The following is a 288,358-nucleotide window of genomic DNA, read 5'->3' as shown; positions in this document are numbered from 1 at the left end:
AACCTTAACATATGTAAATTTTAAAAATATTGCTTAGGAGCACATAGGATCCCCGAAATGAAATGCATAATGTGATAAAAGAATCTAACAATTTTATAAATTTATGAAATAACCACATCTGAGTGGAGAAAAGGATGATAACTACATGACTCCAGAACTGAGTAGAGTCCAGAAAGTAAAGGCAAATGGAGGTGTACATAAATACTGTATTCTCATAAATAAGCTTGTTTTCAAGGGGGAGGGCTTATTAATTCTCCCACCATCAGATCAACTCCTGGAGTTAGACCCTTAAGTAAATTATGCTGAATGGTAGCAGCCAGGGTTCTCACTGTTGAGTGGGAGGTTACACAGAAGCAAAAGGAAGAGGTCAGAATGATCTATGTGGTAATAGCGTATAGTTAGAGATATCAGTAAGAATTCATGCTTAGCTTAATATAGATGCAGCTGGTTTTATATAGAAATATTTATAGATATGTGTATATACACAGTTTTAGTATATAGACTTACATTCCCCCTAGTCTGTCTAAGAGAGTCTAGATTCAATAACACCCCAGTGACAATGAGCACACTGAACTCACAGATGTTGGTTTCTAATACCATTCTCCAACTAAAGGAAACAAAAAGTGTTGGTAAAATGGATTATTTTCAGACAAGACCAGAAAATATACAAGAAGAAGTTGTGTCATCTTTAGTGCCAGAAAGTAAGGAAGTGCTGAAGATAAATATCAGTAATGTCAAGGGGACACAGGGGCCAACTGAAAGAGCTCCCAATGGCCAAAGCTGCAACAATTTGAGTAACAAGACAAAGTAGTATTGGATTAAAATTAAGAGTATGAGGTAAAAAACTGATGAATCCATACTGATACAAATAAATAATTGAATAAATAAGTTGATGTGGGAAAAGAAACAAATCTTCCATGAAAAAGAATTCCAAATGATTTATGTAGGGGTTCCACACACATGGAGGTAGAACAAACTCCCCATTTCTTTAGTGTGGGTTGTACACAGAATCTTCCACCCAAAGTCTATAGGATGGAAAAGTGGATATAAAGAAGAATAACTTTACAGCACAGACACTTGACAAGCACTATCCCAGCCAGGTTACCAAAATTAATATCAACAGTAATAAGTCATCTTGATAGCATGTATGTGGTCTTGATATGATGAGAGGAAAATGGCACTTTACATCTGTAGTCTTCCTCCCCCAAACACATAACTTCAGTCCAATCATGAGGAAGACATCAGACAATTCTCAATGGACCAGCATTTTAGAAAGTGTCTGAATAGTACTTCTCAAAAATACCAAGATTATAAAAAACAAGGAAATTCTGAGAAACCATCATAGCTAAGAAAAAGAAGCCTGCAGAGAAACAATAATGATATAACATGGTATCCTAAGTGATCCTGGGACACATAAAAGGCATAGGCAAATAAGGAAATCTGAATAAAATGTGGACCTTAATTAATAAAACAGTATTACTTCATTAACTGTTACAAATGCACCGTACTAATGCAAGATGTGCATTTTAAGGAAAACTGGTTGTGGCATCTAAGGGAACCCTCAATACTATCTTCACAAATTTTTGGTACATCTAAAATTGTTCTAAAATGAAAAAAAAATTATGCATAAAAAGAACAATGACTAAAATCATTTCCTATTTCCCATAAGTGCCTTTTCCTATTTATTTTACATGTACTTACATAATCTGTTTTTCAGTTATTACATATATATATATATATGCATTCACTCTTGTTACTAAAAACCTTTTATTTAAAACACTGCAATAATAGCAAAAATATGAATGAAGGTACCAGAATTTACTTAGTCTCTATTACTGTACATTAAAGTATTTTAAAACATCTTTACTTATAAAACACATCTTCCACATAGTGGAGAAATTCAAGGATTAGATATGGGTGGTTTTTTCCCACTGATTTTCAAAGATGAGTATCAGCGATGTGACCATCTCAAGGGCAGACAGCAGGAAAGAGTGGGATATGCTAAACACATTGTTTCTCACATTTTCACATACATAAGCTGGCCTACAGATCTTGTTTGTTAAAATGTGGATTCCAGTTCAGTAGATCTGGGGTGAGAGCTGAGGTTCTGCATTTCCAATAAGCTCCCAGAAGATGTTCTTGCTGCTGGGCCAGGGACCCCACTACGAATGGCCAGGCAGCAAAGAGCACTTGCCTGGATTCAGGTGAGCTGGATTGTCTGCTTTACCATTTCTCTTTTCTCTTTCCTGTGTGACCTTCAAAAATCACATGCCTTCTGAGAAGCATATGCCCCCTCTCCCTGCTCCTCCGACCTTGTTCCACTTTCCTCCCTCGGTTGTTGTAATTTAGATCATGAATGTAAAAGTTCTCTGTGAACTAGGAAATACCTAGTATAAGTGTGTTTGTGCTCTCTTTCTCTCTCTCTCCCACTGGAAAACTCACTGTGGTAAAGTCCCCCACACTGTACATTACAAAAGTGTCTCAATCACAAAAATGGCAACATTAGCAAGTAAGACATGCATGAAATGGCTGCAGCACCATTAAGGTTCTTACAGCTCTCGTTGCCAGGAGTCAGACCGTTTAATCCTCATTAGGACCGATACCATTAACGGAAGGAGTTAGGAGACATAAGTGGCTATAAAACCTGAGCCTTGTTTTCAAGGAAATTGACATTCTTAGCAGAGCTGGGCAGGGTATGGGTTGTTAGGGATGGTGGAATCATCATTAAGCAAGAGCAAGTCAATCACACTGAAGACGGCAGGCAAACCTTATGTTTTCCCAGAAACGGATGCTCTCAGCAGCATATTCCCATCAGGGGCCCAGAAAAACACTCTATCCAAAATAAACAGGCATGTTGGGGTTTGCGTCTCTGTCCCTGGGATGTGAACATGGAGTTGTCAAGTAACGTGAGATCCAAGAGCTATAGATTCTATGCAAACAGAGCCAGTGTAACCTCACAATAAAGGAAATATGCTTTATTTCTTTTACTTAGTTGACTGAAAATAAACCAAATAAGGTAAGATTTTATCTTATTATGAAGACTTTGCCAACACTGATAGATGGACGGCTGGGTGGATGGGTGGGTGGATGGATGGATGGATGGATGGATGGATAGATGGATGCATAAATGGGTTAATAAGTAAGTAGAAAACTAAGCAAGTGAATAAGTGAAAGAGTGACTGAATAGGCATTTGACAGACCCAATCATTTGGGACTTGGTGAATAATGTGATTACATTTTTAACATGCCAGAAACGCCATTAAACCCAAGGTTTTAACTAGTATATGAAGAGTGCAGGCAGAAAGCAGGCAAATCGGATGTACCTATGTGTAGATTGTGAAACTGGGAAAGAAAAGACAAAACAACAAAAACATCGATTGAAGAATCTGTGAGGGCAGGAACCAAGGCTATCCTACCCATGACTGCATGACCAACACTAAGCATAATTCTTCACATATAATGGGAGCTTGATTAATACTGTTGAATGAATCAATGTACAGGTGACTGCAGTAATTGCTCTAAAACTTTAAAGTGTATGAGAATCGGGGTGCATGGGTGGCTCAGTCAGTTAAGTGTCCCACTTTTGATTTCACCTCAGGTCATGATCTCAGGGTCGTGAGATCAAACACTGCACTGGGCTCCACACTGGGTGTGGAACATGCTTAAGATTCTCTCTCTCTCTCTTTCTGTGCCCCTCCCTCTGTTCTTGTGCATTCTCTCTCTCAAAATAAAATAAAAATAAATACAGTATATGAGAATCACTTGTAGAATACACTCAAAGCCTCCATTTCCAAAAATTCTGATTCTGATTCTATCTGGGGTACTTACTTCTTCAATAATTATCCTTAAATGACTCAGATACAGGTGAGTCTCACTGAGAAACCCCAATCAATTCTTTATGAAAAGTTATTTCCAGATGGCCCCAAAGAGGCAGATGTGCCACATGGCATTCTGATATGGACATTTTCATAGCTCAATAGTGAAACTAGATCTTTGATTCACGTTTAAGACTTTGCCTCTGGAATGCTAAATTTGCCAGCCCATTGGCTAAATAGACATTTCTGTAAAGAAGTTATACTGCAGGGTACCTGGGTGGCTCAGTGGGTTAAAGCCTCTGCTTTCAGCTCAGGTCATGATCTCAGGGACCTGGGATCAAGCCCTTCATCGGGCTCTCTACTCCGTGGGGAGCCTGCCTCCCCCCTCTCACTGCCTACTTGTGATCTTTCTCTGCAAAATAAATAAATAAAATCTTAAAAAGAAGAAGAAGAAGAAGAAGAAGAAGAAGAAGTTACACTGCAAACTACACTGTATGTTCGAAGATTTCTGTGTCCCAACCTTTTCCAAAGTATCAGTTAGTACATATGTTACTAACCATGGATTGACATTAGAACCATCTGATGGAGGCATCTGAAAAAGACCAAGACCTGATGTACACTGTAAGCCAGCAAAGTCACCAATCTGGAGACAGGACTTAGGGATCAGTATGTATACTGGTGTCCTTGATACAACCAGCTTGAAGGTCTGCACCTTTTCTATACCTGCACCACTTTCAGTATAATAGCTCCTTTTACCTTTTTACCCACCATTGGTTGTTTTATTTTCTGAATTCTCCTGAATTAGAAGTATTTTATGTCCTGAATTCTGGTTAAAAACAAGGGAAAAGACGACCACTGCATTAAAATGAACTGGAGCAGAAATAAACTGGGAAAGAATTCATTTTTGAAAATTGTAGTTTCATGGTACTTACTTTTATTTAATAATTTAGTTTGGCAAAGCCATGGCATGTTCCACTATCATGCAGCTTGGATCTGGGAGGTGGAAAAATTTTGCAAAGCCAATGAGTGACCACTACTATATTCCTAGCCTGCCCCTTGAAATGACCATAAGGCCGGGGCTGCTATCCTCAAGTGGGAGAGGATAATTCATGGAGGCATAACCTCCCTTTATTAATTAAAATACATATGTGCTTTATATATCTTCTACCTTGCCCCAAAACAGATTAAGGAAGTTTAAATGCAATGCAGTATATAAAGGAGACATACCTTTGGCAGTAGTCAAAGACACTGAAACAGAGACAAAGGCACGTCCATGCAATGAAGCCAAATATGAACCCACATTTCTCCCAGGCTTTGTGGAGGCTCCCAGGACCTCCCCGGCACCCTCAGCCGGTGTGGTCCTCTCCTGATGCTGACTTCATCATGCCATCTCTACCTCTCCCCGGTGACACACCACACCCATTTCACTGCCTAACATCTGTGCTGCTGTAATATTCCTACAGCTTCTGATGCATCCGAATCTCCTGGAGGGCTTATTAAAACCCAAATTGCTGGGCTCTTCCCCCTCAGTTTCTCATTCAGTAGGTCCATGGTAGGGCCTAAGAATTGGCCTTTCCCATAAATTTCCAGGTGTTGCTGATGCTGCTGGTCTGAGGACCACATTGAGGTCCACTGCTCATATGGTCATCAAAGCATGTGTTCTTCAGATGAAGAGAAACTATTTTTCTTGTGTATAAGGCCCTGGGGTCTTGGCTTCTACCTTCTTCTTTAGGTTTGTTTAGCATCACCATCTCTTAACTCTGTAAGCTCCTACCCCAGTGCCCTTCACCCAGTATCTTAACTGAACCATACTCCCTTTGGGGACAAGCCCTCTGAACATGCAGTTCGTTTTCACCATCAGTCTCATTGCACAACCCCTTCCCACTGCCATCTTCAACATACTAACTGTCCTGTTAACTTATGTGTCATTTCCACAGGAAATCCCTTAGTTTAAATCAGATTTTCTTCTTTAATGGTCCTACAGAACCCTATTCCTTTCCTGTACAACACTTACTTCGATTGATAATTATACATTCATGAGTATGATATATGGATTAATGTCTTTCTCCTCCTCTCTACTCCAAGCACGATGAGAGTGGGAGCCCTGGTTTTTTTTTTTTTTTTTTTTTAATGTGTATTCAATTATCTTTAGATGCTAGCACGCTACTTGGGATTAAGGCAATCCATTTATTTTTAATGGAGTAAGATTTCATACACTTGCTAAAATTGACCTCACATTTAGCTCTAACTTTTCAGCCACAATGTGAAAAAAAAATCCAACAACACATGAATTAGGCAATTCACAGTCTTCCTCCACATTACTCTGGAGTTTGCAAGGAAATCAAATGTTCCGAATGATCACAGCCATCTCTGATTCTCAAACTAGGGTGGGAATTACATGTAACCCAAACATTCTGGTCAGCTAAAAGTAACAAAACATGCATTGGCATCATCCCAACTACAACCCCATTCATCGGGGTCTTGGCTCCTGCCCTTCACTCATTTCCCAGAGTGGGCCAGGGAAAGACTTCCAGAACATGCCACGGTGGTGACAGCTGGACAGAAGGTGATCCTCTGCAGGTACACTGCTGATGGTAGATGGTCCGGCTTAATCTAGAGTTGATTTAAGAGTCCTCAGAGGAGTAGATGGACTCTATATACTCCAGGCCATACTCCAGGAACATTGTTTCTCTTGCCAAACCTTTGAAAAATATTGGACATCACCAATGTGCTTAAGATTTTACACCCTGGAAAGTCACTGGAGCTTATTTTGATCATGTTCCGTTAAAGAGTAATCCTCTGTTTAATAAACCAGCCCAGATGAGAAGCCTCAACTTCAGACAGGCTGTCCAGGCTGCCTGAGGTAGTCAGGGTTACATCTATGATCATTTTATTTCTCATATTCTGGCCTACCTGATCTCTAAGCCTAAAACTTGCAGGCTCTAAATGTGTTGCAATAAACTTCAAGGGAGGCACAAAAATTCATATAGTGGGAAGAATATGGGCCGAACCTGGATCATGGTAACTTGGGTTCAAATCCTGCCTGTGCATGATGGCTGGCTTGATTAAATGACGTAAGCCATTTCTTTCTTTCTGTTTTATGAATTTTTTAAAATTTTTTTATTAACATATAATGTATTATTAGCCCCAGGGGTACAGGTCTGTGAATCGCCAGGTTTACACACTTCACAGCACTCACCATAGCACATACCTTCCCCAATGTCCACAACCCCGCTACCCTCACCCAACCCCCCTCCCCACCCCTCTGCCCCCAGCAGCCCTCAGTTTGTTACATAAGCTATTTCTAAAACCTGGTTTCCTCACCTGGAAACATTACGTATCCTTTTGAAAGATGAAGAATAAAGAAGATAATGTATGTAAAGTGCCCAGCTTAGGAAGTATAAAGAAGCTATTTTTGTTGTTTTCCATGACAACATGGATAATAGCTTAATCAGCTATTATTTTAATAAACCCAAAGCCTGACATACCACCACAAAGTGATGTCACAAGAATTTTTCATTTGTGAAGCAAAACAGAATTGAGGCTAAGCCTGGCTACCGGCCTTTGTTCTCATTGCCTCTAAAGCCTTGAGAAAAGACCCAATGGATGCTTTTTAAAATACTAAAATAGAATAAGTCATGATTCCCCAGGGCCTAGTGGATAATGAGGCCAAAAAGGATCAGGCTGCCTACCGCTCACAGACCAGAGGCAGCAGAGCAGGCACCGGGGGCCCACCTCAGGGACTTTTGTTTGCAGCGGAGCCCGACAACTGAGGGTGCTCACAGACACCTTGTAATTCAGGTATTAACCTGGCATGTTCAGCTGCCAGATTCTCTCCCCAGCGGTTTCTGCAAAGAGTTTTAAGTTTGTCAGCTCATTTTTCACTTGCAGCATCTAACTCTAGAGATGGCAAATGGTCTTGGGCTGCCCCCAACTCTGAGTAGTGCACACAACATTTTTTAACAGACTCTTCCATTTTTCATATTGCTTGGAGCACCCTAGTTAAGCAACACTCACTGGGCATCAGGAGACATGGTTTCGAGTTGACTCTGCCCCCAAAGGGAACGGCGTGTGCAAAGCTGTAGGGGCAACCAAAGGGACCTGGGGTATGTAGAAAGCATTCAGAAACTCACTGTGGCTGGAGCCTTTGCAGTACTAAAGGTGGAGATGGAGACTAAGGTCAGGCAGGGATGCTGGGAACAGACACTAAAGAGTCCTTCTTATTCTAGGGTTCTTCTTCTCATAAGCCACAAGAAATTGGAATGTGTAGGAGAGACATGGAGATGTTGGCACAATCAGATCATGTTTATGAAATGTCACTCTCACTCGGGCAAGCTCTGCGAGGAGGCAGAAAAGATAATGTAGACAGAAGTAGACAAAACAGGATGTTTCGAAGTAGTTGTTGAAGTAACCCAGATTTTAAAATTTAATGTACATACATTTTTTTCCTTATATACACATCTTAACCACCCCCTAGCCGTACACAAGCATGCATGTGAGCACACACCAGCACGAGTACACACGCGAGTGTGCGCACTGTTTAAACAGAAATCAGTGAGGATATAAAACAGTCATTAAACTGAGGACGTGGTCTGAGTGTGGTACCAGCTGGATGTGGGGAGAAATGGGGGGAAAGATCAGGTTTTTCCTTTGCTGACTTCGTATGACTGGGTGGGTAAGGAAATTACCATGAGGGAAGCTTTAAACAAATGCCTTTCCCTCAAGGGTCTTGGTTTTACCGTTTGTAAGATGAGCCGACTGGAAGACAGCACTTCATTGGGGGTAGAGGGAGAAGGGTGACGTCTGCTGCAACCACAGTGTCACTGAAGAGAGCCTGGTCTGGTCAGCAAGCAGCAGCGGCATTTTGGAAGGAAGTTGGTGATTTGAATCTACAGCATGAAGTCCTATATGCAAATGTTTTAAAAACCAGGGTTAGGGGCACCTGAATGGCTCAGTGGGCTACGCCTCTGTCTTCGGCTCAGGTCATGATCCCAGAGTCCTGGGATCGAGCCCCGTGTCGGGCTCTCTGCTCGGCAGGGAGCCTGCTTCCCCCTCTCTCTCTGACTGCGCTCTGCCTGCTTGTGATCTCTGTTTGCCAAATAAATAAATAAATAAAATCTTTTTTTTAGAATTAATTAATTAATTAAATAAAACCAGGGTTAATGTTTCAGGGCACATTGCATCCTTGGATCCTAGGGTACGAATTCTGCTTGATGAAATAATTCTATAACGTGAGATAGAGAAACCTGGCTTCTCCATGAGCCCAGGCGTTTTATTTATTTTTTTTTTAAATTTTATTTATTTATTTGACAGAGAGAGATCACAAGTAGGCAGAGAGGCAGGCAGAGAGAGAGGAGGAAGCAGGCTCCCTGCTGAGCAGAGAGCCCGATGCGGGGCTCGATCCCAGGACCCTGAGATCATGACCTGAGCCGAAGGCAGCGGCTTAACCCACTGAGCCACCCAGGCGCCCCAGCCCAGGCGTTTTAAAGGAAAACTCAACCACTCTTCCAAAATGGTGAGTTCTCTGCAGCAAGCATCCATGAGCTGGTTCTATGGCCTTAGATAGTTTACATAAATTGCCTCAGCCCTTATTTCCTTGACTCTAAATGGGGCTACTAAGACTGACTTCGTCACACTTTAGTGAGGACAGGATGAGAGAAAGTTAGTAAAATGAGCACCACACCATTTGATATATACAAGAAGTCACTTGAAGTTACTCTTTCCATCCTTCTGTTCAGAGGATACAGCCTCATGTCATGGAATTTCTGAGGATGTAGAGTCAAATAGCCCTGTAGTCTATGGGGACCACAGTTCACATTCTTATGAACCTCAGTAATTAAGTTCCTCAGCCTCAGTTCTCTCATCCATAAAATGGAGCTAGGAGTAGTTACTTTACATGGTTGATGTAGCACAGGCAATAATCTATTTTTATTTACCTTTGTTTAATGTATGATCACAATAAATTGTATCAGTTGTTACTGAATGAGCTTCAACAGGAAGTTGGGCATGCTTACGAAGGCTTGCTAAGACAATAACCAAGCCAGGAGAGAAAGAACTGGAACATTCCCTTTAACTGAGTTAATTGGTAATGAGTATGTAGGGGACATACAGTTCAAATCTCTAAAATCACTAGGAAAGAAGCAATGTCTAAATACTCTTCTTTTTTGTACAATTTATTATTTAAGAAGATTATAACAAATTCACAGCAAACAACATATCTGAGACACTACGGCACTGAAGGGACACTTCAGCAAATATAGTTCTAGATTTTGAGAGAAATAGAAAAAGAAATAAGAATACATAACCTGCTTCCCAGGAAACATAACCCACAAGGAGGTAGGAGTTCGATCAGATTTTAAAGTAATAGTAGGCACATTTGTAGCAATGCACAGAACCTACTTCTTAGCTTTCTTTCTTTTCCTTAGGTGACCAATGCTTGCCTTTGCAAGAATTCCTCAGTTAGGAATACACCCAACAATTCTGACTAAAGAGCTTAAAGCACAGAGTTAACAGAAGATTGCGCTCTCCAAGAAAAGCTCACTCAGAATCACAAAAAGACCCTGAACATCACAAAACATGGGCCTCCAGTGAGGGAAGCAGAATGCATTTTCTATTTCTAAACAAACTTTAATATTTTTCATCTGGAGTTATTTCTATACTGTCAGCAGAAAAAAATCTTTGCATGTGGTTGTGTATTTATGAGTGAGTTTTATCTCTAAACAGATTTGTAACTAAAAACAGAAATATCTTTTTATGGGAGACAGCTGGTGGGGAGATTAAAGATACACATGGAGAGAGAGGGGGCTCAAATTAACAAACATTCCTAGACATAGAATGTCTGCGAGTATTAGGAATCTTTTAACTTATGACCTCAAAAAAAAAAAAAAATCTAATACCCACCAGTTTCCCAGGATAGGTTTCAGCTTATTTGGCATTTAAAGAAAAAAAAAAAAAAAATCTTGGTAAGCCTAATACAGATCTGTAACTCTACAAAATCTCAAGGAATCATAGATAACCTATAAATACTATGTGAACATAAAATTCCTAAATATGCAGCTCCATTTATGGGATTCAGGGAATAAAAAAAATTAACCAGTCAAATCAGGCCAATTCTGGGCTTACTTTCTCTCTCTCGGAATACAAAAAAGATGTGCTTCTGAAATTTTGGATTTGATCTCCACATTTCAAGCATCTGCCACATGTTTGTGCTGGAAGTGTACCGGCATTGCAATAAAACCATCCTTGGGTTTATTTCCCAAAGGGCAGTGGCAAACATGAATTTTCAAACCTTATAATTGAAGCTGGGTGAAACCCTTTGAATTTTGCAAACCATTCCCCCAAATTGGATTTACAATTATCAATGATCAAAACAAATCCAGTTATTTTCATCCTAGTCTAGGAATGACTTTTCAAATAAATGGCCAGAACTCAGGCTGGCTTTATGGGAGGCTCTTGTCATTGTCCCAGGGACACGGGTGGTAGAAGGTTTGAGAGCAATTCCTTCCATGGGGTGAGTTCCATGGCCCAACTCATGTGCTTTAAGCTGACTTAATTTTTGCAATTGTCTGAACAAGACCAAGGCATACAGTTGGCTGCCCTCAATGATTTTTTTTTTTAAGATTTTATTTGTTTGAGAGAGAGAGAGGGTGAAAGAGCACAAGCAGGGAGAGAGGGAGAGGGAGAAGCAGACTTCCCGCTGAGCAGGGAGCCTGATGTGGGACTCAATCCCAGGACCCTGGGATCATGACCTGAGCAGAAGACAGACGCTTAACCATCTGAGCCACCCAGGCGCCCCTGCCCTCAATGATTTTAAAAAAGTAAAACTGACGTTGCAATCATCAGGGTTGGCTGATATAGGAAAAAATTATGCACAACCCATTTCCCACCCTTCCTCCAGTCTAGCTGGGTGTTTCTCAAAATTCCATTATTAAAATTGAAGTACATGTTTAACTTGTTTGAAAAATAAATCTATTCCTCTCTCATACATGGAAAACCAGTATTGACTGCTACCAGTGGAAGGTCATATACAAAATAAATACATTAAAAGTAAAACAGTGTTAAAAACTGTTCCTTCCTGAATCAGCTCAGTGGGCTCCCTATTCTTTTGTGGCGGTTGTTCAAAGCAACTCTTTTTTTTTTTTTTTTTTTAAAGAAGGCTCCAAGCCCAGTGTGGAGCTTGAACTCATGACCCTGATATTCAGACCTGAGCTGAGATCAAGAGTCAGATGTTTAATTGACTGAGCACCCACGGTATCCCGAGAGGACAGCAACTTTTAATAAATGTTAAGAACACATTACCAGTGGGGGGCCTGGGTGGCTCAGTCAAGTGAGCATTTAAATGACTTCCACTCAGGTCATGATCTCAGGATCCTGGGATCAAGCCCTGTGCTGGGCTCTGCACTCAGCAAGGAGTCTGCTTGTTCCTCTCCCTCTGCCCCTTCACCCACTCGAGGTCTCTCTCTCTCTCTCTCTCTCAAATAAATAAAAAATATCTCTTAGAAAATTACCAATAAAGCTGTTGAATGGGTTGATGGATTACTGCAAAAGTTGTACTTTGACACCTTGTACTATTTACTGGCATGTGGTAATACTCCATGAACAATCAACTCTTCTTTCCTTCCTTCCTCCCTTCTCTTCCTTCTTCCTCCCTCCTTCCTTTCCTTTTCTTTTCTCTTTTCCTCTTTCTTTCTTTCTTTCTTTCTTTCTTTCTTTCTTCCAGAAGGCTCCATGCCCAGAATGGAGCCCAATATTGGGCTCACACTCACAGTCACGAGATCAAGAGCTGAGCCAAGAGCAAGAGTGGGACACGTAACTGACAGAGCCACCCAGGTGCCCCGAACAATCATCTTCAATACAATCAGTGGCTTCTATTCTGTGCCTGGGGAAATCACTAGGGGACAGCTGCTACTACTATACAGAACTCATTCACTTGATAAAGTACAACTCTTAAAGATCTTAGTAGTCATTAGCCCCTGGGAGTAGATAAAATTGAGATTCTTGATTTCTTGCAGCGATCAACCCTGCCTGCTTCACCTTCTTAATTCTACTGCTGAAGCCTTCCTTTGCTCTTATACAGCTCCATTATTTTATATACTATACATTGCTTCCGTGACCTAGAAAACTCTTCTCAAGGCAGCCCTTTCCCCCAAAAACATGACTTCATGGGCTTAGAAAACTTCCACTCACCCACCAGAAACTTTAGAAGACAAACTGATGATAGATATATATGTTACATTTAAAGGACTTCATTAATCAGGAATAATTTCTTTTTTAAAATATTTTATTTATTAATTTGAGAGAGACATAGAGAGTGAGTGTGGGGAGATGCAGACAGAGAATCCCAAACAGACTCCACGCTGAGTGTGAAGCCTGATGCGGAACTCAATCCCAGGACCCTGAGATCATGACCTGAGCCAAAACCAAGAGCTTAACCGACAGAGCCACCCAGGTGCCCCTAATCAGAAATATTTTCTTGAAGAAATGAAAATGTGAGTGATTATTTTAGCATTGTTTGAAAAACCAAAAATGGAAGTAATGGCGATATCCATAAACCTAAGACTAGCTAAAAAACCATGCTTCTGCCATAGAATATAATATTTTGAAGTGGTTAAATAGAAGGGAGCTATCTGTACACATACATGGGAAGATAGCCACCTAGTTTATATAATTTGCTGAGTGTCTCCTTGCTTTTTACCTGAATTGATCAATTCACTCACTGAATCAAAATCACTAAGGAACAGCAGTATTACCCCATATGATAGATGAGGAACTTAGCATATAAGAAGGTGAAGTCATTTGCCCAAGGTCACCCTGTTAGTGAAGAGGCATGATTTAATCCTGGGAATTTTAATGCCCTACATAGTTCTTCTAAATTTGGGGCTGATTGTAAGTCTTAAAGAATGTACATCAAATTGTTAACTTCATTTCCTTGGAAGGCAGTAGCATATTCATACGGGACATCTCTGCATTCCCAACAGAGCAAGAGGAGTTTTTTCTCATTGCCTAATTGGCTGATGTCACTAGGCCCTACTTAGAGGGGAGAGACATGAAAGGGGACATTCCTATTGATGTTCTGGGTCCAAATACCAGGCTCATAGTGTAACTCTGCGAGCTCCAACGCCTGGGACAGAGACCTTCTGAAAGGACTTGCTACGGCAGAACTGGATTCTCACAATCACACACTTATGGATCTCACCTGGGCTCACTAGCTCCCAGTCACGGTTCCCCACCACTTCCTGCCTCCTTGACCTCTCATCTTGGCAGTGCTTGTACCTCACTGTTTTGTTTTTACCTTTTTTAAGATGCGGGGTTCTCCTTAAGGTTTTCAGAATATCAGAGCTCAACTTGTCCCCACTTTTGGTGGTGGGGAGATTTCTATCTCTAGAGTAATGCTGAGCTTGCACTATTGTCCCCAATTCAGGATAGGTGTCACTGAAGGTGATGTCAGCCTGTGGTTTTAATCTTTGGATGCCATCTGTCCTTTTTTTTTTTTTTTTTTTTAAAAGCAAAGTCTTTTTATTTCAAAGTGAATAATCTCCCCCAATTTATCTTCTTTGTATGATTTGAAAAAAAAAAAAAAGAGTCTGGTACATGAACTTCTGATACATGGGAGTTTGAGTTTGTGCATGACATAGTTGAAAGAACCCTGGGTTGAGTCTTTGAGCACTGCAACTGATTGACTCTGTACCATCTGTCTTTTGAAGGTAAAGCAGATAGATATATTCTAGGGAGCTGTTGATGAAATCACTGAGACAGGGGCTGGCTTATCTGAAAGTACATTATAACAACTATTGGCAAATTTATTTTGATAACCTCTCTTCGAAAAGAAAGCTCTGGGCAGTATGACAAGCATCATGAAGTACCACTTTCTTACTGACAATAACCTAATTATTATTATCATGGTTATTATTCCACAGAGGTTTATTTGCAAACTTTAAGTGGCAGGTATTTTTTGTGTGGTTTCCTGCCGGATATCAGGTGTTCCTTTCACTGTCTTGGCTAATAATACCTATAAACAAATTTGGTAATGAGCCTGCCATTCTCTGAACATTCCCATGATACAGAGTGCCAAAAGATGACTGAAGGTCAAGGGACTGAATTAGGGCCACAAGGTCAGCATCCCTGCTGGACTGGATATAGGGCAAACACTACTATGTTCTTCACATTCATAATCTCTCATATTCTCAAGAAAACATCAAGGTAAACATAATGAACCCATTTCAGAGACTGAGATATTAAAGATTTGGGAAGTCATGTGATTTGACCAAGGTCATCAGTAAGCGGCAGAACCTATTTCAGACAAACACCTTTCTGATCTATCACCCCAACATATTGTCTGATTCCAATTTCCACAGACAAACCACAAACTTGATTTGGTAGCTTCCCATCTTTGAAAGGAGCTCCTTTGAGAAATCTGAATGCCAAGGAAATTCCTCTTTAATTTTTGGGTTGTGGCTACCATAAAAGGGCAGGGACATACGGGTAGGAGTTTGCTTTTCTCTCTCCCAACCACAGCTATGCACTTTGGGAGCTCCCAAACATTGACACTGTGCTGTATCAGCCCACAGCTGTGGGATGTCTTCCAGAAAAGACGTTTATTTTCACTGACCCTTACTCTCTCATGCTTTAGTTTTGTTTCATTTTTTATGGGCTTAAGTGTGAACAATCACCATCCACATGAAATATTCCAGCTGCTTCTGGAGCCCTTTGGAGTCTAAATTCGGAAAGCCATCGTCTGCCCTGCCCTCTTGCCCTTACCCTTCTGTCTCTGAGGGAAGAACCCTAAGGACAGGAACAAGCCTGGGTGGGAAAATATAATCCAAAGACTCCTGGACCCTTGGCAGCTGAGAGGGACTAGCTATTAGGATGATCAGAAGACACAGAAAGCCCTTCCCATCTGCTCCTGTTTATTTCCCTACTGGTCCTCTTGTGAATTTCAAAACTTGCTTCTAAGTGACTCTCATTTGGTCCCAAGCAAAAGGCCCCAAGACTTCTGTCAGGAGCTACAACTTTCCATTTGATGAGAAGGGAATGAGATATATTGGATACATTCCCAGTGTGTGGTATTGCATTATGCACTTTAATAAAACTTCTTGAAAATGGAGATAAAATTCACATTGCATGAAATTCACCATTTTCACCATTTTCAAGCATCCAGTGAAGTGTTTTCCAGAACACTCAAATGTTGTGCACCATCTGATGTCGGGATTTTTCCTTCACATCATCATCCCACTGAATCCCATCAACAATACTGTGAAGCAGATGTTCCGTTTACACCTGACAGATGAGGAAATGGAGACTGAGACCTTAAGTGACAAAGGTTACAAAGGTGTGAAGTGGTGGAACTGGGATGTACATACCAGAGTTCCTTACTCCAAAACTTGACCTCAGCCTATTCACCAGACGCTGCTCATAGCAAGGTTACTGTCTACATGGAGATGTTTAATCGCCATTAAAAGTTATATTTTGCTTCTTATAAGAAACCCAGAAAATCAGATGGAGGAGAAATAGTTGGTGGCATCAAACTTAAAATCCTATCAGGGAAAAATGAGATACCAGAAGATGGCAATCTGTAACTTAGGATGGGCTTAGGAGGATTATGACTTTGACATAAACAATGCAGAGGGTATAAATGAAAACCCCCAAAAAAGAAAACCCAGAAAGAGTTCCCACCAGAAAGACTACACTTGTGTTGGATCAGTATCTCACTATCTCCACCTTAGTCATATATGCAGATCTCTTCCATATATGTTACCCTGATGGATAAACAGTCTATACTTTTATCCACATATCAGTAGTTCAGCCAAGAAACTAAGCACTTTGTGTAGGGCAAGCCCAGGTGAGTATAGTTGGGGACGACTAGTTGGGAAGAGTGGCTCCAAGTGTGAGGAGAGGTCATGCCAGATGTGTGACCACTTAGCACTGGGGGAGCATGAACCCAGGAAGGAAAGACAAGCAGCAGGAGAGACTCAAACATGGAGGGCTCTGATGTCTTACATCCCAAATGCTGTAGGCAAAACCATAGAAGAGAGGGAAACCTGCACAGCCCCTGAGGCCACACCCAAACTTCTCTTACTTGAGCAACAGGAATCCCAGGTGCTTCCCCCTCTGTGTGGGTAACACTTTGTCTCTCAGAGATGCTACCCCTTCATTTCAGAGCTTGGTCCACATGCGAGTAATTCTCATCTCCTCTTCTCATGGGGCTGGAGGTGAAAACTGAAGGTGGTCTTCCAGAAGTACTTTCATCTCCCTTTGGATCTGGAGGACTGGCTTCAAGATCAGAGGTATGACTTTCTCCTCACTGCTGGTCAGGAAATTCCCTGGGGTTCTTAGTCTCCAAGTTTATGCTGGTTTGGGATTTGAGGTTTATATCTGAGCAGTCACCCTCAACTCTGTTTCCTCAATGGTTCCACCTTTAATTACATACACACTTTTTTAATCCCTTACTCTAAAACCACTGTACTTCCCAATTCAAAGCAAAATATTTAAAAACACTCTCTTGAAGAATCAACATAGTAAAGATATTAATTCTTCCAAAATTTATCTATACGATTAATGCAATTCCTATCAAAATCTGAGCAGATTTGTTTGGAGTTTTGTTTGTTTGTTTGTAGATAGAGACATAGAGAAATGTATTCGAAAATTCATATGGAAAGGTAAAGGACTTAAAACAGGTAAAATAATTGTGAAAAAGAAGAAAAAAAGGAGTCATCCTATCTGGTGTTAGGGTAATTATATGGCCACAGTAATCCAGACAGTGTGATACAGGCAGTGGATAAGACAGAGCAAGGGAACAGAACAGAGGACCCCAATACAGATAGACCTCTATAAATATACCCAAATGATTTTTGATGAAGGAACAAAAGGAGAGCCTTTTTCACAATATGGTACTGGGGCAACTGGACATCCACAGGAAAAACAAACCCAAACAAACAAAAACCTTGACCTAAACTTACAATTTGTATAAAAATTAACTCAAAACAAATCACAAAATTAAATGAAAAATGCAAAACAATAAAACTTATAGAAAAAAAAGGAAAACAGAATAAAATAATCAGGATCTATGATTATATTTAAAAAAAGTATTTAGACTTGACACTAAAAGCATAAACTCTGAGAAGAAAGTACAATAAATTAGACTTCATCAAGATTTTTAAAATTTGCCCTACAAAGACCCTGATAAAAATATGAAGAGACAAGCTACTAGGGGAAAATATTTGCAAAACATTTACTGGCAAAGGATTAATTTTTAGACTAAAAGAGAATTCTTGAAACCCAAGAGGAAAAAAAAAAAAAACCTAGCAAAAACAATTCACTTAGAAAATGCATGAAAGACATGAAGAGATTTCACCAAAGAGGATATGCTGATGGTGAATAAATACATGAAAAGATGTTCAATGTCACTAGCTAATTGGGAAATGCAAATTAAAATCACAATGAGATATCATTACACACCCATCAGAATGACTAAAATTTCCTGCAAAATTAAATATTCAACTAATTTATATAACTCAGCAATTACACTCTGACATTTATCCTAGAGAAATGAAAAGTTCACATAAAACTCTACAAGAATGTTCACAGAAGCTCTACTCATAATAGACAAAACCTATAAACAACCCAAATGTTCTCCAACAGGTGAATGGTTAAGCATACTATGGCACACCTATCCCCTAAATACTATGCAGCAATGAAAAAGGAATGAACTATTGTTACACATCACAGCTGGGATGGATCTCAGGAGAATTATGCTGAATGACAACAGCCAATCTCAAAATGGTCCATACTATGTAATTCCATTTATATAACATTCTTATAATAACAAAATTACAGAAATGAAGAACAGATTAGTAGTTGCCAGGCTTTAGGATTGGGGTGGGGGATGGGCAGGCATAGCTGTAAAGGAATAAGAAAGAAGCCTAATATGATGGAAAAATGTTGCATCTTGATTCGACTGTGGTGGTGGTTATGCAAATCCACACACATGATGAAACTGTATATACCTTTATTCACACACACAAAGTGGTACCTAGATGATTAGGAAAACCTGAATAAACTCTGTGAATTTATCCAAGACCATTTCCTTACATTGACCATTGTACATAGTTATACAAGGTGCCACCATTACAGGAAAGTGGGCAAAGGATAAATGGGACCTTCCCGTACATTTCTCTTACAACTTCCTGTGGGTCCATGATGACCTCAAAATAAAAGGTAAAAAATAAAAATTCCCAGGAGCAAAATTTCTCTACAAATTGATTCCCATTTTTACCTCCAATGGAGAAACTTGCCTCCTATGTTTCTTTCTCTCCTTAATTCTATCACTTACCATCTCATTTCCCTCCAACCAATTCATTCTAATTATTTTCCTGGAGATCTCTGGCAAGGAGTTAGTCTGTTCTCTGTCTTCCAGAGGGATTTGAACATGCAGTGCATATTCACCAAACTCTGTCCTGAAGAACGTTAATTTGATTAAAGATATTTGAGTAGGAAAATGGATAACGGAATCTGTTATTCTAATAATTTCTAAAATGTGGAGTGAAACAACTTGCTTTACGACTAAATTTCTGAGAGCCTTTAATAAGGTGATTTACTTCAGGAGTCTCTAAGAATGTCAGAGCTCGAAGTAATCCCCTAAGTATCTTTCCACAGAAGCTTTCTTTCAAGGAGCTAATTCATGGGGCTGGTGTTCCATATGAGACCACTTTTGGAAATTTTGCTATGCAGCATATATCCCCGACACCCCTATATGCCCCAATGCACTTACACATCATTCTGTTTATGCACTCTTTCTATGACCTTTGTGCTTCTTCATGATTCATGCTATCGGTTCCATTAAAGTCTCTCTAAAGTCTCATTATATTTCTTCCTCGCGACCTCCCATCCTGTTTCCCAAACTATAACCTTTATTGTTTCATGAGATTCAGTATTCAGATGCACATCTTTTTATTCTGTTTGCTCCATGTTGGTGTCAGATTTCATGGTTTCATTTATCTTCATGGGGTGGCTTTAAATTTGTCTCATTAGTGATACCCTGCTTCTCTAATACTCACTCACATATCCAACCAACAAGTGGACATCTCCATTTCAGTGTTGTGAAAAAAAAAAAAAAAACCTCCAAACCAACTTGTTCAAAGATGAACTGCAATTTCCCAATCATGTTTGTTACATACTGAATGTCTGTATCTCCCCAAAATCCCTATGTTAAAGCTCTAACCCCCAATATAATATTTGGAGGTGACACCTTTGGGAAGTAATTAGGTTTAGATGAGCTCATGAGGGTAGGACCCCCATGATGGGATTAGTGTCCTTATAAGAAGAGGAAGACAGACCAGAGCTCTCACTCTCTCTGCCATGTAAGGAACAGCAGGAAAGTAGCCATCTTTGATCCAGAAGAGGAACCCTGCCAGGAGTAGAATCAACTGGCACTTTGATCTTAGACTTCCCAGCATCCAGAACTGTGAGAAATGAATGTCTGTTGTTTAAGATGCTGTGGTGGGTTTGTTTGTTTTTTGTTTTTTGTTTTTTTTTTATAGTGGCCAGAGTTAAGATTCTACGATTCTTCTCAGTTTCCTCATTTCAGGAAAAGCCACCTCCACTAGCCATTCATCTAAATGAGATATCTGGAAGTGCTTCTGGACCCCTACTGCTCCCCTCTTCAAATCAGAGTATTAGAACTAGTATTTATGGAGTACCAGTACTTTCCATGTGAATGAGGTAGTAATTACCCATCCCCTTAAGGAAAACATGACTTAGATATTAAGTGCATACTAAAACAGAAGTAATGGCCTTATGTCATAAACCCCTGTCAAACGCTAAAACCCTGAGTCTTTTCTTAGCCCCATTCCATTTCCTTTAAACTTCATCTTCCCACCACCTCTAATATCATTCTCCCCCTTCTATTTCTGCCGCAGTTCCTCATGGTTTCTTTCTTAAACACCTGTAACAATTTCCTTAGCTGGCTTTTCACCTCCAGTCTTTCCGTTCTCTATTTCATATTTCACACCACCACCGGATTTTCATGATTTTCAGAAACATTTATTGGCTTCTATCAGACACTGAATTGTTTATAATCTTTAACCTGGAATTTTAAAATTTTAAATGACTTACAATATGTTTCACCTTCTATCTCCATCTGTATATGTAAAATTGCATGATATCTCTCTCTCTCTCTCTCTCTCTCTTTTTTTATCAAGCCCTCCCCTTTCTAACTACTTATTTATATCTATGCTTTTGGTTTACACATTTATTTACTGGTGTCAGAATCTCTAGATTGGAAGCCCTGGATCCTACTCCTAGTCTTTATCTCACTTAATCTTTTAACAAATTGTACAAAATAACCTGAAGAGCTGTTACGAACATATGTGGAGAGGAAAACAGATGGGAAAGAGTGTGGTAGCAAGAAGAGATTAATGTGAATTCAAGTCACTGCCCACATTCAATCTAGAAGGAGCTTTAGAAGTGAGTGGAAGGATGGATGCATTGATAACAAGCATACATGGAGAGGTGGCAGATCACAGTGTGTGTTACAGAATGAGCCTCAAATATGTGAAAAAAAAAAAAACACCAAAAAAAAAGAAAAAACACCAAAAAAAACAAAAAAACAAAAAAACTTACTTAACTTTCTACATCACCCAGCCTGAGATACTAAGCAGGGAGAACTGCCTTTGGTAATCTACTGATGAAGGTATGAAGGTCCTAATGCTTCCCAACCCCTAAGTTTCAAATTCCCCCTCATTTCTGACACCTTTGGAGTAAGACTTGCTTCCACACGAAACAAAAAGATACATTGAAAGACCATAAAACCAAGGGCAGGATATATTTCTCTGCCTCACGAGTGGATTTCCTACAGATTTTAGTTTCCTTATCAGTAAGCTGAAGAAGCTGGGTAAAATAATGTAGAAGGCTCACCCTCACCCTGATATGCTGATTCTCTGGGCTTCTGGCTAGGACTCAGCTGTTAGGGAAGCTTTTTGCTCATGTAGCATCTACTAGATTGACCACAGAGTATCGGGAATCATTTCCTGCATGGGCAGGATGGGACTGTGGAGTCTCGGTAGATCACCTGTATCTATCAGACCTTCCCTTGGGCAGCCCACCGATCTGCTTCATTTCTACTGCAGGTGTGGTCCCCTAAGATGGGAACTTTATTATGGGGCACTCTTGGGATCATCACCAGGGGAAGAAGGGTAGGGAAGAAAGCAGAACTGAACAGATGGAGAAGTCAAGCGCATTGTAGTCTCAACAAAGGATTTCAGTGACTTCATTCAAGTGCAGCTCCAAAACCTGGAAGTTTGGAATGGAGGGATAGGACTTAAAAACACGGTGTTAACCAGACCCTGGTTACAGGCTGCTCCGGTGAAGCAAAGCAGTACTCTTTAGCCAAGACACTTCCAGAAGAGGGCAGGCTGCTGAAAACTGTCTGCCAGGGACACTTTCAGTAACTGGGTCACAGGCTCTTTAATCCTAAAAGAGGATCTGGATGGCCCAGTATAATGAAGGCTTCTGTTCCCGGGTAAAACATCGTGCGTGGAAATCAGTAATGCCAGGTAAACATATAGGTAGGCTTTGTGCTGGCAGCAGTGTCTTTCTCACTGTGGAGAGAATGATCTGGCACTAGTTACAATTACTTACAGATCCTTCAATATGCTCATTGCCATGGCCATTGGTAGAATCATTTACTGGCTGGCCTGTAACCTCTTTTTCCCAGTTTTTTGTTTTTTGGGTTTTTTTTTTTTGCCTGGCTAATTTTATTTTTCAATTCTCAGGTCACATTTTGGTCCCGAAATAATCATTTTTCACTCTTTTCTGAATTGGATAGCCACTGCTTTTTTGGATGGATTGATTAAAATAGTTGGAACCACGTAAGGGTGACTTTATGGGTAAACAATTTGATGGGATAAATGGTGAAAATGGATGGATTTATGGATGAGTGAATGGATGTACAGGTATCCCCCACTTTTTGAGAGTTTGCTTTCTGTCACATTCATTTTATGAGAGTGCTACATTAGTACGCATTTTTGCTAACTAAAAGAAAATTGAAATTGAAAATTGAAGCATTCAGCGTTTCCTTGCAGCGGACCATGATGGAAGCTGTATACCTCGAGCAGTGAGAGTGGTCCTGCCAAGCACCTTCCGCAGGAACCACACTCAACATCTCAGCATCCAGCCACCAGAGCTTTGAACTGTGTCTGCGGCTGGCTATCTGTGCTTTAAATCCATTTATTTTGAATATCCATTAGCAAGCTGTGTCTTAAGGTATCAGAAAAGCCTAAGAGAGGTTATTTTGGGGGTCCGGAAATGCTAAAACTTTTCCCATATGAATTAGTGGTAATTACTTCCTTGCTTCATGCCATTTTGGCTTCTGAAGGATGCTGCAGGAAGCCTCTGCTTTCAGATAGTAAGGGATGCTCTCACCTGATGAAAAACAATACTCTCTGGCCAGCTATCTTGAATTCCTCCCTCTGTTCCTTCTTTTGCAAGACCGAGGAGAAAGAAAGAGGTTAAAACTGGAACTTTGGCTAGAAAGAAGAGAAGAAAGTAAAATAAGGTACACCAGTGCCAAAGGGGATCAGTCCTGCTGGGGTCAAGTACACCATGCTCAAGTTCATCTGTTTCTCGGTCCACGCAGCTGTCTCCACCTCTGATTTCCTAGCCTCTGCTCTGGTTCCACCCAAATCCCACCCATAGTTCCTGATCCAAAAGAATCCTCCTATACTATTCTTTCAACAACCTACCTTATTCTCTGAACCAATTTAATACTCTCTGCCTTAAATAACAGAACTTTAGGTTAAAAAAAAATTTACTGATCACTTATCCTGAGGGAGGAGTGTGTAATGACTTCAAGATTAAAGAAGAATGGCCCAAACTCAGTTCTCATAAGAAATCTATTTTCCGTGGGTGCCCGGGTGGATCTGTCAGTTAAACTTATCAAGTCTTCGTTTCAGTTCAGGTCATGACCTCAGGGCCCTGGGATGAAGCCCTGCATTGAGCCCCACATCAGGCTCCACACTCAGTGGGGGAGTCTGCTTGAGGATTCTCTCCCTCTGCCCCTCCCCCAGTCTCTCTCTAAAATAAATTAAAACATCTTTTAAAAAATTTGTTTTTCTTTGGGGCACCTGGGTGGCTCAGTGGTTTAAAGCCTCTGCCTTCGGCTCAGTTCATGATCCCAGAGTCCTGGGATCGAGCCCCGCGTCGGGGTCTCTGCTTAGCAGGGAGCCTGCTTCCTCCTCTCTCTCTCTGCCTGCCTCTCTGCCTGCTTGTGATCTCTGTTGAAAAATAAATTAAAAATCTTAAAAAAAAAAAAAAAAATTTGTTTTTCTTTTTTAACGTAGTCAGTAACAGTACAATAAGATATTGCCATAGAAGGTGTAAGACGTGTTGACAGCAGGTATATAGTAAATTCTCACTAAATTTTTTAAAATAAATGAATGAATAAAAAGGCTTGCATTTTAACAAACCATCCGGAATGGGTGAATAAAGTTATGATTCAGGAAGACCAGGTTGTCTGACATGAGATCCTGAAACAGGATAATGGCAGAGAAGTCAGAGAACTAGCTGGATAGTTAAGAAAATAGTGCCCTACTGAGGACCACACACACAGCCATATCTGGAATCTATCATCAGTGCATGTTGGGTCAATGCATAAATGATGACAAGGTTTGCACCCCGTCACATCCAAAGCAGTAAATCCACAAATTTAAAGAGTTTGTTTCCTTTTTCTCACTATTTTAAGCTTTCATCTTGAATTTTCACATTTCTCCTTTCCCTCAGTTTGTAGCAAATGCATGTGTAGTACCGTTTAAATAAGAGAGCATTTTATATAGCTTTCCTTTCACATTTAGATAATCAGTCGTTCCCCGCAAACATATCTATATTAACACATGTTGTAAACCAATTTGTAGTTAGCCTTATACCAAACACATATGAAAGGTGAATTTTAGCAGTTTGCCGATGAAATAAAACAGGTTGAAATCTGAGTTGTCAAACTGCCGTTTTTTGGTTCAGGAATGACCAACTGAGGGAGTGCAGGCCTTCTCCTAAGCTCAGGGTTGCACGGTCAAGCACCTCATTTCTTGCCAATTTGTTTTAGACACACAGTTTTGAATTTTGGATTTTGAAACAAGTATGTCTCTTACCCTTACCCCCACCACACAAGCATACTTTCACTGGGTTCGGGTTATAAAAGACAACTCATTTTGCCCCCAAAACACTGTGTTTTTTTTTTCACTCTTTGTGCTTTTGTTCATAGGCTTCTTCAGTGACAAATGCTTTCTGTAACACTTCTACCCTATTGCTATTCCAGATTTCCAACGTGAGAATTAGCCATTGTCTTCTCTGTCTAGCATACATCATATTAATACATGTTGTTATTAATGTTTGGCACAAAGGATATGTTTGACAAACATCTATTAAACTAAATAAATGCAGAGCCAGAAGAGAAAATAAAAGACCAGGAAAGGAATGCATTTATAAAATTTCAATGGATGCATACTTCATATTTTTGCATTTTGTTGTATATAAATCTTTACATGAAAAATAATCTATAAATAAATCTATATATATAAATAAAAATATATATATAAATCTATAAATAAATATTAAGCTCTAGTTAGTCATGTGCATACTGAAGTAGTTAGGGGACATGTATAGGTGTTTACCATCTCCTTAAAATATGTAAAGAAATAGATGGATTGGGGGTGCCTGGGTGGCTCAGTGGGTTAAGCCTCTGCCTTCAGCTCAGGTCATGATCTCAGGGTACTGGGATCAAGCCCCACATCGGGTTCTCTGTCCGCCTGCCTGCTTCTCTCTGCCCGCCTCTCTGCCTACTTGTGATCTTTCTGTCTCTGCCAAACAAATAAATTTTAAAAAATTAAAAAAAAAAAGAAATAGATGAATTGCTGCTGGACAGAGGGATGGATAGCATACGTGATTTACAAAGCAAAATGTTCATGATGGAAACTAGGTAGTAGGTATGTGGGTGTTGACTATAAAATTCCTTCAACTTTGTTGTATACTTAAAAAATCTTATAATAAAATGTTGGAGATAAAAAGCAAGGTGAAAAGAAAAGATTAACCAAAGAATATAGAAATATTAACTAATCAGTATGATCCCTGCTGACTCTGACAATCAGCATTAACTCAATTTTTTTCATTAACTTATTTTTAAGCACTCAGTATGGTTCACATAACAATGTTGTACCACAGGATAGGAAAAAAAGAATCTTCACGAAATGGGAGAAAGAAACCATTAAACGTCACCCAGGTGGTCTCTCTCTTCACTCTTACCCCAAAATTTATGCATCAATCTGAGATGATAACACAACTCCTAAGTTGAGAGATTGATGATGGCTTATATGTGTTTTTGAAGCATGGGCAGGGACAGTTTATGGAAACAACCCACCCAAGATTTGTAGCAAGATCACAGGGAGCTCTGGCCTGAAGCCATTACATCATTCATATATATATATTTTTTTATTTATTTGGATTTCCAGGAAATAAATTAAGGATACATTTGAGGAGTGAGAATGAAGCTCTGGAAATCACATATATCTTCCTTCCAACTTCAGAGTTCAGAACAGACTAATAAATAAAGGGCTGTGGCTTAGTTAGATCTAAGGGAAATGAAGAAAGCACTGCAATACTGGGAACCAAGACTGAAAGCCAAAGGCAGCTAGTCCCTTGGGAAGAGCACCTAATTCACAAACTAATTCACTGACCTCATACCTCACCTATGCTACAAACTCTCCTCAACTGCCTTAACTGCCTCCTCTGTGAAATGGAGCCATAGACACTATCTGTTCTTGTTATGGACTTCCTGCTAAAGATGGTGGGCCAGACGTGTTGGTTTGCTTCTGATCCCTAAAAGTTCATTAATATCAGTAAAACCAAAAAAGTCTAAAAGGGCAAAGAGAACAAAGGAGGAAAGCAAACAAGAAAAGAAAAATGGAAACAAAGTTTGGAAGGCAGAAAACGCAGGAAAGAGGGAAAACTAACAAGAATGCAAATAGCGGGGGGAGCGAAGGGAAGCAAGCCACTCGGTCTGAGGATGGGAGCGGGTTCCGAAAACAGATGCTGCGTTTGTCTCAGAAGACGGGATGAGTTGCAAGACAACTTAAGAAGCTTCTTGAATATCTTTATGAGGTTGCTCAGATCCCCAGGTAACCTCTTCCACTCTGTGGGACCAGGTAGCCACCATCCCCCAACTCCAGTAGAAGACTGTGAGGTCAATACTTAGAGAAAGTGAATCAGAAATGCCAAGCTCAGGCCACGAGACCCAGATGAGGATATAAATGTGACCACATACCAAAAAAAAAAAAAAAAAAAAAAAGACAGAGATGAAGTGATTGTCTACAGACTGAAAGGGGGGGGGGCTCTGCCTCAAACCCCCTTTCCTTTTTCGGACTTCTGTGATTCTCCTGAGTAATTTTAGGATTGTAGGAGGGGTGAGGGTTCTTTACTGCAAAGACTTAACCAGCTCAATATAAAGGGGAAGATAGATGTAGTGATGGATGGAAGGATGGATGGATGGATGGATGGATGAAGTGGGGATGCACGGGTGCATGGTTGGGTGAAGGGAGGGAGGGAAGAAAGGACGATAGAAGAGAGGGAGGGGTGAATGGAAGGAGGGAGAGGGAATATATATAAAAGAGAGAAATATATAAAGATTGTTTCCGAATGTGGAGAGAGGGAGAGGGAAATGGAATGTTTGACAAGGGGGAACTGGACAAAAAAGAACTGGATCTCATCTTCGCCCTAGGAAGTCAACCTAAAGATGAAAACGAGACATCTTAACTAAGAGCGTATTATTTAGAAGTCTAAAGACAAATACTTCATGAAAACAAGCAAGGGATTTGAGAGCAGCCGTTTCTGGTTAGAAGACATAACCTTGGGGAGAGTTGGGGCAAAAAATTCTTAATTTTTGTTATCTATGTTATGTTATGATTTGGTAGCATTTATGCAGATATTTCACTTTGACAAAAATCTATTTAGCATAAGGTTTAGGGCTTATCAATAACAGATTATTGCATATGGGGACAGTGGGGTCCTAGTAGTGAAGATGTAAGCTCTCAGCTAGCTTGTCTGGATTCCTAGTCTGACTCCATTCCTTACAAGACGTGTGGCCTTGGGCAACTTATATACATTCTCATTGTCTTAATGCTCCTGTTTGTAAAATAAAAACAATTTAATAATAAAATATAGGATGTATTTTATAGCTCTGTTTTGGGGATTAGAGAAAATAATTTTGGTGGATTAGCACAGTTTCCAGCAGGTAAGAAGTATAGAGTCATTATTATGTGGAGCCATTTAAGAATGATGTTTACACGTAAAAAGGTATAGTAATTAATGAAGGGATACTAAAGTCTATACTGAAAAGTTTGCTGTATTTTTTAAGAAATGGGATAATCCTGGAAATACAGCAACATGTAAACAATGATTTTCTCTTTGTCATGTTTTCTGAACTTTCAAAATATTCTATAGTGAACACATCTCACTTTTTTATAACCAGAAATAAAACCTTGATTTTAAAATGCAAATGAGATCTGGAAGATAAATCTGGCTGTCGTAGGGAGAAATGATGTTAAGATTAAATGAGAAATAGTAACATCTGGTGCATCCAGACAAGATATTGGCTTTGTCCAAAGGTAATATTCTGAAAACAAGGCGACTTAAGCTGTTTTGTCCAGTCTAAGCTCCAACTGTGGTCTGGGTCCTGGCAACACATATACCCATCTCCACCAATATCTGGAGCAATTCCTTTATTCATATGTTTGCAAAATTGATAAAAAAATTTAGTCAAAAATTACTTAGAGGTGCCTGGGTGTCTCCAGTGGTTGGATGATAGGACTCTTGGTTTCAGCTCAGGTCCTGATCTTAGGTTCATGGGATCAGGCACCATGACTGCGTCCACACTAATCTTCTGCCTGTCCTCCTCCAGCACTCATGCATGCTTTCTCTCTCTCAAATAAATAAATTAAATCTTTTTTAAAAAATTAGTTAAACCATTACTCTTAAGTACTGCTATATATCCATGTTTAACAAGGAGAAAACAATTTAAAAGTATTTATTGATTGGACAGTTAAAGACTCTTAAGATAAGAACTGCATATAGCTTACTATATCATTATCTAAAGTGCAATTATGTAAAACACACTAAGAGTTGCTGATTGTATTCCTGATACAAAATTTTCATTCCCTATTCATTAGGGAACTAGTCAATCCTGTTAACAACACTGTCATGGGGCAATCATATTTGCTGAATGTTAACACCTTATTGGACATATGGTTTGCATGTACCTTTTCCCTTTCAGTAGGTTGCCTTTTCATTCAGATGATGGTTTCCTTTGCTGTGCAGAAGCTTTTAAGTTTGATGTAGTCCTATTAATTTTTGCTTTTGTTTCCCATGCCTTTGGAGTCAGATCCACAAAGACAGCACTAAGACCAATGTCAAGGAGCTTACCACTTATGTTTTCTCCTAGGAACTTCATGGTTTCAGGTCTTACGTTGAAGTCTATAATGCATTTTGAGGTAATTTTTGTATATGGTACAGGATGATGGCCTACTTTCATTTTTTTGCATGTGGCTGTCCTGTTTTCCGAACACTTACTATATGTTCTTGGTTCCTCTGTCATAGATTATTTGTACATATATATGTGAGTTTATTTCTAGGCTCTCAAGTTTTCCATTGACCTGTATATCTGTTTTTCTACCAATACCATGCAATTTGGATTACTATAGCTTTATACTACAATTTAAAATCAGGTAGTATGGTATCTCCAGCTTTGTTCTTTCTCAAGTTTGGCTCGGTTATTTGGGATCCTTTGTGGTTCCATACAAATTCTGTAATTATTTGTTCTAGTTCTGTGATGTATGCCATCACAAATTTGATAGAAATTGCTTTCGATCTGTAGATCATTTTGGGTAGTATGGATATTTTAACAATATTAATTCTTCTAGTCCATGAGCATTGAGCACCTTTCCATTAATTTGTGTCTTCCTCAATTTGTTTCATTAATGTCAAAATTTTCAGTATACCCGTCCGTTACCTCCTTGGTTAAGTTTACTCCTGGGTGTTTTATTCTTTTTGATGCAACTGTGAAGGGGGCAATTTCCCTAATTTCTCTCTCTGTTGCTTCATTATTGGTGTATAGAAATTCCACAGTTTTGTGTATATTGGTTTTGTATCCTGATGCTTTACAGAATTCATTTATTAGCTCTACATGTTTTTTGGTGGATCTTCTGGACCTCTTTTCTTGTGAAGCTCTAGCTCTGTTGATTTGCTTCTATTTACTCTTCTTTGTCCTTTTCACATTGATCTGCATTCAGCTGGACACTCTATTGTATTAGAGCCCTTGTACTATTATATATAACATTCCTGGCTTTAGCGAATGTTCCCATTAATGTTCACTTTATGTAACTTAACATTGTAAAGGAAACTTTCTTCCCTCTAAAATATATGCCAGATGTTTTCACTGACTCATCCATTCATCTATTTTGTCAACAAATAAATACTGAGAATATACTAAGCCCCTGATGTTCTCTGATGAACAAAACATAAATCCTGACCTCAGGAAGCTTGAAGCTTAGTAGAGGCAAGTTATTTTACTTTACAACCAAAAAGGGGTGAGGCATACCTCAAGAGAGATAAATACAGGTTGCTTGAAGACATGCCTAAGGAAGCACCTGATTCAGACAGGGTGAGTCTGGGTGGACTTCTTGGGGAAGGAAAAATGTGTATTACCTTCTGTCCCACCTCTCTTAAGTGGAATGCTTTTCATTCTTCCCAGCTCATGCTACATTTTAGCCCTCTGTTCTTCCTGGGACAGGCATAGTTTTCTGATATGAATGTGAGTTATAAATGGGTCTTCCATTGGTCTGAAAAATGATCTTCCTAACACATCAGTATCATCAAATAAGCCCTCCATTTATAACAACTCAGGGTCTTCTGTTTAACTGTTTCTCATTCAATGACTCTAAGCAAAATTTTGATTTCCCTAAGGACTTAAAAGCACGTCTGTCTTAATGTTTGAACGCAAGTGTTCATGCTGTTTCTCACATAGTAGGTATTCCATGAAGGTTGGTCACATGAGTGAATAAATGAATGGACCACAGAAGACAGTCAATGTCCATTCATCTTTCTCATGAAAGGGCCAGATGAAGTGACTGTCAAGTCCTATTTTAGCTCAGGAATGCAAGTGAATCCTTTCAGAAGAATGTTGGACCCTTTGGGCTTTCCTTTAACTTGCCATCAGGTGCTTCAAAGAAAATACTTCAAAGAGTAAATCAAGGGCTTTAGAATCAAATGCTTATAAACCAAAGGTATGGCAGAATGGACACAGGCCCTGAGTCAAACAGACCTGGGTTCTTATCCTGATGCTGCCAGTTACTAATTGTAAAGCCCCAGTTCGGTTCAGTCCCACTCCCTGGCTCTAGCTTGTATCATTTCCAGAAGAGAGATAGCAACGTGTGCGCGATATATAGAAGGCACTCAAGACATGCTTGTTGAATGAACAAATTCCACAGAAAACTAAATGAAATAACCTATCTGTATCACCTAACATTAATGTTATTAATGTTCAGGTGTTCATTTCCTCCTTCCATGCATTTTGTAATCAAATACAAGTAAATAGGATCACGGCAGGGATGAGGAGTCCTCGGATGTCGAAAAAAAAAAGTAGGCATCATGTCAGATTTTTATGGGAATGAAACCGCAAGACTTTCCTACTTTCCCATGGAATTTAAATAGAAAAGAACAAGCGAAACGAGACAAGCAATTTATTAATCCATTTCACAATGGGCCCATATTACATTATCTTTAGGGTCCTTTAACAAACAAAAATTAATTTCTAGACCCACAAGTTGTTGGCACATTGATAGACTCCTTAATTACAGAGTCTTTGGTTTAGAAAATAATGATTGATTATTTTAGACTGTATTTCACTTAGTTATGGATGAGACCCTGAGTATTTGCACAGAGAAATTATTTCAAAGTTATTATGATTAATAAGTGTTATAGACAGGATGTCTGAGTTATTGCAAAATCTGAGACAATGAAAATAATTTTCTAGAGTATCTGAAAGGGTTGTTCTGAGGTAGATGACAGGAAATTGGGAAAATGAATTGTGCTTCTGTTTATTTATTCCACAAATATTTACTTGATACTTTTTAAATACCAAACCCTGTTTTGGACACGGACGATACAAAGTTAGACGAGGCATGAATCCTGCCCCAAGAAGATCACAGGAGAATGGAGAAAACCAAACTCCAAACAAATAAATGCAATGTGACGACAGAAGGGCTCTGATGGGAGTTTGGAGAGGGGTATCCAATGGGCAATTTTATCTGATATGCTAAACATACAAACACCACCTCACAAAGACGGCATTCCAACGCTGGAGAGATGAAGAAGGCCTTCCTGGGTGATGAATAAGGGCAAGCAAGGTGTGCCAGATTGATGAAACAGCACGAGTAAGGGTATTGTTACGCTCAGAGACCACGTCCGGGGACTTGGCTATGAAGTGGAGAATACCAACCAGTGAATGGCAAGGATGAGGCTTAGGGAGATCAACTGTCCAGTGGCAGTTTGAAAACAAGTAAGGAAAATATTCACGTCACATTTTAAAGAGACCATTCTGTGCCAACACGAAGCCTGAAAATGGGTAACACTAGCTCCATGAGGCTCTTTGAGAAGCAACATGGATACAAAGGCGAAGGACAATGCTGGGATCCAAATGGCAGTGGGATACAGTAAAGGTAAGGATGACCCTCAGGTTTCTGACTGAGGGTACCTGGTGTTGGGTAGGGAGTGAGGTCATTCATGGAGGTATGGAACTCAGGAACAAAAATAAATTTGATGAGCTGGATAGATTTCAAAAAGCAAACCACACGGATCTGAACTACAGATGTTTTTTGTTCATTTGAGATAACTCTTAACTAGATGTGATAAAGTATTTGGTACAGGAAAGTCTTTGTTTTCAAAGTAGAGATTCAGGTTCTCCCCAACCCTCTTGTTATCATAATGCTAAGCAACATGCAATGCTTGATGTTTGAGCATTGCCAATGGAATATGGAAGGAAAGAGGGTCAGGTCATTTTTGTGGTGGCTGTTCTTTCTTTGGGATTCACCACATGTTGTAAAAAGGAAAGAGACTCCTCCCTGAGTCACAAGGCAAGGATGTTAAAAGGAGATCTGGCCCGGGGTGAAGAAAAATACAGAAACTCATGGACTCTCTGAAGCTTGGTTCCAAGCCCATGATGGTGATCTTAGCTAAATAGGAATAAAAATTATAGGAGAGTACAATCTAACTCCAGAGTGACTTATGTGACGTCCATCTTCTCTCTGTGAGTAGTCCTTGAGATGTCGTTCTGTTTGTATTTTGTCTGTCCCTTCTGTGTTCATCTGCATCAAATCCCTTGGCAGGAGGAGCTCAAGGAAGGAACAGGGATAAGAGAAATAAGATGACGCTAGATGGCCAGTTAAAGGGCACACCAAGACAAATATGGTGAAAACAAGCTTAACTTCTGTGTGTAAAGATAGTGCCAGGAATTGTAAAAAAGCAAAAATTCAGAGATGGGACTATAAAGCCCTGGGCAGACAGAGTCTTGTTATTTTTACTTCCAACCTTTTGGGGCAGTACCCCTTAGACCAAATTCTCCTGGAGAAGCAGCCTTGTGTACTGGGACCTCCCAAATGGGTTGGAACACTAGCTCAGCCACTTGCTACCTATACAATCTGGGGACAAATTATTAAATCTCTCTGATTTTTACTTAGTAATACATTCTTTCATTCATGGAGGCAGGGCAACACAATTGCCATGTATTAGGCAGTGATTAAATGAAAGTGAATTCACATTTTACAGGTGAGGAAACTAAAATACATAGAGAGGTTACAGGGGGTTCACAGTAAAGACTTGACCCTGAGTCCACTGATAGTGACCACAAGTATTTTCCATAGGAGATGGTATAGGAAGACATTATTCAGCTTCACAGGAACTCGATTTGGGTTCTTTGGAATCACATCAGCATTTTCCCTCTGTTCTTAGATCTATTTAGGGTTATGGGTCTTCAATAGTAACTTGGGCAAAAATATTTGAGTTATTTATCAACTCTCCACTTTGCTTAGGCTGTGCAGCTCTGGCCTAAGGGAGTCAAACCAGGAGCCTTGCTCACCAATGAAGCCCATCAATCATTCAATCCATCCTTGTCCCCAACCCACAGAGAAGAGCTGGAGTTGCTAAAGGGAAATTTGCTATCATTTAGGGAACAGCCAGTGCATAAATATGGTCATCCAAAAATGCATGCCTTTAAAAAAGAAATTGTTTTGCAATAAAAAGAAGTAATGATTATCAGGGCAAGAACCATGAAATAGCAGATTGGAAATAAAATATGCTTTTATTAAGTCTCCATTTCTGTGTGTCAGGAAGAGAAATAAAGAACAGAATACAGAGCTAGGGGCTGAGAAAATACTGCCAAGGGTGGAGTCTAATGACTGTGAAACAAAGACCCAGCTTTGGAGAGAATTAAATATGTTGGTGAAATCAGAATGGATTTTCAAGTTCTCCACTGACCTTACACGCAACACTTCTTTATTTCCTGACTTTCAAGCTCAAGATGGACTCTTTATTTTTTTTTTCTTTCTTTTTTCTAATCTCTCTTGATTTCATTTTAAGAAGTACTTAGCCATTGTCAGGCTCAAATAAATCCTCTGATTCATTAGGATTCATTGAGATTTTATAATATGGTATTTTAAATAATACTGCAATTAACATTCTTTGTGCTCTGTGTTTTTATTCTCCGATAATCTTTCTTTTGTCTCACCTCCATGCGGTGCCTTGAAGCTATCCTAGTCAATTTCATATATATGAAATTATACACACACACATACACACACACACACAGACATATGCAGTTTTGCTGGTAGGTTGTTGAGGCTGGAGTGTGACTGCTTTTATTTTGTAGGTCACTGCAATGTCATAGTCACATTGAAATCTTTAGTAAATTGTGCTTTAAGCTCAGAGAAAAGTACAAAAATGTTAATTTTCCTTCTCTCCTATCATTAAAAAACCCCTCATTTTTAGCATCTTGATGAATTTATAAATCAGGCTTTAAGGTTTTATTAAATTTCAGGTAACAGTAAATTAAAATCTCATTCACAGATGCTTCATTAATTTCATTTGTTACCAATAAATGCATCTACATTTCTTGATACATTTGAATGTGTCCTATAAATATATATTAACAATGAATTCCCAGCAAGAAATATAACACATTGTTGTGTAAAGCATATTATAATGACAAGTATTTTTAAACTATGTGTTTAATACATAATTCAAATTATCAAAATGTGGGTGTATAAATCATAGCAGAGTTTAGAAATGAACTTTTCAAATTTGTATATGTAAATTTTTAGCAAGAATCTTCCTATTTTTCTTGTGAATGTGTGGGTTTGAATAATTACTTGATAGGCATCCACACATATTAATGGTTTCTAAGCATGTCATAATTAATCTGTCTTCCTAAATGTAGTGCAGAGATATTTTTTTCTTTAAATTGCCTTAGCGGCTGCAATGAAAATGCTCCAGCTTATGTCTACCCAATATCCTAGCTCTAGACAGAATATTCTCCTCTTGGTTCAATGAGCAGTTCAGACACTAGGTAATGTGGGTCATTATTTTTGCCTTTGTGTGATTCAGATTGAGCACTCAAGAACTCGGAATTAAGACTGAAGAATTAAAGAACCAGAAACATCTAAGCCATCTTCTCTTCCTGGATACTGTTGCTTTGAATATTTATTCTGAGGGTGTCAAAAATAAGTATCATCTGCAGGGAAGGGGGCTGACATTGGCTCTAAGTAGATGAGATGAGTTCGATCTAGTCACAGGGGATTAAATCTGAACCTCTGGGTGAGTGAGACTGACCCAACTTGAGAAGTGTGTCTGACCAGCTCAAAGTATCCTAACATGAGGAAGACAGGCTAGAGGTAGTGAGTTCCCACTACTGTTAAGTACTGATGTAAAGGCAAGGGAACTACTTGACAGGGAAGGCGGTTTCCTCTAGTTGCCCATAAAAGGTTCTTACGATTTGGTTATTTTATGATTCATTCCTGAGCCCAAAGTCTTCAGAGGAAGGACGGTAACTCTCATGGACTCTTAACAGGTCAAATAGTTTTTTGGTCACTTAAGTTGGTTTTATCCTCTGTGGAATACATGTGGAATCTGGTACCTCAAGATCTTAGACTCTTGAAGCAGAGAGCTTCCAGACATGTTTTCGGCAAAGACACATCAAGTTAAAGAAATTGGTGTTGAAGGATAGAGAGTAAAAATGATTTGATTAAAATTACAAAGTGAACAAAGGTAAAGCCTTGTTAGGGGCTGAATTTTGTCCCCAGAGATTCTTATGGTAAAGTCATAACCTTCAGCCCCTCAGAATGTCACCTTATTTGGAAACAGGGTCACTGCAGACATAATTAGTTAAGTTGAAGTCATTAGGATAGCTCCTAATCCAGTTTGACTGATGTCCTTTAAAAAAAAAAAAAAAAGGAAATTCTGAACACCAGGAGAATATCATGTGAAGATTGAAGGTATGTTGCCACAAGTCAGAGAATTACTAGAAACCAGGAAAATGTCCCAGAATACATCCTTTCCTAGCATCCTGAGATGGAGCATGGCCTTGCCAAATCTTGATCAGACTTAATGGCTTGACCTCTCTTGTAGAATATATCCAGTTCCCACTCAAGTTTGGAGACAGATCAAGAACAGACTTTCTTTTCACCTACAATGATATCCTTTTTTAGTATTTGGACATCTCTTTGAAAACAACACCGTTTATTACTACTTTCCTGAGATACAAAGGTTGAATTACATCTTTCCTTATTTTCTTGGTTCACATAGCAGACACTGCCTGGCTAAGGAATATGAGCTTTCCCCACTAAGAACAATTCCTGACCTGTGGGGTATATAAACAATGGTGGCTCTGCTACCTGGGTCCCTCTGGACTTTTGTTTATGTTTTGATTGATTTGCAAAACACTTTGACACTTCAGTGACCTAAACCCTTCCCATTGTCAATTCTAGAAAGTAGGCAAGGAGGCTGGTATTTATATTTTATATTAAAAGTGGCCTCACTCATAGAAATGCTAAGTGAACTGCTTATGATCACACAGTAAACTAATGACAGAGTAGGGACCAGTGTATTGGCATTTGTGCCAAATGATTTTCATCCAGTAGATATCTGCACATGTTTCAATCTTTTCCTTTAATATTTCAAATTGTTTGTTTTCTTTGATACAGGATCCTGCAATACCTATCGTGTCTGGCTTTTGAAGAGGGTTCAATATCTTGGCCTCACTGCCTTCTGGTCTTACTGTGTGACTCACAAGGTGAATGAAATATGACGAGAAATAACATGTAAACGCCAGCAGAAACTGCTTTTTTTTTTTTTTCTTAAGATTTATCTATTTTTTTTGAGAGATAGAGCACACGTTAAGTAGGGAGAGAGGTACATGGAAAGTGGAAGAAGACTCCCTTCTGAGCACAGAGCCTGACACAGGGCTTGATCTCACAACCCTGAGATCATGATCTGAGACAAAACCAAGAGTTGGACACCCAACCAACTGAGCCACCCAGGTGCCCCTGTAAGCAGGAACTTCTAAGTCATTGTGCAGTCACAACATGCACGCTCTCTCTGGCATGAGTGGTGATATTCCCAAGAAAAACCTCTCTTAGCTTGAGTTCTGGCATAAAAATATCATGGTGCAGACCACATCCAACACAAGAAGGTCATATCATGGCAATAATCCTTGGCTGCAAACTATTGAGATCTGTGGGTATTCCCTTAGCATAACACAATGTGAGCTACCTGACAAATATAGACTTCAAAGAAGTTGCCTTCTCTATCCTGCCTCTGGAGGGAAGAAATGGTTTTACTGTTATTTAAAAATCAATAGAGTAAAAATAGAGACTGAATGTATTAGGTAGAATTAATTTATGATGTGCTCTAATATATTAATACAGATAGATTAAATCCCTGAGTGTGATAAGACCTAAAACCAATTGAATATCTCTGATGTTTCTAATAAGCACATATTTATGCCTCATTTTCGCTAACATTTTCATGTCAACCCTGAGATGCGGTGTGGCGGAAGACAGAAAGTTTGATAAATGCTTCCCTTTCCTACACCACGCCTTCGCAATGTAACACAGCAGGTCCTCCATATGATGTAAGAGCAAGGAAGTTCTTTTTTTTTTTTTTAAATCACATTTCCTTCTTTTGAAAATGTGAAAATTAAATCTCAAAAAGAGGAGGATGTTTATTTAAGATTCCTTACTGAAGGTATGTGAGAGAGGCAGTATTAAGCCCCAGTATTCTCAACATCAGTCCTAGCATAACTGTCTACTTCAGTAGAAAGAACTTTCTAGACAAGTGTTGGGTTTGTGTCATCTCCCTCTCATCTTTAACAACATTAATCAAAAGTTTGTCCATGTATAGAATGTTGAATTTCTCCTATTTTGTACAAAAATTTACTTTTCAACCTTTTTCATGATTGGTATCATCAGGGCCTAAATTATAGACCCATTTTATGATATGCAAATAAAAAGGAGCCCAGGATCTTAAACCAAAGTTGGAGCAGAAAACGCTGAGACAGGATTCAAGGGAATTCTCAGTCATAAGGACATCTGTGAAGGTAAGTGTGTACATCTGGAACTAGTTGGTCAAAAACACGAAGTATAAGAGACCAGAGACAAAGGTGCAAGGTAAAAATCTAGCTGTGTTTTCTGAGGATCCAAACAACCATCACACTTTTTTTTTTTTTTTTCCCAAAACATCCTTATCTGTGGATGTGGACACAGGTCCTGACCTGGCCTGGCCAGCCAGAGGTGGAAGATGTGACATCAGCAATTCAGGGGTAAGGGAAGTGAGGAGGCTGTGGATTTGTCGTGGCAGCAATTAAAAGGTCACTAGAGAAGGTGGTGTCTTGCAACTGGCCTCACAGAAAACTACAAAATAATCCAAGAAGTGAGCACAAGCTGTAGCACCAGTCATCGCCCGCCGCAGGTTTGAGCAGGAAGATGATGAGAAGCACCTGTCCTCACATCTCAGAGAAGGGAAAAACAGTACATGCGAAAACATGAGAGAACCGTTTAAAAAAAAAAATGCCCAGAGCAACTGCAGAAGTGGTCTGACATCAATCACTGTTGATATTTTGGTGCGGGCAGTGGCAGGGGGAGGGGGGGAGGGAATCAACTTAAAACTTGAACTATTTCAGGGGCGCCTGGGTGGCTCAGTGGGTTAAAGCCTCTGCCTTCGGCTCGGGTCATGATCTCGGAGTCCTGGGATCGAACCCTGCATCGGGCTCTCTGCTCGGCAGAGAGTCTGCTTCCTCCTCCTCCTCTCTCTCTCTCTCTCTCTGCCTGCCTCTCTGCCTACAGGTGATCTCTGTCTGTCAAATAAATAAATAAAATCTTTAAAACAAAACAAAACAAAACTTGAACTATTTCAACAAGAACAAAAAGCAAACAACAGGGAATAACCTGTAGTGACCAGGAGAGAAGAAGGCAGAAATTCAGGAGAGCAATAGATAGGTCTTAGATTTAAGAACATCATGGACGAGCCCATGTGTATGCTGGCATACAGGTGGACAGGACCGCCTGTGAGGGCACGGGGTGCCAGAGGGTGGGGAAGGATGAGCTAATATTTTAACACAGTTAGGCCTGTGACCTGGTGATTATCACCACTTGTCCCTGGACCTCTTCTTGCTAAAATCACAGTTCTTTCTAGACTAGCCCCTCTGGAAGATCTGTATGATCTGATATAATGAAAAAAAAAAAAAAAAAAAAAAAGGCATTTGCAGGAATCCTTCCAGCCTCCTGTGGTTTCTCATTCTAATGAAGCTCACCTACAGTCCCTAAGTAAAATCCTAATGACTGAGGCCTTTAGACTCTCTCTTTGAACATTTTAAAGCTTTGCTGAACTGTCTGAAAATTCATTATACTTTATTTGACTTCCTTTTATTGGACAGAAATGAGGAGTCCCTGATGGAATTCTGGAATCAACATGTTTCAGGAACTGCGCACAGCAAAGGAGAAGAGAATCTTTAAAAAATGATGCTCTCTGGAAGGCAGTTAAGTTTTTATACACACTTGTATGTTCACACACACACAAGCATAGGTATACACATCATATTCACGTGGGTATCACTTGTGACATGGTTATGTATTTCCAGGGAAGCCAACTTAGCACACCTTGACAATAAAACCTACTCATCTTTAAAATATCTTTAAAATAAAGCATGCATGGGAAAAGGAAAAAAAAACTCAAAAAGAAAGCAATTCAAAAGGGTGATAGAACAGAAAGTAGTAGTTAATTATGATTTATAAACTTATTAACTTGCTAAGCATTGTAACGAACCAAAGAACAAATTTAATTTTAAGTAACATTAAAGAAGCAAAGTTGCTTAGATGAAAACACAAACCAAGAAAATGTATTTAAAGACTAAGAAATCACATTTTTTAAGGAAATAGCCCAAATGTCACCTTTTAATTCAGCTTTCATCCATTTAACATGAACAGAACTAGAACTAATAAAGAATAATAACAACTCAACATTTCCTAGATAATTGTTATTAAGTATAATAATGTGTTTTTTCTTCCTTTGACACAACTTGGGTATTACTTGTAAAAACAAATTACCATGGCAGTTTATAGGTTTGAATTCTAATGTTCTTTATGTACCTACTGTGTACAAATCATGGTCTACCAGTCTATATATTACATATATACAATTAAGCAGAAGAAAGCATCATATCCTCTACTTTGGAAGCAAAACAAAACAAAACACCAGTAAAATAATATAGAAACTTTGATATTATAGAAATCACTTGCATAATATGTGATGGCAAAGATAACTTAGTTACATTTGATTACATAATATCATACCTAAATTACATTATAACTTTGAACTTCCTTGTTTTGCCCACTAGCATGTGAAACCAGAAGAAAACTGTAGTAGAAAATAAGACAGAAGTTACTTCTTTAGGCATATTCCACTTGCTAGTGATTTAGCACCTGGGAAGTGATTCTTTTTCTATCCATTCACTCCAATTTTAACGTGGATTGATGATCAGACATAAAGAGAATAAGGATGTCTCTTTATTACTTAATAGTTTTAAGGAGCTAAAAACTTTACATACCCTCACCCTTCATTTAATGAATACTTCTGGACAAAGCCCAGAGGTTTAGGCTCATTTCCTCATTTTTTGTTATTGTTGTTTGTTTGTTTATTTGTTTAATTTGAACTCCCCAGGCAGAGGTTATCTGTGACCACACTGAATCTAGCTCTTTCTTTTTCTCTGTTGTTGTTTTTGACATAATAAAATTGTACATGTGTGTACTGAGCACTTATTCTATGTCAGACACTGTGTAAAGGGTTTTATAGAGATAATCTATTTCCTCCAAAAAATAAAAACACACACACACACAAACCATTCATTGATGGAGGAACTAAGTGTTAGAGACTTTAAGAAGCCTTCCTAAACTCATCAGGCTGCACTGGTGTTGCTGGAAATGGATCTCAAGCAGCCTAACTCCATATTGTGTTCTTAAATCTCATTCTGGTACTGCAGGAGGACCCATTTGGTGGATGGGTGGATGGCTGCTGAATGAATCAGTTGGTTGTTTTGTCCACTGGTTTACATGTTGTTCCCAATAGACTGGGAGCTTCTTGAAAGTACAAATGATTATCTATTAATTTATTCTAGAAGCACTGATTATTTACTACATTCTAGACACTTCTCTGACTTACCAAGCTATACGAAGGAATAAAATAGAAAAAAAAAAACAAAACACCACAACATACTGGAGTCTACTTTCTGGTGGGCAAAGAAAGACAAAAACAACTTTATAAATAGATAGTGTGCTTGGTATTATAAAGTTCTATGGAGAGAAATAACCCATGATGTGGGATAGAGAGTACTAGTGATTAGACGGTAGAGGACCCATCATATAAATGGCCATTAGATGGCTTCATAATAATAAGGTTTTACTAACTGCAGACAAAGGACCAGTTATTGCAAAGGCCATGAAGCTCTATGGACTATGAATATGAACTACGCAGGTGGGGTCAGCAGTTTAAGATGAGGAAGGGCTCCATCAGATAGAACCTGAAGGCCATTTTAAAATCTTTTATTTATGTATACAGTGCCTGATACAGTTACCATTCAACAGACTTACTTTATAATTAAAAAAAAGACTTGACCTTGACATTGACTATTGTCATTCATGGTCATTCATTGTCTCACTGATATAGAATCATCATCAGATATATGAGAGGGCTGGTAATGGATTCCTCAACCTCCGCAAAACTGATTTTTAAGTTTCATAAGTAAATTCATGTTAGTATAAAAATCTATTCTTTAATGATTAATAAAATAATTTTTAATCAAGATCAATAAAGTCCTAGAGAGAGATGACACTAGACCAATCATAGATGAACTAGAATATGCTCATGACTATGGTTTTTAAGAATCTGGTTATTGGGCACCTGGGTGGCTCAGTGGGTTAAGCCGCTGCCTTCGGCTCAGGTCATGATCTCAGGGTCCTGGGATCGAGTCCCGCATCGGGCTCTCTGCTCAGCAGGGAGCCTGCTTCCTCCTCTCTCTCTCTCTCTGCCTGCCTTTCTGCCTACTTGTGATCTCTCTCTGTCAAATAAAAAAAAAATCTTAAAAAAAAAGAATCTGGTTATTTATGGGTTAATTTAAAGTGTTATATGAGGAATAAAGCTTAACTTATTGACATAGGCTACTACAACATCCACAGCAAAAGGATATGTGAGGGAGAGAGAGAAGTAAAAGAAGAAAAATGATAAGAAATGATTTTCCTAAGAACAGAACCTTGACTTTGGAATGAGTCAAATCTGGGTTTAAACCCCAATCCCTCCATTTGGACATAAGATGACAGGCTGCCTACTACAGACATTCCCATCCCCTTTCATCCTTGCTCACTTGATCTTGTCTCTATTACCCTATAAATGAGCATGGTCTCAGGGAGACTGAGCCCACCTCAACTTCATGATCTGATTCTTTCTTGGTCTAAGGTCATACCATGATGGTCTCATATATCTTGCCAGTTCAAATGTTTAGGTGTGTGTAGGTGTAAGAACTAGATGAATCTATAGTCAGGATCTGGAAGGGTTTCTAGAAAAGTTTTCCTTGATCTTATAGAAGAATATTCCCTTAACTCAGTCTCCAAAGACGGTCAGCTTCATGTGCCAAGCTGCCTTATTTGGACAAGCTACAAGTTAAGGGTAGAAAAATGTGAATGTGGTAGAAACCTAGCCCACTGGGATGATGCTGAGCCCTTGAACTAAACTGTCTTGGACTTGAAACAACAATAGTGTCATTAAGCCACTTTCAGATGGGTTTTTTGTTTATTGCAACTGAAAGGTGATTAAGTAATAAAATTCACAACTTATCTAGTAAATCTTATCCACCAGATACTAACCTGATTAACCATGCTAGGAGTGAGGGTACAATGGTAATAAAGTTTTAGTTTCTTAGACCTCCCACGATCAACATATATGAACTAATTCCTCATCAACAACTCTGTTTTCTCTTATCTTATGTAGGTTTTCCCAAAGGGTTTTCACTAACATACTATGTGTTTACTTTTCACATGCCATATTCCTCATTATATGGAGAACGAGGTAGTGATTTGGTTGATTTTGTTCACTCTTGTGCCTAGAACTATATCAACAATGTCATAGTCTCTACACAAAAGTCTACTGGGAGAATAAAGGAATGAAGGTATTAATAACCTATGGTCATACAGAACACATACACAAATAGTTACATTATAAATGAGCAAATTTAGTATTTGTATGCATTTCTGTATTATCTTTTCCTACATAGTCATGTATCTTTTTTTACTTTTTAAGATTTTATTTATTTATTTGACGGGGGGGGGGGGGGAGAGCATGCATAAGGCAGGGAAGCAGCAGGGAGAGGGCAAGGAGCCCAACATAATCCCAGGACCTTGGGATCATGACCTGAGCTGAAGGCAAACGTTAAACCAACTGAGACACGTAGGCACCCCATTTGTTTTTGTATTAATTTGTCTTAGAGAGTGGAAATACTATACTCATTTTATATTCTAAATTAATTCTTAAAGCCAAATCATCTTTATACATGATTTTAAGTTTTTTACATGAGTCTGTGATAGTAGGGTAACCTTCCGTCCAAAAGATGAGTCAAATTTTACTTATCTATCTGCCCATTACTGGGCATCAGGTTCTTTCTACATTTTCTTCATGTTTCTTATTAATAAGATGAAAAGCATTTGTATCAAGTAATTTTTTTATTGTTTCAAATACTGTCCTTGGGGGGGGGGCACCTGGGTGGCTCAGTGGGTTAAGCCTCTGCCTTCGGCTCAGGTCATGATCTCAGGGTCCTAGGACTGAGTCCCGCATTGAGGTCTCTGCTCAGTAGGGACCCTGCTTCCTGCTCTCTCTCTCTCTCTCTCTCTGCCTGCCTCTCTGCCTACTTGTGATCTCTGTCAAATAAATTAATTAATTACAAAAAAATAATGTCCTTGGGATTGGGTGAAAACAGAAGGGATGGTGGGTTTGAGTTTTCTGAGTGAGATTTTAAAGACTGGTTATATAGCCTTGCAGAAGGGTTAAGCTTAATTATACTCCAACACTGGGTTTCCTTGGCCAGCCTTTAATGTCATACTGATGTAAATGCATTGCCTTGATAAACTCTTTTCTTTTATTACTAGTGCACTGATTGATTTCTCCATTCCTAGCCATTTCTAGAAACACATGTTTTGGTCTTATCTCTGATGCTCCAGAAATAGTGATTTAAAATATATATATTTATGGGGCTCCTGGGTGGCTCAGTGGGTTAAGCCTCTGCCTTCAGCTCAGGTCATGATCTTGGGGTCTTGGGATCGAGCCCCACATCAGGCTCTCTGCTCAGCCCGGAGCCTGCTTCTCTCTCTCTGCCTGCTTGTGATCTCTGTCTGTCAAATAAATAAATAAAAACTTTAAAATATATTATATATATATTTCTTAAAGGAGTTGGAGCACCCATATTTTGGCGGTCAGTGAGACTCACATGCTTTTCCCTATGGAAAAGGTATAATGTGGAGTAACTTTAATATTTTTAGTACCATTCTCCTTCTCAAAGAATTTAACCACTTATATCAGTCTTTCCATGCCCTGCTTTCTCTCTGCCAGATCAGTTAATATGAGCGTTCATACTGGGTCTTGTTATTTAAGAAAGTGACTTGCATACTAGGGTTTTGGGCTTCTCTTTGTCCCCATGTCAATGTGGGAATCACTGTGCTTTTTTTTTTTTTTTTAAGATTTTTATTTATTTATTTATTTAACAGAAATTCCAAATAGAGAGGCAGAGAGAGAGAGAGAGAGAGAAGGGGAAGCAGGCTCCCCGCTGAGCAAAGAGCCCGATGTGGGACCCGATCCCAGGACCCTGAGATCATGACCTGAGCTGAAGGCAGAGGCTTAACCCACTGAGCCACCTAGGCGCCCCTCACTGTGCTATTTTAAAGGGAGCACAGACTGAGTTAGTTGGCCACAGTTGCAAACACCAGCTCTTAAACACACTAACTCTGTGACTTCAGGTACATTAATGAGTCAGCCTGAATCCAGCTTCCTCAGCTACAACAAAAGTAAAACAATTCATATCTCCCAGGTTGTGGTCAGGACAGAATGACAGCTAAGTGGGAAGGCACATAAAGTTCCTGGTAAACTGCAGAGATATTAGCTTTCCTTCTCTTTCTTGAACAACCTGCAGAGTATTTCTGTTTGCCATCCATTGCGGTTTCTTGTTGTCATTATGGGAGTTTCTGTCTAAGACTGTACAAAACTACACTGTCAAACTTGAGAGGGCACATGGACTGCTTTTGCCAATGAAATGTAGATAAAGTGATATTTTGTTTCTGAGCAAGAGCACTTTGGTCCCTCATGCTTCGCTGTACTCTAGGTCACGATGATGGTAAGATCCCACCATTAGCATGCGGTGCAGAGTGAAGGTGACAGAGAATGGAGTTACATCTGACCTTGAAAGAACATGCAATATACGAGAGAGCAACAAACATCTATTTTTTAAGTCACTAGGGTTGGGGTGCATTTATTACCACAGACTACTCTGACCACCCACCCCATTAAAAAAAAAAAAAAGAAGAAGAAGTACCTATTATGGTCAGGTGAGGGAAAAAGCAAGCAAACACACGAAAAGTAAACAAAAAAGCCATACTAACTTAAAACCAAAGTAAGAACAAAGCTCTTTGTAAGTTATGAAAATTATTTATAGATGCTATTTGCCCTCAAAGAGATCACAGTCCATTATTCAGCCTATGCTGTTATAAATTATCTCTTTTCCCTTCACACAAGGGAAGATGTTCTCTGACCTGGAAACATGAGGAAGATGTCAAAAAACGTCCTTCTGCCGGAAGAGTATGCAGCGAGGACAGATTTTCCTCATTGTATCCCCATCTTAGTCTACATATAGCCCAAAGTGACTAGCTCACTGCACTGTCTGTTATTGTAGAAAGACAAAAAGCAATTCCATGAGCTATTTTAGTTTTCCTAATGGAAAAACTAGATGCTACAGATGAAAGAGTTATTAGAAAAATAAGTCTTAGCTTTTCTATAAAAGCACCCGAAATGTGCGGCACGTCTCGGCCAGTCCATCAGCACTGTGAAGGTGTACATTAACAGACAGGATCTCTAATCAAAATCTATCTTATATTTAAATACGTCTTTTTCCCTAGAAAGTAGTCAAAGGAGAAAGAGGAGACAGAAAAGACACTTAAGGTTGAGTGAACATGTTTCAGCCCGATTTCTGATGCACCCTCTGTGCAAAGAGAAGCCTTGTGGCTGGAAGTCAGCCAGGCCACTCACCCCACTCCATTTTCTCTCCTCCTTTTCCTGACATTAGGGCTCCTTGTCTCCATTCTCAAGTTCTGCTTTTGATCATGTGCCTCCCTATTCCTGATCCTTGTCATTTCTTCTTCTTTTGTTCAAGCTTAATGGTGATAAAATACATGTAACATAAAATGTACTGCCTTAATTATTTTTAAAGTGTACAGATCAGTAGTGTTAAGTGTGTTAACACAGTTGTGCAACCAACCTCTAGCACCTTTTCATCTGGCAAAATGGAAACTCTCTACCCATTAAATAATGACCCCCCATTCCTTCTCTCCATTCCCTGGCAGTTGTCATGCTTCCTTCCTGTCTTTGAGACTCTGGCTACTCTTGACATGGTGCATATGTGAAATCACACCAATATTTGTCTTTCCATGACTGACTTCGCTTAGTATGATGTCCTCAAGTTCTATCTATATCACAGCAGGTATCAGAATTTCCTTCCTTTTTAAGGCTGAGTGATATTCCTCTGCGTGTGTGTGTGTGTGTGTGTGTGTGTGTATACGCCACATTTGGCTTACTTATTCATCAGCTGATGGGCATTTGGTTGCTTCCATCTTTTGGCTACTGTAAATAATGCCACTATGTCCATGGAAGTGCCATTTCTTCTTACTTTGCACTTTGTGCAAAACCTCAGCACAAGATAAAATGAGTTTTCTTTTCTACCCCCAGTCGCATTTGGGCAGGAATAAAAGAGCAGAGCTGGAAGTGGAAGGAGCTGGGGCATGTGTCTTGGAGATAAAGTCTAAAATATTCCAAAGAAAATCTCAGCAATCAAGGCCCATGGTATTTCAATGTGCTCTTTTAAAATATCAAAATGAATGCAAAAAATCTGTGATAGACAAAGTATAAAAATTATAAGTAAAGAACGGAACAAGAGGGTGCCTGGGTGGCTCAGTGGGTTAACCCTCTGTCTTTGGCTCAGGTCATGATCTCGGAGTCCTGGGATGGAGCCCCACATTGGGCTTTCTGCTCAGCGTTCCCCCACCTGCCTCTCTGACTACTTGTGATCTCTCTCTGTCAAATAAATAAATAAATTCTTTTTTAAAAAAAAGGAACGGAACAAGAATGATACATCCACAAACTGTACACAGCCGTATTAGGAACGAAAGCAGAAGAAAAAATTAGTAACACCAATCCTGACTTTATTTAAAATCCTCCATTATGTTAATAATGGAAATTTGCATCATTATGTTTTAATTATGCATCAAAACATTATTTACCTTGATTACTGAGCTTTTGGTACCTCCTTTAGATAGTGTGATACCAGTGACAAGAGCCTCACTTTCCACAGCCTAGCCCCAGCCCTGTCAAACAGATGAAACTCATGTTCTTATGTTCCCCCTTGGCTTTATAAAACCAGATCAGGCCAAGCAGTTGCTCCTTTATTACCATCTTTCTTAAATCTGAGAAACAAGCCGGGCTCCATGGTGTAAGTTATCATCAATCTGGCCCATGATATTGTCAAATACATCATTTTTTGAAACACCCCTTTTGCTGAAAACAAATTTTTCATGGCCAAATTAGTTTTGTAAATGATCAGTCGAACAGAGCCAAACAGATATTACTTGAGAATGTTAGGTATACACATGCTGGATGTGCTGGTGTGTACTGGAGTGACAGACGTATTATGAGTCTGAGGTAGCTGGAGCCTGCAGTATTTTCATATTTAAGCAAGAAAGCACGATTTTCAAGGGCAATCCAACTCAGACATCCAGGGAAATGCCTCCACAATCTTGGGGAAGGGATTGCAGTAAGCTCTCTTGGAGAAGATGCACACACCTTATGAAAAGGGAAACTGGCAACAGGCATGCTGACACCGCCCAGAGAATGGTGTCACAACCAAAAGTTGAAAATAGCTCACGTGCCACTCCGGGAAAATAAAGTTTACACTGCGTGATTTAACATCCACCTGTTAGATAGCACCCAGCTTCGTGAAGAATAGAATAGGAGAAAGGTGAGGTGTTATTCACAGTTATTTCATAGAAGACATACTTTCATTGACAAAAAAGCACCATTTCACTAATTTCATTTTAACTTACATAAGATCATTATTTAGAGGTGAAAGACAGGGCCAAAGCTGGCTTTCCAACAAGGTAGGAAAAAAAAACTGAGAGTGATTAATTTGAAGGCATGGAAAAAGGCTTCTCTTTCAGCGTTGCAATGGTGAAATCCATTTCTCTGGGTGAGACAATGCAGAGGAGTTTCCTTTTATTAGATACTGGCAGAAGTGGTCTTAAAGACATCCCATTATAAAGAGCAGACAAGGTTTACTGGTTGGTCCCCATACACCAGACCCTACATTAAGCACTTCTATAGACTATCATTTTTTTTTTAAAGATTTTATTTATTTATTTGTCAGAGAGAGATTACAAGTAGGCAGAGAGGCAGGCAGAGAGAGAGAGGAGGAAGCAGGCTCCCTGCTGAGCAGAGAGCCCGATGCGGGACTCGATCCCAGGACCCTGAGATCATGACCTGAGCCGAAGGCAGCGGCTTAACCCACTGAGCCACCCAGGCGCCCCTGGACTATCATTTTTAACATGTATGATATCCCATGAGGTAGAAACTATAATTACCCCCATTTGACTCAAGAGGAAGTTAGGTTCAGTGAGGTTAAGTCATTTACCAAACTCACATATTTAGAAGATGATGGAGCTTGGATCAGAAGCCAGGCTGGATCAGAAGCCACGCTGACTTAAGTTGTTCCATAACCACTGAGGCTAGAACCTCAAAACCTTTGCCTTCAAAGTATCAGCAGACTTGAAAGAGGGCATGTCTAGTGATGAGCACTGAGTCTTGTACACAACTAATGAATCGTTTAACTCTACCTCAAAAACTAATGGCATCCAGCTGACAGCAAGTTCAGGTTGGAATCCAACTATTCTGGCTAGGACCAATGTAAATAATGCTATCTTAAAGGAATGAAAGAGGAACCAATGGAAGTGGGGGCAGAACTGCCAGCATCAGTATAAATAGCTTCTCATTTTTCATGAGCAGAGTGGTCAAAGAGAAGACAAGGAAAAGTACTCCATGCCAAGGTAGAGTTATCATGGTAAAGGTATCACTTCCTAGGAAAACAGAAGACTAAATCTACTTCAACTGCATCAAATCCACAAGCCTCTAGAGAAAGAAACTTAAAGGTGAATGATTCTCAAAACTTGTCTGCGTCAAAGACATTGACTCTACTTGGAAAACCTATGTTCTCCTCCATGTTTTTCCATCCCCTTCCAAGAGGGTCATGTGATTAGTTCTGACCACTGAATTTGGCAAAGACTTAGGAGCTAGAGCATGACCTTCAGCTTTTCTTGCTTCCTGCAAGGACATAAACATTTCGATGACAAAGCTAAAGATAGAGGAGCTTGGATTGTTATTGCAAAGAGAACATTTTCTGAATAATATTCCATTGTATGTATATACCGCATGTTCTTTATCCATTCATCCACTGATGGATACTTAGTTGTTTCCATATCTTGACTATTGTGACCAATGCTACAATAAACATGGTAATGCACCTCTCTCTTCGAGATCCTGGTTTCATTTCCTTTGAATAAGTTACCAGAAGTGGAATTGCTGAATCACATAATACTTCTATTTTTAATTTTTTTGAGGAAAACTCCATACTGTTTTCCTAAGTAGCTGGAGCGAGTACACTCCCACCACCAGGGCACGAGGGTTCTCTACATCCTCATGAAATCTAAAAGAGCCAAACTCATAGATATGGAGAGCAGAATAGTGGTTACCAGAGGCTGGGAGGTGGGAGAAATATGGGAGTGGGGGTGGTCAAAGGATACAAACTTCTAAGTTATAAGATAAATAAGTTCTGGGGAATCTAAAGATGAGAGTGATTATAGCTAATAATACTGTATTATATTCTTGAAAGTTGCGGAGAGTAGATGTTAAATGTTCGCAACACACACACACACACACACACACACACACACATTATAGGTCCACATTCCAGTCTACTAAATCAAACTTCCAAAGATGTAGCTTGAATCTCTATCTTTACAAAACCAGGGTATTCTAATGATTATCAGTTTTGAAAAACAGTGTCAGAAATACCGTCAGACACAATCCCATTCAGCCTTCCAAACTGTTTTCTGTCTAAAAGCATACCATTATCAAAAGAAAAAGAAACAAAGGAAATCCACAGATATTGAAGCTTAGTCTCGGGTGCCCCAGCATAGTATGGCAAGGAGGAGGATTTGATGACCAATTTTGCTATTTACTACTGGTGTGGCATTGGCAAATTATTTAATTCTTCTAAGTCTACTTTTTTTTTAATCTAGAAATTAGAGCTAAAAATGGGATAGTTGCCTTTTTTTTTTTTACAACAGTTTCTATCACATATATATTTTTTGAGTATGTGGGGTTCTTTTATAATTATTTTTTATTATTATGTTTGGTTAGCCAGCATATAGTACATCATTAATTTTTGATGTAGTGCTAAACGATTCATTAGTTGTGTGTAATACCCAGTGCTCATCACCAGACATGCCCTCCTTAATACCCATCACCCTGTTACCTCATCCCCCCTCCCCCCTTTTTCCTTAACTCTCAGTTTGGTTGATGGCAGCAATGTCCACAATAGCCAAACTGTGGAAGGAACTGAGATGCCCTTCAACAGATGAATGGATAAAGAAGATGTGATTCATATTTATGATAGACTATTACTCAGCCATCAAAAAGGATGAATACCCACTATTTGCATCAACATGGATGGAACTGGGGTGCTTACGCTAAGTGAAGTAAGTCAAGCAGAGAAAGACAATCACCATATGGTTTCACTAACATGTGAAACATAAGAAATAGCACAGAGGACCACAGGGCAAGAGAAGGAAAACTGAATGGGAAAAAATGAGAAAGGGAGACAAACCATGAGAGATTCTGGACTCTGGGAAGCACAGTTTTCTTCTTGATTGAAGTACTGGCTACACAAATGTATACATTTGCCAAAACGTATGAAATAATACCCCCTAAGGTGTATACATCACTGAATGTAAGTCTTACAGTAATAAATAGTAAAAGTAAAAATAGAAACAGTACCTACTTGGCAGAGACATTGTAAGAATTATATCATATAGCCACAGAGAACACTTAACATGATATCCGGCATCTTTTATTTTTTTAGTTATTTTTTTTCACAGATTTTTATATATTTAACTAACAGAGAGATAGAGAGCATAAGTAAGCAGAGTGGCAGGCAGAGGGAGAGAGAGAAGCAGGCTCTCTGCTGAGCAGGGAGCCTGATGTGGGCGGGGCTCAATTCCAGGACCCTGAGATCATGACCTGAGCCAAATGTAGAGGCTTTAACCACTGAGCCACCCAGGCACCCCATATCTGGCATCTTTTATATATCTGGCTACTATTAGAAATTTTTTTTCTATTATTTTTCATGTACCATTATCAGAAGGTCTTTCTAAGTTACACATACCTAAAGCCATGGTAGATTTGGTAAGTTGTAAAGAGAGCTCAGACTACATTAGATTGTGAATTGTGTTATCAAAGTATGTTTCTTCACGTTTTAAGTACATAATTTTTCTTTACCAAAACTATTTCATGAAACAAATTTCATATTACTTTGTGAGTTTCTTACAGAATGTTTTGGATTCCAACCTCAGCTTATTCATGATTTATAATTTTGCAAATGGTGCATGCTCCAACACACAATATATATTTTGTTATGCCTTTGCTCTAATTAATCAAGCAAAAAATGAGTATTATATTTCCTAATGACAACTTTCTGTTGCAAAGAAAAACCTTGCCACAGTGTTAATACATCTATATGGTCGCCTGAATCAAAATGTACAATCCTTAATTCTAATTTCAAGCTTTAATTGCTATGGGCCATAATAATAAAGGATTTTTGTAAAAAAATACACTGTGTGTAGGCTTTCTCTTTAAGAAAAGCAACACAGTATAATGATAGATGACACACAGAAAACCACACGATAAAAAGTATCAAGCATTGCAAATGTGTTTGGAGAGCGAGAGATTAAGTTGCTACAAATTTTAATTTTCTGGAATCCAAGAAAATACACTTAACAATGACAGATTTTAAGGCACAAGTTTTTGTTGTAAGAAATGTGTAAAATGTAATATAAACTCTTCCATTGGGAGGACCCCAGGAAATATCTGATTGTTTATTGAGCTTCTATTCTATGCTTTGTTCTAATCTTGAAATTCTAGGGATGATGACAATGGGAAAAGCAAGCCGCCTTGCCCAAGCAACATATACTTTGTGTAGGGAATGTTGCTTATAGTTGGGGTTTTCATAAATTGCCAGTCTCCTGTCTCTGGAACTCAGAACAATAGCAGCAAGAACAACAAGCTGAGATTAAAACCCTTAAAATAGAACAACTGATAAATATGATCATCACAAAGAGACAAATGACTCCTGGACAACAGAATGATCTGGCTGTATCAAGACTGCTTACACTAATGTATCTGAAGAAAAGTATGGCTATCAAAAGCAAGAGGAGCAGATGAGACAGAGTTACAAAGTATCCCAGCAAGGTATGGGGCGGGAGGTGGGAATAACAGGACAGACACGCCTCTGTCCCCTTTGACAGGGATAGTTCTATTACAGGAAAGGCAAACAGCCCACAAGTCTGAGGCCACTGGCAAGTTGGATGGACCGTCCCTGTGCTCCCCTTCATTTGTGAGGCTTCCCAGATCGGTAATTATAACAAATCTTTCCAGGCCATTCCTAACACACATGCACACTTTTCTTAGTCTTCTCACTATTACCAACTTCATTCACATGTTTAGTTTCTTATGAGCACTTGATATAAGCTGGCTTTCCCATAAGACGATAATAAATATATGTTGAGTATGTACTAATTCCATATGGTTTACATTTTGTTTTTGTTTAATCCTCTTAACAGCCCCCAAACTAGGTATCATTACCCTAACATTATGTGCAACCCAAATATCTTCTCCTCCTTTAGTTTATAAGGCACAGGGAAAGAATGCAGACTCATAACTCAGTTCCTTTAAATACTCCCCCCCAAAAGAATCCAGTGTCATAAAAGCATTATCAAACATGATAAACCTTACTGAAGGTGTTTGGCAGGAAAATAAGAAAACTTAGATTGCATCTATACAGGGGAAAAAAAATCTCCATTACACATTCTTCTTCTCCGTAGTCACTTCCTAGTTTTGATACAAGGGGTACAACCTGCATGTGAGATGTAGCAGCTGGGTATAATTTATATCTACCTTGACTCTGACTCTCAATTTTTCACCTCTCAACAATTCAAGATGTTTAATCAAAACAAACCAAAACAAAAATCTGGAGCTCTGCTGTCCTTGAGAAAGTAATTTGGGAACCGTTTTTCTCCACTGAACATTTTCTTGCATTCACTATTCATTCCACATATTATTTAGTTGTTCAGAATGGATATGGAACTCCTTTTAGGAGAAATTCTGCTGAATGAGGTTGTCTTCATTGCTTTGCAACTAGTTGGGATTGTGAGCTTCTGTTTTGTCCAGATCTCCTCCACTTAACATCCAGATAACTCAAGTGTTAGGAAAGTACAATAAATGGTCTGATCAATCATCATCTCTGGAACTCAGACAAGACTGAATTCTTGAACTTGCAAAGCTAAAGGTCAAAGTCAAAGTTAGTTTGCCCTGTGAAGTCACGTGAAGATCTATGGTTAGTATCTCCCCAGTGGTACTGCAACTGACCATGTACATCTCCTTCCACTGACACAGGAAAGAAAAGGAGTCACATAGAACATGATTCTGAATCTAATTTTTTAAAAATATTTTATTTATTTATTTAATAGAGGTCACAAGTAGGCAGGGAGGCAGGTGGTGGGTGAAGCAGGCTCCCCGCTGAGCAGAGAGCCCAATAGGGGGCTCGATCCCAGGACCCTGGGATCATGACCCGAGCCAAAGGCAGAGGCTTTAACTCACTGAGCCACCCAGGTGCCCCCTGAATCTAATTTTTTGATGCAGAGGATAGCTTCTCTAGGAGCTTGAAAGAAAACCCCAAGAATCAGAGAAGTGAATACCAACTTCCTAGTGGTGGTAGCGTTTGAAAGATGGTGAGCAAAAGTGCGGCGCTTGTGGGAAAATAGGCACAAGCATGTTCCCTACATTGATCCCAATGAGGCTGGCTATTTGTCTGAATCAGCTCATCCATCATGGGTTCTCTAAGTACCTTGGGGGAAGAAACTATCAAAATTGTTTAGAGCCATTTGTCTTTGGATATAGGCTTAATTTTATTATTCTTGATATACTGATAATAACTCAAAATATTATCTTTGATCTTCCAATCCTATTCAAGTTCTTCTTACCTTACCTCAGGCCCTCTTGATTTACCTTCTCAAGAAGATGCGTATAAGCTACACACATCAATTGATCTGTTCTCATGCAATTGTGAGGGAGGTCTTCCTATGAAGGTGTCCACAGAATCCAATGGATTAATTTGAAAAAAAGAATCAGCAGATGGGCTGTCACTGATAATTGTAATCTATACAACCGGCAATGTATAGTTGACACACAAGAAATTACACATTTCAGGAGCAGAGTATCATCTTTTCCCAAAGTAAGTCTGAGTTAACCCTAACATTACTACATATTATTCCCTCCTGTGATCTCCTCTGTTCTGTTCTTTCCTCCCTTTTCTTTTCCCCCCACCTAAAACAAAGAGACAACAGAGTTGGAGATCAGACACACAATGGTCGGAGGGTTATTATCTGGCTAACCCTGTAAAGACTGCTTCATCTCCTAGAACCTCAGTGCCCTACAACTGCAAAATGAAATGGGTAACATTGCCCCTTCAGGATTGCTTGAAAGTTAAGTGACATGGTGTATGCAAAATGCAAAGTGTCTAGCACAAGGACTATGCACTGTTACACAGTAGCTACTCTCCAGAGGGCACCTATTATTAGAGGACTACGAGTAGTAATTGCAATAGTAGCAGTAGTTTTAACATTAATAGAAATAAGCTTTTGTTCAAGGCATATGGGACTCTAACCAGACCTGTTACAATTTCTATGAAAATGTGTACTGGAAAGAGATGGTGGTGCTGTAATAGTCTTCCCTACTTAGAGCACAAGTTCCCTGTGAAATGTGAGAATTTCTGTCAGATGGTCATACACTCTGAGTTCCTCTGCCTGAAATGAACCAAAGCTCTCTATTCCGAAGAGCACAACATCTAGTGGCAGAGACCTTTTCTGGCCAGAAATCCTTCCGGAAACTGAGCAGCATTCATGCTCCCTCTCCAAAGCCGCCATCCGTTAGTCTCAGTTTTGTACCCCCTGGGGCCAAGCAAAATAAATCTAATCACTCTTCTTTATGACAGCACTTCAGATATTTGAACAAAGTGATCATGTACCCCCAGAGCATTCTCTTCTCCAAAGTATACATTCTCAAATATTTCTTGATGTGGCTCACATTCCAGGCCCTTCAGTGTCCTGATTGTCATTGTGACATCCAGGACTAAAAACACGAACACAGTCTGTGGCAGAACACCAAGGGCAGCAAAGCACCTGTTACCTGTGCTGGGTGTTTATCAGTGTGGCTGGCAGTTTCTTTGTGTTAAAACTCATCATGTGTTTGATTAAGTAAAATATCCAGATCTATGATGTGTGCATGTTTGCATAGGGAAGTTGTTATGTATTTTTGTACACATTCCTCCCTCCCTGTCTCTTTTTCTCTCCCTCTCTTTCTGTGTCCCTCTCTTCTTCCCCACCTCCAGTAGAAAAGATCCTTTTAGGTAGTTTCAATTTCGCATTCATGTTATGAGAATTAGATCAGTCTACGTGTAAAGTACTTAGAACAGTGCTGACCTATGTAAGCAAGAAATCAATGCGAGATATTATTCTTATTCTATCTTCACATGCACTGTGACAGGTTCTAGAGATATGCATATATCTGGGGATATGTACCCCCAAATCAAGTACAAAAAAAATGGCTGCTATCCTTAATGAATAAGAGCGTTGGGAGGATTTTGATTTTTTTTTTTTATAAATTATCAAATACTATATCAGAATTAGGCACATGGTACACAGAACATGAAGGAAGGATATTAAATTAATACTGTTGGCAGGAGAGAGGGAGGGGCAGGGAGAATCAAGAAAATATTTCTGGAGGGTAGGACACTTGAGCAGAAGATTTTCAAATAATGTATTGGAATTACCTGAAGCATGCCTGGGAAAGCTTTTCTAAGCAGGGGGAAGGGAGTCTACAAAGACAACGATGCTATGGGCATTTGGAGATGCGCAGAGTTTGACAGGTTTTCATGCATTTGACTTCAGGATATAGGTGCATTATAAGGTGTTAAATGTCCAGTTTCTAGGAAGTCTTCATCCTATCAGACTGAAGGCTTGTCAGTTTCCATCTGAGAAATGCCCACAGGGGCTGGAATGAGAAAGCTACAGGAGGACCCCCAAGCCCCGCAATGTCTAAGTTGTATAAACGTAGACCTACAGCTTATCACGTAGCACTGTAGTCTCCCAAAATGGGTGTAATAAGATTGAGCCATAATATGGGGAAGGCACCTCCTTTCTACTAACTGATTAGGATGCTACAGCCTTCACTGCTGTGAATATTTTCCGTTTATAACATGATATTTAAAACAGATATTGGCCAAATAAAACTTATAAGTATTCTAGAAGCCACACAGCTAACAAATGGAAAGTAAAAGATGTTTATCGTGGAAAAGCAATTACTGGGTGTTGGCATGAGGGCGAGGGGTAGGGTTAGGAGGAAGAGGATAGAGAGAGGACTACAATTTTCAGCTGCTTTCCTGCTTTGAAATCATACCCCCATTTAAGTGATGGTTTGGCTAAATCTCTCTATGTCTTCTACCAGAATCTTCTGTAAATACGCAAACTTCTGGCTGAAAAAAGATACCCGTACTTCATTTTATACATCTGCCACATCCAAAACAGTTTTATCTGATGATTGATCATTTTTGTAGTACATCTTCCCATGTTTGCTTCCGTGACTCATCTGACTTAAAGGAATTAGACTGTCTGGGTGCATTTTCCCCCTTCCGTTGATGTAAGCAAAGCTATAGGAGAAGAGCACTTCACACTGTAAATACACATGGTAAATTCTGCTTCTTTTGATAAACATTTCTTAGTCAATCAAGACTTGCTTGTACTAAGGACTAAATGATGAGTATATGTCACAAAGCAGAGAACTATTAATGCAATTTGAAACAGTTAATGGATTCTGCTTTTACTATTTTTCCTTCGTAGTCTATACCAAAATCTCTTTTGAGGAGTTGGCATGACATGTGGGATTTTTTTTTTTTCTTCCTCCTCTCTGTCATTCCTCTTCCCATCCATCCTTCTTCAAACATCATCTTTGGCAGTAAAGGTTAGCACACGTTTATTGAACACCTACCATATGCTTGCATGCTTGAGATACAATGATGGAGTATCAATAATTATTGGTCTCTAGATACCTCTCAGGGAGAGATGGGAGTGAGACAAGCAAACAGGGGATAATCGCAAGGATCAAATTATACACAGGATTCTCTGGGGCAGGGAAAGGTCAGGGGATATTTTCCAAAACGTGTGATCCCTAAGCTCAGTTCTGAAAAACGTAAGATAATAAGGAATAGAAGGCAAAGGAGTGGCGGCGGGGGTGGGGAGAGCAGAGGGAGAAACACATTCACTGAATATTTATTATTTTTTAGGCACCGTGAATTATCACCTTTCTAACTTTAAATACTTCTCTGAAGTAGGTACAGACATCATTACCACTTTATAGATGTGGAAACTGACGCTCACAGAGGTAGAAGATTTGCCCACAGCCAGGAAGGGCCATAACCAGGATTCAAACGTGGGCTGCTTGATTTCCAAGCTCTGTGCTGAGGAATTCTGCTCCCTCTCCTGAGAAGAGCATGGAAGGAGAAAACTGGGGCAAGCAATGGTGTGGACACATTAGGTAAGAAAGAAACCTGCTGGCAATCCCTGGATGCCATGAATAGCAAAGAATTGTTGATAAATGGCCCTACGTCGCAACATGAGGGAATCTGACCTCTGCACTGAGCTGTGGGGGTAACTTGAATGCCTCTGTGTATCTTCTGGCCATTACCACTGTCCCAGGTCCTGTTTCACCTGGGTCTCAGGACAGGCCTCCAACTGCACAGAGTCAATATAAATGTATCTTTGGGCATAGTTTTGAAAAACTGTGCCTGGAGTGACCATCAGCAGTAATCATGGGCTTTTAGAGAGAAACAGAAATGCAGACATCATTCGGGCAAGCCTCCTGATTCTGGACAAAAAAGAAATGGCTCAGAGCTCAGAGTGAGGCAAGTATTTATCCAAAGCTAGAGTTCAGAACCCAGGACTTCTGCTCACAGCAGAGTGATTTATAGTCTTCGCTAAATAAACATCAGGGGGCACTGCCTTCCTGACCCCGGAGAATATTTGTGGGCACAGGAAAGGAGAGCAGCCTAGTACCCAAAAAGGGCTCATAAAAACTGCAGGCTGGGGAATCTTGTTTCCCACACCTGGTCTCATGCTCACACACCTGGTCATCCCGCAGACTTCTCCTAGTCAATAACAAGCACCCGTATCCACCCAATTGGTTGAGTCAGTCACACGAGAGCGATCCTTGACATCTTTCTCTCTCTCACCTGCCATGACCAATTCAACCTAAAGTCCTGCTTGCATTTCCAAAACACACCTTGTGCATGCATCCCTCTTTGTTGCTGCTGCATATTCCAAGCCAGCAGCCCCCTCCCCTGTTTAACTGCAGTGGATTGCCATGGCCATGCATTCATTCTTGTTTTCATTGGCTCACAGCCAAAACACTCTTCGTCAACAAATACAATCAGATCACCCCTGCTTTAAAAAAACAAAAAACAAAAAACAAAAAAAAAACAAACCACATTGCCCATTGCATTTGGGGTACAGTTTCCTTGTCTACAAAGCCCTGGATTATTCATCTCTGTGCACTTCCTCAGAGTACATTAAGCATCAGGCTTACAAATCTCTTTTAGGTTCCCAAATGCCCCAAATCCCATCTTGCCTCAATGCTCTTACACAATCTACTCCTTCCATGGAATGTTCTCTCCCTACTCTTAACTTTTCTGCATATTTTAATTTTCAGCTGAAAAAGAATACCTTTAACAAAAGCTTCACTTACCTCCCCTTACAATCTCTCCCATATAAATTAGTTCCCCAATGATATTCCCTTGCAGACTCTGAGCAATTACATCACATTTAATTATTCATTTATTAGCAAACTGTGTGACTTGGAGTAAGCCGTTCAATTCTCTGCGCTTTCTCATCCTTGCCTATAAAATGGGCATACTTTGTAGAATAGTTATCAGGACTGGAATGAAAGCACTTAATAGGCATTCAATGAATAGCTGTGAAAAGAGTTATTCTTAAATTCCATTCATAGCCCAAAACAATACTCTGTACAATGGAAAATCAATCACAGCTTAAGACCCAGGACTAAGGTTAGAATAGAGACTCTTCTGGAATACTGCCTCCAAGAAGAAAACTCTGAAACCATCTGTGTATATGCCTCCTGTGCATTCCATTTTGATCTACCTGTGCTCGATGGAAACACCACTATTAGCTCTTAGCCACAAAGGGGCCACTGAAAGGGGAGAAAAAAACATACACAACTGGAGAAAACACTGAAATACAGCTTACACTGTGTAAGTTCATCTGTCTTAAGCTGAAGACACCAAGGAAAGATTTTTGTAAAAAGCTTTCTGCATTGGGTAACAATGATTTCTGCCTCTCCCTTCCCAACACCGACAGTCAACATTCCCAAGTTCATAAAAATTGGAGCACAGAGCTCTCTTAAATCCTGTTGTCCAAATCGTAGACTATTTGCAAAGCAAGCCAGTACCAATCTTGAATAACATTTCCAATGGTTCTCCTGGAGCACAAACACATTTAAATGCGTCTATTCACAAGTTTAAAAAAGAATGTAAATGTATGCACATACGAACATTGAAATAGCCTTCTGTGAGGCCGTTTAATAAGCCAATCTCTTAGTCCACACAGCAAACAAACCAGAATTAGAAATCAGAAGCAGAACTGTCCTTATGCATACCTGTAATTCATTTTAGGAAGTTCATACATTCCAGAAAAGTTGTCTGCATACCACCATTTTGGAAATTGGATTATATTTTTAAAAGCACTAAAGGAGGTGGCTGTTTTAACTAGCATTCAAATGAAACCTTCGTTAAAGTGAAGAATTATTTTTTTGTAATGTGAATAACTGGCATCATTAAATTCACTTTGTAAACAAGGGACACTTGTACCATGTTTAGATTCAAGCAGAGGATCCATCTGCTCTTGGTTTTGGGATTCATTCATTCAGTTAGCATTTTTCATGCATTTGCTATTCATGTATTCATTCTACAAATATTTACTGAATGCTTACCATATGCCTGGCACTGTATTAGATGCTGAAGATACAGGAATGAACAAGAGAGTTGATAACCTTCGCCCTCCGGAATCTTGTACCCTAGTGGGGCAAGGTGATGATAAACATAAATAAAAGTACACAATACAATCTCAAGTAGATATATATGTCACAAATAAGAACAAAGTAGTCAGGGCGCCTGGGTGGCTCAGTGGGTTAAAGCCTCTGCCTTCCGCTCAGGTCATGGTCCCAGGGTCCTGGAATTGAGCTTTGCATCAGGCTCTCTGCTCAGCGGGGAGCCTGCTTCCCTTCCTCTCTCTCTGCCTGCCTCTCTGCCTACCTGTGATCTCTGTCTGTCAAATAAATAAATAAAATCTTAAAAAAAAAAAAAAAAAAAGAACAAAGAAGTCTCAGGGGAGAGAAAGGGATGGACTGCTGGGGACTGGAATGTTGGGTGGGTGCTTCTGCTGATGGAAGAGCCAGGGACAGAGCCTACTTAAATAGGCAAAATGAGGGAGCAAGCCCGGAGAAAGACTTAGGGCAGGGTGCTTCAGGCAGAAGGAACAGCAAATGTAAAGGTCCTGAATCTGGAGTATATTTGTGTTTGAACAATAGCAAAAGGTAAAGTGAGTGGCTTGAGTGATCCAGGGAAAGGCAGAAGGATCAGCCAGGTACTCAGGAATCACCTGAGTGCACCTGATGCACCTTCTTGACTACAGATGGGGGTATGCATGAGGCAACTGTTTTCTGTACCAGGAGGAAAGGAACTGAAGACTCAAAATCCACAGATTTCTGCCCACCATGGAAGGGATGGTTCTCTAAATAAATTAACATGCGTATATCTTTGTTTCTGTATCCTCCTAATTCTGCTCTTACTTTCTCTGCCTCTATTACCCTTCCTCCCTCTCTCCCTTCCTTCCTTTCACTGTTTCATAAATATGTATTTCATACCTATTGTGTTCCAGGCAATGTGCCTAGGGATCGGATGGATGCCCCCTGCCCTGGGCTTAGAGAAAAGCTCTCCCTTTCCCTCACACACTCCCCATTCATATCAAAACTGGAATCTGTTGCACGAGCTTCTCCACTGGGATAACTTGTGAGTCAAACACACAGAGGTTGGAATCCCAGCTCCAGTATGTACCTGCTGTATTATATTAGGCAGTGCATATAATTTTCCTGTTGTCTCGATTCTTTCATCTGCAAAATAAGGTTAATAACACATGCTTTGATGGAATGTTTTAATAATTTCTAGTTTTATTTATAAGCTGGTGATTATTACTACACTACTATTTCTGGTTTTTTCTGCCTTTACAACTTGAACCTCAAAGTTAAAGGAAGGACATTGTTACAAGGTTTGGTATGAGGCTGAAACTGTCTTCTGTCTCTTCTAATGTTCTAGAATATTGTACACTTGATTATAGGATATAACCCATGGGACCTGATAACCCAAGATGACCCAGCCTGGAAGGAGGCTAGAAAGCTGTTTGTGCCTATGGGAGATTGTGTTAATGGCCCCAACTTTCATCCTTCCCTGTATCTACACCCCTTGCCATAGAACTTTGAAGTTCCTCTCACTAAAAAAGCAGATTATATATTTCCACCCCTTTTCTTTTGATCTGGCCATGCGGTATGCTTTGGCCAACAAAAGCATAGGCAGAGGGGACAGTTTCCAGTTTTAAGCCTGCACCCCAAGGGGCCATCCATATTTCTGCATGACAGCATGTGTAGCTGCCATTGCCATGAGAATATACCCAAACTAGTCCCAAAAGGAGGATAAGAAATGCAGGGAGCTGAGCAGTAACCCTGGCTTAGCCCAGTCTGGACCAGGCAACCCCAGCCAACCCATAGAAGAGAACAAATAATTGTTATTTTAAGCCACTGGATACTATAACCTAGTATTATTATGGAGACATTTGATATACTATCTTAATTTAATCAAAATATGTTTTTAACAAACTATCAATTTATCATATTTACTGAACTTCTATATTTAATATATCAGGTGCTGAGGATACAAGCCTAAATCAGAAGGATATCATCCCTGCCCTTGGGGAACTTAGAGTCTAAGTGAGGGAGGAAAACAAAGAAATGTTACTGGTCAGAGTTGAAAAGGGTCTGTTTCAGAGAAGGGGGTTGCCTGGAGTCAGGGTTTAGCCTGAGATGACTGGTTGACTACTCCTAGTGGTGAAAAGGGGAACTGCATCTATGAGAAGCTCTCCCTATAATGAAGTGTAGGACTTAAAAAACGCAAGAATGTCAGCTCTGGAAGGATCCTCCCCTGAACTTATCTTGGGTGAGCTCTCCTTTACAGCTCGGCTCAGAGAAAGGCAGTGAGTTACTCAGGGTAACTCACAGAATTTGTGGCAAATCTAGGACAGGGCCCCTGTCCCCAGGGTAGGCACATCTAATTCTAATACGACCTCAGATGGGTCCTACAGTGTCAGTAAACTTTGTACTGCCCTAAAACTCTTGGCCAGATGTTCTACTACTAATACCATTTAAAATAAGATTAATATCCGTGATTATTATAATTCATAATTGTAATATGACTCCTTTCTTGCTCAGGGCATTTAAGGTATGATACTAACCAGACCTCCTAATTAATAATAGTAATTAACACCTTTCATTTATTGAGTCTCTGTTCTAAGCACAGTCTTGATGGCTTTAGATATGTGGGTACATTTAATCCCTGCAACAATCTAGGCACAGATAATAAACCCCATTTTATAGAATTGGAAAGTGAATCTCTTGGAGATAAAGTCAAGTCAAATCATACAGCTAGTAAGAGGCAGAACCAAGAATCAGACACAGATCAAAGGCCTGTGGTTTTTCTACTTTGCTCTGCAGACCCAGCTGTGGCCACCTTGATCTGAAATGTTGGTTCACAAATGGCACTCCTGTTCCATCTTTCTCAATGTTTTCCCTTTGCCTAGAGAAGGCATGATTGGAGCCCACTGCAATGTGATAAAATCACATTTTCGATCTTGCCTCACTTTTTACACCTTATACCGAGGGATGCCTCCGGAGCAGGAAGCTTTGAGAAGACCTGGGGAAGCCTGGGAGCTTCTAAGTGGAAACAAGGAACTGACTCAGCAGGGCCTGGCTATCTTCAGAGTCTGAGGAGAGGCACATCAAAGGGAGGAGAGCCTGGTACCTTTGATGAAGGAACCAACAGGAAATTATTAGCCTCATGCTGACAAGGACAAAGACAGGCAAAGGGCCATTTGGGCCTCATCTATGTCTGGACTGGAAGAGGCAGGAAGCTTAAGGGGCTGTTGAATCCTGGCCCCAGTGCAAGGTGATGAACGCTGGCTTCCTCCCTTGAAGAACAAGGTGAAGGAAAGGTGAGGCAAGTTAAGATAAACATCCAAACTTCTGGCTGCCCGGATGAACTGAATCTTTTAATTTAAGCTGTCAGTGGGTTCTTTCTTCTCTCTCTCTCTCTCTTTTCCTTTTTTAATCTAAACTGTAATCACACAATACTCCACCCAAGTGCTTGATATGGATTTCTAAGGCAGATCCTAACATAGTCATAAAAAAAAAATCCCCTCTGAAATGTGCACTTTGTACTGTGTCTATGTGTAGGTGTGTTTAAAATGTCACAAACTGGAATACCTAACTCTAGCTCCCAGGAATTAATCACTTAGAAGAGTGAAAGGGGGAAATTAACTTGCTTTAACACTTACAAGACTCTCCAAAGCAGGCGCCAAAATAGAACTTACTGAATAGATGTATGGTTATCTTTCTATAAGAACTAAAACTCTTAAAAAAATTTTTTTTTCTCTAAAATTGCCTTGCAAAATCCCCCCGCCCCAAGTTAGGGCTCAAATGCAGGTCACAGACTCTCACAGATGCCTCATAGGGAATAAAGGTGTAAAAGGTTTTGGGGGAGGGTGGGAGGTGGCCTTTTTTAAAGTAACAATTCATTGGATTTTAGTTAAATGTGTAAATTTGTGCAACCACCACCACCATCTGATTTTAGAACATTTTCAACACCAAACAAAGTTCCCTTATGCCCATCTGTAGTCAATTCCTATTCATACGCTGAGCCAGGACAACCACTGATCTGCTTTCTGTCTCTATAAATATGCTTTTTCTGGACATTTATATAAAGGCATCATACAATATGTGGTTTTGTATCTGGCTTTTAGCATGTTTTTAAAATTCATTCATAATGTAATACGCATCGGTATTTCTCTTCTTTTTAATGCTGAATACTATTCCATTTTGTGGATATACCACATTTGCTTATTTGGCAGTTGATGAGTATATGGGGTTATTTCCAAATTTTGGCTATTAGGGATAATGCTACTATGAACCTCAGATACATGGCTTTGTGTGGATGTTTTCCACTCTCTTGAGTAGAATTACAGGCCCAGAATTGCTGGGGCACAATATTGCATAGGGCTACTGACCACTGCTAGATACTAGGTTTCATCTGATTCAGATAAGCTATGTCAGTAGAAATCCACCAAATTCTTACCTTACCTTTAAAATCAGCTGATATTATCTTTCATGATTGGGATGGCCTAAAACAAGTCCTCCCCAAAACAAATAACAAACAAACAAAAACAAACGAACAGAAAATGAAGGGCAAATTTCCATCTAATACCAAATCTCATGTACCCAGGCTCCTCCTGTTGAACATGCCTCTAAAACGGAATTAACTGAGGGTTGTTTGTTTGTTTGTTTTTCCTCATGGATCAACAGATGCCCTCTCCATCACAGATGCTGGTCATCTCTGTGTACGTGTAATTAGACTGATGATGGTTTCGCGGTCCCTTTTATGCCCAAGCGGAAATGATGAGAAAATCCTGACAATAGTAGTGGAACAAGCGCAAAATCCAGGCAGCTCTGAAGGAGAGTACAACTTCTCTCCGGTGTAACTTCATTCATCAGCGAGGGGGCGCGGTGTGAGGACCCCATCACCTTCGCTATGCCCCGCCGGAGCGAGGGGACCTGCGGCGACGGCCTAGGACTCACTGAAAAGTTTTAGGGCTTAGGGCACCCGGGAATGGCAAATGAAAACACATCACCAAAGGCGCTGAGAGGAAGCTAGAGAGTAGAAGGACTCACTCAGGTCAGGGTCCAGCCTGAGGAGGTGGCCGAGGCTGGTACCACGTGCGACTCACCCGCGCGCTCCGCGGAAGCGCTGGGCCTCCTTGGCCTTGCCAGTCGCTCGCCCCTGGTGTGAGGGCGGCGGCGGAGCGCGGTGTCCAGTGTCCAGAGGCCTGTCACCTTGAGGCCTCTGAGGTCTGAGGGTTGAGGGGAGCAGAGGAGCAAAGCCACCAGGCAGTGCAAAGCTAGGACCCCCTTCCCCAGCGGAGGAACGCGAAGGCTAAAGGCCACGGCCGCACGACGGACGCCGGACGCCGCGAGGACGGCGGGCGCGCCGAGGGGGAGGGGCGGCGTGCCCCGAGAGCCCGCCCCGCCCACCGCCCCCGCGCACGCTGCCGGGCGCGGAGCAAACCCACCCAGCCTCGGGCGCTCGCAGCCCGCGGTGTGGCCGCGGCCTTTAGACTGCCCATTCCGACGCTGGGCGGGCTTCGGTCGCTCCTCCGCCTCGCCCGGCGTTCCGCTGCCTTTCCCTTTCGTGGACCGTCCGAGTCTTTCTTACTCGTCCCCGTTTTCCGTTAACTCCTCGGCTTCACGCCCGTCGCCGCGCTCTCGCTCCGCGCCCTGCTTACCCTGCCCTACGCCGGCCCGTCACCTCTCCGCCAGTTCCCCATCCTGATCCCCGTCCCTCCTGGAAATTCCTTTCCCCCGTTCTCCCTTTGCGTCTTCATTGTCCTTCCGCCTTTTCTTTTTCCACCACCTCCCTACCCTGGAAACTTGTTCCAGCCAGGGATCCCACCGGGTCACAGGCGCCTCCCTCCACCACCAGGCCGGCGGAGTGTGTGGGTGCCCCCGCCGCTTCGGGTACCACGAGCGTCCCGCCCAGTCCCTGGCGTGATTCCGAGGTCTTGACCCCGGCTGCCTTTTCTTGCCGCGACTCCGCGAGGGCAGGAAGAGGCCCGGGGCTCTCTCCTTCTAACCGGTCCTCCTCGAGGGATAAAAGAGAGGACTGGGGGAGGATGCAGGCCCAGCACCCTCAGGCCCTCTCGCCCCCAGAGCCGCACTTCCCGCAGAGTCGCGGCGGGTGTGCGGTGAGGGGGCCCTGAGGCAACAAGTGACGCTGCGTGCGGGGGCCGCTGGTACCTGCCTGAGGCGGGGGCCCCGGCACCCTCGGGGGTGGGTGGCGGGAGCGAGACCGGCTCTGGCGAAACGTTCCCTGCGCCCCACTCCTCACAAGGAGGGGGTGGGGGGAACGAGAGAAGAGAGAGACGTGGCTCTTCCCAAGTCCGAAGTCTCCCTCCCCAGGTTTCCCTACCCGTGCCCCGAGCAGAGTTTGCGAGAAATGGGGGAGACACAGGGCAAAAGCCGCCGACGTGGAGGGATTTTCGGAAGGTGGGGTACTAGAGTGAGGAAAGACAATTCCCGATTGCCTCCCCCGCTTGGGCGATGCTTTCTTCCAACCCAACATCCAGGCCTCCCGGGCAAGGGCCCAGCCTGGCCAGCTGGAGCGGATTTGGGCGAAGGAGGAAAAAGGGGCTCCCAACCCCTCCCCGGTTTTCCTCCGCCGCCCTCCCTGATTGGCTGTGCGTCCCTGGAGCCCAACTTCAGTCGCTCCAGACTCTCTGAGCCCCAAGGGAGCCAGAGTGCAGCGACCCGGGCCCGGCCGCGAATCCAGGGGTCGGCATCCGTGGGGCCCCCGGGGGGAGGGGCGCGGACGGGGTCGGCCCCCGCAGCCTCCTCCAGGCCCAGCTTGCTGCGTCTCGCGGCCTCGGCTCCTCTCCGCCCCCCGCCCTTTCCTTCCCTCCCAGCAGCGGCCTCCCTCCTCCTCCGGCCCCCCCCACCCCGCCCGCCACCTCCCCCCGGTTTCTCATTCCTGCCACTAGCGCGCTCGGCGGCTCATTCCGCGGCCGCCGCCAGCCGAGGGGAGCGTCGCGAGCAGATGCCGCGGGGGCCGCTCGCAGCCGCCGCCGACTTGTGAATGGGACCCGGACTGGGGCCGGGGCTGATACCGCTGCGCTCGTTTTGTGCCAGGGACCGACGGCCCGGAGCTGGCGCCCACCCTCCAGGGCCCCAGGTGAGGCTTGCCGCCAGTCCCTTCCTTTCGACTGAATGGGGCTTCTTTTGGGGGGGGGGTGTCTCTGGATGAGCATGTCTGGGGGTGGGGGGAAGGAGGTCTGACTGGAGAAGATTTCACTAATGCAACGCAGAAACGGGAGGGGGGCGGAGGTAAGAAGATTTGTTTAAAAATCAAGAAGGGAGAAGGGAGCCAGCCAGCTGTGGGCGCGGGCGGCGCGGAGAGCAGAGGCGCCAGATGTGCGCTCCAACCTCTCCCCCGCTTCGGCCTCCTCTGGGGTCTGCGCGGAGGCCGCGGGAGAGGGGCTTTGCGCCGGGCTGGGGCAGAGGCTGCAGAGCTGCGCTCCGGGCGCGCCGGCTGCCCGCGGTCGGGTCTCTGGGGAAAGTCGCCCCCCGCGCGGAGCCGGCCCGCCGGCCCGCGCTGCACCTCTTTCCGAAAGCGGCGACGTGACCGAGCTCTGCAGGGCTCCTACCCCTTCTCCCGGTCCCCGCCGAGCGCTCCCCGGGCTCAGCCCTCCTTGCGCGACCGCCGGGGGAAAACGGGAAGCACCCGGCTGGGATCGGCTGTGGCCCCGCACTTTAATAGGCGATCTTTGGGTCCGCTGACTGCGGCTGAGGGGCGGCCGACTGCGGTGCGCGCTCCGGCTCTCCGGCCGGAGTCTGCTCGGGAGCTCCGGGGACCGCCTGTTACCTCCCGCCAGCCCAACGGAAGGTCCGCGCGCGGCTCAGACTCGGACTCGGCTTGCCTGGGGCTTGCGAAGCCTGCCAGGGTCAACGTTAACTTTGCGAACCAAGCCGTGCCCTAAGCCTGCGCCTCCTCCCGGAGCGCGCCAAGCCTCTCCCGCTCCCCGCACGCATGGCCCTCCTCCCTTAGCTTTGCCCGGAACGCTAGCCGGCAGGACGGGAAGGGCGGCGAGGAGAGCACCCTTTCCCCGCTCAAGCCGGGCAGAGCTGTAAGGAGGGCCCGCTTCGCTATGTGAAGAAAGGAGTCCCCGCAGAAAGTGGGGTCGGGGAGGGCCCCCCAGTCACGCTTCCTTATCCTTTTCTCGCCAAGGCCCTGCTTTCGCTTGGGCGGGAGGGTGTGTGTGTGTTGGGGGTGGGGGGTGCACAACACGCCTCCCTTTCCCGGGTGAGAGCTTTTCTAGATGCTCGAAAAAGCCCTGTTGCTTTTGCTGATAATGCAGCAGGAATTTCATGGGCCATCGCGCTGCTATTAAGAAATTGCATCTTTTAATTATTTAATAATGCCATCCCTGCATGACGACGGATTGTCCCTAAGGGATGGGGGTGGAGGGCTGTTCCTGAAACCCTGCTGTTGGGGTCTAGATCTGTCAAAAGTCTTCCCTCGTGTTTCCCCCAAAAGAAATCTTGTTCAGGTGGTTCTGAAATCTTGCTCGGGTGGTTCTGAAATCGTGCCTTGTCTTCCTCTTCGGATCTTTCTTACCAGGTTAATATGAAGCAGGGAGTAAGTTTTCCTTTTAATCAGAGGGAAGACGCGATGATTAATCTGGCAAGAAGGTGGATCAATTCTTTATCACTTGGGCTTGCAGCAGACATCGATGGTTTTGCGGGGTGTCTGGCTTTCCGGGGAATGGGACTGTAGACGTGGTCTCAGGGGCGAGGATCAACCAGCATCGCATCAGCGCATTTGCCAGGCTGGGCTCCGAGTGCTGGATCCTAACACCATGGGAGAGGAGAAGGGGCTGACCTTCATTTCATTAATCCCGGAATTATTTTTCCTATATACCCGAGATGCAGACACCAGAACACAGAAGTAGTCGCCTCCCAACCCTAGCTGCAGGGAGCCTGGTCTCCTTCTAGCAGAAGGAAGGAATAAAAGTTGCAAAACAAAGGGACAGAGTTGTGGTCCATACCAGACAGATCCTGAAGCTCCTGGTCACTAAAGTTCCTTACTCCTAAGCTCTGATTCCAAGTTTTAGAGTTGGCCAGTGGGCCCTGGAATTCAAACCTCCATGCAAAACTGAAATCCTGCCTAGTACAAAGAAATGTGAGTACATTTCAAGTACAGACTAGGGAATGGCATCTTACAGGCCAGGAAAATTGGCTTGAGTGGGAATTATCTTTAGATCTTACTTTTGAAACATTGCAAATTAATGCTTTAAAAATGTGTTGCAGCCAGGCTTTATGATTAGTAACAATTATTACGATCATTTTTGTTGTAATTTCAGAGTCTGCATAAGCTGGCCATTTTATTACATTGTTTAAAAAAAGGGATCCCCCCCCCCACACACACACACACCCCTGGAGTTAGGGGATAGGGAGGGAGAATGAAGAGAACTAAAACTGGATCATCTGTTGAGGCCCAAACATGTAGATTTACTCAAACTGGGCTTATTGCTTACTAGAAAGAATAGGATTTTAAAATAGTTCTAATTGAAGCAGTGGACCATCTTGATAACACTTCAGAACTTCCATTATGTTCAGCATTCTTATCAGAACACCAGATAGTAAAATTACTAGAAACCTAAATTCTATTTTCAATTAAGATGCAATCTTTTGTTAATTTGAGAATTAAAAAAAAAAGTCACAGCTCTATTTTTGCAGGGGTGGCAGTGGATATGTATATTTGTTTATTTGTGAGAGGAGGGTGGGCAGGTTTGGAGACCCATGCCATGATTTGGGGGAGTACAGATCAATTTCATGCTCCTTTAATGGACTTGTCTTCATAATTCATGGTTTTTCTTCCTCTTTGAATAGAATTACATGGCTGCCTTGTAAAGATTCTGGTTTTGGGGACCCTCATATGGGAAATGCCATGACTTTGACCTCAAGGCTTGATTTACAATGCCAGAACTACACTCCCATGAGCTTAGTGTGTCTCGGAACCTTGCCTGTGAATGTCTGTGACTTATGAAGTTGACAGTTCACATAAACTTTGATCTGTGATATTCAGATCTATTTTCAGAAACATCTAAAGGAGATCCGCAGGTTTGATTTTAATTTTCCTCCATTTTCAATACATTTATGTAGGCAAATGTTCAAGAAGTATAACCATTTTGTTTATTTATTTTCAATATTGGTTTTTTTCACTTTGATCATAGACGTACCTTATCATTAATAATGATAAAACACTGGTCTATGGACTTTGAAAGTAGGTAGCAAACATTTTCTCTTAAACTGTTAAGTTTGCCGAATGCCTGAATTCCTCAGTCTTTTTCCTAGAAAATCTGAGCACTGTGTAAATTCACCAGCCAATGATTTAAGGGATTGAAATGTGGTTGGGATTTTTTTTTCCTCCCTCTTATGAAATTGGTCATTGTTTCAGAAAAAAAGGTTACCTAGTTCGTCAGGAGCCTCCATTCTAGATCTTCCAAGCATTTGGGTTGTCAACCTTTCCAATCCAATGTTATTCCTCCTAGAACATGTAAAGATCTTTGGTCTGTGTGGGCTAGGGGAGAAACGTCAACAGGTATGTTAAAAAGGAAAAAAAAAAAAAAAGTAAAGCTGGAGAAAGTTGGACAAATTCTGGCACATCAGTAGTACTAAGAATCCATGAGGAGTCCATCAGGATTACTGTGATAGCCATCCACAGCCTCTTCTATGGGCAGGAAGGACTAAAGAAAACACTCGAGGAGGATAATTAGACATCTTTCTGCTATAATTTTACCCTGACATTGAGAGCCTTGTGCCTCTCTGGAAATGGGCTCCTTCGCGGAAGATTGCACTTCTGGCCACTAGAGGGCAATGGCGCCCTTCTCCAACTTTCTGCATGGGGCCCATCTGCTTTTGAGGGCACCATGAAAAGCGGTTTTGTTACCACCAGCCTTGCCTGGCCCTCTCAGGAGAGACCGAATTCAATCTAGCTATGGTTCAGGCTACCGCCTGAGCAGTTTGTCAGGATTAACATCTTTCTAGTTGGTGAATCTGTTACCTTCAGCCTCTCCTTCCCACCTTGCAAGTTTACTAGAAAGTTGGAAAATCCCGTAACTTGAGATTCTCTGAGCAGGAGATGAGGAGGAAATGGGGTGGGGGGAGGGCTGGGCTGAATGAGACACTAGGTCAGCTCTCACTGAGCTGTGATCTTGGAGGATTTTCTGGCCTTTTTTTTTTTTTTTTTTCTCCCTGCCAGAAAGAGCATCATTTGAGACTCTGAGGGGAAACGAATGAATAAAGAAGGGAAATATTAGTGAGATTGCTGTGGTATCATTGCCTGTTCTTTCAAGAGGTTTTGAAGAGTCTGCAAGACATTTCTAATTTGGAAAAAAAAAAAAAAGAATAGCGTTTTGATCTTTGGTAAACACTTTGGGGCATGGGGTTTTAATAGAACCATAAATGTTTTACTCTTACCTTTAAACCATTCTTGATATTGCTGTAAAAAAAAAAAAACCCTAAATTTAGCAGAGAGTAAAATTTAATTCAAGATTGGTCCTCATGCACTAGAGTTTAATCATTTGACTTTTTTTTTTCCCCTCAGTGATATGGAAATTACTGCTTATGATTAAATTGCATATTTCAGGCTGCACGAATTTATATTTGTTACTGTTTGATAGTGTCATTATGAAAGTTCAGAAGAATAATGTAAAAAAAAACACTAGCGCTATATTATAATTAAGAGGAAAGCTCTATTAAAAAAATAAGTACTGTCTTAAGTGGATTCTTATTTGTATTTTTTTTAACTGAATACAATTGCCTCCCTGGTGAGTCAGCAGTGCAGTTCCTTGCAGCTCCAAGTGTGTTGGAATGCAAGGGCCGTTGATGAAGAAGGAATCAATGCAAATGGATTATGGGAAGGAGTATTAAGTAACTCAGTGGAAAGTAAGACAAAGTGTTTTGTAAACCAATGCTCACTCACCACCGGACAGTTTATTTAACTGAAAAAAAAAGAAAGTGCTTTTAAATTGTAAGTGCTTGTGAATAATGCATGTTTGTTAGAACTGGAGGCAAAATTTCATGGTTATTTGGTTTAATTAGTCATCAGACGGTTGCAGAGGTCCAGAATTCTTATTGAGATAAATCATTGTTCTCGTGGTCTGTCAGGTGAAAGTTTTGGCTCAGGCAGAGAATCCGGCATGCCAGGATATTAAGTGAGATAGGAGGATGAGACGGGGAGGAGGAAAAGAGGTAAGGGAAGCGGCGGGTGGGGAGGAGTGTGAGAGAGGCTAATGGTGCTGTTGCTCATGGTGGGGCAGAGACTGCTGTCTCTGTTCCTTTACCTCCACTCCTGGAGACCCGTGTGAGGTCCTGAATCCAGAAAGCTGGCATAAACAGCTTTACAGGCCACCGCGAGCAGTGGCCAGGGTCTTAAATTCTATCACTTTCTGGCCCTGAGAACGCCTCACAGTACCCTGTGAATTTTTCTTGAATTTTTCTGGTTTTTGCAGGTGACGAAAAACCTTCCTTCACTTCCTCCACGAATCCCCTTCCTTGCCAGAAATCCACACGACGTGGTCCTCGGCACTAGCATGATTTCGCTCATTAAGAATTTGCAGGAATTTCTGGAAGATACTGGCTTTGGGTGTGGTGTCTTCCACGCTATGATGATTACCTAACATAGCAACGGGGGAGCGATGGAGGCTGCTCCCTGGTTTTAGTTTTAGATGCATGAGATCTCTTTTCCGCCACCATTAGGCTCCACCAGTGAGTGCAAACAGTGAGAATTTGGAGTTGCGTCCCTGCCACCGGTGGTGTTTATTCTGTGTAAGAACCAGCACGGATGCCAGCATGGGTAGGCGTATTGGATATAGTGCTGTGCAAACCATTCCCAGCATGAATCTCTGGGAACGTGTTACCTGTAATTCTGTCCTGAACACTCAGGCTACTTCCGTCATCCCCGAGCCTGAGGCTAGGACCAGCGACTCAGACAGCAAGACATGAGGGTGAGGAGTGTGCAACAGCAGAACAAGATCTTGTGTTTGGTTAGCATTTTGATATTTTGTTCATCATCACGGACTTTCTCCATTCAACATGGTTTTTAAAATACTGCATTACAGTATTATTCATGTTGGTTACTGAGTTTTTTGGCAAGCCCTTACATTTCATGCCCAAGGACCGTGCCTCACCTGACTCACCCTAATTCCAGCCGTGTCCCGTCCTTGGATCCTTCTCGGCTCCATCTCCAGGGCTTAGAGGCTATGGGACCGAGATTAAGGAACATCACATTTCTAAGACTCAGACGCCTCATCTGTTGCAATGGAAACCGTAATAATACTCATGTCCTAGAATTGTTGTGACGATAAAGTAAGAATGGAGTACAGTGCCTGGTTCATGATAAGCCCTCACCAAACACTCAGTCCTTTCGTCCTCTCAGACCTGGGATTTGGTTTTAGAGACTAATGGTGGCAGGTAGCAGTTCTTCCTTATAATTACTACCGCAAAATCCTACACTGAAGATTCCCTTTACATGGAGGCCTCTCCCAATTAGGGATGAATTGTTTATTAGTGCCTCCCTCTTTTTGAATTATTTCATAAGTTTAAGTGATCCATCCCTCTTCCATTTAAAATATTCAAGAGGCAGTTGAGATTTTAGAGATAATTATGGCTTTTGAAAAGTGCCTGCCTCCTTCTCCTACCTTTGCATTTTCTGTCTGTTCATTCTACATACGGGTTGCCTGATAAGTTGCCCTGAAGTAATATCTTACTGGGAAAGTTTGCTAAGCGTGTGATGTTGAGATATTCATCACAGGGTCTGCTTTCATTTAAAAGGGGCTCATTACTATTCCAGACTAGCTTAAATGATAATTAGCCCCATGATAAATCGTCTCCATTTCAAGCATATTCCTGTTTGTTTTTCAGGTTAAAGTAGTTTGGGAATTTAAGGGGGTTGAGCAGTGACCATTCTGACTGATGAAGAGACTCCGGCTGGAGAAGCCGTTGCCTGCCTGTGGTCTTCCTAAGGTCCAGGCCAAAGCACAGTGGTTTGGTACAGCCTTGACAATGACAGAAACCCCCATCCATTGCCCCTGCCCCCGCCCCAGCCCTTAATGGTTTTCCAACTGTTTTCACACTCAGTGGCACCATCAGCCTGGGCTTTCCAAGGCTCCTGGACCTTCCGGGTTGTCCTGCTGTGTCCCATCTGCAGCCTTCTTGTGTCATGTGTTTCTACCCCAGGCCCCAAATCCCTCCTGGGTATCCCTTGCAAGGAAAGGAAACATCTCCCTGTGTTTGCCTCGAAAACGGAAGGGAGAAGATCCAACTTGTTGATTTCCTACCATGTGCCAGGTCTGTACCTGAGACCTCATTTATTCTACGCACTCACCCTGTGGGGAGGGTATGAGCATCTCTGTTGTGCACATGGGAAAACTGACTCTTGGGAGGGTTCTGGTCCCTTGTCTAAGCTCCTGGGGCTTGAGGAAGGAAAGCTGGGTTCCTCAGTATGTTCTGAATGCACATGCCTAGAAGCTTTCTGCTGTGTGTGCAAGCTGGGGCTCCCCTAGATTTCTAGAGAAAAACAGCTGGAGCGAGACCTGAGCTGACTGCTCGGACCCCGTGCCCCTATCTACAAAAGGAGCTTCTGGGATCTTCTGGTCTAACTCTTCTTTCTGCCTGTTTTCTGTTTGTCATTAATCCTGCAGCTTCGTACATGACCTGATGACAGCCTGCTAACTACCTCTTATGGAACCCATCACGCTAGCCATGACTATTAACTCGGTTCATTAAAACTCCCCATCACAGGAGGACGTGAAATACCCCTCTTTTATAACTTTCTCCCAATAGTTACTCTTTGCCCCTGCTCTCCATCACTATTTCCTCCTCCTGAGAGCCCTGCAAATATTTGAAAATCAGTATCAGATAATATTTAAAATCTAGCATTTATTGCACATTTAGCTAGTTTCAGACACTGGGCTAAGAACATTCTCTATAATATGAGACTTACCCATAGTGACTCTCTGAACGGGTAAGATTATTGCTAGGCTCTTAACAAAGAAAAATAAAACAAAACAAAAACCTGAAAAAAAAAAACCCTGAATTCCCAGTGTTCCGCAAAGTAATTAAAAAACATAGTCCCAGAGCCTTTCATTAAAATAGGTGACAGAGAACTTGGACCTACTACTTCCTGAGTGAGGAATAGACATTCTACTTTACCAAGTAGGAATCAGGTGTGTGACGTCATTGGATTTATCAGCTATTCTGGCCAACCTTCAGTTAGAGATAAGGGTCCAGGGACCTAGAGAGGAACCACGACTTGCCTAAGATCACTTGTTCATTTAGGGCAGATAAAGCAAGAACTGGGCAATCTTGGCTCTTAACTCAGTCTCTTAGCAGTGTCTACATGCAATTTTTTTTTAGACTAGTTTTACTGGTGGTCTGATTTTTATTTAAACCTATCACTAGGTCCATTATCTATCTGCCTGTCTATCTGTCTATCTATCTATCTATCCATCTATCTATCCATCCATCCACAAAAAGATATAACCTCTTATGTCATTAGGCAGTTAAGTTATGACGGCTATAAATGGGACTTTCAGTGAATCTCTGTTTGGAAGTCATAGTCAACCAATCCAATGCCATTTGATAATATTTTGAAAACTGTAGCATTTGACCTTGGCCTTCAGGTCTGTCCTACCTTGTAGTCACTATCATTACTATGTCCATCCCATGTGTGCCTCAATAACAAAGGAGAGTGGCATCTTATCTTGTCACCTCTGGCAAGCGTTCACAGGGCTCACTGGCAGGGTGTGGCTTGAACTTGATCCCAAACCCATTTCTTTGTCACCTACTTTAATGAAAAGCTCTGGGCTGGGCACATAGAAATAGTCAAGTCCTAAGGCCTTCCCTCTGGGAGCTGCTATACCAGTGGTACCGAACATACTACGTTCAAGGCTGCAAACATTTAGTGCAGCAAAGGAAGTACAAATAAGTGGGGCCACAGGGCCGATGAGTCCCAAGCAGTGCGGTGATCCAGGGTGGTCTGGGGAAGGAAGGCATTTGTGGCTACCATGTACTGATGATGGTGGGGCATCCTTAGTGATACAGGGTGCATTACCCCTAGTGCAAATCATCTAGGCATGGGGAACTTTCCTATTAGAAAGACTTCCTTCTATGGAGCCAAACTGTCTCTCCAGAGGTCACATTCTTTGATACAAGCCTTTGATGCTATGCAGAATGGATGGAGTTCTCCCACATTCGTTACCCAGTATTTACTATCTTCCAGGATGCCTTCTCCCCGGTTTTCACATCTCCAGTATGAACACCTTATTCATGTTTGCTTCAGCCCTCCGTGGAGGGAAGGACTGAAGACAAAATTCCAGGCAGCTAAACACTAGACTATACCCTTCTTTCCCCACGCTTCTTTTATTGCAGCCCGAGGCTACATCACATTAGCTTTTATTGCCAGTCACATCACCCAGAGGACTTATGCTCCATAGTTTGTTTGTTTATTTGTTTTTCCTTATGTGCTGCTGTTAAGTCACATTTCCCCACCTGTCCCTGTGCACCTAAGACATGACAGGCACCTTCCGCCGTTGTCAGCACGGGATCCGGAGTCAGACTGCCCTGCTGCAAACGCTGGCCTTGTCCCTTCTTAGCTGTGCAGATCATTTTAGCCATTCCTCCGCTTCCCCATCCAAACGCTGGGTTAGTAATAGCTACCTTATACCGGGGCTCTGGTAGCAAACACTATTAACACATACACATGCTTAGACCAGTGCACAGAACGTGATTGCTGTCACTGGTGTCTCAGTTCTATGAGTAGCTTTACTTAGTTACCAACCTCGCTTGGTAAAAACAAAACAACAGCAGCAGTAAAAATAACAGAAAAGGAGCAGGGGCAGGAACTTTTTAAATAAGACACTCCCTTTTCAGTGATTCAACAGCCTAGAATACACTATTCTACATGTTAGTCGTTCCTGGGCGTGCATATCTGTCATCTGGTTTGCTTGTTTGCTTGGCTGCAGAGCAGTGGGACCCCCTCCTGTGTCTGGAGAACAGCTCACAGTAAGACTTTCCATAGAGAGAAGAACCCTCCTTCTGCTCCAGAGGCCTGAAGGACCAGAGTGGCTTCCCTGGCTCTCCTGGAAACTAGAACACAGATTCAGTACTAACTTCCCCGTGTGTTTTACATCTGGATTCAGTATCTTGTATATATATATATATATGCAGACATGAATGCATACAGACGCAAAACCACTGGCCATGAAGCACTCACTCTGAGTGCTATGGCTGTGGTTGCACCAGTCTCTGATTTCTGGGGCCACCGGGGTGGTAGAGCAAAGCTGTAACAGCCCGTGTCCAGCAGAGACAGCTATGGGGTCCTCACCCACCTGTTCCATGGGAGTGTCTTGTCTGTGATCTGGCTGTCTCAGGCTCTTGGCATTCCTCTCCATTTTCCGAGCCTGCTTCTCTAGCCTTCCCGGAAGAATGGTGCTACCCTAAGTCTGTTTCTGAACTAAGAACTGAAAGAACTGAACTAAGAACCAAGCACTGAACTAAGAAACCCGAAAGGCTTCGTTTCCCTGCTCATTTTGCAAGACTATTGTGAGAAATCTTACCCACGGCAGTACTGAGTGGGGTATCTGGCTTTTGAGCTCCTTTTGAATGAAGGGAATGTTGATAATTAGATGCTAGGGTGTGAGGGTAGAACAGAGGCAGCCTTTATTAAACATTGAATAGTTTAATTTGGGCAAAAAGTAGGCAAAATTTCAGGACCTAGGCTGAAGCCTACTGATATAGCTTAGTAGATGGTGGAATTTCTGTGGGAAGCTGTGGCAGATAGCACAATAGCTAGTCACGTGGACGGCCAAAGATCTGTTGGAAGGGACGGGGCAGGTTGTGTGGGCAAGTGGCCCGTGGATGCTGGCCACGGAACCAATGCTAAATTCCCAAAAAATATTATCCAGAGGAAGCTAAGGCCAGATATAGGGACAAGAATCCAAATTGGTTCCCCAACCCAGTGGCAGCCAGGTAGTGAGGTGTATGCGAAATTCAGAGCCAAACATCTTGGAGAAGGCAGGAAGGAAAACATAGAAACTCTCCAAGCATTCACGGGAGTGTCAAAGATGCCCCCCATAAAAATGGGCTAGTCTCCCTAAGTCATATCCTAGCTTCTGGAGGGGACAGCTCCCACGCTGTCCTGGCAGCATGGGCTCTGTGTTGACCCAAGGAGACAGTGATCACATGGCAGTTGTCAGTGCTTACAGCTGGGCGATTTGGGGCAGGAAGGACACACAGGTATAAGCTGCCTCTGCAGTTCGCCTCATACCATCCCAGGACAACTTTCCTCACCGACCTTTGTCAGAAATCAGCGTCACCCCGTCTGGTTGGCTCGGTCAGTTAAGTGTCTGTCTTCGGCTCCGCTTAGGATCCCAGGATCCTGGGATCCAGCCCCAAAGTTATCAGGCTCTCTGTTCAGCCGGAGTCTATTTCTCCCTCTCCTCCCTGCTCCTGCTCTGTCTCTGTCTGTCTGTCTCTCTCTCAAATAAATACATTTTTTAAAAAACAAAAAAGAGAAAGAAATCAGCATCATCTTTCAGGGAGGGAAGCCTTCGGAGCAAGCTCAGAATTTCAGATCTGTCTAATGGGCCAGGTAGTGGAACACAGAATGACTTTGATTTTGTGGCTGATGAACCACTGGCCACACCTGACTCTGTTATCACCAAGCTGCCTGGGACTCTTGGAGCCATGCATTTCAGTTTCCATGGGATGCTCCCTGATGGGTCACCATGGACACCCATCCAGACCACAAACCACAGATGCCTAACCGAACAGGTGAAGCTGGGTGGGCACCTGTGTTAGTAGGTATCAACTTTCTTTCTTTCTTTTTTTTTTTTAAAGATTTTTATTTATTTATTTGATAGACAGAGAGAGATCACAAGTAGGCAGAGAGGCAGGCAGAGAGAGAGGGGGAAGCAGGCTCCCTGCTGAGCAGAGAGCCCAATGTGGGGCTCGATCCCAGGACCCTGAGATCATGACCTGAGCTGAAGGCAGAGGCTTAAACCACTGAGCCACCCAGGCGCCCTAGGTATCAACTTTCTATTCTCTATAAAAGCATGCATATTTTAAGGTTTTAAATATTTAAGCACATATTTAAAGGTACTATAAAATATTTTATTGACAATGTATTTGAAATCCAAACCCAAGCTGAAAAATCAGAGGTTATTTCTGCAAACAATTCCAATTCACAACCTTTTGACCTAAAGCACCCCAGCAGTGACGGGAGACTGTTCTTGAACTGGCTTGCTCCCCTACCGACTTCATATATGGACACGGCTGTGGTGTTAAGATACAGTTGTCATTGTTCTATTATTCTTGGGAACCTAAGAAGCAGTATATAAATGAAGTGTCACTATTAGTATTATTATCTTAGAGTAAAAATTGCAATGTAGCAGTTAAAGCTGGGCACACTTGCCTTCGAAATAATGCATGGGTGATTCTTGTGTTTTATTCATCGCTGCTGCTCCAGCAAACATCGCAAAGAATCTTCAACTTCAGCAAATCTCAGCAGTGCCTTTGGAAGCATTAGTCAGGAGACTAATGTAGCCAAAGAGGCTGTGTCTTTGACGTGAGGGATGGGTCCCGTGGAATTATTTCAGCTGCCCTCTCCCACCAGCCCTGCTGCTGTCGAGCCTTGCATTATAAGCCAGAGAGGCCCCCAGTTTTCACTTAGAGAGTCATGCCTCGTGTCCTTTTCTTATTGGCTGTGTAACATTTTATTTCTCACGAACGGAGAAGGATCGCCTGTCAGCAAGTTTGCTGCCAATTGCTGACGAATTTCCCCTAATAGGCTGCCAGGTGATTCCCTCTCTCCAGGCCGACGAGCTTAGTGCCATCTGACGTTGCTGATGGATAGCTACGGGGCCTTGGGCAAGCCAATTAACCTCGGTTTCCTCATCTGTAAAGTGGCCTTCGGGGTCCTTTCTAAAACGGTCTGACTCTCATATCTTCCACAAATCCTTTGGCAAGGTGCTTTTTGACTGTCAAATCTCAGCATTCTAGAGAAAGCCATGCGAACAGAAACACCAGGAGGTGAGAGCACAGACCAGGTTTGCCCAAGCACAGTATGCCAGCAAGTGATAGCGGACAGAGTCTGCCTGCGGGGTAGTAAGTTCAGGACTCTGTGGAGTACACTGAATGCCGAATTCAGGGCTTTGGACTTCAATCCCTAGCCCCTAGGGAGCCTCTGAAGGGTTTGGAGTAGGGGAGTGATGTGTTGAATGCATTATTAAATGATTTCTGGAACAGCATGGAGAATTACTGATAGAAGGAACAGAGACCCTAAAGAGGGAGGCCAGCAGGATGGGGGTTACAGCAGAGATGATGAAGCGGGGATTAGGGACTAGGGTGGGGCAGCATTCTCACAATCGCTGTTGTGCACTGAGCACAACACTGTATGCACATCCTGCGCAGCGATCCCCGTGAATTACCTCAGTCTGTCCTCACTACAACCTCAGGGAGGCGGAAGCTATAATTATGCTCATTTATAAAACATAGAAACCAAGACTCAGGATAGTTAAGCCACTTTCCCCAGTGTTGTGTGGTTTATAAGTGGACAAGCAGGGATTTGAACAGATATTCCATGTTCTCCACGGCTCTGTTGTAGGGACACCGAGGTAAGAGACTTTGAGAGGTTCAGGAGACTTGCTGCTGATGGTTGATGAGGAGTGGGGATGGATACTTGGTGACGTGCAGACAGAATGACCTGCACTTGACCTTCCAGGGCTTACCTCATCCCATCTTCCCAAGCTCATAAACAGGAGATCGCACAGATAAATTGTTGCAAAGGATTTGAACTCAATTGACTGAAAGAAATAGAAAGCTTTTCCTGTGGTTCTTCTAATAGGATTGATGGGTGCTTGGCTTTCTCCCTATCCAGGGATGATTTGAGGAGGACACAGAGTGTTATGTTTTCTGTGATGGGCTCATCATACAACTTATATACTTGAAAAGATGGGTTACACAGAAAACAAGTTATGCTTCTAAAATCCATGTTTTCTTTTGAAATTTTGGTTCCTTTCCAGTCCTGGCATAGATGAAGATGCCCCAGTAGTGTCATTTTGAAACAATTATTTTGCACCCAGGATTTACAGGGGGGTGATTCTAGGGGCTGTTGAGAGAAAGCCCATAAAGCCAGTCTTCGTCCATCAGCGGGCACTCGCTACTTCCTGTCACGTGACTCCATGACCTGGTGCAATGTATGGCAAAGGTGAGAGAAGAGAGTCACATTGTATCTGTACTGATGCATATGAATAAGGACCCGGGCTTCTGAGAGATAAAAGAATTACCTACACCAGAATATAAGAGGCTGAAAGTTTGTCAGTCTAAGCTAGAACTTAAGAACACCAAATCACTGTGAGACAAGAGTTGGAAACTAGCTTCCCTTGTCCAGACTCAAGTTCTGTCTATGGTAAAAAAAAAAAAAAAAAAAGAGGGTTAGAATGGAAAATTGCCTCCCCATAGGAGAGATCTGGAAGAACAACTGTGTTCTGTCTTAAAAGTAAGGGAAAAAAAAAAAAAAAGAAAGAAAAGAAAAAGAAGGAATTGAAAAAAAAAAAAAAAAAAAAAACAATGAAAAACATCTCTCTCTACCCAGCTTGACCGAGAGAATACATGTATTATTCTCTTCCAAACCCAGCTCCTGGGGTTCAGATTTTTACTTGGACAATGAAAACCAAATTGATGATAGGCTGTTGGGAACTCAGGACTTCTTTCTCTGTTCTGGCCAAGAACCTCCAAAACCTGTCCCCTGACTCATTTAAATTAGTGGTTGTAAAAACAAAGGCAAGTAAGAAAAGCTTTGTGGATAAGAATGTGAATTGATTAAATTCATGGAAATAGCATCACTCTTCAAGGATTGCCTGTCTTTGCTGAATGTTGAAAATATTGATACTATCTCCAGTATTGTTTCCCCTATTTTTATATTTGCATGGGAAATGATTTGATTAACATTTTCTCTGAAGAGGGTTTCCTTCAGAGCAAGGTACATTGATGGTATCAGTTTGGCCCACAGAGCAGGCCTTCCTTCCCCGGCAGGGCTGATTTGGATGCAAAACAGAGCTATTTTGGAAACTAACGTTACCTGTATTGTTGAGTCTCTTCGAGGCTCAGTTGGGTTTGCTACAGGAGAGCATTGAGGATGCCATTCACGTGGCGTGCATTGTGCTAATACGACTTTAATTTTCATGTCAAATTGGACAAGAAATGAGTTTGTCAAAAATAATCAAGCCTATTACAGAGGTGCCAGGTTGGAGAGTTACTGAGATGTGACTATTACTCTGTGACGTGACCTTGTGTTGTGGGGATGTGTAGATGGAGGTCATCTGGCTGGCTGGACCCAGGTACTCCCCTTGGGAAACTCCTAGGGAACATTCTTCGACACGGCTCAGCTGGTTAGGAATATTCCCGAATCTTCACAATGACGTGGCTCTTGGCTCTGTCTCATTCCCAGTGCCCTGCAGGGCTCCTTACAAAATCAAAACCAGACCAAAAATGCTTTTTTTTTTCTTTTAACGATTTTATTTATTTATTTGACAGCGAGAGATCACAAGTAGGCAGAGAGGCAGGCAGAGAGAGAGGTGGAAGCAGGCTCCCACTGAGCAGAAAGCCCGATACGGGGCTAGATCCCAGGACCCTGAGATCACAACCTGAGCCGAAGGCAGAGACTTAGCCCACTGAGCCACCCAGGCGCCCCCCAAAAATGCTTTATATAAATAGTTCAATCTCTACGAAATTTATGCTTTACCGTAAATGAAAGATAATGTGACTTGAGGCTAGGTCCACATAGGTGGGCCCAGAAATCCAACCGAGTGTGAGGAAGCACTGGGAAGAAAATATAGAAGGGATTCCATATACGGAGCCTGTAGGAACTGATTTTAAGTCTTTTAGTTATCTATGAGGCCAGAATCCTTTTGACTTCACATTTCGTAGGGGAGTTTTGAATCTATTTCCACAGAACACTCAACAATTCTCCCGGACTCCAGGATTCTACCAATATGTCTGCGTTTCCCGAGTCCATTTAGGTTCCTCTTCACCTGTTAGGGTCTTTCTTTGGAGCTGAGGGGGCACAGAATGCCTTGAACACTATATCCTGTCAGCGCTCTGTTGTGGCTTTCAACAATAGACGTGGATGTTTCCCGTGGCTTTGGCGTGTGCTTTAAATTCACTGTCTCAGGGGCGGCTGGGTGGCTCAGTCAGGTAAGCAGCTGTCTCTTGACTTCAGCTCCAGGCAGGATCTCAGGGTCTTGGGATGGAGCCTCAAGGACCGCTCCGCGCTCAGTGGGGCGTCTGCTAGAGATTGTCCCTCTTCCTCTGCCCCTCCCCCAACTTGCTCACTTGCTCGCTCTCTCTCTCTCAAAGAAATAAATAAATCTTTTTAAAAATCCCTTTATAAAATTCACTGTTTCACTCAGATCTCATGACAGCAGTGAAACCTGATCGAGTGACTAAAAATTCAAGAGCGGAAGGGGTTCAGACTAAAAGCTTTCAGATTCCACGGCCACCACCAGTTTGGAGCAGTGTGGCCGGGCGTCTCTATAAGTTCTTTTTTGCTTCAGTTTCCTTATCGGCACCACTGGCATGACAAGGACACGTGCAAAGCCCAGTGAGTACTTGATAAATGTCAGAGACAACCCTGTGAGTGGGATGTGCATTTTTATTTCTGCTCTGCAGAGAGGAAGAGAAGGTGCACTGAGTTTGCACGTCTTACCCTGGTTATAGAGCCAGGAGCGACAGCGTGGACTTTGTATCCAAGTTCAAAGGCTTTGAACCCATTTGTTTTGCTCTGTTCCTTCCACTCAAGTTTACTAAGCTATTGTTTCTCTATTGTTTCTCTCTTCCACACCAAAACCTCTCCCTGTCTTTTTTTTTTTTTTTTTTAATTTATTTATTTTAGAAAGAGAGAGAATGTATGAGCAGGGGGAAGGAGAGGAGTAGAGGGAGAAGGACAAGCTGATCGGAGCCTGAGGTGGGCTCAGTCCCACAACCTAGAGACCATGACCTGGGCCAAAATCAGGAGTTAGACGCTCAATGGACTGAGCCACTCAGGTGCCCCAGGCCTCCCCTAGATTTGATGAAAACTAGTTTTCCATCACTTGTAAAGATTTCATGCTTTCCTTTTAAAGAAATTGACATAAATAGTGGTCTCTTTCCCAGGATGAATCATATTTGCGTAACTGTGAAGATGTTAAGAACTCAATTTTCTTCAACAAATCCTTTGTTTTTAAGCTTTTACATGTTTATAATTGAAATTCCAGGAGGATAGCTCTTCAGGCAAATGTCCTTGAGACATGGGACACAAGCCTTAGCTGTGAGCTGTATCTGTAATTTTAACTTTTCTCATAGTCCAGTTAAAAAAGTAAAAAGGAAATAGGTGACAACGTGAGTGACGAGGTTTATTTAAGCCAATATATCCAAAATATTATGACATGCAATCAATATAAAATTGTTAATGTGCTATTTCTCATCCTTTTTTTTATACGAAGTCTTTGAAATCTTGTATGTGTATGAGTAACACATCTCAGTTGGGGCGAGGCACATTTCGAGTTCTCAGTAGCCACCTGCCCCTAGTTAGATACTGTATAGATACTGCAAGTCGTGATTTTTCTAAGGACAATTTATAAAACGAATGATATTTTAAAAGACTTATTTATTTTGGAGAGCAGGGAGAGAGAAGGGCAGAGAGAGAAAGAGAGACTCTGCAGCCACCTCTGAGCTGAGCACAAAGCCCAGTGCAGGGTTCAATTCCAGGGCCCCAAGATCGTGAGCTGAGCCAAAACCAAGAGTGGGACACCTCACTGACTGAGCCACCCAGTGGGGCACCACTGTGCCCCAGTCTCAGGACCTTCTAAACCACAGCAGCAGGAACCACCTTCTTGGGTTCATTGCAGCTTTTCTGAATCTCCCAAAGCTGGACCTAATCAAAGGGCCCACAGAAAGGGGATGACCAGAACAAGGTCATTCTTATCAACAATCAAAGGTAATCATGACTTTCAAAGGTCCGAGTGAGCTAACACGGACATAAACTTCAGACCTGGCAACCTGACTTTCAGATGTGGGACACCTGTGAGTAGAGATGGCCCTGAAGCAAAATACATAACACTAAAAATGTGTTGTCCCTCCATCCACTAAGCAAATATGCATGGGACACTGATAAATTAATTAGGCTGGAAATAGAAGGGTGGCCACAGTAGACAGCTTCCACTCTTACAGACTTTATAGTTTAGTTTGAGGGAGTAGAGAATAAAATACAAACAAATGAACAAAGTATTTTTCAGTAGTGGTAAGTGTGATCTTTTACTGATGAGGTAAAAAGTCTTTTACACATGACAATGTGATGTATTAGGAAGTAACTGACATTTGAGAATGACAGTCACTCTCTCTGGCCATCCCAGCTGAGGACTGCTGGTACAAATGGGGATGATGATTGTGAAGATATTTAACATTATTGGGGCCTACAATGTGATGACTAGGAAAGGAAGAAAGAAGAAGGAAAAAGAAAAAATAAAAGAGGAATAAAAATGACAAGGAAGGAAGGGGGCACCTGGGTGGCTCAGGCGTTAGGCGGCTGTCCTTGGTTCAGGTCATGATCCAAGGGTCCTGGGATAGAGGCCCACAAAGGGCTTCCTGCTCAGGGGGAAGTCTGCTTCTCCCTCTCCCGCTCCCCTTGCTTGTGTTCCCTCTCACTGTCAAATAAATAAATAAAATCTGAAACAGAAATGACAAAGAAGGGAGAGATAAGAGAGGGAAAAAACAGGACAACGTTTTGGCTGACACGTTTTGTAAGTGATGACAAGACATCCCAATAACTATCCTGAGAGAGAGCTGGATGAGAGTTGGATCCCCTAAAATTGAAAGTGAGCCCCAAAGAGGGAAAGGACCTTGACCAGCATCACAGGTGAGTTCAGGACTCTTCCAAGAGCAGAATCTGGGCCTCTGGTATGTCACGGTACCTCCTTGTTCACACCCAGGTCTCCTGGTGGACTTTCATTGCCTTTATTCCAGGGAAGGTCCTCCTTAGTGAGAATGTGTTAGGAAAGTTGTGTGCATCTCTCGGAGGTTCTGAGAAATCAGTGAATGTGTAGAACAAGCTTGTATACGTCAATGGTTGGAATAAATAAAATTATTAGAACTTAATTCCTTTGGTTAATGGATAGAAGCTTGGGGATGATGCCTAATAGAATATAGCCCACACACATCTGATGGATGCTTTGCAGGGGAAAGTGATCAGATTCTCACTTGTGACCCAAAAACAAACAAACAAAAAAAGTGATGAAATCTCCATCTCAGGAAGAGATATTTACATTAAATGCGTTGATAGGAGATATAGGCTGTCCGTGGAAGGACTTTTCTCAGGGGGCGTTAAACATAGGAATTTGTCTACCCATCTGGGGTCTCCCGATAAATGCCAGTCTGGCGGGAGGTTCCTCTGGTTGTCCTCTCACTTCAACCACCCCCAAATTCAGTCTCTTAGTTTTTCTTTTTTTTTTTTAAAGATTTTATTTATTTATTTGACAGAGAGAGATCACAAGTAGGCAGAGAGGCAGGCAGAGAGAGAGGAGGAAGCGGGCTCCCTGCTGAGCAGAGAGCCCGATGCGGGACTCGATCCCAGGATCTTGAGATCATGACCTGAGCCGAAGGCAGCGGCTTAACCCACTGAGCCACCCAGGCGCCCCAGTCTCTTAGTTTTTCTTAAGATGCTTCTCTGTCTCAGAAAAAGAGAAACTTTTTTCTGAGTTACCTCAGTTGGACACCCGTCTCAGCCTTTTCTGTCAAATATTGGAGATTCTTAGTGCTGTTTTCTTCAGTCTTTTATTCCAGACATCTCCTCTTCTGTCACGCTTTTTCACTGGGATGATTCACAGACTTCATAGCTTCACCTCCTGTCCTAACGCTGGCGAATCCCCAGACCGCATTCCGAACTTAACTTAGCAAACTTTTAAATATGATCATTTCCCCTGTATTCCATATTCCAGTGATATCAACGTTATCCACCAACGTAGCCAAGCAGAGGCAAATGAAAATACAAACATAAGTCCAAGGTGCCTCATTTCTGAGACCTCACGTCTTGTCTACGGCCAATTACTATTGATCTGTTTTCTGACTCCTCTCACAATATGGACATTTTTCTGATTTTGCTATTGTCCTGGTTTCATCCTTTGTCATTTCTCTTGTGACTTTGAAGATTCATCATTCTCTTTCCTCCTTGCTTCCTGCCTTTGATCAGAGCCCCATGACCTCCTTTAGCCCCAACACTTATAGCTTCTTTAATACTTGGCACATAGCAGGTTGCAGTGGCTACAGGTTACAGAAATCTAGCCCAGAAGAGTTTGAGAGAAAGAAGTTTTGGGCTGTGTAATTGGGAAGTTCATGAGAGGTCTAGCTTCTGGCTGGACTAGATACAGGGCTTCACAGTTCCGAGAAATCTGTCCTACGTTTCCACATGCTGGAAACTTTGAGTCTTAGTCTCAGACTCTGTTGCTACTGAGAGGTTTTCCCACATGATAAAAACAATGACATGACCACCACCGGTGGTCTCAGAACATGCTTATACTTGAGGTTTGCAGAAGCAGGAAAGAGCTGTCCCTCTTTCTCCATATCAGAAAATTCCAAGGAAGGACTGAGACTGCCTTGAGCCCCATGCCTATTTCTGAGGCCATTTTCTCTCTCCTGTGAATACTCGTAAGGACCCAACTTGGGCCATGTGTTCATCCTTGTGGCTGACAGTGGGGTTGGGACAGAACACAAAGCCCCTTTAAGACATAGAAGCTCAGAATTGTTATTGGATAGACAGACAGATGAATGGATCAATGAAATGGTATTTGGCCTCCCTAAACCTTTACTGTGTTTTAGTCCACATATGTCTGCATTTGTGCTCTTTCCTCTCTCTGGGAGAAGAGACGCATATCATCTTGCAGTTTAGGGTTCATTTTGGTACAGCTGTCTATGTGTTGGTTCTCAGTGGCTGTGGATTCCATGAAGCCTAAACCAGGATACCATCTCGCAATTCACGGTACCCAAGGATGGTTGAGTAAAAGAGTAAGTTACTGAACATATAAATGAGTGAATGAGAAAATAGAGGGTTACAAGGCATTTCTGTAATGTTGGGAATTCTGCTCAATACATCCTTTAGAATCAAAGTTTTCAAAGTGACCTTGAAGGGCATTTGATTTATTTACATTTGATATTCATTTTATAGTTTTAAAGAGATTTAGGTGCTGATATTTAGAGAGATTTAAGGATTACCCCTAAAATTGCATGACATAATGATAGTGGCATCAGGAATAGGGCATCAACCCTTTTAACTCCTAGTGAGGTGCACTTTCTATTACACAAATCTCTCTTCTCAACTGATATGCGTTAGATAGGCACCTACCTTAGCCTATGCCCAAAGGAGATGCTCTAGGGGATAGTAAAAATGAAAAGACCGAGCACCAATTTTCCAGCAGCTCTCAGCTGAATGAGGGCAATTTAGTCAACGTCCAACAGCATGACTGTTATCTATCCAGAGAGGGACTGTCATTCCGGCCTGCTGCCTCGATATTTTCTTGCTATCCGAGGAGGACTTCAGTACCTCGTGTAACTGGACGACCAAAGTTGTCTTACAGAACATCGGAGGATATGTCAGCTCTGGTATGTTTGTCTGCCAGTGTCTCGTGTCCAGGGAACTTAGGCATAACAAGAAGAACGTCATGGCACCTGGGGATGCATTGCATTTCTCAGATTCTCTGAAGAGACCGCACTGGCCAGGTTGGTTCTTCCAGCAGTGGCTTTGCCCCATCTCCTGGCCATCTCTTCTACATTTGATCTCTTTTGACGACATTTCTTTTCTCCATTGAGTCAGACAAGCTGAGTTTTCAGGTTGGAAGGAAAAAAAACCATACGGGTTGCCATTCTTCTACTGATATTCCAAACGATCCTTCTTGGAGTTTGGGGGGCTCACCTGCTACCTCGTGATGATTTCTGGTTAGATTATTATTCTAGCACAGCTTCATTCCATGGGAAAAATCACATAAGAAACAAGTATACAGACTCATATTCTGAATTTGTTCTTATGATTTAAAAGTTATGCCTCAATTTCACCGACCGAAAGTCCCCAGTAGTTAAAAAGGAGAGCTGTCAGGGGCTTCCTGTGGAGGGCAGGGGGGCTCTCAGTGTTTTGTTCCTTGTTATAGGGCTGATAACACAGTCATGATCCCTTAGTAAAAATACACAGAACTATGTTCTTCTATATCTATTTTTTTTAAATATTTAAGAAAAATTTAAAAAGTAAAAGCAAAAAAAAATTAATAGTAATATTTATACCCCTAGAGAACAGGGGTTATAAGCCTGGGATGATTTTTTTCCACCAGGGAGTATTTGTCAAGATCTGAGACATCTTTGGTTGTCACCACGGGGTAGGAGTGTGCTATTGGTATCTAGTGAGAGAGGCCACGGATGTGGCTAAACATCCTAGAATAATACACAGAGCAGCACGCCCTGCCCCGAACAAATAATTATCTGGCCCATTAGTGCTGACATTCAGAAGCCCTGCCCTAGAGAGTGGAGATCCATCTGAAAGATTAATTTCTGAAGGGCCATAGCAAACACCATTCATAGAAACTTGTATGGTAGATTATATCTTTCTTTCACAGTTGAGGAAACTGAGGCTCATAGAAACCAATCCATCCAGAGTCATTCATTTAAGAACCCAAGAAACCAGAACCTTCCTCTTTACACCAGTATATTCTGTTGCCTAATATCACTTCTCCAGCGCAAAAATCGTAATTTGAAAACTGACACATACTTCTCTCCACAACTAAGATGCTTTTTGTGTAGGACAACCAGATAAAGGCATTAATGAAAAGAGGCTTTACAGAGATAGCATTGATATGATCTTCTGCAACAATGGCTTTGTAATAAACTACTATGAATTACTTTTTCCAAGAACTTGTAAAAATATGTGCAAACTGGAAAGCATCGTGTTCTTGTTATTGAACCAGCTGAAATTTGACCTTTGCACATAAGTAAGAAGACTGTCATTCAGGGGAGTTTCAATGCATTCCTGGCCGCTGTCAGGAGATTGCCGAACCTCTTCCCTTCCCCGGAGTATGAAGTTGTCTGGAGTTTCCTATCTGTCAATGCCAGTCTACACATCGTCTATCAGTCAGGATGCCCTGAGGGTAACAGAACGAGGAGGATACACGTGTATTCGGAGATTTATTGGAAGGTGAACTGGCTCAAACCATTGCGAGGGTTGGCAAGGTACATCGGAGGTCCACAGGACAGGTGGGCAGGAAGGACCGACAGGAGCCTGGGGATGGGAGCCGTAGCTGCCGTCCACAGGTGGATCTTCCTCTTTGTTAGAGTAAATTCACTTCTGCTCGGAAGGGTTTTCCGCTGGTTGAGTCAGGCCCACCCAGACTATGGAGAATAATGTTCACTTAAAGTAAACGGGATTATAGACTTTAGTGACATCTACAAAATACCCCAATTAGTGTTGGTATAACGGGACTATCACCTAACCAAGTCAACACATAAAGCTGATCACCATGCACAGTGAGTATAATCTTTTTGAAGCCAGAAGTTATTTTAGATGGTGTAGTTCAGTTCTCAGAAAGTAGGAGTGTGAAGGAATGTAAACTACACTATTTCTCCGAACAGCGTGAGGATATGGTGGGCCCGCTCCATCTCGCTATATCTCATCTATTCTCTGTATTTGGAGACACTTTTCCTTCCCTTTTTTTTTTTTTTTTTTTTTTGACAGAGAGAGATCACAAGTAGGCAGAGAAGAGGCAGGCTGAGAGAGAGAAGGAAGCAGGCTCCCTGCCAAGCAGAGAGCCCGATGTGTGGCTCAATCCAAGGACCCAGAGATCATGACCCGAGCCAAAGGCAGAGGCTTAAACCACTGAGCCACCCAGGTGCTCCTAGAGACATCTTTGTCTTCAACCCATTACTTGTGATTTGGTCTTGAGCCTCGCTCTGACATCACACTGAGAAGAAATACGGCAGACTGGAAAGAGCTGGGAGTGAGGCAGGTGGGGACTCACACCGCAGCTCTCTTCTGTAGGAGCTCTGTGAATGTGTGTATTACTTAATCGCACTACAGATGACAGTAATAGACTGCCTTGCATGTTCTGGGGAGATTTGCTGGAGAGACACACAGTGGGCGGTAATATAGGTGCATGGATGTATAAATATATGTGCATATATGTATAGACACACATTTGTGCTATAGTTACTTTAGCAACATCCATGTATCCAACAAAATATCTACCATGTAATAGCCATGGTGGTAGGTACCAGGCACACAGAGGAAAAGCTATCATAGTCCTTACCTTCAAAGTCCTAATAGTCTGGAGGAGAAAGATATAATTAAATTGGTAATTTCAATGTGTTCTGATACATGCTATAATGTATACACATTTAGAAACATTAAAAAGGCCCCTTGAATGTTGAATAACTGAAAGCAAAATTAATTAGCTAGAAAACTGTTCTTTGAATATATGTTCCTTTGGATAGATGTTAGGACCAACTCTTCCTTCATAAGGAATTACTATTTGTTAGGGTTTAACTAAAGGTCTGGGCAGAGAGCCAGGAGAAAGGTGATTGGATTCCCAGCGGTTGGCCACGTGAAGAGTTCAAACACTATGGCCTATTTACTTGTCCATTTATTTATGGCCTTTCCTGTTCTCAGGAGGTGTTGAAGTGGCCTTCATAAATACCAGCAATGTGCTAAGATTTCAACAAAGGAAAGTTTTAAAGAAATTAGGATGAAGGAAAATTAAGTAAGGTTGAAAGATAGAACAAGGGACTTCCCTGAAGAGCACACCATTATTTATGACACAGAGCACTGTTTCTTAGTAACCAAGCAACTGGAGAAACATCAAGAGTTATATACAACCACCACAAAATAATAATACAGTAGTGTCCAGATGAGACAAAATATTTTTTGACTTTGAGGCCAGTAGAATTTTTCCCAAAGAGCCTTATAAAGAGACCAGTGCCTTTAACAATTACCCAACCAAAACCAAAAAGCTGCATATGTACTTACATATGGTTATATATGGATAGATATATCATATACCACCATAGATATATAGGTGCATCTCTAGGGTTGCTTAGTACACCCGTCCAGCTCAGTGGTTAAGAATCTTAGACAGTGACATTGCCACGGGATTTGTAGGGTCATGTCTCAGCTCAGACTCTCCCCTATCTTCCTCTCTGTGTTCTCCATGGCTTTTTGCCAGGAGCCAAGGTGATACGGACTACAAATAGAAAAATAATAACCCAGTGAACCAAGGCTGCTGAATGTTCCAGAACCGCACTACGCTCAGAGCCACCGAGAAGCCCTGAGTTCTGGGCACCTGTCAGTTGCTTTCTGGAGTAGCTTCAGACAAGAACGTTTTCCTCTGTGTTCACCTACCTGGGAGTGGGTCACTGGGCTTTGAAGAGTCTTGGGGCCTCAGAAGTAAATACTGAGCAGGTACAACATCTGAGATGGGTTTTGGCCTTTAATCTCCCATGAACTCTTGATAAAAGAGAAACTGCTGTCATTACTGGAAGTTTGATGAATCTGTAAAAGATACATCACATTACTACAGAAATGACATTAACACAGGATTCTATTCATTTATTTATTTCCTTCTAATTACCTTCTCTCAAAGTGAGAAGGAACAACTGTCCACTGCAAAATCACGGTTCATGGGTCTCTGCATGAATGAGATCTGTGATCTGAACTGTTACAAGAGAACTCGGGAAATGCACCTTTGAACTTGGTGAATGGACACCTGGTACCTGGTCTGGGCTTTGTCACGTGGCTTTGGCCATGTTCCTCAGCTCCTGTATCCCAGGTGTCTCTATCAGTAGGAAGAGGATAGTAATAGCGGCCCTTCTTTACTAAGGTTGATGTGTCTATGGCTGCATAAAAGTATTATTATACTTAGATATAAATCTTAGATATACTTAGATATAAAGGGGTCGGACAGTACCAAAGACAAAGAAGAGAGACCCTATCAGTTGGGTTCAAAGCATTTTTTTCTCTGTGGGCTCAGTGGGAGTGAGGGCCTCCTTCTCTGCTCTGGGGTCAGAGATGGCTGTCATTAGGCAGCTTAGTAGGAACTCTGGCCTGGGAGTTGGAAATTGAAAAATTCACATCCAGATTCTGTCATTTTACATAAACTTTGAACAAATAACTATCCCTCTTGGGACATCTGTTTACATATTTTTTTTTTTTTAAGTAACGAAGTTAAACTTGGTGACCTCTAAGAACCTTTCCAGCTCCGAGGGACTGCAGTGTACCATTTACAGTGCTGTGGAATAGGGACTTCTGAGTGAAAATGACAAACCCAGTCATCTGTAAGCGTTCTGTTGGAAGAGGCAGAGGGCATCCGTGATGGGACAGTCTCAGACTGGAGTAGTTGTAAGGAAATGAACAAAGTTGAGTAACAGAAGAAGAGGTGAAAAGCATCTTTCTTGCGAAAGAGAGGTGAAATGGGTCATTCCCTCAGGAATATTTCTCGGAGGAGATGACATTATTTGATCTTCCTCTTTATTCTTACAGAGTAAACAGTTAAAATGACATCTGAAAGAACGACTTTATCCTTTGCAAATCCATCTCAGCGTTAGTGGTGGAAGACAGAATGGCTTTAGGAGAAGGTTTCCTGTCTTAATTTTTTTTTGGAATGTGTGAGGTATAAATAAAGGAAAGTGAATAGAGAAGGATCTTTACAACTAGCGCAGGAGAATGAATGAATGTTTGCTGAGCACCTACTAGGTGCCTGACCTTAAGCAAAGAGCTGAGACTAGGGTGTTTAATTATCTAGAGTCTTCCTGAAGAGAAGCCTAGCCTGGAGGAAGAAGAAGCATATAGAAATAAATATCTCTCTTCCATGGTAACAGTAGTGGTGGGAAGGATTCAGGATAATTCAGGACATTGGTAATGGGGCTGGTTTGAATAAGTATGAAGCAGTTCACAAAAAATGCTAAGGATGAGTGTTTAGGTGAAAAATAAACCACCAAAATTATTTTGAAATAATGATGTCATTTCTGCTGACATTTCTGCTGAATATTTTACAATACTCATCTCACTTTTTTTTAATTAATACTAAAGAAATATCTTAAAATGTTAAAATAACTGCATGTATCAAGTATTCAGCATAGGAAAGAAAGAAAGAGAAAGAAAGAAAAGAGAAGAATTCTTAAATATCTAACAAAAGAGATTGGTTAAATAAATATGGTATGTTTTTATGATGGACTATAATTGTCACTGGACATAATAACAAAGAATCTGTTGCTACATGGACATATGCTTAGGATAAAATGTTAAGAGGTACAAAGTAAGCCACTGATTTATCTATTCAGTGTGATTTCAACTTTCTCCACACACAGCAGAGGGTGGAAGGGTATGACTCTGAAATAGCAATCATGGAGGGATGGTATGATTAATTATTTTCGTTTAGTTTTAAATTTTATTCTTTTTTTATTTTTCATTACCGCACATTTGTACTTGAGAAAGAAGCACATCGAAAACTGTTGCAGATCTGGGGGTATTTGATGAAGAATGGAAGTGCGGTTCCTTCTAGTTCAGTCTGTTTCTGATGAATTAGTTATTATTCCTCTGGAGTCGAAGCTAAACCTTGAGTTTAAAAATAAACCTTACATTTTGTCTTTAATTCGAAGCTTTTGCGATGCTGCAATTCATTTTTACTGTCCACAGTTTTGGTTTTTTTTTTTCCTTTCGACATTTAAATGAAGCAAGAATAGAAAGCATATGTGAGTTTAGAAAACCTGGTTTTGTTGTGTATTTCTGCTGGCACTCAGGAAGAGCTACAGAAAAGGACAGAAGGTCTTTTGGAAATAAAAAGGACCTTAGCAGAGTCATTTCATGGCTGAGAGCTCTAAAGGCTTAAAGATGAGGGGTGATTTGCCCATGGTCATGTGACTGGTTTAGAGGGAACATTAAGCATCATCACAGTGCAGATGGGGAGAATACGACTAAGAAGAATTTGGCTCAAGATTTGTTGTTGTTTGGCTTGTGATGGTGGTGATGGTGAGATGGTGATGACAGTATGTAGGAAGCAGAAGGAGGGATAGGGCTCATGCTCAGTTCAAAGCTACAGTATGGTCATTGTAAGAGTGTAGAACATTCAGGATATATTCTTTGAATAGTGGAAACACAACGTCAGAAAGTAAATTATAAACCTGATACCAAATCAGGTGGAACTTGAAGTCTGGGATTTAAGCTCTACTATTCCGTGAGAACTCAGAACATGTCAATTTTCCGAATAGAAGTGTTTCTTTCCATATCTAAATTTTAAAATTCATTGTGCATATGTTCTGCGATTTAAAAGTAACAGTCTTTTCCATTTCTCTCATTCTGTTGCAGATTGCAATCGTACCATGTCATCAAAAAGTTATTTAGTGACAACTTATGGGAAGCCAAAAAGTTTCCTATAATTTGCATATATTTTCCACATTTGGAATGTTAGTGATTAAGTTTTTTTGTGTTCACTTAAAATAATATATTATTATTGAAAATAAATATAATAATAAATGCAAAATGTTGGCTCTAACGGCATATGCTAAACACTTGCACCGTGCAGCACAGCATATGCTTAGTTCTTCATTAAGAGATTTTAAAATAACTCGTATTTAGCAAGAATACATTATCTTTTATTCAGAATTAATTATATGCTGTTTTGTGTACCATAATTTAAAGTGCTACCCACTTCTAATATGTAATACGCAAAAGAAACTATGGTTACAATTCATTAGAATTGGCTTCTTTCCTTTGCAATTTAGTGGCATAATGAATACATAGAGCTGAAATGCTATTTGTTACTTGAATCAAAAGTTACATGAAGTGCTGATAACTAACAGTTACAAATCCTTCATTTTTTTTTAAGTCACAGCATGCCTCAGGAGAATGGACTAAGTCATGGGAGTAATTCATGCATAATTAGTTATTTTACCATGTTTTGATAGTTTTAAGAACAAATTTCTAGAAAGGCGATTGGAAGGAGAAGGGAGAGGAACATGTAGACATCATTTTTGTATTATGAAAACACTGTGTTACTTAATTGTTTGGTATGCCCAGAGAGACAGCACTTTGAAAGCGAACTCTGACATTGTGCAAAGGACTTGATTCTAGGTGTCTGTTAAATCAAGGCAACATACCTTCTTAAAAATGAAACCCCTGTCTCAAAAAATGACCTGGAGATGTGTTAGTTGTCTGGTTAAGTGTGTACACCCTTTATCTGATCATCTTCTATCTCAACTATTTTTTTTTTAAGATTTTATTTATTTATTTGACAGAGATCACAAGCAGGCAGAGAGGCAGGCAGAGAGAAAGGAAGGGAAGCAGGCTCCCTGGTGAGCAGAGAGCCTGACATGGGGCTCGATCCCAGGACCTTGTGACCATGACCTGAGCCATAGGCAGGGTCCTTAACCCACTGAGCCACCCAGGCACCCCTCTCAACTATGTTTTTAGTGCCTTGAGATGTTAATCCTAGCTGGAGTAATACTGCTCTTGACTGGGAGCCTGGTGTTGGGAGTCCAACTTTCTTAGCTTAGGGAAGGCTGTTACTTGGGCTGCATGCAACTGGCTTATACTGCCACTTTTAGCCTTATTTTTTTACCAAGAATTTCAATAAGGGAAGGCCATTTGAATGATACGTTACCTTAACTAAGCAGAATGAAAGGACAAACACAGCCAAAGTGCATCAAAAGTGAAAATGAAAATTCTTAAATGCAGTTTCCATTTTTGAACTATATGATGACATCTTGATTTTTTCATTAAAAGTGACAGAACCTTGAATAACAATACTAATATTCATGCTGACCAGGGTAGAATGAGATGAGTGCTCTAATACTTTGCTGATGGGATTATAAATCAATACCAGAGGGCATTTGGCAATGCTTTTCTTGAATCGAAATATTTTCCGACCCTTTGTCTTTGTCATTTTACCTCTGGATATCTAGCCTAGGAAACACTCAGAAACACAAAAATTGAATCATGAAAATGTGTTCTTCCAGGTGATTTCTTATAGTATGTAAATTGTACCTCGATAAAGCTATTAAAAATGACTCCACATTTTTTTAATTTACTGGAATTAAACATAAAAACATGCTAAATGACTACCCCTCCGAGGAGATCTTTAAATAGTGACAGTTCAATCATACAACCTAAATTTGAGAAGTCATTCATCAGATTTAGGAAGAAAAGTCTCAGTAACGGGGGAAAACCACTTGCGTTATCTATCATCAGGTGCGTGATAAAAAATTGCATGTTAATCACAATCTCTCCTTTGACATTTTTTGAATGGTTAAAATAATTAAAAGGTAATAAATCAGCATGGTAACTAATGATAGTTATGATAGGGTGATAAGATTGTCCATTTATTATCCTGTCATTTGTTTATGTAGTCGGTCAACTTTCTGCAGTTTATTTAAAGCCCCTACCTTTTCAAAATGCTCTTCCTTGAGGATTAATTACTACTAGAAATCAGGAAAAAAGGCATTAATCAGTGTCAAAGGGAGGAGACCTCACACACAGATATCGTAGCTATGTGGAAAGACGGCACTGCACACTTTCTAGGAGACGAAACAGTAGTCCAAGATTGTCCTTACCTGGCCGAAGGATCCAATTAAACAGGACTGATGAAATTCACCAACCTCGTTCTCTCAGTCATGGTGATTATGGGTCAACCCTGAGGACACAATGTGGAACAGGCTGCATCAGAAACAACCCACCTAATGCCAACGATTTACATAAACTCTAAATTTCTTCATGTTTAGCCAGCAGCGGGGCTTTTCATTTCCATCATTTCTATCCACTGTAATCAAAGTGTTAAGAGCTTGGAATACAGAATTTGCACACTACGGCTGCATGTGGTGGGTGATTGGCGTTAATAATCCGGCCCTCACTGTTCGATACCTTAGCATGGTCAGGCCCTCAGTTCTAGTTCAGGATGCAGAAGTGTTTCCTGCAACTTGTTAACACAATTACACAGTCCTCTGAATTACAGCAAACATTTCTTATACAAAGTCACTTGCCTAGTGTCTATGGTAGCTGACACTTCATAATTCCTAAGGGAAGATATGAAGTATTAGACTAAATTCCCTGGTTTCTGAAAGGAAGGGAAAGTGATTAAGACATCGAAATTGCTCCGGCTACGGTGCTGTCGTTGTTGGAGGAAGAGATACTGTGTCAGGTGCAAAATGTAATAGCTCTGATTACCCAGTACCTATCTTCTGGGACATTTCCAATTCACACCTAACTCTGAAGGCTGCTCTAAATCCAAAGATTCCAGAGTATGCTGGTCTAGGATTTTCTTTCATCTCAAATGATCTCATTTTTTCTCATTTAAAATTCACTCTGAAGATCCTAAAGTCGAATATTTGACTTAGATGTTTCCATGAAAAAAAAAAATTAATGCACTTTCTCTCTCTTATAGTCTGTTGTGGGATATCTAAGCATATGCTAGTCTGTGGGATACCCAATCTCCAGACAGAACCCTGGCTTTCAAAGCCAGGGTTCATGGGTCATATCTCCTTTCATGCTCTGGGACTTGTCTGTGTGTTACAAGGTTTTGCAAGGGGTGGTCTGCACACCATCTGCTTCCACGTTACCTGGGGGCCTCCTTCCTTCAAATGAAGTGTCCACAGCCTTCGCCCAGGCCCACACAGCTGCAGGTGGGCTCTGAGAAGCAACATTTATAACAAGCTTCCAAGTAACGGGGAAGCCTGCTAAAGACTGACAAATGTTGCGTTAGCTTGCTTTCCTTTTCAGAAAGCCTCCCCCCTCACTCCCATTCTTTACTTCTTAACAGTTTTCTTGGCAGAGGATCGTGAATTCGCCGCAGCAAGAATGAATAGCCACCCTAATATCCCGGAGCCAACAGGAGTCTAGACTTGACATTCAAGCTGTGCTCCCTTAACCTGCGGCATCAGACATCACCTAGGGCTGCTTTTAGAAATGAATTTTCAGAGGGGCGCCTGGGTGGCTCAGTGGGTTAAAGCCTCTGCCTTTGGGACCTGGGATCGAGCCCCACATCGGGGTCTCTGCTCAGTGGGGAGCCTGCTTCCTCATCTCTCTCTCTCTCTCTCTCTCTCTCTCTGCCTGCCTCTCTGCCTGCTTGTGATCTCTGTCTGTCAAATAAATAAATAAAATCTTTAAAGAAAATGAAATGCATTTTCAGAGCGGTGCCTGGGTGGCTCAGTGGGTTAAGCCTCTGCCTTCGGCTCAGGTCATGATCTTGGGGTCCTGAGATCGAGCCCCACATCGGGCTCTCTGCTCAGCAGGGAGCCTGCTTCCTCCTCTCTCTCTGTCTGCCTCTCTGGCTACTTGTGATCTCTTTCTCTGTCAAATAAATAAAATCTTAAAAAAAAAAAAAAAGAAATGCATTTTGAGAGACCCACCCTGTGACTTTCTGAATCAGAAACAATGGGTGTGGTTATACGAAGCCAGCCAGTGATTCGGATGGTTTGTAAATCTTGAGAACCGCTGGTCTCAAGAGTTGGTTTTCAGTCTCCAGTTCCCGCTAGCCACACACCTTCACTTACACAGGTCATTCACCTTCCCGGTTTCTATAAAGGATGAGACAGCTCTTTCCTGCAGACCACAATTCCTTTTAGAGCATCTCACATACCGAGAGATCCAGAAATCCAGAAGAGATTTTTGACTCCATGTCCCAGGCAAATGATGCCTTTAAAACAGGTAATGGTCCTACCAGGGAGATAATGGTTTGGTCTTTTAAAAGCAGCATCAAAATAGCATGACAAGACCTACTGGGCTTTACACTGGATGACAGGCTCCTGCGTTAAAGCTAGTTCGGTTGAATCTTGGTTTTGACATTCACCAGCTGTGTGGCTTTTGGGAAAGCTAAAGATTATCTGGGAGCTTCACTTTTCTATGTGAGAAAGAGTATAATGATATTTTCACAGAGCGATTTGGAGCATTAAATGAGGCACTGGAAGGAAAGTGCTATACTGAGGGCCTGGTAATCAGCAAATGCCCCAAGAATGTTGTAAGACATGTAACCATGGATATGCATTGTAGTCTCTGGACCTTTAGTTCCCTCGTTTTAAATTGAGAGTAATTGTCATGCCTCAAAGTGGTGAGTTTCAGCCATAAACCGGAACTTAGTGTATCTCTGCAGCTACAGAATCTGAGGTTTTCCTATGAAAGACGAAAGGATGGAGAGTGGCCTCTGTGGATCCCCAGCCTCCGGGACTGGTTTTAGCACCTGTTCAGCTCTTGATGAATAGATTACGAAGCAATTATGCAAGCTAGTTTCAGAATTCAGTGGTACGGTCTTTGGCTAATATTCTCAACAAACCCAATGAGGAAGTCCGAGTTACTTATCTCATTTTACAGAAGAAGCACCTCTAGTTCGGAGAGCTGGAGTAAATTGACTACAGTGGCACTGGGTGACAACTTGGGTTATCTGACTTCGGGGCTCCTCTGCTTAATTATTCCGCCATGGTGTTTTAACCTCCGTGTGACTCCGGCTGGTAATCTCTAGCAATAAGCAGCAGGGATGGGCAAGGTTAGAAATAATTTTTTGAAGCACCTGCGGAAAACACAGGAAAGTAAATTATGAACTTAGATGAATCAGCAACCTTTTTTTTTTTTCTTAATTCAATAGCTATAAGCTAATTAACTCCTAGCCAAAGTGAGGAGAGAGATGCTTTTTATTTTGTTGCTAATAGTATTTTAAACTATGTTCTTGTTAGATATAATACAGAAAGCACATAAAAACAATTGTGCAGCTGAGTACATTATTGTCAGGTGAAAACTTTTGAATTCCCTCCTTCCCGCCCCCGAATCCAGGAGGTAGAAGCTTGCCAGACACGCCCGAAACTCCCAGGGCCTTTCCTCTGAATGAACCTGAACATTTCCCTCACCTCCCCATTGCCAGTGCATACAGCAGCTCCAAACACTATCATTTATTCTTGCCTGTTTTTCTTTTTTTATCTTCAGAGAGACCTTTTGAGTTTTTTTAATCTTTAAGTGTCCCTCACCCCTGTCATTGAAGAAATGGAATAATTTATCCTATAATAAGGGTTTCTCAACCTCAGCACTGTTGACATTTTGAGAAGGATAATTTTTTTGTTGCTGTGGCAGTTTTGTGTTTTGTAGGTTTTCTAGCAGCCTCCCTGGTCTGTACGCACTAGATACCCAGTCATGACAACCAAAAATGTCTCCAGACACTCTCAAATGTCCCCAAGGGGCTAAAATCGCCTCTAACAGAGAACCATTGCTATAGAGTTTCCTTCCATCCTTTTAATTTTCTGAAACTGGATCCTGCATGAGAGTCTTAATTAATCAGATTCGGATTCAATTTTTGCATTTGTTTTATTTATTCATCGCCAAGACTGCTTCCTAAAGGTGGTGTGCTCATCCCTCTGGAGGCCCATTATTTCAGCGATTTCTCTGTTTTGCGATGTTAGCCACCACTGATGCCCGGTGTCTAGATCCTTCTAAGGGGTGACAGCATGTTGACCTGCCAGTTCTGTGAGCCCTTCGCCGTTGAGTTGTCAGAATATTGGTATCAAGGGAAGCCTGCCTCAGCCATGTTTTGGTTTCCAGAATGGTTCAAGTGGGGAAAGTTTCCCCTTTTCCTAGGATATCTTTATTCTAACAGCCAGCCTTTTCCATTCTTGCCCTGCAGAGAGCCACTCTTCTCAGCTTTTAAGACCCAGGTTTTCAAATGAGTCAGGACTCGTGTGGCTCCTTGGCGCCATTTCATGGAGTCTGTCACTCCTGGACTACTCAGGCTGTGTATGAAACTTACCAGGTGGGGGATAATAATGGGTTATCGTGGATTCCCATGTCCCTTCTTCCCCACTAGTCAGTGAGTGAGGGAAGCAAGACTGTCTCTCACTGTTCCTTCATTTCACTGCCTAGATTTGAACCAGGCATCCTGGCACTTTGGAAAGAGCACTGGCTTTGCAGTGAGACAAACCTGGACCCGAACTCTAAATCTGAAAACTATCTGCTGGGTAATTGAAGTCTTTGGGCTTCAGTGTCTTCACTGTCAAAACAGAAAAAGTAAGGTCCACAGAATTGTCTTTAAGGATCGAGTCATTTGGAAACAGTGCCCATGGGAGACATGTTCAATACACACTACAGCATTCTTTCCTGTTATAATAGTAGCTTCTATTAAAGAAGTACTTGCTGTGTGCCGTCCTCTACCATGTAGGGCCCCTTGTGTGTCTTCTCATTTGATCTACCTGCAGTGCCCATATCCTGTTGTACCGGTAAAGAAAATGAGGCTTACAGAGGTTAAGTAACCTGTCAAAAATTTCCAAGCTGATGTGGGTTGGCTCTAGACTGAAAGTCAGACCTTCCTGATGCCAAAACCCTTTCTATTATTTCCTAAGCATTCTGCCTTTAATTGAGTGTTAATGTTTGAATGAATGAATGAATGAATGACTAAATTAATGGATATAAGCAGATGACACCAGAAGTTTATTAGCAAAGAATTCCTTCCTCCCAGAGGGCCTTGTTTCTCCCGGAATTCAATTCAATGTGGACTTTGCATTTCACATTTGGGTTGGGGCAAGAAAGAGTAGAGCCATGACTTTGTTGTGGAATTGGGTGGCGGGCGGCAGGAAGGCGGGGTGGGGGGGGAGTGGAATGTCAGGCATCCATTCTGGCTTCTCTGACCATCCAGGGATGTGGTCTGCATGTTCCTCACCTGTGCTCAGACACTGCTTGGCCCTGCTTTTCTAACCAGTTGTTCCCCTCTCATGATGAGGGACTCACCAGTCTACCCCGTCCTATGGGCTATACAGCACCATGGACAGGGCTCAGGTCCTGGCCCCATCCTTTCTTCCTCTCTACATAGCAATCACTTGTTAAAGCGTGAGAGTCCTAGTGAGCACCTGGGCAGACAGAGCTCAGGTGAGTCCTCCATCTAGCCAGATATCAGGGTGCCATTGGGAGTTTACCTGATGTAGCTCAGGAAGCTGAATTCTTGAAAAGGATGTGGGTGGACCAGCAGCTCTGGAGTTTACTCTAAGGGGTGGGAAAGGTGAGAGACTGTTATTTAGGCGAGCCCCGGCTGAAATGGGAAGCGGTAACACCGGAAAAGCACTGGGCATGGGACCTGGACTCGAGTGGGTTGCCAGCACCTTCTCTTTCCTTTGCTCCCCTCCCTCTCTGTGTAGGTTTTGTAGGACATTTCCTTGAATCCATTCTTTGTCTCTCCACAAGTCACATCTATGTTTTCAGTGGCTTTCAGAACACGTCTATAGCATACACAGCTATTTGAAATCAATACCTTTTGTCTTAGAATATATTCAGGGTGAAGATTTTTGAGTGATATTGATGTCTCTATGGTTTGAAGAGTACAAAAAAAATATTCAGGTTCCCTTTGGGGTGTTCTGGATTTTGATACTGACCAATCACATTCTATAGTGATAGATAACAGAAGTAACCCCCCATTTGATAGGCTCTTTTGCATCGCAATCAACAGTAGATCCTGCCTCTCTTGTGTGAAAGCCATCCTGTCATTACCACTACACAGAATGGTTCATCCTTGGAATACCGTTAAATTTTTATACCCATTTTCAGAATATGTGGCTTGATGGGTCAATTTAAATATTTAAAAGAAATATTGAAATTTTGAATAGAGAGAGGTATATATCTGCAGTATTATCCAATATTAACTAGATTCAATATATATACACTATAAATATATGCATTTTAATATCTAAAAGCAAATCATTTGAGAGATTGCTGTAGTAAGAAAATACAATGCACTACAATCCAGCAAGGATTTACTGAGTCATGATTCTAGCTCGGGTCCTGCCATTCCATAAAATGCTGTAGATACAAAGATGAATAAAGTAGGACACCTGCCCTAATGAAGGTCATGGTACATCAGGGAGCCAGGCAAGCGAAGAAACAATCATTAAGGGGAAAAAAAAAATCACAGAGAAAAGAATGGACAAATTAAACTGCCAACTTTTGTATATCAAAAATACCATAAGCAAAATTATGACTAAAGAGCACATCGGGGAGATCCTCAAAAGAAATAGGACCTAAAGAAGTATTCTAGTATTTGAATAAAGAATTCTTATAAAGGGATGAGAAAAACACCATGGCCTCATGAGGAATTCAGCTGTGTTACTATTCAAAGAAAGAGAAATCCAGACAATGTTGCCTTTTCACCTGTAAAAATAAATAAATAAATAAATAAAATATCTGTGGGTAAAGGGATTGTTACCATGAGGGGACAGGGAGAAGTTAATGGACATTCTATTACCATGTTGGTAGGCTTGTGAATTAAAATATCTCTCCTGGAATTAATCTGCAAAATGTACATAGAGGTTAAAATCTCACCCCTTTGGACCCAGCAATTTTGCTTCTAAGCAAGCATTTTAAGAGAATGAGCGAGTTTATGGACAGAGATTAGTGTACAATTAAGTTTGCTGCATTGTTACTTATACTAGAAATTTTTAAACTACCAAGTAGCCCAATAGTTGGGGACTGAATGGTTATTTAGTTTGTTGTACATCTGACAGGCCATTATGCTACCATGAGAAGCAGGATCCTTAAAGAATGTTTAGTAGAGGCAAAGTTAGAAGCAATAGAAGAAAGATCTCAATGGTGTAAAAACAAGAGAAAAATAGTGGGAGGAAATGTTTATTTTCTCATTTAAGCATTTCATTTCCCAAAATTTTGACACCCAGTATGCATTATCTGGTAATTAGAAAAATATCAATAAATAAGACCTAAGAATTGTATGGGTAATCATAACGAAATGTGCAGTCGGAATTATAAAAAGCAAAGAAAGGTTTCCAGGAGATTGATCAATTAATTCCACTTGACGAGTCAGGCAGAGAAAGCCGGAGAGAAGCGATGGGTTTTAAGGACTGAGATAAAATTTGCCTCATGGATCAGGGAAAGAAGGTCCTTCTGTTTCGCACTGTGCAAATGATGGCATAAACATAACATAAACATACCTGGCAGGATGAAAGGATGAGACTGATCTGGTGTGACTGAACCGTGCACTCGGCAGGGCAGAGGGCTCAGCTGAATCAAGGAAGATGAGAGACTCCAGGCTGTGAAGGGCTTTCCATTTTCAGGCCATGCTAAGGAGTGTAAGCATCAAAACCTAATCACAGAATCTGGGAGACTCACGCCTGAATGCTGATTGGAAAACAAATACATGGACGCCTCATACCCAGGGTGAGATAGATTTCCCTTCAAGTATCAATGTCAAAGCATGCATATAAATATATATATACAAATAGATATTCAGAAAGCATCTTGGGGCAAAACTGCTGTTTCCTCTATGATAAAATTCAAAGAAAACTGTGGTAGGGAAAAAAATTACATATTTACAAATACTATTTTTTTTTCTTAGGGTTCATTCTTTCCTGTCCTTCAAGGCTTCCCACCCTTGAATAAATCTGTCGGAGAGGGTTTTCTGATCAACCTCCTATAATAGCTGTTCCTTCCTCTTTGTTATCTATTAGTGATCACTAATGAAATTATAAGCTTCATGCAGACAGTGAGATTTATCGTATATGTCATTACAGCCCAGCTCCTGGTATACAAGGCAGGCTCATTAGTAGTTGCTGCCTGAATAAATATCACAATGTCTCCGTGCATGGAAGGCTTTGCCAACATTCATACGGTTGATGACAATATCTGCAACTTCACATGACCAGAGCATTCTTCATTTTTCAGGAATAGCATAGGTATATTATACTGGGCTGATGTCACTTTTCCCTTATAAGCCGGTATTCATTTTGAGATCATTGCTAGGCTAGTGACTACATTGCTTGAGCTCAGGAGTCAGCAGCTCTGAGTTCTACCGAAGCCTCTGCCCCCAGTTCCCCAAATGGTGTTAGTTCTGTTTGGTTCCTTCAGCTTCCCCCTTCCCCCGCCACCCTGGCCCTGTACAATGAGAAGCTGCACTCAGTCTGAATTGCTGATTCCAGGATCCCCCTGCCCCTCCCCCTCCAGGAACCTCTATTTCTTACCTGCTTCACGATTATGCAAAGTTCAGCAGAAAGCAGCACCTGATAAATGCTTGATGACTTATTGATCCAAATGCCTATTAGACTAGAATTATTTATATTTTGAGATGGATAACACCATTGTAAAAAGTTTCTGGAAAACAAAACAAAACATCAGTTTCTCCCAGCTTGATGGGAATTTTTTTTTTCCAACTGTGTTTAAATAGGGAAATCCATGGTTTCCTTGGGGATTCTATGCCTTTCTTTCTTTTTTAAAGAATTTATTTATTTGACAGAGAGTGAGAGAAGGAGAGAGAGCACAAGCAGGGGGAGGAGCAGAGGGAGAGGGGGAAGCAGGCTCCCTGCTGAGCAGGGAGCCTGATGGGGGACTCCATCCCAGGACCCTGAGATCATGACCTGAGCTGAAGGCAGCGGCTTAATCCACTGAGCCACCCAGGTGCCCCATTCTATGCCTTTCTTAGGGTAATGGCATAACATAAAGTACTGTCTTCACTGATGCTAATACTGGATGGTTTATCACTACTGATACGTTAAATGTGTCTGCTGCCCCCAGGAACATTAATGTATCACATGTGTCAAGCATAGGACAGAGGCTGTGAGCTCAATAAATACACATATGCTGACACACCAGTAGTGATCTGTGGACTGTTTCTCTACGCAGAAAAACAGCAGGGTGAGAGCAAGAAACTGTAAGGTCTTGAGGACAAACACCATCGCAGATTTAGCTTTCTCGATCTGACTCAGCGTCAGGGAGAGTGGTTTGACTTTTCATCTATTGTCCGGATACATATAAGAAAGAAATGTGCAGAAGAATGAACGAACGATGCCATAATTTGCTTTCAGTCCTAATGGCTCTCCTGGGGGTGGGGGAGGGAAGGCTAGAGCAAGTGATCACAGTCTGAGAATCCGAGGATCATCATAATTGCCACTTTCTGCTTCGGAAACACTTAAACGAAACATCTCCCGTGTTTCCGTATCTGTGAATGAAGCTGCCGTGGGTGTTAAGCACACAGAGAACGTACAGATGCGTTTCTGGCTAACGTAAATTGAAGCAAAAGTATCTGAAAAGAGTCCACTTTATCCTTGATAGGCAGAGGTAAGATGCTGCAAAGTCTTGAGGATGAACAGAATAGCAAACTCTGTGATGTTAAAGCTCTTTTATACATCCCATCAAATATTTGTGAAACTTGATATGGCTGAGTTCTGTAGCTGTGTCATGGCTTAATATTTAATTTAAAAGGATTTCCTCCTTTAAGCATATTGTGTTGATTGTAAAACCTGCACAGTTCCTCTTAAGGAACAGTTTCTCATAATTTGCTTCTGCCTTGTCTTGACGAGGAACATGTTAGGAGAGTATATGGGTGAGACGTAGCCTTCGTTAATTTTCTTTTTTCTTTTGTCTTTTCTCAATTGTCATTGTGCTTTTGCATTAGACTACTGCTTGTACTACTGCTTATATAATTAGACCAGGCAATATCCTCATTTCCGTTATTCTTTTTACATTAAATCTTGACTTTTCTGCCTTTTAATTATATATATATATATATATATATATTCCACGCCCCCCAAGTCAAGAGAGGAGGATGCACACCTACAATGAGAGTCTATGTGCTGCCAGACTCTTTGCTCCATCATCTCATTTTATCCATGCGTAATCATCGATAAAAATGCTTATACCCATTTTTTTTTCTCAAATAAGAAAAACTAACATTTAGAGAGATTAAATGATTTCCAGGTGTTCCGAGGTTGGAAAGGTAGTCGGAGGTTACACCTGCTGGCTTCTTTACTTCGTGGTGACCTTTGCACGGAGTATTTGCTTAGGCATGAACGCCTCCCGGACTTTCCCCCACTGAGAAATAACGCAGTACAGTGAGAAGTGTACGGAATGCACAGTCTGGAGGGTATGGGTTCCATTTATGTCCGAGAATGCCCTTTGTGCCTGTTGCCAGGTGCTTAGACTCATAAGTCTCAGCTGTCCCTCAGAAAAAATGGGGGGCACCAGAACTCTTTCCAGATGTCTATAGGATTAGAAATACCACAGATCCCCAGGATGGGCTGGATCAGCAAGAGCTGCTCCTGTCTCTTTTTCTCCAGCCGTTCTCTATTTTTACAGGCTGGGAGCCATTGATGGAGGTTATTGATGGCTTCTCCAGGTGAAGAAGCAGCTCAGCGAGCCTCAGAGAGGGAGGGTTTTCTTTTTCGGTCTGCCGGCGTCACCCTGTGAAAGAGAAAAGAACAAGCAAAGACAGCCAGGCCTTTCAAGCTGGGATGCAGGAATTGGAAGAGGGGTTTGTAGGAGATAAATCAAAGGAAATTGTCGAGAATTGGTACAAACGAAATTTGAGCTTAACAAGTGCTGGAGTGGTGAGGCAGGATTTGTGCTCCTTTTGCTGAAACACAATTACTCTACCTCGCAGGGGAAGGGAGCTCTTTTGCAGACTGTCAGAGGCACTGGGCCACTAATTGCCTTCTACCCGGGACCAGAGACTCCTAGCCCTTCCCTGATGCAGAGCGCTAGGCAGTTGCTGTCAGTCCCACTTCTTTCTTCTCACACTTCCTTTAACAAAAATCACAGGTCCTGTGAGTTGAGTCCCACCCATAAACCAGGGGCAGGGTACACGAGGTGCTTGATGACACAGAAGAGGGCTGATTACAAATAAGGGTACATCCCTGGAGCTTATTAATGTCCAACTTCCTAGGTGCTATTTTGGGGACTTTGGGAAAAGTACTGTTATTGTTCATGCATCATATGTTTGTATATATGATTTATCTTACAACAGCATTTCACCCTCCTTAGGGACCTTTCTTTAAACCAACTTTCATGATAGCCCCAAAAATAAGACCTAATCGTCTCCATTTTATAGAACTGACAGCTTAGAGACCGCTTATTCAGAGAGGTTCAACATCTGCTCCTAGGTCACACAGTTCATCCATTCAATGCCACGTCATCTACACTGGCCTTGCGGCAGCGACTCCTAGTCCAGGGACAGTATCCTGGGGACATCGGGCTGTGTCCATGTCGTCAAAACAGATAAATCTCCAGGGATGCGTTGCTTGTTCGAGGTAGATTTTCCCGAAATACTCTTTTGCTATCCCGTGAAAGGCAGTGATTCAAAGATCCTTGCCAAGGGATCATCATAAATCCTGTTTAGACAGAGAAATCCCTAGAGGAAGAAGGCTTCTTTGCAGTGGCCCACAGCCTGGAGCAATAGTGTCCAGAAGAGGAAAATTTGCAACAATGCTTGAATGGGAGCCGAGGGGCTTGTTTACATGGGCAATGGCGCAGATGTCCTGTAAGTGGGATTTGATGAAGAGTCCCCCCTGCCCCACATGGAGAGTGGGGAGAGGGCTTTCAGACAGCGTCGTCTAAGAGGCCACTGTCATATGTGGATTCTTGTGATCCTCTGCCCGAGTGGTTATTTCTCTTTCAGAGATAAGCAAGCCTGTCTCATGTTCTGCCCCTACTGCAGTGAAAAGTCGAGGCCTGGCTGACAGCCATTTTGCTCAGCCCTCTTTCCCCTTCCCTTTATCTCTCCTGCAGAGCCGTCCGGCAATGCTCACCCCCACGTCGTCGTGGCGAGTTGAGCAGATTTCCAGCCACCCAAGCTAGGATCCGCCATGTGGAGGACATGGGGCGGTGGGTTGCAAGGGAGGGGAGGAGGAGATTGCACACGTGTGCACGTCTACAGGGGTGCTCAGTCCCTTTCTAAGAAGACCCCTAGGGACATGCATTCTAATAAAAAAAAAATATTAACCATTTCTTCCACCCAAGGATGGAAGAGGATTTACTCATTCCCTAATAATTTTTGCAGCATTCTGTACAATAATCAGGAAAAGTTTATAAAGAAAAATACCCTTTTGAGCACACACACACACACACACACACACACATTCTAAGAAAGGCTTGGACCTCGAAATAGGAGGGAAAATTACAAACAAGGAGCCATCGTGGGAGCTTCTTATTAATGCTCAACTTCTCTGGTGCTTGTTTGGACTTTGGGAAGAGTTCTTTTGGATGTATCTTTCATGAGTCGGTATGGCTAGTCTCAGAGCAACAATCCCGTAAGGTAGAGACCATTAGGATCACATTCCACATAGAGAAACAAGGGTTCAGAGAGATGAAGTCACTTGCCTGAGGTAGCACAGCTAGTAAGTGATGGAACCTTCACCCGAACCTCGGGTCCCTAGAGTCCAAAGCTCTGTGCGCTTGGTTGTCTCTTGGAGTTTCACTGAATGAGCATGGAAGATGGGTGATTCAGGTGTTTTGAACCAGAGCTGTTTTATTCCCCAAAACTTGGTTCTTCTGGAGCCTGGGTGTTTTTGCAGTGGTGACCAGTGCACAGCCCCATCCTGCTCCAGCTCTCCCATCCAGGCAGAGGAACAAGGGAAACAGAAAGTTAAATAAACTCCCCAAAGGGCACTCCCTGGGAGTCAATGGGTATTTGCTTTATTCTAGTTGTTTGATTTAGAACAAAACAAAACAACAAATGTTCCCTGCCTCTGGGTCCAAGGACTTAGCTGGGGATTTAACAACAGCAGTTCCCATGAATAATGAAAACAGTTTCTGGGTTGTCTGCAAACAACCGGGACATTAAAGGGACACACCAAAACGAAACTCAGGTGTTTGCTTCTTCTTGCCAGTGTGGCAAGGCTCAGCAGCCTCTTGGGCATCCCCTGGGCACTGGGCATCACCTGGAGATGCAGGACCCCAGCTGGAGCAGAATCTGTGCTTTGGTAAGGCCCCCCAGTGACCTAAGAGTGGGAGCAGACTCTCTAAGGAATGCTGGAAAAGAGGAGGACTTTCCTCCCAGCCAGGACCAGGGCCAATATGAGGTGAGTGATTCATTCCGGGTCCAAAATTTAAGAGCGCCCAATAAGGCAGTCATCAGCATAATCGGTATTTAATGCAATATTTTAAAAATAAATTTTGAGGGTTTGTTTGTGTTTTTTTTGTTTTGTTTTGTTTTTGTTTGTTTGTTTGTTTTTGTTTTTTTTTTTTTTTAAGATACTTAGAGTTCTGCAGTCTTCTCCTTTCTGGTTCCTTGATGGGGAGAGAGCAGGAGAAACTACTAGAGGCGGTCTGGGAGCTTTGGTGTTCTTTTCTCTCAATAGTCTAAATTTTCAGCAAGTGAACTTGCACGGAGTTGTTTCCATTTTGATCTGCATCCCTCTATTTCTATTATTGGATTTTCAACAACTGTAATTGTACGCAAGGCATGTTGCTTTATAACCTGAACGTTTAAGCTCCAAGTTCAGTTCAGCCGCCGAACATACCTCATGCTAATGATGATGTTAATGATCAAAGCAGGTAGCATTTATCGAGGGCTTGCTAGATGCTAAGTGTGTTACAGGCATTAACTTCTTTAATTTTTACAAGAACCGTATGAGGGAGGTACTGTTTTAATCTCTCATTTTAGTAATGAGGAGATGGAAGTGTACCCAGAAGTGAGATAACTTGTCTAAGGGTAGAAGGAGGTAGACGTCCAATCCAGACGACTTGCCGCCAGAGTCTACCCTGCTTACAATCTGCCGTAGAATAGTGTAAAATGAATTTACATGCTATTCGAAGTTCTGAAGCAAATTTATGCACACTTTTTTCTTCAATGGGTATTAGGTTGCCAAGTTTTTTTAATTCCGAAAATCTGCCCCTTTTACATTTTTTATGTTAAAATGCTCTTTAAAACAATGAAATGAGAGTTGATCCATGATGGCAGCTGTCTTTGAGAAATATCCATGAAGTTTCTGCTGCAGTTTTGTTTTTAACTGGGCCAGGAGGGGAGAAGAGAAGAGGCTGTCAGTTCTAGGGAAAACACGCATCCCGGGATCCTCGCTGCTGGGCCGGGAACACCTGGGAGCCCAGTTGGGCGACTTTGGTTGGTCCCGCCCTGTCCCTGTCTTCGCTTCTGATCTGCGGGCTGTGCGGCAGTCCCTGCATGGGCCTCTCCGGGCTGCTGTCCGTGTGGCACTCATTAGCAGTGGGTGTGTGTCTCACCACAGTGGCCCATTCACAGGCCTGCCAGCAGTGCTAGGGAGCGGGCCGTCCCTCTGGCTGTCCTGGGAGGCCGCTGCTCTGGGCTGTCCGGGACAAAGCAGGGCTGTACCCTCTCACGGCCCCACAGCATCTGCTGTTCTCCCAGGAGATGCTCTAAGATCAAAGAAGAAAGCAGGCGTTTGGGTATGGCCTATTGTCACCCTGGATCCTGCCTCTCAAGGAAGACCGGAGGCGGCAGCAGCTGCTCGGTGACCTTCGTGACGGTGGAGTGAGTAGGCACTGGATTTAACAAGCCTGGCTTCTCCATCTGCCAGCCTAAGGCAGGTGCCAGAGACACCGCCTAGCCCAGACAAGGCACGGGGATGGTGACAGAGAGATCCCAGCAACGTGCACTGGCTCTTGGGGACACAGCGTTTGGTCTGGCGGTGTGGTTTTATTTCTGTCTTGCCTGGGTTCTGGCCCTCCGTTCCCGGGTGCGCATTTACCGTTTCTGTGCTCGCACTCGGGTCCATCTCCATCCCATTCAGGGGTTGCTTTGAATTCTGGCTTGGTCGCTGCTTCCAGAACCGTGGCTCAGCAGCTTGGCATGGACCGTTGAGCCTATCTTAGGAGTTTCTGAGAGTTTGTTCTGGTCCATCTGAGAGAAAGAGCGAGGACTGGGTCCCGCTGCCAGATTGTGGAGGCTGGGGACACGTGCTTGGGGCACTATTTCCATCTTCCGTCGTTGTCTCATCTCCTCCTCATTAAATCTTTTAGGTCTGTGGAGTTGACTACCAATTGGTGCCTGACCTAGTTCCAGAGAACCACGGCGTCACCCCTTGCTCATCATAATAAAGAGATTATACCAGTTCACTGTGATTCAAATTGGGCTCTGTTATTTTAGAGTCATTTCTACCTTCTTGGACTAAGGGTATGGGCATGTAGATGTGTGTGTGTGTGTGTGTGTGTGTGTGTGTTGTGGCAGTTGCCTAAATGAAGGCTGACATTTTCTGTTGCTATATTGGGACTCTGCTTTTGGACAACAGTGCTGTGGTCTTGCATGGAATAGTTAATGGGCTTGCTGGTTTCCCTGAATTGATCCTCTCATTTTCTCCTTGGAGCACTTTCTCTGGAGCAAGGTTCTCACGTCTTCTGCTCTTGGTGTCAGCTCTGTTTTGCCTCTTTTCTGCCAAAGGGCACCACGGAGTTACTCAAAGGACCTCTTGAACTGTTTGTTCAATGAATGAAGCGCTCAGTTGGGACAGTTACTGGGACAGTGCATGCTTCCAACTGGTCCCCGCTGCCCCATGGCTGGGCCATGACTCAGGCATCTGGCTTTTGCCTCTGCTGATCTCAGAAGCCATGTGGGAGGTTGGTTTTGTTGGCGTGTCCCAGAGTCTGTGACCTTTTCATCATCATTTTACTTTGCATTTTGAAAGATACTCCCCCCAAACAATCTGTATTTATAAAGTAATAACCGATCTGTGTTCTCACTTTTAATTAATCATATGTACATAATTGCCAATCAGAGCTTCTAATCAGTATGAGTTAATCAGTGTTAACATTTATTTATGTTACTAAGCACCTTCTATGTGACTGACCTATGCCAGGTGCTGGAAACAGAAAACTGAACAAGATTCGGGCTTGGCAGGGGCTTCCAGTAGGTACTATTCTTGTTAACTTATCATTTTAGTTTGGTTAAAATATATGAGTCCCTCTGTGTGTTTGGCGTGGTACGGAGTGCCTCGCAAATATCATCTTGACTAACCTGTGAGTTAAGTTTCACAGGTGCCACTTTTCAGATGGGGAAACTAATCCTTGTAGAGTTGAGTCCCTTGCTCAAAGACATACATTTAATATATATGTATATTTAAGGAGGCTTCCCCCCAGGGTGGAGGGAGCCCCATGCAGGGCTTAAACTCATGACCCTGAGATTAAGACCTGACCTGAGATCAATAGTCAGACACTTAACCGACTGAGCCACCCAGGTGCCCTGACATACATTTAATTAAAATCAGAGGCAGGATTTGAACCCAGGATTGTGAGACCCCAAAACCTTCCCATGGAGATTATAGTCACAACTCCTTGCTTCATTCCACCTCTTTCCTTCTGGACAGGTGTGAGCTTTTGTGGGCAGGAGAGTGCCCTATGTCCTTACCCACGCTTTCTGGTTTCTGGCTTAGTGTCCCTCTACCCCTGCCCCCGATTTTGCTGAGATATAATTCACATATAATGCAATGACTTGATATACATGTATTTTATGAAATCATCACCACCATCAGTTTAGTTAACATCAAACTACCTCCCGTAGTTACACATTTTTTCTCTTGTGATGAGAATCTCTTGTAAGATTTACTCTCTAAGCACCTTTTAAGTATACAATACATTACTGGTTGAAGTCTCTGTTTATAGCTTAGTTTGACGCCTATGAAAATGTGGAGTACAGAGGAGCGTGTGCCCCCTAGAATAATGGAACTTTGAGCTTTCTCAGGCATTCGGCTGACTCACTTCCTGATTGTTTCGGTTGGAGAACTGAGGCTCTGAGCGGCTGGGAGATTTGGTCCTGGCGTAAGAGCCTGGGCTTGAACTCAGCACCCCTGACGTGCAGGCCAGTTGCGTTCTTTACAGCCCTTTCTTTGGTTCCTGGCTAATTTATTGTGGGCTAGGTGGCAAATCTCAAGGGATGTTCCTTGTAACTGTATCCAGGCTTGAGGTAAGAGCAGCCAGAATTAGGTGATGATGTCAGCTCATTAAGGCAAGGGTCTAGTTTTGTTCATCACTGGGCTTCGAATCCCCAGCACGGCCCCAGGAACACTGTGGGTGGCCAGTGGGTATGCCTTGGATGAAGGAACTGGGAGAGATGAAGGGGCCTGGGCCTCCAGGATAACCATCTCATGTTACCCATTTGGTAGCTGCTGACCTTCCTTCTTGGATTCTCCTGCACCAGAGGAGATTTTAGAATCAAATTGATGGTATCAGTATTTCAGTTGGCATGTCAATGATTCAGTCATTTTGTATCATAAACTGTTTTCCTCTTCCAATTTTGGAATGAATTAACTGCTTCTTTTGCATCTTGAAGCAGAGTAGTCTTCTAGTGTTTGCTTTTTTGTTTCGCTTTTGGGGGTTTTTGGTTTTCAACGTGGGGAGTGGTTTGGCTATATAGGAACGTGGGGCAGGTGCTCAGTCACCACAGCACAGGTTCACATGGGGGGTGGCTGGCTCAGAAATTTACCCTGCAAAAGAGATGCTTCTGGTTGCATGATGAGAATTTATAAAAGTAAAAATTTGTGTCCAGGGCTGATAATTCTTTTTTTAAAAGAAATTATGTAAGCAATGAGGAAGAAGTAAGGAGAAAAATCACCCACGGTTCATCCACTCTGACTCACTGTCCTTATTTTTCCCCTCCCTTCCAGTACTCAACTTGGGGATATTTTTGTGTTATTGTCACTGGAATAAAGATTTTCTTTCCTAATGAACGACATTGAAATGTCCAACATATTTTTCCACATTGCTTTACAATTTACGTAATTGTGACTTCGGGAAAGAACTGCTGTCCCATGCAGGGCGTGTCCTGTCTTACACACTTTCCTATTACAACAGGGCACTTTTGACTTTACAGGAATAGCGGGATATGATTTTTGCAGGGAATATGCGTGAAAAGCAGAGTTGGATTGTAAGATTGGCCATAGCTGGAAGGCCCTATGCTTCTATCATAAAGTTATTCCATAAGAGTCTGTTCCCCCAGCTCTAGTGCCCTATTTCCCTAATGAATAAAGGATGCTTGAAATATGCACATAGAGAAACCTGGAATTAATCAATATCATGACTTTTTTTTTTTTTTGTAATTTAAATAATTAGGATGAATTTAGGAAGCAAGCCTCTTCCCTCATTGGGAGAAGCGTTTTCCTCATTTCTGAAACTAGGTGGCGTTGAACCAGAAGGCAGAGCAACAAAAAACCTTACAAATGTGACAGTTTAAGGAAAGCGAACCTGGTCTTTCAAGTTTCTTTGGGGTGGGGGGGAGAGCAGGAAAGGCAGAAAACTGTTGAAGGGGAATCTCTGTGCTCCCTGGCAGGTCAACTCTGTTAGGATTAGTCCTTTAATGAGGTCACCGTGTTTGAGGGGTGGCCTCAGCAGAAAGGGGCTGGTAATGAGCCCACTTGGAAGAGAAAGGCTGTGAGAGCTTTCATGAACTCTGCTTGCATCACAATTTGGCAAGGTCACGGGAGAGAATCTTCTTGAGTCCACTAAAAATAGACAGTCTCGGAGATCCAACTGGGCTGTCATCGCTCTTTGTCTGCTCTTTAGTCACATCTTATTTGGGGAGATCTCTTCCTTCTCCACGCCCACCTACCTCCTTCGTAACTCTACATTTGCTGTAGATCAGCTGCCAGAACCCATGTGCCGGGGAGGACAGGGGAGGCGGGACATTTCGGGACCTCCTGCTCACCTGGCTGCTTTACCTTGCGCTTATATCCACTCTCCTTCCTTCTCTTCTTCCTTATCCCTCCCTCCTTTTCTGTTTTACCCTAACCTGGCCCCTCAATCCCATTCCTTTCTCTCTGCAAGGAGACGGCACTTACAAATACTCTACATGTCACAACTAAATACGTGGGAGGAAGAATAAATGAATGAAGGGTCAGATTTCCAAGAAGGCCGAGTTCCAGTGAGAGATCAGTGGAGCTAGGAAGGCTTCTGCCTCCCTTGACAGCATATCCCACTACTGCTCTACTGTCCTCTTCCCACACTCTGGTACCCCAGCCCCTCGTATGCCATCCCTTCACTTCACCTGTGTGTTCTGTCACTGTCTAGCCATCTGTCTGTAGTGGTATACATCTGTCCATATCTTAATGTGCACATCCTGTTCACATGAGTTTCTGTAAGAATTCAAAGGAGCCCTTTAACTCTTAGATTGACTAGTTCTATTTTTCTCTGTCTTGAGTCCATAGATTTCATTCAGATTTTTGTAAATAAAATCTGACCCCAAACCCTAATATGTATAAAGTGGATAAAATATAGCTGTGGACTGAGAAGAAGTAGGAAGACGGTGGGGATCCCAGAACCTCCCCATCCTGGCCTCACCTACCATAGCCCCTGCCGTCGCCTCTGGGGTACCCGGGAAGACTGTCTTGGGATCTGTGATGTCCCTCCATCTTCAAGACTCGGTCTCTGTGGTTAAGGTTTGCTGTAAATGCAGACAATTGCATAGTAAGTGCTCTAGGAGCTGTAACCAATGTGAAGACAGACTTTCTGCTTTTCACCAGCTCATGGGGATTGGGGTGGCAGGCAAATGGCTGGGAACACGATTCCCTAGAACCACAAGGTGTCGGGGGGCCTTGAGGCCTGAGGGACTGATGATGATCGTAAGCTGCCGTGTTGCCTCTCATCCTATCAAACCCTGAGCGTCCACTCTGAGCTGGCCTGCGTGCGCTGACTGAGGAAAAAGTCATGATCCATCTCTGTTTCATTAACCTTTTTAAATTTTCTGTGTCCTGTATCACTAGTTGTTGGCTGTTTATTCTTCTGTTCATTTTCTAACGCTACCGCGGGATGAACACTCTGCAGGGAAAGCAACCCTGTCTCCTACTCTAATGACTTCACCTGTATCTGGCACGTAGTAGATGCGCAAGAAACATTGATTGACCTGATGAGTGGTTGATAAGAGATGATGCCGTGATGATTTGAGAGAGAGAGAGAAGGAGTGTGTGTGTGTGTGTGTGTGTGTGTGTGTGTGTGTGTGTGTGTGATGTTGGAAAAAGAAGGTGGGTTATTGGGAGGAAATAACTTGGCCAGGGCCTTAAAGGACAGGGAACATTCTTGAAGAAGAGAAGGAGAATGTGCATTCTGTGCAAAGGCAAAAGTAGGAGCAAAAAGTTGGGAGGTGTGAGGCATTATGGTAAGTTGAGCAAAAGTCATTCTGGGAAGGAGCTGCTCCAGGTGAGGCTGAAGGCCTGTTGGCTCCCTACTGAAGGTCCGGCTCTGGGAGAAAGGAAAGTGATGAAAAGGGACAGAAGTCAGAGTGTAGTCGGGGGTACCTGGGTTTTCACCCTGACAAGGGGGTACCTGGCTTATTATCCATCCTCTGTGTCTCAGGTCTCCACACTTTCCCATAGAGGTGATGGATGTTACCATTTGAGCAGAGGACCCAGAACAAAGCAAGGCTTGGTTATTATCCAACACAGAGGAGACCAGACCCAGGAGCCCTTCAGTGTTTTGAAATCTGGGGCAGGCCAAGCAGACCCATGGTTCAGAGAAAGCACGGAGCAGCATGTGGAGGATGGGCTGGTCCCCATGTCCTCCTGGGAAGAAGATGTTTCTCACCCTTCCCCCACCTCCTTCCCTCACCTGCTGGAGACTCAGAATCCTCACTGTGCTGGTGCTGCTGGAAGCTGCCAACTATTCTGGTTCTACGATGCGTACACTAAGGGTGTGTGTCAGCTGCCAGAGGCAAGGTCAGGGTGGTGGGAACCATGGGCTGAGGAACTGTCTGGCATTGGTCTCTGGAATGGAACTGAAGACCAGTTTTGTCTTCGTGGGCTCTGAATCCCTGTGCCTGGTTGCGCATCCTTGTCCCATTGTGTGACACAGCCCCGAGAGGGATATGACTTCTCTGCCCGAGCTCTGCGTATGAACCTTCATTCAGATCACGATTTCACGCCGTCATTGCTCCTTTCCTCACTTTTACTATGGAAGGCGGTGCTTCATGTTTCCGTAGTGTCTACATCTTGGCAGGCAGCCCCTTCAACTTCCTTTGGAATAAAACTGGGTATTTGTAAAATGAGTGCAGTGAATGATAGGGAGAGGTCCAGAGGTAGAGTCCGTGCCCTGTGGGTTTTCAACCTAGTTTCTTTTCCATGAAGACCTAGATTCCTGGAGAGCTACTAGACTCTGCTCCCGCCTCCGTCACCAGGTCTGGACTGACCTTAGTCACTTCCTTTGAATTTCATTTCTGCCTTTGGGAGAGGGTCAGAGTCCTTCCTCACAGTTTTGACCACACCTGCCCAGCACGAGGTATGGGGGCGGATGCTGCAGAGACATGCGCTGCCGGAGCAGGGTCTGCTGGGCTCTTCTCTTTCCACTTGGGGCCTCAGCATCTCCATCTGTAAAATAATCATTGAGTCATTCATGGTTTTCTTCAAAATATTGAGGAACCACCCACACAGTTATTTACTTAATATTTTCTTTTGATTCTGTTTTTCTTAAATATTTTTGAAGCAAGCTATCCTTGATGATAGACTAGCACTGCTTTTGATAAATGGAGAGTAGCCCCAAAATTGATATAACTAAAAGAAACAGTATAATTGAATCTTCTCTGAACCTGAGATTACCTTTTCTAAAAAGAGAGGTTTGTTCGGGAATTACTATAAATGGAGACTCTCTTTGTGGAGATCTGGATTGAAAGAGAATTGCCTACATCCTGACTCATAGTCATTTAATGCCAAAAATAATTGTAGTAATTTGTGGGAATCCTATCATGTCAGGCACTACACTTATTTCTTTAATATTTCTTTATATCAAGTCCTTATAGCTGAAAACTGATAAATTTTTGATCCTGGTGATGCTGACTAATAATATTTAATGAAAAGTAAATTTGTGCCAGCAACAACAGCATAATTTGTGCACATTATCTCATGGGTCCAAAGAATGTCTATTTTATAGGTAAGAGTCCTAGCGATAAAACTGGTTCCCAAGTGGGAATGTGCCTGCCAGACCTGAATTCCACCCCCCGGTAGAGGCTATGCTTACTTCCATCTAACTCCCTTGCTTGGCTCTCCCTCCATTTGATTGCTGACATAACCACTTGGTTTGGCCCCTGGACAGGGTGTTCTGTCTTTCTGCGAGGTGACCAGATCATCTGGTCAAGGATTATGAAGCCTAGCTGTATCTGCTTATAGCCACCCCAGCAGCTAAAGGGAGACCCCTAAAGGAAGACTGTATCCTGACAGTCTTCTGCACATGAAGCGTCCTCATAGAGATGGTCTTCATTATGGTGCCAGGTTGGGCCCATAAAAGACCATTAGAGAAGGAATAGTTCCTAGAGATCCCTCTAGCTCAGGGATCCCCTGGGGGTGCTCTGAGTTCTGCAGGAGGATGGCAGGCCGCTTTCAGTGAGGGAACTGATTATTCCAATTATAGAACTCTGTAGACTCAGAAAAGGAAAGAAACTTAGTGACCATCAAATCCAACCCAGTACCTGATGTCAAACTTGATTTTGTAAGTTGTCAGGTAAGAAACGTGTTTAAAGTATTTCCAGAGATGAGCAACCACGAAGTGAATTGTGTGTGTGTGTGTGTGTGTGTGTGTAGCTTTACACATTTACAGTATCAGACAATTACAGATATCAAAGCCAAGAAGGTATTAAAAAAAAAAAAAACCTGCTTCAAAATCCAGCCTGGTTTTCTTGGATGAAGTCATAAGATAGACATTTTCTTTTAAAGATTTTATTTATTTATTTGACAGACAAAGATTACAAATAGGCAGAGAGGCAGGCAGAGAAAGAGGAAGGGAAACAGGCTCCCTGCTGAGCAGAGAGCCTGATGTGGGGCTCGATCCCAGGACCCTGGGATCATGACCTAAGCTGAAGGCAGAGGCTTTAACCCACTGAGCCACCCAGGTGCCCTAAGATAGACATTTAATAAGTGAACATTTCAATGGACGATGTCCCAGAGCCTCTGATTCAAGTACTATTAATAGGACATTTGCCTGTCACTTCCCTACCATGGACCCAAACCCAGTCTGGAAAGATGACCCAACTCTACACAACTGTTGATAATGCTATTTTTGTCATTATTCTTGGTTCTCATCAATGGAATTAGTAAAAGTCGACTTTATTTGTAATTATTTGGGTAGTTAAAAAAAAAAAAAGATGAAAACAAAAGAAGGCAAGATGTGGAACCTTGAGGGTGCATGTGCATCTAGGAGTCTGGGAGGTGAGTTCTGGGGGAACAGCCTAGATAAAGCTTTCTGGGGGGATGCTGATTTCTTGATATTGGCAGGTGAGTTTTCCCCAGATCTTCAGGAATGTCCAAATTTGTTCATACAAGTGAAGAATTTTATTCCACCAATAAAGAGCAGCAAGCTATAACTGAGACATTTTAATGGCCTGCTTCCCCTGCCGCCCCTGAATGAATCCGCTGAACTTAATGAGGCACAGTGAGGAAGCAGAGTGCCTGCTAGACTCACTCGCTGGCTCGTGTCAGCCCCACTGTAGCCAAATTCGCATTTGTGCCTGAAGAAAATTCTAAGTCATCACCCACTGTGGGCCTTCCGAAACGCTCGTCCATAGGTAAGACCTCGGGATCTGGGACACAGTTCTTCATTCCCTAGCTCGACTGTTCCAAAGCTAACTGGGCGCCCTTAGTGTGCCCCTTGTAGCAATAGATATGCAACGGGCAAGAAAACACACAGGCTTTTTCCTTTGTGATGCTTAGGAACGTTATCCGTGTGTCCACTTTCTGTCTTAAGGATCAGGGTCTCCGAAGAGGTAAATAGCATTCTTTTCCCTTAGCTTAATTGTACATTGCAAAAGAGCAATCTGGCTTGATTTGGAGGAAACTTGTTTTTGCTTCTTGCCAAGCAAAATGGCCCCAGAGAGAACGCTCTCCTATTATAACGTAACCCATTCCCATGGCTGTGGACAGCGGGGCTTGCTTTCTTCCCTTGAGAGGTAATAGCAGATTGTGACTCCTTCCATCAATCAGCAAAAACTGCTGTGTGTGTGTGTGTGTGTGTGTGAATATTTCTTTGACTCTATGATTAAGGCATTTTTCAAATGTGTTGATTTCTTGGCTGTATGGAAGTTCCCCAATGTTGATAATCCATGAGTTATTAATTCTTAGACCTTCAGTTATATACTGCTCATCATTTCTTTGGAGGGGTCTCGTCCGTGGTTGCCCTTTCTCTCTCGTTCTCTCTCTCCCTGGATAATTCAGTAGTCTGGTAAAGTGATCTAGTCACTGGTCACTTAAAAAAAAGAAAAAAATCACTGGACTACTTCTCTAAATTAGTGCTCTAATTTACGTCTGCAGAGAACAGCTGAGTATGGCTCTTGGATGAATTGCTTTGGTTTAAACTCTTATGTCCAAATCCTGGCTTCAGTGCTTTACAGCTCTGTGAATGAGGGCAAATTTACTCCACCTTTCTTATCGATTTCCTAGTTATGAAATAAAGAAAATCATAGTACCTGATGTATAAGATTGTTTCATATATGTGTGTATATATATATATATATATTATGTATTTCATATATATGTGTGTGTGTGTGTGTGTGTGTGTGTGTGTGTGTATACACACTTAGCCCAGGACCTAGCACATGACAACCTCTCAGTAAACGTTAGAAATCATCTTTGCTGGCTTGGATTAACTTGTGTCTACAGAACACCTGGCTCCCGGGGGTATAGAAGAGCTGAAATAGTTCGCATCGTGTGTACATGACTATAACCGTGCCCTTAAATCCTCAAAGATGATTAAATGCTTCACTTGGCATCTGAAGTATTTGGGAAATATCGATCACATTTTTCAAACTCAGTTCTTACACAAACACATGGATTTACCATCAGTCAGTCAGGAAGAACCTATTGGTTACCCAGTCTTGTTAATAGCCAATTGTTTGCAAAATGATAACCTATTTTTAGGTATAGATATTAACTGCTTTAGAAAACTAACGAAAACAGCTCAAGGCTGCGTCATTTGGGCCAAGTGAGGACATCATTACCGTCCTTAAAAAAAAAAATTACAAATTATACGAATATACAAAATATATCTACTTGGTGTACTTTGACACCAAGTAGATAAAACAGGTAGATTTTCATTTTAAAAATTTTAAAAATACAGTTTTATGGTTGTTCTCCATTTAACCAGTACCATTCATCTATTTGTCCAATAAGCCGGGCTCTGTAGAGGGTTGGCCTGGTACTGACCCAGGCCAGACAAAAATGAGTGTAAGATATTACATCTCATCTTTCTGTCTTCGAGAAGCTCAATGTTTCCTTGGATGCAACACTGGAGGGGGCAGACAGACATCATAAAAAGGAGCTCTCCCTGGGGGAAGAAATGGAGAGGAACAGAGGTGCACGGCCTGCTGAGATCGGGGAAGAGCAAGCCTTAACCTGGGCAGGAGATAAGGCTGGGAGCAGACCAGGGAGAAAAGCAGAAGCTGTGTTAACCAGCATAGACCTCTCCTGACCCGACAGGGAACCATTTAGAGTTTCCATATTGTCAGATTTTCTTTTCTTTTCTTCTTCTTTTTTTTTTTTTTCTTTTTTTTTTAAACGTAAAGATTGTTGTCCTTCTAGGAAGTGCTTCCATCAAGAAAGGAGTTTCTGTTTTTTCGTGTGCATTGCTGTCAAAGGCTGAGATGTGTGTTCGTTCACAACAAGGAGATAGATAAGCAAAATAAACTGCAGGAAGAGACATAAAGGTTCTGGGCATTTGTGAATGCAGGCACTCTGCTTGCTTTGTTTATCCCAGCGATTCTTTCTAGAACTTTACCCGCTGGCTGTAACGGACATCCCTGAAACCTTCCCGAAGCTGGGTTGTGTTTATTTTTGCTTGCTTGACACCTCTCCTTCCCCTCAAAAGGTTAAAATGTAAAATTGCTGGCATTCTAGGGCAAAATAAAATATACTCTCTTGAAGAAAGCCTCTTTATTTTACTTCTATTGTCAGTGTTCTCAGGTTCTATAACAGTATATAAACAGACCCCATGTATATTTGTGACTTTTATGGTAGATGTGCTTAGATTTCCCCCTTATTCTGAGGTTTTATTCCTTTTTTATTCAGGAAAGAAACCACCAAGGCATAGCGGGAAGGCAGAGCCTTAGGATCTGGGGAAACCTACGTTTGAATTCTTATTTTATTATTAGCTAGCTTTGGTGCATTGGGTAAGCTTTGGTTCCTTCTCTTCTAGGAGGCAGGAACCAAGTAAAACAAGCCCCTGCCAGGGCTGTGGGCAAGACTAATGAAAAGAAAATTGCATGTAGAAGCACCAAGGCCATGTATATGGGGGGTATGTAGTAGGTGGCCAATAAAACCGGAGCTTCCAGTATCAACGACTGTTGCTATGTTAACGGAGAGAAATCGAAAGGACCGACCACATCATTTGGGCAAGAAATAGGGATAAAATGTAGAGTAGCAGGAGGCTTGCTCATATGCTAGATGACAGTTTGTTTATTCATTTCCCAACGATATTACAAAGGCTGTGAATATTTATTTAGTTCTGCTCCCAATAGTCCTTCTAATAGGGAATTATTTGGGTACAACGAAAGACATTTGTAAATGCGGCTGATAAGACTGGCATTGGACAAGGAGTGTTTTGTTGGACACAAGAATTCTATTGTCCCCGGCTTCAGTTGTCAAGTGCCCGGAGAACCCAGAATTTATGGTGGTAGCACAATGGTCCTTTCAGGGCCCAGCGAAAGAGCTGTGAGATCCCGCTCCCCGGCTTTTCAGGGCTTCTAATCTTTTTATCGGGCCTGGACAATGCCGGATTCAGCCGCTGCCTGAGCCTCCTAACTGTCCATTGGCCGCCAGGTATTGTGCGGTAATTACCATGGTGACAATGGACTCTCTCTACGCCCGTCCATCGGCGCTTTGGAAAAACGGTGAAGGTTGTCACTTTGTATTAGGGGCCTCCAAAGGCATGGCTTACTTAGAAAAACTGCTAAAGAGAAATAAAGATAATCGTGTTAAGAGTTTGATTTAAAGGGCCGCTGTGTCAAATCCATTTGGAGCCCAGGACGTCTTTTCGGATGTTTTCTTGGACTTACGGTCAGACGTGGGGGGTCATCCCCGTGCAGGCGGTGCAGAGTCGGTCCCTGGAGATTTTGCAGGAAGGCATGAGCTATGGGCAGCTGAGAGCCCTTCACATTCAGCCGGAGCAGAAGTCCAAGCTGAGCCCGTGAACTTTGAGGGATCCCCGGATTTCTTTGAGGCATAGCTTCTTCATCTGAAAAAGACTGGTAGGGGAAATGCTTACAGATTAATACTCAGTATGTGTGATATATGATAGATACCGAATACATGAATACAAGCTCTGTATAGACGCTTGTACTTCTCCCAGAGGGCGTTGTGAATAGCAAATATACCATAGAAAGTAAAACTAAATTTTAAATCGGGCACGATTTGTACCTTCATAATCACAGCTACTGATTATTGAGTGCCGACCCCAAGTGGCGGTAGTGCGTTTATCATCACTATTCTTGACAGTCATCCGCAAAATAGTTGTTCTTACCCCCATTTTCTAGTGAGGAAACAGAGACTCAGGGAACTCGTGCTTGCCCCAAGTCAGACTAGCTCGGAAGGTGCCAAGCATGGATTTTACATCGAATGTCTCCTCACGTTCGATAGCTGACTGCTCCTCACCCACCCTCATTTCTTTCCAAAAAAAAAATTCAAAATCTATAAACCTGTGTTACAAGATGTGTTTCACCATATGGTTTGGAAACTTTGGCAATGACAGGAGAGAGAAACACCCTTGATGACTATTAATTGGGTGTGATCATCCCGTCAGCACTGTCAGGGACACGTGACATGTACCATAGGAAGAATCCCCTGTTCTAGCTGGCCCTGACTCCAGGGTGCCCGGAGTCAGCGACCAGCTGCTGCCCCTTCTCCCAGCCACAGAGCAAGAAACAGACACAGCAACATCACCAAAATGACGCGGTCTTTCCAGTACAACAGAAAAGCATATGGTCTTTGCTTGACTTCTTTGCCGCAACATGGCAGTCCGAGAAACCTGGTATTTCATTCGTTTATTTAATAGTAATCTATTTAATCATAGTTTGTTTCTGTCAGCTCCCTACCAAAGTACTGGAAATTCCCTGTTGTATTGTTTAAGCAAATAAGCAATTTGCTGAGTGTCTGGGTGGCTCAGTTGGTTAAGCGACTGCCTTTGGCTCAGGTCATGATCCTGGAGTCCCCCCACACACACACATTGGGCTCCCTGCTCAGCAGGGCAGACTTCTCCCTCTGACCTGCCATGCTCATGCTCTCTCTCTCTCTCTCTCCCCCTCTCTCTCCTCCTGACTCTCAAATAAATAAATATATTTTTTTTAAAAAGTAAAATATTTCTGGGCTAATGTATTAGAGGGATAGGCATGATTTACCCCAGGAAGCAGGTCTCACTCTGGGCTCCTAAATCTGGCAGGAGAGGAGTGGTTTACTCGCTGGTGATCCAGTCCGGTCAGGCTGTTTCCTTGCTCTGGGCACTGGGCACTTATGGCTTAGCTGGCTTCTTCATCTGTAAAATGGAGCTGTCGCTGTGTCCTTGGGCTTCCCTGCTCCCCTCCTGACAGCTCTTTCCCTTTTCACCTGCCCCCCTCCATTCCCTACCCCATGCTCTACCTACCCCAGCATTGCATGCACAGAAGTGTCCCAGGATCCTGTTGATAGGGTCACTGAGGTGGGGACTGTTCTCATTGAACACACGTAAACTTTCAGCCCCGACCCTCCCTGAACCCAAGAACCACACGTGGTTGTTGTCCTTGTTCTCTGAACAATGATCTCAGCCCATGGCTGGCCTGGCTGAAGTCCACATTCTTGAAGATGACCCGTCCATGTACATTGACAAGCCAAGGCACTTGATTTGGAGCAGAGATCCTCAGAGAAGGGACAGCAGTGTGACTCGGGAGCCCAAGAGAAGCCTATGGACTTGCGTGTACTAAGCGCTCAGAGCTCAGCAGGAGATACCTGCCACAATCACACCCCCGCCCTTCCCTGGCTTTTCTCCTTGCTCTTTGGAGGCTCATTGAGGTTTTCTCCATCCTGCTTGATACCCTGGGCTTCATAGTGTTCTTTCCTGTGATTTCTCGATCTCACTGCAGTCATCGATGGCATGATGTGTCTATACCCCTGGGAGGCTCAGTGCAGCACTAGAGAGAGCTGGTAGAAGGCATGACTTATACTGGTAGCAACCCAGTCATGGCACACAGGCCTTGAGAAAGGAAGGGGAGACTCTGAGAGTAGGTACGGGTAGATGCCATGGGGCTAGGTTGGATTTCCAAGGCTTAGAAGGGAACACAGGATTCCAGGTCTTGGGGAGTCATGAGAGAAGAGGGAAGATGAACATTCCAAGCAGGAACCCCAGTGCAGAAAGAGAAGACGGGCAGTATACACGCACAGAGCCCTCAGACCCAACAAGCTCTCTTCCCATCCACTCTGCTGAAAGCACAGAAACGGCTAAGATTCCTTATGTCATTGTTTTCTTTTCTAAGAAGAACGGTGCAGTTGTATACCAACATTTTCCACGGAACCTACCTCAAATGTTTGCAGTCATCGGAATGCATAGACCATTCACCCAGCTCTTTTTGCTTTCCTTCCAAAGCTCTTAATTGTCTGTGCGGGCTTTTGGTGAAAGGAGTTTTATAGGGGATTTTTTGCAGGGAGGTAAACAATTCGAGGCAAAGTGGGAGTTCAATTAATTTTTATGGATTTGAGAACTTTGAAAAGCACACGGACTAAAACAGCTATGGCTGTGTCATTAACTGACTGGATACCGGGGAATGCAGAGAGAGGGAGCACAGGCTCTCATGCCTGCACTGCTGAATTTAGGTCTCACCTTGGCTGTTATTGGCTGCACACCTTGGGCAGAAGTCTTAGCCTTTGAATAGTGGGGTGAGATACCCAGGTGGGCTTATGACAACCAGAGTGGTGATAGACATTGGTGAGGCCGATGGCAGATGTCTGTTCCATTTACGGCGTACTACATATCCCCTGCTGAGTAGCATACTGTCCCCAATTTAGCAGGTTATCACAATTCACCCTTACCTTTTATAGTTGAGTTTAGTGAAATCATCTGGGTGGTTTTAACGTGGGGTCTCTCACGCTGTGTAGTCAGATGGCTGATCGCAGGAAGGTCTGACTGAGTTGGATGTCCAAGATGGCATCTTTGCTCACCATCTGGCACCTCAGCTTGGGTGCCTGGAAGAGAGAGGTATGGCGGGGCATGTCTCTTTCTATCCATGCAGCCTCTCCACATGGCTGCCTGGAGCTGTCTCACAGCGTGCTGGTCTAGAGTGTTCAGACTTGACATGACAGCTGACTTCTCCCAGACGAAGCCTTCCAAGAGCACAAGACAGGCTACAAGGTTTCTTACGACTCAGCTTCTGAAATCACAGAGTGTCCCTTTGCTTTGTTTCATTGGTGACCCAAGGATAGCTCAGATCCACATAGAAAGAGACCTGGGGCATGGATATCTGGGGAGTATGGTTCATTTGGGAGGGAGTCATTTTTGGAGACTAGTTCAACATGTAATATGGTTGCGAAGTAGGGTTCTTCATCAATTATGTGTTCTATGACTTGTCCATGTGGATTTTTCTCTGACTCCACGTTCATCTGGGAATAGCCCCATAGCTATTCTGTCCTCAACATCCTGGGCATAGCACATAGTAGGACATTTTCTTGTTTTTGCTAGTCACCAAATCAAGATGTGATGGGCACATTTGAGATTTATAATTTATTTCAGTCCTTCACCAAGAAGGGTTTTTGCTTCCTGCTGTTGTTGGTGGTATTTCTGGAAGGCATGGTGTGTGAGGAGGAGCTGTTGGATGGAACCAAGATGAGATGAGGAAAAGTGTATTTGGAAACAAAAAGGAAGCATAATAAATAAAGTCAAATAAGAAGCTATCTCAGTTATTTCTTTTAAATATTTTATTTATTTGAGAGAGAGCGAGAGAAAGCAAGCAGGGGAAGGAACAGAGAGAGGAGGAGGGGGGAGGGGAAAGAATTCCAAGTAGACACCCCTGAGCGCAGAGCCTGACATGGGGCTCAGTCTCACAACCCTGAGGTCATGACTTGAGCTGAAACCAAGTCAGACGCTTAACTGACTGAGTGACCCAGGTGCCCCAGAAGCTGTTTCATTTCTTAATGCAGGCTGGGTTGATCCTAGAAGGTAGAAGCCCTAGAGATGAAGGACGTTCAAGAAATCCTTTACGCCGTTGTGTTAGAGCGGTGCCAACTACCGCGTTCCCTGGTTCAGTGCCTCAGTTTTTGAAGGCGACAGCTGTTCAGACCCTCCGTATTCCTCTCTTCATTCACTGAACAGATCTACATTGAACAGCTGCTCTGGGCTAGGAAATGTGTTAGACACTTTGGGAGATATGAAGATGAATCAGACCAGAATCCAGGCAGAACACAGCCCCCACGCAGAAATCCAGAGTGTGCTGTGGTGCGGGAGGGGGCGGAGAGAAATGTAGTCTTGATGAAGAATTGAGGCTCTGTCAGCCCAGGGCTCAGCTCTGCTGGTGTAGGGATGACATCTCCTATCACCGCCACCACCCCTGTCACTCTTTGCCCTTGAGACTGTCATTCCACGAGGCTCTGGCAGCTGCAGAACAGTGTTCTCCCTTACAGAGGGAAGGTACCTACTTTGGACTTAGAATGAGCGTTTTCTCAGAAACTGGCTCCAAGAGTTGACATCCCCCCTACGGGTTTGAATGTGACATCCGTAGAGTGGTGCAAGAAGTTGGATGGATGGCTGCTTTATCTTTTTATCAAAATACCAAAAACACATACATAGTGAGTCACATCACCTTTTGGTAGCTCTAAACCCATGGCAAGTTTTTTCCACTTTTCACACAAGTGTGACAATTTGTTTACATCTCTCTCTCCACGCCTGGATAATTCTCCTCTAAGGGAGATGTCTATCTACACAACTGTGTGTCCCCAGTATCTAGGAGTCTAGGATTGTGTCATTTCATTGACTCATGTCACCTCTGTTTAATAACAATCCTTTTTCTTTTTGCAGAAATCCCTGTATTTTCGGCTCAGCGACCCCGGGGTGCTTGTTCCAGTTGTCCTTTGTTGAGTGACCAATCAGATGGGTGGAGTGTGTTATAGAAATTGGCAGCAGGTATCCAATGGGTGAAGAAGGTAAGATGGAGCTACTTGACTATACAATGACTGTAGGCATGGAAGTGACCGCCAACTGGCCCCTCCCTCCAACCTGCCTTTGCTTAAATCTGCACTAAATGGAAAGCAGCGTCTGAGAAGGAAGTTGGCCTACTTATTTGGGCTTTGAGGGATGTGATTATTCCCTGTTGTTCTTGGGTTCTCTTTACTGAACACCTGTTACGTACCAGTACAAGGTTGATCATTTTTGTTGTTGTTTGGGTTTTTGAGGGGGAGGGATGACTATAGAAAAGTCAGAGGAGAAAGAAGGAACTGAAAGGCATTCTTTAGCAAAGACTCAGCTGGGAGGACTCAGATAATTGACAGGTTGCCTTTTCCTCCTTTTCTTCTTTTGAAGAGAATTCTATAAATAAGAACAAGGTGACTTATATCCCATGGCCAGGAGGCTGAACCTTTCAGACCTCAAAAGGCAGACTGCAAGATCATAAGCCAAAAGGCTGATTTCAGCTGCGAGGCCCACTCTGCCACTCAGTGTCCCTATGCCCTGAGATTAATGAGCTCTTTTTTGGGCCACAGGGTAGTTGGACCTAGGGTCATTAACAGTTCTAAAATTTTAGGATTTTATGACTCCATTGATCTCCTCTATCTTCTCAGTAGTAACTAGAGCTATTTTTATAGGACACCCAAATATCCAGATAGAAACGCAAGAATTAATTCTAGGGGCATGACTCCCTACATTTTAGGGTTCTAGATCCATCTGTCCATAGGTCTATGGCTTCTCTCCATGGGGTAGTCCACCAGGAGCCTTAAATGCAGAGGCCAAATACAACTCATGGTTTTCTCCTCTCAACCCTCACTTTGTCCTGTGTGTCAAATTTCAGGGTAGCATCAAAACTCAGTGGGATCAGAAACATGGAAGGGGTGCCACACGTCTCTCAATCAGTCCCTTACTGCCAATGGCAATTTATTCCTGTTGATTCCTACTGGTGCTACTCTGATGATCTCTGAAATTACTTTTTTTATTTCTCTCTTCCCCACTTACTGTCATCCTCCAAACATTAGCCTGATCCTCTTTCTCCAAAGTTATCACAATTGCCGCCTGACAGGTCATTTGGTCTCTGGGGTTACTTCTTCTCCATCATGATACGCCTTCTATACAAATACTAAACAGTGTCCCTACATCCAGGCAGTATGTTACTTTCCCCCTTAATCTTTTTGGTGTCAGAGATCTGATTCCTTAGTAAGTGTCTAGGACCCCTTCAGGGATAAGGCCACTATTTTGCTGTCCAGACTCATCTCTCAGCCATTCTCTCTGCAAACCCAGCCCTGCCTAGACACATCCATTGTGGGATCCACTATAGGGCACACCTGTCACTTCCCCAATGCCCCATGATTGCACTCTCTCTTCACAAGCCAACTCTTACTCACTTATATCTTAGCTTGGACCTCACTATCTTTAAGGAATTCTCTCCAATCCCTGAAAACTGAGCTATGGGTGTTTCCTAGACAACACATGGGTAGTCAGAGGTTATGTGATCTATTGTGATTTCGACAGAGGGTTGTAACTGTTTATTTAATTACATATCTTCCCGGCTAGACCTGGAGGTTCTAGCCCTGGAGGGCAGGGCTTATTTGGGGGAGCACTGTATTCCTAGTTGTAAACACTGTATCTGGCCCAAAGTAGGTTCTCAAAACATAGTTATCAAACATATCAATAGCGACTTTTAAGTATATTTTGAATAGAATATGAGAAGGGAAGCTAATGTTACAACAGAGAAAAGTCATAATAATGGCAGTGCTTAGTACACATCAGGGTACTTATTGAGTGCTTAGTACACATCAGGGAAATAAGATATTGAAAGGCATCACATCCCATAATCCTTGCAAAAACCTAGTGTAGTGGGTACTCTAAATGTCCAAGATTTGCTAAGTGAGAAAACTGAGTCTTAGAAAAGATAGGTAACTCGTCTATGGCCATATTGGCATAATTTTTATTCTCGGAAATTTTTATCTTTGAGAAGTCTGATTTTAGCTAAAGCTGATAGATTTAACCATTCCCCTCTTTTCTCTTAGCCCTGAATGAATCTGCTCTGTTAGGGACCAAAAAACAAACCAACAAGTCAGTACCTGTCCAGGAGGCAGGCCTTTTTCCCTGCCTCCCACGCAAGCTTCTGTGACAGAAGTGGTCATCCCCTGTGACTAGACTTGTAAATCTTTGGTGATTTTCCAGGTGTTGTACCCTCCCATGTGAATGTGAATCTGTTTGAGAACACAATTTCAATTTGGGGAGCTCCCCGAACTCTTTCTCCGGTGCTCTGGTCCATGCTTGTTACAGAATAAACCAATGAATGAAAACGCTCTTCAGGGAGCAGAGCGGCACGTCCCTTCAGAGACACCCATAAGATCTGGAGTGTCTGACTGGTTCCTCTCAAATTAGCATATTTTGCACTCATTTGCTCTGAAGCCTGGTTCAGCAGATGAGACGCAGCTCTCCTGTAGACATGTCTGAGAGTGACCATCATCTCATTGCTGCCAAGCCAAATGGGTCTCTTCATTTCATTAGCCTTGTGAATTCTTCAGTAGAACACGCGACTGACATTTCCTATTTTTCTAGATAATAGGGACAATTAGAATGAGGTATCAATGAAGCAGAGTCAGAAGCTAAATAGAAAGTACTTGGATTTATCTTCTAGGAAACATGTTCGTTTTGTTATTTATTTATTTATTTTTTTCCTACTTAGAAATTAAGAATGCCTAGTTAGAAGAGTTCTGCATAGCTTTTTCCAAGGAGGAGAAGAAAAACTATTCTAATGCTTCTAACACCCTTGAAACACACACACACAGCATGGTACAGACAGAATGGCTGTTTGATCTTTCAGGCAAATATTCTTGTTTTACAGAGAGGTTTCTTTTGTTGGTTTTTTTTGTTTTTTGTTTTTTCTTTTCCCCTTGAAGAAAGGGGAGACTTGTTCATGATTATACTGTAAGGTTTTGGAAGAACAAAACAAAATTAACCAACAACTTAGGCTGCAGACTCAGATTCTTGATTCCCCCTTCAGTTCACAATAACAGCGTTTCTTTTCTTCTTCTTCTTCTTCTCTTTCTTAAAGAATTTATTTATTTATCTGACAGACAGCGAAAGATTGTATGCACAATCAGGAAGAGCGGCAGAGGGAGAGAGAGAAGCAGGCTCCCGGCTGAGCATAGAGCCTGACATGGAGCTTGATTCCAGGAGGCTCAATCCTAGGACCCTGGTATCAGGACCCCAGCCAAAGGCAAATGCTTACCCCACGGACACACCCCGGTGCACCAAGGGCAGCGTTTTTGGAAAGTACCTTGGTGTGCGGTTCACACAGCAAGAGTCAGAAGGGCACTCCCCTCTTCCTCGAGGAGCTAACAGTCAAGTTGCTCTGTATAAAGTGCTCAAAATCCAAACAAGAAGGAAAAAGAAAGTGATGGGGTAGAGAAGAGAGAAAAAAAGAGAGAGAGGCTTTTAACAAATGGTAGGGAAGTTGTTCGGGCTCGCAAGATCAGCTCTCCGGCTGACCTCCGAGGAGATCCACTCGAACTCTGTCCCTGGCACACATTTCCCTTGGGTCCATCCGCAGCGCAGGGGAGGACGTGCCTGGGTTAGCCACAGACTACGGCTTCTCAGCCCTGCTGCCCCACTGGGCTTTTAGAGTAGGGCACTGGGGCACAGATAGGAATGTCTTCAAGTGAAAAAGATTTGCCCTTATATTCATGAAATCTTCCACACATGGTGATTCTTCTGAGTGATCATGGGCAGGGGCCAGTGGTCCCAAGTCACCCAATATCTTTCATTTGCATAAAAATCAATCCCAAAAAGCCACTTTGAAGGGGAGGGGGTGCAGCTCATCTATGCTGAAGTCTCCAGCGAGCTCTGCTTTGTCGCTGACAGTCTGAAATGCTGGCAGCCTGTCTTCCAACCCCCTAGCCTGCTGGGTCTGTCTGTGAATGCACATTTCCTATTTCGGGATGTAGGCCACTGTGGAGAAAGAGGCCAAGTATCTGTCTTTAGTTGGTGTCACTTGGATAAAAAAAAATAGACGCTCAGTCCACTCGCTGACTCCTCTGCAGATCGTCAGTGTGTATAATGTGACTGTCAGTCCTGTTGTCGATAAAGAATTACAGGAAGCCAGGCAGCACGAGGGCCCTATCTTTGCCCGAATCCGTATTGAAGACACACACCACAGCCACAGTGGTGGCTCTTTCATTTCACTTCATTTAACTAATGATGATCAACATGCAGAGGCCACTCCCGATAAGAACAGTGAGAGCGGAGACTGAACGTGCATGTCCGCACTTTCCATCCATGATCGGGCTGGACGCCACCAGAACTTTGAGTGGTGTGTGCAGTCATCATGGTTCTTTCATAGATGCGGACCCTGAGGTTCGGGGAGAGTACAGTCAGCCTGCTGAGGGACACGTGACTAGCAATGGGTAGAGCCAGGGTCTCTCCTCTGAGCCCTGACTCTCCTGGGTCTTCTGTAGTTTACCTTCCAGTCTTAACAAAGTTGGAGGGCAATTCTATTAGAATTCTTTTAGTATGGCCATGTCCTAAATCTCCACTCGGCTTATAAGGAAGTCCTAGCAGCTTCTGGCGAATGCACTAGTACGCAGCTCGGTGTGTAACACTGAGCGAGAGCTAACACGTCGGGAGAAGCGAAGAGAGTGCTGGGTCTGTTCACTTCCCAGCCATCTCTCGAGAACTGTTCTTGTTTTAGTCATTGAACGAGATACTGGAGCTAACACCGTGGGCCAAGTGTACGCCCGTCTGGGGTTACAGCAGTGGAACTGAAGTCATGCCTTTGAAGGCCCTTCCTTCTTGTGATGGAGCCAAGCTGGCTGACAAACAACCATGGTGCTCGCTCCTTCTAGACAGGTCTAGGCTTCCATAGGAGCACAGGGGTGGGGGCCTGACTCTGATAGAGGAAATCAGGAGAAGCTTCAGTGGGGAGGTGACCTGTGTATGTAGACACGAAGCAGGAGTAGGAGGTTACCGGAAAAGATCAGGAAGTATGTTGCAGTCCAGAAGTTGGAAAGAAAGAGAGAGAGCAGTATGGAAGTTCTCGAGCCACTCTTTGTCGTGACTGGGTGGTTGGTTTGTTTTCTTATTTATTATCTGTAAGTCGATAAGACAGTTAAATAGATGAAGAGGGTATGAAATTCAGAAGGTGATATAAGTCCTACAGAGAATTCAGACTCCTTCAGTGCCTATCATCTCATCCATGAATTTCCTGCCACGGAGGCAACTACTATTTTTGGATTCCTACGTGACTGTCCAGAGATTTTCTGGATAGTTACAACCACACGTATCCACAGAGTCACTTTCTCCACATCTGTACGTGGGTATCTAACTATAGACACTGTTTTGCACACTGTCCTAGAAAAAGAAAACTTCATTAAGTGTTTCCCCTTATTCATTTTACTCACGCTCCACGGATTTTAAACTTTTTTAAAATTAAGAAAAATTACAAACCTGCAGAAAGTTGTAAAAATAACACAATGACTTCTTATAAACCTTTCATCTAAAATGACTGATTATTTAAATCATTTTGCCATGCTCCATGCAATGATTGTACAGATTTAATCCGTAATTAAGGTACAGCCTGGATGTCAGTTACCCAGAGAGCTCCAGAGCCCTTACTTCCTGAGACAACCCAGGTACACGCTGAAATCTAGAACATATCCACTCCATGTCAGTCGCTCTGATGTGCCAAGAGCAGCAAATCCCCCTTCAGGATGGAGATGTCTGGAAGGGCCCTTCTTTGCGCTGCTTGATACCCACCTCGTGCTCAGTTTGGGGAAAGGTTTTGCCCTGTCTTGTCAAGTGCTCCCTCGGCAAGAGGTGAGTGTCTCTCGGGCCGGGGAGCATGCGTTCCCCACTTGCCTTCTGGACCCAGTGGTCCAGGGTGGGAACACACAGCCCTGGTAAAATCTGATCACTTCATTTCCGACAACCGGCCATTCAGATAGTGACTCTTCTGTTCTATTTGTCAGCTTCAACAGGGCCACCCCAAAGGCTGGTGTAGGATTCCCTCCTTTCAAAGATCAAAGCTCCTGAGCACTGCTCAAGTTATCTCTGCGTTTCCTCTGGGCATCTCATGGCAAGGGAGGGTTTGTATTCTACATGAGAGGGACTTTGAACGCTGTGACGGGCAGGAAGTAACCCAAGAAGACAGTGTGGAATGGCTTTGCAGTCCAGGGCTCTGGGCCTAGGAGGATCGTTTTCAAGTATCCATTCATTCACTCATCAAATAATGACTGAAAGCCTTCGTGGTACTCTTTCATGCTTTGTGGCAAGACCTGTGCATACTCTTTGCAGACTGTGATGGTCATCTGTGGGGTGGCGGACATACAGACATACCGCAGCTGAAGAAAGCCGGCAAACCTGAAAGGGATGGGGTAGAATCTCTAAGGAGTGGCTTCCTGCTCATCCACCCATTCATTCATACATTAAACACGTTATCTATTGACTGTTTGCTCTGTCCTAATTCCAACATGTGCCCCTGTGAATAAGACCATTGTTGTTCCTATTTTAATGGAACTCATATGCCGGAGGTGGGGGGGCTGGGGGGTTGTCCTCTTGACCTCCCTCTAAGTCTACCTATTTCCTTATGTTCCATCAGGGAGATTCAGCTGCTCCCACTGTTTCAGGACAAAAAAATCAGGCCATTGCCTGTCAGCCCTTCCTGGCCTCATGTGATTCCGAAGCCAGAGAATCACCATTTCCTCCGGAGGCTACTAACCCAAATTACCCTGTGCCCTGTGGGGGACTCAGAGCTCAAGGAAGTTTGAGAGTGCAGAGGAGGAAAGGTAACAAGCCATACTAAAATCTGCCACCAATTAATTGTGTCTGCTGAGGATCTAGACGGCTGTAGCCTGACACCTGGCAGATGCCTCTATTTGGAAGCTTTAGAAAAATTGTGGAGGGGCCAGTGAGTTCATCTTTTCAAGAGGCTCTGAATTTTAGACTCTAAGTACATATTCCAAATGCTGTTAGGTTGCCACAGCAACAGTTCTTATACCTTTTTTTTATAAAGAAAATAAATTGTAAAAATTCCAGCCATAGACTTGGAAGGAAGGGCAGGGTGAGAAGGTGCCTCTCTAAATGAATGTCTAGTAAGTTTCCCCAAGAACTGTGTTCCTGTCCTTAACAGGTACTGTTTGGGACCTCCCAGCACTCCCCAGTTTCACTTCAGAATCTCCACTTGAAAAATGGACCCAGGAGGATTGTTACTCATTGCCCCTAACCCGTTTACATCAGGCTTTGGGCAAAGAAAGCAAAGCCTTGATCACTAGTGTGGTTTCATTGGCCTCAAGGGTTGGAGCAGAACCTGCAAAGGCAGTCCGGACTCACAGGGGACCGGCCAGAGCGGCGAGCACTCCAGCTCCTAGGAGCTCATCCAGCTCTACGCCTGCTTCCCCAGTTTTCCCCTCCAAGCTGCTGCAGGATTTCTCCAAAATCCAAATCGTATCAAGTTGCTTAAGTCTAAAACCTTAAGCTTCAGAAGACCATTGGTCCCTTGCAGGATAACTTAAGCTTCAGAAAAGCATGGTCCCTCACAGGATAAATTACAGGGTGCTTTGCTTGTAAGACTGCCAGGATCCAGCCTCCACTCCCTGTCGCCTCCTGGAGCCCCCGTGTCACCCCCCCCTTCCAGTGCACAGCTTACTGCTGGCACCCCAGCACCTCACTGGGATGCTTCCCTCCCGATTCCTTTGCACGAGTTTTCCTTCTCTGCCCCCATTTCTCTGGTTGTGCAGAGAAGAATTGTCTTTGGATGACGTTCCCTGGCCCCGGGAAACAGGTCACTTCTTTCCCCTGAGTGCCTTGGCCCCTTGGGAGTCTCAACATGCCTTCCATGGGCCCCAGGCACCTTCACCTTCAAGATTTCCTTTTACCATAAAAAATATATATATTCTATGACTGCTTTGGTATAAAGATGAATATAATCTTTTACCCTGAAAGGCCAATTAATTTCCCTTCTGACTTTAAAAGAAATTACAACTGGTATGTGAGGATATGGAGCAAAGGGAACCCTTGGTGGGATGTAAATGGAGGTCCCTCAGAAAATTAACAATAGAACTAGGCTATGATCCATTAATTCCACTCCTGGGTATTTACCCAAAGGGAACAAAAATGCTACCTTGAAAAGATAGATGTGCCCCCGTGTTCATTGCAATATTATTTACAATAGCCAGGCCATGGAAGCAGCCTGAATGTCCACAGACAGTCAAGACAATGTGTTGCGCACAGAGACACACACACGATGGAATATTATTCAGCCATAAAAAAAGGAAATCTTGCCATTTGCACCAAATGGATGGACCTTGAGGGCATTATGCTAAAAGAAATATGTCAGAGAAAGACAAATACCATATGATCTCACTTATATGTAGAATCATAAGGGGAAAAAAAAACCAAGTAAAACCAAATTCATAGGTACAGAGAACAGATTGGTGAGGGTGGGAGGGGGTGGGAGGTGGGCAAAATTGGTGGAAGGCAACCCAAACGTAGAAAGTTCCCTTAGTATAAAATAAATAAGCCCAGGGTATGGAATGTACAGCACAGTGACTATAGTTAGTAATATTGTATTGCATATTTGAAAGTTCTTGAAAGTTCTCATCCCAAGAAAAAAAAATACAGCTGTGTGTAGTGACAGATGTTAAGCAGATTTAGTGTGGTGATCATTATCCTATATATAAAAATATCAATTATTATATTGTACACCTGGAACTAATATAATGTTATATGTCAATTATACCTCAATTAAAAAAAAATAAGCAGGCACAAAAACGTTCCTGTGAGTCCCTAAAGTGTTAGGGACCCCAGGCATAGTGCCTAATGGAGAAGTCGGTGCAGCATTCCTCTGTGACCGACCTCATTGCTATTTGTCTGTCTACAAGTCTGCAGGATCTTTGAGGCTAGAATCTGGATGTTTAATGCCGGGTCTTCTATCACAGTGTGTGGGGTATGTGTGCACACTTGCTGAACAGGCCTTCGCAGGAAGGAGACGTGGTCTCCGTCCTCCTGACCCTGTGCCACTCAGAGTTTTGACCGGCGTTCCCAGATAGGACAGGGCCCACTGTCTCAAGTCCATTTTCAAAAGGGACAATGCCTTCTCTTCCCACCATCTGTACAGCCCTTCCTTGTGCTCCCCACATCGACCCCTGTGCATGGACGGTCTCCGTCTTACTCTCTGGGAGAATAAATAGAGGCTCAGAGAGCTTACAGCAGAGTCTAGGACACAGAGCTGTCTCCTGCTCAGGGTCCCACCCAAGTGTGTGGTGCGAACCACGATGCTAAGCCCCCTTTTCCCCGAGGACACCTGCCGTTGCCCTCTCACTGCAGACTTTCCAATCCAAACTACCGCCTCTTCCTTTCCCATACCGGGACCTGTAAGACACAGTGGATCTCAGCGTAGGTAGAGAATCCACGCTGCAGTGCCCTCCCCCGTCTTCTCTTCCCTGGAGGACTGGTAGTCCCAGCCAGTGACATACTGCTGGTAGAGAACCTGCAGCTCTCAGCCCCTTCTGGACTTGCCTCACGTGGCCATTCCGGCCAAGATCATAGCCCCTCCTGGGGAAGCCCACATCTGATGACTGAATCAGTAGGGGTTTGGCCATTGTGGTTCTGCTCAAGATCATTGCGAAGGGCCTTCCTAGCCCAGAGCACCACGCAGGGTTACCTGAGGCTGTGGCCAGTCCCCACGCTCCCCAAACTCACCTTCTCCCTCTGCCCACTCCTGCTTCCCTTCCCTCATATTATTCTCAAGGGCAGCCCAGAATGAGCATCCCCACGTGAAACCCCATCTCAGAGAACTTAACTTGCCAGAAACTCTATGGAATATTTTGCAGCAAGCCCTCTTATTGTCTGCATGAATACACCAGATTCATTTGTGCCTTCATTGTTTTCACCGAATGTGTATTCACTGGATGCTTAGCACCAGCTCAGCACCAAGATACAGTAGGAAGCAAGACAGAAAAGGACCTCTCGTGACATGGAACTCAAATTACTTCGACTCTGAAGACAGATTTTAATCCTGTTCCTGCACTGAAATCGTGCTTCTGCCAGAGCTTTCTGGCTGCCCCTGAGCTTAGGTGGAGGACAAGAGAAGTTTCCCATTGAGCTCTGCTGATTGCTGTGCGGAATAAATCCTGCTTGCAAGAATGTGGGAATGGCCCTCTCTTTATCCACGATCAGACTCCTCCGCTCGCTTGGCCCTTTCAGAGGGCCCGGAGTGAGGTCTAGGTGAGGGGCAGGAGCTGGAACAGGAGAACTGGGGCTGCGGTGGCTGCCCAGGGTATCGAGAGGGAGGTCAGAGATGCACACGAGAAGGCCTGCAGGAATCAAGGTCAGGGCCAGGAGCTGAATTGTAAAGACGGAGGGGAGGCAGGGCTGGTTTTAATTTGCAGCCGAGTGGAGTAAGGGCTTGGAGAGTGGTCACCATTGCCCTTCATCATTCCTTAAAAATAGCTCATGACCTCCATCTCAATCAGAACAAAACGCAGACCCTAACCGCGCTATCAGTGCTGCCCCTATGTGCTCCCTCCCTACCTCTGCGTCCCTGCCTGGTCCACTCAGCTACGCTGCGTACTTGCTGTCCCTTGAACTGGCCCAGCCCTTTCCAGCCTGCAGGGCTTGGCCCTTTGTGTCCGCGGAGTCCGAGTCTCTTCCCGTGCCTGGCCCCTTGTCATCATTCAGGACCCAGATTAAATCTACTACTCACCGCCCCCCGTCAACCCCCACCTGCCGGAGGCTGTTCCCCACGCCGGCACTTCACCTGCCACCCACGCCCACTCATTCCATATTTCATCGTTCTGTCTAATCCTTTAAAACAGCCATCACCATCTGTGAATGCTTTTGTCTTTCGTGGGTTTTCTTTTTTACCGTCCTTTTTCTCAATGAGATTCTCAGCCCCAGCGTTTCACAGACGTCGTCTGCAGGGTCCACGCCATGTCCTCAACACCAAGCGGGGCCGTTCACACTAGTCGCCGTTCAGGCAGTATTTCTTTCTTTCTTTTTTTTTTTTTTTAAAGATTTTTTATTTATTTATTTGGCAGATCACAAGTAGGCAGAGAGAGAGAGAGAGAGAGGAGGAAGCAGGCTCCCTGCAGGGCAGAGAACCCTATGTGGGGCTCGATCCCAGGACCCTGGGATCATGACCTAAGCCGAAGGCAGAGGCTTTAACCCACTGAGCCACCCAGGCACCCCTCAGGCAGTATTTCTTAAGTGAAGGACAAAGTTCCGAATGTTTCCTTGATGGGTTAACAGGAATATAACAGTCAGGGTGTCCGCTTTCAACGGAGGGGTGGCGCGTGGGCTCCTCCACACTGCTGAGTTGAACAGAATTTTCAGACACATCTCTCTTCCCCTCATTCTCTCTCTGTGTCCCTCCTGGGCCCTCCGTCGGATTTGAGTGACGTCCGTTCCTGGAGCACTCCACTCTTGGGAGGCCAACAGCTGCATAATGGCTTCCCCGCGTGTGCATCTGTGCATTAACACAGGCCTTTTGGGCCTGCTCCGGCTTGCCTGACCCATCTCCCATCAGGAGAGAATGTGCATCCGTAATACTCTGGAAAATTAGGGCTGACATGTAGTTCGGTACCCAAAGTGGTTTCACTCAAGCAAACACAGAGAATAATAGCCAGGCACTTAAATGCTTGAGCAGGTATCAATCAGAAGAACATTCCAATAATCCATGTTTATAAAGCTCGTTAGTATGAATTTTTGAAATAGCACTTACTCCGCGTCCTTCTTGACAAATGGTATTTGTCGCCATTGAGATAGTTTATTTCAATTATGCGCTGGTGTTGGAGGGAGAAGCTTTCTGACAATAACACGGCAGAAGACGTTCTTCCTGTGCTTCTATCACTATTCCCGCTGCTAAACTCGACTGGACAGTTCATTAAGATGAAAAATTAACAGCACATGCTTTGGGGAGAATAATCATGGAACATGACAGCTTGCGGAGGCTTCGGCATTCGGGGAAGCGCAGAGATGACAAACACGCTGGTCTTCAGAAGAAGTGAAGATTGGCCAATCAGTCAGAAGCCACGTGTTTACCAAGCACCTCCACCTGAGCGTAGGAGCTGGGGGAACAGAAAATGCAGGAATCCTGGCCTTTGAACTCCACGAATATACCATCTATTTGGAAGGGCTGGAAAGAGTCCAGCTGTCAATCTGGGAGCCCTCGAGGGGTACACATCAAACGCCTGACACTTGGGTGCTGATTACAAGTCCAGGAGTAATGCAGTGTGGGCCTCCGAGATTTCAAAGAGCTTGAAGAAGTGCAAGATGTTGATTAGCAAACTATGTTCTAAATAGAGCAGCTGCTCGTGGCTAGGAGTTTGCGTCTAGGGGGTGATGAAGATGTTCTAGATCTAGGCTGTGGTGGACTGATGCTCAACTCTGCAGACACACTAAAAGAAATCCTGAATTGTTCACTTTCAAAACGTCGACTTTATGATATCTGAATTTTATCTCAAGCAAACTGTTATTTTTTTAAGGAGCCTACAAATTCTGCACGGCTAAACTCCAGTAAATTTGTTATATGCTCAGAGAATTGGGCTTAGTTCAAATAGATGAAGGGGGTGAGGCTGATTAACATCGGTAGGAAGGAAGGATGTACCCATTTTATAGATGAGGAACTGAAGAGTCAGACCAGTTCATGCCTTGACCGTGAAGCCATAGGGCTGGCAAGTAATGGGGCTGGGACCTCACCTCCCAGACTTTTTGGCTCCAGAGCTCAGATGCTTCTCACCCCACTTTGCTGGGGCCCAGAAAAAAACAGATTCTAGAATAAAGTCATAACATGAGTGGCAGCAAAGATAAGACAGTTTTGCCTCAGGAAAAGGATCCTCCCCCTTTTCTCTTGTCATCAGTTCTTACAGCATCCCTATGAGGGATGATCAGGAATGGGTGTGCCTGCAGCTGTGGAGGTGGGGTACATCTCAGGAGAAAAGGGGGCGCTGAGAGCAAGGAGACCACGCCTGTTTTCCCAGGCTCTGTGAGGAGCACTGCACCGCCCCTCCCCCCGCTTCCAGGCATTCAAAGTGCCCCTGCCTCCGCTCAGGTCTCTGTCTCTCCCTGGACTTGTACGTGTCTCCCTTTTCTCCAATGCAAGCCAAATGTCTAAGTGAGACCATAGCAGTGTGGGATCCACGGATGATTAGTGACAAGGCTTGGAATTAGGTATCCTGTCCGTTAAGTAGAGACATAAATGCTGTTTCTTTACTCCTCTGTGGAAGGAGCAGATGCACTTTTCTATTGTAAAGCACATGTCTAGATTAAAGCCACTTAAGTCATTATCTCCCCTGCAGTTAATAAGAGAGCTTTTGATGTCATTCTCAGCTTACTAGTGTAAATAATGGGTCAAATTCTCATCCTGTTGGACAGGATGGAAATCTGACTCAAGATTTGTAAATACTGCTGCATTTAATTCATTTTCACGGGGACATTTGCTTCCCCAGCAGACAGTGGAATAACAGCATCCTGGGAAACAGCCTGTGTAGGAATCAGGATGCATTAACCTAAACAGTGAGATCAAAACAAAAGCTCTGTTTGCCATCTCCCGCCAGAGCCCAAATCCCGGCAGTCCCTGCTGTTTGGCTGCATTCAGGAAGCATAAATAAAATTAGATCCTCACGCAGTAAGGAGGAACGGGGATTTACAAAAGGGAAGTCTTAAGCTGCTGACATCCTCTTTTCCCATTTCATTGACTTTTTTTTTTTCCTTAGCTCTAAAGGAGTTCGAAGAACAGTAAAATAATGATAGTAATAATAACAACAATCATACTAATTAAAGATTAAGACTTCCTGCAACATATCCTTGCCTATTTCAGAGTATCTGCTCTTTGCCCTCAATGAAGGTTGACTCCGAAGTGGGAATGCCTGGGTTCTGATCTTGTTTCTGCCTGCTACTTGCCAGGCAAGTGACAGCTCTTGTGCTCATTTGGCTTATTTGTCAACAAAGGGGTGGTTATAATACCACCCAATGATCAGTGTCTACTCCATAGGGATTTTGTGACAACCGAAGAGGGTATAACCTCTAATGCACTGAGACCAACGCATGTCACCCCGAAAGGTTCCCCAGACAGGACTCCGGGTGGTGGTGATGGTAATGTGTGAGTCTGTACAATTCCAAATAACCAGGTGTTTCCAAGAGTGGGGCCGTGTAAACAGAGGTTCTCAGCAATTGATGGAATCCAGGTGATAGCCAGGTTTTTCTGTCCTGCACGTCCTGCAGTCTTATGGGGAAGAGCCGACTTCCTGCTGAGCTGACCCTGGGACCAGCTAGTTAAGGCGGCAACAGGCAGGCCTTCCCCTCCCCCCCAGACTTGCTGGCCCCCATGGGCAGGGTCCTTGCTTCTCCTTGCAGAAGGGCCACAGCTGTGCAAATGCCCCTACGAAATACAGTGTGTGGGTCAGGAGCAGAGTTGCGCAAAGAGACAGCCAGCCCGGTTGGGAGTTTAGTTCTGCTTCTACCTGTGCCCTTGAATGAAACAGCTACTCTCTCACGCTCATGATTTTATTGTTGTTGTTTTAATGCAACAGGAGACTGTGACTCTCTTGACTCTCTCACCGGGTTGAGGAAGGCTTTGCATTTTTAAGTTGTGACATTGCACTGGTCCCCCTCCTTCTCCAGCACATGATAGCACAAGCCATGGAGTCACGCTGTGTGCATCGTTTCTGCTGCCCGTGAGCTGGCTGCCGTGACTCTGGCCAGGTGATGTGACACCAGGATGCTTCAGCTTGCTCATCTGGTAAATGGGTGCATTTACCATTGGCTATTGCTGTTGTAACAGACTACCACAAACTCGGTGGCTGAAAACAATACAACTCTATTATCTGAGAGTTTGGGACATCAGAAGTCCAGACAGGGTCCTATGGGCTGAAACCAGGTCAACAGGGCTGGTTCCCTCCTGGAGGTCCTAGGGGAGAATCTTATTTCTCATCTTTTTCCCGAGTCTCAAGGCTTCCTGCATCCATCCCTTAACTAATGGCTTCTTCCTCTCTTTGAAGCCCATCACGCCACCCTCTGCTTCTCTCACCACATCTCTTTCTCTGTCCCTCCTGCCTCCATCGTGGAAGGACCCTGTGATTACGTGGGGCCCAGGCTCCTCTGCCCATCTCAAGGCCCTTAATTTGACCACAGAGGCCTCTTTGCCATACAAGTTGGGCCCACGAATACTGAGAACTAGTACACGAACATCTCTGGGGAAAGGACATTATTCCTACTCATGGGCCTGTTGAAAAAATCAAATAAGAGAATGCAGGTAAAATGTCGAGCGCAGGTTCCTAACCCAACAGATGTTTATGACGTAGTGATATTGCCATAGGCTTACTCACCTCCAGGAGCCAGCCGGGGATGACCGCAGTTGGAAATGCCACAGTTCTCTCTGGTGGAAGCCGTATCCCTGTTTGGCAATGGCTGGAGGCTTCCACTCACGAGTCCGGAAAGGAAGCCCGTCTGCCGAGACGGGTTTGTTGGCAGAGCACGTCCTGCAGCAGGGCTAGCTTGGCCGAGGCGAGCCTCCTAAGTGTCAGCTTCCTTATTTGTAAACTGAGGTGAGGACGAAAGGCTTGACTTGGGGGTTTTTCCACTGAAGATCTATGAATGACAATAATTGAGCACAGGTGAATCCAAGAAAAAATAAAAGGGCAAGTTGGTTGATGTTAAGCTATGTTTACTGGCTTTTCAGGGAAAACAGCCCATTGCAAAATAGCAGCCTTGGAGACAACTCTCACCCTCTCCAGCCATGAGCCTTGATGAAGGTTCCTAACTGTGGGTGCTCCCGGCCAAGGCTAGGCTCTGCCATGACATTTCGGGGAGCCTGGCACCGGCCGCATCCTGTAATGAATGCAGCAGCAGACAAGCGAGGGTCTGAGCTCAGGATTCGGGGGGCCTGAATTCTTCTATGTCAAAGTCACGTTGTTCACGGATCAAGGATTGAAGAGGAGAAACGTGGAAAAGGGAAGACGCCTACTGTGTGCCGGCACATCTTCGTGTCATTTAATCCCACCACTTTGCCTTGTGCAGGGGAGCATTTTATCTCCATTTTTCAAACGAGAAAACGGAGCCCGAGAAAGATTGAATAATTTGCCTGATGCCTCACAGCTGGTAAGTGGCACGAGGAAAGGGAAATTGAATTAATACTTCACATCTAAAACGGAGCTTCTAGGCTGTCACAGCAGGCCCTGCCTCCGCCTGAACGAGCAGGTCTGCTCTCCACGGGATGGGCCAAGTGGCAGGCCACGGGGCAGCCCCTGAGCCCGCCCACCGCCCCACAATGGGCCGAAAGCTAAGACCATGGCATATTGTGTGTCAGCGTTTTCTCTTTCACCCAAAATTTTTACAAAAAGCATCACCATCTGCCCAGCCTTCTTCTTTGTGGCCCCGTCTTCCCATCTCAAATTCAAATTTTTCCTAGTTATTTTGGGCAGAGGTCAGTGATGGATGTTCGCAGACCTAAGCATCCCAGTGGTCCCTCTTCCCTTCAGAGTTAACCTTCCGCGGGTGCCAGACCCAACCTGTGGCTCTGACTGTCTTCACCCAGGATGCCTCTGGAGCTGTTTTTGGGAGGCGGGGGGGGGTGGGGTAGGTTGCCTGTGTTTTGAATCATTTTAGAAATGGCAAGAGTATGTCTGGGGAGACTATTGGAAGCTTGTCAAATACATCCAGAGACAAGGTGGGTGTGAGGAGATGATGCCACCAAACGTGGGTTTGTGGCTCAAATGAGTTGGAGCTGAAGTTCTCCTGGAACTCAGAAGCTTCTCCATCAGGAGTTTTGGATGCAGGGGTTCAGGTGTTTGCAGCAGAATCAAATCTCATTAATTGCAAACCACAGTTCCTTGGAGCGGGGAGCATAGGTAACTTAAAAGCAGGTGCAGTAATAGATCCAACGCCTCCGTGAGTCCCAAGCGGAAAGAAGCCAAGCCTTGCATCAAGTACACATTGCATTTCTAACCTGGGGTGAGCCACGGTGAAAGTCAAGAGGCTCTGGGAGCAGAGAAAAAAACAAAACTCCATAGCTTTTTTTTTTTCCTCCAAGAGAAAGGTTGTACTCATGAGGCAGGACACCTTCAAATTAAATTATTAAACGTTAAACCTCTGAGACCGGATGGTCAGCAGGTCTCTCGAGTTGTTTGACCTTGAGGGAGTGACTTCTCACAGCCTTGGTGTCTTCATCTCTAACCCCATTGGGCTGTGCGCTGATTAGCTAAATAAAGCCAGCAGAGCAGAGTGCTCGGCTCGGTGCTGAGCACGGAATAAGCAGACAGTACCTGGGAGCTACCCCTATCATGGGCTGCTGTTAATCAGCTATGTCCTTCTGAAGGCGAAGCATCCGACCGGAGGCTGAATTGGGGTTGATTTTGGAGCTTTCCACTCCCTGTTGGAAACTGTGTTCCCCACCAGGGAATTTTTTTTTTTTTTTTCCTTTCCTGGGGTAGGGTTTTCAGGCTAAGCCCTCCTCTCAAGACTGCAGCCTTCAGGTGTACTAGCATGTCCGAGCATTAAAGAGTATGACTTATTCCTTCATTCCCCATCAATAAAATGAGGGTAATAATAACCCTTACCTCTGTGGGCTGATGTGTAAAATGAGCTAATGTTTGTGAAAGCCCTTTGTAAATTACAAAGGGCGATAAAGTATGAATTATTATTGTGATTGCTCTATTCCAGGCAATTCATAAACAATGCAGAAAATTAAGGATGCGTACTACTGGCATTCAAAAAGCATTTATGCCTTTTTAAGTATATAGCTATAAACTATCCGCAGATGGGTTTGACAATATGGTCTTGAATCCGATTTAAATATTGGTAACCGCCCACTGAGAGTGACTTTCAAGCAGGGACAGTGCAGAGGTGCGAGCAGGCAGTGGGGCACCATGGTTAGCTGTAAGAGCTCTGGTCTCACCAGGCTCAGGTACCAGCAGCGGATGCCCTTTGTGACTTTGCCTTGAGTTACCAAAGGTCTTCTGATCCTCATTTCCCTCTTGTGTAAGAGATACTAATACCTGCCTCACTGCATTGTGCTGAACAGTCAGTAAGATACTGACCACGAAGCCTTGGATGTATTACCTAGTGCAGGGGACCTGGAAACTTCCTAATTGTAGCCCCCTTGCTGCTCTGATAGACAGATGTTCTCTCTTGCCCCTTAGGCCCCTCGTTGAAATGCTAATCAGGGTTAGAGTCTCTGCCCTCAGCTGGGCTCCCCACAGGCTCCCTGAGATCACTGCCACCTCACTCAGCTCAGCAGCCCACCTCCCAGTGCCTTACTGGCCTGCTGACCTTCAGGCCACCAAGGTCAGCTCCGACAGGGCTAGATCTCTGCAGATTCCAGTGCCTGCTCTTGATAACCATCTGTGTGGTGGGGGGTGCATGGGGCCAGGGAAGACCGTGTCTTCAAGCCAGTATGAACACCCAGGCCATGTCCGTCCAATGCTCCGGGGCCTGTCTGGCCTCTAAGGACCTTATGTTACCTGCCGACTCCACTCGGACAGTCAGGTACAGCCCTGTCCACGTTGTTTCAGCGACAATCAGAGAAATGTAAAATTGACCTTGACACTATTCAGTTCTAGAGGCCAAGGTTTTGAAGCTGATAATAATAACGGGTAGTATTTATTGACTACTCGCTATTCACCACACACGGTATCCAGCTCATCACAAGAAATGTAGGGAATCCTCACAAGGCAAGGAGGAGTGTGCTGTACTAGTACCACCAGTTTTTCAGATGAGACCACAAGAGGAGGAAGAGCCAAGGTTAGCTTTCAACCCAGGGTTCCTGGTGGTGCCAGTGGGACCAGCTTGCTGGGACAAGTGTCCTGGAAGCAGGGTGTCAGAGAGGAACGGAGAAATCACCCAGTTCAGAATGCACTGTGCCTTGCCCCACCCATGTTAGTGTCCTGGGGCTGCCAGAGGAACAGAAGGCCACAAACTAGGTGGCTTAAACAACCGAAATTTACTGAATCACAATTCTGGAGGCCAGAAGTCCAAAATCAAGGTGTGGGCTGAGTCGACCTGTTCTGAGAGCTGTGAGGGAGAATTTGTGTCCTGCATTCCTCCTATTTCCGATATCCTCTGACATTCCTTGGCTTATAAATGGTGCCCCCGCCCCATGTCCAAATTCCGCTGTTTGTAAGGACACCAGTGAGACTGACGTAGAGCCCAGCCTAATGACTTCATCTTAACTTCATCATTTGCAAAAACCGTGCTTCTAAATAAGGGCACTTTCACGGGGACTGGAGTTAGGACTTCAGCATCTTTTGGGGAGACATCATTCGATGATAATCCTTTCCCAGCTCTGCTTCCCAGGTGCCCAATATCACAGCACCTGCTGAAGATAAGGTGATGGGCGGCACACACATGAGCCCCATTGTAACGGAGCTTTGGTGATGTTCTCCAGCAGAATTTCTACCACAAGCCCCTCTGGTACTGCGGCGAAACCTCTTATCGGCAATTCCAAATGGCTCCTCTGAGGGGACAAGAGAAGGTAGCTTCATCACTCTGAGTAAATCTCAAGACAGCGTAATTAGAGACCAAAAGTCATCTTTGATTAACTTTATTTGCATGTGCACATCTCTCATTCATCCACTGCTTTGCAAAGTGACGTGGGATTTCTTGAAGTCTAAAACTGTTTGTTTGTTCTATTTTTTCCTCGTTTACTGGTGGGTGTCACCCTAGGCCTCCCAGACCAAGTGCCACAAGCAGGGTGATTTCACCAGGGTGCGCCACGCCTTGGATGGAAGAAGGATCGCCTGTGCTCTGTCTCATTAAGCCTCACGTAATGGGCAAACGTTTTCTTTAACAAGCTTGCTGTCACCTCCTCCGTTCTTTAAGGCAGTTCCCATCAGGGGGAAAAAAGAGAGAGAAAGGAAAAAATTTCTCATTTGCTCAAACTCGATTGGTCTAAGGAAAAATGTGGCTGTCGAGAAGGTGCCTAATTGCCACTGTGATCGTGCACTTATTCTCTATTTAGTCTCAGGCTTCTTATTGAAACGCTAATCAGGGTTAGGTCTCACCTCTTGATGAATGATTTTGTAAAAACTTGATATTCCTCCGCTTAGCTGGGAACGTCTGCGTGCAAGTGTAATGCCACTCCGACTGAATGGGGAGATAACTAATGCCCTTAATTTTGCAAAGATGGCTCTGATTTGGTACATACAGTGCAGATCAGGGGAAATCAGAATGAAATTAATTTCCTTCTTTGCATAGACACCACCTCGGTTATCTCGGGAGCGACTTTGCCTTCGCCGTTGTCGCTGGGGATGATCTGGAGAACGCTTGGCACGTGTGCGTGGGCTTATTTCCTATAGCTGGGGTCAAATCTAGGTTATGCCATTATATCTGATGTCAGAACGTGAGGGCTTAAGTTCTCTGATTTTGTTTCATTCGTCAAGTAGGAGACATTACACGAGACCATGGTAGGGAGTGTCATTCTTGTTCACGTTCTCACGTTATAGGTACACAGTGTTTTTTCCTTTCTCTTTATTCCCTGCCCCTCCCCCACCCACTTTATTCCCTGCCCCTCCCCCACCCACCAGCCCTTGAAAGTGGGACACAGGTTGTTGTTTGGAGGTTCTCCCCACCTCCCCGCCGCCCACCCACAGCAGTCACGCCCTCATTCTGAATCTGAGTCTTGGGCTGCTTCTCGGTTCTGAGGCTTCACACATCCTGTTGGAGAACGCATGACTGAAGCAGATAGCCACTCATTTGGACAGCTGCGGACATGTGGCTATTTCTGCACAGAGTGGCAACCGAGTCGCTACTGACTTTCCGACTTTGCAGGCAGCCGGGCAGGTGTGAATCCAAGCACTGGCTGGAGAGTGGACGTTATTATTCATTATTATGTAAGTGTTGTTTGTTATGTGTGTAGATGCGGTCTACACAAGGAAGCCGGCCTACATGTCCTGCTCCACCATTTCCCCTTTCTTGAGCAGCTTCTGCATTTTTACTGTCTCAAATTCCTGTTGTTACATGAACACAGACTCTGATTTCTTGTCTGAGAGGCTGGCTACTGTCGCTCCCATTGGCTCGATTGCTGTTCTCACACTGGGCACATCTCATCGGTTCTTACACATCCCTTCCCAGCTTCATTTAGGTTTATCAAGTACATCTTGTCTTCCCCGAGCGTCCACGTCCCTGGACCCTGTTTTATGTGAGTCTCCACTGAGCTCTTTCAGCAACTCATACCCACATCAAAGCACCTTTCATGACATGTTTACTATTTTCTGGGCTGCCTCCCAGCCTGCCACCCACCGTGACTCTCCGGGAGTCGTGAGCACCGTGGCGGGGTCTTCCTGCCATTGCCTCTTCCTGGCTCAGTATCGGCTTCCCACCTCATGCTCTGGGTGTGTTTGGTGGATGCATTTAAACCACTTTTTTTTTTTTTTTTTTTTGCGTGCATGTGAACAAACATCCATGAGAGTTGCATTCTTGAAAGCTGCCTCTGTGGTACGTGCTCCTAATATAAATGATCCTGACCCCAAGATTCGGGGATTGGTTGTTTTCTGAGAACTAGTGTCAACTCAGGATGAAAGAGAACATTATTCCTAATTCCTTGATCAATTAGTGCTGCAGATAATCCTCTCATCCCTAGGCCTTTTACACAGTAGGTCATCCGTCAATATCCAAGGGCGTATTCCATCTTCTCCGGGGAAATCAAAGATCCTTCCTTGGTTCTCGCTGACCTCAGTTATACTGATTTAAGAGTTTCCAAACTGTCAACATTTCCCCAAATGTGATCTCTTCTGCCCAATGATGATGTTTTCCTAAGGACGAGGCAAGAGCATTTTGAGTTCACATAGAAGATATTTGGAGAAGATTCTGGGATTTTAGAAAAAAATGACTTGAGGCTTGGAGATTGGCTTGCCTCATCCAAATGACTTTCCACTTTATCAGACAAACCCGTGACTTCCAGTTAAATGTGGATTTCAGATTTTTAAAAAGATAATCATTTTAGTATAAGTGTGTCCCTCCAAATTCTATGGACCATGATTCTACTGAGAACGAGTGCTGTTTATCTGAGATGCAAATTTAATTGGGTGCCCTGTATTTTTATTTGTTAGATCTGGCACCTCTGGGTCCCACGAAAGTAAATGACGTGGCCATTATGATTTAATAGACTTGACATTGTGGGAATGATAGGGTTTGAAACGCACAGACTTTCTGAGTCTCAAATGAGTATTCAGTCCGAAGTCATATGATTAGGAGTGGAAATCGTTCTACTTTAGTGCAAAGGGCTTTCTGCAAGCTTGAGATGACTATTCCTAAAAATCTGTCTCATCTCAGCAAAGCAAGCATTGGTTCAACATGGGGTACAACCCAGGAGAAACGAGCCATATGAAGACAGCTTTCAGGGAACTTGCAAAGTCTTCTTGTCACTGCATTGCACCACAAGCCTGACTGTAAATGCCTGGTGAGTTCTCAGGAAGGCTAGGTTCTCTCTTAAAAATGCCAGGATTTTTTGCTGTATAGGATATCAAGAAAGTGACCAAGGACCTGTTTGGAGGAGATTCAAAGCCACACGATGGTATAAAGGCACACAATGTAAAGTGTCCATTAGCTAGCATTCATGATGTCCACTTACCTTCAATATAAACTTTCAACTCCCCATAGAACTAGGGAACTGATGATGGAACGTTCTTTAGCCAGGTATAAGTGAAATAATTTTCACTATTCTACTATAATATGAATTTCTCCTTTTTCTTGTGATTTTCTTTTCCAAAACGGCTTCACTGGGGGGGAAAAAAATCACATCTTTATTACATTTTGCAGGGAAAAAAATGTCTTTTTATGCACACATTTCAATATCTGTACCAAGTTTGTGATTTGTAATTATTTGAAGAAGGCTTTGCTTCTCTTAAATATTCCTAATGAAATGTCTTTTTGTTGTTGTTGTTGTTGTTTGGGGTTTTTTGTTTTTTGTTTTTTGGTCTTTTGGTCTTTTTTTTTCTTATGACTCCAGAAACACTTTTTTCCCAGCTTTTGATTTGGGTCCTATTGGTGTTTCACTTTGAATTTTCCCAAAGCGATGCCTCTACCGCCTTCTCCTGCCCAAAACCCTCTACTTTGCTTACTTTATGGTGGCATCACTTTTTAGTTTGAAAAGTCATTCTGTTTTTTGTGTGGGAACACAGTCACCATGATACAACCTTGCTTTTCACTTAAACCTTTGCTTCTCAGCCATAAGACCTTCATGTTGACCCAGGCCCTGAAGGTTGGGCATCTGTTGGAACCCACGTATAAACTAGGAAAAGACTGACATAAGAAAAGGATGTAGATTATATATCAACCAAAGGTTGGCTCAGTTCCCTCCGAACAGGACAAAGCAGGATTTGGCGGCACCTTACCAAGAGTCCGCCCTAAGTTCTGTTGGAATATCTTCGTTGCGAAGTGAGGAAGGGAAGGGAGGTGCGGCATAAGCGTGTGGGAGTGTGTTGGAGGTTGTGTAGCTAGAACAGCTCCAAAGCAGTAGAAACTATTAAGAGTCCTTGATCTGGGTTGGTGCAAAGTGAGTCCATCTGGAGAAGGAGCATAGTCACTGACAGAGATAACTTAGATACAGGCAGGAGGCAACATCATTTACGGTCTCCTCTGTCCAGATAGAAGTGGGACCTCAAGCAGGAGGTAAACATGCTAGAGTCAGGGGAAGAAAATTCTGGCATGGTTTTGGTGGAACCTCAGAACCCTTGGCAGTCCAGTTGGGATTCTCAGCAAAGTCTTGGGGAAGATGAGATGGCGAATGTCGTACGAAATGAGATATAAAGTTGGCTTCAGAGGAGGGTTGGGGTGGAAGCTATGGTACTTTCCTCCCATTTCTATTGTGCAGAAATCTACCCATCTTCTATCCAGATCTAGATCCGTTCTCCTTTATGAAGTGGCCACGCCATTCTGAGTATATCTTGACACCTCTTCATGTTTATAGTTATCATTGATTTTAACGAGCTAACTGAATCTGGATCTGTTAGTTATTTTCTGAGTGTGTCCATTTGTCAGATCAGCTAACATTCAAATTTGGACTCTCTCTCTGACCCCTTTCTTGTGAGTGCTGGCTTGATTAGATTGCTGGATTTTAGATCCAAAAATGCCTACGTGTGGTACAGATGGAGGATTTGAACTAAGACCTTGGGGGTGCACAGGGCCCATGACTGGGATACCCAATATCATGGTTGTATTAAGAAGCAGGAACAGGTTCTGATCCAGGAGACCAAGCCATATTTCTGAGGCCTCATGGGCCGTCATCCTTGAGATGCAAGAGTGGGCATTTCCATCACGGATGTCTTGCCAAAAAGGTAATAAGTCCTTGATGGCAAAGTTCATGATGGAGCAATTGCTTTATTATTCCTTGTTCATCTGCTCCTTGGTTAAGTGAGGCAGTTGTGATCTCAAGGCCTTTCCCTTACTGAGCGAATCTAGAGAGCGCTTTCTCCAGTGGTACCACAGATTGCGAATTTGCCCTTCCAGTAAAATCCTTTTGGGAAGAGGTGCTTAGCTGATCCATGTAAGATGACTGAGAGCAATGGCAAAACTTATCCCTGGCCACACCTTCTTCTCCTTATGGAGACGAGCTGGCCTGGGGAAAGGTCCTATAGGACTGAATCACACTGGTGCTCTATAAACCGATTAAAGTTTTATATTACTTTGCTTGTTTATGTAATTCCATAAACAAACAAATGAACAAAGACAAGCTAGTGTCACCTCCTTTCCTGTTGAAAACAGGACTGAGGGCGCCTGGGTGGCTCAGTGGGTTAAGCCGCTGCCTTTGGCTCAGGTCATGATCTCAGGGTCCTGGGATCGAGTCCCGCATCGGGTTCTCTGCTCCGCAGGGAGCCTGCTTCCTCCTCTCTCTCTCTCTGCCTGCCTCTCTGCCTACTTGTGATCTCTCTGTGTCAAATGAATAAATAAAATCTTTAAAAAAAAAAAAAAAAAAAAAACAGGACTGAAAACAGGATTGAGTCTCCTTTACAGTGCAGGTACTGAATTGACCAGCGGCGTGTGTCGTGGTTGGGTGACAGCCACTCTTCCTGTCACAGAGCAATTCTGGGCCTCACTTTCATGCCCTCGGATGAAATATTGACGTGTGGGACTTGTCTCTGCCACTGTGTAACTCCTCCTTCCCTGAGCGACATACCCACTCTTTCCAACAACCATTAGCTCATGAGATCTCACAGAGCTACCTCATGTTGATCTGGCTCCTTTGTTAGAAGATATTTATTGTCTGGCTGCCTTCCCACGGTTCCCTGCATCATTTGCTTTTTATTAATCATTAGCACCTCCTTTGGAGGCTGAGGCAGTGAAGGATGCAGAGGAAAATTTTGTTCTCTTGTGGAAAACATTATGAGGGAAACGTTTGAAAATCATGCTTCATTCATTCGAGGACTATTTGGAAGAGTGTGGCAAGGCTGGGGAGCATCAGGGGTGAAGGCATATCCTCGAAGGAAACATCAGAGGAGCTGGTGATGGTTGACCCTTCAGTGAAACACCCATTTCCTAAAACTCCCAGTACTTATGTGTTTCTTGTGGGCAAAGAACATGTTTCACTAAATTCATAGCATTTAAGTACTGCAGAAAATCCTAGGCTCCACAAATATTTTTTAAATGGTTGCTGTGTGGAATAAAATCTAGCTGAGTTCTGACTATACACACTCTCCCATCAAAAATTTTAAAAATAAAAAAATGTAAAAAAAAATTAAGACCTCCATAGGAAAATTACAGAGAAGTTCAACATAAAGGCTGATATGGATTATATATGGCTTCAAGCCTCCTTTTCGGGGTGAACTGGTCATAGGAACTAAAGTAAGTGTTCTGAAAGTGAAATGCCCCCCCCCTCCGGCCATTGTTTCCTTATCTGGACAATGGATGCAATGACACAAAACTCCAGAGGATGCTGGTGGGGGGCGGGGGAACAGATCATAAAGAAAGCATGGGAAGCACTTGGCACCGTGCCTGCCACACACTAGGCGTTCAGGTATGCCCTTCCCCAACAAGCAGAGGCTAAGAGGAGAATGGGTGCTTTGCCAGGATGGCCTCCTGGAACTTCTCCAGCCAGGAAAGCCCAAGCCATCTCATGTGACCCGTTCCTGGCAGCTCTGACCACACTTCCCATACTGTTCCATTCCTGTCCCCTATTCCAGATTATTGAAAGACCCTGTATCTGCAGAGGGCCTTCTGGCCTGGATCCCTACAGGGTCTGGGACTCTAGTCTATTTTCACAGCTTTTCTTGTTGAATCGGCCGTCCCTCCTCTCGCCACCACACAACCCGTCCCTCAGCTGAGGAGCTACATCCGGGATCCGCATCCTCACAAGTCAGCATCACAGAATCCTTGTGGGTCCAGAAGCCAACAGAGAGGGTACCCAGGTGCAAGAAAGGAACCCATTTGCAGCATCTGACACCTTGTATCCCCATCAGAGAAAAGGGATGTAATCGCATTTCCTTCCTGGAACGTTAAGAGGTCATTTGCGTTTATCTACAACTACATTACTAAAGTCTAAAAGCCAAGCTTGAAAAATGACCCAAAGAAATGGAAGTTGCCGCTCCTGTCGGCGTTTCATCGTCTCCCTCCTCACCAGGGCAGTGGATGTTATGTTTTTACAAAGAGCTTCCCTACCTATTATCTCTTTCCACCCTTCCATTAACTTGGGAGCCAGCGAGGTCAGGCATCTTTCTACTATTTTTGTCATAAGAGAAAACAGACTCAGGGAGGTGAAGTGAGTTGTCCGTTGTCAGTGGCCCCACGGTTCCCTGAGCTGCACACCGTCGCCCCCCCAACCCAGGAGATCATGGGCGCTGAAGCAGGAATTTCCTAACCCGCTCATGGGCTGAAACAGTGAGTCTGTTAGGTATCAAGGTCTCAGAAGTGGTTTCTTTTCTTCCTTTGTTTTTTTGAATGCAGCTGAACTGCTTTTCTAGGACACATTTTGCTTAATTCGGCTGGGCTTCTGTTTGCTGGGGGATATGGGGCCAGGAGGTTCAGCTGGCCCTGCCTGTTGCAGCCCATTTCCTCTTAATTTGGGGGGCATTCTGCTGGTTGTCTTTGAAGAGTCATCCATCCTATCCAGCCCTTGGTTTTACCGATAGGAAAACAGAATTCTAGACCACGGGACATTGCACAGTGAGTTTGTGGCTGACCTAGGAATGCCTAGTGCAGTGTTCTTTGTATACCTTCATTCGCTCAACATACCGGGTGACGATGTTTTAGAGACTAAGACCAACACAGACTAATAGAACTCTTTTCTATGAGAGAAATGACCACGGAACCCTTGACATGGGGCTAGTATATTGAGGCAGTAAATTTTTAATTTTATTTCATTTAAATTAATTTAAATTTTAAAAAACCATATGTCTAGGTTGCCACCATTCTGGATAGTGTTGCTCTAGACCAGTGGTTCTCACCTTAAATGTATACCACAACCACCTAAGGAATTTAAAAAATGGCGATTCCTGGTTTTCAGTTATTTAGTTGGTGTTAAATAAGGCCTGGCTATGGGATTTTTAAGACTCCCCACTACATCTACTATGCAGTCAAGTTCTAGGGATACTAGTCTAAATGTTAAGCTTCATAAAGGACTGCGGCCCTATCAGCTATATGCATAATTATACTCCGTGCTGAGGAGTCAGGTATGTTCCAAATCTTAGAGAACTTCATATATCTTAGGGAAGAGGAAAGCATAATCAAGAACAAAAGATATTAGAAGTGCCCTTATTAAATTTCTTAAAAGGCCAATATCATCCCAAGGAGTGGAAATGGTCACTTCTACCTGGGCAAGGGAGAAGAGGCACTCTCTATGGTAATGATTTTGGTAATGAATTATAAATAAGATACATATTTTTTTCCAGAAATGCATTTATAGTAGTAGATGTTTCTGCCAGGCAAGTCAAAACTCACCTCTGTAATTCACAATAGGATTAACCTGGGATTATGGAAAATCTAATTAAGTGAACCATATTATCTGAGACCCACAAAAGACACTTAATGTTGCCTTTGAAAGTCCTGTCTGCCTGAAAGTGTTCAGCATATGCTTCAGAAAATGCTCTGCACATGTACAAGGCACTTGACTGGTTTGCTGTATCCCATTACTTTTCTTTTATGCTCAACTTTTTTAAAAATCCCATTACTTTTGATAAATGACATTAATACATCTGAAAAGACAGAATCGGGCTTCAAAGATTGGATTATTTGAAACTACAGTGAGATCATTATGAGGCTATTGTTGGTGTCTGCTTTCTAAAAATAAAGGGAGGTAAGAAAATCCGTGGCATATGTAGAGATGCCCCCCAACATAAATAAATAAATAAATAAATGTGGCAGTTTAGTCTACTCTTAGCATGATAACATGGTTTGGGGAGGTACGTTAGAAAGAGACCTTTAGAAGCCCACCCACACTCTGGTAAGAGTCAAGCTTCCAGTAATTGAAAGCAGCTTGACTTTCTGCATTCCTCACTTCTGTTCGGAGGCTGATTACCCTGGTCGGATGCATGTGGACCACCGTGGACTGGGGTCACAGGCTGGAGGTCGCAGAATTCTGAAGTCTCGGTAGTGGTGATTTGAGGCACTCTCTCCCCTTATTTTAGTTTTAGTAATTATTTCAGAAAAACCACATCAAGCCCTTGTCAGTTATTAAGACCACCTTGGGATAATTCCTCCTCTTCTTGTTTATACTTAAAAAAAAAAAAAATTCTTTGTGGAAAGTGGTTCCCTGCAGATTCCGGCAATAATATGCAGATTGTTTTCCTTCTTCCCGTTCTCCACTGACAGTCCTTAAAGAGAGCTCCCAGGTCCTTATTTATGAATGCCTTTTCCCTTATAGAATATGGACGGTTGTTTCCACAGAAGTCGTTGGCAAGGGAGGACTGCTTTTACTCTGGGTTTGGGGAGCAAGAGGGCAGGGTAGATGCTGTATAAATTATCTTCCACTCCATGCTTTCTCTTTCATGTTTCCTCTACAGAGTGAGGGCTTTAGGTTTTGTGCACTTTGTTTTGGTTATTTTTTTTTCTATTTTGCACAAGTTGCTTGTCATTTCTGTATCTCTTTCCCTATTTGTCCACTGAAGAAAGAACAAGAGAGGAAGGTCTAAGGGAGGGTTTCATGTAGTTCTGAGCCTCTAGCCATGAATAATGCAGCAGAATGCCCAAACTGGAAACAGAAATGGTAACACAGATAATACCTACTCTTGGAAGAACTCAGAAACTTAGCTCTACCCTGACTCTTTTCATGGGAGCCTCAGTCCATTGGCTTCACAAGCTTTAACCCACTTAAAACCAAAGGTATGTGCTTTATCCCCAAACCAGCCCCTCTCCTCCTGAGCCCAGGAGCAGCAGTGCCATCTTCAGACTATGGCCTCACGCTCTGCCCTTCTTGGGTTGTCCACTTCCCTAGGCCCTGCACATCTGCATGGTTTCCAGAAGGGCACCTTTACCTCTACCAGAGGCTTATATTTCCTATTTAGAGCCATGTTATCTCTCTCCCTGAGTGACTGTAATGAATTCAGGAAGTCTCTGTTGATCACATCCCCTTCTCTCCAGATATGCTAGAATCCTCTACTGTGCTGTCCTAAATGGTAGCCAGTAACCATGTAAGGCTATCGAGCTTTCGAAATGTGGCTAGTCCAAACAGAGATATGCTGTAAGTTTAAAATACACACTGGGTTTTGAGGTCTTAGGACCAAACAAAAACAAAAACAAACAAACAAACAAAAAAAACTGGTGTGTATGTGTGTGTGTGTTTGTATGTGTATGTGCAATATCTCCATAATCCATATATTTATTACATATTAAACTGATACTATTTGGGGCATACTGAATTAAATAAAAAATATTGTTAAAATAAATGTACCCATTCTTTAAAACTTTTAAAAATGTGGCATCTAGATTTGGCTCGGGTCATGATCTCAGGGTCTGGGATTGAGCCCCGCATCGGGCTCTCTGCTCAGTGGGGAGCCTGCTTCCCCCCCACTCTCTCTGCCTGCCTCTCTGCCTACTTGTGATCTCTGTCTGTCAAATAAATATATATATATATTTTTAAATGTGGCATCTAGATAGAATTATACATGCAACTCCCATTATATTTCTATTGGAAAATACTGGTCTGCTTTATCTCATTTCCCTCATTTACTCGTGTCGTATGTAACAATTCCTATTCTAAGTATTATTTTGTTTAACTCCTCCTGATGGACAGACTCTCAGAGCCTTCCATTAGGCTTGCACGTTATTGCATGTGGTATGTGTATGGTATGTCATATCCCTGTATCCAGGGCTTATAGTACATATTTATGCATCTTGTTGAAGGAACAGAACTCCTCATTTATCCTCTTGATCACCTGCAGTGTGCCAGACCATGTCAAGTCCATACAAGAGTCTCTCCATGCATCATCTCCTTTCATTTTAACTCTCCCTCTGAGAGTGCTTCTCTTGTTCTCACATTTTCAACATGGCGGCATGGAGATTCTTGGAGGCCGAGTCATACACCTAAGGAATAAGCCCTAGCTCTTGAGCTCTAATGCTCTAACCCCTCTGACTGTTGAGCCCATGCAGTTAACAATTGCGTCAGAACTCTCAGTTCTCATGCTACTTTCTCCCGTATACCTCCAACAGTTTGGATTCCATCAATCTCTAGATCAGAGTTTTTAGTGGATTCCCATTGCCCATTGGGTGAGTTCTGATTTCTAAAGTTGGGATCTAAGCCTATCACATTGACAGGGGTCTGCATTGCCTAGTCCCAGAGAACACCACTGCCATTATATCTCATGAAAGTGTAGCCTCCTGGTGTGCGTGGAGCAGTCCTGCCAGTTAAGACCCAGACTTTTTTTTTTTTTAATATTTTATTTATTTGACAGAGAGAAATCACAAGTAGGCAGAGAGGCAGGCAGAGAGAGGAGGAAGCAGGTTCTCCGTGGAACGGAGAGCCCATGCGGGGCTCTCGATCCCAGGACCCTGGGATCATGACCCAAGCTGAAGGCAGAGGCCTTAACCCACTGAGCCACCCAGGCACCCCAGGACCCAGACTTTTTAAATTAGGTGCAGCCTCCCTCTAGGGAAGGTTGCTCTGTCTCAGCACAGCACAGGCTCACAGGCTCCGGTAGACACGAAAGACCTTGATAGGCTTGATAGGCTATTGTTAGCCTCCCATTTTATGGGAAGGTGAAAGTCTCAGGAAGAAGATTTTTTTACTAAGGTTACATAACTGTTCAATGACAGAATCTTTGCTAGAACACAGGTGTCTTGACTTTTGTTGTGAACGTCTCCCTATGGCTCCAGTGTTTCTTGGATATTCAGAAATGAAGAAGGTATTTTCTATGTGTGAACAAATGACCTCCACAGCTAGAGTACTTCATCCTTTATCAGAAGAACCAGCAAACATTTTCCTATTGATTATTGTGGTTTACTAGGTTTGCTGTCTTGAGGGTAAAAGAAAGCATTCAAGTTGGCTCACTTATAAGAGACCTATTGTCATTTGATGTATGGAAACTGAGAAGCAGGAGATCAGTATGGTGGGCCCCATGGAGACAGCAGGTGGAGGGCAGTCCTTCATTGCCAAGATTTTCAGAGAACCAGGCCACATGTTGTGCTGTTTACCTGGCTTGGGGACAGAGGCGATGTTTGTTTCTGTTTGGTTACTAACTTGCTTGCTCATAACCTTGATTTCACCAAATCTTTGGCCATGGAGGATGACTACTCCATCCCCCAGGCAGCCCATCAGCTTCCTGTTTCAGTTACCCCTCTCACGGAAACACGGTTCCTGTTTTCTTTCATTCAAGTTCCCAAGTGGATCTTATGCACTCAGCTTGTCCTTATGAGCCAGATGACACAGTTTAAAACAATCACTGATCAATTTAAGGTTTGGTTATTGCTGAACTAGATGCAGTTCAATCAGCCGTGGTTCAGGTTGAGAATGGAAGCTTCACATGGTGGAGATTGCAGAGATGATAGGTGTTTACATGGAGGAAGCAGGAGTGGGCAAGGACCAGAGGACTGGAGTGATACGGTACACATTCAATCTGCAGAGATGTGCTCCTCATTTCCTCGGTGCTGTGTACCTAAGTCCCGCTTGCACCGATCCCATTATCCCATTATTCATCTGCTTAGAAGACCGTCTCACCGTTGTTGGAGTACAATCTCCGTACAGATCAGAGACACACAGCAGTCTGTGTATCCCTGGGGTCCAACCCAGGTCTGGCACTGTGAAAAGTTATTGCTGAATGAAGGAACTGCAAATGAAGAGAGCTTTACAGATATTTACTGCTCTGAGACAAAGGGAAATTTACATACAGGCCTCTGATACCACAAATGAAGTTCCATCATGTTGAGCATCTGTTTATCATTGCCATTTGTGCCCTAATTTTCCCTCAGGTGTTTTAGCTCATGCAAAAAAAAAAAAAAAAAAAAAAAATGAAAATAAATCTTTCTCTTTTCACGCATTCATATACAGTGTTTATTCACAGTCTGAGATGACACAGTTGACATTATTTCCTGTATGTGTTGATATATTTTATTCATCCTAATGATTAACATTTTAAAATATTACAGTGAGAAAAAGACTGTCTTAAGGATTGAGTAGAGCACAAAAAAATAACTTCTTCATTGCACACGTTGTATTTAATCATCTTATTAATTATTTGAAGAGATAAATAAATAATCATGGAATGATTCTACATGTTTGGGGCCTGGGAACTGAAGTTGGATTCCAGTGACACTTTGTGGCCATGAGAGCCTGAAAACATAGAGGCTGATTTTACATACTTGAAAAATAAATGAAATTCATATCTAACAAAGATTATTTTCAATATCGAATACAATTTTGCAGCTGAGATGATCCTCGAAGATGGATCATGCCCTCTCCTTATATCGAAGATGAGGGGAACATGGGCTCCCAGAGTTTGGGAGTCCGGTAAAGCAAAAACATGGGTTCTGTTGTCACATAAACTTGAATTTGAATAGCAGCCTTGCTAGTGATTTAGGATGTACCCTTGGGTGATTTACTCAACCATTCTGAGCCTCACTTTCCTTGTAGATAAAATCTGGGTGATATTTACATAGAAGTTGTGGTAAAGATACGATTAAATAATAAGTACCAAGCCCTGAATATACTGCCCACCACTAGAAAGATCAAGCACTGGGTCAAGGATAATCTCTACCATCAATACCTAAGGTCATGTAGCCTGTAAGTGACAGGACCAGGATTTGGACACAGGTCTGCCCAACAGGAGGCAGTGAATGATCTTTTTCACTTTCAAAGCTGACACTCACGTGGTTCTCTATTTCTCTAGAAGAAGAGAATCAGACCTACATTGCAGCAGTTTTAAAATTTCCACTCACCCTAGAGAACGCTATGGTCACTGATAAGGGGCCCTATTTGCTATATACTTTGACATTTGAATTTAGTATCAGAGCTGGAACAACAATGACCCTTTTGCAGTCTTGCCTGTGTGTTTTGCACCTGAGCAGAAGTGATTATTACCCCAAGCTTATGCTTTGCTCTGAAGTGTAGAAATCAGGGAAGAAGAAATATGATTCAAAGTTCTTATAACACTTCCTCTCCCCATTCTCTGTGATTTCCACAGACATGGCATAATTCCTGTGATTTGATTTGAAACTAGAGACCAGCTCAGTGCTGAGTGATGAGATCTGAACGGGGAATAAAATATGCTTGAATTAATTTGCATAATAGAATCCGATTGGTTACAAAGCTGTGTTTGTTGAAGTGGAGAGCAGAGCCCCCAAGCTCCCCCACAAGGGGACACTGCGCATGCAGAATGTGGAGTTTCGAGTTCTGGTGCGGGCCTCGATAATATTCTTAATGTAATGATAACCTGTCTTTAACTGTAAATTAGCTCCCTGGAAATGAAAAGAACAGGTCAGTCTGTCTGATCCTTCCAGCTCTGTGGGGAGGAGAAAGCTGAAAAACCAAAGCCACTTGCTTTCTGCTAAACGCATTCCTCTTTCTTTCTCTACCCGATAACAATTTCCAGCAGGAGTCCAAATATACTTAAACACCCGTATATGTCATTTTCTTTTACGGAGACAAAAGCAGGCACAGCAAGAGGGTTTTATGCTCAAGGCGCAATAGCTTATGACGGGCTATCTGCTCTCAAGATAGAGGGGCGAGCCTTCCACTTAGAGCTGGTGGTTTTGCAAATCCATTTTCCTGTCATGTTATTACTCCTGTGACTTTCAACAACATTTATTTTTCCTTCCAAGCAATACGCTCCCACTGTAAAATAAAGTCCGCCTATATGTTTTAGTGGAACCCCAACGCTTAGACATCCTGGCATACCGCAAGAAAGTGCTTTAATGGAAGGATTGTTTGAGAGTTGCCTCGGGAGTTTTTATTGAAACCAATTAGAACATTGATATATTTCTCTAATTATGACCAATGTCAAGGTCTTCTTAGGAGGGCTGCCTCCTATTAATTTTCATGTGTGTTCCCTGCAAACTCTTTACTGTTGAATACATCAATCAGAGCTCTAGATTTTAGAAACATTTCTTTAAAAAAAAGAAAAAGAATCTTTCTGAACACATTTTTGAAACATATACATTTAGAAATTCTGAAGCAGGGCGTTTAAAAATAAAAAGCGAAGATTAACTTTTGTGTCATGTGTTGTTTAAAGGCCTGGTTGTACTGTGCTGTTGATGGACTGATGTAATCACTTCCTGTTCATCTCCCCTTCGGTCTCTGCTATAAAATGTGTTTTATCCTCTTTCTGGTTTGGTTTTTAGTATTTTAGTCACCACCAGTGCCACTAAAACTTAAATCGCTATCATTTTAAGACTGTTACATGTGTGTCAGGATGTGTGTCTATATTAGCTCTACAGTCTTCTCTTAGAAAGGCAATATGGCACAGCACTCCAGAGGAGGAGGATAGAGGTCTTGGAGCCAAATATCTAGGGTTCATGTCCCAGATCTTCCACTTGCTGGGTCTGTAACCATGGACGAGTTATTTAATCTCGTTATGCCTCAGACTGCTTACCTATAAAATAGGAATAGCAATAATACTACTTGTGTAGTGTTATTGCGAAAATTGGATGACTCACCTCATGGAAAGCATTTAGAAGCGTATTAGGCAGATCATAACCATGGCTGAATATTAACTATTATTACTATTTTTACCAGTCATACTATTATATACCAAGTTCTAATGTTGGTTTACTTCAGGTGCCTTCTAGGTTACAATACCCATATCGTAGTAACCGTACCATTTCCTTATGAACTCAGGCAGAAACAAATGGAAGGAGTTGGTATTGTTCACTGATTAAGAACACAGACACCAGAGCCAGATGGCAGGGGTTCAAATTTCAGCTCTGCGATTTCCCAGAAGCATAGCCTTGCACAAATTGCTTCGTTTATCTGGGCCCCAGCTTCCTCAACCTTTATAATAAGAATATTGATAGTACCTATTCATGTTTGTTATAGAAATAAATAGCTGAATTATTATTTGTAAAGTTATTAGAAGAGTAGTTAGAAAAAGCTTTTGCTAAGTGAATTTTCATTCTGAAAGTAACTTTTTAAAATTATGTCTTAAAATTCATCTTATACATACCTGAGGCTAATCATTAAAGTAACATTACATATTACATGTAGTTGTATAAATACTTTCAAATAATGGGTCCAGTGAGTTCCTTTTAAAAACAAGTTGTTTTTTCTTTTTCCAAGAAAAGAGAATAGATAATTTCATCTTTTCAGTAATGCTTTCATTGTTTTTTGGGTCATGTGGAAACTCTTAAATTCATTAGTATCAAGCTAGAATTTTTTTATCAAGGGAAAAAAGTTGTCATCTAGTTTTAACACTTCTGGTGTCAGAAATAATTGTGCTTTACAGCAAAATGGCAGCCAGAAGAAAGAGGTGCAGAAATATGAACTTTAATTAAACCCTTTCTTTCAAATACACTTCACAGTTTATATGCAAGAATAATTTATCACCATGTGAATGAACACTTAATACTTGGCATGGTGTAAAATGGGCAGGGATCTTGTCACACCATATGGTCTTTGCTGTTTCTTCTTCTTGAGATTCTTTGGTGGCAGTATCAAGTTTGCACTTGAAGTATGGGGTTCAAATAATACATTCAACTTTTACTGATGGCTTGCTTTCAAAAGCTCAGCATTGGACCTATAATTGTGTGTAACATATAATCCCAATCATAAACATCATCCAGTTTAGTAAAGAGATGGTGTATGAATCAAAAGAAATCCCCAACAGCCTCTCGCTGGCGTTCCAATCATCAATATGAAGCTGGGAGCCATTTGTAGAACATGTCACCCAATGGCTTCATTTTGGAGAGAATGTACCAATACAGAAATGACGAGGTCCCATGACAAGCTATTGGCAGATTCTTGACCATATATCTTGCTTCCTGACTTAAGCCAAGGGATCTTCCTGCTGCTTCACATTGACTCATTTTAGGATCTGACTCCTCCTGGGGTCCCCCTCTGTGTTTTTTTCATACAATCAGTTTGGATAGCAGGCAACAGCGTTTCATGTATTATTGCATCCCCGAGTCTGAGGATGAAGCCATTCAATGACGATGCCATCTGCTTAATCTCTCTCTCTTCTACACAGTCTTTTCCATACCCTGAGATGTCTGTCTACACCAAATATTGGAGTCCCTATTCCTTGAAAAGAGACTAACATCAAAGACTGTACTAGAGGCAGTGACAGACACCTGAACTTATCTGCACATTTGTGGCCTCCCTAGACACATTTTGCCATATGACAAATGAAGTAGAAAGGGTTGGGTTGGTGAAGTCAAAGGCCATCAGAAGGAAAAATGTTCTGCTCCAACAGATTAGAATTTCACCAAGTCTAGACTATTAAGACCAGATGGCTCTGGCATCCCCATGTAACTCTTACTTCTCAGTTCCTCTCTGAGAGAAAGTGCCTTTTCTGGGCATCTCCATCTGTAAGGCCAAAGCACCTCCTTCTACTGAGTGAGACTGAGGGCTTGAATTGTGGCACTCTAGGAAGAGAGGAAGAAACTCAGACTGCGTCCATGCAGCCTTATATGCGTGCAACAATTCTTGTCATCCCCGTAGCTCAGATGAGAGCATACCTAGAGGCTCAGAATGCCTGACTGGCGGGCCTAACATCACCTATATTATAATATATAGAAGCAGTGTTCCAACCCAGGTCTCTCTGATCTCTAAATCTAGGTACATTCCACTATGCCAAGATTCATACTCCTTCCTTTATGTTCACCTCCCCCCCCACCACCACATTCATACTAGATAGCTAGGAATTAAATGATTTTGTTTTCTACAATGCTCAAGAAGCTCACCAGTTTCATTTAGACTCACCAGTGCTGAATTGAAGTGTCATCCTCAGTATCAGAATGTTGTGCTCTGTGCCCAGCACTCTTCTGAGCTGTCTCCCATCGATAGTAGGCATGGTAATGGGGATTGCCGGGTTCTGGGAGCTAGACCTCCAGTGGGAGACTGGATGGCACACCAAGAGAAAAGGATAATAGTTCAGAAGAAATTGCAGGGTGCTAAGAGAGGGGAACAAGCAAGGGAAGTTCCATAGGGGATAATTAAGTTTCCAGCAGCAGCAAGATTAAGTTTAGTAAAAAAGTCCAGGAACCCAAGGCAGAAATTAAAGACCAGAGTAACTGTAGGTTAGAAACCTACAAGGCGCATGGAAGGCCCATCGTTATACTGATGAGTAGGTGAGCCGTGGCTGGGAGCCAGGAACAAGACCTTTAGATCAGTAAGTGGGGTGTGCTCTTTTATTTTGCATTTCATGGCTGGAAAAAGCTTCTGTTTTAAGACTGCCAAGTTAAGGAGCTATCTTCAGGTTCTTGGGTGGGCCTTTGATCAAACAAGAGCCAATGGGATTATTCGTTAAGTCACAGCATAGCATTCACTGATCCACCACGAGGACTTGGTCTGTTATTTCACTGACAAGTGTCTTAGTGAGTATGAGTGTTTTCTTGGGATCCGTCCCAGCCTCCTTTCTCTGGCAGGTCCATTGCTGCTTTTCTCTTCCTTACACCATCCAGTCATGCTGACCAGTATGGGGACGTGCTGTGCATTGTGAGCACCTCTGGACTTTGAAGCATGCTGTTCCCTCTGCATGGTCATCCCATCCACTTCCTTCTGATCACAGTAACTCTGACTTTAGGCTGCAGCACAGCCATCCCACATTCAGGGAGTCTCCCATAACTGTCCCCACTCTCTTCCCTGACCTCCCTTAATCCCCATCAGTTAGATGTTCTTCTCCTGGATGCCCATAATGCCCTAAGTTCCTCTAGGGATGGAAACGTACCCTAGTACAAGTATGATCAATAACGATAACCGATAAATATGGAGAACTTGCTGGGTACAAGACACTGTACTAAGGGATTTAGAGGCATTAATCATTTAATCCCTGTGTCGACATTTCAGAGAGCATGGTTAGCATCCCCATTTCGTAAAGGCGCAAGCTGAGCTCAAGGAGCTGTCATCTTACCCCAAACCCCTAGTAAGGGAGTCAGTCAGGGGTAAAGCAGACACTGAGACCTTGGAGCTGGATTCCACAGCACACAGAGCGCACACATTCATCCTCGTATAGACCTCGAGGGTCATCTTTGTGTAAGAGTTTATCCCACCGGCGACACCTGAAGTTGTAAAAGCAGGGACAATTTCTTGCTCAGCCCGCCCCCCGCTCCCCAGGTGTGGTCCACTCTTTGATGGAGTGGAGTTGAAATGAATTGGGGACGTAGCCTGCGGCTAATCTGACCTTTCTCTCTTCCCGCAGAAGCCTACTGGGGAAGTGGGCAGCCCTGACGTGATGTACTCAGTGAGCAGAGACATTCCATTCCAAGAGAGGTCTGCGTGACGCGTCCGGGAGGCCGCCATCGGCCAGGCCCGCCACGGGGTTGCTGAGAGGGGCGACAGCCGCATTCTCCTGTGCCTACCACGTAACCAAAAATGAAGGAGCACTACTGTTTACAAGCCGCCCTAGTGTGCCTGGGCGTGCTGTGCCACAGCCAGGCCCTCACCACCGAACGGCGGGGCCACCTGCGACCCTCGTTCCACGGGCACCATGAGAAGGGCAAGGAGGGGCAGGTGCTGCAGCGTTCCAAGCGAGGCTGGGTCTGGAACCAGTTCTTCGTGATCGAGGAGTACACCGGGCCTGACCCCGTGCTCGTGGGCAGGGTAAGGCCACTGCTCTGCAGTGCTTATTTCTCCCTCTCACCAGTCCAGCAGGAGGGTCTGGTGAAGAAAGAAAATTCCTGGGGGGAGGGGGCACTAATGACCTTCAATAAGAACCATGAAATCATTGTTCAAACATATTTCAGCCTTTCTGCCCCCATTCATAGACTTATCCATATTAAGAACACTTCTGTTTTCCACTTAATATACTATTAAACTCCATTTTTAATGACTGTGCAGTAGTCCACTGAGTTGAAGCCATTATTTATTTACTCATTCTCCCAATGGAGGGCATTTGGCTGACCACACACCCTACCTCCAAGGTGGATGCCCGTTCCTTATGCTCTGAGAACCCACCCTGCTCTTTGTGAGAGCTTTCCCTTCTGAATTACATGGGTCTATTTCCCTGTCTCCCTCCCTGGACCTGACCAGTGTCATTCTGTGTCCTGAGGTCCTGGTACTAAGCCCAGTTTTGGGGAGGCCTTGGTCAATATTTGATGAAATGGATGTGTCTTAAGAATGGGTGGGATTTTATGTGCTTTAGCTCAGGGATGGCAACACCCAGTTAGGATGATCTGAGTGTCCTCCCAGTATTTAAGACTGCATTCTCTGTGTACCCCCTCCAAAAAAGGGCAAAGGGTAGGCATTCTGAAATATGTTAAAAAATATATTGCCTGTTATCATTTATTTTTAAGTGTGCAGCCATCTTTCAGAGGATAATGGTGTTAAGGACAAGGAGATAGGTGTTCATCTGCATAAGAATGAAAGCCCGCTGTGCTCTGGGGAAGAGCTAGGCCAATGGTAACCTGGATAAAATATTCTGATCTTGAAAGAGTTCAGAGACTAGTGGAAAAGACACACCTACCTAAGTGATTAAAACACACGCACGCACGCACGCGCGTGCGCGCGCACAGAGAACAGGATAATGAAGAAATTCAACAGAAATTATTACACATTTACATGGGAATGTTTGGGAAGGATGGAGGAAAGTTTCATAGAGAACGTGGTAGTGACCTGTGACTTGAAAGAGGACTCGGAGTTATCCCGTGAAGGGGGCAAAGGCTAAGGGTAGATCTGAGGGGAGCTAATTTCTAAGCCTCCTATATTCCAAGGAGTTATTTCAGTTGTTCTTTCACATGAGAACAGCAATGCATATTTATGTAATTGACATATTTGGAAGAGGTTCATATTAGCATCTCAATAACGTTGTTCCGGGTTGGGAAAGTGCCTTTTCAATGCCAGACATACCGAAAGAATTTCATTCATGTATACCCAAAAATGGAAAGACTATACCCAAAATAGAAGTCGTCTGGGGGAAATGGGAACCCAGGGAAATAATTGGCATGTGAATTCCCTACATGAGGAGATGGGCTCTGTGCCCAGAGAGGAAGACGAGACTTCAGTCATGGCGGGGGCCGTTGCAGCCTGAACAACATGGGGAGCTGTGCGTGAATTGTTCTGAGGATATAGAACCCCGCCTTGGGGACTATCTCAGTGGGGAACAGTGTGTGTGTGTTAGGGTGCGGGACTGAGAAGAGACAGGACCTGGAGAACCTTTTCCTTATCTCTGTGGAGCAAGCGGTTGACATGCCCACTAAAAGGGGAATATAGGGCAAAACATGGAGAAAAGTAAGCAGTGAATGATCTTTATATATAGGCACATGGGATTGAGTGTGAGATGTCAGATTGGATGGGGGAAGAGATAAAAGGGGCTGGATCCTGTGGATCTTCCTCTTGAGATACTGTGGATATATAGTTCCCTGAGAATAGAGGGAGTAGACTCGATGACCTTTGATTTGACGACATTCAAGGTTGAGTGCTTTACGCTGCTCTGAAAAAGTAGATTTTGGCAGGCAATGGACTTTCAGATTTCTTGCAGGAAACACAGTCTGTGTCATGCTGTGCTCTGCAGAGGGGGAAGCCATCAGTCTTTGGCATCAGGAATTGGCTATGTATGCCTCGGCAACTGGATCCCCTGATAGGATTGAATGGTTTCCCAAACTGCTTTTTGTGTGGAACCTAATAAATATCATTGTCAGTTGTATAGGTCATCTTTGTTGGAGAGAGAAAAAGGAGAAATTTATATTCAACTTACAAATCTGAAAACAAAATAGAGGAAAAATAATGAGCACTATGGTTTTACATGTTTTTTTTTTTTCTTTCAGTTATTTGGTTGATCATGAACTAGAATCTGTAATTCTCAAGAAACTCGGCCAAACTCACATGTAATCCATGAAAGCCCCTGGAAACTTCCCTTCTAGACACTCCTATTAAAATAAGCATTGATTTCCTTGTTTCTCATTCACAAGACCAAGCCCCTAACTTATGCCAGGTCTGAGGCAGAGAAAAGAAACAAATAACAGACTGTGGGGGTTGGGGAGGAAGCCAGGGGAACCGCGTCAGGGATCCTGCCCTCACTGTGGAAAGTGTATGAAGACTGGGGCAATCCTGTTCATCCTTTGGAGGTCACTCAATATCTTCATATTTTACTCACAACTATTCATGAGAAATGCAGTAACCATCATTTCATGACAATATGTAGCTGGTTATGAATAACAAGTTCTGAAAGAAAGTTTTTTTTTTCTTTTAATTTTCCGGAGACACTGTGAACTAAAATCAAAATGGTCTTCCTGATTTGTGCCTACAGGTACCCCCCCTTCCCTCACCACCCTTGAACTGAAGTACTTGGGTGTTTCACTGAGCCACGGGCTGCAGATCAATTAGATACTTCTTGAGAAATTGAAATAACACATTTTTTAAAACAGTGTATTGAACCTTGCTTTGTGATTCTGAACAAGCTCTCTGGACCTTGGTTTCGTAACAGTAATATTAAAATGGCATTAATAATAATATTAAAATGACATTTACTTCTAATATCAGTACTAAAATGTCATTGATAATACGAACTATTATTATTATTAGAACATTATTATTATTATTATTATCATCATCATCAGTGCCTTTTGAATAAAGCTTTCTGATTTATACTGAGGTTTCTTACATAGTAGGTAGAACCATGGGTTTTTTAGCCCTTCGGCTATACTTGAAGCCCACAGAAATGGTAAAAGCAATGTTTATCTCTTCCGACAAATGGCATAATGAGGGCAGAGGAACTCAGATTAAGATGGAAGCTTTAGACATTGAAGTGATATTAAGAGAAAGTGAGGAATTAATTGCTCCAGAAAAATCAGACATGGTCTTTGGGTGAGATCCACACAGAACAGAATCAAGCAAGGCACGGGATGGGTAGTCAGGACCAGCCAAGTGTGGATTTAGGCAAGTACCATCATGTCTCTGGGCTTTGTCAAAGGAAGCAGAAAGAACCTAAACATATTTAAAGTTCTCTCTATTGCCTAAGAAGTTGCATTCCTATGAATCTATCCTACCCACACAATGCCTGTGATCAGAATGGGAGCTTCCTCCCAGCAGCCACGTCCCCAGACCCTCATACCTCATGCTCCTCACAGAGGGTCTTCTGGAATGGTCTGATCAAGGAATTGCTTGTAGCAACAGAAGCCTGGAAGCAACCTCTGTGTCCTTTGGCAGAGGACAGCTAAAACGAGGTGATAACATCCACCCAGTGGGTGAGGTCGATCTGCTTGTATCTGTGTGAAAGACCACCTGAATTTACTTTTATAGGAAAACACCAGAGGTGGAGAGTGACGTGTGCACTATAGCACTTTATTGCATAAAAATAAACCGGGACATTTATGTATCTCACTGTACAGATATTCTAGCATATGTGTAAAATATATCTTAGAGGATTCACAGGAAACTGGTAACAACTGTTGTGTGTGAGCAGAGAAATTGAGGGAGTGGGAATCAGAACTGAGAAGACTTACTTATGGCATAAATGTTTGTGTTTTTTAATTTTTATGTTATGTACATATTTCTTTCAAAATAAGTCTATTAATATAGATGCATATGTATATATATTTTGTTTGGGTGATATTTGTGCGAATGTGTGCGTCTATTTTGTATGGGTGTGTATTTGTGAGCAAAGCATGAATCTTAGAATTTAAAAAACTCAGGGTTCAAGTTCGAACTCTGGGTTCACTGCACCCAACTGTGTGACCTTGGCCAGGGCAAGTATCTTCTGTCAGATTCCATTGCTTCATCTGTAGAAGTGGGTGACAGCATCTCCTTCTCACAGTGTATGTGTGTGTGTGCACGTCTGCGTGTGTGTGTGTGGAAGGTCCTACAGCAAACAGTGTGCAAGTGAGACTCTGTCTCCCCATGGCCTCCCTCATGGAATTAAAAATCTCGATTTCTCTTTTCCTAGCTTCATTCCGATATTGACTCTGGTGATGGGAACATTAAATACATTCTCTCAGGTGAAGGAGCCGGAACCATTTTTGTGATTGATGACAAATCAGGGAACATTCATGCCACCAAGACATTGGACCGAGAGGAGAGAGCCCAGTACACGCTCATGGCACAGGCAGTGGACAGGGACACCAACCGGCCGCTGGAGCCACCATCGGAGTTCATTGTCAAGGTCCAAGACATCAATGACAACCCTCCTGAGTTCCTGCATGAGACCTACCATGCGAATGTGCCTGAGAGGTCCAACGTGGGTGCGTACGGCTGGGGAGACCTCCTCCATCTACAAGTCTGGGTTCCTGTGGGTGGCAGGGGCTGGTGCCTGCTCTCCTATATCCGGAAAGTCGAATTTATACTGCCTCTTCTGTGGCATAATGACAAAAAAAAAAAAATGTTCTCTGTAGTTGAAGTTTCAAATATTTAAAACAGACCTGAGATTTTAAAACCTAAACTTCTAGGGGCGCCTGGGTGGCTCAGTGGGTTGAGCCACTGCCTTCGGCTCAGGTCATGATCTCGGGGTCCTGGGATCGAGTCCCGCATTGGGCTCTCTGTGCTCAGCAGGGAACCTGCTTCCCTCTCTCTCTCTGCTTTCCTCTCTGCCTTCCTCTCTGCCTACTTGTGATCTCTGTCTGTCAAATAAATAAAGAAAATCTTAAGAAAACAAAAACAAACAAACAAAAAAAACCCCTAAACTTCTAAAACATAAAGTTGTGTAAGAGTGGCAAGAACATGACAGCATCCAGGGAATCCTGGCTCTGACCCTCATTGGCTGTGTGACCTGGATCCAGTTCTATCTCTCTTTCTGTAAAATGTCCCTTTTTGTAAAATGGAAAGACAATTTCTAGTCTTGCTGGACTAGAGGCAACGTAGTTCAATCACTAACTCACACTGATGTCTGTTGCAGTCACGATCATGTTAATATTTGTTGCATGTAGACATCATGCTAATTAATGATTTCCATGGTGTTCTTGCATTTCATTTTTGCTATGATTCATCTTTACAGTGAGGTAGGTCTTATTTGACATATCTTATAGATGGGAAACCCAACCCAGAAATAGGTTAACTAATTTATCCAAGGTTATCTGAGCTATTAAGTGGCTCCAGAATACACAATGAGTCATGACATGCTGTCACGATCTGTTAGAATAATTTACAATTAGATGTGTATTTTCATCAGGCCTAAAGACATGCTGCATTGTTAAAGGATATTTCTCTGATGGATTTCTTCAGGTGGCTACCTTCTCCTGGCAGTAACTTTTGTTTGGTTTTATAGAATGCATGCCGTTGTGGTCTGTTGGGAAACATGCCTCATACTGAGAAGGGTTTATGTTTCAGACAGTGATCAGGGCTGCTCTGATCAGGGAATGAGTCTGGTTATATGAATCAAAGACTTTAAAGCCTGAATGGACTTAAGAATCATCTGGGCCAAACTGCCCATTTTACAGATGAGAAAACCAAGCAACAAAAATGGTACTAACCTGCCCAAAATAGTTAAGAGGCGGAAGTGACCCCAAACCCCTAAGCTCTTTCCACTTTGCATGTAGAATTTGGGATTAAAAAAAAAAAAGTCTCTTTTTTTTCTCCTCTGGATAAAGTCAGACTCTTCTCACATTTTATGAAGGTCAGGCTTCATTTTTTGTTTCTCTTCCCTGGCCAAGACCAGTCCTTTAGTCTCTCGGTATTTGCCTAGGGATTTTAAGGAGAAAAAAGCAGACATGAACCAAATCATTCAATAAGAGACAGTAGCATCAGCAACTGAGCCAGAAGGAAGGCCTGTCATTCAAGCAACACTCCAGAGGAATCTACATTGTCCTCACCTCCAGGAGCCTGCTGATGCTTCAGGCTAACACCCAGACCTCCTGTCACGGCTTATAAGAGTAGAGTCTGCTGTCAGTGCTGTGGAGGTGGCCCTCACCAGCCAGAGGAACCTAGGCAACCGGTCACGCCTTTCTCAGTTTTCATTTGATCATCTGTAAAGAGAGGATAATGTAAACTGCATTGAGGGTTAAGTAAAATAGATGGAAAATACAAGGAGTCATAATGGATTTAGTGGAGTTCCAGAAGCAAATGGAGCATAGAGATTTAATAATTTCCTTAGCTCAACCACGATAGGAGAGCCTACTCTCCTTTAGAAACCCCTGCTACTTCAAAGGGTGCCTGATTGTATGGAAAGAGTTCAGAAAACTCGTTTGCACGAAATAATGAATTACATAAAAGTAATTAAGGAAAAGGAAGAATGACTTATACACCATATACAAATTGCTGACAATTGTAAATTAAAGGGTTGACAGAGGCTGTGTGAATGGGATCCCAAGCCTCCCACCCAGAACCTAGCCCCTGTGCCAAAAATATCAGAGAAACCATGGGTTTGGTTGGTTGCTGGATGGGCATGTAATTCCTTACTCTGGTCATAATAATCCACTTTGCAAAATAGATGGTAACATTTCCGACTTCTCACATCCAGTTTCTCAAAATGCAGTAGATGTAAACATGAGGAGCTGAGGTAGGCTGGCAGAACACATGGAATGTGCCGTAAACAGTGCTTGGAGCAGAAGCATTAAATGCCTTTTCTCTTCCTCTGGCCCTGCACCCCGTTCTGCAGTCAACACTGTGTGCCCTCAAGCCCTTGTGACCATCAGGGAAGAGAGGCTCTGCTGGGAGCAACGGAATTCCATCCTCACTCCTTTCCCTGGTTCCTTCGGACCCACCCATGTCTATGGGTGGTTTCTGTTAAATGGCTACCAGACCCATTAGAGGTGGGAAGATGCAATTCTCATGTCACCAGGGAACGACATTCTGTACAATATTTATAGCCATAAATTAATTAAAATGGAGTATTAGGAGCTATTTTATTACATGCAAAGCAACAATAAAATGATGTATTTATTGCTCTGCTACAGATGGAAGACTGCTCTCTGTCCTTTTATGAAAAGCAATTCATCATTAATTATCCTTTATTATACTCTTTGGGAGGATTTTTATTTAATTATTTGATATACTGAACATTTCAATTGCATGGGTCTTAGAATGTTCTCGCAGTAATGTTATTATTTTAACTACTAAGCATAGCACCATGTGAATTTAGAAAGTTGCCTTTGAAGCTACGGAAGGTTTTTGTTTGTTTGTTTGTTTGTTTGTTTGTTTTTAAAGAAGACAAGTGGGAAGGAAGAAAAGGAGGAACAGAAAAAGATTATTTTACATCTCAACCCCGGAAAAGCAAGCACGTTACATAGTTGCTGGGCTTTTCTTTGTTTTTAATTTTAAGATGAAACTTTGTAAATTAGAATATAATTCAAAACGCTGAGAGAGTGTTGCTAATGAATTTATTTCATTTTTAAGGGACATCGGTCATCCAGGTGACCGCTTCAGATGCTGATGATCCTACCTATGGAAACAGCGCCAAGTTAGTATACAGCATCCTGGAAGGACAACCCTACTTTTCAGTAGAAGCACAGACAGGTAGCGTGCAATGTCGTTGTGATCCGTGACACACTGTGGGTGACCAGTCCGGCCCAACTTCCGAAACCAGTAGAATCTCAGTCTCCTCACCTATGAGAAAGGCCACCTCACAGGGTTGTTGAGAGGTGTAGACGCTGTGTGTGCACGTGCCTGGGTGTGGTTAGTTTCCAATGAACCTTATTTATTATTGTTTTGGCCTCTGTGTCACCATGCCACAATAATAAATATAATCTTAAAATACAACTTTTATATTAAAATCGTATCTTAAAAGTCAATTAAATTTAAGAGCTTCTCTTAAAATACTTACATTTTATCATAATTATCAACAAAGGATCCCAGGGAGGACACCATAGAACTTGAGGGCTGATCTGAAAACTAGTAGTTCTCAAAGCTTGTTTCGAAGCCCGCCACGCAGGGCAGTAGGAATGGGTGTTAATAATGTTCAAGTGTGTTTGGGACGTAGCACATTCCCTCCACTGTGCTTACGGATTCCCAACAGGCCTTATCCAGGAAGAAGGCTCTGCACGGCTCTTACAGGAAACAAATGGCAAACCAAAAGAGTGAAAAAATACAATCACCAAAACCAAATGGTTTCACTTCATTTATTCTAAACTTTATTCCAGGATCCTTTTATTAGAATAAACTCTGCAATCCTGTGAAAATTCTAATCTACAATAATCCCCTAAACTGCTTTCTTCTGCTTTTTCTATAATATGCCCTGTATATTTGAAAGATATTTACAAATAATCCACATTTGTTGGTATACTTAAATTTATATGAAATATATATTAATATGTATACACAGAGCCTGTCAATCAGATATTTTGTCCATTTATTATATATGATTTCCAGTGACCTATATAATTATCTGTAGCCACGTTGCTTCAGAGCATAGCCTATGCAGCTTCTTGCTATGATTCCATCCAAGGCATTTCTCTTTATCCTTTCCAGATTAACCAAGGATAAATGTGGGATTTCATCCAGATTTTTGAAATGTTAAACACTAGTGGAGGAATTCCCAGTTGCAACTTTCATTTTTCTCAAGGACTCATAGTTAGAAATCATCAATTTGAACCTACCAAAGTATCTAACAGATCAGGAAAACGAGACTCAGTGTGTTCAAGGGTGTTGCTGAGAAATACAGACATCAGGGCTGAGAGACGGACAAGGGTGCTCTCTTTCTATTTCCACTGTAAATGTTACCACATCTACAGAGAAGAAAAGCTTGCACCTGTTCCCGAGAGATTCAAGTGAGCATGGTTTTCATACAGATGGTGTGCTGATATCCAGAGATCATGTAGAATTCATTCACTTAGCACTGTTGTCAGTGATGGGTGTCAGTACACTCTAAATATTTGTATAAGCATTGTGTGTATTTTTAACTCATTTCGCTCACTCTTCTAAAATTTAATAATTACATCTTAACATATTGCATGGAATACATGCTACCTACTTTTAACCTAAAGCCTAAGAATTGTATGCTGGGAACAGACGTTCAGAAGATTCTGCTAGCATTTCAAAAATGTGGGTCTAGTCATGGGTCTATTCATGGATATCTGTGCAACGGGCCCTCAAATATTTCAGCCTTTAGGATTTTGAAGTGTCGTGCCTTTTTTTGTTTTAATGTTGTTCTCAATGAATATATGTGATGTTTCCTGCTCGCCTGTCCAGGTATCATCAGAACGGCCCTTCCCAACATGGACAGGGAAGCCAAGGAGGAGTACCACGTGGTGATCCAGGCCAAGGACATGGGTGGACACATGGGTGGACTCTCAGGGACAACCAAAGTGACGATCACACTGACTGATGTCAATGACAACCCACCAAAGTTTCCACAGAGTAAGTGGGTGGGCTTGGCTTGCACGTTTTAATGGGGCCACAGACAGCCCTTCTCTGACCACTTCCTGCTTTACTGAGCTTTCAAGAAGAAATCTGTAAGAATGGAGTCTCTTTATCATTCATGCAAAAAATGGAAACAAAAGCACTACAATAGCAACATAAAAAAATGAAGGTGCAGTAGATGTAGTCAGAGGAAAAGGAGACCTAAAAAGTTCTATGACCCTGGAAACAGAAAATCTATTTTGCTGGCTTTTTCACTAGGTACTGGCTATGCAATCTAGTAATTCATTAACCTCTCTCTGTCTCAGTGTTCTCTTTTCTAATCTGGAGGTAATGAGAAAACTGAATAAGTTATCTTGCTTTAAAACAGACTGCCCCAAACTTTCGGGTTTAAAACAATAATAATAATTTTTTGTCATGAGTCTGTAATTTGGGCAAAACTTGGAGGAGACCCCTTGTATTGTTTCTATGGCATCAGATGAGGATGGCTTGCTGAGGCTGGAGGACCCATTTCCAAGGACGCTCACTTATGTGGCTGATGAGATGGTGTTGATTTCTCTCCATGGGTAGCTCACCAAGGATTCGCTCAGATAGGTTCTGAAAGTGAGAGCCCCAAGAATATCAAGCAGAACCTGTATTGCCTCTAGGGACCTAACTAAAAATCACATGCCACCATCTCCACTGTAATCATAAGACTGCCCAAATTTAAGGAGAGTTCTTGTAGACCCCATTGTTCAATGGAAAGACAGTCAAAGTCATGTTGAAGGAAAAGCACTTGGGATGGGAGATATGGCTTTGACCACTTTTAGAGAATACAGTCTTCCACAGGTCTTAATAGAATGTTGTTAGAACTAAGTAGGCTAGTTAAAACCTTATGGTATCTGGCATAAGTTGTTATAATTAAGTTGTTATTATTATCTGGGGGATTGTGGTCGTTCTACAAAATTGATGATTGCTAAGGGAAATAAAAGAAGAAACGATTTTGTAAGATTATTAATTATCATAATTACAACAGCTACCATCATTTAATGAAGACTTACTACTGTGGAGTATCTCTATAAGAGCCTACATATTACAGATAAAACTGAGTTCTGTGAACAGTATAATAAGTTGCCCAAAGAATGTAGCAAAGCCATCCCCAAAACAAAAAATATCCAGTTAAAAATAGTCAGAAAACAGGAACAGAAGACATACAGATTGCCAATAGACATGTGAAAAGATGCTGAACATCACCCACCATCTAGGAAACACAAATCAAAACCACAATGAAGTATCACCTTACATCTGTCAGAACACCTAAAATCAAAAACACAAAAAACAGCAGGTACTGGTGAGGGTGTGGACAAAGGGGAACCCTCTTGCACTGTTGGTGGGAATGCAAACTAGTAAAACCACTGAGGAAAGCAGTATGGAGGTTCCTCAAAAAACTAAAAATAGAACTATGCTATGATCCAGTAACCGCACTCAGGGCATTTACCCCTCAAAATATAAAATCACTAACTCAAAGGGATACAAGCACCCCTATGTTTATAGTACCATATTGGTCACTACAGTAGCTGAATTATGGAAGCAGCCTGAGTGTCCATCAATAGATGAATGGATTAGAAAAATGTGGCACTCCTATATACAATGGAATATAATTTAACCACAAAAAGGATGACTCTTGCCATTTGCACCAATATGAAAGGATCTACAGAGTGTAATGCTAAGTGAAATAAGTCAGAGAAATACAAATACTGTATCATCTCACTCGTGGAATTTAAGAAACAAAACAAACTAGTAAAAGAAAATAAAGAGAGAAACCAAGAAACAGATTCTTAAGTCTAGAGAACAAATTGATGATTACCAGAGGGGAGGTGGGGGGAGGGCATGGCTGAAATAGGTGATGGAGATTATTCTGCACTTATTCTGATGAGCACTGAGTGATGTTTGGAATTGTTGAAACACTATATTGTACACTTAAAACTAATACAACACTGCATGTTGACTATACTGGAATCAAAATTAAAGATATAATCAAATTTTAAAAAATTAAAAATTAAAAAAACAAACAAACAAGAAAGTAGCAAAGCCAGAGCTTGAACATAAATCTGTTTTTGTATATATAGATAGAGACAAAAGTACAGTGTGTTGTAATGTTGCTGATGCTGCTAGTACTTGGGGGAATCATCACTAGATTAGGAGAGTATCTGGTAGAGCTTGGGAGTTTATTGTCAGAGAGATGGCACTTTTTACAAACCGGGGAACAAGGCAGGGAAACAACTATGGTCCCAGGAAGGCACCACGGTCATTCAGAGGAATCCAAAGACGAGGGTCTGTGCAAGGGAGATACTGAGATAGAATTACAAAGCCATAAACAGTTCTCATAGGGTCCCAGATGAGATGAAGAAAGACTGCTTTACCTGGTCAGGCACAAGGTTCAGCACCCCCAATAAGCTTAAATCTCATATGGCATTCTAACAGACTACATGCTCCATATCTACACTACAAAATTGTTTGGCCGGTGGAAGGAAAAAGCAAACAGGACTATTAGCAGGCAGCTGTGAATGCCCTTGCTCACATGTGACAATATAGGAAAGTTCCATCACTTTGGTACAGATACTAATTTCATTGGCATGAATTCAAATGAGTTTTGCAGAAAATCGGATCAGAACAGGTTTCCGTAAACCTTCCTGTGAATTGGTAGTTACCTTCTGAGACTTATCAACGAAGACTACACTTTCCACTTGTCTTTGACTATCAGATTATGATGTAATTAAGGAGCATATGGGTCAACCTGAAAGCATTCAAAACCACATTATATAGATAAATATAGACAAGAGTACTGGAACAGATAAAATCCATGGAAGGAAACCTAAAACGTATTTAAGTAATTTGTCCAAAACCACTCAACTTGGAAGTGGTAGGTTTGGAAAGGTTTGCAACCCTTGTTTCTCTGTCTTGTTTCACACACAATGTTTTTAAAATATGAAAATGCAGATAAGATCATCTCAAATCCGGCTTCTCTACTGAAAACCTTCCAGTGGCTTCCACCACGTTTAAACAAAACCTGAAATCTTTCCCATCTCCTGCAACGACCTTTTTACATAGATAAGCCCTAGCCTACCTCTGTGCCCTCACCTTTTACAGAAAGCTCCAGCAGCACTCCATCTTGCTTCTGTATGTCTTCAGTATGTGCCCACTTCAAGGTTTTTGCCATTTGTTTTTTTTTGCTTTGTCTATAATTTTTATCCCCAGAGATTCGCATGATTGATTGCTAACTCTCTTCAAGGGAGTTCAGATGCCTTCTTCTGAGAGATTTCTTCTCTGACCGACTAATTCTAAATCAATCTCAATTCTCCTTCTTTCTTCTTCTCACACAGACACTGAGTATCTGTGTACACACTCAAACAGACACATCACACATTCATATGCACACTCACACTCATACATGTATATGTATACCAGATGCTCAAACATACCCAGACATGCGTTCACACATGCGTTCACACACAGTCACACACTGTCTCATTACCCTCTACCGCTTACACTACTTTATTTTTCTCCCTGGCAATGATATAGATAGATAAATATACATTTGCTTCTTTTCCTCTTCAGTGTGCCTCAGTAAGGGAAGAAACTTGATGATTTCATTCACCACTGAGTCTCCAGGGGCTAGAGCTGCACCTGGCACGCATCAGGTTCCCAATAAATATTAAATAAATATATATGGACAGCCCACACTGTGGGAAACTTTCCCGATAAGGCAGTGTTTATTGATCAAACGGTGAAGAAGGTGATGTAAGAGGAAAGTCAACTAGAGAGTTAGAAGAGTCATAGCCTTGAAGGATAAAATTTGCTTTTGATTTTTTAAAAAATATGGAGCTATAAGTTTGTTTTTGTTTTTGTTTTTTTAAGAGAAGGATGTGTTTCTGGGTACCTAGAAGTGCCTTGAAATTAACTTGTGGACCATCCTGAAGACATGAAAAGAAGTCTTTGCTCTTTGAACATATAAAGACATACGCGGTCCTCCATCACTTCCTGATGGGAAATGTAGCTGAGTATTGTTTTCCTTTCTCACATGTGGCAGGTGACCCCACCACATCACCCTGGACCCCGACACTGTTTCATCCTCCTTTGTAGAACACATTTCTTTGACAAGCAGTCCGTGTGGGATCTTGCTTCCCATCCATTCACTTCTTTCATGTTTTCAATCAATAGAGAGTTCAATTTCAAACCCTTTGAGAAATTTATTGGGATTCAAAGAAATCTAAAGTCGTACCAGCTGCCAAATAAAAGAGAAAATAAAAATAGATGTCTTCTTCTTCTAGGCGTATACCAGATGTCTGTGTCAGAAGCGGCTGTCCCCGGGGAGGAAGTAGGAAGAGTAAAGGCAAAAGACCCAGACATTGGAGAAAATGGCTTAGTCACATACAATATTGTTGATGGAGACGGTATGGACTTGTTTGAGATCACGACGGACTATGAGACACAGGAGGGTGTGGTCAAACTGAAAAAGGTGAGTTAGAGTGAGGACGCAGGTATGTGAGCAGGCCAGCCAACCCTGCCAAGGCAACACTGCAGGGAACGCAGAGAAACGAGAATATGGACAACAGGGGGCTGACGCGATACTGCAATTCAACTCCCAGTTCTGGGCCATAACAGAACTATATCCCCTTCTGTTACTGCAGAGGGAGCTAACAAAGGGGCTATGGCTGCTGCCAACTGCCTGGGAGTTTTTCTGTGAGTTGGCACCATTTTCACACAGAAGGGTAGATAGCTAGATAAATCTAGATTTTGGACAAACAGCCCTGGGCACATAAGGGGTTCCTCCTTTGACTCTGCCAAGCTAACTCTGTTCATACTGGCGGCTCAGAGGCATTTCCCATCTGAAGCATCCAGGGGCCATGGCCTTGCTGGGCCCTCTGAGAAACTGGAGCCAATCCTCTGCTTGATTTTCTCTCAAAACTGAGCCTGAGAAACAGCAGCGATGGACCTTCCCCCACAGTCAGCTGAATGGTCCCTAAAAATGTGTCTTGGAATTGACTCACAGCAAAGAGGAGTTTATTGTTTGTCCTCGTTTTATTTTAAAAATCTAAAATGTACTCAGCACTCAATATAGGCTAAATGAAGTCTGTGCATCTTACAAACATTTCTTCTTCAAGAAAAATCATATAAAGTAGATAGTATTGTCCCCATGGGCAATAGCACCTCAATTTAATTATGAGGAGCCTGGGACTCAGACGGATTAAATAATTTGATCCTATCATAGTCACACAGCTAGCAGGTCATGGACATGAAATTCAGACCTAGGGCATTCCGGAACAATGTCCTACTCGAGACATTTTGGAAACGGCTGGGCCAGAAAAGGATTATAAAGAAGCCAGATAAGATTCAGTTTCAAGTGAAGAAATAGTTACGATATTTTCTAAAATGGTTTTTCCCCCCTGATTTACCACTTGAGAAATCAACACCTCTCTATCATCAAAGTGTATGGAGCATTAAATCTGAATTAGATGATGGGATTACCTTGGTTTTAATCAAGCATTCATTTTCAACTTGGTTTTGTAGCATGAATATTAAGCTCCTTGGTGTGATGGGAAAGATTGGACTGTAACACTGATAAAAAATTAATTTAGAGAATCAATAAAGAGGCCAGTAGCTGGAGAGCAGGCAGGAGTTAGGGTCGGGGAAATTCCTGGAGGAATCTTTTAGTTAGGGAATCGGAGAGAGATGTGCTCTCGGAAGCTGACTTTTCGCAATACTTGCAAACACTTTTGGGTTTGGGGAATATTCTATGGGACACAAAACAAAGAGAAGGCAGAAGGTGACTCTTTCGTAAAAGAATATGGAAGTTGAGGTAAACTTTGGATACTTGGAAAAGTCAACATTAGTGACAAAGAACTAGTGGCCGTGGCAGCCTAATCATCGACCACAGAGGGCTGGGGCAATCCCTCCCTCTGGTTTTCCTCTAGAAAAGTAGCTGAGTGACTTGTGTGTTAGCACAGAGCTGTCAACTTCCCTTGTTAATTAATATTACTATCCCTTCTGCTTGACACTGATATATGAGCACTGACATCAGCAATTCCTGCTTCCCACCCTTTGCTGTTCAAGTAATTGGGTGGTTGGTTATGCTAAGGTTGTCACCTGTTTTCAATGTATTCATGGTATAAACACGTACTGTGTCTCTAAGATCCTGAAACATTTAAATCACCCCATGGAACTCACACATCACAAATGAGCTCTCTGCATATGATTAATTTGCACATTTCCCCCCAATTCAGGGTGTTTATTCCAGGCGAAGGAATAATTTTCTATAAAGCACTGAAGTCTAGGTTTAGGGCACATGTTATGTTATTTATTGGTAAAAGAATATTTCTGTTATTTCATTGGTAAAAGAATATGTGCTGGAACTTGTAGCACAAAGTTCCAAATGTCCACCAGGAAAGAAAAGCATTTTGAGGGGTCAATGTAACTGTATAAAATGATGGAGCCTATGGAAGTCATTATACATGATTTAATAATATAAGAGAGTACAAAAAGAGATCATGGATGTATTTTTCTCTTAAAATATTCTTTAATATGGTATTTTTACTCATTTCTTAATTCATTCACTCATTTTCTACCAAGAGTTATTGAGATCTTATTCTTTTAAGCAGGCCCCTTGTGAGAGGCTGGACAACTAAAGGTGAAGAGATGGAGTCATGGCTATAGGGAGTTCACAATTTAACAGGACAGTTAAGTGAAAAGATAGTTGAAATAGAGTAGGTTTTCTCAGCCTGGGTGTATTAACATTTCAGGACCAACGCTTCTTTGTTGTCCAGGGCTGTTCTGGGCATTGTAGGAGAGTAAGCAGCATCCCAGGCCTCTCCTTGCTAGACGTAAGCACGCAGACTAGTGCACCCCACCTGTTGTGATGATTTAAAAATAGCTCTAGACATTGCCTCATATCCCTGGCGTGAGGTAGAGCAAAATCGCTCCCCAGTTGAAAACCAACCATAATAAAGTGTCATAAAATCTATGAATATGGGTCATGAATGACTTTTTATACAAGTAAGAATTTACTCCTAGAGAAGTAGGAGTTTACCAGATAGATGAGAGGAAGCCACACCACCCCCCACGCCCCCCGCCCAATAAAACAAAGAGAATTCCTGAGGGTTTGGTACTGTTAAAAAACAGGACGCATTTAAGAAACTTGAATAAGTTCAGTCTTGAGAGTTTGGGCTGGATACTGTGGGACGAATTGAAACACTGTTGTTGGGATCCAAGAGAGAAATTACAAAGAAATGAAGAAGGCAGAACAGGTTAGGGTGAAGAATTTAAGAGATATTTAGAAGGTAGAGTCATTCATGTATCAAATAGCTTAGGAAGCAATAAATATTTCTTGAGTATTGACTGTGTCAGACGCAGTAAGTGTCAGGGGTGTAATGGTGCATAAGAGAAAACCTGCCCTCAGGATATCCAGACCGTGTCTATGTGGTTAGCTGAAGAACCAGTGCGAAATAAAAATGAAACATGTTGGTGGCTTGGTGGACTTGGGGAGGAAAATCCAATGTGTTCATTGCAACGCCCTTGATCAAGCAGGTTGCTATTTACGGCACAGAGATCCTGGTGTGGTTTCTGAGCTGTTTCCTTACTATCAAATAAACTCCTTGTAAAGCAGTATGAGAGCAGCATTAGAAGACATTTTAAATATCCCCTATTTTAATAAAACTATTTTTATGTCTGAGTATTTTTTTTTTTGTATTCTTTACCCACATGTATATACATACTGGCATACAACATTTGACACAGTTGCAATCATAGAGTGATCTGATTTGTTAACTTAATGTCACATCATAAACATTTTACATGCTGTTATATAATATACATAATCATTTTTAATGACTACATAACATCCCATCCTATTGATAGACCATTATTTCCTTAATAAAATCTCACAGTTGGATTTGGTGTTTTGTGTGTATGTTTCCCCTGATTAGATATAACACTTTATTATATCTGACAAACACCATGCATTTTTGAATATTGTTTGTGTTGCTTTTCTGTTGAATTGATCCCTCAAGGAGAATTCTCAGAGGTGGGATTAGTAAACTAGGGGGTACTAAGATTTTTATGGTTTATGTAGTGTGTTGCCTCATTTAGCTTTATTTCAACTACTCATAACATGGATATAAATGTTCAGAGGGGAAACTACCTTAAATCGTTTTTTGGAAAGAGTCAAGGTATAAATCGTAGGTCAATGCGGAAAGGTTGTTCATCCAACAGCCCAGTCCCTCATTCACTCAAAACAATCAGTGTAGATGCTCACTTGGTACAGCCAATCCTGGGGAACGGGGAAGCAAAGATCAACCAGACTCAGCAGAGTCCTTTGGGATGCTCCCTCCCTTACCCTGCCACCCCACCACCTTCCTAGTAGGGGTGAGAATAAGGGACTGCAAAAGGGCAGCTCAGGGAAATTGACTCCACAAGGCAGTGAGGGTTGGGCTGACCACTCGAAGACTTAGTCAAATCCCACCAAACTAGGAAAGGGCATTGCAAACAAATGTTTGCAAGGATCTGAGGAGTTTTGCTTGGAATCTGAAAAGTATCATTTGGACTGCAGCGTGACTACCGTAGCCTCAACATCAACCGTGCTGTCCATTGGAAACTGTCCATGGCTCTGGGCTCTGGCCCCTAGCCATACGCCTAAATCCAGTTCAAAAAGTTCTGCTCTGAGAGCATCACCAGGCTACCTGAGATTAGAAAGTCTCTCCTTACCTGCTCGCAGAACTGTCATATACCAGTTGTTGATGTTGGCTAATAATTGGAGATGTTTGAGATATTGCAGCAGTCTCGTACCCGCAGCCCATAAATAACATTCCTTTCTGCTGCTCAGTAACCCAGAGAAGGATAAAGGAGTTGCTGAGTCCCAAAAGGGTGGATTGGCCGTGTCCGATTTTCCTTCAAGAAGAAGAAGTGTTCCCTGAGTCTGGGGTGTTGGGGCGGGAAGATGACGGAAAAACTGTGAATATGTTTCTCCTTCCTGAAATTGGAATCATCCTTAGTTTTGAGCTTTGTAGAATTAGGTCAGGACTAAACCCCATGATTAGAAGCCCATTCACAGGAAGTGTGTGCCAGGCAGTTGACAACAGCATGGCAGGCAGATGCTAACCTTAAAAGACCCAACTCTTTCCAAACATTTGGTAGTTCAGCATCCTCCTAAGTGCTAATTAGAAAGTTCTGTTTCCTAGGCATCCAAGCTTGTTTCCCTGCCAGAGTTGTACTTTTCACCTTTGGCTGATTGACTCACTATGCCTCCTCTCATCCAGAAACACAGAGTGTTTACCATCAATTTCTCAATAACGACAGTCACTCAAATATGACTTCTCAATTTTTCTTGAATTTGTGTGAAATCTATACTGTTGATTTTTTTTTTCTTGAAGTGGGTTTCTTTTAAACGTATATGCATTCTTTTAACAGGAAAGCATTATTCTCACTGTCTTAGATCACTTGCCATAAATGGAAGGCAACCTAGAAATGAATGCAATCAAACAAAATGATGTCATTACATTCTATCTAGACAGTTGTATCACAGTCTCTCAAAAGGGGATTAGGAAGCATAACATGTATGTTAAAAAGTAGCACTATACTGAGGTATACTGATGTATCCTTGAGCTGTTTGGAACGGACAAATTAGAAAAGGAATACTAGTGTTGATATGTGATTTAATAAGTAAGTTAATGTCATTCAACAAATCCATCCACCAAAGTTACCCATAAACTACCTGAAGTCCTCTTAAGGGCCCCTGTTAGTCAGGGTCCCAGACTTTGAAAAATGCTACATGGTTGGAAAATTAAAAATTAGTCTCTCAGTACGATTAAGCCAGCTGTGTGTGTGTGTGTGTGTGTGTGTGTGTGTGTGTGTGTGTCTGTGTGTGTAAGAGAACAGTCATCTAACAGGACATACTTGTGCTGAAATTCAGTGGGTTATTTTTATTACCAAGATTCCTAGCACTTTACAGAATGGACTACATCATTTACTTTTGTAGTGTTTTAATTCCTCTCCTTAGATGATTTTAGTGAGTGATTTGGACAGCCTTCGTGTTGTTATTATAGAACGAAGTTCATTTTCGATGATGTGGTCTTTCTGTGTCTGTTGTGCTCCTGGAATTACCCATAGAGCGCAGTCCAGTTTTCAGCAATTGATTTGTCTGATTTTCTGACCAAATGGCTCAGGTAATTGGATATTGAATAGACACTGATTTTCTCCCTTTGAGGAGCTATTCACTCTGCCCTGTAAAACAATCCGGTCTCTCTCCTCCGTGATTTTTTTTTTTTTTCAAGGAACTGGTTGTCAGTCTTCTCTTCTTCTTTCTTGCCAGCCTGTAGATTTTGAAACCAAAAGAGCGTACAGCTTGAAGGTAGAGGCAGCCAATGTGCACATCGACCCAAAGTTCATCAGCAACGGGCCTTTCAAGGACACGGTGACGGTGAAGATTGCAGTGGAAGATGCTGACGAGCCCCCCATGTTCTTGGCCCCAAGTTACATCCATGAAGTCCAAGAAAATGCAGCCGCTGGCACGGTGGTTGGGAGAGTGCATGCCAAAGACCCCGATGCTGCCAACAGCCCGATAAGGTACGGATATTTATTTAAAAGCCTGGATGAAGAATTTTCGAGGCAAGAGGTTTTAGGAAAGCCCTGAGGGAAGCACATCCTTCAGTTTCAAAAAGGGTCCAAGACGATCTGGTTCAAGGCAGTGTAAACAAGATTAAGATGTAGAAGACGGGGACTTTGACTCCGTCTCTGCCACTGACTTTTTGGTTGGGCTTGTTCAAACTACCTCATTTCTCTCTCAGCAGGTTTGCCAATGTGTACTAGGTGAGGAAGCTCTCAGTGGGGCCTATCTCAGGGAGCTGTGTTGTAGTAGGAATAAGGATTATGAAGTAATTATTGTAATTATAATTTATTGAACATTCTTCTATGCTCCAGTTACTCTATTATGTGTGTTAGAAGTGGGATCTAATGTATCCTGTCAACTTTATTTCATAGGAATTATTGTTGCTATATTGTTTTTTTCTTCTTTTTTTTTCATTGCACAAGTCTTTATTGAGCACCTGCTATGTGCCCAGCCCTGCGGGAGGTGCATGGGGGTACAAAACTAGAGGCAGAAATAGCAGGGACCTTGCCAGGTGATGTGGGGGCCGAGGTGTTGGGGCATGGGACGCTGCTGCCAGGCCTGGGACGGGTGCACACAAAGGCTGTGGGTGTCCGGCTGGAGCAGGGAGCGTGCGAGCGCCACGAGGCCACGGTCCAGCCCTCACCCTACACGAAGGCAAGCTCCGGGAGCCCTGCTATATTGTTGCTATATTGTTGCTATGGGGGATATGGGGTCTCCATGGTGCAAAGTGACTTGGCCAGTGACACAGCCCGTGAATAGGGAGCTAGGAGAGCAAGCTCTGTCTATCTAAAGGCTACTGAGAACTTTGAAGAGATAACAACAGGCCACACAAATTTAGGCTGCATTTATCATTAAGAATCTATCTTTGTAACTTAAAAAAGCTACTTAGAAAAGTGATTCAGAACCCTGCCTCCCCCCCCACCCTGCCCCTGGCCCAGTGTGTGTTAATGACTGAGGAGGCTGATGAGGAAGAGGACGGAGATGAGAAGGCAGGAAGATAGCCAGAGAAGGCGGGTCACACATCGGAGATGCCGAGGGGACAGGAGTGCACAGCTGCCTGGAACCTGCCCCGGGCTTGGATTCCGGCAGGTTTTTATGTGTGAATAGCCCTTGCACTGTTTTCTTTTTCTTTCTTTCTTTCTCACTTTTTTTTTTTTTAATTTTAAGGTTTAGTTATTTATGAGAGAGAGAGAGAGAGAGAAAGTGAGTGCCAGAGAGATGGGAGGAAGGGCCAACAGAGATGGACAAGCAGTGGGTGGGGAGCCCGATGCAGGGCTTGATTCTTACAGCCCCGAGACTGTGACCTGAGCCAAAATCAAGAGTCAGATGCTTAACCAACTGAGTCACCCAGGCGCCCCATCCTGATTCTTATCTCCCTGGACTTCTTCCTCTGCCTCCTCCTGGTCTGCCTGCCTCCAGTTTCTCACCCACCTGTCTGTTGTCCTACAGCCAGACAGCATTTTCAAGCATACGCCCCAACATCATAGCGGACTTCGGAATTCAGTTATCAGTGATCAAAGTGTTCCCCCTGGCAGCTCCCTCCAGAATTACCCCAACCCCTCTTATTTAGTGTCAGGCTCTTCTTGGAGCCTCTCCACCCGGATTCCAGCTGTGCCCTGCTCATCTCTGCCCTTTTCGGTCTACTTTGGCATCAGACTCTGAGTGGCAGCTAAACTGGACCACTTCCTATTCTTTGAAGCAGAACCTACTCTCTCCTGATTCCTGACTTTCGCATGTTCTTCCTCCCCCGGGGAGCTCTGCTCCCCTTTCCTTCAGACCTGCCACATGGTACCCATGTCTCCCGTCTCCACTTGGGTGTCACCCTTCCAGGGCACCCTACTGATGGCTCAGATGCAGGTTCCACCTCACAGAGCTCAGCACACAAAATCATAGTGACTCTTTAGGTCATGCGTTGTCCTTAGCACACTCAAAGAGTGTCAGGGACTGTCTGGTTCCAGGGTTGATAAGCTAGAGCCCACAGGAAAAATCCAGCTGCCATCTGCATTTTGAGGAATCTCTATTCAGTTTTTCATAATGGCTCTATCTTGAAGAGGTATCTGCACTCCCATGTTCATTGCTGCATTATTACCAATAGCCAAGACATGGAAACAGCTTCAGTATCCATCAACGGATGAATGGATAAAGAAAATATGATGTATATGGGTGTGTGTACATGTATATATAAATTATAAATATATATATGCTTAATATATATTTATATATATACATATATGTGTCTGCATACATATATAAGTGTATATATATGTGTGTGTATACATGTATAGATAGATTATAAATTAGGCTTAAAAAGACAAGGAGATCCGATCATTTGTGATAATTTAGATGAATTTGGCAGATATTCTGCTAAAAAAAAAAAATAAGTCAGATCCAGAAAGACATACACAGCATGATACTATTTATATGTGGAATCTAAAAAAATGTGAAACTTTGAGAAACAGAGAATAGAATGGTGCTTTCCAGGGTGGCTGCCCCTAAGGGGTGTGGAGATGGGTAGATACGGGTCATAGGGTACAAATTCCAGGTATAAAATGAATAAGTTCCAGAGATCTAATATATAGCCTGTTAACCATATTTAAAAATATATGCTTGCAGTTTGCAAAGAGAGTCCATCTTAAGTGTTCTCAACACACACACAGAAAATGGTAACATGAGAAGTGATAAATATATTAATTAGCTTGCCCATGGTAATCATTACACAAAGTATACTTCTATCAAAACACAATATAGTATACATTATATATAGACCTTTTATTATTTGTCAAACATACCTCAGTAAAGCTGGAGGAAAAAAAAGTAAACAAATCTGTCATAAAAAAAAAAATTGTTGTGAACAATGGAGTTTTTCTGTTGACACTGAAGAAAATGCAGAACGGCCTAGAGGAGGACCAGAAGGGAAATGTTGTTAATTGCCTTTAAATTCTTGAATGTTCTCTTTTGGGAGAAAGGAAGAGAATTGCCCTTAATGGGTATCTTCTCAGCCCAACACAATGGGTCGCATTAAGTTATTGAAATCAATCCTCAGACATCCTTTGATACTATGACTGCTTTGGATGCAATAGATGGAAATACTGAGTCTCAAAGGGGTGAAATGCATCTGTCAAAGTCGCACAGCCAGTTGAGTATTGAAGACTGGACTTCGGTCCAGATCCGCCTTCAGTCCAGTTTGAGCCTCTTACTCTAGCCCAACAGTCACCAATGAAAAATCTCCCAAGAAGGTTTGAGTACAGTGTTCTCGCTATGCAGGAGGAAACATTGTATAATGACTGAGGGTCGGTGTAACAACACCTTTAAACTACTCAAAACTGTCCACGCTAAAGATTTTAAATTACTTAACTTAGAATATCTAGGTACATTAGCAATGCTTTGGGAGAGTGATGACGTGAAAACACTTGAAACAACTGCTCATTTCCTCTGTGCCTCATGCCTCCGGAATCCACATCTGCGATTGGTTATTTGGGTCATGTTTTCGGTGGTAGCTGTTCTGTGCATGTAGGCAATTTCCGTGTCTATAATTATCCAAAGATGCTCAGTACCGCCCTTGAACCCCCCTTTAACCACTCAGTCCTTGTTCCCCAAACAAATTATAGAACATTCAAATCTTTTATGAGGTTTGCCTCCTGTCCTGCTGTCCCCTCTACCTAAATTTCCCGATTATCTTTACTGGGACAAGAACCTGTGTCCTTGGACATGTGGTTAGGACACGGTAGTGTCAACCAGACTCTTAGCTACATAGAAATTTTGCAGATCTTTCTTCTCAGACTCCAAAGCATGAGATACACTTTTGCTCACTGTTGGCTTTTGGAGATATCCTCTCTTCTTAGCTACCTTGGCAGTAATCTGTTCATGCCTGAGACAGCAGCACCCTGGGGTTTTCACCAGTCTTTGATCCTTGACCAGGCAGTAGGGGCTCCCTGAGATGCATCCTTTTGACTTGGACCTTTCTCTCTGCCTGTCCCCTCCTGTACAGCATCCCTACCCATGCATGACTGAATTGAATTAACGCTCCAGATTCTCCGCCTCAGGGCTGATCTTTCTACGTATTTCTACTCTGTACCTAGTCTGCTGTCTGCTGTGAATTTTCACACGCTTGCTTTTCTCTTTCACTGGCTCACTCATTTTTTAAAAAATTATTTTTGAGCTCATATTTATTGTGACACCCTTAAAAATATTAAAAAAAAAAAATAAGTAAACCTGACTCCACATTGATTCTGTGAAACCTGAGGTAGAGCTGACTTGTTAGTCTCTTAACGTGGAAGCATATCCCTAGTGGAATTCTGCCCTCTCCTTGCTAAGCTGCCTTTGTGTTTGCGTTTCTCAATGTCGCCTTCTCTGACACTCAGGTAGGGAACTCTCTAGGATTCTCCCAGCCTCCTGCCGGTGCTCTGTTCATCACACAGTCTTCTGTCCCCGCTCTCACTCCTACACCACCAGCTCCTGGACCTCACCTCACTGAGAGCCTAACCACGTCTCTGCCCATCCTCTACTCTCTCTCTCTTGCCCACCCTTTATGAATCATCCCCATGGCAGATTCCATTTATTTGTTCCTCTGATCAAAAGCCTTCTGTGAGCTTTCACTGGCTGTAGGATGAAGGTCATACTCTGTAGATTGACATTTGAGAACTTCCGTGATCTGTCCACAGCAAGGGACAGCAGCACCAAGAAAAAGAAGAGCAGCCATGATTCGTTGTGCTATCTACAGTCTGTGAGGTGCTAGGTTATGTATCTTATCCTGTATCATCATTTCATGTAATTCTCTAATTCTTACAGATAAGCTTAAACTCTAGGTCCTGTTAATGTTCCTGTTAAAGAGATAAGTCAGTTGAGGTTCAAAGAACTTAAGTGGCTTTTCCACTTAGATCATCACCCAGCTTAGATGTACTGGAGCATGAACTTTTATCTAGGACTTTACAAAACCAAAACTCATGCCCTTTGCTTCCAGAAAACAGCACTTTGCATTGTTAATTATCCTTCTCCCTGTGAGTGTGTCTTGTCATGCCAACTAGATAGTAAACTCCCTGGTAGCAGGCGGAGAAGAAATTCTGTTATTTTTGCCTCCTTTTCACAGAGGGGTATCTACTGAGCCTCTCTGACATTTATGAGGGGTAAATGGTTTATCTTCAGTTTCCTGACTGGGGCGGGAGATTCATCATTCCATTCCCGTAGGGAGCTTCAGTGTCTAATGACATCATAGATGAGCTCCTGTCTTTGATACTGTGAAGCGCAGCTCCATGTGGGAGACTTCTGTGGAAACACCATGATCTAGAATTGGAAGATCCTGATTCTAGCACTGGCTCCCCCAGAAACTATAGATAATTGGCCATTTACAAATCCCATCATTTGTAAATTGAAGGGATTAAAATGTCTGACGTCCATGGTCTTTGCCACCTATAATATATCTTGGCTTTTATGACTCTTGATGAAGGCCTTCAGACATATGTATTCTGTAAACTTTAGGAAAGCACAGCCAAGCCCTCCAAGAGCAGGAAAACACCCAGTAAACTTAGGAAGCCCAGTATAACTCCCAGAGTTAACTTAACCACCTTTGCTCTTCATTTTGGAGACAGTTATGGCAGAGTGAAAAGGAAAAGGACTTTGGAATTCAACAGACTTATTAAAGCCAGGACTCCAGTTCTTAAAATTCCAGGTGTCCTGGGCAAGATATGTTAACTTACCACACCTCAATGTAGACCATTCTTGTTGTTCCATTCCCTCCTCCCTTTGCCATAAATATAATCCAGTAATATTCTGGAAAATATTTTGTCTTTTATTAGAAAAATGCAAATTTTCTAGAGGACAGGAGTAGCTAAAACTTTCCAGCTATGCTATTAGGCACAGCCCATTACGAAAGTGTGGGACCAAGCCCGCTTTTCATGTTCACCATGGAACTCAGAACGATGCTCCCTGGGAACCCCTAAAACCAAATAAATTAAACTAAATAAATTCATTCATCAAAACAGAGTTAGCATTTTTCTTTAAATAAAGAGAAAACTGATTTTTTAGGATCATAAATGATCCTTGATGATAAATTTAGATAAACTTAAAACTGTTTAATATTTAATATTGTAAAAATCTAATAAAGGTCTGATACATTTGTGACTTTCACCATAGTTTGGGAGCAAGGCAGTCCCACTTCCCAAATGCAGTTTCATAAATATTCAGATGGTGGGTGATTGTAGTAAATATGAAGAAATATGCAACATGTCATTACGCTTCTCAATCAAATATATGCTAAACAGCTCTTTCATTCATTGTACTGAATAAAGAATTCCAATGTGGCAAAATGATTTCTATAAAAGATTCATGTATGAAGTTAAAAAAAGTAAATTTGATTAAAAAGGAAACCTAGCTCAAGCATTTCATTGAAAAAGTTGTTTTAAATATAGCATGGAGAAAATATTCAAATATTAAGCTGCTCAGAATGTCTCTGTCTAATTGCCTCATTTACATTCTGCTTAGGTATTCCATCGATCGTCATACTGACCTCGACAGGTTTTTCACTATCAATCCAGAGGACGGTTTTATTAAAACCACAAAACCTTTGGACAGAGAGGAAACCGCCTGGCTCAACATATCCGTTTTTGCAGCAGAAATCCGTAAGTCTTCTCCTAAGGGTTTTGATTCTACTTTACCAAATTTTATTCCATTAGACTCTCTATATATTCTGGAAAATGACAGACAGCTGAGATCGACTATATTTTTCAGTCTTAAGCATATTTTTTCAAACTTTAAAATGTATTCTTGGTTATCTATCAAAGACGGCATATAAACACGTTGAGATATTTTCTTTACTACTTCTTCTTCTTCTTCTTCTTCTCCTTCTTCTCCTTCTTCTCCTTCTTCTCCTTCTTCTCCTTCTTCTCCTTCTTCTCCTTCTTCTCCTTCTTCTCCTTCTTCTCCTTCTTCTCCTTCTTCTCCTTCTTCTCCTTCTTCTCCTTCTTCTCCTTCTTCTCCTTCTTCTCCTTCTTCTCCTTCTTCTCCTTCTTCTCCTTCTTCTCCTTCTTCTCCTTCTTCTCCTTCTTCTCCTTCTTCTCCTTCTTCTCCTTCTTCTCCTTCTTCTCCTTCTTCTCCTTCTTCTCCTTCTTCTCCTTCTTCTCCTTCTTCTCCTTCTTCTCCTTCTTCTCCTTCTTCTCCTTCTTCTCCTTCTTCTCCTTCTTCTCCTTCTTCTCCTTCTTCTCCTTCTTCTCCTTCTCCTTCTCCTTCTCCTTCTCCTTCTTCTCCTTCTCCTCCTTCTCCTTCTCCTTCTTCTCCTTCTCCTTCTTCTTCTTCTTCTTCTTTGGTAGAACTGGGTATAGTCTTAGCAGGTGACTTGATAGCCCTCAGTAGCCTGGAGCTCATAGCCATCACCAAAGGATTCCCCACTTTATGCTGTCACTCAGGATTGTTTAAACCCAGAGCAGCAGAACACTTAGACAAGATTTGCAGATGCTTATTTACCTATAGACCAGCCGTTCTCAAACTGGCTCACACACTGGAATGTCGTGGAAGGCTTGTATTTACATCTGAATTCTCTTCTTTCAGACAACAGGCATCAGGAAGCCAAAGTCCCCGTGGCCATTAGGGTCCTTGACGTAAATGATAATGCTCCCAAGTTTGCCGCCCCTTATGAAGGCTTCATCTGTGAGAGCGATCAGACCAAGCCACTTTCTAATCAGGTAATAATGCTTTCTTTCCCCTCCCCTGGCTATAAACGAGGCACTTGGAAATGGGTTATTCTTGAGAGCTTCTCCTGGAGATGCCTCCCACTGCCCAAGAGGGCTTCAGAGCCCTACTTCAGCTCTGTAGCTATGTTCTCTTGTTAAACCCAGGTTTCTCGCCAGCCAGGAATTTTTGAATAAATGATGTGGCAATGTCAGCATGATTTATTTATGGGCCACCTTTCTCTTTCAGCCAATTGTTACAATTAGTGCAGATGACAAGGATGACACAGCCAACGGACCAAGATTTATCTTCAGTCTACCCCCTGAAATCATTCACAATCCAAATTTCACTGTCAGAGACAACAGAGGTTCGTACCAAGGTTCCTATGCATTTGGAGAAGTAGAAACAGAGTATGAATGGCTTTTATATTGCAGAGCACAAGTGTTCCCCCTAATCTTAATAATGCCTCTCTGTTGAAGAACAAACAAGAAGTAATAATGCCACCTTTATTTTTGAGACGTGTGGGCTCATTTGGTGCATATGAATAAGTGAGTAATTTTATTTTACTCTTTCTATTGGCTTTTGATATTCATGAAGCAGTGGGAAAACCAACTGGGGAAGCTTACAGGGTCAATATGCAAACAACTTCATTTATCTTTTTTTTAAGAGGTTGATAAACCATTGGGGGAAGCATGGCTCTATGAATATTGATATCAAGTAAAGCATTAAAAGAGATTAGTTCAGCTTTGTAAGGCGATGTAATCTTTGAGCTGGCCGTCCTTTCCAAGCAAGGTTTTAATGCAGTGTGTTTGGGTACAGAGCTTGAAACCTAAAGGTGGTTGCAGAATTAGATCACCTGAAGGTCATGAACAGAGCATCATTTGGCAACTGTAAACATGGCAAAGTTTAATATCATTCCTGCTTCTCATTTCATCGGCGAGGTTCTAGACTCACAAATTATTTGAAGTAGTTGTTCTTGTGGTATAGGACCAAACTGATTGAGTCCCTTGACAAAGTTGGTAGTGAGCCAGGATAAAAAAATAGGTTTCTCGACTTGGGGCCAGGCTATTTTGGTCTGCAGCTGTTCCTCTAAGCCAGTGACAATGCAGGTCTATGGAAATGGGAAGACAGATGCCATCATTTGACATAGGAGTAAAAGGTGGTCCTCCTGAGTAGGCTTTCATTAGCCACACACTCACTGTGCACTAGGTTATGGATTGATTGCTTTCCCAGTGACTGAGAGCGGGCTTAGAGGAGCTTAAGTTAACCTCCTAAGTATCATCACTTTTCCCATCACTGTTATCACTATCATAAATCCCAGCAGCTGTGCTCCAGACACCATACCCAGACACTCTCTCATCGCATTCTCTCAACACACCGTAGGTCAGGTTTTATTATCCTTCCCACGAGAAGATGAGGAAAAGGAAACCCAGAACCATCAAGTAACGTGCACAGTCAATCAGCCACCTACTTGTTAGACCTAGAGGTTACAGCCCAAACCATTGGCTCTCCTGGGTGGATTATTAAAGTAAAGGATTTCCCCATGCTGCTTGGAGTTGAGGAGGAGGATCTAACATATGTTATTATTACTTCTGGACCTCATTTGAGCATTTACTTATGGCTTTTTAAAATCAAGCACATATCAAGGGCCACCTGGGTGGCTCAGTCAGTTAAGCATCTACGTTCAGCTCTGGTCATGATCCCAGGGTCCCTGTGATCGAGCCCTGCATCGGGCTCTCCCTCTTTCTGCTTCTCCCTCTTTCTCTCTGTCTCCCTCTCCCGTTCCGCTGCTTGCACTCTCCCTCTCTCAAATAAAGAAAATCTTAAAATAAATAAATAAATAAATGAAGCACCCAGCCAACAAGACTGTGGGATAAACTGTCCTAGGTGCCATGACAGACTTTTCTCTCCTGATGCCTTGCTCTCTGCTGCGGTCGTGCTCTTGAGAGCCTGGGTGGGAAGGTAATTATACAAGAGACCTGTGTTTTCACGGAACCCTATAAAACAACTGTCCTTCACTTTGTAAATGATTCCTACCATTTTGAAATAGAAAAGTAAAAAGTAAAGTGCTTGGAGTGCTTTAATTTTCTATTTTGTCTAGGGCTTTTCTTTTACTTGTTGGCTTTGGTTGATGGGCACCTGTGAGTGCCTTAAGCACCTTTAAGAGATAACTCTGCTCAGCACTGAGATAGATGAATAGTTCTCAACTGCAAGCTCACGTTCCTCTCGGGCTACAAGTGTATGATATAGGAATTTCCTTTCATAAAGCTACGTTTCTCAAAAACAGGGAGACCCTGACATGTAGTGGCTATGTAATAAGCATTTCTGGAGCTGAACTGAAGAAGGTAGCATACATGATGTTTTCATAATATTTTCTACGATATGTGTACACTTCAATGTGTGGGAATCCCTGCCTCCATTCTCCGAGTTTTCTTAGTCCCCAAACTCTTTTGGAATCCCATGCTAGGTTGATGGATTACTACACTGACATAAGACTAGACTTTGTCAGTTTTATGATGAAGAAGACACTTCTTATACAATAGCTCAGCATACATTTAGTTTCATCAAGAATGAGGTGATGGACTCATTTGTCTGGAAAACACTGCCGTTCTCACGTGCGTCTTATGCCACCCCCTCTTTTATGGTCTGTCGGCTCGGATATTTGCGGTCAGCAGGTCAGAAACACCGGACGCAGCAGGTGTTTCTGGGTTTCTCTCACTGTGCCAGCTTCACCTCCATCACATGCTGTGTCTTCTTTGTTTTCATGTGTGCCATAATATTTAGCTGCTGCTAACCCTCTGAGAACATTATACGAAGACATATTGTTCTCTAGGGAGTTATAAGTATGTTACTTTGTCACACTTCGGGAATGCCATTGGTATTTTCAAAGAGATTCTATTACCATGGATGAGCCAGTCCAGTACCCACTCCGTCTCCCCTGCCTTTCCTTGTAAGAGTCTAATCCTGTGCAGAGCCACCACTTTTGCAGGGAATTGCTACTTTTTAAGAAAAATGACTTTATTAACTATGGCAAACAGTTAATGAAAACTCCCATGTTTAGAGCTATTACAAAACCTTAAAGCAAATACAGTCCTATAATTATCATTTAATAGAGTCTCTTTCTGCTAGCTCCTAGAAGTAATTACATATTGAAGTAATCCAAAAGGAGTAATCACATTCCACATCCTATTAATAGCCTACTGAGTTACCAAATTTCTCGGCTGAGACTGTTTTCCATAGAAAACATGAGATAATGGTTTATATCACGCTGAGTAAAAGCATCAGGTTTCTTTCTCCTTGAGTGTTTACTTCCATTATGTCATGTAAATAATCAGGATTGTGTTTGCCTAAACTCGGCATAAGCATTACGGATCTTTAGAAATATGAGGAGGGAAGCCATCTTAATACACCCGAGCCTTCTATTTCGTTTTCCTTTACTCTATTCTGGAGCCCAGTTTAGCAGATGACTCAGGAGGCAGCCGGTGAGTAGAGCACTAGATAACTCTTCAACATTTAAGTCCATCTTGGGCTGTTAATATCAAGAATGGTGCTGTTTGGGCACTATTTGGGCACCAGAGCTGACCTGCCCCAGTTTTGAGGTGCATTTACTTTGAAAATAGCCTTATGGCATCTCTAAAAACACAGGAAATGTACAATGGTTAAGAAAAGGGCAAAGAACAAAAAATACTAAGAATAACCCTTCCCATCTATCTGGCTCTTCATCAGTTTATAAAAGCTTTGTCATGACCATTGTTTTACTTCATTCCTCAAATAGCCTCACAAGGCTCAGCATGAATATTTTTATCCCCATTTTCTGGATAAAGAAGGAGTATGAGACATCAGGACCTTCAGAGACTTGCCCAACGTCACACTGCCCATCAGTGAACTAACGAACAAACTTGGGTTCTTGGAGGGTGCCATCGGCTGTATACACTATACAATGATTATAAAGCTCATGTCTTTTCTAATTATTGCTTAAAAAAAAAAAACTTTGTTTACCCTGTAGTCAAATAATAACTATCTTCAGAAGAGGAAAAACCTGAAATTCAATGTACCAATCTAAGGTTCTAGGGGAAAGTGAACAGGAGACATATTGTACTTTGAGTTCAATTTTAATCACAGCCATAATAATTGTAGTAACATATATTTGCAAAGAATTTTATGATTTTTCTTCTACTACATACTTAATGCATATTCTTTGTAGAAAAGTTAGAAAATACAAAGAAGCAGCAATGTTAATACCAATTATAAAATAACTTCATAATATGCTATTCAGAAATAATCACTGCTAGTTTTTATTTCTGTCCAGGTTTTTTCTTGGCATATATGCATATATGATCTCTAAAAAAGGCCATCATAAAATTCATGTCCACTTTTTTCCCATCTAATACGTGATACACATTTACAAGCATCAATACACTTATGTCAACATCTTCTAAATATCTCCCTAACTTCCACTGTAAAGGTGTCTGATCTCAACTGACCATTGTGAAAGTATATTGTCTTCACACACCTTTGCCAAATATCTAATTAGTATTTTAGGATAAATTTCTAGAGTGGAATTATTGGATCAAAAGCCTTTGATACTTAATTGACAAACTGCCCATCAGAAATATGTATACTACCAGAAACATTTATAATACCATGAGTAAAATAGGTGGGGGTCTCATTTCCTCACGTTCAAGCCAACTCTAGATATTACTACTCTTTTTGTATCGTTGATAACTTGCTAAGTTGAAATATATACATTTTAAAATGTCAATGTCTTTCATTATTAATAAACCTGGGATTTTTAAAAAAATAAGTATGGATCATTTATTTTCTGTTCTTTCTCTTTTGTAAATTGGCTATTCATGTTCTTTGCCCATTTTTTGAATTTTGAATTATTGCCCAAATTTTGAATCTTGAATTTTTGAGTTGTATATTCACCAATTTGCAATCGATTTCTAAAGTCTCTTCATCTTCTAATGTTATTAACCTTGGACCTGTCATACCTACTGCATAGACTGTCTCAGTATTTCCATGCCCTTTCAGTTCTGGTTGGCTGTGTTCATAATGATAGACGATGCACTTTTGGTACTAGGTTTTCTCCGTTTAATACTATCTTTAGCAAGGGTTTCCTCATCCAAAATAGATGTCAGTATTCACCTATATTTTCTTTCTTACATATCTCCCATTTCAACCATTCGTCCATGTGAAATAAATACATAGCCCCCATTTGTGGACCATTATCTAAATATCATTTAAGAAATAATTGGTCATTCCCACCTGCTTCATAACACTATCTTTATTATCATCTACCTTACACAGTACACTTGGCCCTTGAACAACACGGGTTTGAATGCATGGGTCCACTTATACTTGGATTTTTTTTAAGATAAATATAGTACACTACTATAAATGTATTTTCTCTTCCTTATGATTTTCTTAATATTTTCTTTTCTCTACCTTACTTTATTGTAGAAAAACAGTATATAATACATGTTATATACAATATATGTGTTGATTGACGGTTAATGTTATCAGTGAGGCTTCTGATCAACAATATGCTATTAGTAGTTAAGTTCTGGGAAGGTGAAAAGTTATGAGCAGATTTTCGACTGCATGGTGGGGGTTGGTACCCTATCCCCCATGTTGTTCAAGGGTCAATCATAATAGATTTTTTTGGAATTTTAATTCTTACAATTCTATTTACTCTAGTGCTGGTATTATAATTTTCTTTACTATTTCATATACATATATGTTAAAACCTGATGGATGCTTTCTCCACATTATTTTCATTTTCTTACTTTTATTACTCTTAAATTTTGGCTTTTTTGCTCCTTCAGATAATTTTCAGAATTGTTTTTCAGGTGCCTGAGAGATATCTTTGGGAATTTTATTGAGTTTACCTTAAATTTATGGATTAATTTAAGAACCAAAAATTTTAAATATTCTTTCCATCCAGAAGCATGATCTGACTTTCTACTGAATCAGTTCTCTTTTTATTGACATCAGGAAGGTTTTGTAGTTTTCTTCTGTGTATTTCTTATTAAGCTGATGGCTAGTTACTTTATATTTTGGAGGCTGTTGTGAAGTCAATTTTTAAGTTATGTTTTCTAAGTGAATATTTTTAGGATAAACTATAGCTATTTTAATTAATTTATTATTGGACATTGTTCTAAAGTGATATAACTTCTCAACTAATTTTCCTGGATTTTCTAAGGAGACAACTACATAAAAAGGAAATCATGACAATTTGCTCTGTCTTTTTTAACATTTGGTGATTTTTGTTTTTGGTCTTTTTGCATAGATTTGCACTTTAAAATATGTTAAGTAACAGCAATAATAATAGCCATTCTTGCTTTACTTGTTACTTAGGAGTTTCTAGAGTTTCACCATTAAGTATAATATTGGCAGTAATATTAAAATTAAGAGTTGTGTTGTGGTGTGTGTGTGTGTGTTGTGTGTTAGGAAATTTCCTTTCCATTATTGTTTTAATAAAATAACTGATGTTCAGGGGCACCTGGGTGGCTCAGTCAGTTAAGTGTCCAACTTTTAATCTCACTCAGGTCTTGATCTCAGGGTCATGAGTTCAAGCCCCACGTTGGGCTCCACACTGGGCATGGAGCCTACTTTAAAACAAAACAAAACAGAACAAAAGCAATGGATATTCAATTTTTATCACAATTTTTGGATTCTAACCAGAGAAGGGAGTATGATTTTGCCCTTTGACCTAATGTTTTGTTAAAGTAATTAAATTGAAATATCCTAATATTGAAACCTCATATTTTTAATTTCCAAATCTCTTCTTCCAAATAGTGACCATTTGATAAAATATAGAGGAAGAGCATGGGTCAGCGATTGATGCTTGGCTTTACTCTTTGTCACTAGACGGGGAACAATCCTAACATGAATATTTGACACATAATTAATCCTGTTACTGTTTCATTTTTTAAAAACTGTCAATTATTACATCAGTCCTAACTCATATACTGAACTGCTGTTTTGAGAGAGGACAACACCAAATTACTGGAAGGTGGGGACAGTTGGAACACATCCCAGGTTCTGAGAACCCCCGTGTTGCACACTCTCCAATAGGCCATCTCGACTCAAGTTTCAGGCCTATCAGATCATGGGGTTATGTAGCTCCAGAAACACTGTTTAATCATTTGAGCAACAGAGGACGGTTGCAGGAGCTTACAATAAGTTCTTACTTTAAAACCAAACAAAAAATACTCTTAGGATTTTCAAGTCAACAAATTGACGAGGAGTCCTTTAAACATTATGAAGCAGCTTCCCTATTTCGGTTGAACTTCTTCACCTATCCCTTGATGTTTCTTCCATATTTTGTGTCATTATGACTTCCATTAAAAACCAGGTAATTTCATAGATCCCCTGTTACAGTCTCTTCTTTCCATCTTCCATGATCATGGGAAAATGAGCTGTTTTCATATACTTTTATCTGCCAGGAATGAACTCCTCCTGCTTATTCCTCCTCTTTAAGATCTCCCCATAAATGTTTCACTAAAGCGAAGCTTTGCAGGGTATCCCCAGCCCATCTTGAGTGCTTCCTCTTCTGAGGAAGGAACACTACATTGGTTTTTCTTCTTTTTCCGTATCTTGCATTCTAAACACTCATTCCCTGTTTGTCTTCCACAAGAGCATGAGCTCTGTGGGGGCAGTGTCCCCGCACTTAAAATAGTGGCTTGGCCAAATGTAAGGATTAAAATGAAAGAACGACTGGGGAAATTGGTGATCGTGCTTCAGAAATTTCAGGGATCCATTATTATTAGAGGAAAAATGACTATATTATGACATAAGCTTCAGGCTTAAAAAGACACCACCTTATAACCCCAGAATGTTCTGAGGAGTCAATAGCCCATTCATCATTCATTATCTCACAAAGGTAAACTGGACATCTAGGGCTTGGATTCAGGAAGAGATGACCTTGAAAGGTGCTCAATTTGCACCTATATTATCAAAGATCAGCCAAGTTGCACATCAAATGAGCTCTAATACCTGATGCATTCAGAATTAACTTCGAAGTGCTCAAAAAAATGCAAAAGCGAGACCAAAACAACAACAAAAAGTGTGCATGTAAAGCAGATTTGGCTGAGTAAATTGGGACATCCAAGACACATTCGCCCCATTAGAACAACTGGCGCGAAGCTTTTTTCCTCCCCCACCCGCCTTTTTTTTTTTCTAAGCTTAGAACATTTTTTTTTTTATGAGCATCAGATAGCATCCAAATATGCTTCTGTTTTTTTTTTTACTTTTATTATTTAAAGATAGCCAAATAGATTTCTATGGAACTTTTTTTTCTTCCTCTTAATTGCTTCAATATGGAAGATGCTCTATTGGCAGATCAAAATGGCAGATGTCTTTTAATGTGCTGCCATTTTCTCTGTGTAAATAATTATGTTCCTTTTCTGCCTGAATTTCATTGCAGCAGTTTGTCCATTACAACACAGCTTATCTGGGAGCTCACTCCCTCCCCAGCCCAACAACAACAAAAAAAGATAGGTCATTTGGTGGAACAGACATATTCTTTCAGGGTTTCCTCTGGTCGCTGATTTAACTCCTGGGATTTCTCAACGCACGAAAAGACCCTAAATGTTTATATCCCACTGAATTCCTTGGTAGTTTTCCTTGTCTTTTTTTTTTTTTTTTTAAGATTTTATTTATTTATTTGACACAGAGAGAGTACAAGTAAACGGAACGGCAGGCAGAGGGAAAGAGAGAGAAGCAGGCTCTCCACTGAGCGGAGAGCCCAATGCAGGGCTCAATCTCAGGACCCTGGAATCATGACCTGAGCTGAAGGCAGCTGCTTAACCACCTGAGCCACCCAGGCACCTGGTAGTTTTCCTTCTCTTAAACCAAGAAATACTTAGGCAATATGTTTCTTTTTCCCTCCCCATCACCAAGGAGAGAATTATCCTCATACAAAAATGGAGGAAGTGTTAATTTCAAGGGAAGTGGCTAATTACGACAAAGAAAAATCTGTTAATACTGACCAACAGTGCACCCTTAGATATCTCACACACATAGTTATTTCTACAATGTTATTTATTATAACTCATGTTTTGCCAATCACTCAGAATCAAAGGTGTTAATTCAAGGATCATGATGATCTCCTTTTAGTGTGCAGCTTCCTAATCCAGTTGTAAGCCATTATAGCCATCAGAGTCTTGGGTCAAACAATTTTCTTTATTAATATGTATACACAAGTTATTAAGGTTATCTTTGAGCATAAGTAATACCAAAAATATAGATGCTACAAACTTGGCAAGTTTTATTTGAAATTGCTATTATTTCAGCCCCTGCGATTGAAGATGGCAAAGATGGCATCAACAATTTCAATTAAGTTTTAAATAATCATAAATCTAAATGAGTGTAAAAAAATCTAAATCACTAGGAGCACCTGGCTGGCTCAGTTGTTAGAGCATGTGACTTTTGATCTTGGGGTTGTGACTTCAAGTCCCACACTTGGGGTAGAGTTTACTTAAAAAAAATTAAATCTAAATAATTAAAATTTCCAGTGATGTCTTTTGTAATTGTGTAGCATATATACTTCTAAAAGTATTAAAGCATAAAACTCCATTGAGACTTCTGACACACATACTATGTATATACATATATATATGTATATATACAGATATAGTTATATATCCACTTATATCTCACGTGCATGGATATACTTTTTTCCATTATCCTGATAGAGCTATTGCCACATTTCTAGGGAAAATGGAGAGGGCCCAGAGGAAAGTAATCAAATAATGATTATTCTGCTAGCAACTGCATAACCGTCTTCAAGTATGTGGGAACTATTTAAGTGGTAGATAGACCTACTTTGTCTCAGGTGTGAGCAGTAAGGGCACAGTAGGTAGATCTGGGTCAGAAATGAACAAAATAAGAGCAAGGTTTAGCTTTAATTCTCCAGATGTTTAACAGTCTCCATCTGATCAGGTTGAAAAATGACAGAAGGACAAAGGAAACAGAGTGGCCAAATCAGGGCATCTTAAGAGCTTTAGTGAAGTTACTGAGGGGATGGATTCCCTCACCTCGGTCAAACCTTTCTCCTGACACCATGGTGAGACCGCAATGTACTAAGCCTTTGCTGTAGTGGTTTCTCTTTTTCAAATTTTTAACATGCAGGGTCTATGCCTGTATGATGCCCATTTTGCAAAATTTTGTATCAGCCAAAAAAACAGTATTTCCAGTGTCAGAGAAAAACAACAACAACAAGATACCACGGCTTTCAGCATGGGGAAGATGGCACCCAGTGTGGTCTATCAATTGAGGACTGGTTACCAATCATAATTTCCCTTTCTAATGTCAGTTGTATGGGTACCTTCAATGGGCTACATAACCATCATCATCCTATGTTTGCATCCCCACACTGGTACCATGGAGACCATCATTATCAGGTACCTTTATCTTTTGTTGGTGTAATGACAAAGTATGCAGGTAAAAACAGCATGTGGTTAGAGAGTCCAGGTTATAGACATGGCAATTTGAAATCTGAATTTATTTTCCATTAATAGAGACACTACAATTTGTACATGACTTATACTAGTAATGAATGACCCCATTTGCAAGATTTTGCCTAAGTGGGGGGAAAATGAAACTGGTTGTGTGTCTGTGGCCAAGGATGGGAACACTGGGCGTCAAGGATGAAATAGTGAGGTGCTTGAAAAACATTATCTTACCACAGGAAATACCGTGCCCAGGACTGAAAAGCATGAACTGTGTTCTTACCTCTGGATGATGAGCCCTTCTGCGGAGGCAGTTGCATTCCAAGCTGCGATGACATTTCCAGGAATTCATTTTCCTCTCTCTGCCAATAGGCTTCTCTTCCTCATTAGTTTATTGCTCAAAGAGGATCGCTTCCAGGAAAGAATTAATATTTACTGAGCATCTCCAACAGTCTGTCGCTGTGCTGAATACCTTTATGAATGGAATCATTTCAACATTTAAAATGATTAGTTCCCTGGGTGAGAATGGAGAAATAGGACATTGACTTAATAAGACTAAAATCAGTCAATTAATATGTAGATGACTCAAGATTCAAACCCAGGCTTGTTTGACCCCAAATACTGAGAGATTTGCTCTTTGGATGTTTTATAAAGGAGAAGGATCTGCGAAATCTCTTACTGGACATTTCAATATTGATAACAAATGCCTTATTCTCCTCATCATGGGAGCCATGGTGCCAGTTTGACACTCCCCTGAAAATGTGTCCACCTGGAACCTGTTTTTACCGATGGGCCACCCTAAACCTGAGGAATGTGTATTCCAAAGTGAGGGGACACTCTCAAAAACAGATAGGCAGTGGTTGCTAATTTGGATGACAGAAAGTCTGTGGTCAAATTTAGGATGCACAACTGATTTCCAGAATAGCGGTTTTTGTTATTGTGGTTAGTTAGTTTGTTTTTCAATTTGTTTTTCTAGATATGTTTTCAATGAAGTTCCTGCCCATAGTGGTGGCTTTTTTGGTTAGTAGATCAGTGATCAGAATGGACCACAAAAAAGACCATCACAGGATGGAGCACTGACTCCTCTAAAATGCCCATCCCTCCCCCCCAAAAAAAAGCTCAGTCTCCCCTTGGTAGTCAACCATTTGGACCTAGAGGGGAAATACTTTACTCATTCAAACAGTATCTACCACCGCAGTGCCAAACTGGGCTGGTTAGTCACGTTTCTAGCCTACACATCTGTCTACTGTTCTCTAGTTCACCAGCTCTGGAGGATGTCAGTACTGGGTGTAAAGTTTTCTGGTAGAAGGATTTCCATGAGCCCTGGGAGAACCATGACTTTTATTATGTTATTTGATTCCTGGGAGGCACGCTTGATATCAACCGGTGTCCTCATTTTAAAGATGAACAATTGAGGCTCTAGACAGGAGAAATGACTCATTTTAAAGCGTGCAGTTAATGTATGCCCAAGAAGAGATACTCAGTCCATTTCTTTCCCACCTTTTAAATTCATCTTAAAATCCATATGTGAAACATGTTTGGCTAGAGGCACTTTTTAAAAAAGTCTCAAGATTCTACAGGTCTGTTGCTCAGAGACTGTAAATGGTTCGTTCATCTGGGTACTCCGATGAGCTCTTCTGTAATAGTTTGAATGTGTCTGAGGGGACTCGCTTGTTTGGAATATGAGACATCCTGCATTCACAGCTTGTGTCCTGCTCAGATCCATGTTTCAGTTACTGTCATGTGTAAGCCGGCGTGCTGTGATCTGTGGGTCCAGTTTTTCATGGATGGCACACTGAAGAATAGATTTGAATTTGTGCCTTCTACGTGTTTACAGAAACAAAATGGTCAGTTTACATGTCCTCCAACCCAACACCCTGGGTAACAGGGTGTGACCCAATAGATAAACTAAATAAATGATCCTTTGGGGATCATATCAGAGAAGTGTATTTGACCAAGCTATTTAAGTAATTTGCTCTTCCTCTTTGATTTTTAATTTTCACTTTTATTCATAGTCACATTGCTGACATCTTATATCATTAAAATGGGAAAGATATTGTCACTTATAATTTATGAAAGTCTTATCTGAACTCAAAAAATATATGAGATAGGAAAAATAACATATTTTGAAATAATTTATTATAGATGTGTAATTTTTTTTATAATCCATAGGCATAAAACAATGGTATAGGCTGGAATAGGAGAGAACAGTCAGGAAACTGAATTTTCAGTTACTAGTCTCTTTGGCCATTTTATTTATCTGTTTTCATGACTTTCCACAGTACACATAATTTTTTCCAGTGACAAGAACAATATATGCCAATCATACAATATTCAGAAAATGCAGAAATGAGGGCTAGGCATTCAGCCTTGGTTGTTTTTTGTTTTTTGGGTTTTTTGTTTTGTTTTGTTTTGTTTTTCTGAGGTGTTGGCAATGATGGGCAGGGAATCTGTCGTTATACAGCTTGTCAAAAACCAGTGCATACATACACCTTACCTTCTGCAGTATTCAGAGTATCTGCTCATCCCTAAATCAGACTGAATCTACCTTTTATATTTAATATATTTTATCTGACAGAAAATGCATTACATTTCCCTTCACCTAAAATATATCAATTTAATTTAAAGATTCTAAGATATTTCTTCCTATGACAAGAGTTAATTCAGGGTACTGTCAGTCCACTCAAAACCTGATAGCTATTGGGCAATCATGTTGGTTATAACATTCAAATTGCTGTAAGTGACTGATGGTAATGATAAACAGAGGCAAATCATACTGAGGATCTCTGGGTGTGTGTGTGTGTGTGTGTTTAATTTGATAGAACATACTCAAAACTTCACCTGTTACTTAATTTTCCCCCAGAGCATACAGCCTGGGGAGAAATACTGTTGGTTGGTACAGATCTTCAGGAAACATGCTGATGAAGTAGTTGGGGGGGCTTAGGTGACAAAAGATTGAGAAATATATGGAAAACAACATCTGGGATTGTGGTTGAATCTTTCCCAGAATACAGTTAGGCCATTGTTCAAAAAATATTTATTGAATGTCGTCTATTGCGTGTCCAACACTAGAGAGATTGAGATGAATTCTCTACCCTCTGAAGTCCACACTCCAGGTGAGGTCAAAGTGGATATTTCAACAGGAGATGATGGGAGAGGTCTAGAAAGGCCTCCCTGATGTGATAGCTTTTGGGTTCAATTTTGAGGCGCGAGGAGTTTACCTGTCATGCCATGAGGAAGAGCTTCCTGGTGCCATAGGGCAGTGGCTAGAAAGGCATGTGCGAAGTGTGGTATGCTTGGGAAGCAGAAGAAAGTTCTCCTGTCAGGCTGAACTGGGACATGGGGAACAGATGGGACGTGACCTTGAAGGCAAAGTCAAGTCTTCAAATGAAGGAAAAATCTAGTGATTCACTGTGTAGAGGTGGGTGGTGTTGTGTGGACCACAAAGAGAACTTGGAATTATTCTGGGCAGGAGGCATGACATGTTGAACCAGGTGGTGGATGGTGCTTGAATTTCAAAGAAACTATAAATCTGCTACCGGTTTTATAACATATTTTCTCTTTAAAGATAAATATTTTCCTTTAGGGCTTGCAAGTGGGTTTACAGTTTGGGCAAGGTTTGAGTGTGGACCGGAAATCTCTTAAACACACACATACACACCACACACACAGAAACCAGCCAAAGGTTTTTCATGAAGTAGGAAAGCACAACCATGAAAAAAGATTTTTTCTGTTTGTTTTATTCTCACTGTCAATTATATATTTAATTATCTGCCATACTCACATAGGGTATGTGGTCCAAGCCCACACTTCACTGTGGTATCTGATGAAGGCGACACCCAAACAGAAAACAATGTGGTGAGCTTCCCAGTGGGGGCCTTTGTATCTACGAAATAAAAACGAGCCAATTTGTAAACTTGGTTCCAAAATACGGAGACACTATTCTGCCATATCAGATGACTGTGGCTTCCACAGATACGTAGATGAAAGATTCTTGTTGTTGACCTTGGTGACCAGAAAGAGCACCCCCTCCTCTCCCAAGCCGAACGCACGGATATTCATGCCATGATTCCGGGGACCCCGCTCTGAGAGGAAATGTCTCTGCTCTCCCAACAGACAACACCGCAGGGGTGTACGCCCGGCGCGGAGGCTTCAGTCGACAGAAGCAGGATCTGTACCTCCTGCCCATCGTGATCAGCGACGGTGGAATCCCGCCCATGAGTAGCACCAACACCCTCACCATCAAGGTGTGCGGCTGTGACGTGCACGGCGCGCTGCTCTCCTGCAATGCCGAGGCCTACATCCTGAACGCCGGCCTGAGCACGGGGGCGCTGATCGCCATCCTTGCCTGCATCGTCATTCTCCTGGGTAAGGGGGCTCCGCTGGCACCTGCAGGAAGGGTTTGGCAATCGGATGCCCGTCCTTGAAACGTGTATCTCTGGAGTGCGGGCTGGTTATGCTGGATGTGCCATATCCCTTGGCTACAGCTGGGGACAAGGCAAAGGTGGGGCCTGCTCTGGCACACTTTGTGGTGGGGGAGCAACAAGGAGGAGACAGGGTGAGCATTCTGAGCAAAATCGGGGGACGCTTCTGATGAGCACATTGCCGACATCATGGGATTGCGGAGCAGCAGCCATCTGGGGGTGTTGCAGGGGGACATCTGACAAGGTTTTGCAGAAGAGGAAATTAGGCAGAGGGCAGGTGTATGGGCAATAGTTTGCCTTAGAAGAGGAAAGAGAAGAGTTAGGAACAGAAGGAATAATCATGAGGCCAAAGACATGGCATGAAGGACTCAGGGAACTGGACGAAGCTTGGCCTGGCCAGGCTGGAATTGACTCCTCCTCTGATTAGCAAAGGCAATGCTTGGTTGTGAGCCTCGGCTTATGGGAACCCCTAGGAGGCTTTTCCTACACTTACATCTCATCTCTGTAAGAACGGCAGTGTGCTCATGCTGGTGACACTTACCACTGCTGGGCTTCCGGAAGAGATCACGTAGGAGAAAAATCAGCTTTCAAACCCAAGGATTTCTGACATCAAATTCATGCTTGTCCCATGATGTTTGGTTCTCCATTGAATGAGTTGGGAGGGCGCCCAGCTGCAAAGGGAAGAGCCAGTGAGTTTAGGTCAACCAAGAGTTCTTGAGAATTATCTGGGTAGCGGGGCACTGTGTCCAGCCCTGGGGTAGAAAGGGAGCTCTCATTCTTGCATCTCCCAGTAATGGTGGACCCAGAGGGGGCTCTCGGACCCCTTGCCAGGTTCAGGCACAAACGTTTTCTTTAGTCTAGACAAAGTCAAGTGTGGGAGAGGGTTCTCATGGAATATTGTAGAAGCCTCTTGTGGGGAGATGGAGGATAAAGAATTAAGCTGTCTCAGCTTTCCTTTAAGTGTGGTTCTGCCCACTCATCCTAGGTTGCCTGAGTGTCCTAGTATCGCCTCTCTCAAGGGGGAGATAGAGCTGCTTCCTCTGGGGTTCAGCGGATCCTACCTTCCTGTGTTTAAATAAATAGAGGAGATTTGTCTCCTGGGGGTCATTTTAAACTTCCCTCCTTCTCTACAGTGGTTTGAAGAGAACCCAACCACAGTTATGATAAGATTTCTTACTAAGGTAGAGTAGGATCACCACTCCTGCCCCCTCCTCCAAACCCCCAGCCCTCTGGGCAGGGGGGAGCCTCCCTTCCCAGGAAAAGGTAGGACCTGTGGTCTTGGAACACCCTAATTCGTAAGTTTGGAGAAACAGCTGTCTTCCCTTGGAAAAAGAAACCAACATAAGCCATTTTTAAGAGGCTGCAAACTAGTCTATTTAGAATCTTCCTAATTCTTAGAAGGATGGCTTCCAAATAATGTCAGATTCATTTGTAAAAAGCTCAAAATAGTTCCAACTTGCCGGCTTGTTTGGATATCATATTTTCCTGGCAGCATTTTGCACAGGAAGCGCCAGGTGCAGGGTGGTTTTACACATCTTTGGGGATTCCAGGTAACACTGTCGTTTCATAGACTTTCAGACTGGTACCTGTTCTGAGCATGTGCATATCATGCCTTCGGTAAGCAGAGTCCTCCTCGGCAACAGTGGGGGGAAATCAAGGAATACTGTGCTTAACCTGTGCTCACTTTCTTGTGCTTTCCTTGTAGTCATCGTAGTGTTGTTTGTGACCCTGAGAAGGCAAAAGAAAGAGCCACTCATTGTCTTTGAGGAAGAAGATGTCCGTGAGAACATCATTACCTACGATGACGAAGGAGGTGGGGAAGAAGACACGGAAGCCTTTGACATCGCCACCCTCCAGAATCCAGACGGGATCAATGGATTTATCCCTCGCAAAGACATAAAACCCGAGTATCAGTACATGCCTAGACCTGGGCTCCGGCCAGCACCCAACAGTGTGGACGTCGATGACTTCATCAACACAAGAATCCAGGAGGCAGATAACGACCCAACTGCCCCGCCTTACGATTCCATCCAAATCTATGGTTACGAAGGCAGGGGCTCGGTGGCTGGGTCCCTGAGCTCCTTAGAATCTGCCACCACAGATTCAGACTTGGACTATGACTACCTACAGAACTGGGGACCTCGTTTTAAGAAACTAGCAGACTTGTACGGTTCCAAAGACACTTTTGATGACGACTCTTAACAATAACGATACAAATTTGGCCTTAAGAACTGTGTCTGGCGTTCTGAAGAATCTAGAAGATATGTAAACAGGTATTTTTTTAAATCAAGGAAAGGCTCATTTAAAACAAGCAAAGTTTTACAGAGAGGATACGTTTAATAAAACTGCAAGGACATCAAAGTGGTAAATACTGTGAAGTACCTTTTCTCACAAAAAGGCAAATATTGAAGTTGTTTATCAACTTCTCTAAAGAAAACCACTTGGCATACAAAATATTTAAGTGAAGGAGAAGTTTAACGTGAACTTACAATGAAGGGAAATTGTTTATGTGTTATGAACATCTAAGTCTTTCTTTCTTCTTCTTTTTTTTTTTTTTTTTTACTTGTCAAAGAAGCTTCCACAAAATTAGAAAGGACAACAGTTCTGAGCTGTAATTTCGCCTTAAACTATGGACACTCTATATGTAGTGCATTTTTAAACTTGAAATATATAATATTCAGCCAGCTTAAACCCATAAAATGTATGTACAATACAATGTACAATTATGTCTCTTGAGCATCAATCTTGTTACTGCTGATTCTTGTAAATCTTTTTGCTTCTACTTTCATCTTAAACTAATACGTGCCAGATATAACTGTCTTGTTTCAGTGAGAGGCTCCCTATTTCTATGCCATTTTTAATGTATCTATTTGTACAATTTTAAAGTTCTTATTTTAGTATACATACAAATATCAGTATTCTGACATGTAAGAAATGTTACGGCATCACACTTATATTTTATGAACATTGTACTGTTGCTTTAATATGAGCTTCAATATAAGAAGCAACCTTTGAAATAAAAACAGATTCTTTTTTAATTCTGGGTTTCATTCTTAACATTGAAAAATTTAAGTATTTCTAATGACTCATTTATATTTCTAATTTAAGATAATTGTGATCTTTTCATAACCCTATTTATGAGCTGTTGTAGTCTGCTGCTTTTATGGTTTATTTAAAATCCAATCTGTTTTGCAAATTTTTTTTTTTTTCAGACGAGATTCTGTAATACCGTGTAAAGCTTTCTTGTACATTCTGTTAGCTTCCTGGCTTTCCTCCGCATACATCTTCTGAAAAAGAAGGATGCTAAAGATCTAGGTCAGTCTCTGATTTTGCAATACTTGGTATATAATAGGCGTTTATCTTGCATATCAGTAATTCAGTGGCTATAAGAGCTGAATCCATGAGGGACCAAACTGATAGGAACTCGAAACTTCCAAGATACAGGTTTTATGCCCCACACTGAGCATTTGGTAGTTGAGGGAGTGAAGAGTCAAAAATATAAATCCAGTCAGACATCTGATGTTATTCTATTTTTCCCTACTTTGATTTTGCCAGGCTATGAAAATGACTCTGACACTTGAAACTGCTTATTTTTTTCTCCTATGAATGTAACTTGTCGTAAAATAATGTGGCATTTTAAATTTTGATAAAAAAAGAGAAATTCATATCCAAATCTTTATTTTAAAATATGCTTTGGGCAGTCAGCTCAGAACGAAGGCAGGGACCATGGTGGATTCTGAAGGTCAGTTCAAGTTTGCCTACTATTCCCGGAAGTCCCATCTAGCTGCCTGGGAATGGGACTTCCAGGAAAGACATTTCACCTGTTCAGCTGGGCCAAAGGTCAAAATGTAGCAATACTCGGGGAAAGATCACACAAAGTCATGCTACAAGTGTTTTCCCTCTTTCCCCTAGACACAGGGCACATGCTTTCTCCTGGATTGCAGACAATTTTTAGATTTATCTCTCTCTCTTTTTTTTTTTTTTAAACTTTATTGTGAAAGTTTGTTTCAAGCATTTCCTAATATCCTGCTACATCCTATTTTTTATGACTCAGTGAAAATGCATAAAAAGAGAAATGTTTCTATGAAGTGCTCACTTTCATTTTCCTTTGCATTTAAATCAAATTGTCTGAACCCTTCAGTGGAATAAATTCTGTGGACAATGTCACTTCGGAATCTTTCATTTCAATGAAGGATTGCACATTCTCAATACTTTCGTAATTGCAGGTTTTGTTCATTTTTTTATATAGTTTTTGTAACCCAAAGAATATTTTGCTAGATTTGCACAGATCTCCAATTGAATTTAAAATAAAGAAATAATTCAGAAGGAATATGAATAGCACTTAAACAAGAGTACAGCTGTAAGTAACCCCGTCACCACGGATGATCCTTTTTGTCTAGGAATGTATTTAGATTAGATTTGACAACTACGTTTTTACATTTTTATGTTTAAGTTAAAAAAAAAAAAGGTTGTCTAATTTTCAACAGTTAAAAAACTTGTTTTCCTTTTTTTTTTCCTTTTTATCTTCTCTTTTTTACTTTAAGCCTCTATTGTTTGTAGAACCCTCTTAGAAGCTTGGAAATAAAATGTCTTTCCTGACTAGTGGAGTCCTCTTTCATTTGGAACATATTGCCTTAAAAGTAATCTTCATTTAAGTGGTTCTTCCTTATTTCAATATAGAGTAATTACTGCTTTATGACATCGATTCAGCTAAAGAAGGAATACTGCTCTGTTCTTCTTGTCCTTGAGCAGTGGCTTTTGTTTACATTCATCATGCATCCATTCATTCAAACATCCATATCTTACTTGGTAGACCCCACTAGTGACTCTGGGATGCCCAGAGAATTTTGCTACTTTCCTTGATACCTTTTGGTCTTCCCAACCCTGCTCCAAAGTATCTATCCTGTTGTAATCACCTATGCATCTCTGCACCCACCCACCTTCCCAGACAGTGCAACAGGACACCTTCTCTCCTGAAGGCTGCAAGAACAAAATACATAAGAGATACAACGGGAGATGGTAAGATGCTGAGGAGGGTAGGCCAGTTGCAGCAGTTTTGGACAGATCTTACATTTAGCCAAATTATATCTCATAAGCCAGTGTCCTGGGGATGGTAGAGAGGATAAGAGACAGATGATCTACATGGCTTGGAGAAACTGACTAATGATATACATTCACCTTGCCCACAGAGTATCACTCTGCACAGCAGGTGGGATCTGGTCCAAAATATTTTCAGTTGTGCCCAGGTAATTGTGAGTATAATTCACCTCTTTTTGAGAGCCTCTGGAGGATAATGGTGGCAAGTAGAAAGTAGGAGGTGAATTGGGATCTCTGAGCACAGGAGTGGGCAAATCTATGTGGTAGGCAGTATAGGGGACAGATTAGGAACATCTATACCTACAGGTAGTCCAAGAGGGTGTTTATGAAAGCTAAGATATAATGAGGACCTAGAATAATTCAGTAAATAGGGGGTGGAAAGGAGGTGAGGCTTCTGTACTTCTCCACTGTCATTAGCCTGGTCTAGACCATCCTCACCTCTGACCTGGAAGGACTAAGACAAACCCATAGCCATTCTCTCTGACTTCCAGCTTCTTCTCCACAAAGAAGGCAGAAGGATATTAACATACAAGTCAGATTCCATGAGTCCATAACCAAAACCTCTTCACTGGCTTCCCATAGTCTTTCAATAAGTTCCAATTCCCGTACTCGGTTGCTTTACGTAACCAGGACCTGCAAACCTGTCCAACTTTATCTCCTCCAATTTTCCTTCCAATGCACTGTGGTCCAACCACACTGGCTATCCATCAGTTCCTCATACAGCCTAAACGGGCCCCCTTTCCAAGCAAAGTAGGCCACACTTTGTTGGTTTCCTTTGTATCAACTGCAAATCTTTCAACTTAGTTACCACCTCTTCCTGTGTGTGTGGGTCTAACTGTCACTGCAGAGTGTAAGTTCCAAGGGGGCAGGGATCATGCTTTCTTACCACATGCCAAGTTCTTTGCATGGTGCCTGAAACACCATAGGTATGCAAGCAATATTTCCTGAATGGATGACGGCACATCAATAAGGCAGATTATCCAGATGTGAGGGTTGGTTGGAGAATGTCTGTATGATTTTAAGTTTCTTTATCTGAGAAATGGAGTGAATGGTGATCTTGGTGTCTGTGGTAATGAATCCAAGAGGAGAAGTGGGTTTGTGGGAAAAAAGTTGAATTAAATTTGGACTGGAGGTGCTCGTGTAACAGATAGGACTGTCAAGTACGTCATCAGAAATTAGGATTTGCTGCTAGCTCCCTACACAGGTGGGTTGGGCATGTAAAGTAGAAGTTATCGGAGGGCCCTGAAAGTCTCTGGAGTGACCATGTTTCTAACTGGGGTTCACTATTCTCTGCCCACTGAAAGGTGTATTTTGATGGTGAAGTAAGTCGGCCCCTTTTGGGCGGGCAAGTAATGCTCACTTTAGTTTTAATAATATGGATAATTAGTAAGCATAAACCTTATCCATGTATGTCAAATGCTTTGAAAAATAAGAAGGGCACATTAATTAATTCGATAATTCTTTTCTTCAATTAGTAAGGCTTTTTTTGAGCTCTTGCTGTGTGGGAGAGCACATACTAGACGTGAAAAACCGATCTCATTACTGTGAGAAGGCAAAGTATGGGCTATATTGGCAGAGATGGTGAATGAGAGGCTAAGTGTCTGTCCCAAGCATTACAGGAAGTGGTTGTCAAACTGGATGGGAATGGGCCCCATGTCCTCCACCTCAGTCCAGCAGTTTAGCCTTTAAACTTAGGTTAAAGAGCCAACAACGACATTATTCTTCATCATCAATGATGGGGCTAAGACAGTGGCAGTAAAGATGGGATGCACACTTCCTCCCCCCATGGGTTTGGCTTCTTAGTTTGAACAGCCGTTGGCTACAGAGCTAGACAACAGGATCTAGTCGGACCTCTCATTGCCTAACCCACCTTCTGGATCCAAACCAATAGATGGGACAAGACCACACATTGTTTCAGCTGGGTTCTGCATGTTTCTACAATGCAAATGTTGAAAATCAAATATATATATATATATGTGTGTGTGTGTGTGTGTGTGTGTGTGTGTGTTTAAAAAAATGATCAGGCATTTTATAGCTGTTTGTATTATGCTTCACACAGAAATTTGATATTTTATCCTATGGAATTAAAATTGCGTGTTTTTTTGTTTTTGTTTTTTTAAATCAACATCAGGAGTCTCCATCAGGTCCCAAGGGCCTAGGAGTGAGAATTGAATTTTTAATCTTGCAGACTAACTCAACTAATCAGTTTTTTAATGATCACAGGCTACCATCTCCAAAGGGACTTCTTTCTTTATTTCAGGTGTCCATACATTTTAAACATGATTTTATAGTTCTTTGTCACTTTAATCAACTAACTAATTAACACTACTTGGTTAACTGTCACAGGTTCACAGAGGCAATGCAATGCTCCTCTCACACCGCTCAGAGCTCGAATCTTTAGCTCAACAGCGAAAGCAACATACCTCTTGTTGGGAGTGGCATTCAACATAGGCCTGTGCATAAAATGGCTCCACTCTGACTAGTTGTGTGACTTGAGACAGGCATCTTGACCTCTCTGAACTTCATTTTCCAATGCAAATAATTTCCACATTGCCAAGCTTGGCAAAGGATCAATGAACTCCTATTTCTAGAGCCACTACCAGTTCCTAGAACAGGGGGAAAATAATAGAAGGAAGTGATTTTAATTTTAGTGTCCACATATCTTTTCCCTGTTCCAGATTTCAGGATGAAGTAAGGGAAGAATTGACCAGCTCCTACTTCCCACTTCCTCTTAAAAATCAATTTATTCTCTTGTCTCTCTCCTAAGCCAATAATAGAACATAACTTAGCACATGGTAGTTCAGCTGAGGCAGAGAACGAGCAAGTTTTCTACCACCAAACAAATTTTTTTTAATGACTAATTATCAGATCAATGAATTCACTTCTGTTTGATTGCAATATGTAGCATAAAACTGGCAAAGCAACAAGTAAAGTAGCTTTTAAATATTTTATTAGAAGACAATAAGTAAATTCACATGATTATGAATTGTATTTAATTGGATAGAAATTATGTATCATATGGTATTTGAAATTTGGATGAGCTTACCAAGAGTTGCAAAAACTGACATTTCTAATATAAGGAATTTAATATTTGATATATTTTTGCTCATTTGTTAAAACAACGGTGCTCCTTTTTTATAGACATAACTCTGAAAATATTTAGATTCAAAGACATATTATTTCATTAGAATAGTTTTCTTTCATAACAACTCTGATAAGTTTAATTTAACCACAATTTTTACTTCATTTAACACTCTGAAAATTGGAAATTATTTGATGCTATGGTAAATTTCTCCTTTTTTGAGGCTTTTTTTTTTTCTTTCCAAACACTAACTGGCATATGGAAAAAATAATAGTGCTTGGAAGTAGAATTTTCAAATAACTTTCTGTTATGAATTAGTAATGAGATGGTCAGTTTGATAATGCTGACGTAGCAAATTAGATTAGCCCTCCTGTGGGGCACCCACTTTTCTCTCCTACATTTTGGATTTTCAGCGCAGAAAAGGCACTAAGTAATACTAGGGGCAGAAATAGCATGAAGGCTGGATAAAGGGAAATAAACTCTTCCTTTCCTAGGTTTTATAGAATTCTAAACTTCTAGAAATAGATAAGAGAATTTGCCTTGGTATCCCTCCTTGCCCCGCACGGTCGTGTTTTGATAGTATCATTATAATGATTTGGAGTTAGATTTTATGTGACTTAACATTCCTCCCAGGAAAATCACCCAACACACAACTCAGATCCATCGGTCCCACATACTGAATGGACAGAAGTGCTGTCAGGTGATATAACTGACCTGCTAGCCCTGAAAAAATGTGCTCAGTTTCTGTGGGTCTCATTTTCTTGATACGATAGGGATACGTAATCTCTGTCTGGCATAGCTCCAAGAATTCCAGAAAAGGATGACCGAAATGTATAAACTGTTGCACAAATGAATGATTTTATTGTTGCTGTATTTGGACTTTTTCCTACTGTCAACTGGCTCTTTGCAGCATCTGTAAATGCTTCCAGAATTAACCTCAGATCCAGAAGCAAATTTAAAGGACTCTGGATTCTCTTCGGAAGAATGAATCTGTTGGCCCAGAGTAGGCGTTAAAATGGGGACTGCATCTTGGTGGTATTCTTTTTTTTTTTTTTTCTTGGTGGTATTCTTGGCAGGGATTATGGCCCCAGGGGTTCTCTGCACCAGCAGGGAAATAATGACTCCTAGACCCAAGTCATGAGGACTCTTGATCCCAGCAATCCACTTCCGGGGTGGAATGTGCATTTCTGATGGTTAGAAGAAATGGTTTTAAAGTGACATTGAATGGCAATACATTTTAAAGGGAGAGAGGTGCTCCCTTTTAATCTACTAATCAGATAATCTGCGCATAATTCTCCCTCTGTCTAGAATCCACTTCCCCCTAAAGTGGCTCATTCCAGCCTCCTATTCCCTGTCCGCCTTATTGCCCGTCTGTCATTCTCCACAGAATAATGAAGACTGCCTACTTTGACCAAACTTTAATCAGGCCCCTCTGAGTCCTCTGTCCCTATAGACCTGAACTTGGCCATTCTTCTGTCTTTGTACAATCTGTTTCGAAAGAGAATCCTGCTAAATCATTGTAGTAAAAATTCCCTACCCTTAGTATCTGACTACTCTCATTCTTAATCACCCTAGTCTAAGTTCAGCAAGAATCCTGTTGAGGAGGTCTATCAAGAATCCACCTTACTGGGGCACCTGGGTGGCTTAGTACATTAGAGCCTCTGCCTTCAGTTCAGGTCATGATCCCAGGGTCCTGGGATGGAGCCCCACCCACATAGGGCTCTCTGCTCAGCAGGGAGCCTGCTTCCCCCTCTCTCTGCCTGCCTCTCTGCCTACTTGTGATCTCCGTCTGTCAAATAAATAAATAAAATCTCAAAAAAAAAAATCCCTCCTTACTTAGATGTTTCCTCTTAGTAATTTTCTATCCACTGATTCCCCATCTGCTTCTGTGATGTAAATCCCCACTTGCCCCTGCTTAAACTGGACCTGAGTCCCTGCTCTCTCCCCTACTAGAAAACCCCACTGTAGTAGCCCTACGTGAATAAAGTGTGCCTTACCATCTTTAATAAGTGTCATGGATAATTTTTTCTTTAATAAGAGCACATATTATTTTCTGATATTTTTATCTTCTCAATGCATTGAGAAGATACATTTACTTTCAGTAAATGTATTTACTCTCTAGAATGTAAGCTTCATGGTGAGCAAAGACTTTATCATTTTTACTGTGTATCCTGGAGGCTAGAATAGAGCCTGCTATGTTGTGAATATTCAATAAATAATTGTTGACTTCTTAGGGGTGTTGGTTAAATTTTTATTGCTTGATCTAATGGAGCAAGGGCTAGGTTGAAGTTGTGTATTTCCTTTTTGGAAAGGGAAATAAAATCTCAAGATTAAAGTTTTCAGCAGCAAATCTCTAGCTAGAATTTAATAAAATGGTTTTCTTTCCATGTATTTATTGAGCAGTTACCTTCCGTACTATGGAGAGTTTTCTACTCATAGAAAAACACAATGTTTCCTTTTAAAATTGTGATACTGCAATTTATAATGAGAAATATTATGTTTAATCTTCTTCCCCTTTCTGGCAGCACTCCTAAAACCCTTTAGATTTCTTAATTGAGGAAAACAACCAAGGTGGCTTGTTCAGTTAATGAGATGACTTTTGGACCCCACTTAAGGATGAATTGTCAAGAGAACCAGCCATTGGATTAGAGGGTTGGAACTTTAAGGACCCCTACCCAGACCTCTAAGGAGGGGAGAAGGGCTGGAAATGGAATCAATCACCAATAGTCAATGGCATAATCATGCCTTTATAATGAAGTCTCCATAAAAAACAAAAGGACAGGATTCAGGGAACTTCCAGGTTGGTGAACTCATGGGGATTTGGGCCGAGTGGCCATTCAGGGAAAACATGGAATTGCTGAGCCTTTTCCCCAGACCTTGCCTTATTCATCTCTTACATCTGGCTGTTCCTGAGTTATATCCTTTTATAAAAACCAGTAATCTAGTAAGTAAAATATGTTTTCTGCATTCTGTGAGCTGCTCTAGCATGGTCATGGAGCCAGGGAGGAGGGTTGCTGGAACTTCTGATCTATAGCCAGTCAACCAGAAACACAGGTGACAGCCTGGGTTTGTGGCTGACATCTGGAGATGACAGCATGGAATGGGGACAGTCTCACTGATCTGAGGCCTTAATGTGTGGAATCTGACACTGTCTCCAGGTCAGAATAGTGTCAGCATTGAGTAAGACATTCGGCAGCTGCCTATAGGTTGCTTGTTGATGGGGTAATCTTCCTGTCCCCCATATTAAAACTGTCTACAGAAATATTTAAAAGTACATCCATTTAGTTAAAAAAAAAAAAGCTACTTAAGATAAATATAGATTACATAAATAGCACCTCTGTAAGTCAGGTATGCTGAATAGGCAGAGGGTGGGTGGTGAAGGGCAGTGTTGAATTCACTGGTAGCCTGGGAGTCTGGACAACGAAGATGGTGTCTGGTCAACCCATTTTATGAATGAGAGCACTGACGTTCTGGAAATTAAGTTAACTTGCTTCTAGAATCAGAGCACCTAGAAGAGGATCTGGAAAGAAAATGAACTTCTCAGACTTGTGACCCAACTCTCAGTCCTAGGAAAACAACTCCAAAGTGATACCAGCCATCAGGCCGTTTCTTACTGAAGGGAAGAAATGCTCAGATACAAGAATGATCTTTCTTACATACCCACCATTGCTCCACGTAATGTCACTTCCTTGGAAAGCTTTTCAGTGATCTGCTTATATAAAATGATGAGTCTTTGTTACTGAGACCCTTTCTGGCTATTTATCTCATTTTTTCCCTTTCGTTACACTTACAACTATTCAACATAATGAATGCTTGTGTATGTGTTTATTGTTTGTGCCCACCGCCCAACTGTCATCAAAGTCCAATTGAAGGCAGGGATTAGGCTTTGTGCTGTCCAGCTCTGTACACCCGGAATCCAGAACAGTGCCTATACTTATTGATATGTTAAATAATTGTTGAATGAGCCAATAAATAATGATAAGCATTATCAACACTAGGCTTTTAATTTGAAGTTTTGGGTGAGCTTTCTCATTCGGTTCCTTCTTTCAGTCCTATTTATTAATAGCAATGACGCCAATCAAATGAGGATCAGAAAGGGTATAACCACATCACTCCTTTAACACAGGGACTTCAGATACTGCTGGGTAGTAGTTGATCGGCAATTGTTAACCCCGTTAACCCCATATGAGGGTTGCCCTCTAGCTCTTCTAGCATCTGAAAAGCCGCAGCACGAAAAGCTATGTATCCCCAGTGCCAAAAAAAGAGACTCTAAATGAAGGGACTATAGCCCTATGTGAGTTGTACAAAGGGATCTTCAGGCTGGTTTTGCTCAGGGCACCAATGTCTAAATGAAAGAAAGTGTCAAAATCCCATTCTAATGACCCACAAGGACTTGGAAAGCTTTGCCGTGAAGTGAGTTTCTAGGTAATGAGATGGGTTTTTGTTTTAACTATGATGGATTATTAGACCCAGACTAGTTGGGGGAAAGGAAGCTACAATAGTTGTTAGTCATTCTGCTAAATATTTAACATCTGCTCTTACCTGTAATTGTGTGTAACACGCACATGATTCTCCCTCTCAGAGAGCAAATGGACAATTTATTGGCAGGCTATTCTGTTCTAGAAATTGGAGCCGTTTAATATTCAGAGTGATTCTCTTTCAATTTTTCTATGTTATGGATCAAACTCCAAATAGACAGTATACTTCAGCTACCACTGATTATGTGGGAATTTTTTTTTCTTAATTTCCAGCAAGATGACTGAAGTCCTAAAGACCCAAATATCTCCTAGCCATTCTGTGTTTCTTTGTTTGCTTATTAGAAACAAGTAGAACCAGGGCACTCATGTGAGGTATTACTACCAACCATGGTGAGCACGTGTCCTGGTTCTTCCCAAGACAGTCCTGGTGTTTGTAGTTGTACAGTAGTTTTGAACAGTGCCCCCTTTCATTTTCCAAAGTGACCCACTATGGATAATCATTTTTATGGTCCTCCTACCAATAATTTTGTCCCGGTGTGTTGAAGTGTGATAGGTTTCCAAAGGCCTGCAGTGATTTTTCCTACAAATGCAGAAAAGTGATTAGCTGCTCTAGGAAGGAAAGAAGAGAAAAGGAACATAAGCCTTGATCTTATTCATCTTATAGAAATATTCTAGCTTATCAACTTCTCTTTGTAGGTTTAAACTTTAAGTCTGATTTAAAAAAAAAATAACTTAACCTTCTTCCCTAGGATATAAAAATACTAGGGGGAAAAATATTGGATTCATATGGTTTATACAGTTTTATGCTTCCTGTATTTAACACAGAAGGAGTATTCAATATCAACAAAAGGGTTTTCAAAAAAAATACTTAAATTTCTACACAGTATTACATTAAATGGATGAATCATCACTTATTTGTATACTCTATTAACAATACTTATTAAACACCTTATTACAACTTGAGCACTCATCAGGGTCTGGAGAAAACAATAATAGCAAAATAGACCAAGTCCCTGCCTTCACATGGATTAAGTTCTACTGGGGATGATCAGGTGATAATTAAATCCTGACACAGGCATATAACTTGATAGGAAACTTGATAGGACTTGCTTTCTCCAAGTAATAAATGTTCTTCTGGCTTTACAGGTTTTGCTATTCTTGATAACGTCTTGCCCTTATCCAAGACCAATTGATTCAGAGTAGAATAATAGTTACACACCTGAATATATATTTTAAAGCAGCACCTTATCTAGCAGTATCTGAGCCAGACGTAAAAGGAAAAAATAGTAATGCTGACTGTATTTTAAAAGTTGATATTTTTTTCATCATGCATTTTTTGCATTAATTTTTATTTTCTGAACAAATTTGGATTCAACTTTATTTATCTTGGTAATTGAGTTTTTGGTGCTCCCTAAATTTTGCACCAAAGGCCAGTGTCTCAGGGGCCATTCCTCACCCCTGGGATTCTAATGCTTTCGTGATAAAGGCTGAGCAACCTGTTCTAGTGAATGGTCTAGGCCAACATATCTCAAATTTACATTTTCATGTGAATCAATTTGTAAAGTGATTCAGAAGGGCCGCAGTGAAGCTGGAGGTGATGTGTCTGTAACAAGCTCCTAGGTGATGCTGTTGTTTCTGGTGTATAGACCACATCTGAGTGATAAGGTTCTCAGCTATTCTGAAAGGTATAAGATAAAACGTATGTCATATGCACATAGAACCAGAGTGAATGCTATCCCACTGAAGGCAAGCCCCTTCCACATGGAGTAAAGGTAAAGTGGATAAGGGAGCTCTCTGCGGTGAGTCATTTCATCACCCCCAGGACTCCCCATTAATTAAATTGAGATGTGAAAAGTCAGCAGCTCTATGTCCAACACTCCTCTGGCCATTACTATTGATCAGGGTATGATATCATTCCTGCCAGAAGGTGACCCAAATGCAGTTGCTTGGAAATAGCATTGGCTGCCTACCTTACTTTATATCCCTGTTAAAATATTTCCTTCAGGTCCCCAGTCAAGCCCACCACTTTGGAATGAAAAAGTTCCTCTCAGGTAGCTGTCTACAGGCAGGACACCCCACCTAGAGGAAATACCATCTTAACTCAGTTGCGTTGGTGTGATTCCTTTAGCCCAGGGTGGGTCGAGCTGCAACCACCAATTCTGACTGGGAAAGGATATAGGTTTATATCTGAGACCACATTGTTAGTCCTGAAAGAAGTATTATTTTCTTTTTTTCTTTTAAATCTACCTAATCTCTGTGAGGTGTGTTCATTCTGCCAAAGTGGAGTAACAGAACCCCAGCCATGGTTACCCATGAATTTCCCTCTCAGGGTTGCACTGGAATCCAGAAGCCTTCTGTAAAATGGAGCAATGACCTTTGATTTCCCCCTCTATGTAGTTTCAACAAACATCTTGCTTGTGCAAGCCACTCTGGTCTGAGGAACTGGGAGTCCTGACTCTCTAGAATATAGAACACATCTAATGTCTAGGGTCTCATTTCTTCACTCACCCCATCTCCTCTGACATATATCCAATTCCTTGGGGTCATGCCAAAGGATAGTCTGTGGGTCAGCATGGTCAGATGGACATCACATCTTTCATCTTAGTAGAGAGTGGAGGCGAAAAGTTGAATGTCTCCCTGTCAGCTGTTATTATTTCTACATTGGGTTCAATCTTTTACACAACAGTTTGAAATAATATTTGGCTTTAGGCTATGTCTGCTTTCTCTTGGGCATATCTCCTTGAGGCCAGTAGCGCAAAACATTTTGGCAGCCTCTTTAAAGACAATAGAGTGGGACAGAAAATATAAGGAGGATCAAGTCTGAATAATATTTAGCAAAAATATTCTACTGTATCATTCTGGTGATGGGAGGGGACAGAAAATAAGCATGATAAATCAGTAAATCCATATATATATAGTTATAGTTATAGTTACAGTTATAGTTATAGTTATAGTTACGGCTAAAGCTATATAGCGTTATACAGTGATAAGTGGTAAAGAGAAAAAAATAAACTAGGGTCAGTGGAAAGACATTTTCAGGTGGAAGAGAAGGTGCTCAAATTTTATATAGTCTGGCTGGGAAAAGCCTCGATGAGAAGGTGGTATTTGAGGAAAACCCTGAAGGGCTGAGCAGCTAATCACACAGACATCTGGTATAAAAGTATTTCAAGGGCGCCTGGGTGGCTCAGTGGGTTAAGCCGCTGCCTTCGGCTCAGGTCATGATCTCAGGGTCCTGGGATCGAGTCCCGCATCGGGCTCTCTGCTCAGCAGGGAGCCTGCCTCCTTCTCTCTCTCTCTCTCTGCCTGCCTCTCAGTGTACTTGTAATTTCTCTCTGTCAAATAAAAAAAAAAAAATCTTAATTAAAAAAAAAAATAAAAAAAAAATAAAAGTATTTCAAGTAGTGGGAATAGCAAGAACAAAGGCAACTGAACCAGAAAGGCAAAAGATAGAGAAGGGAAAATATTTATTGAAATAGGGCAAATAAAGGTGTCATATATTCAATATCCAAACAACTCATATAAATCAATAAGATACTAATAGATACTTGAGTAAAGTTTATGAACAAACCACAAAAGAAGGAAATGTATCTAATGAAACATAAAAATCATGTATGTATCTCCAATTAGTAATCAAATAATTATACCCCAATCTAAAGTAGCATTTAAACTGCTCTATTTCAGTGAAAACAAGATAAAAACAGAAAATGTGAAAATTATAATAATAATACTGGCAAGAATTCACAGAAATAAATACCTTAATGTTTGACAATGCAAGTGTAAATTGTTACACCTCTTTGGAAAACTAATTTGGCAAATTTCTTCATGAGCCAAATTGTCATAAGTGGGAATTCTTCCTCTGAAAATCTACCAAGAAATGTCACCCAAATCTGGAAAAATAGATGTTTGTATACATTCACAAGAGTGGACATTGGTATCAGAAGCAAATTAAATGTCCAGCATCATGCTATGAGCTCAGTAATTGTGGCACGTTCTTTCAATGAGGTAATACGTACCTATTAAACCCCTTGATTCAAAAGTGATTCAGTAACATGGTGACATGACAGATGGTCTTGACATGTTAAACGGCAGGGGGTAGAGTCAGTTTATAGCATTATACATGTATATTGATTAGAGCTTAAGCTTTAAATCATCTTCACATGTATGTGTGTTCCTGTGTTTGTGTTTTATTCCTCCTCCACGTGGAAGAAATGATGGCCTGTCTACAGTCAGAGTTGTTCCAGAGAAACTGAACCAATAGGACTATATACACACACACAGAGAGAGAGAGAGAGAGAGAGAGGAGAAATTTGTTGGCTTGCAAGTCTAGGCTTGGCAAGTCTAAAATCTACAGGGCAGACTGGCAGGCTGGACATCTAGGGAATAATTTCAGTTTGAATCCAAAGGCAGTCTGCTTGCAGAATTCCCTCTTCTTCTAAAAACATCAGTCTTTTTCTATTTAGTTCCTCAACTGATTGGACTAGGCCCACCACATAGTGGAGGGCAATGTGCCTTGCTGAAAGTTTACTGATTCCAATGTGAATCTCAGCTTGCCTGGGTGGTTCAGTTGGTTAAGTGGTTCAACTCTTGATTTCAATTCAGGTCATAATCTCATTTTTGACCCTCGTCAGGCTCTCTGGTTAGTGGGGACTCTGCTTGAGGACTCTCTCCCTCTCCTCCTGCTTGCTCGCTCTCTCTCCCTCCTGCCCTCTCTAACATAAATAGATAGTGTTTGTTTGTTTGTTTGTTTTAATGTGAATCTCATCTAAAAAATACCTTCTCAGTCATATCTAGAATAACGTCTGATTAAATATCTGGGTACAGTGGGTGACCTAGCCTAGTTGACACATGAAATTAATCACCATGGCCTGTAATAGCTCAAGGGGTACATAATGCAATAGGTCCATAATGCTAGAAAACAAAATGATAGTTCCAGCAGAATCCCACAGAAGACTGGACTGGCTTGGAGAAGGTGGCAATTCCTGAGCCCATCCCAGGGGGCAGAGATCAGGGTATTCTGGTTGGAGAAGCCCACGTCACACAGTGGGTGGCACAAGTGGCAGCCCCAGTTTCACTGTATGAGATGGCTTTCTTGGGGGGAAAATGATACAAGAAGAAGGAGGACAAGACAGTGCTGTTGAGGAGCCACGAGTGCTGATTCGAGTTTACTGCAGACGTCCAAGCCAACCACACAGATCTTGCATGATGGCTTTACTGTCTTCTCTTTGTAGCCCTCTTATTTCCCAAATACAGACCTTTATTTGTTCAAAAGAATGAAGGGGGAGATAATGGATTTCTGTCTGCCTTGGTCATACCACAACTGTAGAATTGTTTCTAGACATGAAAACCCCAGTTATCAAAAAACAAAACAAAACAAAACAAAGCAAAAACAAAACAAAACACATTAACATCTGTCTAAGTAGTAAAAGATTTTCAGATCACTTCAAAAGGATAAGGGCAAAAGATTAAGAGTCCTGTTAGATTAGAAAAATAGACCTGTCTGGACATGTTTAGGACAGATAATAATCCCAAAGATTATCCTGTGGGGCGGGGTTGGGCTTCCTCTAGGTGGGTTTTTGGGTGGGAATAATAATAAAAATATATATATTCTCAGTGTATGGAAGGACTGGGGACTATGGAATGTATGTCTTTGGGAAACAATAATCTCCTCATTTTTGGTAGTATTTAAAGAGATATTACAAGTTCGTGGGTGAGAATATTGCTCATCCATATTGTCCAGGATTAGGATAGAATCTAAGGGTCCATTTTTTTTTTTTCAAGATCTAAATACTCTTACCAAGCTCAGGAAAGTTAGGGTTGGGTGGGGCTATTATGGGAGTAGTTCAGGGGGTATTATAGGGCTTAAATACCTATATTTTTCATTATAACATTATATAGCCCCCCTTTTTTAAAGAAAATCCAGCTTTTTTCCTCCTCTGCAAAAAACAAACAAAACAAACAAACAAACAAACAAACAAAAAACCCTGTGGAACTTTAATATAAAAATATTTAATATTTTGCCTTTTTGATTTTCTTGCAGCATATATTCAAGTATCCCATCTCACATTTTCAGAAGATATTGCTCATTTTGACAAATTGCCAAGAAAGGGGACATTTGAAAGCTAATTTCAAATTGTTTTTCCATAAGGCTTGGACCCATAACTATTCAATGACTTCATCTCCCCATGATTTATAGGCAGAAGTGAGTCAGTAGTGTTGTCCAACTAAATGATGGTCTCTCATGGATTTAATTCTCACATATTCTTTCAAAATGTGTACCTTTAAGTCTTGACATTTGTTAAATGCTAAAATCATATTACTCATTTACAATGAGAACTTTTTGAGAAAAATAAGAAATTGAAGGCAGCAGACACAAAAATCTATTTATAATATATATGAAGAAATGTTAAAAACCAATTTGGTAAGAAGGGACCTACCAGCTTCAGTTCCTGCTTTTCTAGGTCCAAACAGCCAAGTATTGACAATTTCAATATAGAGAGAATTAGGAGGAAGAGGTGGAGGAGGAGACAATGATGAAAAAGAAAAAGATGAGAAGAAAAACTGTAAAATTAAATATTAATTAAATAACAAACTAAAGGATACATATTTTCAAATATACAAATTGAAAATATGAGCAGCAATAATGATGAAGATCCCAATTATAATGAAAATATCCACATGTAAAAAAAGAACGTCAACTGTCCTTCATACCTTATATAAAAATTAACTCAAAATGGCTAAAACTTCTGAATGTTAAGGCTTAAAAAAAGGTGAAGGAGGAAATATAGGAGAAGATACTTGGACCTTGGGTTAGACAAAATTTTTTTAGCCTGATCCATAAAGGAAAAATCTGGACAAGTTTTACTTCATCAAAATTACGAACTTCTGCTCTTAATGAGAGGACAAGTTGCAGCCTGGCTAAAAAAAATAGTACACTCACATATTTTGTTAAAGGACTTGTATCCAGAAAACCTAAACACCTCTGTTTGTTTGTTTGTTTTGTTGTTGTTGTTGTTGTTGTTGTTTTTTAAAGATTTTATTTATTTATTTGACAGACAGAGATCACAAGTAGGCAGAGAGAGAGGAGGAAGCAGGCTCCCCGCTGAGCAGAGAGCCTGATGTGGGACTCCATTCCAGGACTCTGGGATCATGACTTGAGCTGAAAGCAGAGGCTTTAACCCAGTGAGCCACCCAGGCACCCCACCTAAACACCTCATAAAATGCAGTGATTATAAAACAACCAGACTTTTTATTTTTATTTATTTATTTATTTATTTTACAACCAGACTTTTTAAAATGCATGGAAGATCTGAATGGATACTTCACTAAAGAATGTATGTAGGGGCACCTGGGTGGCTCAGTGGGTTAAGCCACTGCCTTTGGCTCAGGTCGTGGTCTCAGGGTCCTGGGATGGAGCCCCACATCGGGCTCTCTGCTCAGCGGGGAGCCTGCTTCCCACTACCCCCCTGCCTGCCTCTCTGCCTACTTGTGATCTCTGTCTGTCAAATAAATAAATAAAATCTTAAAAAAAAAAAGAGGGTGTGTAGATGAAAAATAAACACATGCAAAGATGCTGAACAAAATTCATTGTTGGAGAAACACAAATTAAAGCCACAATGAAAACCACTACTACACACCTATTTGAATAGGTGACATAAAACACACACAAACAACAAAAATACCAAGCAAGTGTTGGTGAGAATGTGGACCCACTGGAATTCTCACACAGTGCTGGTTATGTGCAAAATAGTACAACCGATTTGGGAAAACCTTCGAGCAATTTCTCATAGTTAGACACACCGACTCTGAAGTATTTAAGCAAGTGAAATAAAACCTAAGTTCACATGAAACTCTATGTGCAAATGTCCACAGTGGCTTTATTCATAATCACTAAAAACTGGAAAGAGCTTAAAATGTTCATAAACTGGGGAATTATAAATAAACTGTGGTACATCCAATAACAAGAAGGAACTACTGCTACACTTAGCAACATGGATGAATTTTTAAAGCATTTATGCTCAGTGAAAGAATCTGGCCTCAAAGGGCTACCTTCTGCATGTTGCCATTTATATAACATTTTTCCTAAGGCAAAACCATAGGGAAGTAAGCTGACCAGTGTTTGCCAAGGGTTGGGGGAGAACCTGACTACAGAAGGAGATGGGGGAATTTTCTTCTATGTCTTAATTACAGTGGTGGTGTGGTCACAAGATTGTATTTGTTAAGACGATTAGAGCGATGTGCTTAAAAGCATGAATTTTACTGCACCTAACTTACAGCTCAATAAAATAAATGGGGGAAGAAGAATTGGGCTACGACACTTGTTGGCCTTAGTAAACAAGAACGTCTCTACCCTGTGTGGCCCCAGAAAGTGAAGACCCAGTCGCTTGGCATACCTATGTGTACTTAACATGGGGCAGGCCTCCTGTCAAGGCCAGACAGCTTCTCAAGCTGCCAGCATGGATTCCTCAACTCCCATTAATCCCATTAAGAACAAGTCAATGACTTTAATTTAGATTCCTGATTGAACTATAAAGTGCACTCCATCTGCTTTGTAGACTAAGCAACAGGCAGGCCGACATGTTCAGAGACGAATCTGCTCCAAGGCTCATATTGGGAAAATGGGCAACAGAAGATGCTGGCATCCGACCTCCAGTGAATTAGGGAGGGCTCCTTCACACCAAGTGAGAGAGGCAACATTTTCTTGATATGTCCATTGGTCACTTGTAGGCCCATCTGGCATTGGTGGGGGTGCAAAAAGGTGACTGTATCTATGAATACGACTGATAAATGTCATTTCCATCATCACTTTGTACGGTTCCTCTCCAGACTGCCAGGCTTGCCCCAAGCAGTCCTTGTCCAAGGATTGCTCCTGGTGTGGGCAGAAAGAGCTGTTTTCTAACCGGTAGCTGTGCACTCACATCTTACTTTCTACTTTCCTTAAATTAAAAAAATAATAATAATACATTGTGTTGGGGTTGGCGACTTTGCTTTTTGACCAAAGCACAACTTAGAGAGTCTTATAAATACTAAAGAATTCTAGGAGGGAAGGATTCAGGGAACTCTCAAGTCCAGAAAGCTATGTGACAAAATCAACTACCAAACTGGGTCTCCCAGGTACATGGATTTTGTCTTTGCTCACTTGGTTTCTTTACCTTGACCATCCTCAGAAGCAGAGTCTGCCTGGCCAAGCTGGTCATTTGCAGCTTTTGGGGTATAAAGTAAGGAGGAGGGTGAGAGATAGAACACAAATGAGGCTCTTAGGATGGAGCCAGGAGAATCATCGTTCAGGGAGAGGCAGAGAGAGTCAGGGGAGAAGTTACATGGTGGAAATAAAATGGACAGAGCTTTATTACCTGATCCACATTCAAATTAAGTCAGGAAACAAAACAAAACAAAACAAAACTGAGTTGGCTTACAATTAATTTAGGTTACTCAACTTTTGTTGCTTTCAATTCTTTTTCTTGTTCTGCTCTAAATTTTACCAGATCTCTGAGCTCCAGTCAAAACTATGATGGGCTTTTTGCCTTAGACCTGATCAATACCTTGCTTTGCCCCTGTTCTTCACTCTTTCAAGTAATGGGCCACTGAAATATTGGCTTTACCTTAGAAATGTTCCTGGCTTCTTCTTCATACAACTGTCATCACTGTCTTATGTGAAGAAACTTTGAAACAGCCTCCTCAACCATCTCTCTACCTACCTAGTCTACCTCATTAATCCTTTTCCCACAAGAGTGCTCAAAAAGATCTTCCTAGAATGCACATCAGATTAGGATTGCCAGTTGCTTCAAAGTCAACACAGCTTACAGAATGAGACAGAAACCAACCTCTAGCAAGGTAGTTGTGACCTTCCATGATTTAAATCCAACCTCTCCCATCCTCATCTCCCACCAAGCACCAAGAAACACTGATCTACCAGAAGTCCTCAAACCAGACCAGGCTCCATTTATGGCTTCTCAATGTCTTTGGACATGCAGATGCCATTGCTTGGAATGTTCCTTCTGTCTACCCAATCCTCCAGTTTCTGCTACTGCTTCCTTTTCACTTCAAGGCCTCATCTCCTTTCTGGAATCTCTCCTCTATACTTTGTCATCCTAAGTTTCTGACCAGCTTTTCTCCCTCAGCATCCATACAAGAGGATTTGGACTAAATTAATATTAGAAAAAATATTTCTCCTAAAAGGAACACTATTACATGGAATACATTAGCTTCTCTTTGTCTCAAATCTCTTGTTCCAGAATAACACCTTAGTGCTAAGAAAAGGTCATTTAAAAGTTCTACTTGAGTTTATTTTTCCTTATCAGCTCTCCCCTAAAACATTAGGTCCCCTACTCTACCCTTAGTGAGTTACGTAGTCACCTTTTAATAAATGCCACAGCACAAATTATGACTTACTTTTTTAGACAGATGTATTAATTATAATTCATATATCATAAGATATAAGCTTAAAGTGTACAACTCAATGTTTTTTAATTTATTGACAGGGCTTTGTGGTGATGCGCACAATCTAATGTTAGAACATTTTCAGCCCCCTCGAAAGGAGCACTGTGTCCATCAGCAGTCACAATCCATTGCCCCAAGCCCCAGTGTAGCTCCTGCCTCTCATCAATTGTCAGCCTCCATGCATTGTCCTATTCTGAACACTTCATATAAATTGATTCATACAATATATGGTCTTATGTGACTTTCTTATATGTCTCATATTTTTTCATTGGAAATAGGACATTTAGATAATGTATTATAGCAATATATTTTTTCTTGCATGTCTTGTAACTTTTTGGTTGAAAATTAGACATTTTAAATAATATGTTGTAGCAACTCTGGTAACTCATCTCTCCCAGGGGGTTATTGTGGTTGTTCATTTGCTTGGTCATGAATTTGTTTTGTGACTTGGCTGAATAATTCCGTAAAATCTTTTCCCCAGTAGTGTGCAGTTTCTGATGTTCCACTCAGACTCCCCCAGTTTCTCCCCCCACAACCCTGCTTTTTTAAAATATTTAGACTGGCTGCTAGTGTTTGCCCTGGGTCAGCGTGAACCATGCATTGGTCAAAAGTTGTGCATAAGCCCCCTGAGCCAGTTGTATTTTTACCCTTTAACACTGTACGTGTGTATGGTTTAGAGGTTGCTATCAGAGTTTAAGAAATATACAGCATTTTGCCCCATGTTCAACCAGGTCCTGGTGAATGGGAGGTTCTCGCTCTGACCTCTCCTGAGAATGTGCCTCCGCGAGCGTGCACAGTCTTCCAGACTAACAAGGTTGAGCACAGTTTCATCTGTAAGCCTGGTTACTTGGGAGTTGCCTCTGCATCAAAGTACCTGGCGTTTGGTCAGAGGTTGTGTTTAAGCCTCACATGCCAGACAGGCTTCTCTGCTTTCTGTGGATGGGTCAGTGGGTGGTTTGAAAAATTCTTTCAAGTTCTTTCCTGCTTGCTCCTGAGTGGGTTTAGCCTAGCACAGGTGCAGAGCCTTCCCGACTTCCAGAATCGACTATGATCTGGGCAGTCACCACAGCAAGGTGGTTATCACCAGGCTAAAACGAGGCAAAGATTGGGGAAAAAATTCTCAAACACAAAGCCAAATCTCAACAGGCTGGGAAAGAGAAAGGCAAATGCAGGAGTGAATGTAACCTATTATTCAAGTACAGAGTAACTGCTGACCTTTAGCCTGGTGTGTGTTCCTTTGAAACTTTTCAAGATGTCTGCCCAACATCACGATGTCTGCTCCTTCCTGTTTTGCTATTGACAATGGAGCTTTGTAAATCCATTTTTGCTGCTTTGATTAATAATTTTATGAATAACAGCTGAACATGTTTCCTTAAAAAAAAAAAAAGAATTAACTATGATCTTCCATTCTGTCAGTTTCCTTGGTTTCTTCTTTTAAGCATCTGTCAGCTCTGCCAATTAAAATTGTTCTTTTGCTGGGGAATGAGCCCACTGAACTACTTATTCCACCATTTTAGAAGTCTTGGAACCCCCTGTCTAGGACGGCACTGAAGTGGAGGTGATGGCGAGTAGCTGATGGACGGTGGTGTGGACAGGAAGCAGTCTTGACCCATCCACGTGAAACAGAGCTTCCCCCCAGTAGTAAAGGATAGGTAGAGGAAGGAGCCTTCCACCTCTCAGTCACTATTCACTGGGATAGAGCACAGAGGCTTTATGACATGGGCTGGGGATAAAAACCACAAGCAGCCTGCCCCTCCCAGGTGGGCTGGTAACTCCAGACTCTAAGTGCGGGGAGGCAGAGACTCTATCTTCTTAGGGGCAGCTCTCTAGAGCGGAGTGCTCAGGAGAGAGTTTCTGTTATATGGAGGTAGAGAGAAAGGAAGCAGGTCCTAGCTCAAATACCACAGAATTTTGTTTTTTGTACTAAAATTTAATAAATTTTCTTAAATACATATTTCTTCATTTGAGTATGCCCTTGGGAAATTTTCTACACACTTTAAATGATTGTTTTTGTTTCGCTTTGTTTTGTTTTATAATTTCCACCAATTAAATTATTCTTTTGCTGGGGAATGGGTCCCATTGAACTACTTCCTCGACCATTTCAGAAGTCATGGAATTATTTCTTTCCCGTAATAAGTACATACTATACCTAATTGGGGAATGAGTGAATGCTCTTGTCCGTACGTGATCTCTATTTGCTTACCTTATCACTTTGATTTTATCTATATAAACTTCTATCTTTTAAGCCAGGATTCCAAATTTACCCCTCTCCCAACACACTCAGTTTCCATATATCATTCTGTTCTTCTTATGAAAATAAATATAGTTGAGTATTTATCGAGTTTTCTTAAATCCTTGGCTTTACTTTCTCTGTAACAGATTTTTATGTGCTTAGCATATGGAAGGAGCTTGATAAATGTTAGTTTCCTCCCTTCCTCCCTTCCTTCCTTCCGTCTTTCCTTCCTTCCTTCCCTCTCTCCCTCCCTCCCTCTTTCTTCTGCAGGTCTCCTCTTCTGTATTTTAGGTTTATGTGCTAACCAAACCTATCTTCCTCTCTTGCTAGACTATTTGATCTTGGAGGGTAAGGACACCTACTTTTCTTTCTCTGGATTTCCCATAGACATAGACATGGCACTATACTTTTCAAGTGGCGGCCACTCAATGTATGTCTGTTTATTGATTAGTTATACGAAGTGGAGTGCCCATGCTGGAGTTCTTCCAGAGGGATTGAAAAAAGAGAGAAAGTGGTAAGAAAGAGACCCCCCATGAGATCACGTAGGTTTTAGCAGTAGATCCAACTGTGGAGGGGGCTCCTGGGCAATCTCATGTGGTTACCTGGACTAAATGTCATCCTTGATAATCAGAGGTACATGAGAGGCAGAGGCAGTGGAAGTCCTGGGCAACAATACATATATCATCATAAAATCTGGGGAGAATGAATGCATGGTCATTGCTAAATAAAGACTGCAGGAGTTGATGAAAATCTTGCCACAAAACTTTCGGGGGTAGCAGAAAGGCTTGCAGTATAAAGTGCAAAGACCTTTCAAAAAGAGCTGGTATTTGCATTTGTGGAGCCCAAACCGTGGGGTTTGCCCAGAGAGAAGGGCAGGTAGGAGTAGCAGCTGCATCAGAGCAGAATTTGGACTGAACAAATTGGGGCTGCCTCTCGAGCACAATGCAAGGTTCAGCATCACCAGACAGGCTACGGAAATACGTATGTTTATTGTATGTTAAAATAGCCAGACTCTCTGTGCTCCGTGGGTGGGCTGGATGGAAATGACCCTGGCCAGGAAGGGAGTAAGTTGGCCTTGGTGTCTGATGTTGCATGCATGTGTGTGGGCTGAGAAGACTCAAGCGCATGTAATATTTATGGAGACCGGAGTCTGATAATAAAGGAAAACAAATGGAGACATCTGGGTTGTGTGCCTCTATGCACAAAACATGGCCCTGGCAAAGAACAATCTAAACCTTTTGATGAAAAAACTTTGCTTACAAATTTACTGCAAATATTATACATTAAAAAAATAATGCTCGTCCGTTCAAAGTACTTAGAATATTCAGTAAAGTAGAAACATAAGAGAAAAAACGATCCACACAGAATCTGGCTGTCAACGTTTCTGCTCCCTTTCCTTTCCCCCACCCTACTTCTTTTTGCTTTCAGACTATTTCTTATGCAAGTTTTACCTGCTTATGATCATATTCGATGCACATTTCTACCCCTGGCTTCTTTCTTTTCACAATACATCAGAAGCACCATTTTAATGGCTGCATAACAGTCCATCACATGAATGTGTTATCACTTAATAATTTCTTTCGTTATCTATTTAGTTTAATATTGTTATACCAATAGGATGGGAAACTATGGTTTGATAAACATATTTCTGTAAATACATTTGTGCATACTTATTTTCCCCTATGTCTTAGGTTATTTCATTTGGATGGATTTCCAGAAGTGGAAAGGCTAGATCATAATAACCCTGTATGAACATTTTTAAGACTCTTGATCCATTAATGCCAAATTGCTTTGCAAGACTTCCGTATCAATTTATATTTCCATGCAGTATATGGGAGTTCTTAGAAAGATAAATATTAAGACACAGAGAGAGTATGCCAGAGTTCCTAGATAAGAATTAATGGAATGAGCTGCTGGGTATCACCCAAGAGATAAAAAGGAATAAAATCACATCAACGATATACAAATAGAGAATATTCCTGGCATACACTTGAGTAATAAAGGGTGCTTCTTCTCAGATAATCACCTTTACTCAAGAGCCAGCCTCTATGATACCACTTTCACGACACCTCCCCACATTACTCCAGTCAAAATGGTTTCCCTTTCCTCATGGATAGTCCTTCAGAAATTTTTTTCTGATCCCTTTTATTGAAGTTTAACTCTGTCCGCAGCACCTACTCAAGTTCAGGTTCATCGGAGTATACATACAATGTTTGTTGAATTTAATCTGTATGTTCACAGGCCATGGAAATACGAAAAGAAAAGAAGCAGGAAGAAGGATGAGCTGGGAATGCATATGTGGGAACAGGACAAAGTTAGTGAATTAGTTTATTGTGCAAGGTTGTCTTTCTCTATGGTCACGATGAGGAGACTCCTGGAATCAAGATTTTCTGAAACCATAGGACTGCCTGGGTGGCTCAGTCCACTAAGCCTTCAGCTCAGGTCAGAATCTCAGGGTTCTGGGATGGAGCCCCACATTGGCCTCCCTGCTCAGTGGGGAGTCTGTTTCTCCCTCTCCATCACTCCCCCAGCACATGCTCTCTCTCTCTCTCTCTCTCTCTGGCTCTCTCTCAAATAAGTGAAATTTTATAACTTCTTAAAAATAAAAATAATGTTTTCTGAAGCCATTAGGGAGGAGAGACTAAGTGAACTAGTGAAGGCTCAGGTCATCTCATGTGTGGAGGCATAAGACTGAGTGAGTAACTCAGACCTTGAGAAAGGTGTTGGTGTCTGTGCGCTGTGTTAGGGTCTCGTGGTAGTCATAGCCAGACCACACTCCTGTAGGTGGAGCTGGCGATGGGGGTGGGACAGTGTTTCTTAAAGGGAATAGGTACTCTAGCTCTCAACTGCTTGAAGAGGGCATCCCTCCTGAGTAGGAAAGAACCAGAATGAGAACATCTTATTTCTGTTGAGGCAATCAGTGTGTTCAGTGCCCTGAAGAGGAAAAAAAAAAAAAAGTAGGCTGTACTTCGTTCCGCTAAGATAAAGCCTTCAGTACAACCTTCATCTACATTTCTAGCTGTGTCTGGGCAGTTCTATATGGATCTCAGGGAAGATGCTTACTCTAGGACCGGAGGAATGGAAGCTAGAAGAGCACAAAGAGGGGACATGCATAGAGTCACCATCAAGACACAGCATTGTCCAGGCAAATGGTGACTTCTTCAGGGTCCCTTCCAGGGAGTGAGCTAAGGTCAGCACAATGAGAAGTTGCAGAAAAGGCCATGGAACCTGTTCTTGAGCAGACCTGAAGCACTACCTTGGGGACTCATCAGGAAGACCACATGACTGCATTAGGCATGACCAGTTTCCAAACATCAGGAACAAACATGTGGAAGGAGCTGTGATTACTGTAACTCATGTCACACAGCAATATAATAAAGACAAGAAGAGCTACTCTGGGGGCACCTGGGTGGCTCAGTGGGTTAAAGCCTCTGCCTTTGGCTCAGGCCATGATCCCAGAGTCCTGGGATCGAGCCCCACATCAGGCTCTCCGCCCGGCAGGGAGCCTGCTTCCCCACCCCCACCCACCAACCACCTGCCTCTCTGCGTACTTGTGATCTCTGTCTGTCAAATAAATAACATAAAATCTTTAAAAAAAAAAAAAAAAAGAGCTGCTCTGCTCAGGCTCCTCCCCTCCCCCCACTGCAGGACTTCCACATATGTAGACTTAGTAATTTCTCACAATTACCTTATATGTCCACTAGATATTCATACATTTTTCATGTAAAGAGATGACTCATATATAGTTTCTATTAAACATAGGTATTAATTTCGGGGTCAAGAAATTCAGAATCTGGCCACCTATGAGGAAAATTTCAAAGAAAAGAAGAGTAAGAAATCTTAAAGGGAGAGAAATTGATCTCTCTGTTACAAGTAAAAAAAGTAAGATATGAAACTTATGAACTTAATTAACCAAGATGCTAGAGATATAGACGTGCTGGAGATCTATGTGCATTTACAAAATAAAGTGAAGGTGTTTTATTAAAATACCCCTTGGGTCAGGATGATATGGTTATAGGTGATTGGATTGTTTTGTGTAATGTTGATTTGACACATTCACTCCTAGTGTTTAAAATTAAAGCAGGTGATCTTGAAATGGAAAGACAAAGGCCAGCTTGGAAAACGAAGACTTCTCAAGATGTCAAGAAAGCTTTTCAAGTTATCTTTTAGGTGTGGGGGAGAAGATGTGGATATGATCCACTCAGAGGAAGGAATGATAAAACTTCAAAAATATGGGCCTTATTAAAAAAATTGATGAACAACAGCATATGCTGTTGAGAAAAAAAGCTTACGTGTGTAATATATATCTTTTTTAAAATAAAAACATTATCAGGATGCAACTGAGTGCCTTTAAAGCTTATGAGAATATACAGCTACTTTGAGAAGTTGCTATCATTATCAATGTGAGTTAAGACCTCTTTTCTCTGATCGAAGGTCTTGTGCTTCTAAGTCACTCAATCACAATAATTTCTTCTAGACAGACTCAGTGTCTGCTCTGGAAATCCCAACTTTAGCATTTTTACTTTTCATGGGTGTTTGGGAAGCGTAGACCACAAATCCATGCAGGAGAATAGTTTGTCCTTTCAAAGTGTTCTTCATGAATATTCGTTTCAGTAATGTATCAGTTGTGGAAGTAAGTCCCATCTACAAATGTACACTAAAGTAGAATTACCGTGGTTCCCTTCAACTTCAATATTTGATAGCCCTGTGAATCAAACAGAAAATAAATAGCCCCACTGGTGAGCTTTGATTGACATAGCCCATCTATTTTGGGCAAAGTTCTGTGCTCAGCATGGGGATGGCAGAATCAATAGAACTCGAAAGCCTCAAACCCATCTTGGAGATGTTTGAATGCCCAAATGGAAATGTTGACCTTTTCTTGTTGGAAATTCACTCCCCCACTTAATGAAGCTGTAGCTGCAAAGGAAAGTGCATGGTTAGCTGGAGTCAGAAAATAATTTTATACGGATTGGATGTGGATTATTTCTGACATCAAATTCCATACCCGGAACCTGTTACTCCAGACCCTCATTAGAGGGCATAACCTTGAATCGCCTGGTCTCTAGTTTCTCTCTGAAGCAGAGCCGAGAGAAATGAGATTTCAGGAAGATTCACTAAGGGACAAGGGGACAAGTCACCCATCTATTCTCCACGGGACTCAAAGGTGGATCAAACAAGATGTTGAAAACCTATCACCTGGGAGGTTGCAAAGGAAATAAAAGAAAAATGGTTTAAAATTCTGGCTTCTCTCTACTTTCTGGGAAGGGAAACCTGACATATTCCTGAATATGCCTATCTTAGAAATGGAGGTTGAGGACACAGCTGACCCGGGATCATGGTGAGTTCCAGAGATTTTTTCAGTGGAAGCCCCGACAGCTGGGGGATAAACAGATTGCCTCGATTTCCCTACTATGAAGTGTGTGGTCCTTTGAAAAAGTTCCTAACTGTGAGGATACCAGAGCTGGTAGGAGTCTCTTTTGATATGATGAGTGTGTCACTCAGTGGGAATGGTTGGCCCCTCCAATCTCTCTGCATTGAATCTCAACAGAAAGATAGGAACTTTTTTCCCTGAGTTCAGAATACTCCAACAAAGGCCAGGGTCAGAAATGGTAAGGAAACCAGATCTAGTTGGTGGGGGGGGTGGGGGGTGGGGAGTATCATTTTGTTTGTTTGTTTTTAAAGGGTCAGGCCAGAGTTGACCCAGAATGAGTTGAGCCATATTTGGAGGGAGAAGCATGAGCTCCTTGTCCCCAGAAGTGTTCAGACACCTGAACTCAGAAAGACTTCTTTACAATGTATCAAGATGTGTCAGGAAGCAAGAACGGGCGAAACAGTGCTTAGATTCTGCTATGGACACTTTAGTCTTCCAACTCTGAAACTTAACATCACCAGCCATAAATTGAGGATTTAGAAATGCACCTCCCTCAGAGAGTTCATAAGAATTGAATGTGGGGTTGGATGTGCAGTGCCTAATGGGGCCACATCTATAGCAGGACCTTAATTAAAGTTCATTCTCTTCTCATCAACTATCCAGGTCTAACCAAAGCTTCACAGTTCCTGCAGTTGTGATTAAAATTTTAAATGTATAACGTCCTCCAAGGTGTCCACCTGAAATATCTCAGGAAAGAAATGTTTTAATAGGTACACATGCTTACAATGGTGATATGCTGACATTTAAAAGAAGTAATACTTGAACTGAGCATAGAAAAAGGCCAGTACCCCAACGTGGCTGCCTTGCATAATCACTGGACCCTGTTCCAGTTCTCAAGGCAAGATTATGCACCCGAGCTCAGCAGGGCACCACCGGTTTTATTTACAGGTAAAATCGAAGCCCACTGCCAGTCATTGATTTGCTATTGCTTTGTTTGATGAATGTCAGAGTCAGGAAGGAGAAATAAAAGTCTTCTAACACATATAGACCTCTGGTAGGCAAGAAACTCGGTCCTCAGGGAGCACTATCCAAATTAAGTCCTGAGTAGAGACACAAAGTAATCACCTTTTCCTTTGATTCCTAAGGGGTATTGGGAATATTACAAAATCTCACTATAAAGAGTTTAAGCCATTTGCTGGACATATCTTCATTCTACAAGTTAATGCAAATATTTCATTATAATCCTAAATAAAACATCAAAAAGAAATGTCCTGCAACACAGTGAAGTTACTATGATATATATTTGGACATATACATGCCACGTAGTGGTTTAAAGAATTAGGAGATGCTAGCTCTTTTGGATATAAAGATATATTATACAGCAGCAAAAATTAACACAGCGTGGTGCTTGTACAAAATCATACCAATGGATCAGTGAGACAGAAGGGAAAGTGTGTATGTGTACTTACCCATATGACTTCAACTTATCATTGTGTAATTGGAGGGAAGGGACCATTTTATAAATGATGTTGATAAAACTAGCAATTCTTTGAGGGTATAAATGTCAATAAATCTTTTGCATTGACATGTGATTACAGAGTCCTGATGGGTAAAGGGTTTATGTTTAAAATAACTTCCAAGCATTGAAAAGTAAAGTGAAATTAACAGTTTGTGAGGTCTTCCTGGGGGAAAATACTTGTAAATTTTGAAGTGGTAAGTCTTAAAGGAAAAATCCAACAGTTTTATTCCCATAAAGTGAAAATTTTCTCTATATAGAATAAAACAAAACAATATAAAAAGTCAGATTCAGACAAAGGTGCTTAAAATCATCAGTGAAAGTGATGATATCTAAAATATTTATACAATATGTATTTTAATAAAATGATCCCAGATTATAATAGATATGTTAGAGAAAAATTCTCAGAGGAGGAAGAACAAAATGTGAGCAGAAATGAGGATACAGATGTAATGTTTTTATCTGCTATATAACAACAACAACAACAACAACAACAACAAAAACAGAAAAAAATAGAGTATTTTGGTGTTTTAAATTTGTGGTCACCTGGTAAATTGTCGTGCTACGGGGAGATGGGGAAAATCAATGAAATATTTTGGAAAGTAGTACACAAACCATCAAGAGTCATAAAAATATGCAAGTCCTTTGAAGGATTTAACTGAAGAATAGTAAAAAAGTTTTTTTGATGGCAAACCATACATCTGTTATGGAGTTAATGTCCGCAATATTTACACAACTCCTACCACTCAATAACAAAACAAACAAACAAACAAACAAACAATCCAGCTTAAAAATCTATCATCAAGACCACTTCAGACAGATGGCATAAGATGTCATCCTCACAGAAAGGTGGGCTATCCGTTATCAAACTTCTTTTTTTAAAAAAAAATGAGTTATTTCTCCATTGATTTAGCTATTTTTCATTTCTTTCTTTTTTATTGTTTCTAGTGTACAGATCTTGCACCTTTTTTTAAACTTCTAGCTCAGTATTTCCTGTTTTCTAGTGTTATTATAAATTTTTAAATATTTCCATTTGTTTTTGCTAACATGTAAAAATACATTTGATATCTTTGCATCCTATGACCTTTTTAAGCCCACATTCTATTTATTTATTTATTTATTTATTCCAGTGATCAAGCTTCTATTCTTAGTTCCGCGTGATCATGAGCTTAGTACATACATGTCATCATTCCACTTTTGCCCCGGGTGGCTCTAGAAATGTGTGTCACCATCACCACTTGCAGATCAGGAAACTAACTAGGGTTTCGGCTGTTTCTTCTTACCTTGATTCTCATTCCCTCTGGCTCTTGACTGTCTTATCCTCCAGCCTTTACCAGAGTAGGGGCATCAGGAGTTCATAAGTGTCTTTTTTTTCTTCTTCCTTTATTCAAAAGCAAGATTAAGAGATGCTTGATTGTTTGGTTTAAACTAACTGCTGCTCCAATTTAGTTTTTCAAGTGCTGCTCTCTTTGAGCAAAACCACTTCCTAAAATTACTCTCTGCTTTCTAATAGCACACTCAGCATGTACAAGAGATCATGCTTTTGGTTTTTTTGTCTGTTTGTTTCTTTGTTTCTTTTTTTTGTGGGGGTGGAGGTATGAGTATCCTGTGTACCTCTCTGCTGCAAAAATTACTCCATGGACCTGCCCATCCACTTGCCTGTCTCTTCCAGTAAACCGCAGCGCTTTCGGACAGATGCTGAATGGTTTTGATAATTGTGACTCTAGCATCTCCGACAGTGCTTAATCTGTAACTAAATAATTATTGAATGATGAAGGAATGAAGAGACATTGTTTATAGTTCCCGTCCTCTGACAATAAAGTTAAAGGTCAACGTGTTCTCCCTCTGACACACACGTCCTCTCAGACAGAAGGTCTGAAAAATAGCTAGGAGGGACCTTTAAGAAATCCTATGGTCAAGACCTTTGTTTTTATAGATGTCTAAGAGTGATGGTGAGAAGCATCTTAAGTCACAGGGTACCCTGGAGCAACAGCTAGATAGTTAGATAAATACCCTCTTTCTGTATATTTATATTAACACACACATGTATCTGCCAGCATGAAGACACACATGTGCTTTTATGCATCCCGTACCATGTGCATATAGAGATGTATACACACACACACATACACACACAAACACACACTTTTAAGCTGCTTCACATTTAAAGAAGGCTCGCTGGATGCTAACTTCCTCTCCCCATCTTCTCAGTCACTCTCTTTGCCCATCCTGATACACACACTTCGTTAACATCTGAGGGTCAGCGTTTTAGAGATTCATGGAGGACACTAGGACAGACGCCACGGAGACCACCCAGAGATACACTGTGGTAACGCAGAGGCTGCGCGTGACAAAGCCCTAGGCAAAGGCAGCGTGGCCAGAAGGGTTCTGATGTAAGGTGGGGAGGTGGGGCATTCCAGAGGTGAAATCAGGTTCTTGTGCCTTCACTTTGGGGAGGTGATCGTGCCTCGGGTTTGTCAGTGATAGCCCTGTCCCCAGCTTGCGGTGGACTCTTCAGTGAGAGACCAGAGGGGCCTTCCTTGAGGAGGCCACATACCATGAAGAATATTGTTTCCAGCTCTTGAAAACTTGAAGCTGCAATTCATCAAAAAGTTCTGTAATTTGAGGTGCTCCTTCATGGAGCAGATCGCCCCCCTCCCAAGTAAGCAGACCCAACTGCTGGTGACACAAAACAGTCCTTCCTCTGATAAATGAAATCATGCATTCCAGAACAAATCCCCAGGCGCCTTCTGCCTTAATTATCTGTGGATTCTTCCTCCTGTCTCTGGTCTCCCCTTTAACACCATCTGTCTTGTCTCTTATTTGTCTTTGAGTAGACAGAATGATCTTTTGCTCTCTTCCTGACCTTTGCAGGCCAACACACTGCCCCAGAGGAAACTCGGAGCTTTCTGTTTCACAAAGGACTTCCCCGATGTTTTTGACCTTGGCCTCACTCCTCTAAAGCAGGACTTTCTGACAGCCTTGGCCAGGCTCTTATCTCTCCAGTCCAAGCAAGGGTGTCAGAATGTCCCAGGGAATCATTAATCAAGGGCCCCATCCTGACATCAGCTCGTTAGAAGCTCTCCGGTGCCTTGAGTGCATCTGGAGGTCTAGGCAGACCGCACTGGGCTGCTTTTATCCACAGACCCGTCCTAGAGCAGCAAGCTGATTGATGGCAAAATGGAGAATTAAACATTTATGTGTGGAAGACCAGAAAGGCACAGGAAGAAAGAAATGTAAGTGCACATGCCTGCTGGAGGAACACCATCCATATCAACACTTGGTTGCCCTGAACAACGTCCATCTCTCTCATTACTATATTCCTGTAAGGAAAACGCACCTCCATATAACATCCGTCCCAGGTTGACAAATCCTATTAGGTTGTTGAGTTGTTTCTCCAATGAGACAATTAAAAAAGGCCTTTTTTTCCCTCTTCCTTTAAGATACGTTCAAGTGCTATCTTCTCCAGCGTGTTTCCTCACCTCTTCTCCGTAGGAGGGAGAACCTCTTCTCCCAGAAATAGTTGAGAATCAGCCACCTGGCTTCAAATAATACCCTGTGGGTTGGGAGAGGGAGGAGGATGCTCACTTTGAATGTATGTCATGATCAAGAGTGGGCACACTTATTCTAGGTGGGGCTGGAAGTGAGAGAGGCAAAATTCATCTCAACAGAGAAAAGAACTTTGTAACAATGCTAGTAAACAGATCAAATGCACATGGTATTTTTCTAACTAAAGGGTGCATCAATTTAATAAATTTGATAGAGAGGTGAGCTCTTTTATAGGAAGTAAACGTACGATGCTGATGTGCAGAGAAGAAGTAGAAAGGGTTCACATTTTTAGCAAGAGTGGCTTTCAGAGCTCAGTAATTCTCCACAATGGACATGGTGAGCTGGTGACAGAGCCTTGGACTACAAAGGTCGAAAGGGATTTTTTTGTCGATGTAACCTGATTTTTATGTATTTAAAATGTCAGAAGGGGCTTAGTTCTCTTAGAATAAAGACCCCATGGGCTTAGTTTCACTGTGTGAATAGCAGAATAGGTTTAGGGATCCCAGGTGAGAACGTTCAGTAAATGGTATTGGTCATGTACTACCCATGAGACTTGGGTCTCATACATGCTTCCTTCTATCTTCACAACAACTTGAGAAGAAGGTGCTATTCTTAAGAAGCATTTTCTATTTTCAGGAAGCATCATATTTTAAAGCAAAGAATCTTTTTAAACATGCCTTCTTTTTATCTGTTCTAAAATATTTCCATTGAACATCCTTGTCTTGACGTATGAAGTTTGGTTCATTGTAGCCAAAATCTCAGTAGCTCCATCGTCTGTGATCTTATCTCCATTTATCCTTTGCCTTTTAAGATAAACTTTGCCATTCTTCACAGATATATTCATGCACACACACAGACACACACAGACACACACACTATAGGACTAACCGTATTGCACCATCACTGTTGATTTATGGGGCTTTTCACTTCTAGAGAGCATGAGCAAAGTCTTGATCATCCTTGGATTCCTAGATCTAAGCATGGTTCTTGGAAAAGGATATATTTAAACTGCTGAATGAATGAATTCATAAATGAATTTTAACTTTTCTCTTTGGATCTTCTGGGCAATAATTAGCTTCAGTGACAGGCATAAATAATACTGGGTAAAATATAATGGGATTGCAAGGCCCATCATTCCATACTAGGATAAGATGATTCTTTGATTTTTGTTTTTGAATCTTCTTTTAAGGAAGCAATTTCAGATTAATGGAATGCCTTTCTGCCAACTGGTACACATCATAAAATAAACCAGAATAATTTATAATAGTTTTATCTCAGCTCTAACCTGTCATTTGAAACACAATCAAATATGAGTGCATTTCTTGATGATAATGAGTGTGGCTTAAGGGGGGAAACCGGGTTTCTGTAACTCGGGCTCTCTCCAGGATAAGGTAGTATCACGCTTCTCGGAAACTACATCAACAGCATTATCCTGGGGGTCCCCTGGAGACACACCTACTCACACATGCATTATGAAGGGTCTACTCTATCCTGCTGTCTGATGGGCTGGTGGTTAGTCTTCGGTCTTAGTGAAAACAACTCTTTGGTGTGTGATCTCATATACAAATGGCTATTTATTCTGGGCTTTCCTCTACCCCAACCCATCAAACAACATCCCTTAGAGATTTCTCATTGGGTTTTAATGTATTATCAAAGGAGAAGTTATCACGTGGCAAAGGAATTTTCCTCTGCATGCTGCTGTTTGTCATAATGCACAGTCCTTCCCTGACTATACATCAAGCTACTCAGGATGACTATATTATATTGATGTTCATCTCTCTTAGAGAGTTCTGAGACAGATGATACATTTGGAAGGTAATTTTTTTTCTCTTTTTTGAAAAGCTTCATGAATTTAGATGTGGACAACAGGAACGACTAGGGATTTGGTTTGTTCTCTTCTCCTGCTGGAATTTCTAATCAAAGAGACTACACTGCACATCTCTGTTTCAGAATCTCAAATATGGTCCCATTCATGTAGAGTTGATTCAAAAAAGATGGTGTGTTCTGCAATCTTGATCAGTTCTCGTATTTGATCTTGACTCTATCTCCAACTCAAACAGTGACAGTACACAATATGTTTGATAAATAGTAAATGATTTTATCACTGTGGTCAGGTCACTTTGAGGCTTGGGGACATGACCATAAGTCTCAACCTTTTCATACTCCACCTGGCTTACATAATAACCCCTCTTGGATTACTCTTGTTGGATCCCATTATCTGCTTTTAAAATGGAGGTGAGCTCTTTAAGAACTCACATTTCTTACTGCAGTGCAAAAGGTACTTTCTGGTTTATATGGTCATTTCTTACCTCTTCAGATTCAACTATGACTTTCCCTTCCCTAGTTAGTATACCACCTCAGAGAGGCATCTAACTTCTCTGAGTCTTCTTACCTGTGAGATGACAATGATCATGGTACCTGCCTAAGGGCTTTTGGAACACTATTTGAATTCATGCACACATAGTGCTTATGAGCACTTCAAGCCTATCTATGGTGAGGAGAGCCTGACTCAAAAACTAGGGGAGTCCAGGCAGGAGGAAATTATACCAGAGATGATGAGATCCCAGACTGGAGTAATAGCAGCAAAGAAGATACCTAGTGTGTATTGGCAATTTAAGTATGTCAAGTATAAGACTAATCATTTTAACCTGAGTTGACACTTGGACCTTCGGAGAACCCTCAGATGCAGGTACCCCTATTCTGAAAATGAGGAGATAATGTTTCAGAGAAGTAAAAAACAAAACAAAACAAAAAAACCCCCCAAAAAACAAAAACCAAAAGCACCTCTTAAAAAAAAGAGATTTATTTGTTTATTTTAGAGAGAAAGAGACTGTGTGTGAATGGGGAGTGGGGCAGAGGGAGAGGGAGAAGACTCCCTGCTGAGTGGGGAGCCTGCTGTGGGGCTTGATCAAAGGACCCTGAGATTATGACTTGAGCTAAAAACCAAGAGTTGGATGCTTAGCCAACTGAGCCACCCAGGGGTCCCTCAAAAAAAAATCTCTTTGGATTGGAAGATCCAGGATTTGATCCTGGTTTATGTGAAGGGAAGTACCAGTCTTCTTTTGAAATAGAAAAGAAAGAAAAAGAATTTTTTTGCATTGAGTTTGCACTGCGTTCATAGCTTATAAAACATTGCCGAACATTTTGCTTAACGTGCTTCCAAATCGCAGAGTAAAATCACAAAGAACCATATTTAAAAACAGGGGTATTATGATTGAAAGAGATAAAGAGCTGAAGACTAGGGGAAATGGTTCATTCGTGCAATGAATTACCATGCAACCACTGGGGGGAAAAAAAATGATAAGGCCTATTTGACGGAAAATGCACTGTGCTTGATGAATTACGTGAGCAGTGTAGAAAACACCGTGCATGGTGTGACGCCATGTTTATGAAGGAGCACGTATTGCTTCTACGATCAGCAAACATAATCATACCACTTAAATCTGAAAATCAAAATAAACTCATTTCCCCACAGTGGCCAAAACAAAACCAAACTCCTCATCTATTAGTTTCTAAGGACTGTCTACTCGAGCAGCCTGCAAAATCCTTGAGGGCAGTCTCTCTCCTTTTGCCCAGCACCTAGCACAGGGATTGGTGTAGAGGATGTTCTCTAAATAAATTAATTAATTAATATCTCGTGTTTGTGTTAATAATTGATGTGGGCATATTTAATGTAATGTGTAATAGAAGTCTCTCCATCTAAACCCATCTATCCTCAGATTTCCTACAGAAATTACCCACAGTCCTGAGTTCCCATCTACCCTCCATGGCAGATAATAAAAAGCCTTACAGTTGCTATGCCAACACAGAGGACTCCTCTGGATGTCCCAGCACTCCGGGGCAAGGAGTGCTACAGTCTGCCCTGGCTTCCAGCTGGTGATCAGAGGGTTCCTGCAGTCCCTTCCCCCAAAGTCATCAGCTTTCAGTGCTCACAGCTGTCTTGCCCAACAGCATCTTTTCCCAGTTGTCTGCTAAGCCTGTTTTCCTTAACCGCTCATTTTGACCCATCTACCCTTTACTTCCAAAGAGGATGTGAAGGGACTTTATTTTCACTAGCCATTGTCGTCTGTTTTATTCTCTAATTCACAAACCAGAAAAAAGTTCCTTGAAATATATGAGCAAAAGCAGGAGCACCAAAGCCAAAGGAATTGAGTGGACCTCGAATCTGAGGGCGGAAGTGTAGCAACAGATCACAACACAATGTTGCAAAATTAAGAAGAAAATTGTTAGTAAGATCACACACACACACACACACACCATCAAATGATGGGAAGGATGACAAAGGTTTGGAAATACTGTGGGGGTTAAGCCAAGAGAAATCATTTAACGTAAACATGTATCAGAGGAGGTCTTTTATGGGATGCGGTCAGGACCAGACTTGATAACTTAAGGATTCAGAATAAACAAAAAGAGCTGAGAGCAGGCAAAGCCATTTTTGGCAAATGCTTCGTGGCAGACACACCCCTCTTCCCGGATCTATTTTGGATATGTCAAGCTTCCTAATGTAGAGACTTACGGATCGTTGTTCAGCTTTTATATCCTACTTCATCCTTTTCCAGATTTCAAAGGGGGAAAAAAAAAAAAGAGAGAGAGAGAGAGAGACAGCTTGGAGCAGGTAAATTCTGGCCTAGAATTCTTCTAAGATAGTTTTCACTTTCTTGTATCTTTTCAGTTCACCATCTTTAAGACCCACATCGGTTCTGTCCTGGGTTCAGAGTTATACAAGAAAGGCTCTCACACTCACCCGCATTCCGGGTCCGGGTCCGCCTTGATTTCCTTCCTGCTCCACTTTGCTAAGTTTGCGGATGCCCAGTTGGGGACCTTCAGAGGGAATACAAACGGCCACCAGAATTTTTATTGACCAAAAAGAGCCTGTTCAAACCATCCTCAATAGATTTACAAATTAGCGAACTCCCCACATTAGAATTCCATTCCGTGAGCGTTTGCTTTCCTTTAGTTGCAGGCTTGCTCCTTCATTACGGTGGCATTCTCCGTCCACGCGTAAATGCGGCAGCTGTTTCAGCCTGGCCTTCCTCTCTTAGAGTAAACCATTAACTCGCCATTTCAGTCTTCTATGAAAATGCTTATGATTGACAAAACTTTATGAAACGGTGGTAAATTGGAAGAAAATTAGTGCCACGAACAAGGAACAGCTAAGCTGTATTCGGAGAGAAATTTGTCATTGTGGGCTAACAGTGTAATTGGCTGGTTAAATATGTTATAAACAGGTCCATTTCAGCTTTATACCCTCCACCCTCCTCTCCTTCCTTCCTTCTGTTCCCCCATCTTAAAAATGATACAATTTCATGTCCTTCAGCATTGCAAAGGTTTCCTCTTGGAAGCCCTTTTGGATGGGTCTTTCGAATTTTTTCCCCAAAGGTTGAGACACTTTTGCATGGTTCATTATAAATTGTGTGCTGCGACTATAGAGGGTACTGTATGATAAAGAGCTTCCTAAACTTGAAGTGGCAATAAGCAAACAAACAAAACCTTTAGCTTTTGGTTTCCTCACCAGCAACGAGTGGTTTTCTTAATCAGTAGACACCATGTGAAAAGCCAAGCAGACCAGTAATGTCAGCAAGACTGGATTTTTGTTTTCTTCCCAGTACTTGTTTATTCTTTTTTTTTAAGGTTTTTTTTTTTTAAGATTTTATTTGTTTATTTGACAGACAGAGATCACAAATAGGCAGAGAGGCAGGCAGAGAACCCGATGCGGGACTCGATCCCACGACCCCGAGATCATGACCCGAGCGGAAGGCAGAGGCTTAACCCACTGAGCCACCCAGGTGCCCCTACTTGCTTATTCTTAATTGAGGTATAAATCACATGTAGGAAATACACTACAATGTAGAGCGCAGTGCCTTCTACAATCTGTGTATACCACTGTAATCGCCACCCGGATTAAAAGAAATAAGTTTATTTTAAAGTAGTCTTTGAAGCATTATTTGCATTGGTTCTCATACTTCCTCCCCATGAATGATATAGAAAGATCCCTTGTAAAATATGGTCCTTTAATTCTCTGTAAGAAACCCATGATTCCAGCAGCTGGGCAAATGGATGGAGGAAATTCAATGGGGTATATTAACTAGGATGAAAAATCAGCTATTTCCCTGGGCTAAAGTCTAAGTCCAATCAGTGGTGCTGGTTTTAGACTTTCTGCCACTACCCCTCAAGCCCTGTTCACAGTTCAGCGCTCTGAAGCAGAAGGTCACCATCCAGCAGAGCTGATGGACACAGATCACTTATGTACTTAACTTTTTTAATGTATTTATTTATTTGCATTGTGTCTGCAGCAGCCTATCTGCTAAATGCCTTATATAACAGCTAATTAAAATAGCTTTTAGACATACTTTTCAATTAAGATGCAGTTCACTAAGCCAATCAGTTATAGGTTATTATAAAATTTCAAAGGTGACTTAAAATGCAATAGCACAAAATTAAGAAATCATCATTTATCCAAAAGGGCTGCCTTGATTTTGAAGTGTCAACCATCGAACTGCATATAATATCCAAAAAGTGTGGTAATTATGTCCACTCCCTTCCCATGTGTCACTAATGCATTACAATAAATTAAAAGGGCAATTTAGAAAATGCCTCTGAAGTTGCCCCTGCATTATTAAATCAGGGACAAAGAACCATATTCTTTATGCCAACTTGCCATAATTTATACTGTCCTTGAGATAAACACAAGTGGGGAATAGCTAACAGCAGTTTTTAGTAAAGAAGTCTATGCCATTATGAAGGTTTGTCCATTCAGCTTGGCTAACACACTCTTGTAGACACCCAGATGTGGACATGTGCCTTATTCTCGAGCATTCTTCTTCTGACAGAAGCTCGTAGCGGGAAAATTTTCATTAGGCAAGAGCTGTGGGTGTCATTAAAAAAGAACAAGATTAGTATTGACTGTGGGAAGCAAAGGTCAGAGAAGGCCCTGCCTTTCCCATTACTGCTTTTTTTTTTTTTCATATGTATCTAATCATTTCAGGTCCTGATGAGTCCTTTGTGTGTGGAATTCCTGCTTTAGATGTTGTAATACATCAAGCCGAGGTTCATCTCAGAAAATGTGCTTCGAAGGCTGTTCCCATTTTTTGCTGTCATACATTTATTATTTAAAGAAAATGCTGTGACATACAATATTTTAGTGTTTTAGAAAGGCAGGAGGGCTATCACAGAGGCAAAGACGGGAAGGGAAGGTGAGCGGTAACCACCCGTCGCTATTGGAGCCGGACGTTCCAACATGGCCAGGGAGATCAAAAGTAGGAGAAGATCCAGAAATAAAAGTAGATCAGGGGAGAAAGCCTTTTTCTGTCAGGGTGATGTCCATGGCAGAGGCCCCAGGAGACAGGAGCCACGCACGCAACAGGCCTGATAAAGAGACCACGTCTCCCCTTAGACTTCAGCAATGCCACCTTTGCCTCTGACCACACGACCTCCTTCCCCACTCTCTGCCTAGAAGTGCACAGCCCAAGGCCCAGGCAGTCCCCCACACTCTTTCCATCTTATCAACCTGACAGAGTGTGTTTATAGTCTCAGTCACTTCCCAATCTGCAAGGAATTAAAAGCCAGGGCAGTCTGCTGGCACCAAGGCCTGGGGTGCAAGGGCGTCCCTGCCCTGAGGAGAAGTCTGCAGCCCCGAGGACCGCATGGGTGATGTCAGACCACCTGGGTTCCCGTCTTCCCAGTCAGTCACTGGGGGAATGGGAAAAATTTATTTCCGTACTTTAGTGGCTGCATTTGTAAAAACAGAGTCCCTGCCTCCTGAGGTCTCCACACATGGACACTGCAAGGCTTGCAACATGCCTGACAGCACCTGCCATGAAGCAAGGGCTCAATGTGTTAGTTTCTTCTTCTTCTTTTTTTTTTTTTTTAAGATTTTATTTATTTGACAGACAGAGATCACAAGTAGGCAGAGAGGCAGACAGAGAGAGAGAGGAAGAGAAGCAGGCCCCCCGCTGAGCAGAGAGCCCGATGCGGGGCTCGATCCCAGGGATCCCTTGGACCATGACCTGAGCCGAAAGCAGAGGCCTTAACCACTGAGCCACCCAGGCGCCCCTAGTCTCTTCTTCTTGTCTTCCTCCAGTGCATCTCCTGGGTATTCTCACCTTCTGTCTTTTTATTGTTCTAAAACCCCTGACAATTTGTGGGTGCTGTCTCCCTTGGGGGCAGAGATTGGCTTCTTCTGCCTCAATCTTAAGAAATCTGGCACACAACAGAGGCCGCTCTGTGTCCCTGGCTAGGATTCAGTATCTGATGCTCCCAGTTTCCGCTGGCCTCCCTTGCAGGGGGAATTCTCCTCACGTCCCCTGAAGCTGCCTGTATTGGAACACTTGGGAATGTTGCTGGGACATTCCAAAACTGTTCCCTGACTGCAGCCATGAGTCCATTTATTAATCTAAATTTCATTTACTTAGTAAGTATTTACTGAAGGAAAACTTTCTCTGAATCCTCGGTTCGGGCTCAGGCACAATCTCCTGCCTCTTCTGATGGGCACATACTTTCTCCCATTTCCCCATATTCCTTTTAACTGTAGCAACTTCCTCCTCTCCCAGCCTTAGTTTCTTTTATGCACAGCATGTTCCTAGTGGTGGAGACCCTGAAGCCGACTCAGTGTGGCAAGACAGATATTTCTCCCGAGGATACAGAATACCTTTCCCCAAAATTGACCCGGCATCTGAAGAAATCATCCCACTCTGCCCATGAAGAGATGTGTGCCTTCGGCAAGTGACTTGGCCTCTCTGAGCAGCTACTTTCAAATTACAGCTAAATTAATATTGCTTCCTCTCAGGCTTTTGTGAAATATTCAGCAAAGAATTATCTAGCACATGTAAGCTCAGCATGAAAACACGGTCAACTTCAGGGTCTTCCGTTCAGTCACGGATCCGTTCAGTCATGCAGTAGAGCACACATTTAACCGTTTTTTTAAATGCATAGTTTGGTGGCATGAAGCGCATTCACGTTGTTATGCAACCGTCACCGCCATCCGTCTTCACAACTGTTTTCATCTTCCCAAACTGAAAATCTATCAACAATAATCCCTTATGCCTTCCCTTCTACTTTCTGTCTCCATGAACTTGGTTACCTTAGGTACCTCACATAAGTAGAGTCATGCTGCATTTGTCTTCTGTTGACTGGTTGATCTCAGTTAGCATAATGTTCTCGAAGTTCATCTACATTGTAGCACGAGTCAGAATTCCCTTCCTTTTTAAGGCTGAAGAATATTCTGTTGTATGTATGATTCACATTTTGCTTATTCATTCTTTTGTGGACACGTGGGCTGCTTTGTGATGAATGCTGCTATAAACATGGGTGTACAAATATATCTTCTAGACCCTGCTTTCAGTTCTTTCGAGTCTATTCCAGAAGTGGAATTGCTAGATCATATGGTAACTGGATGTTCAGTTTTTTGAGAAACCCAGTACTGGTTTCGACAGTGGCTGTACCATTTTACATTCCCAATAATGGTGCAAAAGGCAAACGGCTCCATATCTTTGCCAACGCTTGTATTGCTTGTTTTGTTGTTGTTGTTGTTGTTGTTTTTGTTGTTTGTTTGTTTGTTTTTTTGCCAATAGCTATCCTACTGGTCGTGAGGTGATATCTCACTGCAGCTTGGGTTCAAATTTCCCTAATGATTTGTAGTGTTGAACATCTTGTCATGTTGTTACTGGCCATTTATATATCTTGGAGGATCCATTTATTTTTAAACGTTATTATCTGTAATCCAGTTTTGTGTAGTATTCAATGGCACAGAGCTGAGTTTGGCCCTACTGCTGCCACTAACCAGCTGTGTGACCGCAAGCAATGTGAGGGACCTCTATGAGACTCATTTTACCTTCATAGAAATAGGGATAAAAATTGTACTTCCTGGAGCACCTGTGTGTCTCAGTCTGTGGGGCATCTGACTCTTGATTTCAGCTGGGTTATGATCTTGGGGCTTGTGAGAACCATGTTGGGTTCTGCACTGAGAGGGGAGTCTGCTTGGGATTCTCTCTCTCACTCTGTCCCTCTTCCCATCTCGTTCTCTTTTGCTCTCTCTCTCTCTCTCTCTCAAGTAAATAGATAAGTCTTTAAAAAATAGTAATTCCCATGTAGCAATGCTGTGATCTGATGACCATAAAATGCTCATCTGAGTCTGCTTGCAATAAGAACAAGAAGTGAGAGACACCTGGGTGGCTCAGTGGGTTAGGCCGCTGCCTTTGGCTCAGGTCATGATCCCAGCATCCTGGGATCGAGTCCCACATAGGGCTCCTTGCTCAGCAGGGAGCCTGCTTCTCCCTCTGCCTCTGCCTGCCACTCTGTCTGCTTGTGCTTACTCTCTTTCTCTCTGACAAATAAATAAATAAAGTCTAAAGAAAAAAAAAAGAACAAGAAGCGAGCAAGACTATTGCTACATCATCATTTTCATCCCCATTATTATAATGGGAAAAAAAAGTTTCCTCAATTACTTTGGTTAGTAACAGCTAAATGGAGTGAAGATGTACCTTTCCCACCAAAGAGTGCTGGATGGCCGTCTGCGTGAAGAACAGTGTTGTCAGGAAGACTGAAATGACTTGCAATGCAATTTCCATGTTTATATGACTTTTCTTCCCAACTCTGCCATCCACCATTTGTTCCTAAAAATCTCCCAGTGCCCAGGAAAGCACGCAATAGAACCTCTTACCACCACCCAATGGTGTATGATTCTTCTGTGTGAGTGATTCTTCTGGTCTGCTGTTTGGGTGGTAATTAGTTTGGATGAAGTCAGTGTCTGTAAGGAATGTATACTTCTGGGATGCATCACCCCGGGGTTTTCCTACGTCCACTCAGAAATACTAACACCCAAGAATCAGTGTGAACAGCGTAGGAGTTACTCACCATGTGATTATTGTATGCTAGAGAGCAGGGTTTCTGCATATGTCACTCCTTTGAAGACCGACAATGAAGTTGTGAATCAAATAATGCTCCCATTTTAGAGATGAGGAGACTGAGCCCCATGAAGGCGATCTCATGTGAAGATTTCAGCTCACACAGCTTTTTAGGAGGATCTAGGATCCAAGGGTAGCTCTGATGGAGTCTAGTCTTTGCTCTGCTCTATTTCCTCAGGGCAATTCAGAAAATGTTGGTGGGGAGGGTAACAACCTACTGTTTGCCTGTATATTTCACAGTGAGTGGAAGGTAAAGGGCTCTTCAAGCATGGGTTTTTAGGGAACCAAGAATTCAAGAATAATTCTCCTATTTCCATGAGATGGAGGAAGGGTTATATTCCCAGTGCTAATGTTAAACTTAGTAGACTGGATCATAAATGAATTCGATAGATGAATAACAAAGAGAGAGAGAGAGCTCTCCAACATAAAGCATTATCTTCATCTTTACAGTAAAAGTGTTCCCCTGTCCGAAAGTGTGAGCAAAGTGCTCTGACATTTGGAAGGGTGTGCATAGAAGCCATAAGACTCCAGTGTTTACATACCTTTCCGCCACATCTATTCCCAGTTCACAGATGAGGAAGCTGAGGCCAGGACATTGAGTTGCCTGAAGTCAGCAATTGCTCCTCTAAGATGTCTTCACTCCATATGGCTTAGTGGTGAAATTACAGATCCCAAGATCTGTTAGAAGCTTATTCTGATCCAAATTTCTGCTTACAGCTAAAGGACCTTGCTAGGCTCTGTCATCCCTGGGGACTTCAGATTTTCCATCTGGAAAACAAAAATGGCATTGTCTGCCACACAAGGCTTTTGTGACTATGAAATTTGATAGCACTTGTGAAAATGTGCTTTGCCAAGTTTGATGCACGCTTCATGCTTTTAACAAATGCTGCTTTCACTTCTTTCCCCGTGGGCAGTACTTCTGATAAATAAAGTAAACCTTACCCCATTTCTCAGATTAGGATGCCCAGGCCACAGCTGCTGACAGCTTGTACAGCTTTATGCTCAATAAAGAGGTACACAGAAGATTTATCCCCCAGATGCGACAAATGGGCCCTTTCCCGTTATGGTGTCAGACCGCCCATTGAAATTACAACCTGTCATCTGTCCTGATGACCTTTGAGCTCTCGATCCTTGCAATTTTCCTAAATGAATATTCCACCTATAGGACATGCACCTGTCAATTTCAGTGATCAATACCATCCTTTTTGATGACCGTTACTGGAACTTGTTATGTTACCCTTCAAACAGGTGCTCGAGTCAGAGGCAAGCGATTCATTCTGTCCAGTGCAAACAGATCTCAGCATTTTAGTTGGGAAATACAACCCTCTCAGAGAATCACCTTCTTTAATGAGGATTTCTTTGTGGGAAGGATTCTATGCTAAGGGAATTTAAATCAATCATTTGTTGGGTCATGAAACATTCTTTTATTTTTTAAAGACCTACAATGTGTCAGAGCCAGTACTAAGCCTTTAGTTGGTATGACCTAGCACATTCCATGTAACATGTAACTAAGCCTCTGGTTGATGTTACCTGGCATGTATACATCTCCATGTGCATGTCTACATCGTAGGTAATTTACATACACACGCACATATGTGTGTGTGTGTGTGACAGGCCAGTGACTGTAGAAATGGTATGCATCTAAGTAACTAGTAAGTGACCAAATGCACAATAAGCCAAAAGAGAGAGCTGGTACGCTATGAGAACTACAAGAGAAAAGAGAACCCCACTCCTACATTGGATATCTTAGAGATGACTTCATAAGCCGTGAAGTTTGGGAAGAATTTGGACAAAAGCCCATGAGGAGACAGAGGGTCCTGAAGAGAGAAGAAAAAGCATACACACAAAATGTGACCTTGAAATGGGCTGTATATAGTATAAATTAGGAGCGGGGTCTTGTCTCACCTACTCCTGTGTTCCTGGCACCTTGGGTCAGCATATAGCACGTGATCATTAAAGCTTTGTGGAAGGAGCTGTAGTTGGACTAGACAAAACTGGGGACGATTAATTTCCCGTGATAACAAGGGTTATAGATCTGATCTCGAGGAAGTTAAGAACAGTAATGGAAGGGGCAGACACAGATAGAGATGTAGATATGGACACAGATACGAATATTAATTGTGCACACATTCCTCCTCCTTTGTTAACGTGGGCCTGTCACAGATGATGAATCCTGTGTTACTGATTGACCTTAGGACTCTATGATATTTGAATAGCAAAGATTACTTTGTTTCACTTAAAATAGGTGCAACATTATTCTTATGTTGTAGAGAGAAAACTGCCAAGATGGTCTACCTGCTTCTGGGGGAAGAAGCTCCTTTCTGAGCTGTAAATCCGACTCCTGGAGCCCACTGGTTTGGAAGAGGCTTAATTTATTTCTGGCTGTCCTTTGAATTTGCAAAGGCCTCGGCATTGAAAGATGCTGCAATTCTCCAAAGCTGATCCCCTTGGAATTCATCAGCAAGCACACAGCAAGCCCCTGAAACGGCATCCCATCTGGCGTGCTCAGGATGTACGTGGCAGGGGTGAAGGGAGGCAGTACTCGCGGGCACTCAGCATTTGACCTTCGTGTGTTCCCATACAACTATGCACTGGGGGCAGCCCTATCTTTGGAGCTGATCATGTCCGTGTTGAAGAAAGATCAGGAATTTGAAAGAAGGCATGATAAAAGGAGTTGAAAGTACAAAGGAACAGAGAAAAAGTCTTTCGGTAGCAAGTAGAAGTAATATGACTCAAACTAACCCGGCAGGGAGAAAGTATTTACTTTGTCACTTAATGAGAGAGTCTGAGATGAGAGCCAAACATCTCCAGTGATTTCAGGAATACTGCCCTCTCCACCTCTTCCCTCTGCGTCTCGTCTGCTTCTTCACCATCCTTTCTGCAAGTCTTACCTAGCTCGGACGGTCTCAGTAGGCTGTCCTCAGCCCTTCCTCCCAGCATCAGGCATCCTTCGGAGGAGGCACAAGAGAAATGCAGGCAGATCCAGCTCCAGGCTTATGCTGGCTTAGCTTTCTGAGCCTGAAGGAAGTGGAGAGCTTACTTTGTCAATACACAATCCAAAGACAAAAACAAAAACCAAACGGAAACCAAACCAAACCAAAACAAAACAAATACACAGTCCAGCCTGATGGCAGACTCATCGTTGTGCAGTTACTGTGGCCAGAGGGGGGGTGGTGCCATGAATGACCTGATCTGGGTCACAAGTGTGCACTCAAGGGTCCCGATCTGGGTCACATGTACACACACAAGGATATTCCGATTGGCAGCCAGAGCAGAACCACCATTAAGAAATGGAGGAGGGGCACTGGGTGGTTCAGTGGGTTAAAGCCTCTGCCTTCAGCTCAGGTCATGATCCCAGGATCTTGGGATCGAGCCCCACATCTGGCTCACTGCTCAGCAGGGAGTCTGCTTCCCCCTCTCTCTCTGCCTGCCTCTCTGCCTACTTGTGATCACTCTCTGTCAAATAAATAAATTAATTAAAAAAAAAAAAGAAAGAAAGAAAGAAAAAGAAATGGAGAAGAGGCAGGTTCCAAAAGGGATGTTGGGAATGGGAGGCTGTTAACCAAACACAAGAATAAATGGATTCTGCTAGCTTAGAAATGGGGGAAAGACTCTTTTAGGCAGTCCCACACACTGAACAGTGAAGTAAACAACTTTTTCAAGGTCCTCATTAACTCGGGAAAGCTAGCAGGATAGAAACGCAGAAAAGAAAATAAAGCTTTGGGCATATCCACAATACTCCAGCATGTGTTAGAGTCGTCGGATTCTGTAAAAAGCCAAACTAAGATCCTTTGAAATTTCGCAGCCCGTCCTCAATATCACCTTTTTCATTTTATTTGTTTCTGCTTTTGTTTTTGTTTTTTTAAGCCGAATTTGATGGGCACAGCTTTGACTATAGACCTACTCATGCGTTCATTACATAAATAATGATGAGGAGGATGATGGTGATGATTTTCTCAGGTCAAAAATATACCGGAAGTCAGACGGGCATAATCATAGGGCCTGGGCATTCTCAAACCATATGGGTGACCTACGACTGGAGGTAAGGAAGTTACCTGTAGGATCGGGGTCCAGGGAACCGACGTGGCTCTTGGGAGAGACATTCAGAATATAAGACTGAACATCGACCCTATGCCAAAGTGTGTGCAATTCCTCTTTCTATTACTCTCTTATTCAGTCCTACTGTACTTCCACCACCAGGGAGAGGCTATTATTACCATTTCTTCATCCGGAGGGGCAGGCTGAAATTAAAAAAAAAGATTTTCTTGTACAAGGACAAACAGCACCCAAGTTCAGCCCTGATGTTGCTCCGGTGCCACAAAAAAACCCCAGAAGCCTGAAACAGTGTTACACAATGTCACTATGCTTCTTTCCAATGCAGTTCGTAGTATTAGGATAGGAAGACAGAATGCTTTAGGAACATGAAGGAGTGAGCACACAGGGCTTCTGGTCTTGAAGGCTGTAGAAGGTTAGCTGGAAGGAGTGCTGGAAAAGGGAAATGGCACATTGGGAATGGCATCCCAAAGGCCCAAGGTTTCTAAAGATCAGGTATGTCCATTGTGAGCACCTGACCCAAAGGCACTTGGCAGCCCACTGGTTTGGAAGAGGCTTAATTTATGAAGCCACACTAGAAAAATGAATTCATGGATGAATGAGGGAATGAATGAATGAATATTTATTGATCAGCATTTTTTATTTATAGACCTTCATTATTAATTCACATGACATAGTATGTCTGCTTGAGCTTTTGAGGATTTGAACAAATCAATATGTTCCTCGTCTCATTTCTATAAAGCTTTCCACGAGAACGAAGCTGGGAGGGGTTGGGGGTTGGGGGATCTTTCCCCTGCACTCTTCCTACCCATCCCCATGCCTTGATAGCTCTTCCTCAGGGGTTTGTAAATCTCTGCTTATGCACCCAAATCCTGGTGTCTGACAAAGAAAAACTCCCTGTGAATTATAATTTGGATTTTTTTTAAAATAGGGCAGTCAGAATGAAGCTTTCTGGTGGCCGCTTAATTTGGAGGGCATTATTTTTAGCCCTGCAAAGGACCAGTGGCACGAAAACAATTAGGATCTTTTGTCAAGTTAATTAAATTTTACTAAGTGTAGTAATCTCAGTGGGCTTCGTACACCAGAGGTAAAACTAATTAAAACGCAAATTCTTCCAAGTCTAATAAGGAGTTCTGACTCGGGTAGCTGAAGAATGTTGTGCATACTGAGAGATATTCAAAACTAATTTATAATGAGACGAGGGCAAACCCTTAAATGGCTCAGTTCTGTTGAAGGCTCACTTGAGAACACCAATAAGTATGTTAAATTGGAGGCGGCCACTTAAAGAAAGGAAGGCAGATTGGCAAACTTCGCTGGGCTCAGGAGAAAGAAATGGATGCAGCTCAGACAAGTCAGGATGGGGAAGACGGGGGGAAATGAGGTATCCAGGTTTTACCTGGAAAGCACTATTTTCTCTCCAGGTTCCTTCTCTTCATTAAATTCTCCCAGGGCAGGCTGAGCTAATGGCAATTGCTTTTTCCCACAGCGTCCTTTTCTTGGAAAGCTACATGGAGCAAAAATGTTTAGTTCACAAGGATTCAGATCAGTAGTTAATCCACACCAGGTCTCCTCCTGGACTGACAGACCCATGTTTCAGCTGAGGCCACCGACTAAAAAATTCACTGTGCTCTAGAAATTAGCAGAGTACTAAACTGGCAATCCAAAATGGCTCAGTCTTAGTTCTTTTTTCAGAGCTCACTGACACCAATTTCTACCTCCCGTCAAATGTGTGTGAATATTTGCAGTTGAAAAATTTGAAATGATTGTTGAATCACAATGGGCAACCTTCATATCAACTTGGGTACACTTCAATTGACATGCTATTACTCTCCCATTGATTGAAAGTGGCATATACCTGCTGACACTTTCCTCGTTTCTCTGTCTCATTTCACACCCTGTGGTCTGGCTCCGGCCCTGGTATCCCACAGACTTTGGCACGTTCTGCCCTACCCTTCTCATCACCAAATCTAATGGCCTTTCTTTGTTGCTACTACCCTCGACCAGATTGGATCATTTGTCACAGTGACCACCCCATCCCTCCTGACCCACGCTGCTTTATTTAGTTCTGTGATGCTGTTATAAATGCAGCAGGACCTGCTGGGAATGAGCAACACTGAAGTCTCTTTCTCAGAAAGGGGCTTCCTGCCTAGTTTTGTTCAGTAGATACACGTGGATTCTACTTGAAGTGACAGGTGGGTGCCATCATATTGGATATCTATCATGAAGCTAGAATTTTTCTTTGTCCTATAATTATTTTAATATTTGCATTACATAGGTAAGGCATGCTCCCTGTAGAACATTTAGGAAGAGCAGAAAAATAAAAAGAAAAGAAAATATGCATATAACCAAACCACAACTTTATTATTTCCTTTTTTTTTTTTTTCCATATTTTCCCTTTATAGTCTTAATGCAATTCATGTATCCATGATTGTCTTTGTCCTTAACACTCTAGCCTGAGCATTTTTCTGTGTCACTGAAGTATTATAAGCAATTCACTAACGTCAGAAGAACAGGCTTTTTAATTGGGCACATCTAGTTTTAAGTCCCAGCTTTTCCTTGCTATGCAATGTTAAGCAAGACTTTACATTTTCTTTTTAGTCTAGGTTCCTTATCTGTCAAATAAGATTGATAATGACTTTATCATAAACTTGATAGTAAGACGAAACTGGCTGATGTTTAAAACTTGTTTATCTGTGTTTTTTGTTGGTGATATTATTATTATTTTGTATTAACAAATTCAGTGTTTAATGGTTCACAATAGCTCATCATGTGGTATTCCATCCTTTACTTAAATTAATCTCTATTATTAAACACTTAATTTCTTCATTAGTTTTCTAACACCAATAATTCTAGAGTGACTGTCTTCATATGTTTATTAATAACATTTTCTACACACAGATGTACAAGTTCCTCCCTAGAAAGTTGGTGCCAGTTCCTGCTCTTACCAGCTGCGTATGACAGAGTTCTTCCCCTCTAACTCTTGTAGCTGCCTGGGTGCCTTCATCAGGAACCGGGGGGTGGGTGGGGGGCAGTCTAGTACCATAGCCGGTGGTAAAGCACCGATGGCCTTACCAGAAACCTCCCACCCAAGGCTTCCGCCCCAAACTCAGAAATCTTTACCCCAACCTTAACCTAGATGCTTGCCAGCCTACACCCCTTAAGGAAACCCCACTTCTTGTAAGATTCCACAAGTGTCACTGATAAACTGCCCCCAGTTCTCCAGTAACACTTCCTTCTCCTCCCGTTAAGTGCTGAATCTGTAAGGGAGATACTCGTCTATGTAAATCCATGTCTCGACTCACCTGCCGATGAATAGAGAGATTTGGTTCATTTGTGATGTATTTAGGAAGACCTGGGTTCTGTCCTGGAAGCTGAAGAAGGCTTGACCTGAAAAGGGGCAACCAAAGAAGAGAAAACACGTCAACCACTGTTGAACATACAAAGGGGTCAAATGCTCTATACTGTGTATACATCAGCTATTCGATTCACTGAACATGACAAAACTGCAATGTCTCAAACATTACCCTAGTCTCTGAAAGTGCAAAGTAATCACAAAAAGTGTTTTTCCTTCCAAAAAGTCACTGTCCGATTCGGAGGGGATCTACAGAAATAGACTCATCCATAATGACACTCTAGGTGGCAGGTGATGTAATGGGGAGACACTGGAACACAAGGGGAAGAGGTTAGAAAGCTAATGAGATGGGGAGCCTTCTCACTGAAGCTGGGTGTTTCATATTGAGCGCAAATCCACCACGTGGCCTGGGAAAGTCAGCATTAGAAACGGTCTGGATGGCAGGGGATTCTGAGGGATCGATCTCCTACAGTTTTTGAGGCTGGGTTGGACATGATGTAGAGGAGATGGGGTAGGAGATGAGGTTGAAGAAACGGGGGGGGGTGTCGTATTACAGAGTGGGGCTCAAAGGCCATTCTAAAGAATCTGTATTCTACCATCTGTATGTTGGAGGATCATTGCAAATGTTGGTAGAATTTGCTTTGTCAATCAATGGCTTACATTTCCTGACGTGTTTCTGAGAGCCACGGCGATTGTTGGGATCCTGAGAGACTCCGTTCATTCATCTTACGCTAAGGGGAGGGGGGCTACTGCCTGTCGTATCTCGAAGTTTGGTAGGAGAATCACATAACTTACCACAAAACTAGTGAAAGCCAAGCTAAGTATAAGGTAACGTTTCCTTCTGAAAGCATTACACAAAGGGACACACTCTATGGGGACTGTCATCATAGGTTTTTAGTAATTGCAGGGCAATAAGCTAATTACTGTGTTCTATCTACTTCCTTCAGAGAACTCCAAACTGAATGAGTAAACTTGGAAAAAAAAAATTAAATTAGGGCCGTGAACAAACAAAACAACCTTCCATCCCCGAAGAAACCCAATAGAAGAGACATATTTAGGGTGCTCAGACTTTGTATGTTCAAGTCTGCTCTTCTTGTTTAAATCCAGAGCCCCTTTATTTGTGCTCATGGTGTGTTCCCGGGTAACTGGGAAAGCCAGCGTGGAACACTAATACCACATTCATCACTACAATATAAATGTTCTAACTCTGTGACTTGGGCAGGTCACTGGGCCTCTCTTAGACTCGGTTTCCCCCTCTGGCCTTTATGGTTTGGATTCAGTACCAGGGTCCAGTACTTAATCCATTAGCCACTTGTAGCCTCTCTAATGTGGGTACTGATGAGTGTAGTTAATTTGAATTTTATTGATCCGCTACCTCTTTTTATAACAAATATTTTATAATATTCCCTTTATTATCCTGAAATGAAATTCATAGATAGTATAAATTATCTACATAGATAATTTTTTAAGTCAGTGCAATGCCCTAATCGTAATACAGAAGAAAAATGAAAGAAAATAGACTATAATAAAGTAATAAGTACTTCCCATAAGTTAAGTTATAATGCATGACATAACATTATAAAAAGGAATAATGAAGTAGTAAGACACCTACATCCATACACAAAATCACCATGAATGGAACGGCTAAAAATGCAGACTGAAACAGATGTATTATACTGGCAGCATAATTAGGGGTATTTCTGTAACTGATATGACTTTCCAAAAAAGTACAGAGCTCTTGGTAAGATTTTTTTAATTGAGGTGTAATTGACTTGGTAAAACTTTAAAAAGCTATCTTCCCCAATTTACACAAAAGTTGTATTCCTGAAAAATTCTGTGCATTTTAAAAGGCGAAAGATTTATGCGATCTGAAGAGAAACCAGAGTGTAAAATTCTGTGCATTTTAAACCAATGAGATAAATTCCGTATGCCCGTATGCAAAATAGACTTGAATCTAGGTGCGTGTGATTATAAAGGGTTTTTAATCTAAATACATGGTAGACTTTCAAACATCATATGGCTCGCAGTGCCATTTTTGACGGTGCAGAACTATTCTCGCTTTGCTTCCCGGACCTCCACCCATTCAAATACTAGGATTTCGTCATCCTCATCCGCATTAAACACACACACTCTGTGATACTCTCTTGGTTTAGAGTGTTGGGTCCCAAGTCTTGCTTGAACCATTACTTAGGCCACTGCTCCTAAGGTGGAGTGTTCTAAATGCCATAATGTTCAGCATTTTGAAGGACCCCTAAGCCACAGGAAATTGGTATGTATGTGGCTTACTATTTTGGGCTGAATTTACTCCCTTCCCAGAACTTACATATTGCAGTTCTAGCCTCCAGGGACTCAGAACGTGACTATATTTGGAGAAGGGGACGGGGGTGTCTCTAGAGAGGTAATTAAGAAACAAAAAAATAATAAATAAAGAGGTAGTTAAGTTAAAATGAGGTCAGTCAGGTGGGTCTTCATCCAATATAACTGCTGTCCTTAAAATAAGAGGAGACTTGGTCACAGACACATTCGGAGAGAAGACCATGTGAGGACCTGGGAGAAGACAGCCAGCTGCAAGGCAAGGAAAGAGGTCTCAGAAGAAACCAAGGCTGCTGGCACCTTGATCTCGGACATCTAGTCTCCAGAATCATGGGAACATTGATTTCTACTGTTAAAGCCTAACTTGGTTACGGCAGCCCTTGCAAACTTATGGTTGCTATATGTACAACGACGATCCTGATTTCTACTACTATTATAACTCCTTCAACCACTGCTCTGACCCCCATCCTCACAATTAGTTATTGAACTTGGTGTTATTTTTATGGTACTAATCACTCCCCATAACAAGCACACAAGCCAACTAAGCCTCTGCTTGGGTCCCTGCAGCACACCTACGAGGAGGCAAAATGAACTCTGGACCCAAACACAGCCCAACACGGCAAAGTCCCCATCCGAGCTTCTGTGTTGCCGTTTTTCTCATTCTCAGGTAAATCACGCTAGAGGCCCAGAAGATGTTCGGATCACAAGTCAGCAACCTCCTGGGCCCCCATTAGGGATTACGCCTGCATGTATTCTGATGGGGAGGAACTTGTTAAGAGAACTTGGCCAACTCGGCAGGCATTTCCAATGGGAGGCATTTATAAATCAGTGACGACATCTTAGAGGCAGGACTGTATAATGGTTAAGGATGCCGATTTCTGGGTCAGCTTGCCTGGGATCAAATTCCAGCGTTGTCATTTAGAGGTCAAACAGTGTCGCCTCCCTCAGACTCTGTTTTCTCCTGGGCAAAATTATAGCTCCTCTCTGGTAGGGTGATTTTGAAGCTAAACTGAGTTAATTCACACGAAGAGCTTAGGACATAATGAATCAATGAACATTATATCAAAAACTAATGATGTACCACACTTGGCTAATTGAATCTAAATAAATAAATAAGAGCTTAGGACAGTGTTATAAAATGAGGGGCCAATACAGTTACCCAGTGTTAGGGAAGACTTCGCAAATGCCGTCTTATGAGTCCTTACAGCAAACGAGAGCATTTTATCTTTTGACACTCAAAGGTTGGGGAGGTTTTGTAATTTTCTCAAGGTCACACAGCTAGTAGATGGAAGATCTGTGTGAGTCCTAAGTCCTCCTGCTTTCCAAATGCTCTATTCCATTTCTCAAATATTTCCACAGTCCTTTTACATATTAAAAAGAAATAACGTTGTCCCTCCCTGGCAACCCACCCTACAAACAACCTCTATTCTTTCTGCTAAATAACATACCTATCTTTTTCATGGCAAGGTGAGATATAATATCAAGCCCTGAGATTGTGCAATGTATGGCTATTTTTTATTTTGCTGGAGAAAATAGCAAAATGCTCATGGGTTAGTTTATTCATTCAGACCAGAAATAGATCCCTGCAGCACACCATTGATATGCTCCACAAAAATGTGTAGATGCAAAGGGAAAATGTAATCTATCACCCGGATTTTTCTTTTGCTCTTTGGTGCCAAATACCTAAAGATATTGAAACATCTCTATGCTCAACCAGGAGAAAATACGTCAAAAAAAGCACCGTAGTTTTTACTTTCCATTCATACATTGCAGAAGCATGTGAACATATCTAAGTCTTTAGAGAAGTTAAAGCCCTTTACCTTAATCTAAAGGTCATGTTGCTGATGGAACTTGGCTGTGCTCACACCAGAGTGCAGGGAATCACTGTATTTGGGTTGCATGAAGGAACCGTCTCCCCCACCCTCCCCAACCAAAGAGCTTAGGAATGTATTCACCACCAGATTAAAGCCGGCATCAATTTGAATCTTTGCTCTACTGCACTCTAAGTTCTGTGAATATTAATGGAAATTTCTTTGTTGGATGGTTGGCTGCTTAAATTCATCTGCCATTCTTCGGTTGGAGTCATTCGGGCAATTAATGTTGAGCGTGTGCCCACTCCGATAGGGGCCAGGTGTAGGTCACAGGCATGCCAGCACCGTATGTGTCTAAAGGTCAGACTTTTGAAATCCAGCACAGGAAAGACGGCGAAGCACCAGCAAGATCCATGATTGTGAGTTTATTTTATTTTAGGTGCAAACTAAGGCAGGGGCAGCTGCTTTTTCATTCTTATTGGATAACCTTCAAGTCCCTGTTCTAATAACCAACTGCCTGGGGTGAGGGTGGGGTGGGGCTCGCCTGGTGTCCCTGTGCTTCCAGCGCGATCTAGGTGGCTCTCAGACACTCATTTATGGCCTCCACAATGGGATGCAACGTGTTACTACAAAACCAATGGAACAGGATAGAGTTATAAAGATCTGGGTGAGAAAACCTAGCTATCCCATGCAATCCCTGTGTAGCCATAGGCCAATGTCTTAAACTCTCTGTGCTTCTGCTTCCTTGTTTCGAAGATGAGAACAGCAATGGTAATCTAGCTCACGGGGTGTCTGAGGTTTAAATGCTCTCCCAAGAGTAAAACTCTTGGAAAAAAGGCCTGGAACAGCATATACATTGAGCTACCAATTATTACTTTCAGAGGCGTTGGCCCAAATAAAGTGTTTCCGAGACAACGTGAGGGATAATAATGTGATTTCAAAACAATGTCAAGATCAAAGGCTTAAAAATATTTACTTGCTGAGTCCAATTATCCAAATTACGTTGCCTGCTGCCAGGGTACATTTTGAGAAAAAGATGATCAGAGAGTCAGGCTGGGTTTGAATCCAAGTTTGGTGGTCCCCTAGTTGGTTATTTTGGGGCAATTTCTAAACTTCTCTGAACTTATTTTCTCCTTTAATATGAGGATAGTAACACCTGCCCATAGTATAAGATTCCAATAAGAATTAATGAAGTAAAATATATGCACTTAATCGATGGATAATTTGAATAAACGTCTCAGCTCAACACTTTCAACCACTTTTCTCAATACTCCATAAAATGCAGAATATGTTTATTTGTTTCCATATTTAACGAATTCCCAGGACATTCTTGTCCTTTTATGCAGCTGTGTCTTCACCCATAAGGCCAGCTTTCTGTAATACCTTTCCCTTTGCTTTGGGCCCAGCACAACCCATTCACTTTTTAATGCCCTGGTTTGCCTTTGAGGGAAGAATGGAGAAGTAAAACCGTGACCTCCCTGTTTTTCGGTCGGATCCAGGAGCACTATAGCCCCAGGGCTGGAATGGAAGTAGGGTGACCAGGAAAACAGGCTAGTAGCTGGAGAAGAGAGCATCTCAGGCATGAGAAGGTCTGCCCCGGGCTAACTAACGCAGGGCCCAGTCTGTTCCCACGACTGCCAACCATTATAAGGTGCAAACGTCCTCTTGTGATTTGCACATTGATGTACCAGCTCTGGCTAATGTAAACTGGTACAGCTTTCCTGGAGAGATACCACATGTTCCTGGCCTTTGGTCCATAATTCCATTGATAACACAAACAAGTGGACTGATAAATGAGGATGAGATTTTCACCAAAATGTTATGTGTTACGGCCCCTAATTCACAACGCATCAAAACAAAACCCATGGCTTATGTTACATTTATGAAATGACCTTCTCTTAAGCCATTAACAATACAGTGTCAGAACATCGGACAGCATGGATTAGGAGTCATGATGCAATCTTATGTTAGAGACAGAAGAGAAATCCTTACCCCAAATGCAATCCAAATTATGTGAGGATGTTAGGATGTGTATGAGTAAGGAAAGAACAACTACCTCAGAAATTAACAGTGACTCTTTGTTGTGGAATGTTGGTTTTTTTGTTTGTTTGTTTGTTTGTTTTTATTTCTTGCATTTCATGTACCCCCTAAAATTAAATGAAATGAGCAGAAAAAATATTTCAAATGTTACTTGGGAATTCCTTTGCTTTAGTTCAGGTGGTTCCTTGTGGACTGTGGGCAGACTGTGTTTCCAGGACTGCCCCCAAAGCACCATGTGTTGCTGTTTTATCTGGGTCCTAGCACCCCTGCCCTGTCATCAGTGGCCACCTTCTGCAGGACCCCTGGGTGGTCAGGGACACCCACTTCTCCCTAACATGGAAGGGGACCCGGTGTGACATCTGGATGTGATTCTGGCTGCGGCAAGCACATTTGCTCCCATACTTGTGGCACTTCCTGGTTAGAGGCTGCCACTTACTAGGTGTCTGTGCTGTGTCGTGCAGTGGGTGCCTTAAACACCTCAATTCATAAGATTCTGAAGCTCAGAGATAAGGCCAGCATGATAGAAAGGCAAGCAATATGCCTAGGATGCAAAATTTAAGAGATTCTCAGGGTCATGCTTATCTCTTCAAATTCTGCTCCCCAGGGATGACCCTTATACTACCCTCATCTTGACCCTGCTCACAAAGGCAAAAATAACTTGCTCAAAGTCACTGAGCTGGTTAACATGTTGCGTTTGGGATCAGTTCCAGGTCCACCTGATTCTGAACTCATACTTTTCCCATTGTATCAATCTATAGATTTAAAAAGTCCAGTGTAAGTGCAGAGGGCACGTGTGTGTATTTTTGTGTGTGTGGTTATATGTACACCATGATGCATCATTCTTCATATTTTAAAAACATAAAGAAACCATATATTTGCTCAGATGGCAAGCACAGTGATCAAATACGAGCTCTTCCCCCCATTTCAGTGGCTGGGCACATGGCAGACTCCAGACAGAAACTGACACACGTGGAAAGCAGCCACATGCTCAAAGAAATAGGACACACAAATGGCTCTCCCAGCAGTTCTGGATTCTGCCATCCCGTCACTGGCACTCGAGACTAATGTCATTAGACATGGCCTCTTCCCCAGCTGGGAGCTCGGTTCAGGGTTCATAGAACAGTCTGTGGCTACAGGACACCGAGTTAGCAGTTCACCAGTGAGCCAAAGCTCGGTGTGGCAAGAATGAAGACAAAAGTCTCCCAGTCAGTTTCATCACGTGGTGGTCATAGAGTTGGTTTAGCAGATTGCCCAGTGCCAGGGAAAGGAATGTGGACTTCCCCTGCCTGGGATGGTGTTCCAACATGTGGCAAAATAGGACCCACCTTTTTGATTTCTCTTTATGGTCCCTGATGTGATTTACAATACTGGTTCATTTTGGTGCTTTTAAGGAATAGACGAGTTTCCATCTGCAGGAAAAGAGAGAGTAACAAAAAGAACAAAAAAAGGGGGGGTGGTGGAATCCCAGAGTGTTTTTTAAGTCATTCATGCACTTAGGAAACATTTATTAAACACTCAAGTGCCAGCAACTACATATGACATGATCTCATTTACTCTTTCCCGCACACGGTGAGGTCATAATTGTGTATTGTCCTCTATTCACTGATGAGGAAACGGAGACTTACGGAGGTTATATGTGTCACCCGACATCACAGCCGGTCGGTATTGAAAGCACAATTCAAAACAGCGTCTAGTGTGCTTTTCTCTTCCTGCCTTTAAAATACTTGTATAAGTGAATTGCATTTAATTGAATTATGGTGGTGTGCATACAACTGATTAATACATGCCGGCTGAATGAATGGTTAGTGACTATATTTATACCTTGTATCCATAAATTTAATATATGTTGTGCTGAGGGAGATGCCTCAATGGGAAGATGACAGTTAACAAGGTCATTTTCTGATATGGAAAATACATAAATGTGTACGTGCCTTCTGCATTTAATTTCCTCACTGCTTCTGAAATGGATATTTGCCAGTCGACTGAGAGCTGTTGCTCTTTGTTATCTGAAGGTACCATATCATCTTGGTTGCATACAGTGCAGAATGAAGAGGGAAGATTAATCCCCCTGGAAATTTGCTCACATCTCCCTAGAAATGGAACGTGCGAAGGCAGCCAGAGAAATTGCCCCTACTGATTCTCACTAGCTCTGTGAATTCTGATAACTCACTTCCTGACCTTTGGTCCCCATGCCTATAAGGCACAGGGCTAGGACTCAAGCTTTCCTAACATTATCTCCACTCCTGAAATGACAGTAAGTGTTGTGGCCTTACCCAGCCTTTTATACCATGGCACTTGGGGCTTATTTAAAAAAAAGGCAGGAGTGGGGGTTGTGCCTGAGTGGCTCAGTGGGTTAAAGCCTCTGCCTTCAGCTCAGGTTATGATCTCAGGGTCCTGGGATTGAGCCCTGCATTGGGCTCTCTGCTAAGAGGGGAGCGTGCTTCTGCTTGCCTCTCTGCCTACTTGTGATCTCTCTTCTCTCTCTCTCTCTCACTCTGTCAAATAAGTAAAATAAAATAAAATAAAATCTTAAAAAAAAAAAAGGAAAAAAGAAAAAAAAGTGTTTTTTTGTTTTTGTTTTTTAAATCTGGCATTGCTTAAATTTATGGCCCAAATTTTAGTTGAAAGTTTGATGGAGATATCATTAGCTACCTTCAGAAGATCCTAATTCATTAGAGTCTTCTTCAGATTGCTTGTCTACAATGTCATCACCATTTACACTTTCCCTGCGCTAGCTGCTATAAAATTTTCATCACTGCTCACTGATTAGGGGGAGATAGGGGAAATCCTCATGGCATAACGGGATGATTATGGTGTGACTCTAATTACTTCTTCATCCTCAGCTCATATTATTTATGCCACAGGGCCTTTGCACCTTCTTTGCAAAGACGTCTTTGCTCTAGAACATGCTGATCAATATGACACATATATACTTCTTGGTTAATGTCTGAGCATTCTTCAGATCACTACTAAATTGTTTTTATTTGTTCTTAACTGTTCTTCCTGGTTCCTTAGACCTGTTTTCTCTGAACCTTTAGTCAGCTTCTTACCTGACCATCTTTCTATAATCAAGCTGTTTTTATGCAGATATTGTTGGGGTTGCGTTGCTTAACATTTATCGTTACCCCTAGACACTGTGGCATGTTTTCTCAGGATTGCATTTCCAGTGCCCAACACGTCCTGGGCACTTATGTGTCTGCTTAGTAAAGGAATGAACAATGTAGAACTATGAGCCAGCATGAAGTCAAAGGATCAAAGAGTTGAGGCTCTTTGTGGGCAGTTGTGGGATGAAGTCATCACACCAGACTTGGTATAAGAAGATGAGCATGTTGTGAGTTAAAGCTCTTCCACTGACCAGCAGAGTTGGCCTATATGGTCCGAGTAAGTCATTGGGTCTGCCTTTCTTCCCTGGAGAAGAACATTTTTACCCCTCCTCAGGTGTTTGTGAGCACTAATGAAACACTGGACTCTTAAAAATATGAAAGCACTACAGGAATCTCAAGCATTGCTACTTTTTTTTTAATTGCCTAAGAATAACTATGATCCTGATTAGCTTACAAGAGCAATTCACACAGAGCACCCAGTTAGCGTAGGGACGGTGATGATCTTGTTAACATGTTACGTGTTTACGAGGTTACGGAGTAGTCCCAAACCACCACAGTCACATGATCATGCAGCCTGTTCTCCTAAGTTCCATACACGTTTTAATTTCCTTGGGATTTCATTTTTAAGTTTCTAGAGTGCTATGCAGTTCTGCCCCAGAAGAAAAAAAAGTCCCTTATAAATGGAAGATGGGTTGCCACATAAACTCAAAAATGGCATCCATAGGAATGTGAAGTTTCTTTGCATTTTGAAAGAATACGAAGATTTAATTATATCTCAAATCGAAACATAGAATTTACCAGTGTTGCCTTGTTAACTGATTACACTATTACTGATATTAAAAGAATAAATGCCTAAATTTATGCATGAACTCATCACTTTAGTTTTTCACCATGTCTAATTTTTTGAGTGGAGAAGATATAGGACCCTCTCTTTCTTTTTCTTTCTTCCTTTCTTTCTTCCTCCCTTCCTCCCTCTCTCTCTCTCTCTTTCTTTCCTTCCCCCCTTTTTTCTTTCCTTCCTTCCTTCCTTTTTTTTTTTTCTCTCTTTCTCTCTTTCAACATTCCATGCCCTGGAGCCCAACACAAGGTGTGAACTCATGACCCTGAGATCAAGACCTGAGCTGAGATCAAGAGTAGGACGCTTAACCAACTGAGCCACCGAAGTGCCCCGGACCCTCTTTTTTTAAAGAAACAAAAGTCGTACACTCCCATAGACATACATGCTCCGAAGTAATAAACTTAATGAGAAAGAAGTACATATCAAATATCCATGAAATTAGAATTATACCAACCCAATGGATTATAGTTTCCAACTTAAGAAGAAAGGGAGGGCAGATTGTTATGTTTTATGGATATTGTTTAAGGAATTTTCTTTCCATCAGATTCCCATATATATATCACTGATGGTTTGTGTTGTGTTTTTCCAAATTTCTTTTGTTTGTTCCTTCACTGAGAAGGATTGTGCCTGAAAAAGTAGGCACTGAATTTTGAAACTTGAGGTTTTACTCCCAGGTATTCCCCCTTTTCTGGGTCTACAATCACATTACTTAGTGCCACTCAAATTTGGTGACCTCATTTGAAAAATTGAGGTGTAATTAGGCTCAAAGCTCATAGGGGTTTTTAGATGGTCACCAATGAGTAAATATATTAAACACACAGCACAGTATTTGCAACCAGTAGGTGCTCAGTAAATGTTGATTTCTTTCAGTGAAACATGTATCACTCTCTAAAAGTATCACAGGAAATTAGAGAAAAATGTAAACATTTCTTATTTTCTTGGTTCCACTTAAAATCATTATATATATATATATATATATATATATATATATATATATATATGATGAACTTTCCCTAAACTATTTTATTCGTGGCAAGAAACAATTTAATTAAAAATTAAAGTAAAAAAAATTTCCCCGGGATTCAAAGTGCTCCTGCCCTCCTCAGCATAAAATGTTGGCTTTTAGACAAGAGTACTGATAAAAAGAATTTGTTCTTACTGCTAGAACAACCCAGTCAGGATAATTCTTCAAGAGATGAGCTACAGCCTTTTATTCATGATTAGATATTTTGATTTCAAAGTTCCTACTTTGAAAGGTAGAGGCTGGAATGAAGAGAAGGGAAAAAAATAGATCAGTTATGGATTTAGGGACATTTTCATTTCCTTGGAATGTGTTATCTGAATGCTTGTGAAGGCCACTAAATCTAGAATCGCTGTTCTGATCACCAAAATCTTAAGACAGCAGCTATTCAAGGCTCCTCTTCTTATAGAGATCATGTTGTGCGCAGCCAGCATGAGTCACTGTGACTCTCTTTCAAGGTCCCCATGGTGGATCACGTCCTCTCACATTTGGAAAAGTCATTCATATTAACCAGGTTATAATCCGATCGTGGTGGCGAGACAGGAAGAAGTGTGAATGCCCATGAGCCTTTAGGCAAGCATTTCTGCCTCCTGCACAGAATACTAGCTCATTTAATTTATTTTCTGGTTTGGGGAGCACCTCATGGTGGTCCTTATTAACAAATAACAAATATATTTTGTAAATAAATCCTTACTTATCTGACTTGAATTCCTAGACTTACTTTTTTTTTTCTTTTTTGCTAAGTGATGAGTACATGGGGGTTCATTGTACTAGTCTCTTCATTCTTACACAAGTTTGAAATTTTCCATAATAAATTTTTTTAGCCCTCTTTGTAATCTTTAGCTCCCACCTCCCCCCAATCCCCCACCCAAGTCTCAGCTCCTTTGGTATCTGGTCATAATTTTACATTCTTTACAATGCCATATATCTCTCATATTCATCTGGGGTTGTGGGTGATTCTTTCATTCCTCTCCATATTTATAAAATCAAGGATATTAGAGACTTTCACGTTTTCTTTTTCAGTGGAAACCATTTGTTGCTGAGCCAAGTTTACACTAAACAACGCATCCTCATCCTGTTATTCTACAGATATTTATGAACTTATCCTTCCTTTTGGAGTATAAGCACACATTTTTGTGGTTGGGGGGAAGGGCAAGTGAGAATTTTTAACCAATGTCTAGGCTCTTTCCATGCCCCATGCTATCTCTTCTGAGCTCAGAGATGAAATGAATTTTCAATGTTTCTTTTCCTGGCTTTGCAACATGCTGCATGGCCCTTGAGTGAGAAGCAGCAGGCCAGGAGATGCCAGGTGGCGCTCCTGAAGTCAGTCTGTTGACTCATTAACACACACAAACACTGGCTTCCTTTTTTAATCTAACCTCTACTGCCTATGTCACATTACTATTAATTCTCCCATCCTATAAATAGACCTTCAGCTTCTAAATGAGATTTTCTCGGTACCAAATTTTCTCAGGTCTTTATATTTTTACAGTGTCAGGACAAAGGGTGTTGAGGTAGCTACATGTGGAGAGAGAACTGCAGAAAATAATCAATTTCGTGAACACTTCTTCAGGGCTTGGTGCAGGTGTTCTCCGTAAAACTTTGCAGAAACATTTATAGTTTCAGGTTTCCATAAATAAGATACTTTTATAAAAGCTGTTTGTTTCCTTTTCAACAGGATAGACATAGTACCCTTTAGGTGGAAAATTTCCTCTTACATGGCCATTCTGCTTTGTTAGCAATGGTTACTAAAACCTTGTGTTGGGAAGAATCCTAAGGCTAAACCTTGGTTGAGCAGAACAGTGCTGTACATACCCAGACCATGGCGACGTATTGGCGACGTGAAGGTAGACCTAGGGAGCATCACAAATGACCAGCCTGCTTTAGCAAATATAGTCTCACTAACTTAAACAAAAATCTTAAAAAAAAAAAAAAAATTCTTAAGAAAATTGTTTTTACAGAGCATTTTGTGTGATTTCTTAATTTCTCCTATTAGAAACCCAAGGTCCAAAACCCTAGAGTCACCATGCCTAACTGGAAGTTTGAAGTAGAAATAAAATTGATGCCCACCTTTCCTCCTTTCTAACCCCTCTACCCTTCCATCTCTGACAGCCATGAAATGAGCAAACTCATTTTTAGTCAGACCCTAAATCTGAGTTGACCTGTAAATTGTTCCTTAACAAGCAATTTTTTTCGATGCAATATTTTTTTATGGAAAATCGGTTGGTCTTATCCGTAATAATAATGCTAATTATAGTAGCTAGCTCATAAAATTGTTACAAGGATTAAATATGAAAATTCATGTAAAGTAAGAACAGTTCTGCCACAGAGAGTTTTGGCTATATCATTACTACTAAATGATACTACTATGTCACTATTAATAAAAAAAAATAGTTCTGGCTTTTTGACCACAAATGTAATAAATAGGTAAATTCCACACCCCCATTTCTGAATTAGAAGGTCTACTTGGGCCAATAATCAAACATAAGGGCAGTAGTGTTTGCCTTCTTGATATTTCAAATCCCCTGTCTTTTCCATCTACACCCTAGGCTGGGCTTTCGAAAAATTTCTCCCCACTGAGCTGCCTACAATTCATTCTTCCCACCTTGTCTAATCTGAGCCATCTTGTCTAAGCTGTCTTGTTCACTGGATACCAATGATATATCTAAGACGCACGCTGAATCACATCAGTGTTTAGCATGCTCTACTGTTTACCCATTGCTAACATGAGGAAGTGATGGGGAAAGCTCCCGACACAGGCTGTCGTCCATATTTCTTGCCTCGGGTATCTCCACATACATCTGTATGACCAGATATGGAGAAGCCTATAGGGTTCTTCCAACACATCAAACACCTGGGTTGCAGGGATTGGAAGACCAGATCTGGTTTCAGATCTGCATACTTATGTCTCAGAAAGCTTAATTACCAGTAAAGTCGGGTGGGGGGCGTGGGGATAACATACACAACAAATGTGTGCCTCTGGGGATTGCAGTGATAAACACGCAACAGAAAAGTACATCACACATTCCCATTTAGTGGGCAAAACAAAAATGTAAGAATAGGTAGTAATAATAAATAATGCTTGATAAGGTGTGAAAGGTCTCTCCCGTTTTCCTTGTTTCTTTGACCATTTATAATTCCTAGCACTTGTAGTTTCTCAGAATGTCAGCTCTGTTGCTGTTAAGAAAATAAGAACAGGAAAAAGAGAAGCTGACTACTTGTCTGTGCAGGTTAGCCCCAAAGTACAATGACACGTTAGATATTTTTAGATGAGGAATTTAATGGATTATCTAACACACTGTGTCAGAATTTGTTGTTCTCACCAAGTGATTAGGTTTAGAAAGGAACATTAATTAATTTGTATGGATGTTTGCTAGTGTGCCTTAAAAAGCATCGTTCCTCTAGGTTGTATGCGTGTGAGTCATTATAAAACCAACACACACACACATCTACACACACCATCACAAAGCAATCACATCAGACATTTTCATAATCAGATTTACATTCAACTTCACAAAAATCTTTCCTTCCCAGCAAATCAGGAACTCTCAGCACTTCTGTCTCTGCATTGTCCACATCACCAGACACCTTTAATTTGTTCACTGGGGCATTCTGAAAATGTGTGGTGAATTACTTTGTTCACTGATTATTTGAAATGCAACACTAGGAACAATGAGAATAAAATGGCAGTGGACAACACTGGGTGAATCTTGCAGTTTACACATGCAAAATATGCCTGATTAAAGGAGGAATTCAGAAATGCAAATTCCTGAGCTATTTTGCATGGGCTAGGAAAATGTCCTCTGCTCCACCTCAGTGGCACACCGCTCCAATATCTTAACCCTCCTCATATGCTCACAACAAGGCATCACCTGTCACTCTCCTCCAGAAGGTGCAAGTGGATTTTAATGGCAGAAACAACTATAGGAAGTAAACCAATATAGCCATTATTAAACATTTATTAAGGTCCCATTGTGTGGGAGCCACTGATGTGTTTTAAAAATAACTTTCTCACCATAATACTTGCACTATAACCTAACTTCCTTTGCATTTAATTTTTTAATGTATATAGGAAATTATAATAGTTAAGTTTCTATAATCCCCATGATGGTCAGGGCAGAGGGAAATGAAAAGACTAAAGTGATATCCTATTAGTCTTGAGAAATTATGTTCCACTGGGGTCATGCTGACAATCAAATCACAGTGCAAAGTGTACCCCAGGCTCCTCCTAACTTTGTGGTGACAGACTATAATCTAGGGTTGCTCAAAGCCTGACATATCCGGGGTTTTAGAGTGGGAGGTCCATATGAATTGGTTAAGGAAAGAGAAGTAGACAGTTGCTACCCCAAAGTTATTGATGTTTGTTTGGTGTAGAAATTCTTATTGTTCATGAGGAACACATTGTGGCAATGATGACTACGCATTGCAAGCACCGTCAGGTCATATCTGTTGTTTTTGTCTTACTGCAGTGAGAACTGTGCCTGCCCCCCAACCTGACTCTCAAGGTTCACTCTCACAAGCTTCTTCTTGCATACACATAGTCTTGCAGCATTCACTGTCCACAGAGATGATGAGCCCATCCCATATGGTGAACCTCTGAAGGAAGCAGGTACTTCCATGAATCAAGGAATCTATCTGGGAACAGAAGTGTACTATTTCCTTCTGGTTCATCGATGTGAGCACAGGGGTTTGTTGTTGGCAACAATTTCCAGCTGTAGGAAGAAACCATGTCTGAAGCAGGAGATCGTCAGGCTGATATGGAGGAGAGATACAGAGAGTAGCTGTAATAAAGTGATGGAGAATGAGATCTGGGAGAGGAGGGAGGTAGAACAAGGAGAGGGGAGGGAGAAAAATGGAAAGAAAGGGAAAGGACATGAGAGGATGATGAAGGTGATGGAGAACCTGATGGGCAAGAAGTCATATTTTCATGTCCTGTGACTGAATTCATGTATACCTACAACCTTCCAGATTACGGAAGCCAGTAACTTACTTTTCTAGTTTAAACTTGACTTCTGTTTCCACTGCCTACAACCAAGGATCTCAACAAATACAGACTTCACGATTTTAAATCGAAAAAAAGCATTATTACTTAAAAAAAAAAAAATACCAAACCAAGTGCCAGGTATTAGGCAACTAAGTTTAAGTCATTAATGACTTCTTTACCTTGTGCATTAGTGCTACTACTATCATTACCATGCTACAGATGAAGAAACAAGGGCTTAGAGTGGTTGAAATGACTCGCCCAAGGCATTCAGATGTCAAGAAATAGATCATCAGAACTTGAACTCACATGGGAAAGAGAACCTAAGTGCTGGGCTCTGCTTCTGGAAGTCTTCTATATAACAAAAATGCCCAGTCAGTAGGGTATGGCTCTTCACAGCCCTCTGAGAAGATAAAGCTCAGAACTTAACATTTTGTGGGGAAACCAAACAATCGAGGTTGAGGTGAAATAGTTTAGGTAGATACATTTTATATGCATTTTGCACACATTACCTTAAGGGTAATATTTGATGTTATATTATAAACTTCCTTCTAGAATGAAAAAAATAAAATAATTTTCCTTCTACCTTCCTATGATCATTGGAGACTTTGGAGACCTTTTTCCCCCTCCATTTCAATGAAATATACCTAAATGTGTCTTGTTTTGTCACAGGTAATATACCCAGTAGAAAGTATTTCGGGATATGGATCTTCAGTCAGACACTTAATTCATTTCTGGTTTCATGTGCCAGCTGAGGGAGTTCCGATACCCACATCACTTTCCCTTTTTATCCCCTGAGGCTGTCAAAATTAAAATCTGTTCAACTTCCTATTTTTCTACACTTCTCTATTCCCAAATCCCAGTTTTCTTATGCTAGAATTTTACTCAAATAGAACTCGTGTTTGGGAAGGGATTGCACTGCACTTTTTTAAAAATTTAGATAAATTTGGCTATTTCTATGTACCAAATGGCCTATAAAGGAAAGTTTTGATGGCTTCTCAGTATCCTGGTAGAGGGTGAAGGCAAGCCAGGTAGAAATTCATGGCTGGAGGAGCTAAGAAGACCCTGAAGTTTCAGTCTGAGCTGAGTGAACTAGCTATCCAGGTTGACTGGGCAGAGAGGTACAGAAACAGGGTCTATTTGATGTATGTTCTTCCTATAGCCGAGGGTAGGTATGCAAGAAGCAAAGTCAAATCACACACACACACACACACACACACACACACACACACACTTGAAACCTTGCTTTATATGTGGCACATGCTATGTTCAATCACTTCCATTGGCAAGCAACCCACAGAAAACGAGTAGCATGTGTGACAGATAAAATCGTGGTTGTAACCCATTGAGACTTGAGTTTCTTGGCGATACTAGCCAAACCCGACTCATTAATACACACAGCAAAAGCGCTTTTCATGCTCTTAAGAGTTTCTCATGCACTTTGTCATTTGAGTCTCATATCAACGTTCTAAGCAAGTCAGATGGATTATTACTCCCATTTTAGAGAACAAGAAGTTAGCTGGCTTAGCTGGCATGCTGAAAAGAGAAGAAAAGAAAAATAAAGAAAAGAAAAGAAAAGAAAAAAGAAAAATACCCTCATCCAGAAAGTGGAAAAAAATAATAGTCTTAGTGAAGTTCTCCTGATTCCTTTTTTAGCTCCCTGACCTTAATCACATCCTGCCACATAAATGAGCTATGTCCAGGCAGTTCCTAGACTCTTTGGAAGCTACATTAAGCCATCAGGATACTAAGTGCACTTACTGTGAGAAGAACATGAATAATTAAACATTATCCTAGTGACCTGGAAAGTTCAGGCAAAGACACTGAGGTTTATTCACCTAAGAGGCCTTGTCTCAAGGATGTTAGGCCAGTCTTGACTTGGTGCATCTTATGTCGTGGAAATGGGTAAGGTCCCTTTCGCCCTGCTGGCCTCACCACGGATGGGACCAGCCAGCCAGGCAGATCAGCAAATCCCCGTTTCTTGAGAAAGAGCAGAGCCAGAAATGATGGGGTGAGTCTGAAACTGAGCTGGGTGGGGACAAACCCAAATCTGAGCAGAGGGACACTTGAGCATAGGACTCTGTGGATTAGTGACCTGAGCCTCGGTGGCATAGGGAGATCCATTACCAAGGAAATTAGAGGTATCTTTTCCAAATCTAGAAGAAACGGGCGAGAAAGGGTCATCTCCAATCCCATGGGCATTTTGATGACTCTTCAAGCTTCAATTTTCTGGTTAAGAAAAATGGACTGTGTGTTTGCATTTTAGATATTTCAGTGAAGCTATAATTCTGCTCTTTGCTTTTTTATGATTTTTTTTTCATTCTGGTAATGTTACCTCAGAACAACCGCTTCTCTTTCCCTCTTTCAAATGAGATACTATGAATACTTGCCAGAAATATCAAGTTAATGCCCAAGCCAGCTCTATGTTCTGATTTATCTTCCACGTTGACTCTGAGTAACAGAGCCATACATTAAGGAACAAAGCTCGCTGCCGGGGTATTTATAACCTTGTCTTTTAAAACATTTGGCAGACGTTCAGACCCTCCATATGTTCGCAGTATTAAACTTTACCATAAAAGGAACTTAAGAGTTACATTTGAAGAAAGCTGGTATTGTATGGTCTGAAAGTCTGGCGGTTTAAAAAAAAAAAAAACATAATCAAGTCCAACTTGAAATAACAGATGTTCTGTGATCCTGCTGAAAGTTTAAATGCCACACAACAAAGTCCTGCTCTCCTGAACACTGCAGATGTCATATTTCAGGAGCATTTTCAGTGACGCAGAGCAGACACATTGAGCTTCTGAGCCTGGTTTAATAAGGATGCATTCCTGAGTGGTGAGGACTAGAAAGGAAGACCGTGGGGAGGGGGGGACAGCAGGCCAGCCCCCACGCTGCACTCCTCTCTCCCTCCCTGCATCAGTAAAGCCTGCAGAAACCAGGCAGCTTCCTAGGGCAACAGAATGCCTCCCGTAGAGGAAGCTAATCTGTAGAGATATGGGAAATAAATACTGGGATCTCTTTTTCTATTCATATATCTGGATAGAACATACATTTATTTACCTAAAAAATAAGAAAAAGAACCCCCGATATATTTTGTCTTCTAATACTTGGCACTGATGGAAGCTGGTGCCAGCTTCAGTATTTGGTGCATCCCAGGAAAGGGTAGGAATTCCATAACTTGACGAGGTTGGCCATGATCCCGCTGCCACTGTGCTGTGAGGGGCTGTGGGTTAGGACAGCTCAGGTAGGTAGACTTATGGAGCACATAATGTGGCCTTGACTAAATGAAGCCATTCAAAATCAAGTAGATTTTAAAAATTCCTTAAAAGGAAACACGTACTGAAGCCAATATAACAAGGTAAGCAGGAGAAACCACTACTCTGAGGATGAGCCTTCATCAGCCACATTTCAAGTTACATAACAACATGGTCGTGTCACTGAAGGATGAGATAACCCCCAAAAGAGATTAAATGCAAAGTACTGTTTAGAGTCCTTGGTATTTGGATCCTATGAAGAAAGACAGTTGCAGACCAACTGGTGAAATCTAAATGAAGTCTGTAGTTTAGTTAATAGTATTGTATTGATGTTAATTTATTAATTTTGGTAAGTTGTTATATACATAATTAACAGTAGGAGAAGCTGGGTGGAGGGTATCATAGGAATGGTCTGTACTGTCTTCACAACTTTCCTGTAACCTTCAAACCATTCCAAAATTATTGTTTAAATCATTAATATGAAAATAATTTAAGGTGGGCAGAGAATGAATTGGTAGTAATAAAATAAACTAAAAATGCTGGAAGTGAGAAAAAAAGTCAAATAATTATAATAATATTCAAAATTCTAACCAAAGAAAATTATTTATTATGTTTTTGGTCATTTTTCCTAGTTTTTTTCTCCTCTTGAAAATCATAATTATATATTCACTGATATCTTAGACAAAATATTTTGGGTCTATTACTATTTTTTCCAACTTTATTAAGAAACACTTAACTAATAAAATTGTAAAATATTTGAAGTGTACCACACGATGATTTGACATATGTACAGATTGCGTAAAGATACCCCCTTTGAGTTAATTAACAAATCCCTTACATCATAGATTTATTTATCTATTTATTTATTTATTTATTGGTGAGAACATTTAAGTTCTCCTCTTTCAGAAAATTTCTTTTTTTTATTTTTAAAAGATTTTATCTATTTATTCATTAATTTATTTATTTGAGAGAGAGAGAGCAGGGGGAGGAGCAGAGGAAGGAAAATCAGCCTCCCCACTGAGCTCAGAGCCTGATGCAGCTTGATCCCATGACCCTGAGTCCATGACCTGAGCCAAAATCAAGATTTAGATCCTTAACCCATTGAGCTACCCATGTGCTCCTCCTAGCAAATTTCAATTATATAATACAGTGTTGTCAACTATAGTCACTATGTTAAACATTAGATCGGGAGACCTTATTCATCTTATAAGTGAAAGTCTTTACCCTTTTACTAAACTTTCCTGTATCCCTCACCTGTAAGCCCCAGTAACCACTTTTCTACAGTCTATTCCTATGAGTTGAGCTTTTTAAGAAAATGATTTTAAAGACAGATCATTATTCTCTCCATCTCTGGTACACCTCATTCTAAGTATACAATTTTTTATTCATGAAGAAATGGAGATAACATTTTTGCAAGAAGCTTATGCTATGGAGAGGACATTTCAAGAATGCTTCCATTGCTATGTGATTTTCTTGCCAAATTTCATTTACCTTACCTATAAACCTATCAAACATTCACAGTTAAAACATATGTTTTCAATAAGTAAAAAATAAATAGGGATTCTCAATTAAAGAAAAAAAGAGTTCACTATCATGGATTTGTGGCTTTGGACAGTTCTGTTTCTCAAATAATATTCAGTATTATTGTCAAGTGATGATGGGAAAAAAGGCCAATGTAGTCAGCAAGAAATGTAACTGATTGTATTACCTACCAGCTCTTCCTTCATTAACCAAGTGACTCTTTCCCCAAACCTAGTTTTAAAACTATGATTAGCCCCATACCACTACGGCAGCACTATTTTTAGAAACTCCAAAATTTAGAAAATAATTTCATGACTAAGACATGTTCATACTAGTAAATCTATTTCTAGGATTCATTGCAGAGGAAAATCAGAGTTTTTGTTTTGTTTTGTTTTGTAAACAGGGATGTTTGTCATAACATTATAATACCACACAAAAAAGTAAATGACTTCCATTCCTCCAAATAAATGATGATTCATCTATCATCTCCTTGATTGAATATTATTCAATCCTTATAATTATGTTTCAAATA

At 41.9% G+C, this 288,358-nt stretch overlaps 1 protein-coding gene and 2 long non-coding RNA genes across 3 annotated transcripts; 1 reads left to right on the top strand and 2 right to left on the bottom strand.

The window, feature by feature from the left end:
• The first annotated feature begins 68,020 nt into the window (after nt 1-68,020).
• On the top strand, nt 68,021-215,912 carry CDH11 (cadherin 11). The gene is made up of 13 exons (XM_032323554.1): nt 68,021-68,241; nt 130,819-130,943; nt 169,677-170,077; nt 174,357-174,651; nt 177,737-177,856; nt 179,528-179,695; nt 184,006-184,193; nt 190,038-190,291; nt 196,812-196,948; nt 197,874-198,007; nt 198,243-198,360; nt 212,567-212,818; nt 214,580-215,912. Exons 3-13 carry the CDS (start codon nt 169,850-169,852, stop codon nt 215,074-215,076), a joined length of 2,391 nt encoding a protein of 796 aa, XP_032179445.1. The 5' UTR covers nt 68,021-68,241; nt 130,819-130,943; nt 169,677-169,849; the 3' UTR covers nt 215,077-215,912.
• LOC116578924 lies at nt 92,759-99,189 on the bottom strand. The gene is made up of 3 exons (XR_004281093.1): nt 98,736-99,189; nt 93,532-93,681; nt 92,759-92,840 (listed from the first exon to the last, which is right to left on the bottom strand). It is a non-coding gene; the product is annotated as an uncharacterized LOC116578924 (long non-coding RNA).
• LOC116578923 lies at nt 190,729-212,489 on the bottom strand. The gene is made up of 4 exons (XR_004281092.1): nt 212,477-212,489; nt 207,780-207,782; nt 207,397-207,400; nt 190,729-191,007 (listed from the first exon to the last, which is right to left on the bottom strand). It is a non-coding gene; the product is annotated as an uncharacterized LOC116578923 (long non-coding RNA).
• Nucleotides 215,913-288,358: the final 72,446 nt, after the last annotated feature.

This window comes from Mustela erminea, chromosome 19 (genome assembly GCF_009829155.1).
Source record: "Mustela erminea isolate mMusErm1 chromosome 19, mMusErm1.Pri, whole genome shotgun sequence".
NCBI classification, from domain to species: domain Eukaryota; kingdom Metazoa; phylum Chordata; class Mammalia; order Carnivora; family Mustelidae; genus Mustela; species Mustela erminea.
The sequence above is the reverse complement of the archived record's forward strand: the minus strand, read 5'-3'. Positions and strand labels throughout refer to the sequence as shown.

What these genes read in the sequence shown, in the direction of transcription:
- CDH11 (XM_032323554.1), top strand. Translation starts at nt 169,850, where the DNA reads ATGAAGGAGCACTACTGTTTACAAGCCGCCCTAGTGTGCCTGGGCGTG. An exon ending in TTCAGTAGAAGCACAGACAG is followed by an intron (nt 177,857 to 179,527) that starts GTAGCGTGCAAT and finishes TCGCCTGTCCAG; the next exon opens with GTATCATCAGAACGGCCCTT. An exon ending in CCCACCAAAGTTTCCACAGA is followed by an intron (nt 179,696 to 184,005) that starts GTAAGTGGGTGG and finishes TTCTTCTTCTAG; the next exon opens with GCGTATACCAGATGTCTGTG.